This window comes from Python bivittatus, unplaced genomic scaffold (genome assembly GCF_059951505.1).
Source record: "Python bivittatus isolate LINGU-HERP-01145 unplaced genomic scaffold, Pbiv_v1 ctg000220_np1212, whole genome shotgun sequence".
Classification (NCBI taxonomy): Eukaryota; Metazoa; Chordata; class Lepidosauria; order Squamata; family Pythonidae; genus Python; species Python bivittatus.
The window spans coordinates 18950410-19200174 of NW_028277048.1; the positions used below are offsets into that span (position 1 = coordinate 18950410).

At 40.9% G+C, this 249765-nt stretch overlaps 5 protein-coding genes and 2 long non-coding RNA genes across 19 annotated transcripts; 4 read left to right on the forward strand and 3 right to left on the reverse strand.

Moving 5' to 3' along the window:
* Positions 1 to 24508: 24508 nt before the first annotated feature.
* LOC148216288 (uncharacterized) lies at positions 24509 to 36151 on the reverse strand. Its single transcript, XR_015795680.1, has 3 exons — positions 34263 to 36151; positions 27539 to 27607; positions 24509 to 24692 (listed from the first exon to the last, which is right to left on the reverse strand). It is a non-coding gene; the product is annotated as an uncharacterized LOC148216288 (long non-coding RNA).
* Positions 35908 to 50758, forward strand: ATP5MC2 (ATP synthase membrane subunit c locus 2). The gene is made up of 5 exons (XM_007439510.4): positions 35908 to 35985; positions 42390 to 42462; positions 47670 to 47747; positions 49493 to 49683; positions 50481 to 50758. The coding sequence occupies exons 2-5, from the start codon at positions 42397 to 42399 to the stop codon at positions 50593 to 50595; spliced, it is 450 nt and encodes a 149-aa protein (XP_007439572.1). The 5' UTR covers positions 35908 to 35985; positions 42390 to 42396; the 3' UTR covers positions 50596 to 50758.
* Positions 50759 to 57437: 6679 nt separating this feature from the next.
* LOC103048792 (uncharacterized) lies at positions 57438 to 61174 on the reverse strand. The gene is made up of 2 exons (XR_003085955.2): positions 60796 to 61174; positions 57438 to 57634 (listed from the first exon to the last, which is right to left on the reverse strand). It is a non-coding gene; the product is annotated as an uncharacterized LOC103048792 (long non-coding RNA).
* Positions 61175 to 61205: 31 nt separating this feature from the next.
* Positions 61206 to 185577, forward strand: LOC103061925 (cyclic AMP-dependent transcription factor ATF-7). 3 transcript variants are annotated; one of them, XM_088138014.1, is made up of 12 exons: positions 61206 to 61423; positions 96605 to 96669; positions 152190 to 152286; positions 155133 to 155251; positions 160557 to 160691; positions 162167 to 162324; positions 163083 to 163182; positions 164649 to 164762; positions 165934 to 166086; positions 168056 to 168253; positions 170669 to 170777; positions 172823 to 185577. In XM_088138014.1, exons 2-12 carry the CDS (start codon positions 96622 to 96624, stop codon positions 173038 to 173040), a joined length of 1449 nt encoding a protein of 482 aa, XP_087994140.1. In that variant the 5' UTR covers positions 61206 to 61423; positions 96605 to 96621; the 3' UTR covers positions 173041 to 185577. The 3 variants fall into 3 exon arrangements, with proteins under 3 accessions (XP_087994140.1, XP_087994141.1, XP_087994142.1); XM_088138015.1 differs by lacking the exon at positions 61206 to 61423 and adding an exon at positions 61681 to 61818; XM_088138016.1 differs by lacking the exon at positions 61206 to 61423 and adding an exon at positions 61681 to 61795.
* Positions 185578 to 197190: 11613 nt separating this feature from the next.
* NPFF (neuropeptide FF-amide peptide precursor) lies at positions 197191 to 201001 on the forward strand. The gene is made up of 3 exons (XM_007438539.3): positions 197191 to 197349; positions 199544 to 199671; positions 200755 to 201001. Exons 1-3 carry the CDS (start codon positions 197206 to 197208, stop codon positions 200876 to 200878), a joined length of 396 nt encoding a protein of 131 aa, XP_007438601.3. The 5' UTR covers positions 197191 to 197205; the 3' UTR covers positions 200879 to 201001.
* A 1825-nt stretch (positions 201002 to 202826) lies between these two features.
* TARBP2 (TARBP2 subunit of RISC loading complex) lies at positions 202827 to 216744 on the reverse strand. 5 transcript variants are annotated; one of them, XM_007438536.4, is made up of 9 exons: positions 216518 to 216744; positions 214734 to 214903; positions 211819 to 211924; positions 209877 to 209960; positions 209127 to 209199; positions 207988 to 208105; positions 207432 to 207559; positions 204957 to 205149; positions 202827 to 203324 (listed from the first exon to the last, which is right to left on the reverse strand). In XM_007438536.4, the coding sequence occupies exons 1-9, from the start codon at positions 216742 to 216744 to the stop codon at positions 203167 to 203169; spliced, it is 1257 nt and encodes a 418-aa protein (XP_007438598.2). In that variant the 3' UTR covers positions 202827 to 203166. The 5 variants fall into 5 exon arrangements, with proteins under 5 accessions (XP_007438598.2, XP_007438599.1, XP_015745381.1 ...); XM_007438537.4 differs by having other exon boundaries at positions 209127 to 209196; positions 216518 to 216674; XM_015889895.3 differs by having other exon boundaries at positions 214734 to 214898; positions 216518 to 216633.
* Positions 216745 to 218513: 1769 nt separating this feature from the next.
* On the forward strand, positions 218514 to 235202 carry LOC103060732 (pleckstrin homology domain-containing family A member 3-like). 7 transcript variants are annotated; one of them, XR_015795681.1, is made up of 9 exons: positions 218514 to 218688; positions 220573 to 220689; positions 221932 to 222087; positions 224115 to 224251; positions 225991 to 226164; positions 228381 to 228424; positions 231903 to 232060; positions 233096 to 233307; positions 233761 to 235202. XR_015795681.1 is itself a non-coding variant. In XM_025173402.2 (8 exons), the coding sequence occupies exons 1-7, from the start codon at positions 218649 to 218651 to the stop codon at positions 232087 to 232089; spliced, it is 855 nt and encodes a 284-aa protein (XP_025029170.1). In that variant the 5' UTR covers positions 218514 to 218648; the 3' UTR covers positions 232090 to 232121; positions 233096 to 235202. The 7 variants fall into 7 exon arrangements, 5 of the variants coding, with proteins under 5 accessions (XP_025029170.1, XP_025029171.1, XP_025029168.1 ...); XR_015795682.1 differs by having other exon boundaries at positions 233096 to 233229; XM_025173402.2 differs by having other exon boundaries at positions 231903 to 232121; positions 233096 to 235202.
* The last annotated feature ends 14563 nt before the right edge of the window (positions 235203 to 249765 follow it).

The window sequence follows — 249765 nt, forward strand, 5'->3', positions numbered from 1 at the left end:
TTTCTAAAGCCCAATGAGGCTGGAGCCATACGGATCTCAGGGCAGTGCTGTTCTAAAGAAGGGGGGCCGCAATTAGAAAGGCCCACCAGTGAGGCCCCTAAAGATGACGTTCCCTGAGTGTGAAGAGAACCTCTTCTAACTGATCTCATGGAAGAACGGGAACCTGAAGATACTTAAGCATGCAGGGCCTTAAAGAGAATAATCAGTTCCTTGAATTGCACCTGGAAATAAACTGGTCAGCTCTTGGGGAATCATGATATACCCATAACTACCTGTCAGCCCTTTAAGGAAGACCAAACTAGGAAACCAAAGTTAGCAATACTAATACTACTTTTATTATAGGGTTACAATAACAAAATCTTGTAAATCTGAAAGCGCCTCCCCTCTCCCTGCCTTTACCTAAAAGAGAACCGGGGAGGGTCAAGTCTGAGATGCTTTCTCAAATTACATTTCTGCCCTGGACTCAAATTTCTTTTATCTGACCATTGTCTTGGTTGCAACTCTTCCTCCTGTTCCTCAAGGTTATTCTCATATCCCATTACACTGCCTGAGCAGCTGTATTCTGGATAAGCTGTAGCATCTGGGCGTTAAATGAATTCATAGACCCTGCATTGTTATGCCTTTCCTCAACTACATCAGAACATAAAACGCTTTCTTGTACCAGGCCAGATTATTTGTCCTTCTTACTCATGACTGAGTATTCTTATTGGCAGCAATTTTCCAAAGCTTCAGGTAGAGATCTCTGATCTTTTTTATGCTGACAGTGCCAGGGACGGAAGGTGGGACTTTCTACATGATACAGATGTCACTGCCAGATCAGTTCAAATCATGCTTTTCACTGGAACTCTTCATTCAGTCCAATGTTGACTCCTCAGCAAATTAATGAGCAGTGAGATTTTGAAAGATGGCCATACTTGTCAACATCAGTTTCCCATTTGGAAGGGAAACAGAATTAGGATGGCTCCAGAGCTATCACATATTTGACAGCACTATCCTTTTTCACTGTCAGATCATCAATTGCTTACAATACACTGCGGTATGAGGTTAGGGTGGGAAGTTGTGAAAATGTCACAAAGGGACAAATACGTTTCACTGAAGGAGGAATCCATGCAATGGAGGAGGAGGGTCAAGAGAGGAACAGCATTTGAGAGACTCTTCCCCAAGTGAAGAGTTGCAGTCTAGCCCTTCCCCAATGGGTCAAGTCTGGATGCTTGTTGGGTCTACAGTTTGTTGGGTCTACAACTCACAAGAGATTCTGGTAGTTTTAGTTCTCATACATCTCCTGGGAGACCCCAGATTAGAACCGGCTGACCTAATCACTTTTTCTCAACTTCCATGGAGGGAAATGCTTCATTGACTGATTTTTTAAAAGTGCATGCTTCCCTTCAAAGCCAAGTTTTCCCAAGGCAGTTTACCACAGACTAATTATAAAGCAATAAAAACCTATTATACACATACAGTTACAATACAATAAAACAATAGTCCAAATAAAAAGTTTCTGAATAGCAACAGGCTCGAAGTCTACACAACCATAAATAACTGAATTTTGTCCAATTTTCCGGGTCAGTGCAACCTGCTAATCATAAATCACTATCACAAGAACAGTTTTGATTAAAATGTGGTTGGCTAATACGCGGTTCAGTGTGTCACGGTAATGCGATCAGTACGTCTCCCATTCACGCTAAAAATGCAGGTCAAAGGAGGGACCAAGCCCTCCAGCCAAATTTTTCATGGTGCAAAAAACAGAGGCTGCAATTTTCTAAAGGAATCCATCCTCAAGCGCCCTTCCTTCCCCCACCCGTGTGATGCTCAACATCTGTCTTTTGTTTCTTTCATGCACACACACCTGCCTTTCCCCTCCAGCATTCCAGCCTGAGTACCGGCAACTCTGCAGCTTCTCACTGATCCTCATCTCTCCCCACAGATGCAGCCAGTTGATCTAACCCTGTATCGAATTTATGTGCAATACAAGCGCATCCAAACTGCAAGTGGCCTAGTTTAGCGCTGCACATTAAACTTTCCCTAGGGAGGAATAATAAAACCCTTCAAGCTGACTGTTCTCCCACCCCCCACTCCCATCGCTGCCAAGCCATCTCTTTCCCTTCTTCTCCCCGATGGCCCCTTCACTGCAAACATAAGAGAGGTTGCTCCTGCCCCACACATCCCCTGCCCCAGACAGTCTCAGATGGCTGCTTCACCCGCATTGAAACAACCCACAGCTCATGTCCTTACTGACAAGCAGGGCGAGGGTACAGCAGGCACACAAACAGTGGCTGGGGGACAAACGCCTGAATATTGGGAAAGAGAAATAAAATGGAGATGGGAGTTCCACATTTATAAGAAAAGGAGACAACAGGGAGACCCACCCCATTCAGAAAAATCCCTGCCGGAGCTGCCCACTAAAAGGCCTCACAACGCTCCTGGAGAGCTGGAGTGGCTGAGCAAGAACAGCAGCCGGCCTCAGACGCTGAAGTCAGTCCTGTCTCTCAAAAGCTGCTTAGCATTCTGGCAGCGCACGAGCCCCCGGGCTGAGCCCACTCAGATTGCACAGCACGTCCACACGGCCCTGGCAGCTTTAAGGCTCTACAAGGCAAAGAGAGAGTGATGGAGAGCAGAGCCATACATGCCTGTGCATACATAGAGGGCACAAGTGACCCACACACAGCACACCGCTGTAACTAGCATGTGCAGGCTCACACACAGGTTCTGTTCACACTTCACTTGGGTGTGGGAGGGAGATGAGCCTGTCCTGCAAAGGCTGAAATCTCGCTAACTGACCCAGTAATTTAAGCCCAAACAGACCCAGGTTTGTTGGGGGCTAAACTGATTCCTTGCTGACCAATTAACCCCATTGTGTGCATCATTGACCAGAGACTAAGTTATCCCTTTCTCTGTCAATCAAAATAACATCCACACAAAAATTGGGCCTCTGTAGGCGTTCCACCCCTGTGGCTGTTTTGATTTTCACCGATTCCCCCAAGCCACACAGTGGGGTGGAAAAGGAGCAGGACAGGAACCCCCCCCCCCCAATTTGGTGGTGGGGTACCTTCCCCAGTCGTTTCACTCCAGCTTTATTATTTCATGTACTTGGAACCACAGGCAACAAAGCCAGGTAGTAGCCAATGTTAGCCTCTTGCGGCAGTTGGGAGGACTGATCAGACAACATCTCCTCTTATGTGCTGCCAGCAGATGGTGGTGGATCTTTTGGCCAGAAAAGAGGATACATAAGTCAGGCATGTTGCACAAAGAAGCCACGGAAAGAAATGCAGACAATACCACCCTATAAATCTAGTTAACAGTAAGTTCATTTGGAATTAATTTTAATGGGGCCAGCCCTGCCATTAGTAAAAGAAAGGCTATAACTTAAGAGAGCAGATGTGGGCAGCAGCAGGAGGCTTCATGACTCTCAGGACTGTTGAAGGCTGGAATTGTTTATTTATCCTCTTTATCCTCTCCTGGGCTCTCCATTGGGCAGCCCATGAGGAAGAGGGAGAAGATCTCAGGTGAGGGACGCAGGGAGGGCAGCCTTCTAGCTTCTGTTCACAGCCTCTTTCCCTCCTCTCCTTGGGGGACTAAACTAATTCCACCATTCTCCAGTCAACCATGTTATCTAAAGGGGGAGGAGGGGATTAAGGGAGGGTTAACCCTCTTGTCCAGCTGTCCAAACAGACAAAACCCTAGAGAGGCTCCAGAAAAAGAGAGCTTCTTTGCAGACTCCATTTTGATTTCCAATGCACTTCCCTTTCGGTGGATACATGGGGTGAGTGAGCAAAGGCAAAAAGTGGGGGGGAGGGGGGGTAAGTAAGTTCCTCCTAACTGCTGTTTCCACTTGGCACAATGGACTTTTTTTTTTTTTCCTGTGATAGGAAGTGGTCTCCTCAAAGCTTCTGTTGTGGTGACTATGAGAACATCAAAATCACAACTGGAACATTGGCAACTGTGCAGAGCTGGTTGAGATGGGTAAGCTTTTATCCAAGGGTGGTAGAAAGCCACCTCTCTGGATGTTTTAATCTGGATTTCTAAACAGAGCAAGGGATTGGACATGATTGCCTCTATTGCTTCCAACTAAGATTCAGTGGAAGATGCTATTCCCTTAATGGCGTCAAAGTAAGACGTAAGTCAGTTTGCTTTTGTGTCAACAGTGGAAGAAAGTGGGGTGCCAACTTGCACCCTAGGCTGCAAAATATCTTGAGCAGGTCCTCTATTTTATACTATGAGCCTGAATAAGATTTAATTGTTATTCTGTTTCTATGAGAGTTCCCTGCTTTTAGATGTGAGAGGCCATGTTCTTTGGAAAGCCACCACAGTGTGCTGTGTTTGCATCCACACCGTAAGTCTGAAAGGACTGCGTATGAATTATGCTCTTATCAGGATAATGCTTTATGTATCTGATGAAGTAGACTGTAATCCCCAAAGTTTATATGAAAATAAATTTGCTAGTTTTTGAATGCCACATTACTATTTGATGTTATGGCAAAAGACTTAACATGGAAGTTTCCCTCTGGAAACATTTTAACTGCGCAATATTGTTTTGTTGTCAAAACATAATATCACAGCATCATTTTACATAATGCTTAATAGAGTAACACATTATTAATACTTAAAAGAACAGAAAAATTTAAAAAAAGATAAATCTACACTTAAGGATCTTATAATCTACCTTTTAGAGGAGAAAACACAAGGTAGGAAGAGAAAAGAAATCCAGAAGCTTATAACTTAGTTACAGAATGACTTATAAGCGCTGTTTTGGTGTTTGCCTGACACAGCTAACCAAGGGAGAATATAATAATTTCACCTCAAAATATCTCAGTAATTCTTTGGCAAATATTGCCCTCTCATGCTCAACTACTGACAGCGTGTTTATGCTTGCACAACGCATTGAAGCCACCATTAAAACATGTAGCGTGTCAGGCAACCCCATGATGTACAAAGTAAGTAATACTGAAGTCCAAATATGCATGTTCAGAAGTAGGTTCTGTGGAATTCCATAGAGCTTGAGATAAATTTGTGTATTATTGCAGCCAAAGAGTAAGTAAAGGGGGCAAACGTATGAATAGAATAACAATATTTTGAATCAGGAGTTTTGAAAACAAGGTAGGAGCGATCAAGGACGAGAAAATAAAGAGGAGAGAAGAGATGGGGAATGTTCAAGATGATATGCCAGCCAGGGTAGGAAACTGACTGTGATTATATGCCATTAAGTCAGTGTTGGCTCCTAGCAATCACCTAGATAGATTTTCTCCATGGTGATCTATCCCTAACCTGTTCTTTCAAGTCTCCCAATGGTGCATTCGTCATCTTGCTGCAGGTTGTCCTCTTCTTCTCTTTCCTTCCACCTTTCTCAGCATCAGAGCCTTCTTCAGAGAACAGGGTCTTCGCCTAAGGGAGTTGAAATTGGGAATGGACGCAGGACGTATCCTCTGATTAATCTCTATATGGCAAACCTTGTGCAAGTCATTTTCAGATAAGAATAACCTAAAAAAAAAATAATAATGTAATGAATGCTGTGCTATTACTCCAGCAGCTGAGACAGACACTGTGAGTAGGACACTGTACCAGTCTGCACACTTCCATGCATGGCATGAAATATATCATTTACTAGTAAAAGATGGAAATGCGTATCACAATTCTGGAGAGGCAGGGCTTCAGTTGCATGGTTGGGGCCACAATCTTGACTCTTTTGATCTGCTCCCTGCAGAGACTCCTGTCTGGAAAGCTCTTTGCAGGGTTTTATGGTAACTCCCTAACTCTGCCATCCTCTGAAACTTACTGTGAATTTAGGATGGAATTTCATTTAAGGAAAAAAAGAGACATGGGAAACATAGGAGGAATGGTTTTTAAATTGTACATTGTATGGAGAATGTAATGGGAAGATGTTTTCTGCCCACTTTAATTATACTTGGACCTGAATGGTGGGGAGATTCCAGAGAAACAAAAAGAGGTGCCTTTTTATAGAGCTTAGTTAAATTATCTAATCTCCCTAGGACAATGTTTTTAAACTTTTTGCTCTCAGGACCCCTTCCCACTTTTAAGAACTATGGAACTTTTTTTGTATGGGTTATATTTATCAGTATTTACAGTATTAAAATTAAAATGGGTGCATTCGTAGAATATTTATTTATTGAGCCATGTAAAAATAACAATATTAAACCCATTAGATATTAACATATTTTTCATGAAAACCCCCCTTTTTTTAACAAATAAAAAATAATACTGGGAAGAGTGACATTGTTTTACTTTTTTGCAAATATCTTCCATATCTGGCAATTAATTTTGATTTCGTGGATCCCGAGAGGGTCTTGGGGGACCCCAAGGGGTCCTCGGAGCACACTTGAAGAAACACTGCTCTAGGAGAAGGCAGCAGTCCATCCACAGCGCAGAGGCATAACTTATGTCAGTCTCTCTCTAAAGGTATACATGGCCTCAGTGGCAAAGGAAGCGTACTGTAGGTCCAGCTTCTGTGGATGAACCAATGATCCCTACTTGGACTGGGATGGCCCGGTTTCAGTGACCTATTTATTTATATTTATTTTTTTTATATTTATAAATCAAATTTATATCACCACCCAATTCCCCCACAAGGAGGGACTCTGGGCGGTTCACAACCAAACAATTCAAAACCAATAAAAACATAAATAGTACAGCATAAAGTACAATTATTAAATATGATAAAATCCAAGTGATGGTGGTACTGTTGCAGCCTGTGACCAGATAATATTGGTCAGGTGGGAGTAGGGAACCAGCCATCCCCAAAACTGACTATTCCCAGTATAGTCAGTCCCACTATTAGACCTATAATCTAATAATTCTGCAATGGGATTCCTGCAATGCGTTCTATGGAGAGCTACTCTTAAAAGCAGTCCAGAAGTTGTAAGTGGTGCCGAATTCAGCTTCCACATACAAATTAGGTAGCTAACGATGATGTCATCTGGTCCTAGAAGGATTTCACTCTTGGTGTAGAAGATATCAAGGTGCCAACATTAGTCTATAAATTCTTAAATGGCTTGGGGGTACTTAAAATACTGTCTTCCTCAATACCAGCCAATCTACACACTAAGGAAGAATCTGCTTGTAGTTCCATGAGCTGGTTTCATTCTTACTGCAGTGACCAAGAGCAAGGCCTTCTCCCTAGTAGCAGTCCACTTATGAGGAAAGTACAGCTATTTTGTTTGAAGCAACATAAAATAATACCATTTCAATCAATCTTTCCCAAACTGATTTCTTTTGGATATGCAACTCCTAAAATTCCCATGGCACGCTGCCTGAAATGTCAGGGTATGTAATCCAGCAAATCTGCAATATTTCCATTTAGAGTGGTTGACCTAAAAATATAACCATAGAAAACAGCACACTGCTAATATATACAAGACAAAACACTGAGATATAAATACAAGTAGTCCTCATTTAGCGGCCACAATTGGGACCAGCAACTCAGTCGTTAAGCAAAGCAGTTGCTAAGTGAAACAGTGACTGTGCTTACAATCTTACTTCAGCTTTCCTTTGCTTTATAGACCTGCGAAGGTCATAAATGTGAGGATTGGTGATACAGTTACTATTTTATCACCTTCGTAGCTGTGAATGGCTGCTAAACAAGGCATTTGGTAAACAAGGATTGCCTGTACAGCATACCATAAAGATCATGCAAATTCCAATTCAGTTGCAAAAATATGTTTCTGAGTGTGTAGAGGCACCAATGTAGTACCAGTCTATAGCTCTTTTAAAAAGCCAGGCTTTTCCCCAGTTGCTGCATGATTCCAAGCAATGGGGTTGGTGCTTTAAAGAATTGCAGATAAATTCTGCATTTGCTCTCCAAAGCACTTCTGTTGGATCAAATCTACACAGTCCTTATAAACAGTAAACATACATGTATTTTCTGTCTATGTATCATTGCAGTTGCACACGAGCAATCTTTACTTCTGTACAACTCAACCCAACTTCATACTGAATGCATTCACATTGATATCCACAACATTGTGTTATGATCTCTCCCAATGCCATCCTGGAGGAGATGCTTATGTGCTAGTGGACAGTGCTGACTTCAGATACAAAGCTCTGAAAAAAGTCAGTATACTCAAGGAATCATTGGGTTTGAAATCTAGTTCCAGGACTTGTTTATACCTATGTTATTATTTCAGTTTATTTGTAAAGGCATTCGTTGGTAAAGTGCCATTGTATTATACTGATAGGTCGTTTAATTTAACCCCTGACTGGCCCTCTGTGATGGCAGCCATTAATACAACTTCTTGCAACCTGGGGCTTATCAGATGTGAAGCAAATATACTGAACTTGTTCAGAGTTACACAAGCATGCAAAATCCCAAACAACCATCAATACAATTAATCAACAACAAGGATATTATTTTAAACTTCAGATGACATCTCTCATCACTTCCAGTCAGCACAGTAAAAAGGGTTGCAAGGACTACCTATTGGGCCCCAGAAAGTTAATTATCTCAATGAGTCATTCGGCACGAAGCCACTTAGTGTTATTAATGTTAGGCTTAGATGTAAGGCACCCTTGTAGTGGTAGTATGTTCTCATTTATTACTTGAAAGAGGACATAATTCCATTCTGCATAGTTGCTTGGATCTTGGAGAACAAAATACATGGTGTCCAGAAAACACTCCACTGTGGTAAGGGGGATTTCAGCTACCCCGATATCGAACTCTATAGTAAGTGGGAGATCCAACAGGTTCCTGACATGCCTTGGAGACTACTTTATTGTTCAAAAGGTGGAGGAAAGAACTAGAAATCAGGTATACTGGACATAATACCTACCAACAGGGAATAAATGGTTGAGGAAGTGGAAGTTACAGTAACACTGGGAGAGAGTAACCCTATGTTCCTAAAATTAACCATTCTGCAGGCAGAGAGAACTAAAAAAAAAAAGGTCAGATTAGTTTTATAGATTTCAAGAGAGCTGACTGTCAGGTTCAGCCCAAAGAACTCCACGAGACAATGCAAATACAGTTCTGTTGCATTTATTAGCTTCCACCTCAAGACAGAATCTCACCAGACTGAACCCAAGTTCCCAAGCCAGCCAGCCACAACACCATGAATTCCTTAGGGAGGTGCCAGCCTCATCTTCTTGAACTTCCCACGCTCCTGCTGGGGGCTAAGAACACGCTTATCTCCCTGAGCCTGGCCTTCATAAGTCCATTCCATCACATCGACTTTAATAAGCTAAGGGAAAAACTAGGAAAGATTCCATGGATGGAAATCCTGAAGGGAAAACAGTTCAGGAAGGTTGGGAAAATTTGAAAAATAAGCTAATTGTCCCAAACACAAACAATACCAAAGAGAAAGAAAATGGGAGGGAAATGATGAAACTGTTATGGTTGCATAAAGAGCTCTCTGATAAGCTGAGAAACAAAAAGGACAAGTTTAAAAAAATGGAAAGAGGGGTATATGACAAAAGCAGACTATCAAGAAATAGCCCAAATCTGTAAGGATGTGAGAATTCATGATGAGAGTTCAAATTCAGGCAACTACACTTCAGCCAGAGAAAGAAGTTCGCAGAACGTCAGGCAGTCTAACTGACGAGTTGTAATGATCTTTCTTCCTCTTTCCCCTTGGCTTCTTAAAAAAATCCTGCTAAATGTGGAAGTGAAGAGAAGGTCATTGCTTTAAAATAAATAAATAAATAAATTCCTCTTCTCTTTGGTTAGGTGATAACAACCCAAGGAGCCGGGGAGGAAGAGGAGGAGGCAGGAGGAAAAAGGGTCAAAATGGCAAGATAAGTTTCATTTAACCGGATGGGTGAGCAGCAGAAGTCGGGTGGGGTGAGGCCGAGAGAGAGAGAGAGAGAGAGAGAGAGAGGGCCATGAAGAATAGTGACGGGGGAAGAATGACTCTCTGCATATGTGCTCTTTCAGCGCTCTAAAAAATATTTCTAGCAGAGGAGGCGATAGCGGCGTGAAGGGCAGGCAGCTCGCTGGATTCTCCTTCCCTGTTGTAGTTTTGCTTAACTCTATACTCATTGTATCAAAGAGCTAGCGGTGGGACAAGCCGTAAAGATGAATTATTGGCCCATGACAGGCAGAAATATAACATCATGGAAATGCTAATGACTCCGCGCTGCCTTTCTTTATGGCAAGTGTAATACAGACTTCAATCATAAAAACAATCTTCCAACATTTTAATGGGCTCCATCATGCGCACGCTTGTCCGTATATTTGAAAGATAAATCAAAGCCCCCAGTTGGAATGAATTTCCCGTCAAACTCTGCTATTCGTTGGAAATTGATTGGCTTTAAGTCTGGATAGTTTTCACAGGCAAGTCTGGAGAAGAAATAGGGGGAAAAAAAAAGAGGGGTTCTTAAAATGGGAATGGGCAGCTAGAAGGATGCTGTTAGGATGAGGTACAAAAATTCATGCTCTGGGGCCTCCAGAAGTTTCCATTCATCGTCTTGGTTGCTAGAGAAACAGCAGCCTTTTTAAGAGTTGAATAGAACGGCATTATCACAGTCTTCCCCGGACTGATGCCCTCCAGTCACATGGCCTTCTGGGAGTGGAAGTCCCAACACATCCAAAGGACACCAAGCTGGGAAAAGATTAGTGTCTTCTTAATTGAACATGAAGGCTCCGTACTCTGCTTCCATTCCTACTCTATTAGCTTTTTTCCCCTCATCAGCCTTTTCTTTGAACATTTTTGCTGCCCTCAGCCAAACACCCAGGGAGAGATACAACCTGGATATTTAAGGAATATCCAACACATTTTCTATGTCAGTAAACAAAATAGAGGAAAGCTTACTCAAATGCAGGTTAGAACATCTATGTGCTACAATTGCTTGTATTACCATCATGCTAATATATGATACAAAAGTGAAGACTTGGATTCCATGTTCAGGTTAAAGGCAGATCATGGGTCTGAAAATGTTGAACACGGTTACTTTGTTAAAGACAACAATGATTATCTTTGTTAAAGATAACTACATCCTATCATCAAGATATATCTCATTATATCTCATTGTATCTCATTAGGTCAAGATATGATTCTGTAAGCCAGGGATGAGAAACACCAACCCATTAGCTGTAGCTAAGCCTAGCTATCCATAGCCAGAATGGTAAAAATGTTAGGGATGGCCAATCACATCCAAACATTCTTGGATGAAACTGATTTTCTAGATCTATTTCTATGGGGTTTTAGGCCCAGTTTTGCTACAAAAACAGTCTTGGGTACCTTGTTGGATTATCTTTGCTGAGAGACAGACAGACAAGGAGAATGCACTCCTGTTGAGTCTCCTGGACCTCTCAGTGGCTTTCAATACTATCAGCCATGGTAGCCTTCTGGAGAGATTGTCCAACTTAGGTGTAGGCAGAACAGACTCAAAGTGGATCTGCTTTGTGATCTGTGAAATTTTTGCTTGATCTCAAGGTTTTTGCACCGTGGGGTTCCCTGAAGTTCCATTTTATCCACCACTGAGTTCAGCATTTAATATACCACTGAGCAAGTTCATTTGTACATTTAAAATAAGGTATCATCAGTATACTGATACCCAGCAATAACTTTATTTTTCACCTGATCCAAGAAAAGGTGGTAGAATTGCTGAATCAGTGGCTGGCAACAGCAATGGACTTGATAAAGGCCTACAGACTGAAATTCAATCCAGACAAGACAGAGGTGCTGGTGGTGGATGGTTTATAAATCCAAGTTCAACTTGTCCTGGATGGGATTAAAGTATGCCTAAAGGATCAAGTTTGCAGTTTGGGGATATTTCTGGATTCATTTTGGACGTTAGTAGCCTCTGTAATGCAAAACACCTTTTTTTACAAGCTCAGGTTGGTGCACCAACTATAGCACCAGGCCTTCTACTAATAACTTTGGTGCAATTTTAAACTTTTTATTGTTGCTTTTACTGTTATTGTTTTGTTATTTTAATGCATAATTTACATTTTGTACAATGTTTAAATTATACTTTTAGTCATTGTTTTAATTGTTAGATTCTTAGAAACCACCCAGATTTTTTTAAAATTAGAAACAGTACATCAGTATTTTAACTAAAAAAAATTATGGAACATATAGCCCAAAAATATCTAGAGAGTTATTTGGTTCACTTCCCTCATTCAAAATATACTCCTGTCCCACTGGAAGATTTTTAGTTTCCTTGCACATTCTGTAGATGCTACCTCCCTTTTTTTCCCCACACATATACTTTATTTTACCTTAAACGCTTCATTCCTTGCTTGTTAATTTTTACAACATGTACCTTCAGACCACCTACTACTCTTCTGCCTAGATAGGAGTCTTGTTTGCTGTCAATATGGACTCCCACTTAACTCCCAATCCCTCTGCACTCCAAAACGGACTGACTTCACTGTGCCTTTTTCAGGTCCTGATGTGTAAATCCTCCTGGGCCAATCACCTACCCATGCATCATCTGAGCCAATTGGAGGTTTAAAGGCCATAAACTATTCCACAGTCACCAAATCAATGCTCACACAAGTCTGTAGTCCAATTCAATAATCATAAGGTAGACTTTAGTTGTTTCTTGTCACATAGGCAGAATAATAAACATTTACTAGGCCTGTGTGCCCAATTCAAAAGAAGTGCTTTGGACCTCGCACAAGCACAACATTCTCTGTTCTTCACTAAAGTAGCATAACTCCTCCATGCTTCTGCATAAGCTGGAAAAAAAAAAAAAGATGCTGCCATTTAAGAGGCATTAATGAGCGGATCCTTTAAAGCATCATCCTCTTTAGGCTCATATATGTTTAGTTACTACAATGAACAGCAGATAAGTGCTGCAGTTGCATGCACTCCCAAGAACTCCTGGATCATTTCTAAAGCACCACGAGCCCTACCATTTATACTAACAATGTTCTAAATTGGGTACTTTGGTTGGGTTTGCAATACATATTAACAGGGGACATCAGCCTGCACGCAACTTCCCAGCATCCCAGATGAGCAGCAAGTGGGACATTTTAACTCTCCAGTTTGCCTAACATTTTAGCCTTTCTCATCTTATTTATCTTAACACCTGGGAATATAAAACAGGATCAATACAGAGACCATGCTTTTCAATTATGCCTTTCTTCCTCCGCAGCTCTTGTATGGTGACATACAAGACTCATGCTCGTTACTCTCACCTCCATTCAAGCTCTAGTCCTCTTTTTTTCACATCCAACCATTCACCTCCCCCATCCCTTGTGCTACAGTTTGTGTTTTCCAGGACTTCCTTCTGTATTTGACTTTATTTTTTGTGTGTATGTGTGTCCTTGAGTCAGGGTTGACTCCTGGCAACCACCTGGATGAGTCCCTGCAGTTCTCTTGGCAAGATTTTGGAAATGGTTTGCCCTTGCCTGCTTCCTAGGGCTGAGAGAGAGTGACTGGCCCAAAGTTACCCAGCCAGCTTTCATGTCTAAGGCAGGACTAGAACTCTTATCTCCCGGTTTCTAGCTTTATGCCTTAACCGCTACACCAAACTAGCTCTCTTTTATTTATTTACCATATTGATAACCTGCCCCAAACCCAAAGGGCTCCAGGCTACATACAGCATCTAACAAAAAGGGGGAAAAAATCTTATTTTTTATTTTGTATGTGTGTGTGTCCTTGAGTCAGAGTTGACTCCTGGCAACTGCCTGGACAAGTCCCTGCAGTTTTCTTGGTAAGATTTCAGAAGTGGTTTGCCCTTGCCTCCTTCCTAGGGCTAAGAGAGAAGGACTGGCCCAAGGTCCCCCAGCTGGCTTCGTGCCTCAGGCGGGACTGGAACTCACGGCCTCCCTATTTCTAGCCTGATGCCTTAACCACTATTCCAAACTGGCTTTCATTTGACTTCTAAATAAGATATAAATCAAATAAATAAAGGTAATCCTGACATTTATCTGTCATACAGGAATTCAGTGTGGCTCCTTATTCCATTTTTTTCCTACAACAACCTGTGAAATAGACTGGGCTGAGAGAGTATGACTGGCTCAAGTCAGCTTCTGTGGCTCAAGGTAGACTAGAAGCCAGATTTCCTTGGTGCCAGTCCAACATCTTAACCATTAAGCCACAGTGACTGTCTTGACATCCTGGGGAGATTTCCGTATTTTTTTTTTTTAATCACATCTGCTGGGTAAGTGGGACTGGAGGTAGCACTGCAAGTCATAATCCCCGAAGGCTGGTAAAGCTTCTGACGATATCTCCTGCTAGGTTGGCAATTATTGCCAAGCGCTTTGCAAATTACTGATAATAGCAAAGTGCTTTCTAGAACTTAAAAGCTATGGGAAATATGGCAAAGTGGGTCCTGAAGCAATCTGTCCTTAAAAAGTCACCAGGAAAAACTTGTAATAATGGAGTTTATACAGCAGCACGTGCACAAGCTACCATCTATGCAAGCTGTATCTTCACAGTACATACGTGGACCCTAATCTATTAAAAGTCAATCAATGAGGGATAATTGAAACTAAAAAAAAAAAAAAAAACCCAAACCCTTAATTGCCAATTTGGCTTGATGCAGCCCGTTCATTACTGATTTGTAATCGGTTGGAGTTGAAAAATTATTTTGGGGGAAAGGACTTTTGAATTTGACTTGTACATGAAAGCAGCAAGACTCATTTTAGCAGTGGTGGTTGTTACTGTTGTTGCTATTACCAGAGTTAACCATGGGTTTATGACAGTCAGTTGGCCCAGATTATAAAAACTATCACTATGGTTAAAGTTAAAAACTGAAGCCAGTCGGCAGAGATGGGGAAATAAGTTTGCAGACCCCTGGACGTGGATCTGTTGCCAGGATCTCGGATTATTACCTATTTCACTTTCCGTTTCTTGGAAAGCAGATGTCTTCTGGAAGGCTTTCTCTTCCTTCCTTTCTGATCCAGCCCACCGCGAACCTACCAAAATTCCACCTATGGTACTTATTTCTCCCTGCTTGTATATCCATTTAAATTAAGAAATTTAATTTCATTTTTAAGTTTGCTACTCTAGTCTATAACCTTGCTCCAGGCCATCTGGAAAAGCTTGACCTTAAAAGGATCCAAATCTTCTTTCTTGTCTCCTGAGAGGTTCTGAAAGACTTCTTCACTTCATTATGCAGTTAGTGGCACTTTTCCAGAACAAGCTTCTGGCAGTGAGGTCAGAATGTACCAGTGTTTTTCTGTTATCCCTATTCCATTTCACCTCTTTCTGACAAAGCCAGAATAATCATTAAGTACTTGTGTTGATTCACATGGTAATATAATAAAAGTCAGCTAAAAGAGCATGCTTACCCCCGCAGCTGGTGTAATAAAGACAGCTAAGGTAGGTGACAATAATTTCTTGCCTCTGGAAGAGGCATAGCATTTTGGACAGATGTCTACCTCCTTGGTTGGATAATAATAATTTCCCTTTTAATTGACATCATTTAATTGATTAAATAAAGGTTCACGGTATCAGTGTATTGTCTCTGTCCGGCCTGTTTCATCTACTGAAGAGAAACCAAGTTTTAAATTTGAAGATACAGTATTTGAGCACAGAGCAATGTCATGTCTGGATTAATTCAGAGAAGGTGGAGTTGTGTACTGTGGAAAATTACTGGGGGTAATTTCCAGTTAAGTTTGCTCCCACCACCCTCCCAATTTACCCCTGTATCCAGTCAGAACAAGCCCACAGCCCATTCAGAATAGCTAGCAAAAAATATAGTTCAATGTTTATTAAGCATCAGCAAGCAAAAAAAAAGTTAACTGGCAAAACAAGACAAAAAGGTGAAAGCAAGGAAGGAGTAATATGAATAGTAGGCAAGAGAAAGAAAGGGCAGAGGGGTTTATAAGAACACTCCACATGATTGGTATAGCTCAGTCAAAGGATCCAAAACTTTGCAGGCCCACTGGGACCTGTACTGTGGGTAATTAGCATGGTCAGTCCCAAAGGGAATGGCCTTTGCTTGGTCCAACTGTATGTATGTATGTATGTATGTATGTATGTATGTATGTATGTATGTATTTATTTATTTATTTATTTTGTATGCCACCCATCTCCCCCAACAGGTGACTCTGGGCGGCTCACAATTAAAACCAAAGACCCAAGAACCATTAAAAAATGATACCATATAAATAGTTAAAATAAATTAATCAATTAAAATCAGACTATAAAAACAACCCTATAGATAAATATTAAAAAAAAGTTCAAGATGACGGGGGGGACAAGGTCAGTTACCCCACAAGCCACTTCCACTGGTGGGAACCCCCATCCGGCCCCCAGGCCTTCTGGCAGAGCCAGGATTTCACCCTTTTCCTGAAGGCCAGGAGAGTGGGGGCACCTCAGGAGGTAGGTTGCACCATAGAGCGGGGGCCACGGCAGAAAAGGCCCTCTTCCTAGACCCCACCAGTCGAAATTCCTTGACTGGTGGGGTCTGCAACATGCCCCTTCTGCTGGACCGAGTGGGTTGGGCTGATATAACAGGGGCGAGACAGCTCCTCAGATAACCTGGTCCTATGTACATAGCAGCAGCAGAATAGAAATGGAAAGTAGCACACCAGGTGATCCCACCTTTATTCTAAAGGGAACAATGATGTATCCAACATTTCTCTTCAGTGCCATGCACCAAACTGTGCACCGTAATGGATTGTACCACCATGCCTTGTTTCATGCTCCTAGTCCCAATGCCTCTCTCAGCTTGAGGAAGTGATCGCCTACCTATCACCATATCATCAGTTGCGCAGCGCATCAGCTTCACCTGTCCCTTCTCTTGCACGTTCTTCACACAGTTCAAGTTAACATCTGTTTCTTACCGGTCTGGATTGCTTTGTGTCTGCAGTTCTTTTACATCCTATATTGTCCTCATATAACAAAGTTGAGCTTGGTTCTTTGATTCTGAAGGCCAATGTCAGTTTGTGTAGCTGCACAAATTCCCCGCATGCTTGTTCAGTAGCATATTATTCAACCTCTATAGATGACAGGGCTACCATGAGTTGTTTCTTCCCCTGGCAACATCTTTTTTTCTTCTGTCCTGATCTTGTTCCCACCATGGGAGCAAGGCAGGCTAAAGCAGCCCATGGCTGTGCCAGAGTTAATGTACTCTTTAAGTCAACATTTGTTAACTTTTGTTCCCCATGGCCTTGGAGAAAAGTCAGGTGACTGCCATGACTTGACCCAAAAGCAACTGGGACAGGACAGAAACTGGCACTGGGGCAGCAAATGGATGGAGAGCACAGAGGTGGGGAAGGTGAGAAAGCATTGTGGACTGTGCCCTGCAAGCACTGAGCGATGATCGTGGTTCCAAAAGAAAATTGATTGTATCCTAAGGTGGCCTAGTGGGATAAGGCTGCTATCCCGCTGCCAAAAGGATGCTGGCAATCCAGGGCTTGGCTCCCAGCCATCCCTTCCAAAGCTATTTCTGGGTGAGTGGAATTGGCCAGGTTCCAGTGGATTTTTATGGGCCAATAAATGCCAGCTCTGCTCCTCGAAGAAGGGCTGGATGGGGAGGCAGGGAAATGACCCATGCAGAGCTGCTCTACTCCATCATCCATGGGATCTCGGCAGTCCAGCATGTTTGTGCTCTTTTTTCCCAAGGGATGCTCCAGCTTGTACTTCGTTCCAATTCTAATTACTTTCTTTCCTCCCTTCTCTCAAAACCAAAAACAAGGAGGGAGGTTATAGAGCCAGGTTTGAATGACAGACCTTACAACTACAGTACTCTATATCAGGTTCTCCAGCTGAGCACCCTCCTGATATACTGGATTACAATTCCTGTCCACCATTACTGTATTGTAGTTCAATGTATTGGGGGGGGGGGGCACCAGGTTGGAGAACCCTGCTCCTCCACTGTCAGAGTCAGACACTGAATCATGGCTCGTGACATCCACCCTCTTCCCCACCGCCATCTATTTTGACACAGTTCTAGGCCAACTCTGTATGGGATATCAAAAAAAGGCTTTGCACCTTTTTTGTTTTGCATGTTTTTACTACCCTGAAAAGTTTCAATTATATATATTATAAATATATATTATATATATATATATATATATATATATATATATAATATTTATTTATATTTATTTATATATATTTATATATATTTATATATATAAAATATGCTTTGCACCTTTCTACATTATGCAAATTAATGCACTATTCTTCTTTTTCATAATTTATTCTAATTCTGCAAAGCATGGTACGTGATTGTATTGCTGTAACTCTCATGTGGCTGTGGGATCATATCACACATGTGGATATGGCTGAAACTGGGACTTGGGGATGGGGGAGGTCTTCATTTTTTAACTGTGATATGCCTGTCTGGGGGCCTACATGGCTCTTTTCATCTATTTCCCACCATCAAAGGGAAAATTAACTATCAGTTTCCAGCCATAATAGCAAAAGGGACTCCATTCCTTTAAGGGGTCTGAAAAAAAGGAGGTGTTTGCAGCTTGGGGACTATAGATAACCCCCCTTCTACTGTAAGTTATAGTCATTTGTAAATTTACATCTATAGTATCATATGCTGTTGGAAGACCTGAAAGACCAGGTTAGGGACAGAGTGTCATGGAGAAAATCTATCTATGTGGTCCCTACAAGTCAACATTGTCCTGATGGCACATAATCAATCAATCAATCAATTTAGTACATGTAAATGTTATTCAAATGTGTATGTTGTTGTTCTTGGTGAGACTGTTCCTCTTTCAAGGATGCTCTGTAAGCAGCCACCTGCTTCGGGCTGGGAGGCCAAAAGTTCCCCAGCTAAGCAACGCAGAAGCTAGAAGGACATCAGCACCAGCAAAGACTATTGCCAAGCAACTATTTTGTAGATCAGATGGGGCCCTCCAGATGCTGCCAGATGATTGCTCCCAGTAATCCCAGCCAATAAAGGGGAATGATGGGAGCCACAGTAAGTCAATTTAAAGGGTCCACCATCTTTTTGGTAAAGGGCACCATTCCCTAGAGAGCCAGTGTGGTGTAGTGATTAAGGCACCAGGCTAGAAACCAGGAGACCTTGAGTTCGAGTCCCACATTAAGCGCAAAGCCAGCTGGGTGACCCTGGGCCAGTCCCTCTTTCTCAGCCCCAGGAAGCAAGCAAGGGCAAACCACTTCCAAACTCTTGCGAGGAAAACTGCAGGGACTTCTCCAGGCGGTTGCCAGGAGTCAAAACTGATTCAAAGGAACAAAAACAAGACAAAACGGAAATCCTCTCGCCTAGGAGCTAGGATCTCAAAGCGAGCTGCCACTGAGCTCACCAAGCACAGAGAAGCAACGTATTCCCTTTGCAGGGCCCAGCCTTCCTTCAGCAAGGGAAGGAGAAAGACCCGGGCCCCATCTCTTGCGCTCTGCTGCCCCTGCAGGCAGCCCTGAGAACAAGTTAAATCAGGACTCTGGTGCCTAACAATCCCCAGACAACATTCAGCTGCTTCCTTTCAAATGCAAATGTAACTTATTGTTATGTTAACTTGGCAATGATTTAAAGAAACATTCCCCAGCTGGGCAGCAACCACTCAGCCACACATGCTGGCTTTAATATTTTTGTAATTGAGGATGATGAGGAGCCAGTTGCTGTTTCCACTGATTAAAAAAAAGAGAGAGTAAATTATGAGCTCGGTGGAAAAACCTTATTAATCACAGATTTGAACTGTCGCTGAATTAGGGAGACAGTAAATCTCCCTTGACACCAGCCATGTCCGCTGCGGCCTATTAGAAAATAAATCTGGGCCGCTCCAGCCCTCAACCGCATCTTTTCCTGAGTCAATTAATCTAGTAATTGGTTTTGAAAGGACATCAAGAGATTATCGGAGACAGATAGTTGGAAGTGGCAAAGGGGGGCTGGAGGCGGCAGCGGCGGCAACAGGCCATCCGTTCCATGCTTAGGATTCTTCGCACCCATTCAGGGCAACCCATTAACCGAGAGCAACGTGGACTATCTTATGGTTACCCTAAAAGAACAGGGTGCTGAACAGGATGGGGTGGCCTCCTATGAAGCTAAGGAACTTACATCTCTTTATCTTTCCAAGGCTGCCTGCCGAAGTAGAAGGTGCCCCGAGATTCCCTTGTTTTTGCTGTAAGAGAATAGCAAGAAAGGCTCCTTTTCAGAGCAGATTTTGAAGACAGGCCCAGAATCAGAAACATCAGGCCCGGTTCCAATGTACTAGTTTATCGATGCTGGTCTATAACTGTAATAAAGATTTGATTTGACCTAGTCTGTCAGTTTGTCAATCTCTTTGGGAATGATTTCAACAGCTTTTTTTTCCCCTTTGGAAGCAAATGCTACAGGAAAGAGGCCGTTTCTTATTCATACCTAAGGTTAAACGTCTGTTAAAGATCCAATCCGGATGGTGCTGATATTGCTTTGCAAAACCGCAACTATAATTCGGCAAGCAGGTGACTGGCGTTGCAATGCCTCAGCAGGGCCACAGAGTCTTAGGGAAACTATCTGTCTGGAAGTGTCCTATCAGCTCTCTCTGAGTTTCCAGAGGAGGGGGAAAAAGCCGGCCTCCTGTGGGTTATTCTGACCATGGGCAGGATATTGCTGGAATTTTATGACTCTTGAGCACACACGGAGAAGGTGCAGCCACTCAGAGTTTACCCTTCCTAGCTGGTCAAGACCGCCTCACTCGTCCCTTCTGTTTTGGGAACAGTGACCGCACGTCCTTTATTATAAAGGACAGTCCTTTATTTCAGCAAGCAGACCTCTAGATTTATTTACATGTTTATTTTCTTGGTTTTGCTCTTGAATTTTCCTTCGTAAAGCAAAGTGATAAACAGGAACGGTTTGTTTTATCTTGATGAACCTTTTTCAGGTTTGCCCCTTTTTCAGGTTACCTTTTATTTTTCCCAAGAAAATACGGTCACTGTAGTTTGGGGCTGAAACAAAAGCCCCATCTCTCTCCATGAATAAGAAGAAAAAAAGAAAGAGAGAGAAAGAGAAAGAGAAAGAGAGAGAGAGAGAGAGAGAGAGAGAGAAAGAAAGAAAGAAAGAAAGAAAGAAAGAAAGAAAGAAAGAAAGAAAGAAAGAAAGAAAGAAAGAAAGAAAAAGTTCAGCATTGTAGTGACAAGTCTGTGATCCACTGTTCGATCTATTCTGGCCCCTTTACTCAGTTTTGGTTTCCTGCAGGAGCTGGAGAGCCGGGCAAGATGGCTGCTACCTGCAATGGCTGCCAAGATCACTGTGTATCACAATCTTACACAACATCGGCACTTTGGCAGGGACATTCACTGCTTTACAAAATGGAAGTTCTTCATTCTCAACAAACCTTACAGAGGAAAGAAAGAAAGAAAGAAAGAAAGAAAGAAAGAAAGAAAGAAAGAAAGAAAGAAAGAAAGAGGAGAGAACACAAGCGCTCCGCGGAGGGCTCAGTGCCTTTTTATATTGTTACCATAACTCTGCCAGGAAGAGCTCCTAGCATGAAAGCAGCCCTGACAGTCAGATCGTTTTAAAAAAGAGTGGATTTAAGTCTCCAAATGACGACTATGTCAAAGAAGAGAGGTGTTTAACAGAGAATTTCAGCAGAGTCTCACCTCCAAAGAATGATGATAGTGAGGCTGTAGCTGGTCCTTCCAAGGAGAGTAGCTGGGATATTTATTCAAAGTATTTTTTTAAAGGGAGAATACCCTCCAATCACTCTCCTTAATGTGGACAGGCTGGGTGGGTGGGGGAAGAGGTAAGGTTTGACCAGTAGGAAAATATCCTCAGCGGCTGACTTTTCTCCCCCATGGCATAGATATCAGTATTATCACACATAAAGTTGTATAGAGCAAGAAATTGTTTAAAAGTTCAGAAACAGGCTGATTGAAATGCTTAGCCATGATTAAGACTCCAGAGTCACCAGCTAGTCAGTCATTTCAGCCTAGCGTGTTATGCAAATCCACCCACAGGAACAGGCCAAGCTGTGCAAATGCATGTCGTAAAATTTTGTCCCCCACAAAAAAGCTGTTGGGGGGGAGGGAGGAGAGGGACTTTAGACTTGGTGCCTAATTTCTCTCCCACCAAACTATTTTTCTTGACTGCTGAAGCTATTCTCTGCAGCAGGATGTTTTGTAAACATATCTGAAATGTAATGAAGGTAGTCAGTAGTTTGTGGGAAATTAAAAAATGGAGAAAACAGGATGAAATTGCTATTCATCCTTGTAAATATGTAATTCCTTTGCAACTGAAGCCTAGTAGCTAAGTTTGAACACGTATTTGGGCATCATGTTTAGTGGGACCTGAAAGAGAGTTAAATTGTTTTGTATGAGCATTATTAAACTTTTTGAATAATTTGAGTTGCATGGAGACTGGTTACTAAATTAGAGCACAGAAGATGCTGCAGCCTCCTTGTATGTGGTATTAATCTGAAAGAGGTATTGCATGTTTAAACAGTTTGCCTGAAGTCAGGCTGTCTCCCCTTATCCCCTTATTCCCATCAGCCACAATTACTGTATACGTCTAGACTTCCCCAAATGAAATGCTCCCATCTAACATGTAGAGGTCAGAAAGGGTGCTAGGAGAAACTGCATAATCCTAAAATGGAGCTAATCCAACATAGTCTGGCTTTCATTCAGGCGAGTAATGTAAAGTGTTCAAATTTGAACTGTCAGGATTAAGTTGAGCTTTCCTCCAACATGGACTCTGATAGTCAACAGCCAGAGTAAGAAAGATCCAATTTGGATGGGAAGTCAGATTCTTAGCTTCAGGAACTAGGATTCCTCTTACATATTTAGGTGGTGAATGTAGTTAGCAGTGTGTTTGACCAGTTTGACTGATGCACTGGCTGTATCAGTCCCATTCCATATCAAACTGTTCATAATGTCCAGTATTATGTACTTTGTGGAGATACTAGGAGTAAAACTTCAATCTTTTGCATCCAAAGCGTATCTGAGCATGGATAATATCAGAACAATACACGCTTGGAATTTTAGCAATAGTCCTATTCTTAAATTCCTCCAAAAATCACCAGTGAACCTTACAAAAGTAACTTCTGGATATATATTTTTATCTGATCTTTCCCAAAGTGCGCCTGTCCTCCCAGGTGAATAGTTTTAATAACGGAGTTCGTGGATCAGAGGGAAGGTGAAGAAGTCAAATATAGTTCCTGTTCCATAGGCTTGGTCATAGTACTGCTGGAATATAGCAGTGATGAGAGTGTCTGTTAAGACTCCAGCTTTCTGATATCCCAGTTAATGTATGACCATTACTCTGCAGTACCTTTGCCCCAGAGCCCATGAAGCTGATGTCTTTAATTGGTGACCGCTGCGCATCTGCTCCACGGGAGGTGAAATGCAATGGCATTCTCCACTGGGCAAAGGCAATGCCTATGCCGCATTTCTGCAACTTAGCCAGGCCCCCTGCCCTATTTGATTCAATTACAGTTTTTACACATGCTTTGTTCCAAACCATAAAGGCAACCTCTGAGTCTCCAAAGGCAAGAAACTGCACCATAGGCTGCTGTGATTAAACTGTAGGAGAAGCCATTTCATCTGTCAGCCAGAAAGAAAGAGAGGCTCAGCTTGGTTGTTCAGAAATGGCCACCTCTTGCAAGTCAGCTGTCCCAGGAGGAAACGTATAGGAGACGTTCAGAGAAGCGCCAATACAGATCAACCCACGTTTATTGAATTAGTTCAATTTATATGGGAGAGTTAATGCATATGGCAATGAAGTGGAGAATGATGTGGTGGCATTACCAGGCCAGGAAACAGATACCACAAGGAATACTAGAACTCGACTTTATTGATTTAGGCTATACCATGAAAGCCTGACAGAATTTTCCCTTCCTTCCCTCCTATACCAAAGAGAGTCAAGGCAGGGCAACGTTAAGTTTCTTTCTCATGCTGTCTTGTTTTCCAGGACTGAGCTCATGTTTTGCTACTGATTTCTGCAAATCTTCTCCAAGCTTATCTCTGTTTTCCTCTACACCCCAGTAACTTCAGTTCTGTCTACTGAACAATCTTGCCTATGGATTGTATTTATAAACTTACTAAGGAGTGGGCCCTTCAGTCAGTAGTGAAAGATTGAGGTATACTTCGTTAAATAAGTAAAAATAAATATATGAAGGGGGAAGAGTAACGGTTACACTAGAGACCTAAAGATTTAAATTCAAATCTTTCAGTGCAGACTACCTCACACAGGGTTGTGAGGAAGATTAAATGGGGGAGGGTACTATACAGACTACTTTGAGCTTGTGGAGGAAATGCAGTAAATAAATAAAATAACTGTATCTATGTGCTGACTCCCAACAGGAAGGGAGGAATGTACGTGTAAATAATAACTTGATACACATATTTTTGAGGCTCATGGATGGATCTTCTATCAATAAAGTGTAGTTCTAAGCTCCAACATCTACAAGTTCATATTTTTATTCCCAGTTTTCATGTTTGCTTTTGAGACTGGTTCTTCAATACATTGATCTAGCAATGCTCTACATACAGTGGGACCTATGCATAATTGGATCGCCTAATTTGTGTGCATCTACGTAGAAGCATTCTGTGGACCTATAGAGCATGCAGTTCTATATATCCTTCATTTCTACAGCCTTTTGTTATAAAAATGTAAATGTAGCAGTAAATGTAGACATGAGAATATAGATGAAGCTAAAAAATCAAAGCCTGCAGTAGGAGGATGGGAGTTACAGGTAGTCCTTGTTTAGCAACTGCCTTGTTTAGCAACCATTTGCAGTTATGACGGGGATGAAAAAGTAATTATGACCAATCCTTGCATTTATGACCTTCACAGTTCTGTAAAGCAAAGGAAAGCTGACGTAAGATCATAAGCCCAGTGGTTTCACTTAGCGACTGCTTTGCTGAGCGACCAAGTTGCTGGTCCCGACTGTGGACTACCTATATAAGAAAGAAGAATTGGAATAGGTCCTGACACAGCTTTGCAAGGAAGTACCTTCCAGAACTGCACGGTTTCTTTTGAGGTTCAAAATTGCTCCTTTCATCACCTGGACAGGATGGAAAGGCTGTGGCAGCTGTGTATGCCTTTCACAACATTAGAATGTTTTGCTACATGGCAATAAATATGTTCATGTGAAAACAGAGGGGCTGGGGGATTTAGAAGCCGGGCTTGCAGGGAACTTATTTTGGTTCAGTTCATATCCTAAGACATTACGTGTTAAGTGCCACTAGCTGACTCAGTGGAAATGGCTTGCTCCCTTGGCACCCTAGCTGCCAGGCTATAATCAAGGAGCTGTTTGCTTCCTTCGAAATGGTAGGGAGGCTGCCTGAGACCCAGAAGCTCAGGCCTGTAGTTCCAGGATGCTGCCAGGCTAGGAGTGGGTTGCCCGGAGAGTACCCTGACCTCTTGCTCCATATCTGCCCAGGCCCTTTTCTTCCCACCCTCTCCAGTCCCCTGCTCTGCCTCTGTCCACCTCTCCCTTCTGCAACATCTGAGTCACCACCAGCCGGCTGTTGCCATGCCAACCTGAACTCCGACCCTCTTAATGGCTATTTCAGATGATGATTTATGGTGGTGATTAGGCGCTCCGCTGAATTTATAGCTGCACTCTCACATGCTCACGTACACACTCAGGGCAGACAGTGGCGATGTTGGCTGGGAAGCAGCCAAAAGAGGCCTGGCCTGTTGAGAGCCACCCACCTCCTGGCTGTGTCTTCTCCTCAGACCAGGAACTGACAGCTGTGCCTCTGGCGGAACAGCTGGGAAAAGACGGGATGGAGGTCTCTCAGTCCCTGTGTGCAGCATTGGTACTTAAGTTTGCCACTGCACCTCCCTTGTGGCTCTTTACACCAGGCTTTCATGCTTCCGCTCTCCAAATCCGTATCTCAGTGGCTGGGCACAAACACAGCCCTAAATCAGGATTTTTAACCACAATTTATTGAACAAGCAAGGGTGCCAGATTCTCCCATGCTAAGCCCTAAGGGGCAGCTTCACATATCATGCTAAGGCCCAAATAAACCACGTTAATGTTGTAGCATTATGTAGGGACCAAGAAATATTGACCACTATGAAGTTATGGCAGGAGAAAAATTAGGTCCAACTATTAGGTGGAGAGAAGTGGATTTGAGTTTTATAAAAGGATAGCAAATTATTACCCATTAGACTTCTTATCTGGAGTATTACTGCTAGTGGAAAATACCTAAGGAAAGCAGAATTTTTTGCACAATTTGGTGGGGGCGGGGGGGAGAAAATGAGGACAGAGATACACATGGAAATGCTTAACCTTGAAGTTTTAAGTTCTCAGTGCCATCTATTTCATAGAATTTTCTGCTGGGGAAAAAAAAAAAGCTAATCAGATCTACGCTACAGATCCTGTTTGGGAAGAGCACAAGGCAGATTTTATTACACCAGCCTTTTCAATTTGATGCTGCTGTTTTTATGTTATCTCCTGCTGCTTTATTATACAGTGACATTTTTGTATTTATTGTAGGCCTACCTACTTCTTTTTCTTTTTTTAAAATCAGTTTAAGTAGCAGTTTGAATTGTTGATGTTTTTATTTTAACCATTGTAGCCCATTTGAGGGGCATTTTATAATTTATGAAAATAGTATAAAGTGCTCTTATGAGAAAAAAAAATGCCTCTCTATATGGTACACTAATAAAATTCCAGCAAAATATATCATCAGTAACGGTAAAGTCTCCCTCAAGTTGTGCCCTATTTTGGGTAACTTACTGGTTACGTTGATGTCGTTTTCTTGGCATCAATATGGAACGGGGAGCCGTTGCTTGATTTCCCACCCTCCTCCTATTTCCTGCTCTAGGTTACAGCTTGGGATTTCCTAGTCGTCTCCAACCCAGAGACTAGTCAGATGCAATCCTGCTTAGCTTTTGCAACATCACCCCAAGCGGGTTAGATGATGCTATTGCCGTGACAATTAATGATTTTTTAGAGCTCATATTACAACATGGTACCCCCCCCCCCGGTCGACTTAGTTAAGCACACTGTGGGAATAAGGCCGTGGTATTTGTATGAGATAAAGAAGCGATGCACCAACCCCATTCTTTGGTTTTACTGTACTGTACTGTAGTAGGCTTGAAGGATGAGCTTCTCTCTCACTCCAGAAAACTTTCCCCAGCCACATGCCTCCTGTAGAGCCCCTGACAACTATGGTCTTGAATTTCAGGGATGAGACTTGGTGATGTGGTTTTCCGTTAAAAGTCAACGGCAAAGTGCCTTTTTGGTTTTTAAAGAAAAAAAAATGTTGTTTGCTGTTTTTTTTTACCATGGGAACGATGGTACACTCTGAGTATTTTCTGGCACTTTGAATCTTTTCCAAAAAATGTCTTCTGGCTACACCCCCTGTGTATCAACTATCCTCCCACTGCGTTCCACTGCAAAGGAATTGTTTATTTAAAAAATGCTAAATATAATTCTAGGGCCACTGGGATTAAGAAGCAGAAGCTGGGAGGGATTTTATATAAATAGGCAGCTCGGATGAGCAGATTAAGAAGGTACGAGTTACCAAACAAGTGGTTTGTATTTGGGGAAATGGGAAAGGAGATAATGCCCAGCCCTTGCTTTTCTTCATATGGCCTCAACTGAGAAAAAACATGACAAACATTTGTTTTTGAACCTATTCCAAGATAGTATGATAGGAACATATTATCTATCTATCTATCTATCTATCTATCTATCTATCTATCTATCTATCTATCTATCTATCTACAGTATCTTTGAAACAAGGTTTAATATTTTAAGACGTCTATATGCTGTTGAATTACATACCTTTTACTTGAAAATTGATGGTTGGACAACAGAAATGAATTCTTCATGCCGTTCTTATTGTTAAGAAACCTAGTTCAACATTGGAAAGATAAATTTTTAGCCCCAATTATTCAGTGGATTGACAAACTCATGTTACTTGTGACTTATGAATGAGTTGCTTACAGGTGTACGTTATATATGATCATTCTTTATTGAAACTGTTGTGTAGAAACATATACACATACATACATACATACATATGCATATGCACATATCACATACATATATACAAGGGTTGCTGTTGTTGATTTTCAGGGTTTTTTTCTTTCCTTTTTTCTTTGCTATTATTCTACTTTTTCCCTTTGTTCTGTTTTATTAAATGAAGAAAGGCAAAAAGGTGTGTGTGTGGGGGGGGCATTTTCCAAGGTCAGGGACATAATAACCGAAAGCCAATTCTGAGCAAGCCTCTTCAGCTCCTACTACTAGTCTCCACTCTTCTATGAGGATGGGGTTGTGCGAAACGGAAGTGCTGTTTATCTGCAGGCTAATTCAATTGGATTTTTACTGAGTCTCATAACTCAAGGACAGCAGGCCTCGGGAGCTGAACATCCCATAACCATCAGATACCCTTCTCCTGCCAACTTGGGGAGATGGATCACTGAGGGCATTTCTGTGCAGCTGGGTGCTCGCCTCCCTCCCTCCCTCCTTTTTTGTAAGCACAGCTCTGCTTCACCTTTGCTCTAGGAAGCTGGCAAATTTGTAATAATCTAAGAAGGGACACTGTGCCCTCCAATCAGTACACGATGAAGCTTCTTGGAGTGAGCCGTTTGTGGCTGGAAGATGAATAGAAGGGGAGATGGAGAGAGAGATCTGGGGGTGGAAGGAACAAAAAAAGAATAGGTACCCCCCAAAAAGCTGCTTTTGGAAAGGGCGTCTATAACATTTAAAAAAATTATGCACAAATATTGCTAGCGGGGCATTTCTTCCTTAATGTGTACAGGTATACACATTGTCATTCTCTAACAGACTTGAGAAATAGGGTGATTTAATTTAAATGGTATGGGAAACACTCGTGATCCTGTTTCTGTAGACTGACATTTGGACCTTCCAGATTAAAAATGATTCTTAACACGGTAGTTGTGTCAGGCCCAAGTGCCATCTGCGTGAAATCCATGCTTTTAAGGTAGATGGAAAATGCTGTCCTATTCCTCACTGGTGGGATTTGGTGTTTTTTGTTTTGTTTTTTCAAATTTGGGGTCTGTATCTCGAGATGCTTCAGGCAGCAAGATAAAGCAGTCTGAGTGGTGGGTGTAGTATTATTACAGAAGACCATTGTAATGGCAAGGAGAAATAGATGGTGGCTTCTGTTTTTCTCTGTGCTTTCATTAAAAAATGGTTTTTCCTCTTTATTCTTATGCACAGCATAACTTGTTAGGGCCATAGATTTGTACAGCAAGTCCCGGAGTTTTCCCCTTCCTTCTCCCCCCGAAGCTGTGCCTTTTAAATAGATGCTTCCTCATCTCCTGATATAGCCTAGCTCAAGATATAGCCTTATCTCTTCCCTCTGCCTCAAGGTCAACCACCTGTAGCACAGAGGGCTTGATATATGAGCTGGTACTGTTTAATATAAAGTTTGGGTAGCCAATAGACAAGAAGGGGGAAAAAAAAAACCCAAGGAAAGGGCTTACTTAAAAGTATGAGTAATTGGAATAGGGAACTATACAAGCTTTGAAAAGCTTCTTAGCCATGAGCTTCGGTGTAGATCTGATTCCCAGGAACAGAAGTGGCACATCAGCCAGATTATCTGGGGAATGTTCACTGTCTGTTGACTTTGATGGGGAAGGATCCCTGGGGCAGGAGGAACACGAGATTCCGTTCTGTGTTCACATTCTTCAGTGGAAGGCTGGTATTTTTGTTTTCGTTGCCCTGCTTGTGAATATTTCCTGTCCATATCACACTTTGCAGTTGAAAGCTGTTATTGTATATATAACAACATGAAATCCCAGCTGCCAATTTTTTAGCTGGTGTTGGCCTTCACTTGCATCGAGTTCTTCCCAAGAACCTAGGATGTTGTAAGGTATCGGCGTAATTTTGTAATTGGCAGATGGAAATTTTGTCAATGCACAGATTTTCTAAGGGCTGTCCAAGGTTTTTTGGTATGGCACCCAGGACCTACTCTTGTCCCCTCCATGGATACCCCCTTGTTGGGAGGGGCGGTTGTGATGCTCTGATGAAGTTGAGAGCTATTCTGACAGTAGTGTATTCTACCAGAAGGGTCACCCAAGCCAGATAGGTCTCGGCAGAAGAGCCAGACTAAGTGTATCCATCAACCCATTAATTATGGTGAGAAAACAGAAAATGAATCCTATATCGGATTGGTTGTTGCCCAGGACAACAAGGACCCTGTCAGGTGTTAGCCTTCCAGGACATCTGGCGACAAGTGGGCAACAGGACTCAGGAACTATGGCTGGGCAACCAGGGCTTAGGCCTGTAGGATTACTGGAAGAACCACAGAAAAGACAAAAGTATACTGTGTTTTGTGTTCCCCTTGCTTTCCTACCCCCTCCCCACAGAAATGCAAAACTTCCTTTCCCTTTATTTTTTAAAACAACTTTACTTTCCAACATGGGAACCCTGCTTCTTCGTTTCTGCAAGGCTGTGCTATCAGTTCCTCCTCTTTCCATGGCCCAGCAGAGAAGAAGGAACGAGACAGCAACTGCTCCCTACTGCTTTGATTATTGTAGCATGAGAGCAAATATGGCACCATTAAGGGGCGGGGGGCGGTCTGCTTTAGTGTCAGTTGAGACAATGTGGGAAGGGGGTTATGCAAACATCTGGGAAAGTGTATGCAACCATCTGGAGAAGCAAAGGAAAGATGAGGAAGGAACCACCTCTGAAAGGAAAAGGCAGGAATAGATTGGTAGATTGGTCCACACAGAACCAGTCAACAGGGCTTGTCTTCCCTGCACAAATGGGGAAGGGCAAGAAGGAAGGGAACAGCCAGTTGGGTCTTGCAGTGGGGATAATCAGGACTGAGCACCAGTCTAGTCCCACTGCGAACCCACTGCAGTCTAGCCTGGAATGTCTGAAGTTGCCTTAAGAAACACCTGAGAGTGTCACGGGAGACAAGCAGCTTAGACTGCCCAGCGTAATTGCCCTTAGCCTCTTAACTGATTATACCCTTCCTCTTAGCAATCTTATTTCTTCTGTCAGCTAACAATATAACTGTTAAAAGATTCAGCCCACTCTCTCTTCTTACTAACATTTCTACTTACTTTACAACAGTTGCTACCTGGCTATCAGATCAGACAGTATTCTAACATAGAATGAACTGAATATCACTGAACAAAATGTTAATTTTTTTTGCTTCCAATGTTGCACTTCAACAATCTCCCCCCAATTCTGATATGTTATTGCTCTAAGTCCCATAATGCTGCCTAGTGACATAGAAGTTGCAATTCCATCACACTAAAGAAGCCTACCTTTCCATTTTTCTAGCAAGTTTATTGTGTATCCATTATCTCTGGTTCTTTGTTCCTTTTTAACTCCTATTATAGCTGTTAGCTTCCTTCTCTCTGGTTTTCTAAACTTTGATTCCCCACCCGACTCCATTTTATGTGGTACTTGGATAGATGACCTCTAAGGAATTCCAGGGCTGAGAGCTAGGCTAGGAAGCCGAGAAAACATCTGGAAAAAGGCAGTTGGAAACCACATCTGTACTTTTCCCTGAATCAACTTGCCAGGATGCCTCTGTGAAGTTCCAAGGTAAAGAGCTCAACTCAAGGGCATCTTTCCCTTCTTACTTATTTCATCAAATCCACATCCCACCTTCATTTCTTCCCTTTGTCGGTTACAAAGATTTTCTCTTCCACACTCTCAGTTTAAACCTCTTTCCTATTCATGACTTCCGGGTTTACAATAGTTGGCTAGATGGACAAGTAGCCTGACCAAAGAGAGGCTGAGTTTGCACAACAGACTAAGTCTTTATGGATTCGTGGGGTGGGGGAGAGGGAGAGAATTAGCCTGTGGTGCAAATCTAGCTATCAAGATTTCTAAGTCAAGGTTTCTATTTTAGCAAGTTTATGAACACAGCTTTATTTTTATTTATTTTTTATTAAATGGTAGTTAAGCATCCCAGAGCTTAGTGCAGTGTGTGAACCTAGTCCTAAACAGGAGGAGACATGATGTTAGAAAGTATGGGTGATACTGATGAATAAGCCCTGTCTTGTTATTGCCATTTGATGTCTTAGGTCTCAGCACTGCAGTCGCTAGGACACTGCCCCAAAACTGCAATCGCTGCTCCCACCCTACACACACACACATTTCACCTGATCGCAAACCAATTATCCCAGGAAACTTGACCCTGTAAGGGATGAAATACTTTAAGCTGCATCCTGGGTTTTTCCCCTCAGCAATAAAGATGAGTTAACAGCTTTTCTTGGCCCAAAGAGGAGGTGTATAAATTACAACCACCGAAACCTTGGGTTAAGCAAAGACAACTTGATATGATGCCTGGCTCTTGGCCTTCTCCCAGGGGAGAAAGATGGCCAGGGCATTGCGAGGAAAAAAGGGAGGAGGAGGTGAAAAATTAATGCGAGGTGTGCTCAGAGGAAGAATGAATGTGTATTACAAATCTGTGTGTGCCTTTGGGGAGCTGAACAAAGAGTGTTAATTCTGCTTTTCTGTGCCAGCGTGTGTATGCATGCATTTAGGGAGAATTTACGGCTTGTATGTGCGCTGGGGAGGATCTTCAGGAGTATCTGTGTGGATTCCCATAGTGAGAATGAGATCAAGAGAAATGTTACTGTTTACTTTCGCAGGGGCCACTCCAAGGCTCCTGAGTTCAAATCCTGCCTGGTGTCCCTGATTCACTGGGAGTCAGTCTCAGTTTCCTTGTCTGTAAAATGGTAGCCTCAATCTAGGATTTGGCAGAGGCAAGCACAATGAAGACTGTAAAATGTTCTGTGATTTAATAGTGACAAGACACCCAGTGTGGTCTTATTGCATATATATGTCACATCGGACTTCCTAGTAAAAGGCAAATGCTTGCAGCACTGAACTTGCTGTTATGACTACTATTATTGTCATTATTAGCAATAATGAAGCAATTTCTCTCCCTTGCCCCCTCTCGTTCCTTGAATAGCTTGCAAGTGTTATGTTGCAAATCTGGACAGCTATTACTTTCAAAGTATTTTGAAGGAACTCATCTCACAGCTGAATAAGCAAGTTAGTTTTAAATGGAAAAACAGCTTCTCTGTTCCAGTGGGTGATCAGCTTCCACACAGCTCTTTTAAATATTTCATTCAACATTGTGTGTATGGAATCCAATGGCAGGTATAATAAACTTGCTCTGTGTAGGAATGTCCTCAAGGTTTTGGACAACGGGCAGATGGAAGCCTTTTCCAACTGCAGATTCTAGCATTGCATTACTGATGTTCAGCAACAAACCACCAGATTAAGCAACAGCAACAAATAAAATGTTGTTTTATTTCATACTGAAGTATGAAGCTTCAGTATGCTTTATGTTACATTTAAACCCCATCCAAACATCAAGCATGAGAAAGGGCCATGAACACCAGCCCTGTTCCTTCCAGTGATGCCATTGGACCATCTCTACAACTTCTGTGGGCCTTTTGGAAAGATTTTTTTTTTAGATGATGTTCCTCATCTATATGACAGTTGCCTCTCCCTGCTACACTCTGACCATGCCTAAGCAATTCACTTTTATAAAGATGGATTTTTCCACCCTTCCCCCAAATTAGCTAGTGGGTGGGTAAGAGAAGGAGAAAGGATTTCTCCAAATGCTTTGTTCTGTATTGAGCAGGCATCCTTCTACCACATTGCATCAGCCCTAATAGAAAAGGAGGGGTGTGTGCTTCCTCTTATATGTAAACACACGCCCTGCTCTATCCTCCCCAGCCTCCAAGGCTGCAGAGAGGGGAAGCTCCATGCTGGCCCATAAAAATGCAGATTGGGACCCAAAGATGAAAAAGCAGGCCAGTGTATCAATCGCTTTCTGGCAAGCCACAAGATAGATTGCCCCCCGTTGAAATTCTGCTGCGGTGATAATTAATGCATGTGGGCCCTACAACTAAATTATGGCCTTGCAGGCCTAGTGCAGTGGATAGCATACCACAGCTTGGGGCCCACCAAATTGCTCCCCAGGCTAGTAGCAGCTTTTTAGTGCACCGATGGGTGTGTCTGCCTTGTTGAGGAGCTGGTTTCCTCCTTCAAGACAAATCAAGCTGTCTCTTGATTTACAGCATCCTTCTTCCTAAACTAACAGTACAGTAGTGTCAGGATTTTTTCAGAAGCGGGAGTTGGGGCAGGGAAAGATCCGTGCATACGCCAGGGCACAAATATAGGCAGTCAGACAAAATGGTCCCCAAATCAGCAATGGTCCTGATTTGGGGCACCTTTTGAACAGGGAAATTTTCTCCAACCTGGTATCCTCCTGAAGGGTTCGGAGTACAGCTCCCTGAATGTCCAACCAGCACGACCCCAGGCCCATGCTGCTGGCTTGGAAGTTTAGTCGCAGTAGTCTCCACTCAGAGGCCCCAGAGCAGACAGGGCTGGCAAAAATGGTTCAGCTTATGGACGTTTGGCTTTTCCATGCTTCAGCCTTAAGCTGGTTGACTCCCATGTATAACCCAGCTGGAAATTAATTTAGATTTAAAAATCCTTTTCTGGATTTCAACTCCTTCCTCCTAGTGATGGCCTGGTGTTCTGTCTGACGTGTACTTACCACGTTACCCAGAAGGTGGATTCCCCTGCTTCTTCGCCCCTCCCATTCATGCACCAATCGCATTCCTTTCCACAGTTGGGTCTTTGAGGACATGCGGATCTGTAATGGTGTGTAAGAAAGATCTTGGGAGGTGGGGTGAAGAGATGTTGCCTCCAGAACGGTCAGATAAGAGACAGCATAGCCTGCAGCTGGATAGTGGGTGGGGCAAGAGGCTCAGAAGAGACCCTCCCTAATTTCTCAGGGTGTAAAAGAGACAGGGAGAGAATTGCACTTTCAGACTTGCATGATTCTGCTAATGTAGCCTTACAGTAAAGAAGAATTAGCTCATCCGGTTGTGTTTCCTGTCCGGTCTACCTCACACCAGAGGGAGGTAGGATTCCACTGACAAACTTTGTATGAGATCCCTCTGTTGATGTCCTCTCATTCTTTATCCCTTCCAGGAAGGGAGGGAGGGAGGAATCACAATTTTAATTTTATTCCTGTCATTTGGGCTAGAAGGGGAAGTTGGCAGAGTTCTTTCAGTTTCACCTGATGAAAAGAAAGTCCGCCCTTCCTTCCTCCAGGGTTTCACTCTTCCAGGATGAAATGGAGAAGGATCCCTGACTGGAGGGGAGGGGCCGTTCCTGCCATAGCATGCCATAGCCAGTCGGAGGGCAAGCATTGCCTACCCCATAAAATGAAGCGCAGCAGGTGAAAGACTCCCCCACCCCTTTAATGGGCGTAAGCTGGAAAACATTACTTTTAATGTATGGCAGAAAAAGACAGGCGGGGATTGCCTCTCTGGTGGGCTGCGGGTGAGCAGGGGATGGCATTGTGCATTCCCGTCTTCCCAAAACTCCCAGTGACTCTGAGCAGCCCCCAACAATCAATCTTCCAGTTCAGCCTGGAAGGCCTACATTCAGTGCCCCTTCTGTTAAGAAGTTCCCTAGACCATGTTGGGTAACTCAGCTGTCCTCAACCTTACATGGATTGTGAATTAGTAAAAGTGGTGTGGCAAACTAAGAAAAGCAGAGTATATGTGACATAGGCAGAAGACTGTTCATTTTGTGCACAGCTCAGGGTGTAGGGTTGAGCTTCGACAGGGCTGCAACACTGCAGATAGACACTAAGTGGCGGCAATAAGACCTTGTAGCTTCTCTTGCTGCCATCTAGTGGTAGTCCGGAGTTTTGCAGCTCTGATAGATAGCCCGCCCCCCCCCCCGAAACCTAACTTAAAGACATCCCGCCTGCAACAACGCACTCCTAGCTTGGCGCACATCCATCACGAATGTATCCGAAAGCAAGACAAGTTTAAAAGTCGCTGGTTCGCCCGAGGGCACTCCTGCTGAAATTAAGAGAAACGCACCACCAGCGGTCCTTCTCTCCTCCATGGTCCTCTTCCAGTGGCCATACAAAAATCCTCAAATGCTGCCCCCGCTCCGAAGCGCAGTGCTCCTGGGTGATTTGAAAAGCGACGTGTCACATTTTCCGACGGCAGGTAAGATGCGGAAAACTGCAGGTTACCGGCCGACCAGGGTTGTAACCTACCATACCACCACCGTCACCGGCAGATGGCGCTGTGCCATACTCAAGGCCACTTCCCCAGTAGTTTTTGGCGGGCGCTCCAGCCGCTGCGCTCTTTCCCCGAAAAACCGTTTCCGGGCGGCTTAAGGCCTGACAGTCGTCTTTCCGCTGGCGCATGCGCGGAAGGCGGTCCTTCTCGCTCTCTTCTCCCGAGCAGCAGGTAGGGTCGCGGAGCCCCGGTCGCTATGGCGTCGGGGAAATCCTCTCTCCCCCTGCCTGCCTCACCCCGGCCGGCCTTTTTGCTTCGCTTCTCTTGCACCCCGCTCCTCCTCAGCGTTGAAGAGGCGCACAGCGGGGTCGACCGGGACACGCACCGTCTCGGCGGGGCAAGGGGGAGGAGCCTGTGGTGGGCGGGGCCACCCTTGGGAATGATCTTGCCCGGCTTGTGGGCGGGGCTTTGCGGCTCGAGGGTTCCCCCCCCCCCCGAATGCGCAGGGTCCGCAGTGGCGGGACTGGACTCCAGCTCCCTGCGTGGCGGCGGCCTCAGGGCGCGGCGCGGGCGTCCTGCCGTTGATGCCTTGCGGGGCCGATGCGCGCGACGAAGCAGCCCCGGGCTGCCTTACGCTCGTCCTTCGGGAGGCGTGCTGAGCCCCTGAGGCTGCTGCCAGCGTTTCTCAGCCTTCTCTGCCGCTTTGATGTGGGCAGAGGCGTGACCTGATTCGGTTCAGACCGGCGGCAGTTAAAAAGAAAGCTGTAAGTTTTGCTGCCTGCCCAAGCTGTGAGTTGAAAGAGGAGGCATCTGAGCGTCAAGCTAACGTGATTAGTTTTTAACACCGGCAAAGTGAGGTTGGCACAAACCCTCTCATCTTGTAACCGCACGGTCAGGTATTCATTCACAGATGAGCGTCTTGGTTTACTTCATGGCCTCTGTTGTTCCTTTAATGCCCACTTCCTTCCTTTTCCCACCCCTTTGGCATAGGAATTGGTGAAGTTCAGGTTTACACGATGTACTTTTTTCCTGGATATTGGCAGGAAAGCAGCTGAAACTGAATAATGTGTTGATTTATCAAATTCAGAGCCCAGGACTTTGTTCTGAGTAATTTATTTATCTATACTGCATCCCACTTTTCATTTAGGAGCTCAAGACAGCACGCTTAGTGCTGTCTCCTCCTGTTTTTTCCCACAACAAAAACCTAGTGAGATAGGTGGGGCTGAAAGTTACAGAAGCTACCCAGTGAACTTCTAAGGTTTAAGATGAATAAGAATCTGGATCTTCTCTGCTCCTAGTCCAATACCTGAATCACTTATACCACCAGAACTGATTTGAACTCACAGCCTGTTTGCAAACAAATCTGTTCTGGTTCTTTAATTCAGCAGTGTAATTTAATGCGGGTAGGAGTAATTTTGTTGTTACTATTAAACAGTCTGTCTACCATAAGACTTAATGACACATAATCAATCTATCATAAGACACACACAGATCCTTTAAATGATTCAGTCTAGTTTTTGCTCATTCCCTGCTCTAGCAGACACAATTCAAGAAATAGGCTCTCTTTTCCCATTTGCACTTGGAAAACATCCATACTGGATATGAAAAAGCTTGACAACAATAGGATTTTTTTTGTACTGTTAGTAATATTTTCTGAAGGATTGTGCAAGGGAGATAATGTATCTGACCTTTAAGTCTTCTGGTATGTGTTGAAATATTCAAGCAAGAGTAGGCCTTCAACTTCACTGAAATTTGGTTAAGAAATAATGGGAGAACCATTAGCTTCTTCAATTTTTCTGAACTGATGCATATTTCTTTATTTACTTAATATATCAAATCTGTCACCACCCATCTTGTTAAAAAAATAACTCTAGGCAGTTTACAAAGCAGTTAAAATCAATTAAAATTACAATATAAAATAATCCTAAATAAATAGAAAATAAATATAATCCAAGGATAGATGTTAAAATTGGCAGTAACTTGGGGAGCATCATCAAGGCACCAGCCACCCCCAGGAATGGGTAAGATTCTTATCACCCCACACAAACTGGCAGAGCCAGGTCTTTATTCCTTTCCAGAAAGCTGGGGGGGGGGGGGTAGGGGCCTGCTGCACCTCTGGGGGGAGTATATTCCAAAGGGCGGGGGCAGTGGCAGAGAAGACTCTCCTCCTGGGCCCCACCAACCAACATTCTCTCACTGATGGGGTCCGCAACATGCCCTCTCTGCCTGACCGAGTGGGACAGGTTGATGTGATGGGAGTTAGATGGTCCCTCAGGTAACCTGGACCCATGCCGTGTAGGGCTTTAAAGGTAGTAACCAACAATTTGAATTGGACCCGGAAGCAAAATGGGACCCAGTGCAGCTCGCACAGTAAAGGTGTTATATGTGCCGTTCTTGGGGTACCCAAGATTGTCCACATGGCCGCATTTTGAACCAGCTGTAGCTTCCAGATACTCTTCGAGGATAGCCCCATGTAGAGTGCATTGCAGTAGTCTAACTGAGAGATGACTAGGGCATGATTGATTGGCCAAGAGCCTCCTGATCCAGGAAAGGGCATAACTGGCGCACCACATGAAGTTGAGCAAAGGCAAATATGAGAATCTTTTGTGAGATACTCAGTTTTCCATTTGCTTGTGTTCTAAAGGTACTTGCTGCTGACAAGTGGATTTTTTAAAAATAATTTCCCCTTTTCTGCTAGGCTTTTTCATTGCCTTTAACAGCAGCTTGTTCTGTGCATAATGAAAGTAATGATGCATATTTCTTTGTCAGTTCCTTATAATAATCCCCACAGGAAACACTGTGGATTATGTATGCGATCAAAACGGTTACTCTATTCTGAATCATGCTAAGACCGTTAGCTATAAAGTAGGCTTATCCACAGGAGGGCAACTAATATTTGATTGCAAACTGTGAATAAAAAATTACTCAATTATGGAGGTTATCATTGCTGTTCCAATAAATGTATGTATTAGTGACTGATTATACTATAAGCTGTTTTTCCTATAAAAATGAACAAATCTTGATTTTTTTCCTCCCCTTATACTGTTCATCCCCAAGTAGTGAAAAGTTTGACCTGACCTCTACAACTTAAGCTGTTAATTACTACAGGAGAGTAGGTCCAGCTCTCCTCCAGGCTGATTGGCAGTCCAGTGTTTTAGATATCTTTCTCCCACAGTTTATGTCCTATAGATGTGGTGGTGAATTCTGGAGCTGTAGTCTGGTTTCTGCCATGCAGGTTGAATGTTCTATAAAGCATTGCACATCCACTCTCTTCTCTGAATCTCATGGCTGCTGCCTTGAGAACAATTTGAAACGGAGGCCACATCTAATTTTTAGTTCTGGTCATCTGCTGTGTATAATAGCAAGCTTGTTGGGTAGCTTATAAAAAGGAGCTGTTACTGTGGAGCTAATGGCAAAATGGCTCTGTGTAAAAAGAAATCTTTGTGTGGAGGGAGGGAAGCACTCATTACATACATATATACATACATACATACATACATACTGTATACTGATTTGAGACCACCATGCCCTGAATAATCCTCCACATGTATACTATGGATGCCAAATAGGCATCTGTGGAACATTTTCCTCCTAATAGTTGCTATGTGCCCTTGTTCTGAGACTACAGTGGGGCAAAAAAGTATTTAGTCAGCCCCCAATTGTGCAAGTTCTCCCACATAAAAAGATGAGAGAGGCCTGTAATTTTCATCATAGGTATACCTCAACTATGAGAGACAAAATGGGGAAAAAAATCCCGAAAATCACATTGTCTGATTTTTAAAGAATTTATTTGCAAATCATGGTGGAAAAGAAGTATTTGGTCAATATCAAAAGTTCATCTCAATACTTTGTTATATATCCTTTGTTGGCAATGACAGAGGTCAAATGTTTTCTGTAAGTCTTCACAAGGTTTTCACACACTGTTGCTGGTATTTTGGCCCATTCCTCCATGCAGACCTCTAGAGCAGTGATGTTTTGGGGCTGTCGCTGGGCAACACGGACTTTCAACTCCCTCCAAAGGTTTTCCATAGGGTTGAGATCTGGAGACTGGCTAGGCCACTCCAGGACCTTGAAATGCTTCTTACGAAGCCACTCCTTCGTTGCCTGGGCGGTGTGTTTGGGATCATTGTCATGCTGAAAGACCCAGCCACGTTTCATCTTCAGTGCCCTTGCTGATGGAAGGAGGTGTTCACTCAAAATCTCACGATTCATTTTTTCCTTTACACGGATCAGTCGTCCTGGTCCCTTTGCAGACAAACAGCCCCAAAGCATGATGTTTCCACCCCCATGCTTCACAGTAGGTATGGTGTTCTTTGGATGCAACTCAGTATTCTCTCTCCTCCAAACACAACGAGTTGAGTTTAGACCAAAACGTTCTACTTTGGTTTCATCTGACCATATGACATTCTCCCAATCCTCTTCTGGATCATTCAAATGCTCTCTAGCCAACTTCAGACAGGCCCGGACATGTACTGGCTTAAGCAGGGGGACACGTCTGGCACTGCAGGATTTGAGTCCCTGGCAGCATAGTGTGTTACTGATGGTAGCCTTTGTTACTTTGGTCCCAGCTCTCTGCAGGTCATTCACTAGGTCCCCCCGTGTGGTTCTGGGATTTTTGCTCACCGTTCTTGTGATCATTTTGACCCCACAGGGTGAGATCTTGCGTGGAGCCCCAGATCGAGGGAGATTATCAGTGGTCTTGTATGTCTTCCATTTTCTAATTATTGCTCCCACAGTTGATTTCTTCACACCAAGCTGCTTGCCTATTGCAGATTCAGTCTTCCCAGCCTAGTGCAGGTCTACAATTTTGTTTCTGGTGTCCTTTGACAGCTCTTTGGTCTTGACCATAATGGAGTTTGGAGTGTGACTGTTTGAGGTTGTGGACAGGTGTCTTTTATACTGATAACAAGGTCAAACAGGTGCCATTACTACAGGTAACGAATGGAGGACAGAGGAGCCTCTTAAAGAAGTAGTTACAGGTCTGTGAGAGCCAGACATCTTGCTTGTTTGTAGATGACCAAATACTTATTTTCTACCATGATTTGCAAATAAATTCTTTAAAAATCAGACTATGTGATTTTCTGGATTTTTTTCCCCATTTTGTCTCTCATAGTTGAGGTATACCTATGATGAAAATTACAGGCCTCTCTCATCTTTTTAAGTGGGAGAACTTGCACAATTGGTGGCTGACTAAATACTTTTTTGCCCCACTGTATATCTATGCTTGGAGCAATCGAGGGGCAACACATAGTTCAGTCCTATGTGTCTGTTCTGTCTACAGGCTAAATCACAGAACCCAGTCACTGACATGCAATTGGTGCAGTTTGGTATAACACAGGATGGTGGATTTCAGGCTTGTAGGATCTGGTTTACTTTTTAAATTAAACCTGGAGATCAGTTGACTAGAATCTGGTACAAACAGGATTCTGACCCAGGGATTTCTTTTGTGTATGATAAATGAATGAAACGCGCAGTCCTTCCACGCATACATCCATTCCCATTTTTCCAAGCTTGCTTCATAAAAGCAATATAATGTAAGATGGAAATCTTGTACTTGCTGCTGTTAAACATCCAGGACTCAGAATGTCATGCTGATCTGTTGTAAATCAAGTGCCAGATTTTATTAACAGTAAAATTAGCTGACATTTTGAAAATTGTTCCTTCTTTTACAGTCTCCCTCTACCTCTCCGCAGTGTCAAAATGTTCCATCTGAATGTCTTCCAGAGGTGACTTTAGGCCCACCTTACATTAGCAAATGTTTAGTATGTAGAATAAACAACAGTTACTCTAGCAGTGTAATCTTAAGAATTTGTAAGGAATTGCATTGGTTCTGTGTGATAAAATTTAGTGTCCTGAACCCTTGAGGGTTTGGTATAATGTAAAGTCCAAAATGTACCTATCGAAATCTAATCTGGACATGTCAAATGAAATTTTAGACAACCTTCTGAAAAAAAATATATACTGGAATGTTTGACCAGCCAGTATCTAAAATTTGTGAAGCTCTGCTTATGCTAATCAGTTCCTTTTTTCTTGCTGATAACATGTTATATACTGTTTTTTGAGCTTTTTCCATTGTATTATCTTTTCATTTATTATTGCTGTCCTGCATAAATCATTTCTGACATAGATCTTCCAAATATAGTACAGGTAGTCCTTGCTTATTGACTGCCTTATTTAGCAACTGTTTGAAGTTATGACACTGTTAAAAAAAAAAAAAGCTTTGCAACCAATCCTTGCATTTACAACCATCACAGCTTCCTATGGTCATGTGATCACCATTCAGGTGCTTCACAACCGGCACACATTTACGACTGTTGCAGCATCCCGCGGTTACATGATCACCATGTGTGTGCTTCACAACTGGCACGCGACAAGTAGAGTTAATAGAGAAGGCAGATGTAAAATCTCATGGTCAAGAGATGTTTCGCTTAACAACTGAAGGGAAAGTGAAATCATAAGCCTGTCAAGGTCATGTGATTTTCCACTTAGCGACTGCAGCACTTAGTGATGGAGTTGCCAGTCCCAATTGTGGGTGCTAAGCGAGGACTACCTATAGGTTCCTATTTGTGACAGATAATGGAAGCTGTGAATACTTTCTCCTAATACCTTAGCATTTGTTTTGTTTTGTTTTCCAGTTGTTGAATGTGGCCACCCCCAACATCCCTGAATATGTATACTTGTGCAAAGTTCATTTCTGCCTCCACCCTGGTGAGTAACTAAGATGTATCTTCTTGGGTATTTTTAATAGTGTGCTGGCTTTCAAAACAACTGGCATGTTGACAAGTACAGTGCATTCGGAAAGTATTCAGACCCCCTTCACCTTTTTCGATTTTGTTATGTTGCAGCCTGATACTACAATCATTCAAATTCATTTTTTTTCTCATTAATCTACACAAGGTACCCCATAATGACAAAGTGAAAACAGAATTTTAGAAATGTGTGTAAATTTATTAAAAAGGAAAAACTGAAATATCACATGTACTTGAGTATTCAGACCTTTTATTCAGTACTTTGTTGAAGCACCTTTGGCAGCAATTACAGCCTCGAGTCTTTTTCGGTATGACGCAACAAACTTTGCACACCTGGATTGGAGGATTTTCTGCCATTCTTCTTTGTAAATCCTCTCAAGCTCAATCAGGTTGGATGGTGACCATCGGTGGACAGCCATTTTCAGGTCTCTCCAGAGATGTTCAGTAGGGTTCAAGTCGGGGCTCTGGCTGGGCCACTCTAGGACATTCACAGAGTTGTCCCTAAGCCATTCCTCTGTTGTCTTGGCTGTGTGCTTAGGATCATTGTCATGTTGGAAGGTGAACCTTCGGCCCAGTTTGAGGTCCTGAGTGCTGTGGAACAGGTTTTCATTGAGGATATCTCTGTCCTTTGCTCCGTTCAGCTTTCCCTCAACCCTGACCAGTCTCCCAGTCCCTGCTGCTGAAAAACACCCCCACAGCATGATGCTGCCACCACCATGCTTCACTGTTGGGATGGTATTGGGCATGTGATGAGCGGTGCCTGGTTTCCTCCAGACATAACGTTTAGAATTGAGGCCAAACAGTTCAATCTTGGTCTCATCAGACCAGAGAATCTTGTTCCTCACAGTCTGAGAGTCCTTCAGGTGCTTTTTTGCAAACTCCAAGTGGGCTTTCATGTGTTTTGCACTGAGGGGAGGCTTCCATCTAGCCTCTCTGCCAGAAAGCCCAGATTGGTGGAGGGCTGCAGTGATGGTTATCCTTCTGGAACTTTGTCCCATCTCCACACAGGACCTCTGGAGCTCAGTCAGAGTGACCATCGGGTTCTTGGTCACCTCTCTTACTATGGCTCTTCTCCTCCGATTGCTCAGTTTGGCTGAGCGACCAGCTCTTGGAAGAGTCCTGGTTGTGCCAAACTTCTTCCATTTGAGAATTATGGAGGCCACTGTGCTCTTGGGAACCTTCAGTGGAGCAGACATTTTTTTGTAGCCTTCCCCAGATCTGTGCCTTGCAATAATCCTGTCTGAGCTCTGCAGGCAGTTCCTTTGACCTCTTGGCTTTTGCTCTGATACAGGATGCATTGTTAGCTGTGCGGCCTTCCATAGAGAGGTGTGTGCCTTTCCAAATCACGTCCAGTCAATTTAATTTACCACAGGTGGATGCCAATCAAGGTGTAGAAACAGCTCAGCAACTATCAAGAGAAATGGGAGGCACCTGAGCTAAATTTCAAGTGTTGTTGCAAAGGATCTGATTACTTATGTCAATGTGATATTTCAGTTTTTCCTTTTTAATAAATTTGCAGACGTTTCTAAAATTCTGTTTTCACTTTGTCATTATGGGGTACTGAGTGTAGATTAATGAGAAAAAACATGAATTTGAACGATTGTAGGATCAGGCTACAGCATAACAAAATTGAAAAAAGTGAAGGGGTCTGAATACTTTCCGAATGCACTGTATGTTAAAATCAATGAACTACATAACTTGCAAGTACACAATCAAGCATAGACTGTAGAATAATTTTTCCTGAAGACCCTTCTGAAGATTTCTTTTAGTTTTGACTCCTAATCCTCATGATTGTAAAGACATTTTTAAAGATATCTTGGCAGCTCTTGCTGCAGAGCTGTAAATTGGAGTGGGTTAAAGAGATGGTTTATGACAAGGGGATCATGCATATCTTGGTGTTGCTGGCTTTTTGTCCTAGAAACTAATTCTTCCTTCACTGTTTTTCCATGAATCTAAAATTTTCTGCCAACATCTGAATACACAACAGCACTTTTCTTTTATAAAAGAGTTATATACCAGATCATGTATGCTATATGCTTTTTGGTTTCCTCCTGAGATAGAACTTGACTTTTTATTGCCATGATCACGTCACATTCTTTCCTATATCACTACAAAGAACAGAATAAAGCTGATTCATTTTTTCTCTGATGAAAGTTGCTTCTCCTGATCAGGAGTAGGCAAAATGGATGTAGGCAGTAGATTATATTCCTGTTTTGAGAGTGGATCTTTTTACTCTGGACTTTGTTCTGTTTACCTTTTCTCAATCCTATAGGTGAACTACTACAGGTGGTTAAAGGAGGCATCTCCCCATTTTTCTTAATTACAGGAGTTCATAAATATCTTGTTCCTTGGTTTGTTTTTGATCTTCTGATAGCTGACTATATTATCTGAAAATAGGTCCAACCTTTGATGTTGGAATTATGATGGCTACTCCCCACTTATGATAGGCTAGAGATGGGCACAGGGCAACATTCAGCTCCTGCAGCCTCCCAAGATTGTGCAGCCAAGGTGCAGTGACAGTCAAATAATGGCAATATTATTTCCTGCTACTGTTAGTCTTGAAATTAAAACAAATGTCTATTAAGTTTCTGATAGGCATAACAAACCTATGAAAGAGTAAACTGAAAAAAAGTGAAAACAGAAGTTGGAAATCCTACTATCTTTCTCACTGTACAATTGGACAATTAAGAGGTGTGGCCCCCACTTACAAAAAGATTGTCTGTCCCTGCTGTACGTGGTATATTGAGTTCCACACACTGGATGGATTGCTGCAGTGATAGGCGGGATAAGAGAAGAGCACTTTCCACTCTCTAGTTACTGCAATTTGAAGAGGCATAACTCAAAATATGGGGCAGTACAACCTCTTCAGTTTATGTAGTCTATGTCTAGTGCTAAATGAAGAATTCAGCTTGAGAATTTTGTTTATGTCAAACACCTCTCTCTTGCTTTTTAAGCAAACAGCATTGATTTTTATTAATCTTTTTTTTAATTAAAAGATCCTTCAAATATATGCCATTTCTAATCTGGGATGTATTCCATGCCATGTCCCCAAAATTAAGATAGTACTGAGAAAGTTCCAACATCAATTGACTATGAGAAGGGTGTTGTTCTTCCCAAGTGGACTATCCAGCTGCTTTGTGTTCTTTTCAACAATGGCTCAAGTAGCATAAAGATGTCAGCCTAGCTCTCAGATTCTAAATACTGCTGGTTCTTTGGATTACAATCTACCAGAATCTGGGCTTTAATCTACAGGTTTTCCTCAGTACGTACTGCTGAGAAATATAATAAAATTCCAAAGCCCAGAGGGGTCCAGCAGGACAATTTTTAGTATCTTGTATACCTAACAGAATACATTGTACAAACACAAAACACAAACTAGTTTATTTTATTTGCATGACTTTGTACAGGTTGCAAATATTGTATTACTCACTCTGAACTGTTGATTATTTTTTAAAGATACATTAGTATGTACCACATTACCACCTTCTTCTAAATCAGTGCTCCTGGAAACTAAACATTTTATTTAAAATATGAAATAGTTGCTGTCCTAGGACCCAAGTAAAGTGCATGTCTAAGATAAAATATTAAAATATATGTGCTATCCTGATGAGAAAAGGGGAATATATAAGGAACTTGCACCTTTGGAGATTGTAGAATAAGAGAGTTGGTAGGGGCCATTTAGTCCACTGAACCCAACCTCACAGTTTGTGCAGGAATCTGAAGTAATATCTCTATAATAAATGACCATCCAACCTCTGCTTGAATGCTTCCAGCAGAATCCACCTTCTTACTAGGTCAAACTACTTCCACTGTCAAGTTGTTATTATTGTAAACTTCCTAACATTCCATTGGAATCTACCTTCCTGTAAATTCGATCCATTATTCTGTGTCCTGCTATCTGGGATGATAGAGATCAAATCTTGGATTTCTTCTGTATGACATCATTTCAGGTATTTGATGAATGCTTTAAATCACCACACAATCATCTCTCCTTAACTCTAAACATTCCCAGTCCATTCAGTCTCTTCATAAGATTTATTTTCTAATCACCTGATCATTCTTGTTTTTCTTCTCCAAATCCATTCCAGTTGTCTAAATTGTTCTTAAAATGTGGTGGCCAGAACTGGATACAATATTCAAGGCGATGTCTGACCAGCGCACAGTGAAGTGGAATGATTATTACTGATAATTTGGAAATGTATACTTCCTTTGCTGCAGCTAAATTTGCGTTTGCCCCTATGCAGCTGCATCACACCGCTCCCATAAATTCAGTTTGCAATCAACTACTATTCCAAGACCATTTTTGTAAATAGTTTTGTCAAGCCAGGCAGTGCCCATTCTATACCTCTGTATTTGATTGATCTTTCATATGGAAAGAACTTTGCATTTGTTGTTGTTAAATTTTATTTTGTTCTTTTTCATTCTATTTCTCTTAACATACCAAGATCCTTTCAAATTTAGTTGTGTCTTCTAGAGTATTAGCTATCCCACCAACCCACATTTAACTAGGTCACTGATCAGAATGCCATGGGGTGCTCATGAAACGTTTTGCTGAAACCGAAGTTAATTAGATCTAAAGCATTCCCACATTTTGCTAAAGAGGTTGTTAGGAAGGTAAGGTTAGCCTGACAAGGTTTCTGGTGATCATCAAATACTGCTTTGTAAAATGCTTTAGTGCTAAAAAGTTGGTGGTGGAAACGCTGTGATGTGTTCAAGCAGAAGCTGGACAGCCATCTTCCAAGGATGCTTTAATTTGGATTCTTCCTCCTCCAACCTGGGTTTAAGAAATTGGCAGGGGGTTTCCCCTTTTACTTCCTCCATACCTTTCCCTTTTAGAAAAGGAACAGGACACTTCACCATAGCTATGTTGGGTGGCTACTGTGGACATATTCAAATCAGTGTTTATATATTATATTAAACCTTTTTTGCTTTTATTGTAGTTTGAACAGGTCTTAATGGTTTGGTTTGCATACAATACAAAGCCATAAACTATGGTTTACAAACCATAACTTTACACAACATATTAAATCACCATGTTTGACCCCACCATCGTTCCTTTTAACAGTTAGGATTTTGCTTTTAAAACTAGAATGTGCTTGGCAAGGAAGCTTGTTGTACCAGTGGAAGTTTTCTTTCTCTTCTGTAATGTGTTTTTCCTTTCTGCAGGTGAGGAACAGTTCCACGTTTTTGTGCAGGCCTCTCTCTGCCTCTGTGCTGAACAGACCTCAAGTCAGGACAGATAAGGTAAGTTAGGATATCCAAGAGAGACAGATTTTGAATCTTCTCAGCATTGCTTCTTTGTCCTGCCAAGTTCCGGCAGGCAAAAACTTGCTATAGTTTTAACCAGGGATGTGCAAAAACAGTTGTTCAATTCGTCCTTCAGACCAGGCTAATGCAGCTATTCCAGACAATACTGAAAACTTCAGATCACCCCTAGAATAGTCAGATTGGTGTTGTCAAGGGGAATATTCCAGAATTCCCCAGAACATTCTGTCCCAAGAACATTTAATGTCGCACGTCACTACTGTCAGTGAATAGCTATATTGGAGCTTTCCCTGTCAGAATGGGAATACTGATTCTAGAAGAACATAACAAGGCTTTTATAATACAGATTAAGATTATGGGAGTAAATGTGAGTGAAAGACAATGGGAGAAAGGGAAAAAGAAAAGAGTGTGATTCCTGCAGGCTTTAACTTAGGGGCTTTTCTTGCAGGCAGGAATACACATCTGTACAATAGAGGCAGAACAAAATAGGACCCAGGATACAAAAGCATAGCGCAAATTAATCCATAAAATAATTCAACAAAAACACATTAATCTGTGTCTATCTCACTATTCCCTATGGCTATTTTGTTCTGATTCTCTAATCACTCTCTGGGTTGGAGGGTTTTCTTACCAGGTTGAAGCAAGCTTGGGAAGAGATTCTTTCTCCTCCCATGATGGAAGGCAAAAGGCAAAATAGTACTTCCTTGTCCCCTTTTATATAGCCTACTTGAGAGGGGAATTTCCCTGCTCTTAATTGGTACTTCAGAGTGATTGCCCTGGACTAAGTCTCTGCCCACTCTCTGGATTGATTGCTTTAGGTTTGATTGATGCAAGAGATAAACGGTGTCTTTTATTTGTTCATGTCTGAGCTTCTTGAGGTGAGATTCCCCCTCCTCCTCCATTGAATTGGCTCTGCTGGATTTTTTGGATTATACAAGCAGTGGCATAAAACAGTATACATTTCCAAAGAGATATCTTTTTAAAAACTGTAACAAGTCACTAGGGGGCCTCAGGATGCTACAGGGCTGTCTCTCTATAATATTAATAATAGCTGGGCCTGGAGATGTAGTTTTGAATTTGTGCAGGTTTGAATCTGCTGCCTTTGGAGCTTATCTGGAGTTCTTCCAGCTCCTCCTCACAACAGGAAGAAGTGAAGGCCAGTTCATTTAGTTCAAACTTTGGAATTGTTGGTAAGCTTCAAGAAATTCTCTCCATCAATTCCTCATTTACGTATTGCTTTAATCCCACTCTTGTAAAGAGCACATACAGTTCTAGCTTGGTTGCCAGATGGGGATCAGCCAGTGAAATGCAGCGTGCTTCACAGTTACAGAGGCATTTAAATCCAGGTCTTGTTGTTATGTGATTCTCTACCCCAGGTTTAGGCAATCTGATACTCTCCATATGGCTTGTACTGTAAGACCAACAGCACCCTGCTGTCTGGAGCCAATGAAACATCTGAAGGACACCAGATTGCCCACCTTTCCTTTGTAATTATACTGGCCCAAACGGAGGTAGTTGCCCCCTGCCAAAGTTTGTAGCCACTATGAAGCCAAGCTATGAATTGGTTTTAAATTGAACTCTGGTGTACTTGGTAGTGCTGAAAAGATAATAAACACCAACAGCCAAGATTGGTAATGGCTGCAGGCAGTGCTGATTATTACATAGTTACATTTTGTCACCTCCTTTACCTTCTACTTCCCCTATTTCTTCATCTTTGTTCCTAGCCCTGCTGCCTTTCAGGTTCTCAAAATGCAGCTTTGCCGCTGTTGCATCGGGAGTTCCAAACAAGTGCTGTGTCCAGGGACATTGATACTGCCGCCAAGTTTATTGGTGCTGGCGCTGCAACCGTGGGTGTAGCTGGCTCTGGTGCTGGCATTGGAACAGTATTTGGCAGTCTCATCATTGGCTATGCCAGGTATGGAAAAGGAGTTATACTTACATCCCATTTGTAGCATCATTGTACAGTGGCAAGGGATTATGGAATTTTCCAGGCCTTTTGTGCCTTTAATTAGATGTTTCCTCCTCCCAGGTTCTGCCTGATTGCTTTAGCTCAGTATAACTCTGACATTACTGATGATTGTCCTTAATTATTCAGTTCTTCTCAGTAAGGATATATGATTAGTAACATTATCCATCCCATTTTTGAAGAAAGATCTCCCTTGTGAATAGCACTGCCATTCATTTTTAAAATGAATAATTAGTTTCCTCTTGTTCTTCTTCAGAGAGCAGAAACTGAGGAAAAGTCTCTTTATCAGTGATGCTGTAGCTGTGCAGAATAAGAAACAGTGATGGACAAAAGTGCAAAAGGAAGTTCCTAATTAACATTGCAAGGAAACTTTGCAGAAAGCAGTTTATTTCTAAGTAAACCTTGAAAGCTCTTGGCCACTACTTATTGATATAGTAGCATGTTAAGTGTCTTTCGGAGCCTTAGTTTTAATTCTACTTGCGATTGACTGCAGAAAAGTGGTGCTAAAAAGACCTGATGCAGAATAAACCCTAGTAAAATCTTTATAGTCTAATAAATTCTGTAGACTTAATTGCAAAAGGCTCTGCATGCAGCTAGGTTTTTTGCTTCTCCTAATAAGTGTGACATGGCCAGGAGTGATGTAACTTCAAACCTACCCTTGAGAGATGCTGCAACTATAGCTCTTCTCTGTTCCACTGATTGGTGTTTATCTCTCTTTCTCTCTCTCTTTTTTAATTCCTTCACAGAAATCCCTCACTGAAGCAGCAACTCTTCTCCTATGCCATCCTGGGTTTTGCGCTCTCTGAGGCCATGGGGCTCTTCTGCTTGATGGTAGCATTCCTCATTCTCTTTGCAATGTGACAAAACCAGATGCACTACTTGTGACATGATCTTCCTTTCTTCTCCGTGTTTAGTCTAATGTGTACACTGAGCTGAGCATTTTGTGGGAGAGAGGGGAAGCCCACCTGTAACCAATCCTCCCTGTTCACTGGGGGCAAGTGAATAAATACAGCATTGGTATACATTTCCTGGGTTTTTTAGTGTGCATATTTGGTTTTGTGATAGACATCTGGTTCCAAATATTTTCCCCATGGTGTTAGGCAGTGATTGATTGGTGGGTGACCAGTGGGAGACATGAATTCCATATGATAATGTCAGCCAGTTGCACAGCATAATAGAATGTGTTCAGTGCATCCAGTAGATCATTGAAAATCCTGTAATGGCTGTAAGTTTTTTTAGTTCAGTAATTTGCAATAAGTGTGGAATATCTAATCAGTAGTTTGATGCCATTACTCTTTATGAAATCTTAATGAATTTAATGAAGCTTGTCCTTAGTGTCATAGGCTCGTAGCAATACTTATTAGTGCTTCTGTTGGCATGTCATTAGCTTGCAGCAGGATGGACAGCCTCTATGCCAGACACAGTTCCTGAGCCCCCTCTTTTTTTCCTCCTGGCCCTCCAAGACACTGCTATTAGAATGTATTAGCGACCAGCAAATAAGAATGAGATTCCCTACAATCTTCTGTTTTTTAAAAAAGGGTGAAATAAGCATTTTATGTTTGACCCACCTATTTTAGGCATAAGAAAAGTCAGTGTCAAACATTAAACAAATCTGTCTTCACCCCCTTTGGCAACATCACTGCAGTGGCCCTTAACCCAAAGAAATAATTTTTGGGAAGCCCCAGCTGCAAGAATCTTGCCTGTTCTAGTTTAGGCATTTTTGTTTTTGTTTTGTAGCATTTAGAATAATTACTCCTGCTTTTGACAAATTTTTGTAGAATTTGGTTTTCTTGGTTCCAGTAAATTAAAACATGGCCAAGAACCAGCAGCCTTTGAAGTGTCCCTTTTCCTTTAAGAGTTATCATTGAGATGTTTAGTAAACATGATTTTGGTGCTTGGAAGAACCCTGCTCGATTAGACTAAAGGCTGATCAAATTCAGTATCCTCTTTCCTACAATAGCCAACCACACACCTTTGGGGAGGAAGCCCACCAATAGAACATGAAAATAATGGCATCCTCTCAGGAACCATGGGATCCTGCAGACCTCTCTTCTTCCCATGAACTTGTAACTGATTTTACATTTAGACTGAATTCACAGTCATACTAAACCGTATCATTTGATTTTAGCTAGAGATTGGAAACTTTTTTGATTTCCCGTCTCAAGCTTGAAATAGTTCCAACTTTACCAGAAGTATTCAGAACACTTCCAAAAGGTCTGAACAGCTATTTCAAGCTTAAAATATTTCAAATTTGAGTTATCACACCTGTAGAATTTGCTTAGTGTTATGTAAGATGGAAGTCCTTCAATAAATCATTGGTAAGGAAACTAGGCATAACTCAGTTGTGAATTCCACCCTTTGTCTTGGGTCTAATTGTTGGCAAAGAAGATAACCTTTTTGCACTCTGATCACAATAAGGAATATATTTTTATTATATTTTATTTACAAATATTTGTTTGGTTTCTAAACCTCTGGGTTTCAGGTTAATACTCTTATATGGAAAAAAGTATTCTCAGTCCCTTTATCTTCCAGATGTTTTGGATTATGCTTGAACAATCTCTTGTTGGGTGTGCTGGGTACAATTGATAGAAGTTGAATTCCAACATATCTGGAAGGTATCAGATTATCTACTGTTGTTTTTTAAGCCTTATGGGTATCTTGGAAAGCATAGGGCAGGGTTCCTGACTATTCTAGCTTGGTGCTTATTTGAGTTTTGGCTTATGTGACAATGTTTACCACCATGCACTTTATTAGCAATACTTATGACGACTCCAGAAGTCTGTAGTCAATTCTTGTCAATGTAATAGAGCATACTAAGGTGAAAATTGCCTTGATGCTCTAGGAAGTTTAGAAGAAAAGTATTAAGATTATGGCCCACTCTTGTAATGTTCATACTTATGTTTTTAAAAAGCCTGGGGTGTGAAGGTTCTATTGAAAGGCAGCTCTGTTAGCTACTAAGAAAAAGTCAGAGAGGATTTAAAAATATCAAATTTGGAGGAGGAACAGAGAGAATGGAAGAGAAGCCAAATAGGTATGTGTTCTTCAATCCATTGCTTGGTAATTAACTCTTTAAGCTTAAGTACATATCAGGTAAAAAAAAAAAAAAATTGAGTGCTTCCAACACAGCATCACAGGGGCATTAAATGGAACAGATCTGCCTTCCTGCTCACAGCAAAGCCAGCCCATGGGCCAGGTGGAAAATCTGGAATTGTAATCCTTTCGGTTGCAGCACTAAAACCTTCAGCTGCTTCCTCATCTTCTGCATCCCCGCTAGAATTAGGAAGGGCTTTCGACTTGGTTGTTTTTCTGCCATGGGACTTTCCCTCCACTTCTTCCTTTAGGTTGCTTATATGAGAAAAGGAATGAATCTTGTGCAACACAATTTCATAACTTAGAAACATCTCTATCCTTAAAAATAAAAAAGGTATATAATCATTCAGTACCAGGGTTTCTTTAGGGGAGTTGACCTAAAAAGGCTGAAATGGTGTCAAAGGAAAAAAATGAAGGAAAAAAAGAGGGTGGTGGTCTTTCATCACCTTCTTCAATGTTTTTCAGGATTTTTGAGGAGGAAAGGCCCATATGCTCTATCATTTGTCTTGACTAGAATGTTTTGCATATGATTGTACAGGGTGAACAAATGGTTGGAAACTATTTTGGGAGCTTCTTGGGAGCCTGACTATATTGGCTAGGGTTGCTGCTGCTTGTTGTCAACCCACAGCTGGTCCTGGCAATCTGGACTGGGGTTGCTAAGGAACTGGCTGAGCTGCGTATTACAGTTATGGCTGTGTTTTGGAAACTTGCTACTGATGCCAACCTGGCTATGGGGGGCAGGGGGTGAGCGAGCAATAATAGTTAAACAATGAAGGGAATGCTAACAAGTCTGTATATGAGCTGAAGAAACATCATGTCTGAGAGACGTCCTTAGTCTATGTAGGAGATAAAGTGAAGTACTTAATAGATAATTTAATCTAGGACCAGAGATATAAAATGGGTAGTAATGGTAGAACTGCTCAACTCCTCATTCCCAAATTGTTACCACTAATACATCAATCTTCTCTCATCTCCATCAGCGAAGTGTCTTTCTACTGGTTCTCTGCAGAATACTACAAAATGGAGGTAGCTATCTGTATATATATCTGTTTCATTGGATTAGAAGTATCTGGGATATAAAGCATTTAGAATAAGAATGGATATCCTCTGTGGCATTTCCCCATCCTTTCTGTACTTATTTCATCTCTTGCTGGAAAATGGGCAGGCAAGAAATACAGAAGTATCAAACAAGAACAATTGAAACTGTACTCCAATAGAAGAGAATATATGTAGCTCAGGGTTAAACTGTGGAGTCCTTGGTGCTTTCTGTGCTTGGTTATTTGCTTGCAGACACCAACTAATAGAAGACACAATGAAAACTCCTTAATCTCAAAGCACATGGACTTAACCACAATTTCAACTGGGAAACTGAGCATCCTAGACCAAGCCAAATCCAAAAACGCTAGGGAATTCCTCGAAGCTTGACATTCAGACAAATCAGCCATCAATAAACACATAGAAATAAACTATATTTACATACCATTCAAAAGAGACAATAAAAGAAGCTAAGGAAACAAAAAGACCAGAACACATCCTTTCCAGCAGCCAACGTCCAGATAAGCAGGGATTAACACCAGACAATCAAGGAGAAAACAATACCCTCAAGTAACTACCAAGGAGCAAACCACCCCCCCGCTACACTGGCAGGGCAAGCTACTTGGAAGCAAACCCCAAACTCACTAGCACTGATGCTACCTAGCTGGGTAATTAAATGTCTGCAAGCAGGCAACAAGCTCAGAGAGCACTCAGGACTCCATAAAACTTCACTGCCTTTCCCTCACCTCCTACTTTCCCACTGCAACCTTTCTTACATTGCAAAACTGAGTGGTAGTTTATGCCATCTGCTTGTAAAGTGGTACCAATATGATGGCATCGTTGTTCACATGAATAGACTGCTCAGAATCGTTCCAGAGTGCAATTCTTAACATTGTTGGTGTTAATTCCATTTATACTATGCTTCAGTGGATGCAGTGTAGCCTGACGAGATAACCTGGTGTGGTACCTAATCAGGTATCAGACTACAAGTATTAAATCTCTTTCAGCCACAGAAGCTCACTGACTTTGGGCCCATCTCTCACACACACAGCCCAATCCAAAATGGGAGTACAATGTACACCATCCTGGGCTCCTGAAGGAAAGACAGAATAGATATTTAATGAACATTGAATAGATATAGACTCTTTTCCTCTCTTCTGTTAAATCATTATTTAACAGTGGCCTGTTGAATATAAAACTAGCATTGGTTGGATTCAGACATTACACTTGGCCAAAACCAAGCTATCCACATTATGAATCGGAGCAACGTAAGACTGCGGTGATTGAGTAATGAGATGCAATGATTGATACAGGTAGTCCTCACTTAACAACCACAGTCGGAACTGGAATCTCAATTGTTGAGCAAAGCAGTTATTAAGCGGGATGCCCATGATTGCTTCACTCAACAACCGCAATCTGGGCAATCCGAGTTGCAGTCTTTAAGCGATCTCTTGGATTGTTAGGCAGACAGAGCGAAAGGGCTGCCTGCTGGATGGTTTTAGCTCTGCCCGGAGCTGAAATCCTCCCAGCAGGCAGCCCTTTCACTTTCAAAAATTCCTGCAGCCTGCTGAAGGGTTTTCCCTCCCCTCTGTGCACGGAGCAGAAATCCTTCCTGGGGCTACAGGAACGGAGCTGAAATCTTCAGAATTTGAGCTCTGTTCCTGCAACCTGCAGAGGGATTTCAGCTTCCCTCCGCTTGCAACCTTCCCTGGCTTCCCCATTGACTTTCTGGGGAAGCCGGCAGAGAAGATTACAAATGATGATCACAGGGTGCTTGGCAACCAGTCATAAATGCAAGCTGGTTGCCAAGCACCTGAGATGTGGTCGGAGACTGTGGGGGGAGGGGCATGTGGTGTGACATTTTACAATGGCCGGAAGTGCTTTACAGGCAATAAAGCACCCTTTCTGAGGCCATGGTAACTTTGAATGGTCATTAAACAACCAGTTGTAAGTCGAGGACTACCTGTATTACACCATGGCTCTGAAGAAAGCCACAATTGCCTGGGTTCATGTTACATGGTAATTTAAAACCAGACAAATCAGGAAGGGGAGACAAAAGGTGCCATTACTGCACAAATCTCCTTAGTATGTCTATTTGGTTAAGGATGACAGGAAATTATTTACTAAACAAATATCTATAAAAATTGTAGTACAACACATTTGGAAGTCAACAGTTGGAGAACTAAATTCTACTCTGCTCATTTTTGCTTCTGGTGAGGAGGCATACTGTGATGAATTGACTGGACACAAAGAAGCTGTATTACATTTAACATTTAGTTGGTTTCTTTCTCCCATTTCAATAAAGCAAGTGCCACAGTGTTAAATATTGTATTAAAAAAACCTGAATGTAATATGATCCATTTGGTCTCATACACATGTGGAGCTGGACTAAAACCCCAGAGAGTGGCTTTTTGTGCTTGGGGGAGGAGGGATGTTCTGCACTGGACTGTTTTTGGATCTTATTTTTGTAGTTTGAGGCCACCTCTGACTGCAGCTAGTAAGAAGATACTTAATGATTTTGAGGGAAAGAATGTGTGTCGCTAGCTCCTGGATATGAGCTTTCCATTCATTCATTCAGCAAGAACAAAGAATGATTCCCTTCTTGCTTGGCAAAAGCTAGGAGTTGGTCTGCTCTCAAACACCAGCCAGTGAAAAGAATGTGGGCATGCACATGGGGTTTCTGTAGCCAGCGAAGAAAAAAAGCAAACCCTTCAAGTAAAGTCCCTGCTTAAGCCTAATGCGTGATCAAACCTTTACACCTTGTGCTGCAGTATAAACCCCCTGTAGGAGTGATAGTAAAGACTGCCAGAGATCTGTCTCAAGGATTGTCAATTGCTTTGGTGGCAAGATACATACTGTCAAGGTACATACTGCTTAAAGGCTGCTTTAAGAAAAAGAAATCCTTGCCTTGCCTCTCATTTGTGTTGCAAATGTTTAATCACCCTTGTAATTTTGAGCAGAAGAGAAAACTGTTTATTCAGGAGCAGCACCTGAAAGAAAAAAAATCTGGCAGCCTTATCTCACCCCATGCTCTTACCTAGGCTGATGGCCAGCTTGCTGGCTACCCAGTTGAGTGTGTATACTTGGGATCCTATACCAAGGAACAACAATTTCCAAAAGTTGCCTGCTATTTCAGTGAGGTAAAAGCATTTCCAAAAAAGGGGAACAGTAGGAGAACAGTCGGAACAGTAGGAGAACAGTTGTTTTTGTTTGCTTTACTGTTCGCCTCTGTCCTTTTTGCCCTTGGTGGGAGGACGCTATCTCTGAGTGATGAGTAGCCACTGTAATCAATAGCTCAACATCTGGATGACCACGTATTTCCCACACCTAATACAAGCAGCATTTTATCCCTTCACTCCCACCACCAATTCAAGCTTCCCCTACAGGGTACCTCCCAGGTACACTGGAACTGCGACTCCGAGAATTCCTAACCAGCACAGGTGTTCTGGGAACTGCAGTCCCAAGATCTCAAGAGCACTTGGTTGGGGAAGGAAAGCTGTTTTCATTATTTATTTTATATTTTATTTTATATTTCACATTTAGATACTGCCCATCTCACAAAAAAGTGACTCCTCATCTCCAGTTGCCACCTGACCCTTTTATTCAACAGTATATTCCTTGTGGACCCCTACTGCACACAGATAGCATCTGTTCCTGGCACATCAAAGGGGACATGCTTATTTCAGTGGGAATGCCTGGGATATTTCCTAGATCGCACACTTTCCTTGTCAGCTGGCTCCTCTTGAGTTGACTGGGCCCAGAGGTATTCAGCAGCCTGCAAAGAGACAGCTACAACTTAAATAACTGCATGGCTTGTACATTTAATTAATAATGGCAGCAAATACTATCTTGTTCACTTACTGTAGTATCATTTGCTTAATCTTTGACAGTTTTGACATTATTTCACTGACACAGTATTAACAAGGCAATTATGATGTCCTTTTTAAAAGAATGCTAGATTCACTATCCCTCCTGGTCTCCTCTCACCCCTACCCCAGGGCACTGAAACATTCAAGAACAGCTTTGGTTTTCCAGCAGGTTTTAAACCAGGAAATAAACATTATCCATGTTGGGGCAAAGGTGGTCTGCCTTGCTGGCTTCAAGGTATACATACGGTCCCAGCTGGTAAACTGGACCAATGCGTAATGCATTTAGTAATCAGGTGTCAAAGCCTACCAATATTGGAATAAAGAGAATAATCCTTTGAAAGCCAGGATTGCCCCTAGAGAGAACCAGTGGGATTCTGGCTTTCAGAGGCTTGCTCTGCTTGTGTGGGCTGGGCTGGTATTGTCCTCATTCCCTTTGCTCTGACAGAAGAATTGTTTGGTGGACTCAGTAGGTGTTGGGATCCTTACAGGAAGGGAGGTGTTCAGGTATCTCTGTCCTTACTACAACTGAGTATCGGTTTCTACTAATAGTATAGCTGAAGCAGCTATCTTTACCTCACAGTGATTAATAGAAGATTCCATGCAACAAAAACAATGTAGGTTCATTTCCTGTCTTAAATTTTTCACACTATATTAAGCAAACAAAACTTTAGCATTAAGATTTTAGGATTTATGTTACACTTTGAGGCTTCTCCGCTCATTGTTATGGGGATCAGCCTGCTGATTTTGGGGCATTCAGAAAAGTGCTCCAGGGGCCATAGGTTGCTCTCCTGTGCATTAGATCAGTAATACACTGGGACAGAAGGGGTAACAGAGTTGAAGAGAGGTAAGACTCCATTGCATTTGTTTCAAATTGAATTATCTTATGAATTTGTTTACTATTACTACAACGATGCTGGCTATAAACATACATTAAAAGGAGATGTGATCTATAGCAAGTGAAAATATGTATGGATATCTCTTTTTTGTTTACGCATTTGATGAATGACAATTGACAAACTAATGATATTGAGAAGCCTCACGTAGGGGTCATTCAGGTGTGTTGAACTCAATGGTTTAAATGGCTGGTTCCAACTCTGTGGCTTCAGGTTGTTTAATCCATGTGTGAATGCTGTATTTGTACATCCAGTTAACTGACAGAGCAGTTTGATCAATTTGTGTGTAGTATGAACCCACCCAACTGTGGTTTATTCAGTAAGCCATGGTTAAGCAAATTATTACCTTGGAACAATATGTGAACTTAGTCAATGAACCTGAATCAGTCTAAGGTGGAAGTCCTAAAATCATAATTCCTAGGGAAGGGAGTAAGTCCAACTGAAGTAGGTGTATCCATGCAATATACTTACCATACTCCACTGCAAAAGCTGAGTTTCTTAAATTGTGGTTGGTTTGTACTTCAAACTAACTACAAAGTTATGCCAACCCAGCCATTTTGTACAGGACTGTACTGTATGTTAAAATTAAAACACCATTAGATAAACAAAACATTGATATAAAGTGAATATTAAGTAAAATAGAAGCATGCAAAACTTTCAGACACTAATATGGGTATTCACTAGAACAACTCGCTCAGATGGACTCCTGCAGATGTCTTAAAATACAGCGTTTAGGTTAGGGAAGGCTGCACTACAGTAACATCCCAATTTTAAGTAGATTATTCTCTTTCCTCCACCTTGTAACAATGAATCTTTTGGAATTTGTAATAAATTGTGGGTAGGCATAAAAATGTGCATTACACGTTAATCCCTGTAACCGATTAAGTATGACTTAAGTATGATGAGTTTATTCTTTAAACCAGAGGATATAAAAGATTGCACAAGAATGAAGATGTGAGCCAGTATGCACCACATCAATCATTTCAATGCAAAACAAGTAATAATTCTTCAACTGACTGGAGTTAGCACGGAAAAAAGTGCACAAACCCAGCCAATCTCAAGAAGAGAAGTTTTCTTAATGGATTTATTACTTCCATTTAGGTTGGCTCTTTCTCCAATAAGCTCAAAGTAGTGCAGTGATTCTTCCCCTTATTTTATCCTTATAATAACCTATAAATTAAAGAAAGATGAAAGACAACAGCTGGGATTGGATAGGTATACCCACGCTTAACTCAATCTAAATATTCAAATTTTCACAGCACACTGAACCATGAACTTAAGTATAAAGGTTGGATTTGGTCAATATAGGCAAAATATGGAGCTTGCTATATCAGCATAAACACAGCCAGTATAATTGCCCCAAGGTCTATCAGATGCCTGAGTGGACATCTGAATCTGATTTCACAATCTTTATTAGATACTGCTAGGTTCAGATACTGATTTAATTCATGGTTTACTTAACTTTGGTTTACTGAAGCCACAACTGGGTTCACACATCAAGCCACATTCCATAATTTACAAATATCTATAGTTTCACACAAAACACTTGGCAAAATGAAAGTAATTGTATGGTTTAATGTGATGACCAAAGGCACTCTAATCCAGAGTTTGGTAACCTATGCCAGACCAGGTATTATTGTTGAACTATCCCTCACTATTGACCATAGTAGCTGATTTGCTGTCAATCATAGTTAATGTCTGAGGGATAGGTTCCCAGTCTCTGTGGTAACCTGATCCTTTTATAGAAATTGTGTGTGTCATCTTGATAGTTGCAAAACATTTTTATCAGAAAAAAATCGGCCCTTAAATCCAAGTTAAAACAGCAGAATGTTGAAGGATTTTGATAAGTAAAAGGTAAAGATAAAAACTTCCTTCAAACTCAACTTCTGGTTCACGGCCATGCAGTTTTCTTGGCAACACTATATAAATGGATTATTACTGCCTTCTTCTGGAAGGTCCTTCCTGGTGGCCTCCAATCCCAGTACTAATTTTAACTCTACTTGGCTTTTTCCAATTAGCCACGTTTGATTAGATACAAGAATCTGTTATGGAATGTTAATAAATAAGAACATTAAACACAGCATGGTCAATAGCAAAGGACAGTTGAACGTCTTAATTATCGCAATTCCTCCACCCCTACAGATCATAACTCTGTAAGTGATATAGCCACTTACCTGGAAATAAGGCCACTCAACTCCAGATTTACTGGTTAAATGCTCTGGGGACGTGGCCATATTTGATGCACACTACGGCCTTCGACCATCATTCTGGGCACTGGCTGGAAGAGAGGATGACTAAATCAACTTTCCCTAACTTACCGTCTTCCAGCTGGCATACGAGTAAAACCTCCCAGCCAGCACCTGGAGGGTGCCAGACTGGAGAAGAATTCGGGAACAGCTTCGTCTCGAGGGCCGTAGCCCGAATTCCGTGGGCGTGCCTCGCGCGCACATGCGCCCGCCCGCTCTCCCCGCCCTGGGAGCTAGGCGGCGGGAAGCCGCACCAAGACCGCCGACCGTCCCCTTAGCCGCCGCCGCTAACCCTCAGCGCCGCCTCCTGTTTTCCCTAATCCCACCCACCCCTCTCTCATTGGCTTTGCGGTCAGGTGACCCCGCCTCTTCAGCAAATCTCGCGAGGATCTCGGGTGCTCAGAAAACGGGGGGGCACAGCAATCCACCACAGCAAGACTTGGGGGCCGCTGCTCAAGAGTGGGGAGAGTCCCGTTAGTGTCGGCGCCAGGCGGAGGGACACGGGGACTTAAAGGGAAGGGAATTCGGTCACTTCCCTCCCTTCTCCACTCCCGAGGTGAGTGTCTCCGTTGCTTCTCAGTTTCTCTCACCCGTCCTCTCCTCCTCCTCCCCTCAAGAAAAGCCTAACTCCTCCAAGACTTGCGAGATGGGTTCCGCCTGGCGGTGATTGGCAGCTCAGCCGCGTCAATTAGCGCAACGGTCGGGACGAGTGGTGGGCGACTCGGCTAATCAGAGCATGCAGCTGGAGTGAGAACCCGCCCCTTTTCCCGTATGTGGGCGGGACCTCAGGAGCTGTGAGGAAGCTCTGAGAAGGGGCCCGGGCGGTGGCCAGGAGGAGGGGCGCGCGCCCAGGAGTCGGAGTGATGGGCGTGCGAGAAGAGAGAATTCGGAACGGCCTGGGTGGCCCAAGGGTGCTTCTCGCGCACGTGTATGATGGGTGTATATATACATGTGGGTGAAATGGCTGAGGATGGGAAAGGAGACGGATAGTCCGGGGCTGAGGTTAATGAGGGGCAAAACAGCATCATTCTGAAGGAACGAGAGCTGGGTGGCCTGAGACGCCTCCAATTCTTGCAAAGACTGAGTGGAGGATATGTCCCTCCCCCCCATATACTGGATATCGTGTTATAAGTAAAACAACAACGAGGGTGGCTTGATCAATGTTTAATAGATGCCACAGGGTCAGTGAATAGGCTTTAGAGAGGCCTCCTGGGTCACTCGGGAAACTCATTCCTCCCATCTTTGGTGCCCAAGAAGATTATGCAGAGAATGCTACTGCAAATTCCTTCTGAGGCAACTATGAAGTAGAAGCAGGGGTAACAAGAGTCTCCCATCCTCTGTTTTGTCTTCCTGGGCAATGTGGCTGATGAGAGAAGGCTTGCTGGACTGCCCAGAGGGAACCAATAAGTGAATAGCAGTCGCTGCTCCTTGCTGTTGCTGCTTGCCTGATCATCCATGAAGTAGCCGTTTCCATTTGAATGTCCAACTCTTTTGAGTGGGGATGAGGTGTCTATAATGCAATATAAAATGGGTTAAGAATGGGACAAATGAACAGAGATGGCTGCTCCTTGAAATACTGCTGTCTTGTCTGCTTTCAACCGGCTGAGGAGTATTGCTACATTGTTATAGAAGGTGCCCCCACCCTAAAAAAAAAAAAAGGTACTGCTCTCCTGGTACTAGTTTGCCTCCGAATAGCAGCTATATAGGCATCTGCCTTAATAAGCCGCCTTCAGCCCTATCAAATGAGATTTCCTCATAAGGGAAAGACATCACTTTCTGTACTCCTAGCAGAGTGATGCTCCTGCACTGCTTAAGGGGATGGTTAAATAAGTGGGAGGTAGCAGATGTTTGCTTACCTGAATTGGCAGTCAAGAATGGTTGTTGCCATGCTGTAAACTTAAATCTTGTCTTTGGATTGTATAGTAGCTGGGTCGCTCAGTCCTCCATATCAGGTGTCTTGAGTTGCTGCTCCTTACTTTCTCTTGTCTCCCTACTATTATATAAAGGGGTAGGGCTGGCAAGAAAGTAGTGATCACTACTTTTTAAAAATGACACTTGCCAACTTTGAATGGGGAGGAGGAAATGATGTTTGTGTCATGATATGTGCCAGTAAGACAGCCTAGAGGAATGGACAAACATGTGGTTGTGACAGCATAGAGTGTTGATGGTTGCTGCTTTGCAATGTCAGCTAGCTAGTTAAAAGTGGCATCAGAGAGTTCTGTGACCTTGGCAGCAGCCCAGTGATACCAGCTGGAATCAGCATGGAAAAGATGGTGTCCATTTGGGAACACTAATTCCTCCTTTGCCAACCCCTTGAGTTGAGAGCAAACATTATCTTTATTTTCTTTTGAGGAACGTTGGAAATAGATTATTCTTCCTGACTGGCTTTGCCAAAAACTCTTCATAGCCCAGCTTTTGTTTATTTCACATCAGCAATATAGTACTTTTTTTTATCCCACCTTTATTATTTTTTTATAAATAACTCAAGGCAGTGAACATACCTAACACCTCTTCCTCCTATTTTCCCCACAACAACCACCCTGTGAGGTAAGTTGGGCTGAGAGAGAGTGACTGGCCCAAAGTCACCCAGCCGGCTTTTCTGCCTAAGGTAGGGCTAGAACTCACCGTCTCCTGCTTTCTAGCCTGGTGCCTTAACCGCTAGACCAGACTGGCTCTCATTGTACTAAAGCTACTTCAGTTGACTGGTTTGTTTATCTGAGTCTGTTGGTGGTCAGGTAGTTCTCAGTTGAAGCAGCCAACCTGTTATTCCCCTGTTCCATATAAAGCAAGCAAGTTGACAAAAGGAATTAATTACAGGATGGGGTACAGCTAAAAATGCTATATTTGGAAATACATTCTTTAATATGCATAACAGATTTAGCAACATCTTGGAGTGTCCACAATGTTACAAAAGATACTTTGTAAAAAAAAAAGTCCAAAATATGCACATTGTTCCATTATCTTGACTGAAAGTGCTTTCATTTCAGTGGCAGTAGTTGCAGCTTGTGTTGTTTATAATAATACATGATATTTATATGGCTTATTTTAAGAGCTCCAGATGCTTCACACAGAACCTCAGTGACAACAGCAGTGTAGGAAAGTATTCTAATTTAGTCTGGATAGCTATTAGGAAAACAAAGGGTAGTGGTTTGCCTATAGCTGCATGGTCTACTTGCAGTTAATATAAAATTTGAATTATGCATTTAAGAGGCTAACTTATAGCCTGGATTGAGTCACATTACTTTTTGTCTTGTATTGAGACAAAATTAAGTTACATTATTTTTTGTCTTGTAACTTCATATGTTGGTGGTTATGTTAAACTGCACTTCCTAATTATTAGTCCACATGGGAGAGCAAATTGACAATCAATAGAGAATAAAAATTGTCAAAATTGAGAAGTATTTGTTTTGTATTAACATGGTAACAAGTTCCTTTGCTGACTGAGGCTACATGAAGCAATTTGTAATCATTTTTAATTTAAACTGTCTTTGTTAGCTACAGTGACATGACAATCTTAAAATGTACAGTAGAGTGTTTCATCAGAAGTTAATCACTTGCTGTGCTCCTTGTAATGAAAACAAATATGTTTGCTTCAGATAACTGAGAGATGGGCTTTGCCTGAATATCCTTTAGCTTACCTTATATTTGCAAACTGTGGGAGAAAGGGAAAAATATTAGACTGGGGCAGGGGGAGGAGGGGAGGAGATGGAAAAGGAATAGGGAGGTTTAAGATCCTTAATTCCAACTTCACAATATCTTACTCCCTTTAGAACTTTCAAAGATTAGGATTTCTCAATTCTAGAATTGGAAAGGGAGATCAGATATTAGATCGTCTCCAGCTGCAGAGCTTTTGCCCTTGACGATAGAGGACTAAAAGTTAAGAATTCTGTGCTATCCTATTGGCCATAGGTTGTACTCTTAGATACTAATTTTTCCTTGAAAGTTGGCCGGGATATTAGCACATGTTGATTTTATTTATTTATTTATTAAATTTATACGGCCGCCCATCTCACAAACGTGACTCTGGGAAGTGTACAACACTTAATTAAAAAAAACAAATATATTAAAAAAACCAATTATTAAAAAATATTAAAAAGCACAAGGCACAAGAGAGGATAAATGTTAATCTCAGTAAGGGAGCCACCTCAAGATCTCACCAGTCCCCTGGGATCCCCAGGCCTGATGAAATAGCCAGGTCTTGAGAGACTTATGGAATATTAACAGGGATGGAGCTAACCTCACTTCCAGAGGGAGAAGATTCCATAAGGTGGGTGCCATGGCAGGGAAGGGCTGCCTCCTGGGACCTCCCAAGTGTAGTTCCCTAACAGACGGGACCTGCAGCATGCCTTCTCTGCCAGATCTGATGGGACGGGCAGATATAATTGAGGAAAGACAGTCCCTCAGATAACCTGGTCACATGCCATGAAGGGCTTTGATCTTGAGAGAGAGAGAGAGAGCACTCTCATGTTGATTTCATGTCAGGATTTTCTCATATTGCAGCACTGAATCTTGCTAAATCAAAATGAAATTATTCAAAGCTCTTGAAATGTGACAAAGACAGGTGATTTGATTCAAGATGTTTCCTGTGTACTTAGCCACTTCTTTGGCTGAGAACTTCATAGCAACAGCACTGTGACATGACATAGAATTGTTTGACAGCATTGAGTATAATGAAGCTAATACATACATTGAACTGTCTTTGGGCAGAAATTAATATACTGCTTTCCTAGCAAGTACTAAGTGAGTTCTACATGTGAAGTGAACATTGGAGATGTGTTGGTTGCTTGTGAGGACTGGAAAGTGTAATTTGGTAAAGTTTTGTATTTTACAGCAGTTTTGAACCATTAGTACAACAAAATAATGGGAAGAGTCCATTAGACCCAAATATCTGTTAAATGGCATGCATAAAATGGCAAACAGATTTTATCCATTGCATCCTAAGTTATTCTGTTATTCTATTGATAGAATCAGTCAAACTGAACAACTAGAAACTCCGATAAGTATCATAGGAAAAGAGGCAAATGACTTTTTGTTTGTCTCATACCAGCAGTCAAGTAGTTTTCTTTTACACACTATTGTGGGCTTTTTTACAAGATTTCTCTAATAGATCTACTTGTCTTTAACTATTGTAAACAATGTGAGCAATTGTCTTTTTTACCATATTTTCATTTGGATGCCACAAAGTCTGAGCTTGTCATGTAGAATTATATTTAACCACCTGGCTGCCAATGGGGATTAGGAATTGTTTGCAGAAAAGCACACAGAACTTCCTCCAGACAAGTGAGCAGGCTACTAAAGAGGAACCAGGACCTTTGTCCTTTCTTTGTCAGCCAACTTAACTATTGTACTAGCACAGAAGGAAGGGGATTCTTAACTTCCATACTGGCTGTGAAAGAAAAGTAAGCTGGCAATGGAGTAACAGCATTCTTTTTTCTTTTTTTCCAGTTGAAAGTGGATTAGTAAACCTTTTTGCAGGCTAGCAGCTTTTTGGAGCTTAATAACTATAGTTGGATAGAGTTGGTTTAGGCCAAGTGTATGAGCTGTGAAAATCCCCAATTCCAGTATTACCCTATCTGTGTACTTAAACAAGTCACTGTTTTTGGCCTCAGCCTCCTGTTTGTTATTGGCTGGACTAGTAAGTCAAACAAGATTTCAGAAGAAAGCAGTCAAAAAACTATCTGCATCATGACAAAAAACTAACATGTATGTACCTATGTATCCATCAGGAGTCAAGTTATCATGAAACAACTTTTTCCATCTCTTTGTAATATGAAATCTATTAAACAGAACTATTATAGAGGTTACTGAAAGAAGTAACTGAAGTACTTCAAGATATATTCAATATTATTTGTAAATACAAAGAGGTAAACTGATATTGTATATCCATATTAATTTTGTGTGCATGAAAAAACATTTTTGCGAATCTCTCCTAATTCAGCAGGCTCTTTGTCTCTACATTATGTTCCCAATCATACTTGCATGTCAGCTGCCCTAAGCATATTGTGCTTCTGTGGAAATATGTTTCGTATTGAGCAAATATTTACAGATGACCAGGTAGAAGAAAACATTCTCATCATTTTACAAGGTGTTGAATTGTTGGACTCTTGAACTGGGCATCCCAAAATAGTGGCTGAGGAATGCTATTGCTTATTTCAAGGATACTGGTTGTGTAAATGCTGGGATCATAACTACATTTTGTTTTATCAATAGTATGATTATACAATAAACAGTGTAGTTGCACTGTGCCGATAGCTTATTATAGGTATAGCTAAGATTTTGGAAGCATGTCCAGTTGTTATAGTGTGTGGAGTAAGGGACTTAAGCTATTGTCAAAGCCTTTATAGATGGTATAGATTCCTCAAAAAGTCTTGGATTGTACTGTGAGTTAATATGTGCTCCTGATCACAGTAGTTGTTATGAACAGGTTTGGGAATGACAGGAGCCTTATCTTTTCATATGTTGTAAATTTCAGACTAATGCCTAATACTTTCATGTAGTTATCATGGATTATTGGGGCCCATAACTAAGGCTTTCACTACTGTACCAGTAACCAGCATAAGTTTTTTGTACAACCATCTAACAATGCTCCTGTTTCAATACTACAAATGTTATTTCCTGTATTTATATTTTATTAGAATTTCTTCCCTGTTACGTTTTTGAGAAAAATCCAAAGTAAATAAAATTATAAAACAAAATGACATGTTAAAATAGTAATCAAAATAACAACAATATAGACATTTCCTCCCTGGGTGGAAATTCTTCTCCTGAAGAGCTGAATCTATATAGGTTTTCAGAAGGTATTGAAAGGCAGTGTGGTATTGGCCAATAACACATTTAACTAGATATTTGAAACTTGTTCTGACAGACATGAATTTTCTTAGTTCTGTGGCTTAATGGGGTTGATTTATGCTTTATTAAGTCTTAACAAGGGAACAGTTATATTTTTCCTCCATATATTTTCCTCCATATATCCTCCAAAGTAATTTGACTCATAACAGTGATTTAAATGAAACCCTGATTATTCAGATTTATTCACAAATTGTGTCTTTGAAGTACAGTTTGAGCTAAATTTGAAGTTTAGCCTTCCCATTTGAATTAATTTAAAAGCTTCAGGGTTCAATAATTCCTAGATGTTGGGAAAGCTTTAAGCAATCAAATCTATAGAAAAATCTTCTTTTGCTGCCTCTCCGTTCCAATCCATTATACTCATGGCTTAAAGAATTGGAAATTGCACACAAAATTCCAATAAATTAAAGGCATAATTGTGAATATGGTTTATTTAAAATAGTTTCTTGCATTTGGTTCTGACACTTTTTTTTTGCTTAGTTTGTTGAAATAATCTCATACATAATTTGAAAAAAAAAGTATTAAGTTTTCCTTAGTGCATTGATGTGTTTTTGGTAGTTCTAGGAAGGTTTGTATGTAGCTTTATTTGCTGGTACAAAGGGAAGGATCTGGGGCTTTCTTGTCTGCTTTATGAAGCATGTTTTTGTTATCCATAGGATCGTTTTAGAGTTTCTGCTTTAATATTATTTAGCTTTTTTTCCTGGTCTTTATATTTACACAGTAAGTAATAAGGATCTATTCCAATAAGTAATAAGTAATCAGGATCCATTTGTATTTTTGGAACACTTGTGAGTGCCAATGTCATATATTGTGATTTTCAAGTGCCTTTTTAAAATGAGAGTAACAAAAAAAAAGATATTTACTATCATATTATATTGTGAGTTGGGAAATAAAATTCTGGGTTGGCTGAGAAATATTTGTAGGTGAATGGTAGCTGGGAAATCTTTTAGCATCCCGTAATCTAAAAGGGTAGCACTGTCAAAAATGCTTCAAGCAATGACTGGCTGATGGAGCTGATTTGCATGTTCCCAATCTCCTCAGATTTTACTGGGAATGAAGGGAAGGGTAAGCATATATGCCATTTTCAGTATCATTTTGCCCCCAGGTAACAGTTTTTGATGCAGCTGCACAATGATGACATTGTGAGGGGATTTCTGTACACTTGCACCTCAAATGTGTGGGGTTAGGGGTAAAGTCCAAGAAAATAAGTAGGGTTTCTACTTGAGATACTTCGGATTAAGTACAACAATCATTTGTTTTTCATGTAATGAGAGCATGCCGTATTTTTATGTTCCTCTAAAATGCACATGTTGTCTAAAGTGAGATGATTATTGTATCATCTTGATCGCTGAACAAGATTTCCCATCTCTGTACTGGAAATAGGTTCATTTCCCTGTTTTCACTCAGTTTCTTAAGATTCCTGAAATCCCCACCAATTTCTTTACTAAGTAGGTTGGTGATATTTTCCAGCCTGGTGTTCCACATCATATGATTTCATGTGAATGGTCCAGGCACTTACCCTTCTCCTGTTGCCAAAACCTTGTGACATTTGGTGAGATCTTGCACAAGATACACAATGTCTTCATAATTGTCATTTTCTCTTATTTTGGTGAAATTGAGGCTGCAATAAGTGCCCATGTTGCTAGCTCCTAATTTATGTTATGGGACTAAATTAGAATTAGTTGATACTGCTTTAAAGGAGCAGTACTTTTGCAAACTTGGTGTCTTTTCTCCACCTAGATCATCTTGATTAGAACAGTAGCAACATTTAAGGCCTGGTAAATGACCATTTTCTATTTTTATAAAACAAGGGAATAAATATAATTATTATACTTATTTATACCTTTGTTTTATAGATTCATACTTATCTTGAATATTGGGCTTGTCTTATGTTAGATATGGAATATTTTTTTATGATTATAATTATATAAGCTGTCTATATGATGTTTTGTGGTGCTTTTGATAAAAGAATTATCCAGAAAGCACTGTGTTTGTTTATAATAAATTATATTTTCTTGTCACTTGAGATAGTCCGCCCACTTTTTTTGTTGTTCTGTTTTTGGTGCTTTCCCTGTTTTTCCTTCTGCTAATTGTAAGCTCTCTTTGAGACTAATTGTGAGGTGTAAAACACATATATAAATATTTAAAATAATAAGTATTGGGATACTATACTGATTAAATAGCTTAAAAGATTAGCAAAAGCAGTTAGAATGTTATTGTTTGTAGCAAAGATGTTAAAAGAATATAGTAAATTCGTTCTCCCTCCCCATCTAATTAGGGTTGTATGAGAAGGGGTAAACTTTATTTGGTCAGACAGCATCACGTTCTTGCTTTTATATTTTAGTGGGCTTATACCAGAATGAAGTTTACCTCAAAATGCAGTGTTTAGGAAACAAGTAGAGATTCAGCTCCAGCTATCTGTCAGTAAATCTCATTTGACTGCAATACTCTAACCTTGTTTTGCAGAATGCCTTCCTAGACATGAACAATTATGAGGAAACATTTATTTTACTGTAAGGAAATTGGGGAACAGTCTGAAAACAGCAAATGCTACAGTTTTGCTAAATCCCAGGGAGCCAACATTTCCTGAAATCTCAGAGGCTCCCTTGGGAAATCATACTGAATACAGTCTCTATTCATATGCCTTTAGAAAACTGTGAGCATACGCTGAGCTAACTTTTTTTTACTAGGTCTCCATCAAAAATGGTGGACCACAATTCCCATCAACTCTAGCTATTGTTATATTGTACTCATTTGAAGTGCATTGCAGCCTGTAAAGATTAGTTGAGAATATTTGTGCATTAGCTTTGAGCAGAAAGGGCATTCTTTCTTACTGAATTTATATATTGCTGTCTATGCAGAGTCGCTGAGTAATTAACAAAACAAAAATAAAATAAGGCAGCAAATTTAAACTGTGCTATATTATAGGCCTCTGCAAGACTTGTGCAACTGAAGCACCTCTTTGGATTTGTTCCTTAAAGCTGCAAAGTATCTAACTTTTTAAAGAATCAGAGTGACTGTTTTGAAGCTTTCCTGAGGTCTTCAGGATGAGTGTGGATGCCCAGAGTATATTTCTGCCAGGATTGGTGGCAAAGCTTTATATAACCATGTCCGGAAGACTTCCAAAGGGCTTCATAATAGCCATTCTGGCCCTTTGACTGGTTGGAGCATGAGGAATAGATCCACAGGGGCATTTTGCTCATCAAACAATTTGCACAAGCCTTAATGAGATTCGTTTATTCAGCACACTGTTTAATAAACAAATACCAGCATTCTGTACAAGGTGGTGGCCCCCATGTAGAAATCAGTGTAGTAGTCCAGACAAAGCATGGATCACTGTGTTTAGGTTATCTCCATCTAATGCTCTAGTTGGCAAGGCACTCAGAACTGAAAACAGGCACGATTTACAACTGTAGGTACTAAGATCTTTCAATGACAAAGATGAATTCAAGAGCTGTGCAACATTACACACTGCTCCTTCAAGGGCAGTTTAATCCTTCCTAGAGCAGGTTGTCTTTCCACCTACTGTACACAGAAACTGTCCATGAACAGTGTCTCCTTAATTAAGGCCTTTAGAACTTCCGAGAAATATGCCATATAGGTTGTCCTCAACTTACAACCACAATTGGGACCAGAACTTCCATCACTAAGCAATGTGGTCATTAAGTAAGTTGCGCCTGATTTTACAACCTTTTTTGCCACAGTTAAGTGAATCATGTAGTTGTTAAGTGAATCTGTCTTCCCCTATCAACTTTGCTTGTCAAAGCCCCCTGGGAAGATCGCAAATGGTGATCATGTGACCCTGGGATGCTGCAACCATTGTAAATACATTCGCATGTTAAGCAAATCACTCCGGTCATTAAGTGAATCATGCAGTTGTTAAGTGAATTTGGCTTCCCCCATCGACTTTGCTTGTCAGAAGCCCCCTGGGAAGATCGCAGATGGTGATCATATGACCATGGGATGCTGCAACTGTTGTAAATACATGTTGGTTGCCAAACGCCCAAAATTTGATCATGTGACCGCGGGGATGCTGTGATGGTTGTAAGTGCGAGGACCAGTCATAAGTCCATTTTTTCAGTGCTGTTGTAAGTTCAAACGGTCATTAAATGAATGGTCATAAGTCGAGAACTACCTGTCCGTGTTTCCTTGGGACTTTATTGATATTCCTCTTCCTCTTTCTTCAGTATCCTTCTGCAGTAATTTGAAATGGTCATTTTCAAGTTCTAGGAGTAGGAAAAGTTTAAATCTTAAGGTCAAGCTCCAGACCTTAAAAAGAGTGGGTATTAGTGTTTCTTGTTGGAATCTTATGAATCCCCACTCTCATTTTGTTATATTTTAAGGTAAGTTTCCAGCCCTCATTGAATAGCTGGGATTTTGAGAAAATAAAGCAGCAATAAGAAAATGTTCAAGAAAAGTTTTAATGCATGTTTCAGTTCTTCTGAGTTCTTTTTTCAATATGATTTTTATTAAAGATTTTCACAGAAATAAAAGATAAACATGAAATAATATAAAGTAAGACTAAGAAAAAGGAAAAAAGAGAAGAAAAATGTGAAAACCAGTACAAATTGAAAAAAGAAGAAAAGATATATAAGGAGGCTACTTCTGATCTTTACAGCAGTTACAAACTTATTATCTCTCCTCCTTCTTTAAAGTTACATCATAATACACTTCTTCCCATATTCAATCTTTTTAAATCAGCAAATCCATAAATCACCAATTAGTTCTTATGAGTTCTAAGGGAGCAAGGGTGCACTGAAGCTTAAGAATTTTTTTCAATTTGGGTAACAATTTGAAAACAAGATTGTAGAGTGGGAAATGTAACTCTGCTTTTGATACATTTATGAAAATAATATTTAGAGCTAAATAGTACTGTCTTTCTTAAAAATATCCAGGCTAAAATATTTACAATATACTAATTCATCAGTAAGTGAATTGGATTCTAGCTCTAACAGATATGGCAAAGAATGACAGTCATGTTCAATGTTTATTACATGGTCCGTGATGACAGAAGGAAGCTAGCAAAGAAAATGCTATGTTCATACATAACACTGCCTTAGTATTATAAGGATGAACTGCAAAACCCTTCCTGCAAAATTCCTGCTACAAGGAGATTGGAACTATTTGCAGTCATTTTAGACAAATCTCAGGCTGTCATGGTGTTCAAAATCTATGGTAAGTGGAAACATATACAACTCAAACTATAGTGTTTGAAGTTTGCTTATTTTCACTAATCTTACGTGGTAGGTACTATTCTCTATGAAAACTGTAGAAATCTCACAAGGTGTTAACAATCTTCCATGAGTTCTTTGAAATATTTCTGCAGTTACTGAAATCTTATTTATCAGAACGCTGACATTTTGAAAGGTTTCAGTGAGATTTCATGCATAAAATATTGACATTCCTGTGTAACATCTAACAAAATCTAGTAATTTTAACTATATTTTATTTTGCAAAGTAGCTTGGATTGGAAACATCTCTTGGTGTTTTGTTCAGTCTAAAACAAATTAGATGCTCCCAGTTCCTTCCTTGTTGCTATGCTTTGGAGATGGAGAGAGCAGGTGATTTCAGTTGGGGGGTTGTTTTTATATGGATAAACCATGATCTACCATTATGGGTAGACAGAGTCATCAAAATAAGAATCTAAACTCCATTCTCTAAAGTGCAAGAGGAGAATGCTCATCTCTGTGGATTACTTTTCCACATAGAGGTTCCAGAAAAAAACAGAAGAAAATTTACTGTCCTTTATAGCCATTAATGTTTAATTTCTTTTCAAATTCTAGTAAAGTCCATATATTTTATTTAATATAATGTCCATTATCATTTTATTAGATTTTTTTCTCTTTGTATTAATATAGCTTGCAAAGAATCTAATAAAAATATAGTGCTGTATGAATGTGTTTAATAACAGTTGTCGTGACTTGGAGATCCATGAGTGACTGGTAGCCTGGAGTAGCCCAAGATAGGAGTAGTAAGTCTAACATTTTAATGAAGCATGTTTTAGAAGTTTGGCTTACCCATGTGTGCCAATCTCAGAACTAGTCATGCACTAGACCAATTTGATGTCTCAGATTCCAACATGTAGATGTAGTAAAGGCAAGGTAGTTCATTTTATTTCTCCTAAGAATTTTATATTTCTTTATAGTAATTTTGAGAAGTACAAATAATAGTGATGTACTTACAAATCTGTTGCAGTAGATTTTTTTTCCAATCATCCAGAAACTCGGCTTCTTGAAACAGTATTATTCCATTGCAACAATATGATAATTAAAACAGGACACAGCAGCTGAAATCTTAGCTGTTGAACAATATGTTGCACCTTATGTCAAAATATATGCTGGAAACAATCCAGTCTTTTCCCACTTGGAATGTAGTATTTTGTTTTTACAAAGCAGAAGTTCTTTGGTAGGAAACATACTGGCTAACAAATGGTACAAGAAAGACTATCCCCAAAATTGTGATTCTTTGGTATCCTGAGGTTTTTTTTTTTTTTTAAGCTCTTAATTAAGAAAGTTTAACTATATTTTGTAAGGAGCTTCTTAATACTCCTTGCTACTATGGGCTTCACCAGTAAAATGTCATTGAAGGAATATGTCTCTTCACCAAAAGAAAAATCTCACTCCCATTCTTTATCATGGTTTGAATTTATTAGTGCAAGCCGTGATTTAGCTTGATAGTCAAGCCTGGCTTTACATAATATTAAGCCATAATGTGAATTACATGGTTTTGACTAGGTATGTAATGAATTGTTATTTGTAAACCATGGTCTATGACAGCCTTATGTGCAGAACAGATCACTGTTACTTGTTGTAATGTAATGGCTTAGCACACTCTGGGAATCGAGTGTAAATTAACCTGAGTTAGCCTAGGATATTAACAAATATCAGGTTCTCTTTCTTGCTGCTTCAATGAATTCAAGTTTTTATTTTCACATATGCATTCAGGTTGAGAAGCAAAGGAATCTTATATGATAGCTACCCCGAGTGGTAGATAATGACTGTAAGATTGGATACTGGGTGTTGAATCTTGATACAGGCAGAACTTAGGTACATAATCTTGATACTGGCAGAAATTTATTATGTTTGCATTGTGAAGTTACTTATTTTTTTACACTTTCAAATCAAAATAAATATATATTCTGTCTGACCTGGAAATGGACTAAGAAGAGGTGTTGCAGGGGTTATGGTAAAAAGCATATGTATGAAGATGTGTGTATTAATGAAATTCATATGCAGAAATGATGGATGGATGGATTATGTACCTATCCTGTTCCAGGCCAACACACACGCACATGAAGGGGTGGTTGCAATGAAAGTAAATATGAGTGTAGACATGCACACATGTAGTAAAGCAACAAGTCCCAATGCTTAGCTAGCTTGCCATAGTGAGTACAGTCCAAAGCAGCGGGCAGAGAGAGAGAGTCGTCAGGCAAAGTCCAAAAGTCAAAACTGGGTAAAAGATTTGTCAGCCGGTCTGGGTCTAATGTTGAGGTTCGCAGGTTCTGAATCAAGGTGCACGGAGCAGGAGTTAACAAATGGTTGTCATCAACAGAGAAGTTGAACTTGCTGCTCCATTTTAATGGAAGCAGCCCCAGTGCAGCTATTTAGCAGGGTGAGACGCCTTCCTTGCGAGTAATCTCGCAGAGCGCCTTTGCTCTACTCTCTTTGCGGCCTGCTGAGCTCTTGCGTTGGGAGGGCATGGTAATTCCTCTCCTTCATCTTCAGAGAATGGCGGCAGTTATGTCCGCTGATTGCTGGCCAGCCCTGCCTCCTCTGCCTGCTCAGTTGGCAGTCTGTCCAGTGCCTCTGGAGCTGATGGCTCCTTGTTTGTGGGCACTTCTGGAGCTGACTGCTCATCAGTCTCCTCCTCTGACTCCAAATCTGAGCCCACTATGACAGTGCCATCAAGTCATTTTCAACTCCTAGCAACGACATTTTCTCCATGACAATCTATCGCCACTGTAACCAAGTCCATCCAAATTGCTGGTGGTGGTCTTTTTCTTCTCTTTCCTTCCATGGGTTGAAGGTACATGCACTCAGATGGCTTTAGGTGCTCTGTTGCATTAAAAGTCTCTTTTCACTTTTAAATTCTTTTTGTCCAAATGTGCTTAAGAAAGTGGATTGAGTGGACCCAGTGTCCTTTAAACAGGCTTTGCCTGAGGCTATGAGCTTGCTGTATTCTTCTGTGGCTCCAGGCGCTCTACTCAGGAGTCACCAACAGGTTCCATTCCTGAAGGCTACCCCCCACCCCGCCTCCGTGGAGCCTCCCTCCGGAGCTTGAGTGGGCAATCTCACAGCTTCCTCCTTGTCCGGGGAAGCTCCCATTACTTTGGGTGTGATGCTGGGCTATCTGCCTCAGCGTCATCCCCGCTATTTCACAAAGATGTGCTAGTCTACCATATTTCTACCCGGAAGTCAAGTCTTTGCAAAAATGGTTTAATTGCCATACAATTCTTCCTAATGAACTTTGAAACTTGAACCTCAATACTGTCGTAACTTGAATATATCTTCCAATATTTTAATTTAGCCCATCCTTATTTAGTTGTGCTGCTTTTTAATGAAGAATATTACAATATTTCTAGAAAATATTGCTGTATTTTGTAGAGTGACTCTGATAACTTGGCATACAAGTTTTTAAAGAAATAGACCAGTGATTCTCAACCTTTTTGAAGCTGCTGCCCCCCTAAGGAGCGGAAAATTTTTCAACGCCACCCTTTGTGAAAATCCTGTAGTTTAGGGTATGGGGGGGGGGAGTTACTGAATTAGAAAAGGCAAAAATTTTAAGTAATTTTTTTCAGTAGACTTACCAAATTTGTTCGATTTAACTTTATACTTTTGCCCTGGAAGGTAATTGCATTCCTTTTATTAAAATTAAAATGACTAATGCAAAAAAAATGAAGCGAACGAAAAGCAACTCAAGAAACACGGGTCAAATCAAACATTCATATTGAAAGGACACTCAACGCACGCACTGCGATTAATCGCGCGGGAAGACAGCTGACACACGTGCTGCGATTAATCATGTGGGAAAACAGCTGACGCATGCGCTGTGCTGGTTGGGATCGGAGAAGAATCGTAGTGTCGAGTTCTTCAAGGTCATCCTACCTAGAATACAAATTCGTCTTACCATTCTTAGAAGTGCGTGAGGGCAGCCGTCGCGTAAGTTCGTTTTATTGCTGGTACAAATGGTGTAAACCGGATAATCAATTTAATAAATTTTTTGGGGAGTTTTAAAATTAAGTTTGAATGCCAAAACATGCTCATCACCCCTCTACCGCCCAAAACATGCCCACCGCCCCCCTACCGCCCAAAACAAGTTCACCGCCCCTCAGCATCCTCCCACCGCCCCCATTGAGAACCAATGAAATAGACATTAGTTTCTTGCTAATTTTTCTGTTTGTATGCAGGAATTTTACAGCTTAAATTGGCAGATCTGTGCTAACAGTCTGCCAATCTGCTAAAAAAAAATAGGAAAGAATCCTAATGCTGGGAAAACAATATTTTTTATGGTGGAATGTTTGCAAGATATTTTAGAAATGATAAGAACGTTTTTGATCTCAGATTCTGCTCAGCCTTTATGATAATTTAGAATCTCTGAATGGGTTACAGGAACACTAAGACTTACATGTTGAAGACTTTGTAACAAAATGCTGTATGTACAGTAAAATTACATAATGAGCAATAATCTTAGCAAGATTGTCATTTGACAACATACCATCTTGATGGTAACTGTTGTTTTACAATACTCCTTCCTAAGATTTGCTGTCAAATTGGTATCTTTTGCTCTCAAGAGGCAAATTTGGAAATTATTTGAAAGTCTTGGAGTATACAATTTTCTTAGATCTCTGTTACAAGTAGAGATTCCATTCCTTTCCTTCCAAAAATGTTCTTCTGGAAAGATCCTTGAATAACTCTTGGGGAGTTATAGGAAGGAGACAGAAGCAAAGTTTTGCACAAGAGTGTGAGTGCTTTTGTAGTTTTCCACTCTAATTACAGCCATTTGTGCTTTATCCATGCTGTTCTGATACTGTATATCAAATGTCAGTAGTGGGATTTAGGATCCGAAGGCAAAGAGGGATGGCAACATCCTTTCCTTAGACTTCTAATTGCTCATGTTTTTTCTATGCACTTATAGTCTGCTATGTATTTTCCATTTTGTTTTTGTATGTTGGCATTAGTAGCTACAGTACTGAAACTCCATAGCAAAAACTACCTAATTAGAAATACATTCTTGACAGAACTTTCAATTAACTATGTTGAAGTTTTCCATCTGAATAGACATTAACCAGAAGTAGAATCTGAAGTCTGGCGCCACTGTTACATCATCAGAGTACATTGCTTTTAGAAATCAAACTGCTTTCATAGTTTAGGGGGGAAATGATGGATACTAGGTAGGCATAGATGCTGATTTTTTTTTAAATACTTAATTCTGAAGTAATATAATGTAAATTTTGTAATTTATAGTATTGAGCAAAAGTTTTAGGCAATTGTAAAAAAAATGCTGTAAAGTAAGAATGCTTTCAAAAATATATATTGTAATTATTTATGTTTATCAATTTACAAAATGCAAAGTGAGCAAACAGAAGAAAAACCCAAATCAGATCAATATTTGGCATGACCACCCTTTGCCTTCAAAACAGCATCAGTTCTTCTAGATAGACTTGCACAACGTTTTTAAAGGAACTCGGCAGGTAGGTTGTTCCAAACATCTTGGAGAACTAATCACAGACCTCCTGTGGATATAGGCTGCCTCAAATCCTTCTGTCTCTTCATGTAATCCCAGGCAGACTCAATGATGTTGAGATCAGGGCTCTGTGGGGGCCAAACCATCACTTCCAGGACTCCTTGTTCTTCTTTATGCTGAAGATAGTTCTTAATGACATTGGCTGTATCTTTGGGGTCGTTGTCCTGCTGCAGAATAAATTTGGGGCCAATTACATGCCTCCCTGATGGTATGGCATGATGGATAAGTATCTGCTTGTATTTCTCAGCATTGAGGACATCATTGGTCCTGACCAAATCTCCAACTCCATTTGCAGAAATGCAGCCCCAAACTTGCAAGGAACCTCCACCATGCTTCACTGTTGCCTGCAGACACTCATTATTGTACTGCTCTCCAGCCCTTTGGCGAACAAACTGCCTCCTAATACAGCTAAATATTTCAGATTTTGACTCATCGGTCTAGAGCACCTGCTGCCATTTTTCTGCACCCCAGTTCCTATGTTTTCATACATAGTTGAGTCACTTAGCCTTGTTTCCACATCGGAGGTATGGCTTTTTGGCTGCAATTCTTCCATGAAGACCACTTCTGGCCAGACCTCTCTGGCCAGTAGATGGGTATACTTGGGTCCCACTGGTTTCCGCCAGTTCTGTGCTGATGGCACTGCTGGACATCTTCCGATGTCAAAGGGAAGTAAGTAAGCATGATGCGTCTTCCATCTGCTGCATTAAGTTTCCTTGGCCGACCACTGTGTCTACGGTCCTCAGCGTTGCCCGTTTCTTTGTGCTTCTTCAAAAGAGCTTGAACAGCACATCTTGAAACCCCAGTCTGCTTTGAAATTTTTGCCTGGGAGAGCCCTTGCTGGTGCAGTCTAACTACCTTGTGTCTTGTTGCTGTGCTCAATCTTGCCATGGTATATGACCTGTGACATTAAACTGTCTTCCACATCCTCACCTGAGCAGCAGAGTTTGGCTGTTCCTTCCCAATTTTAAGCCTCCTACACAGCTGCTTCTGTTTCAGTTAATGACTGTGTTTCAACCTACATATGAAATTGATGATCGTTAGCACCTGCTTGGTATAATTGGTTAGTCATACACCTAACTCTAATCCTACAAGATCCCTGACTTTGTCCAAGTGTACAAAGTGTGCAAGTGTAAGAATTGATGCTGGTTTGAAGCCAAAGGGTGATCGCACCAAATATTGATTTGATTTGGGTTTTTCTTCTGTTAGCTCACTTTGCATTTTGTAACTTGATAAATGTAAACAATTACAATATATATTTTTGAAAGCATTCTTACTTTACAGCATTTTTTCACACTTGCCTAAAACTTTTGCACAGTACTGTACATGGAAATGTCTCCTTTTTTATTAAATGCCTAAGTGATTAGAAAGCAGAGGATAGCATAAATAAGAGCATTAAAATGAAGGGAGGTGGGGAAGAGACACAAATGGGAGATTCAAAATTGAGTATTTCTCTGTCCATCATGGGCATGAGGATTCACACTTGATTCTGCTCAGTTTAGCCACTTGTGGTCAATATGTTCTCCAGTACACATCAGAAGGTTCAGTGAGCGTGGTAGAACTGTGTTTCCTCTGAAACATTGTCAAGGAATGATGTTTTTTTGGAACAGTTTCAAAGCACAGATTTCCTTCCTTTCATTTTTTTGGCTAGGGAGTTTTTGCTGCTTCTGCAAGATGAGTTGTGTCTACATATACTATTCTTGAAAGCAAAGTAGTAAGGGTTCTTTTTAATAGTTTATTGTAATCATTGCTTTTTTTAGTTTGTTGGGAGCTGTAATTTTTTCAGGTTGTTGACTTAGATATTTTTTTGCTTACAAGAGCATGTCCTGTAGCATGTGACATAGTAAGAAAGTGTCCATTGACATGCAACTTAATTTTAGTAAATTGAGTGGTTATCTTGGCATTTTACTTTGTGTACTTTTATGAAACCAGTTTGTTGTGCCTTTAAGGTTTGGTTAAATTCTCAACTCATATTGAGCTGACTTATTTGTATCATGGCTCTGTGCTCTGATTATACTGTACTAGGTTTTTAGCCCCCCAAAACTCCAAGAGTAGCTTACAGATATGGGTGAGAAGGTCCCTGTCTTCAGGCTTACATCATAAAAACATGATATGCAAGAAAAAGAAATGGAGAGGGGGGAGGAAAAAAATAAACTCAGTTACACTTGTAATTCTACACTTATAGTTTAGATGGCACCCTGACTAGACTATAGATGGGCATCAGTTAATCCCTTAAGAGGAGGTAGTAGAAATATATGAATATATATATATTCCTGATCATACTGTATTCTCTAATTCCAGTTTAGATCACTGGCATCCTTGTATCTTTAAGGTCCTGGGCAGTATTAGCAGTGTTCTTTAGGTGGGGCTTTTCTGAACACCACTGCAAAAGCGACAGCAGCCTCAATTTCTCTGCTTCTGTTTTTTATTTCTACAGGATGCAGAAGGGGTATAATGCATAATTCTTGCTCATCATTTATTCTTCTAACTCAAGGTGAAGGGAGCAATTTCTCCTGAAAACTAGATTCCGATTAATATGATGAATTTATCTGACAGGAAGACCCTGTGATTTGGGAGAGGGCAGTTGAATTTTAGCCCTGACATGGGAGGAACTGTTGCTTGCACAATTTTAAGTCTCTTATTTCCTTCCTTGTTCAGTTACCTGTTCTCCTCACCTCATCTCTGGTTTTGTTCCTCCATTTCTTTATCTTTCCTTTCCCCTCACTCTGTTTCTATACTGTTTTTTTTTTCTTCCTTTTCACTATTTCTGCTGGAAGTAGTGAGGAAATGTGTGTTTATGTGTGAAACTGTTTCTGTGTATGAGAGTAGCTTCTGGGTGAGGAACAGGCAAAAATATGTAGTATATGCAGATGGGGAATCGATTAATTTTATAAATGGGGTGCCTTTACAGACAATTCGTTTTAATAAGTAGTTATTGATTCAATTAATACATTTGTTGTTGCCCTGTCCTTTATTGAACTGGTTGAAATATACATATACCTGCATGTTCATGTATTTACATGTGTGTCTTATACACACATTTATTGGTAGAGAAGGGAAACTCTTGGATAGATTTTAGTCAGAGTTGTCAGGCAATAGACCTAAAGTAATAGAGGAATCATGCTTTTGCATGAAATGTGATTCTCAGAAAACATAAAAATCTTTAAGGTATATTAAAGTTGTCTTAGGGTTGTATTTTATGGTATGGGCCAGAAGTGTGAAACACTAGAGGGAAAGATTGTTCGCAGGAACATCTCAGACTGCTATCAATCCTCTACCTCATCAGGAATAGGCAGAAAAATAGGTTTTCATCATATATACAATCTGGTAATCCAGTTACATTTCTTATGTCAGTAAGAAATTACAGGAAACTATGGGACATGGATAGCAGTTCTAGCAAGCATCATAGTGGCAAAGAGCAACTCCTTAAATTTGTTGTTACACAAGGTGCCTCCCAGTTTAAACACTGCGAAACCTGATTATACATGCTGGGCAAGAGTGATTTTTGTTACTGAGCATGAAAAATGAAACTGCTTTTCAGACAGATCTTTGTTTATACCAGGCATACAAAGTAGTTAGCAGTCTCTTGTATGAGGCAGGGGAAGATACTTGAAAGAGACATTTATAATATTTAATAACAAAGTCTATATTAAGAAATATAAAATCTAATGGAAGGAAATGCATGGACTTGAAGTTTTAAATGGGATTGCTGACAACTGGCAACCATTTGGAAACATATCTTGATGTCTTATATAGTGGGACATTCTGCTCTGCACACCAGTTCCCCTTGGCTAGCTGAAAAGCTATTCTTCGAAAGATTGGCTTCATAAGGGATCCTTAGGTCATGTCTTGGCCCATAGTAAGGTAGCAGTAGAAGTTTATTTCATTCTTTGAAATAGGAAATGTGCTTATTTTCACTTTTTTTCTTAAATTGGAATAAAAAATTCGCCTTCCTTACTGTAAGATGTGAGGTTGGGTTGAAAGCCATATTTAAACCTTGCATTTCATTTCTTCTTGAATTTCTGAACTGCAGCTTACTGAACTTTGTTGGACTTTCTCTCTCTAAAATGGTGGCATGCTGAAAGCTGGGAAACAGGAATTGTTGAAGTGTCAGTTCCTCAGATTTTTCTTCTCATTGGTTCTGCTCATCTGTCACCCCATTTGTGTCCAATATTGATAGTGCCTAGTAAGATGGCTCAGTATCTGGATGTAGAATAGAAGCAAATTATAGTATCTTATTGCATACTATACATACTATTACATATGTAATATTACAGTTCTTTCAAGGCATCTAGAGACAGGAGGGAGGAGATCCCAGCTTTCATTAAAAGTATTAAAATATGCACCAGTGAAGTTTAGTTTCTCCTGTTTTGGCACTGATGAATTATTTTTTAAAAAATAAATCTGCATAAAATTCTGTCTTTTCCATTCAAGAAAAGTGTTTAATTGCACTGAAAAATAAGACTTTTGTTATTTGAGAAATGTTCCTTGCCTTATACTTCCTCACTTTTAACATACTTTAAAACATCTTTTTATGGCTTAAAATACAAATGACTGTATTTTAAGAATATTGCAAGCTAGGGCAGAACCAGTCTGGGGTATTTTGGGACTAGAAGGAAAAAAGCCATTTGGTATCCTCTTGTGCTAATTCAGGTGGACCCCCTTTATCTTGGAATCCTTGTGCAAGCCTAACCTAATGAACAGAAGCTCTGCAACAGCTTGATTCAATGACAGGGTTTAGTTAGTCATGGCAGGGTTTGCTTTAGGCTTGGTTTGCTGAATATTGTAAGCCACCATTTCCCTGGCTCATACAGTATATTTAATGATAACAATTCTTCTCTTGCCTAAGGCTGTAATAAAGCTGTCATTGTTGATAAAACCTGGATTACAAATTCTAATAATTTGAGTTCATACAACATATGTAGCCAAAAACTAATTTACCATGTAGTCCACAGCTGGATAGATTGTACGTAGGAGAATTTTCACTAAATTGTAGTCAGATACTATCTTAAATGACTCCAAAAGACTACTGGTAGTTCACATTGTGCCTGTCTGCAACTCCTTAAAGAATCTACATGTTTTCCCAGGTCTATGCAACTGCTGCATGATCCTGATCAAAGATATACTTGGTTTGAGGAGTCACAGGTGCTATGTGAGCACCCCTGTTTTTTGCTTTGAATCTGAAACACTACACAAAACAGAGTACTTAGGTATAATACTGAATGCCTTTCCAAGGGAATATATAAAGACATGTGTAGTGAGATATGGAGCAAAGCACTATAACAATAACAAAATGTTTTGTTTGAGACTGCGCATTATGTGAGGCTGAAATTTTCAGACATGTGATAAAGAGTGAGGGGGAGAAGAAACAATAAGGATATTTTCCTATTTTATTTGCTTATTTCCTGCTTCCTTTGAACTACCCAGAAACTGCAATTGGTACAGAATACAGCTGCCTGCCTGGTAGTGGGTATGAACATCCATTTTTGGAGCAGTGCATTGGCTTTGAAGAGGCTTCTGAGTACAATTCAAATGTTAGTTCATGGCTCAACACCTTGGTATTTACAGAACCATTTACTTCAGGTAGAACTGACCCATTTGATGTATATGTCTCAAGTCTTTCACCTCACATGAAATATGTACAAGAGCATAGATATTTGAATTTATTTTCCATCCTTTTGGAACAGCTTATTCCTGGAGATCTGGATGGAACCCTTTCTGAGGGCATTTAGAACTGAGCTTTTCCTCAGCTTTTAATTAATTTTAAACATTTTAATGAATTATTGGTAAGGTCACCTTAATGAGTATGCCAGGATTTATGCAATTATGTATTATTGATTTTCACTCATAAACTATCCGGAATGCTTGTCCTGGGTGGTACATAAATGCTGTGAATAAACAAATATACACAATCAGTATATAAAATATGTTTGTGGAAAGCATCCTTTTGACTGAATTTTTGAGGGATGAAGCCTGTCAACCAATTGATGACAGACATTTGCACACAGACAGTTGTGAAAACATGCAAGGACAATTTTCAGTGTGAGTAGGAAATACATAAATAGGCAGTGGATCATGTTTCTTCTCAAATGGATGACAAATACAGATTAAGATGTGTTGAACGTTTAAAGGTTTTCAGTTTTTATTTTGACTCCTGTGGGGTAGGGATGCTACTATAGTTTCTTTTTTACCTGTTCTGCAAACCTCATGGTTCTTATAAGGATCCTTATCCATCCTTCCTATGACTTCGTGGTCTTATTTTGGCAGTAGTTCTGCCAGGACTCACTAATCAACTTTGCTAGCAAAGCTTTTTATGTTTTCTATTGGTGATTTCCCCTCCCTCTTCTAAACTCTTACGTTTGGATAGTATAACTGATTTTTGTGTATGATCCATCTTTAGGATGCAATCAATTATGGGAAAAACCTAAGATGATTATTTCAGCTATAATTTGCAAAATTATTTCATCAGAGTGAAAAGGAAGATAAGTCAAGAGCCTAATGAAAGCCTTACAAAAATAAAGGTGCAGGTAATCCTCAGTTTAAAAACAAGTTCCATTCCCAAGTCAAACTTATATGTATAATACTATATACATATTGTATAATGTATACATATTGTATAATACTATATAAGTAATATTGTGTAATTAACTCAAACCATTGTGTATTTACCTTGAATTTTGCTACAGTAGGCTCTGTTCTTAACTATGGATCGTCTGTAAACCAGGTGTTCTTAATCCGGGGACTACCTGTATGTGCTTTTTCTTTGCTTCAGCCTCTGCGTCATCATGCTCATAAACAAATTGCTTATGAGCATGATGTTCTCTAGGACACATGATTACTTATGATAGCAAGCCCAGAACCCCACTCCAGCTCAGGAACATTTTTTTTTTTCATTCCTGTTTTTAAAATTTGAAGTGTTACACAGTCTCCAAGCATTTGGTTTACTGGAATTTTAAACAAACGTTTAAGGTTTAAGGATTACTTTAATGCTTTTTTCCCTCACTGAAGCCTGGCCTGGCCTGCTACTCCCCAGAAATCCCTAGGGAAGATTCTAAGTCAGGTCAGAGCCTCTTCAGAACAGACCCACGCCAATATCCCCCCACCCCCATGAGGAGTGGGAAAAAGATCAGGGACCCCCATTTTGATGTTTCCTAACTGAGTCAAATTGCAGGGGAAGCAAAGAGGCAAAGGGGGAGAGGCACCAATCCCCAACCCACCTTTCTTCTCCCTTTCTCCAGACCAAGGACTCTGCAACATGGCAGAGGATTAATTCACTTGTGAAGTCATGGACCCTGGCAAAAGGAACCTCAATCCCAGAATATTTGGGCAAATGATGTCACTCTTCTGGAGGCAATCAAGAAACCTCCTGGCACCTCCCACCAATTGCAAGGTGGAATGATACATCTCATGCTTCCAACCTAGGGAGCAGAAGCAATGTATTCAGTACCACCTGGCCTAAAGACCTACTGTACACTTAGCCCTGTTACCTGTGATCCCCAGGCTCCTGAAACTACTGTGAGACTGAAGAGTAGAATTGATACAATAGACCCAGGGCATCCTGCTCAACTTGTTGACATCCCAGCTATGGAATCTTTCAGCATTACCAGACCTGCTGATCCAAGAGGTATTCAGTCATCTAGACCACGCTGGCTGGGGAATTCTGCACATTGAAGTCCACACATCTTAAAGTTGCAAAAGGTTGAGAAACACTGATCTAGACTGCAGTTAGATACATCTATTCACCTGGGGATTGGGTGGAGCCATCTTGACACCTTTAATACAATACCAAAGCCATACAGACTATCTTAGCAACTGAAGAACTTATACCACCCATATATACATGACAAAGTTTCTTCAAGTAGCAAAAAAAAGGGAACCTCACAAAAATCAGCCTCCCTCCCAGCTCTCTTCTCTTTGGAGGTGAGCTTTAACAAGGAGCTAAAACTTAGCATCCTCCATAAACAAATATCAGCCTCTTCCTCAGTCCTATCACTGGAATATAATGAGTGTTTCTCAGTCCATCCTCACATGAAGAGATTCCTAGGATGGGCCTCGCTACTAAGACCAACCACTGTCCCCTGTTATCTGTTACAGAACTTTCAGCTAATAGGCTAAGCCCTAACCTATGCCACATTCAACTCCTTGAATAAGTCATCCTTTGAATACTGAGATGGTGCCAGTTGCTAACTTCCTAGGGATGCTCTCTGCTAAAGAAAGCTGCTGCATCATCCAGCTGTACATTATCTGCATCTAGATCCAGCCTCCATAACTAAGGAAGTGGTAGATCTCCCTCCTAGCTACTGTGATCAGCTGGAACAGCACTTTGCTTGTAAAGTCACTCAGATTCACTAAAATCTTTACTTCTCATGGATGGAGTCCATTGTGTTGACTGGGCAATGTCTGACCATGTTATCTAGGACTGCTTCTGGCCTGTGAACTTTGACAAAATGAATAGGGCGCTCTTTTGCTTGCCTCTGGCCGTTTGTAGTCTTGAATTAGTGCCTCATTGCAGGAGAGCATGATGCCAGTAGTCTTGAAAGAAGCTATGATCCACCGCTTCTTTAAGAGGCCCTTCTTGGATCTATCTGTATTTGATAAGTATTGCCCAGGCTCTAGACTACCCTTCTGGGGAAAGTTTATTGAGACTATGGTCAATATTCAGCTACAGAGCATCCTAAAACAATCAGACTGTTTTGACTCTTTTCAACTAGGATTCAGGACTGGGCATGGAACTAAGACATTATTGGTTGTTCCTATAGATTCTTTGTCATTTCTGCTCTTTCCTGTGCTGTAATTGATTCTTGACAGTAAAGTGTAAACAGTTCTCACCCAGTTTATAGATAAAATAAACAGTTCTCACCCAGTTTGTTTGGAAATTAGTTGTATACAGTTGTGCACAGGGACCAGTTGTTCCTATAGATGACCTTGGTTATGACCTGGGTGGGGGAAATGTATCCATTCTTGTTCTTTTGCACCTCTCAGCAGCCTTTGGTATCATCAGTCATGGTATCCTTCTGGACTACCTACAGAGGACTGGAGGCACTGTTTTAAAGTGGTTCTGTTTGTAGACAGTTCTAGTCAATGGACAGGAGAGATAATCAAGGCAGATTCTCTATGCAATGTTGCAGAAATTGGTCTTTCTCTCCAAACTTTTAATATCTACATGAAGCTGCAGGAGGTCATCTATTGGTTTGGGATATAGTATCATCAATATGCTAATGATACTGAGCTGTATATTGGTACGCCATACCACATGGGAGATGCTCTCAACATCTTGATCCAGAGTCTGGTGGCTGTGAGGGTCTGGATAGGATAAAACAGATTGAAGTTGAACCAAGACAGAGATGGTCATCTCTGGACAGGGTGGCAGTACCTCTGAAGAAGCAAGGTCACAGCTTGGGGTACTCCTGGTCTGAACAGCTGCTGCTAGGTGGGTAGATGGAAGCCATCGCCAGGAGGCCTTTGCTCAGCTTTAGCTAATCTACTAACTGTAACCTTACCTCAAATGTTAGGACCTTGCCACAGTGACTCATGCTCTCACCACTTGCTTCAGATTAATGCAATGTGGTCTACATGGAGCTGTCTTTGTAAATGACCCAGAAGCTTCAACTAGACCAGAATGTGCCAGTCCAGCTGTTGGCTGGTACATACCAACATAAGCACGTTATACCTGTATCCAAGTCTTGCACTGGTTTCTTATTGGTTTTCAAGTGCGTTTCAGAGTGCTGGTTTGGACCTTTAATGTCCTACATGGCTTGGCTGCAAGGTATTTCAAGGATCATTTTCTCCAACCAGCCTCAGCCTGCCCAACACAGATGTCCCTAGAGAACCTTTACTTGATCCACTTACCACCAAACTTTCCACTTTATCACTTTCACAAGGTAAAAGGGATGGAGGCTCATAGACACAGCTTTATTGTCATTCCCTCCTTTATTATCACCCTATTCATCAACTCCCACTTTATTAACATTTTATAAACAGAACCATATATAAGAGTGTTTGAATTTTGATTGTCATTTACTTATTTTGGGGGTCTATTTTTTATTATTCTACTATTTATGTATTTTGTATATAATTTTATTAATATTATACCATTGATGCTTTAACATATTGGATGATTTTGTAATCCACCAAGAGTAACTTATTTGTTGCAAGCAACTAAATAATTAAATAAATAAATCCTCCTTGGGAGATATCTATAAGGCTGTCATGTGAACTTCTCTTCCTCCTTTATAGAAGTACTTTACTTCTATGCCCTCCTTCAGTGAATGTGCTGCAGAATATATTTCTTAGCAAGATTAGAGACCCTCCATATCTAAGATCCCATCCCCAGGGACAGCTGTGGTATATCCTGCTGTAGAGTATCCTGGCCCTCCTGAAGGAAAATGGCACTTAACCGTGAAAGTAATTTTTCTACTGCAGTTTCAGCAGCCAAGTATTTATAATTCCATGTATTTCCATATTTTATTCCTGCCTTTCTTAAGTGTGCTGCCTTTGAACTTTCCTTAGGGCTTTCCATTCTGAAACTGGGGAGTGGAATGTAATGGTATGTGGGAATGACCTTGGGAAACAGAAGGAAGAGCTGCAGAGTGGACAGTTGTCATGTAAAAGATATCTCAGTCCACAGAAGGAGAGGAGGGCCACATAGGAAGACCCTCCCTAGTTCTCCAGAGGGTAAAAGGAGAGGAGGTGAGAAATACTTTCAGTCTTGCAAGATTCTGTTAATGTAACCTTATAATAAAGATAGAGTTAGTATTCATATTGTGCTTCTTGAATGGACTACCTCAAAGGGCTAACATGGAGCTATATTCTCCAGCAGAAGCATTTCAGGATCTTCTAGCTCTGCCTCCAGAGCAAGTCAGAGGGAGATATCCCACTGTCTACTGCTCTATCTCTTCTGTAGGAAAACAGTACATTCGATACACTGTTTTATATTTCACACTGGAACTGAAAATTACAACATGACAAAAAAGGGATGGTTTTGTACCTTTTCTTTAAAACAAAGCTTAAACTATGAAGCCATTCAAACTGCTTTCAGTGGGTGGGAATCCAAATATGGTTAGTTCCCCTGCTTCATATCTAGATACGATGTTGGTGCAAAAGGCCAATGCTATTGGCCTGTGTGATACGAGTATTCTCATTTCTAGCACACCCATGTAGAAGCACACTGTTGTATGAAGAAGTAAAAGGAATTTGATTTTCTTTCTCAGCCCCTGCTTTTAAGGTTCGTGCTAACATTAGAGATTTTGAGTCACTGAGTGGAAGCTTACGCACTGGAAAGGAGTCTCGCAGACAGTTATAAGAAAACCCAACTAAAAGTGCAGCATATGAAGGGAAAGGGCAGTGTAGCACAATACCTGCATTGTACAAATGGTATCGCTGCTATTGCTGTCTAAATCATAAAAGTGTGAGAGCACAAGGAATGTAGAAGGCAAGGAGATTCTAAAATCCATTGGGTGAAAAATAAAACATAATACTGAAGACACAGGAGATACTATTCCAAATTCAGCGAAGTTTATTTTTGTCTTCAGTTTTTATTGAGCTTCAGGACAGCTTTGTGCCTTTTTTTTTTTTTAACTTTAAGAGTCAAATGTAGTTTTCTGAATAAATAATACATTTTGGTATGTTACTGTCAAGGTCCAATCTGTGATTTCTTTAAATATTCCAAGGGGCTGCCTTAACATACACATCTTACCTCCTCCAAGCAAGCTTACAGTATTTTACTCTTTCCTGCCTAGTTTTACATTTGTACTTCCTCAGTACAGAGATATACTGCTCCCAGATGATGAAATAATGTACAGTTTCCTGTTTGTGAAATGGGTGAGAGTAGACTTCTCCTAAGACTCGCAACAGTGTGGTATAGTGAGTACAGTGCTGGACCCTGGTTGGGAAAATCCAGATATGAATGTTACTTCCCTTTCAGGTTCTCTGGGTAATAATTGGGCCAGCTGCCAGCTGTCAGCCTCTCCTCCTCCATGGAATTGATCTCTCAGTAAAATAGATTGGGAGGTGGGGGCTATATTTGCAATTCTGAGTTTTTTGGAGCAAGGCTGAAATAAAAAGCACTTAAAATTACAATGTTGTTTTCTTTTTATAATGGGTATACCATGCAGCATGGATGTGAATTTTTATCAGAAGGGAGTATATTTTGGTTTACGGCTGATTGTTGTGCTGTATGGTAACTGTGGAGAGTGTGGATTTAGGAGCTATATTTAAAGCATGGCACCAGCTGCTGCCCTTTGCAGATACCTTATGCTACAAACACACACAAACTGAACCTTTGCTGCTGTGTAAGGAAACAGCTTTTTGTGAAGTGGGATTTTTTGCAGAATTCCCTCCCTCAGAAATCCTATTGGCATATTAGGAGGCCAGGTAAAGCTGATTTTTTTCATGAGACCTTTGAAATAGTAGGCTGAGAGAATGATCCAATTCTAATATTTCATGCATTTTCCATTCCTGTATCTGGATGGAAACTTGCAATTTGAAATGCACTATTGTGAGAATACGACCTAGAGGCCATTCATATCATATAAACCCTAATCCAGAAGTATGCAACTACTATGGATTTAAATTTGTTTTGTATATGAAACGTAATTGCCATAATGAACCTAGTTGGCCATTGAGGTAAAATGATGTGAATATTGCCTTCCCCATCCATCCCTGTAAGAAAAACTGAACACTTTGTAGCATCTGAAGGATGGCTCATTTGGTCTTGTATGTTATGTAGATTTATATCCCACCTTTCAAACTTACAAAACAAGATTACCACAGACTTGGACTTGTGTGTATACCAGTGCAATCCAGTAGCCTTTGGTCAGATAGCAGAGGCCGGTGTTTCCCTTCAGTCTGTGGGAACTGCACCAGGGGCAAACTTGCAATGGGAATGGCACAATCCTGCCAGTAGCAGGGAAGCAGCCTCTCTGCCACTATTCCCTTGGTCAGTAGTGGAGTCTATACTTGTCTCCTTCTTCCCATGATCTTTCTGAGCGGCAGGTAACATAACCTCCAAGTTTGGGCTTCATCTTGTGATTTTTGTAACCTCTCTGATTTGTCCCTCTTTAAATGGGGCATGTGCTTTCCTGTATGATCTGGAAATAGTGAAGAGCTCTGAAGACTTACAAAACCAAGTACAGTGGTACCTCGGGATACGAACGCCTCTACTAACGAACTTTTCGGGTTACGACCAGCTCCGGGCGCAAAAATTTACCTCAATGTGACAACTCCGCCTCGGGGTACGGTCATTTTTCCGCCCTGACACGTGGTCCGTGGCTGTTCTCCCGCCGCGCGGCACCCGGCCGCTCTCCCGCCGCGCCGCATGGCCCCGGCCTTTTTCCTGCTGCGCGGCGCCCGGCCGTTCTCCCGCCCCTGATGCGTGGTCCGCAGACGCCAGAACGGATTAACGGTAATTACATTGAACCTTATGGGAAAATTTGCTTCGGGGTGCGACCAAATTTGGAGGGCAGAACGGATTAACCGGATTTACATTGAACCCTATGGGGAAATTTGTGTCGGGTTACGACCAACTCGGGATACGCCCAGAGTCACGGAACGCATTAAGTTTGTATCCCGAGATACCACAGTATAAATATAGACCGTTTTTTTTTTAAGGATTTTTTTGGTAAATCCTCCAGCTGTTTTAATTTTAGCTGTTTATTTTAACACCAACTTTAGCATGGCCTCATATCAGAAAATCTTTAATTAATGCCTTCTTTATATTGAAAGCACATTACAGTGCTGAACTAAATTCAAGGTTAAAATAATAGTAATGAGATTGCTTTTTGTTTTGATAAATGCATGCAACTACTGAGCATGTGAGAAAACAAGAGATTGGATGGGGTAAACATCGCAATAAATGTTGTCACTACTTTAAATCCTGGATTAGGCAAGGCACTTGTTGGCTGAAAAAATTAGACCCTATGAGTACTGTATATCTTCTTAGCCTAGCATTTCCAATCTGGTACCCAGTGTGCCTGCCGGGAATTTGGGGAGAAGTAGTCAGAACACATCTATAATGGAAGGCTATTTTAGAAGATGCTATTTCATATTTTGAGAATTCTTGGTGCAAATCAGTTGGAGTTCTGTTCAGTGTAAAGGATATGTACTTGAGTTCTGTGATATGTTGGACATGTTCACCTAGCAGTTGAAACTATTTTTCCAATATACCAGGGAGTAAATAGCAGATTTCAATGCTTTATGTATTAAATTAATTTTGAGTCTAAATGACAAAGTGTATGTTCTGTATCTGTTCAAGGTTTGGAAGATTTCAGTCACTACAGACCAGTGTCTGAGGCTGCAATTCATTGGTCCATTCCAGTGAGTTAACAGAAACCAGACAGAATAAAAAATGCAGTACATATAATACTCCAAGCCAAGAGAGTAAATCTTTAATAAATGACCAGAAAGTATATTAAATATTCCTGGAAAAGGTCTATGTGTCTGGTTACTAAAAGTCAACACTGACTTGAGGGCACATAATCAAAGTATATTAAAATAATATAAAATAGTAGTGAGCTCTTCAAAATTCACAAAGAAATATTTTTAAAGCTGTAAATGTAGCACATGTGTGTATATTAAAAATATGTAAAGACAAGTTCAAGATTATTTGCCAGTTGTGAGAATTTCAGTTAGATGCATTGTGACCCACCCTCATCTTCTTCAGTAGTCTGATCAATAATTTGCAAAGAAATCCCCAAATCTGTAATTAATCCTACTTTCCAATTTGCATTAAACATCACAAATTGCTTAAAAGGTAGTATAATAATGTCATTACAATAATGCAGACCACTCCAATCATTGTTTAATTATTGTTAAACTATATTTAGGCAATTCAAATGGTGCAAGAACTGGTGGTCCTTATAATCACACATGAGAGAGATATAGGAAGACTAAACACAGAGGATGATTTCTTTTTCTCAGACCTGTGTTTTTGGAGAATTGAGAAAATGATCTCCTGAATGCAGTCAGCGTGAACATTACAAAAAACAACTTGCAGGCAGATGCAGTTGTATATTTACTCTCAGATACAAAAAAATAATGTGCATTTGGTCAGGTGCATTTGAAACTGCACTTGCTGAAGATATTAGCCTGTGAAACAGGAGGAGATGTTCAGAAACTGTATCTACTCCGTAACTACAGGATTCTGATTCCACAATCAACAGTTTCCAACAAACTAACTTCTCAATTTAGGAGAAGATATGGAAACTTCATCAACAGTTGCAGTATGCTAAAATAGCAATTTCCCTGAAGAAGTAATAGCTGCTTTATTATATTGTAGTTGTTTAAGTTTCACTATTAAGAAGCAGGGCGGGGGGGGGGGAGGAAGTAATTTCTAGAATTTACATGGTAGAGGCTTCTTTTATTTACTCTTTCTGCTAATAAGAATAGCTTCACTTGTAGCATAATAGGACTGATTTTTTTATTCTTTCCAGAGTCAAATGACAGATTATGTTTGTCATCACTCTTGCAGTTTTTCCACCAGGGAGCTAGATTATTGCCTTGCATCATTCCTACAACCCTGTTACTAATTACGGATTTGTAGTTCTCCCATATTAAAAATATTTGTCGCGCATTGAGAAGAGTTGAATTTATCTCCCTGTGGCTTGGATGTACATTGTTGTATATTGTAGAATCACTTTAGAATACAGTGGGGCAAAAAAGTATTTAGTCAGCCACCAATTGTGCAAGTTCTCCCACTTAGAAAGATGAGAGAGGCCTGTAATTTTCATCATAGGTATACCTCAACTATGAGAGACAAAATGGGGGGGGAAAATCCAGAAAATCACATTGTCTGATTTTTAAAGAATTTATTTGCAAATCATGGTGGAAAATAAGTATTTGGTCACCTACAAACAAGCAAGTTGTCTGGCTCTCACAGACCTGTAACTACTTCTTTAAGAGGCTCCTCTGTCCTCCACTCGTTACCTGTAGTAATGGCACCTGTTTGACCTTGTTGTCAGTATAAAAGACCCCTGTCCACAACCTCAAACAGTCACACTCCAAACTCCATTATGGTCAAGACCAAAGAGCTGTCAAAGAACACCAGAAACAAAATTGTAGACCTGCACCAGGCTGGGAAGACTGAATCTGCAATAGGCAAGCAGCTTGGTGCGAAGAAATCAACTGTGGGAGCAATAATTAGAAAATGGAAGACATACAAGACCACTGATAATCTCCCTCGATCTGGGGCTCCATGCAAGATCTCACCCTGTGGGGTCAAAATGATCCCAAGAATGGTGAGCAAAAATCCCAGAACCACACGGGGGGATCTAGTGAATGACCTGCAGAGAGCTGGGACCAAAGTAACAAAGGCTACCATCAGTAACACACTACGCCTCCAGGGACTCAAATCCTGCAGTGCCAGGTGTGTCCCCCTGCTTAAGCCAGTACATGTCTGGGCCCATCTGAAGTTTGCTAGAGAGCATTTGGATAATCCAGAAGAGGATTGGGAGAATGTCATATGGTCAGATGAAACCAAAGTAGAACGTTTTGGTCTAAACTCAACTCGTGTTTGGAGGAGAGAGAATGCTGAGTTGCATCCAAAGAACACCATACCTACTGTGAAGCATGGGGGTGGAAACATCATGCTTTGGGGCTGTTTGTCTGCAAAGGGACCAGGACGACTGATCCGTGTAAAGGAAAGAATGAATGGGGCCATGTATCGTGAGATTTTGAGTGAACACCTCCTTCCATCAGCAAGGGCATTGAAGATGAAACGTGGCTGGGTCTTTCAGCATGACAATGATCCCAAACACACCGCCTGGGCAACGAAGGAGTGGCTTCGTAAGAAGCATTTCAAGGTCCTGGAGTGGCCTAGCCAGTCTCCAGATCTCAACCCCATGGAAAACCTTTGGAGGGAGTTGAAAGTCCGTGTTGCCCAGCGACAGCCCCAAAACATCACTGCTCTAAAGGAGATCTGCATGGAGGAATGGGCCAAAATACCAGCAACAGTGTGTGAAAACCTTGTGAAGACTTACAGAAAACGTTTGACCTCTGTCATTGCCAACAAAGGATATATAACAAAGTATTGAGATGAACTTTTGATATTGACCAAATACTTATTTTCCACCATGATTTGCAAATAAATTCTTTAAAAATCAGACAATGTGATTTTTCTGGATTTTTTTCCCCATTTTGTCTCTCATAGTTGAGGTATACCTATGATGAAAATTACAGGCCTCTCTCATCTTTTTAAGTGGGAGAACTTGCACAATTGGTGGCTGACTAAATACTTTTTTGCCCCACTGTATGTATGTTTATCTGTGTTGTGGTGATCAAAAAACAAAATTGCCTACCGTCAGAAGGATAATAAAAAAATTCATGGTATTCAGTAATCCAGCTATCTTCATTCTGTGGCCAGAATTGGAGATTAAGGCCTGCAAAGCAATCTGAGGGTAGTACAAAACAGAGCTGTGATTTTGCTAAGTTTTACAGTAGTTCCATTACTTGAAATATTGAATCTTTTTGAAATTCCTAAACCACATGTTCCCCACTCTGAAAGGAGGAAGGGATGTGTAGGTTACATGAAATACCAGGATGTACATAATGTCTGTGATCCAGATTTTTTGAGGGTCTGAGCTTATTCTGCTACTTCACTACTGGTGATAGCTAAAATGTTGGGAAAAAACTTCTCAGTGGTAAAAGCGCTGGGACAGAGGGATGTTGAGTTGCCTTTGACTGGATGAGTTCAGGAGACTGGACAGCCATCTGTCTTCGATGCTTTAATTTGAATCCCTGTGCAGTACTGAGCAGGGGATTTGAATCAGCGTCCTCCTTGGCCCCTTCCATCTCATGATTCAGCGATTCTAAATAACAATTGCATTACTGCAGTGTATGTAACCCTCATGGCTTACTTCCCACTGATTGTGTTGGTCACAGCTTCTTGCACATTTTCGTAGATGTACTTCTGGCCCAAACTGGGAGGGAGGCAGGCAGACTTTGCTGCTTAATATCTGTCTATTCCCCCGAGAATTCTCATTGTCTTTCCTTGTGTCCTCCTCCCCTGCCCCATGTGGTCTGTTCAAACATGTCATCGGTATCGATGAACTGCGTTCCTAAAAATTGCTACACAATGGTATTCTGACTTACATTTCATCTTTAGCTAACTTAATCATTTTTTTCCTCCTTCTCCCATCCTATTTTTCCCCCTGTGCAGTTCAACTGTAGAAAAATATGGGAGACGACAGACCATTTGTGTGCAGTGCCCCAGGCTGTGGACAGGTAAGTTTACAGTATACTTCACTGTGAGTATATCATTATGAATCAAAGTGGCTGTTTTATCACTAAGGCAAAGAGTTTAAAGCCAGTGTCTTATGTGATCACTAGAGGTAATCAGATTGGAAGATTTGCAGTGTGTAAATCCAAGTTATGAGCAAGTGCAAGAGCTCTGAAGTAATGAAATTTGCCTGGTGCCTGGCATTCTGCTGGTATTTTCTCTCTCCTTAAATCTCACATCCAGTAGTAATCATAGAATATAGAAGGAGAAAACCCTATAACTGATATCTAGATAATATAGTCTGATAGCATAGTATGATTTAATAACATTTTTTGGGTTCTGCTTTTTTTTTTCAAATATGTGTTTATTTCTCAGGAAAAGCTTAGAATGTCTTTACACTTATTTTTTAAAAATGCATATTATTCCATATTGTTCCATAGCAAGACTTACTAGGTTTTTTTTTTTTACAATAACATACTATATCATTAAAAAACACAAGGATAAAGACAAAAAAATCAAAACCTCCAGTCATATAATCTACATCAAGATAACCGGCATAGTCACCTAAATATTAGCCTGTTTAGTTTTTAAAATAATATTTTGTGCTCTTTCTGACAGTTTAAAAAAATAAGTTGGCATTTGTTCCTGGGTAAGCATATTTATTTTCAAATGGAGACATAAATAAATAAGCTTTGTTTACATTCAGGGTATGTGAGTGAAACTCTGTACTAGCCATGGTAGTAATCTTTGCCATTAAATGGCTTCAGGTGGGCACTTAGTACACTGAGATTCACTATGCTGTATGTATATACAAGAATAAGTCCAAACAAATTGGCTCTGTGAAAGTGCTTAGTGCTTACCTGAAAAGATGCCCCTAGGTGAGTTTTTGCAATGAGATACATAATTCAATTAGAACTGTATACTTGTAAAAGTGCAACAACAGAGCAACTCTTTAAGCTGTTATCTGCACATATCAATTGAAATCAGTGAAACTTATTCCTGAATAATCATAAATCAAATTGGACTGCTTGCATGGTGGAAGAGCTGATGTTATGCTATATTTATAAGACTCTGAAATTCCTTGTGGCATGCAAAGAGATAGTAAAATTACAATATTTTTTTGCATAGGGGTTCAGAGCAAGGTAAAGTTCTCTTTAGGGGACTAAAACAATTACAACAAAATTGAAGAGTTTTTGATGACCTGTTTGCCCAAATTTGAAATAATTTCTTGCTTAAAATTGCTCAGTGGAAGTTTTTGCTAGGAACCATTTTTCTGTGCTGGTGGTAAAGAAAGTTATTAGGGCAGTATACCAATTTTCATGGATTGGTTATTTTGTAATCCACATTCACTATAAGTATAGTTTATCATTGCTGGATAGTTGAACCATTATAATTTTCAGTCTTTCTGAGCCATCCTACAGTGCATTCGGAAAATATTCAGACCCCCTTCACTTTTTTCAATGTTGTTATGTTACAGCCTGATACTACAATTGTTCAAATTCATGTTTTTTCTCATTAATCTACACTCAGTACCCCATAATGACAAAGTGAAAACAGAATTTTAGAAATGTCTGTAAATTCATTAAAAAGGAAAAACTGAAATATTCAGACCCTTTGCAACAACACTTGAAATTTAGCTCAAGTGCCTCCCATTTCTCTTGATCATTGCTGAGCTGTTTCTACACCTTGATTGGAGTCCACCTGCAGTTGCCCGGCCAAACTGAGCAATCGGGGGAGAAGTGCCATAGTAAGAGGTGACCAAGAACCCGATGGTCACTCTGACTGAGCTCCAGAGATCCTGTGTGGAGATGGGACAAAGTTGCAGAAGGACAACCATCACTGCAGCCCTCCACCAATCTGGGCTTTCTGGCAGAGAGGCTAGACGGAAGCCTCTCAGTGCAAAACACATGAAAGTCCACTTGGAGTTTGCAAAAAAGCACCCGAAGGACTCTCAGACTGTGAGGAACAAGATTCTCTGGTCTGATGAAACCAAGACTGAACTGTTTGGCCTCAATTCTAAACGTTACGTCTGGAGGAAACCAGGCACCACTCATCACCTGCCCAATACCATCCCAAGAGTGAAGCATGGTGGTGGCAGCATCATGCTGTGGGGGTGTTTTTCAGCAGCAGGGACTGGGAGACTGGTCAGGGTTGAGGGAAAGCTGAATGGAGCAAAGGACAGAGATATCCTCAATGAAAACCTGTTCCACAGCACTCAGGACCTCAGATTGGGCTGAAGGTTCACCTTCCAACATGACAACGATCCTAAGCACACAGCCAAGACAACACAGGAATGGCTTAGGGACAACTCTGTGAATGTCCTAGAGTGGCCCAGCCAGAGCCCTGACTTGAACCCTATTGAACATCTCTGGAGAAACCTGAAAATGGCTGTCCACCAACGGTCCCCATCCAACCTGATTGAGCTTGAGAGGATTTACAATGGCAGAAAATCCCCCAATCCAGGTGTGCAAAGTTTGTTGCGTCATACCGAAAAAGACTTGAGGCTGTATTTGCTGCCAAAGGTGCTTCAACAAAGCACTGAGTAAAGGGTCTGAATACTTATGCCAATGTGATATTTCAGTTTTTCCTTTTTAATAAATTTACAAACATTTCTAAAATTCTGTTTTCACTTTGTCATTATGGGTACTGAGTGTACATTCATGAGAAAAAAAAAGAATTTGAAGGATTGTAGTATCAGGCTGCAATATAACAAAATTGAAAAAAGTGAAGGGGGTCTGAATACTTTCCAAATGCATTGTATATGATCAGCTGCAAATGTTGATATTTGAACTGAAGAATTTGTAATTAGTTGTCAGAAGCTTGTTTCTTCTCACTCCATATTCCCTTTTTAATATTTTTCCTGACTTTTTAAATACTTTGTTATATGTGTATTATGATTTATGATGATAAATGCATAAGTGGAGGTGGAAGGCTGGCCAGAGAAGCGGGCATTAGGGAAGAAAGTAAGCAAAAGGAAAAGCAGATAAATGTTTATAACTGTTGCTAAACGGATTATTCCTAGGTGGTTGTGTGATTTTTTTTTGTTGCCTGGCTCAGTTATGGAAGTAACTAGTACCCAGTGTTAATTGCTAGAGGCAAGAAATGTAGCATTAAAATCAGTGCTAAGAAACTCAATATACTAATAAGCCTGGCTCATATAAAATGCTAAAGGCGTAATGCGGTTTGTTTTTAGCAACACATTGTATGAAATTAGCCAGAACGTTGGAAGAGGTCTAATTTAATCCCTTACTTGATATACTAATTCACAGCTAGAGCAAACCAAACAGATGGCTGCCCAGATCCTGTTTGAAGGCCTCCAGTAGGGCCACACAGTGAGTCTTTATTGTGGTTATTATAGTCAAGAATCTTCTGACACCCAAAAGGATAACAAATTTAGTATGACATAAACTTTGGTAGATATAGATCCCCAGAGATGCTAATTCCATAATAATGTTAATAAGAAGTCTTTAAGGAAGAGATAGGCAACCTTTTTAATTTATTAAGGGCTGCATTTCCTCAGGGGTAATTGAGATTGTGGAGACTGCATTTAAGCAATATTGAAGCAAGTAGTTTACACCCTCTCGCTCTCTGCCAAGCAGCAGACTTCAGGGTAAGTGATAGGTATCTCTTATCAGAGGTCTGAACTGATCTCTTAGAGATAGCTTTTGAATTAATCTAAAGGTACATGTGGCCTTCCCCCTCTTTAAAATATATGTAGCAAGAATATGTTATGTTTGCCAACTCTGGAAATGCTTAGTATCATGATGCTGTCTTGCAAGGTGCTGTTAAAAAAAAATTAGGTTGCTCTACCTAGCAGATGTATTTCCAGTATATCCTTTGCATATATCATGTATTGGAGATGAATAACAGTATAAGTCTGTGTGTGTCAAGGACATGAAATTATTGAAATGACAGGTTGATATGACCACTAACATATGACTATTACATGTCCCTTAGTATTTGCAGATGTGTTTCCCTTTCAAATATTATGATTTTCGAATATGAATATTTGAAAATGCATTTGCTTCATGGAGTATTTCAGAGTAACAGTCCAGTGACAAACTCTCTTATCTGTACTGAAGATCCCTTGAATTTTCCCATATTCTTTCTGAAAGAAAAGCAGAAGGAAAGCCATTCTGATGCAATTTATGCTTTTTTATTTCCTTTATTTGGAAATTAACTTACTATTTTCCAAAAGTGTGGAATGGTGAGGGCTCAGGAATGTAGTAATGATTTAAAGATGGAAATGATTTCATCTGATCCATCAATGTGCTCTTTTATAAGGTATGGCTTTAGAATGAGAGGAACTGATTCTGTCTTATGCTGTCATCTTGATACTATAATTTTTTTGTTTTTTTTGTTTTTGAAGTTTGTAAAATCTCAAACAGAAAAATTACCTATTTCTGTATGGCTATATTTGCTCATTATGCTAAGCTGAGATTTATTTTACCTATAGTTTATTGAACAAGACCAAGTCTTGCAGATGAGCGAAGTAAGCATGGTTTTTTCCATCAATCTCATGTTCATTCTCTCCATTTCCTCTGTTAATATCATTAAAAACAAGTTGAGCACAAAATCCAGGAATAACCCAGGGCCAAATAAAATGATACGCCTTTGTTGAAACAAGTCATATGTCATAAAACAAGTGTAAATCACTTAAAATTGGGGTTCATTGGAAAAAGAAACTTGGGTTAGAGTCAAACATCACACAAGATGTCACATGACATTGTTTAGCTTACTTGCCCACAACCAGACTGTGTCAGATTATGGTTAAGGTATTTAATCACAATCTGTAATCAACATTTAGTTTCGTTAACTTACCTTAACTACAGTCTGCTGTGGTTTCCAAATACAGATTAGTTGTTAGGAGTCTGCATGAAACAGAAAATGTGCTTTGTTTTGAACTTGAAACCATTCCTCCAATATTTCCAGTGCCTTCCCTCTCCACCCCGTATTTCTTCCTCTCAGCCACTGTTCTTATTTCTTACTATGATAGTTTCAGCAGCTTCCAGCACAGTATGCAGGTAGTTCTCATTAACTACCACAATAGGGACCAGAAAATTGGTCATTAAGCAGTGTGGTCGTTAAGCAAGTCACCACATGACCAGACCTGATTTTACAACCATTTTTACAACAGTCGTTAAGCGAATCACATGGTTGCTAAGTGAATCCAGCTTCCCCAATGGACATTTTTCGCCAGAAACTGGCAATGAAAGTCACAAATCGCGATCACGTGACTGCAGGACACCGCAACCAGTCATAAATGCAAGCCGATTATCAAGCACCCAAATTACAATTGCATGACCGCAGGAGTGGTGCGACAGTTTTTGACAGTCATAAGTGCAAGTACAGGTTGTAAAGCACTTTTTCTGAGGCCATCTTAACTTTGGACTGTCGTTAAACGAATGGTTGTTAAGCGAGGACTGCCTGTATCCCACTAGTCTGGTCTGGTTACCCCTCCAATCTTCTCAGCCCCTCCCTTGCTTTCTCCCAGCCACTTCTGCCAACATTTGCATGTTAAAAATGGGAAGATCCTCTGTGGTACAGTATATGTGGGACCTTCCTGAAATCACAACAGCCATGTGAGGGGTAAGCTTTTCCAATTTTCATATTTCACTGCTTTCCTCCCTCACCACAAATATAATAAGCACATGCCATTGTGAAAAAACCTTCAGCCTCTCACTCCCCCCCAAAAACACTTCTGCTCAGAACTGGGTTTCACCCCATATCCAGACAAAAACAGACCCATTTTGTTGTGCATACAAATCAGAGCATTCAAGACATGCATTTTCAGTTCAAGCATGGATCACTCGAAATCAGCTGTTAATGCATGTACACTCTTAACATATGATTAAGCAGACACTGTTCTTTCTTAAAACAAAAGAGGGTGAGAAAGGTGTGGTTTCAGTCAGGTTGTAATATCCCTGTCTTTTGATACCAATCACAAATCAGTCTCTTTTATCTATAGTAAACATTACATACAACTACCCAGCTGCCATGGAAGTATCAAGATAGCCAACCCAGAAATGATTCATTGGTTTGGAGTCTTGATGAGGCTATCAGTTATATAGAACCTTCCCCCCCACCCTTCTTCCCCTCCATTTGATTTTCACTCTTTTTCTATATGCAGCTTCAGAGAGAGAGAAGTTCCAATAACCACTGATTGTCTTTTTGTTTAGATTTTATTTTTAATTAATGGTTTCCATACTTTTTCTTTCTTTTTTATTAATTGGCTGTTGAGGGATTTGTCTGGATAATTCTTGAGTATTGCTTTTGAGTATGGTATTTTTGTTAGATAACATTTTGGGATTTTTTATTTTCATCGTTATATGTGTTCAGTCACTTATTGCTAAAAAAAAATTATGATTTAAATTGTATTTAAGAAGAATGTAAAATTGTCTTATTGTTTAGTTATTTGCAATTTACGATCTAGCTTGATCACCACTTTAAAGAATAATGCATTTTTTAAAAAAAAGATAAGTATGTCTGTGACTTAGAACATTAAAGGATTAACAGAAATATCTAAACAAAAGCAGGTTGTCTGTAGATTGAAGTTGATTAACTGAATAAGCCTTTTAAAAAAAGGAAACACATATTCTATTTTACCTATGGTTTACATTATGTGTGGCCTGGTGTGTCAGTGTATAGCATTATATGTAAACCGACATAAAATATAAAAATATATAAGAGCAAGTAAAATAAAGCTGTAATGCAAACTGAAAAGAATATCTAGCAAGCTTTTGCTCTTCAGTCTTGAAAGCTGGTATTAAAATAAGTCATTTGGTATTGCATTGTCTGAGGGGTGTTACACAAGAGTATTTGTATATATCAGTGGCATTCCCAATTCCTTCCATTATATTGTTTTCTGAAAAGTGCTGTTACAGTTAGGGAGATGATAGACTGAAATTGAATTAGATGAAACTCCTTTCCATTCTACTCTGTAATTCAAGCTATTGGACTTTTAATGGACCTATAAACATGTTTTTGGTTGCTAGGTCTTCAATGACTGTTATTTTTGGATTCTGTACATGATCACTTCCCAGCAGTAAGCTTGGCGTGACACAGCTGAATGTGTTGCATATACTTTTTTAAAAAAAAATTCACTGAAGGTCATTTATCTATTTTCTTTTCTAAGAGGACAGATGACAAGTCTTTCCATTCCTCTCCAGACTCCTTGTTCCACCTCTGGTTTCCAAAGCAATTGCTTAACAAGAATGCTTCTCATACAGGTAGTCCTTGACTTACGACCACAACTGGGACCAGAATTTCCATCACTAAGCAATGCGGTCGTAAAGTGAGATGTCACGTGACCGCATTGCTTAGCGCCCGCAATTCCCCTTGTAATTGTTAAGTGAACTTCATTGGTTGTTAGCTGAGGACCCAGCCCAATCCAAGTCATTCTGGGCTTGGTCCCTCCCAGCCCTGAGCATCAGTAAGGTAAGGGACTGCCTCCAACTCCTCCCACCCACCTAACTTCCCCCCATCTCTGCCCTTTTTGTCGCCCTACACTTTGCCTTGTGGGGCGGCAAGCAGTCCCTGAGCTGCAGCACAGTATGAAGCTGCAGCCGTCCCAGCCCAGCTGTGCGAAGCTGCATGAAGCCACCCCAGGAAGCTGCCACCGCCCGAGCCCAATAATCCCAAGCACACGCAGCAGCCTCAGGAAGCTGCAGTCACCCCAAGCCACCCCAGGAAGCATTCATTCGCCCATCTGCCTTCTCTCCTAGTTCCTTGCATCAACCTTTCGTCTTTTGTGCCCAGTCCCCACAGCCGAAGTGCAAGCGCCTCACTCCCCTTGCTGTCTCCTTTTCAGACCCAGCTTCTCCAGCGAACTTTTCCTACATGTGGCTCTCTGAGCCTTTGGAAAGGGGCTTGCTTTTGCCGGCTTCACGCAAAGGGGCAATATAATAATTATAGTAATAATTGTTGTTATTATTATTGCCCTTTTGCGTGATGCCAGCAAACCAAGCCCCTTTGCAAACAGTTTATCCGGCAAACAATTCCTGAGCCAACTCCCTGAGCCAACCCCCGGCCCTTTCCCATTGGGCAGAACCACTTCCTGCCTTCCCCATTGGGTGGCAGCAGCCAATAGGGAAGGCAGGAAGCAGCTGGAGTTGGCTTAGGGAGCCATGTGTAGGAATCATTTGCCAGAGAAACTGTTTGCAAAGGGGCTTGCTTTTGCCGGCTTTGCGCAAAGGGGCTTCTTGGCGTGAAGGCCAGGCAGGGCATACCTCGTCAGCAGCAGGAGCAAGAAGATGGCAAGGTGAGCTGGGGTGGCGGAGCACAGGGTGGCAGGGTCTCAGAGTGCAAGGTGGTGAAGGCGACTGCGGTTAGGACTGGACTGAGGCAGCTGCAGCTTCCTGTGACATGGCAAGCAGCCCCAGAGTCGCATGGCCAAAAGGGCAGAGATGGGGGGCAGATAGCCAGGTGAAGGGTGTTGAAGCACCCCTGTGGTCATGTGCAGGCAGGCTGCCAACTGCCCAAATTTTGATCACATGACTACAGGGGTGCTGCAATGGCTGTAACTTTGAGGACCGGTCATAAGTCAATTTTTTCAGCACCGTCATAATTTTGAACAGTTGCTGAATGAATGGTCATAAGCCGAGGACTACCTGTAAAGGGAAGTTTGGTGAGTTGAGGCTTCCTTTGGCTCAATCAGTAGGCACTCTGCAGTTAACATTTATGTAGTTTTATTCTTCTATTACAATATAAAAAGTGTTATAAAACTGTGATTGTATGGAGTAGTGTTCTTTCAGGAGAAGGAAATTACAGATATACAAAAGCTGCATATTCAGACAGCTGGACAATTGCAAACAAAAAAAAAATTGAGACATTTATTTAAAACTAATGTGGTTTTTTTCCCACATTCCTGCCAAAATCAGAGCTTAGAGTGCAGTCCCATCAAAACAACCACTGAAAACGAGAGGTGCAATGATACCTGTTTGCTGAACCCATTGTGAATAAGAATATTGGATATTATCTTCAAAAATCATTGTATCTTCCTGATTGCTATTCATGTCCTATTCTCTTCCACCTGCTAATACAGTACTGTATGGAAAATCAGTCCAAAACACTTTCACTAAGATAAACATTATGTTAGAAAAGGCTATCATGTACATATTGTAACTACAAACTTACAGTCAAGTAAGTATGCTGGTGCTTGCTGTTCAATCTCTTCTGCTTAGCTCCTTCTGCTAGAGGAAATGGCTAACCAAACCAGAAAGTTCTTCCTATGGTATATGGAATATGTTCTTTCTGACTTATTTCTCTTATAATTTTAAGTCAAGTTTTGTTCTTAGCTTTTGATTCCTAGCTTGTTTGGGAGCAAAATCAGAGAGTTCAGTGTACATACAGTATATAGATGAACTGTGTAATATGAGCTTCATTAGTTCTAAAGCACTAGATGCCAATCCATTAGAGTTGGATTAGTCAAATAATCTTCCCCAATCTTGATTGGTACTTCTTCTTGGTATACATCTTGGTACATTTCAGCTCCTCAAAATGGCCTTGCTATCTAGAGAATTCTGGGAATTAGAGTCAATAACCTGGAGGGTACCAGGTTGGGGAAAGCTAGAATGTAAAGTCTTTGTGCTCCTGGCTGAGTTGGAGAAATTTGCCATCTGCGAAGTAGTTCTTGTGGAAAATGCACATATTCTGCCATTTGGATATAATGTTTCCACTTGACTTCTAATAAATAGTGATAAATTATATCTGGTGAGAGCAAATCCCTATTTACTTTTATACACTGAAGGAAAAAATCCAAACCTTCTTCTGGAGAATCCAGGCCGGTTTACAGGTAGTCCTCACTTAGCAACCACAATAGGGACTGGAAAATTGGCTGTTAAGTGGGGCAGTCATTAAGCAAGTCACCATGTGACCGGACCTCATTTTATGACCATTTTATGACAGTCGTTAAATGAATCACTGCAGTTGTTAAGCGAATCATTTGGTAGTTAAGTGAAACCAGCTTCCCCAGCTGATTTATTTTGCTGGAATTTGTTTAATGACTGTCATAAAAAGGTCACAAATTGGGATCATGTGACCGCACGGGGTGCCACAGTCGTAAGTGCGAGTACAAGTCACTAAGTACTTTTTCCAAGGTCATCGTAACTTCAAACCATCATTAAACTAATGGTTGTTAAGTGAGGACTACCTGTACATGATTTTTGTACATCTTATGTTCATAACAGGTATGTGGAGAAGGTAAGATTGTGACTGGCCAATGAACTTTGTGGCTGAATAGTTTTTGATGCTTTAATTCTTATGAGCAAGTAGAACGCTCTTGCCAGTAACCATACTAATTTAAAAATAGCTGTCTTTTTAAAAGTCTTGAATCTGGGCAAAGAATCTAATGAGACAAAGCCCATTTTCTCTCTGAGATTTGTCAGGATCTATCTAAAACTTTCACATTAAAGATAGTAGAATGCTGTTGGAATGAATCCAGAAGTCCATTGGCTGCTGTTCCTGCCTGAAATAGTATGCCCTCTGTTTAGTTACTCAGATTGATATACCAGCTGTATCATAAAGATTTCTAAAAAAGGTGACTCCATATGCCACCTTTAGAAATTACAATATTGTGAACTGACAGCTGGGAAAATTTTCCATAAAGTTTGATTTAAAGCTGTTGCCACTGTAATTTTAACTTCTAGGATAACATTATAAAGTACAGATGATGAGGAGGGATTTTGTTTTAGGAAAATTGCTTGTCCATTCACTTATTTTGACCCTAGTTCTTATAATGTGGAGTAAGTTCTACAGAGCCCCTAAGCTGCATATTGACATACTTCAATATAATTTGCTTGGCTATTACAAGAAACAAGAGATATCAGTATATGTCCAGACAGTTTTCTGGGTGCTTAGATTTCTTTGTACAATTTACCTTAATATATTGAATCTAATACAGCAATTCAGGTCAGTGGATAAAGTTGGTTTTTGACATGAACACTCTCACTGTAAAAGACTAATGATATTATCTTTCATTGGTCTTCATTGTCTTTGTAGCTTGTAAAGCAGATCATAGTTTACATGTGCTTAGAAGGGAAAAGTCATCTTTTGTATGTAGCAAATACAGCATCATACAATCTATATCCAGGAAAAAAATTCTTATAAAACCAGCCCTAGGTTTTCACTGAAAGTGTCAAGTTAATCCAAATAGTCTTTTTGGCAAACATATTGGACCTCTCCAGTGGTTATTTAAAATAATTTTCTAAAGCTATTTAAAATTCTCTGCATAATAAAATACACTCTCTGTAGAGTTGAATGTGAATAATAAACGTTAGTAGTGTCATTAAAGCAGAAAGGTATTGACTAAAAACATACGCTGATGGAACCTTCTCATTAGACCAGCAATACCTGCTTGTGTGACCTATCTCAGACCTACAACAACTGTTATTAGAGATAGGAATGATATTCATTTTCTCCATTTAAAGTACCATGGCAAGGATGTGGCTAAAGAAAATTAAGTCTGATTTTTACTCAAAAAGCATCACTGCCTAATTCACTGCTTGAACCACCATCATTAAACGCACAATTTCTAGTGTGCTTGCAGAGACTTTGGAAGAGGGTATTGTGGTTGGCAAATCTAATCACACTGAAGGGAATTTACACAACATTGGTGCCATCAGTGCAAATCCAAGCTGGAGAAACTCAACCCATATTTGTAGGGTGGCCATTTCCTTTGAATGGAAGTTATGCAGGCACAACTTCAGAATTCTGCACCAGATTTGGCAGGTGATGCTGAGTACATATAGTACTCTAAAACTTAAACCAGTCTGTCTTTCTGTTCTAAAAATCTTAGTTAAAGGATGCAGTTCAATCCTTACCTGGCTGTCTCAAATTAAAGAGTTAATGTTACACATTCCTTTCCTTTTTCACCCACTTTATTAAAATCCAAGCATACAAGATTCATAGATAGCATTGTAAAGTACTTAAAATAGAAGACACCCTGTGCAGCTGCCTTGTAGAGATACTTTTTTATGAGTGGTACAATAATACCAGTTGCAGGGCAGAGACATTATATAGCCACCAAAGGGGGGGAAAAAAACTTGGAATATTTCACTTTTTAACGCTTATCACAAATCATCACTTAGAGCCTGATCGCATCACTACTTTTATGTCCACCATTTCCTCAAACAATTGTCTGCTTTAAACCTACCCCTTGGACAATTTATTCCCCCTAAGCCACTGGTCCTAAGTGTGTCGTCTGTACAACAACCAAGAAATCAAAAGCTCAAAACCTGAATGAGACTACAAAATGTCTCCGCCCTCTTTGGGTTTTATTATATCCTCTTATCTTGTCATATAATAGAAATAATGTTTATAGCACTGAAGCCTCAGCTTCACTTGGCATTTAACCAACCTCGAAAATAGTTTATGGCTTTGTATACTCTGCCACTATAACCATTATCCCTTAAATCTCTATTCTTTGGTAATATACGAGCCAGCAAATGGCTTCTGTGATTGGTTAAACATGGCACTGACGCTAAGGTGTGTTTTATAGCTGGTATAATGCAAACCTGTATAGATTACTTTGGTCATACAAGTACTTGTATTAAAAAGAAAAGGTAGCCTTGGAAGGTACTGTTTTTTTTCCCAGAACCTTTTAAGTCGCACGCTGTTCTTGCTGTCTTTGACTTCTTAGCAGCAAATCAAAAGATTGCAGGAAAGGCCTCATTTTACATGTTGCTGCATTCAGACACAGAAGTGGAATTTTTCCCTTCCTATAAGCGCTTTGCTGTGTCGGTGGCCACTGAAGGTTGATTGTGACCCCCAAATTTGTTTCCAGGCTGCTTTCTAAAGTATGTCCAGTGGACACTTCTATCCTGTGAATATCTGCTGGAAATAAATAAATAACACAGAAATGATTAAGTACCCATAAAGAAGGGGTGTTTCTTTGTATTTTTTAAAACATTGCTGTCATGTTTAGAAACATGCTAGGCTTTAAAGCAAATGTATGGTATAACTGGTAAATGTAGTTGAGAGAAAAATGTTCTACCACCAGCTGTGTGTTGCCTTGCACTTGAGGCAGGTTCTCTTGGAAGGATGGATAGGGCTCTAGGGACATTCAGGTTCTTTCCCAGTGGGTGGTTTTAATCCATTTTTTTAAAAAATGCCAAACTTTCATGCCTCCCTTGTAAAATCCGTTTTTTTACTTTTGTCTCAGTTGGTATTGCTGGGATCTCTTCCCTGAAGGGCCAGTCTTATTGCTCAACATTATCTACAGTTGCTCTGCTTTTTTAGACAGGAGTACAGTTTAGACAAGTAATTTCAAAAGGGATGAAGAAGACAGCGGTTTGTTCAACAAACCATGTTTTTTAAAAAATCAAGTTCCTAATACATGTACTTTCTCAGTGTGGGTCTTAACTGCTCAGGTGCTTGTTTTTGTATTGGCTTTTGGTATGTGAGTCGATGCAACATCTCCTCTGGATGTCCTCTCTAAAATAAAGCAGTTGATGATTAGGAGAAGAGTAGCACCCATTTGAGGAATTTCCCAACCAGAAAAGCTTATTTCACTTGTCCTTTGTTATTTATTTAAACACTAGCATAGACCTTTTCGTTCTCTCAGGGATTAAGTACTTGAATCTGCTGGTTTATGTGGTCTTTATTATGTTGGATGATACAGTAATCTGTACAATTTTGTTAAAAATCTGTTTTACTAAAGGAAGGTGTATAAATCGGTTTATGTTTGTATTAATTAGATCAGTCAGTTGTAGATCTGATGCATAAATAACATATTCAGTATCTGTCTGTCTATATATCTCAACAGCCTTCCTTGTGGTCAGTATAGGCTAAGCTTGTACAGTAAATGGACTCATACCTGCATGCCTGAAGGAAATAATTTGAGGTGATTAGAAAGATCCATGTATTTTAATTGAAACAGATGGGTTTAGAAATGCTTGTATCCAGCAGTTCATGTAGAATTTTTAAATTATTATTTATTTGTTTATTTTGTAACTAGTAACTTTTGTGGGTTGACAAGGCTGAATATATCTGTTGATTTCATTATTTATTTCTTTGTTCACTATATTTACACGCCACAATTTAGACACTTCTGATGCACAGAGAAAGTAAACCATTTAGTCTACTTCAGCCCATTATTGTGAAAACAACACCTGCATCTTGGAACCTGCAAAAGCCTTATTTTCAGTTGGGCTCTAAATCATGGGTGCAGACTATGTAGTCCTGCCAGTGTTGCTGAATCACATTTCCCAGCAGCATCAAACAATGAAATCAATGACAAGAGATGCTAGATGTCATCCAGCAACATCTAGTGGGCTATAAAAAGGTAACATCTTCCTGATATCTACATGGTTACATTTATGTTGTTCTTTTAACAGTACAGAAGTGATTTGCCATTGCTTTATTCTGAGATGTTTCATCAGCTTTCTGGTCTAGTCTGCAATGGGATTTCTTGGTGGTTTTCTGTCCAGATCCTAATCAGATCTGACCTTGCTTAGTTTTTAACAAGATCAGCCAAGCTTAGCTAGTTGTTGGAGACAGCAAGTGGTATGAGACTAAATTAACTGTAAGGCTTCCTTGTATGACCAACACTTTATAATCAGTAGTTTATCCTCCATTTAGAACTGTGAGATTGACAGGTACTAGGGACAGGGCCTTTTCAATGGTGATATCTTTGGAAAGCTGTCCTCACATTCTTTGGTGATCTTCAAAAGGATTTTACAGTATTATTGCTCAGGTTATTTAGTTAGTTGGAAGCACAGTACATTAAGCTTTTAGCTGCTGCTACTTTAGTTGGTATACTGTATTTTATTTGTTATTTTAATTATTTGTGGTCTTAGAGATTAGTATGCACACACACCGTATTCTTAAATTGTAATCTGCTTTCAAAAAGCTTTTTTTTTTTTTTACCATGGAAAGTGGACTATGGCTCTATTAAACATTTTCCCTTTTAGATTTAACTCAGAAGCAATTCTATTGTAAGTGGGAATATATGCTAATTTTTTAATAATAATTTGAAAAGTAATCTGAAGCCAGTGACCATTTATTTTTTAACATGCCTATAACTTAAAAATAGCTAAACTAGTTTAAACCAAATTGGATAATAAAGAAAAACCTCCTGGGCTGAGCTTCTGTATGCCAAGTTCTAGCCTAGAATGAATTTTTACAACCAAATTATAAACCCCTTAAAAATTAGTGTTTAAAATGGAAATGTTGACAGACCTTTAACTACAAAAGCACAATAATGTGTTCTGTACTCTAAAATATAATTAAAGGCTTAAATATTGTTTAATAGCCACGCTTCCAGTAATCTGAAAGCTAAGTCATTCTCATAATAAGGATTCATTGCAGACCCTAAGAACCAGTTGAGGCCAACGGGCTATGCACTATGAACACATCTATTTGTCTGTCAAATGTAAATTGCACTAGACAGTTCTCCAAATCCTTTCCTCTTCCAAAATCCATTTGAAATCACATTGTTTTTGGTGTGCCATGAACCAAAACGTTTAGTCTATGATCTGAGGAAATGTGACGATATAGGTTGCCAGCCCTTCCATGTTGATAGGTCATTGTCAGCTACAGGCAACAGGCTTGATTGCTATTAGTTCTCATTCAAGAGGGTTGAAGTAGATCATTTCTCCTGATAGAAATGGATCTGATAGATCACTTTGCCTATTACACAGCTATTGTACTATTACTACTACTACAATTATGTGTATCTGTTTTCCTACATTAAGAAATTATAGAGCATCAGTCCCAATACTAAGAAAGTCTAAAACAAAATACAGATAGTCCCCAGTTTAAGAATGAGTTCCATTCCCAAGGTCTGTCCTTAAGCTGAATTTGTATGTAAGCCAGAACAGTATTATTGTATAATACTGTATAAGTAGTATTGTGTAATGAACTTGAACCATTGTGTATTTAACTTGAATTTTGCTACAATAGGCTCTGTTCTTAACTATGGGCCGTCTATAACCCAGGCATTCTTAACCCGGGGACTACCTGTATGTAGTAGTATTAAACATATCTGACAGGAGTGGGCAGTACCATATTTTCTTCTGATGGATTCCTATAGGCTGGGCTCCACTACAGAGAAGTGTGAGTCTATGGTTGTAGCAAAATGTAGCAATGACACACTTGCTTTATCTCAAATTTTAGAGACAGTAGTCAATTTGGGTTTAGTGCTGCTGTACCTAAGTTGAACTCTGACCTGTGCCTATTCTTCTACTAGGGTCAGTAAAAAGAGAGGCTAATAAATAGGTTTGTTCACAACGTTTGTATTGATGTTTTAATAAAACTGCTGAAACCTGCTTGCACACCTGTCTCTGCTTCTTGAACTCAGAATGGCCTAGCACTAGTCCTCTGAGTACATGGGTGGTTTTGTGGCTAGTTCTAAGGGTTACTGCAGTGATAGTTTCACTACACAGGCCACTGAGCAACTACAGGTAGTCCCCAGGTTAAGAATGCCTGGGTTACAGGTGACTCATAGTTAAGAACGGAGCCTATTGTAGCAAAATTGGAGTTAAATACACAATGGTTCAAGTTCATTACACAATACTACTTATACAGTATTATACAATAGTACTGTTCTGGCTTACATACAAATTCAACTTAAGGACAGACCTTGGGAATGAAACACATTCTTAAACTGGGGACTATCTGTATAAGATTCCTGTGTTACATACTCTGGTTTCTCTCCAGATCGTATAAATCTTTCTCCTGTGTGACATATTGCCAGTTCTCTTTTGAAACAAATAATTTATGTCCCAGTTTCCTGATCTAATGAAGATGATGTGTTTAAAACTAATCAAACACCACATTATTTAAAAAGTCTAACTATACTCCTCCACAATTATAGAAGAATTCAATCAAATAGCACCTGCAAATGAGATGCCAATCTTTTGAGGGAGTACTCCTACTGTCCTGAGAGGCAGCTGTATCCCAAAACAGAGCACTGTTTTGAAATCCATGTATTTCTTTGCTAATTTAAAACAAGTTCTACTAATGATATTTCTTCCCAGTCTAGTATATGAAATCAGACTTTTGGGGAATGTAGTATTGTAAAAATTGGAGCACTAAAGTGGGGTTTGGGACTATAATCCTATTTGTACTTTGTTTGCACTTAGAAGTTTAAAAGGGTCAAGCCTAGTTGAAAAATATTCTGGAAGAAGACAGTGGCAAATCACACCTGTATTGTTGCCAAGAAAACTACATGCACATTGAGTTTGACTCAAAGGAGGCTTTGCTCAATAACTATCTGGCAATTAGTTAGCACTCTGTCTTGCCAGAAATAAGTGTTCGATGTAGCTTTTAAAGGAAATCTGGGCATGATGGCTTTTAAAGGAAATCTGGACGTTATGGTTCATCAAGGGTAGGCACTTGGCCCTTTTGCCTCCTTCCTTTCAGATACCTACTACTGGTTGGTGTCAAAGGCATTACTAGCTCAAGGGGGTTCATGGAGCAAGAAGAGAAGAGGAAGTTATACAAATCAATGAAGGGGAATTCTAATTCAGGATCTTTAGTCTCTTCCAATTCTGAGTTTATAATCCTGTTCCTTGTTCATTACTCAAATTGGAAGCCACTTAAAAAAAACCACCAGATCAAATGTGTTTGTATCTATAAGCAATTATCCTTGGTTTGGGGCAAATATCCAATAGAAAGAGCACAGCTTTGTGTTCTTCCTCAGGCAAGTGAATACCAGCTGTATGTTAATCGAATAATGAAGCTTATCACTTTACCCTATCCCCAGTTTCAATGGATAATTTAAATTAAGCAGGCTGGATTTTTAAAATGTGAGTATAATACAAATTTGATGTGGAAACTGATTTGGTGTAATAGAAAGCAGTAGTTCTCAATCATCTTTAACATCTGCCTGCAGCGTGGAACCTAGAAGTAACACATTTTTATTTTAACATTTTAGCCATTTCCCTTTTTCACACACTATTATAAGTAATTAGTCCAATGCTTTAATAACAGTAGTAAATTAATGTTGTAAAATCCACAGGAATAACTCTGTAATCCTCACCCACTTTTAGTCTTAACACTTCCCATAATGTTCTAAGTAAAATAGCTAAGAGCTGCCACAAACTGCAAAGGGAATTGGCATCCCAGTTGCCATCAGAATAGTCACCAAAGAAGTGACACATTATGGAAACAGACTGCCTTTCTATCGTGTGGCACTTACAAAATAATGTTATCAATATTGCAGTTTTCTGTTTGGTTGACATTTGTGTTCTGGTAACATTATTGGAATAGTTCAAACAACCTGTTCTGGCTAAGTTGCAGTGTTCTAGCTGATATAAAGCAATGAGTAAAATCTGGTCTTGAGAAGATTACTACCAGTTTCAGTTCTTCAGCTTTTAACATACAGTTTCCCTGGGAATCATAGTAGGTATTTTTCAGTGATTAACCTGGCAATGTCTGAAAGACAAATTCTCTAATTACTTACAGAAATATGGTGTTGGAGGAAAGGTGGATGAGCAGTTTCTCATGTATGATGAGTTTATCCTTCCCAATTTCATACCTTTTAGATGTGTTGCAACTCTCCTAATTACATGCCTTCATGGCTATACTGGCTGGGGAGTACAGGAATTGTATTCCAACATATAAAGGAGACAGAAGGTTGAAAGTTGCATTGTATCATTCCTCAGTAATTCAGTATGCACAGATTCTATTCCAAATTGGAACATTATCTCAATATTTTATATAAGTACAGGTGAGAATATTCCCAAGAGTGGCTGTATTATCAAAATTTCTCCCAAGAATGCAGCATTAAGTAGTCCAAGAAATTACAATCCCAGAACAAAATTCAGGGTAAAGTCTTGCCTTGGGTAAAGTCAGCGTTTATGACTCCACTATCAGAAAAGCATGGGATAAAAATGGAATCATAGGAGAGTTATAAGGCAAGACTCATGGCTCACTGAGAAGAACATTGATGCTCATCTCAGGTTTAACAGAAAGCATCTGGATGACCCATTAGACTTCTGGAGGAATGTTCTATAGACAGATGAGTCAAAAGTGGAATGTCAGGGGTGTTGTTTCTGGTGCAAACCAAATACCACATTCCACAATAAGAACCTCATGCTAATTGTCAAGCATGAGCTGATCGTATCATGGTTTGGGAATATTTTGCTGTTTCAGGTCCTGGATGAATTGCTATCATTGAAGCAAGCAAGAACTCTGCTTTAATAGAAATAGAATTCTCTAATACATCTATAGGCTGTCTGTCTATAAGTTGAAGCTGAAATGCAAGTGTCATGCAGCAGCAGCAAGAAAGTGATCCTAAACATATAAGCACGTCTTTAAGAGAATGGATGAATAAGAACAAATTCACTGTTTTGGAATGGCCAAGTCCAGTTCTAAACCCCACAGAAATGTTGTAGCAGGACTTGAAATTTCATGCTAAAAAACAGTTACAGTACTGAGTTGAAGCAATTTGCCATAGAGGTATGGGTCAGAGTTCTTACAAAGCAGTAGATTACTATCCAGGTTCTTGACGCAGAGAATATCTCCAGAAGTGGTTGCTTGGGATGTAATCTCATTACTTTTTTTTCCCCACAGCATAAGCAAATGTGTGATGTTTACTGAGGATAGCTGCAATTGTGTCATTCCTATCTTTGTGAACTCCCATTTTAAATTATTCCCAGTTTTAACTTCAGGTTCACTTAGCTGTTACAGTCTGATTATAGTAAATTAGAACAGCTTGGTTATCTCTTTGTGTGCAAGTAGTTGAGTTGTAGAGGTGTCTACTGTGCCTCACTTCCAGCACCCTTGGAAACTTCATGAAGACTTTGTATGCTATCATTTTGCAAATTAGAAACGGCAAGTACTGAACTTCAGCCAATGAAAGAATGTACAATTATATAAGAAGATTATAAAACTCTGAACATTGCTTGTTGCAACAAGCCTTGTGGCACAGTAGTGACCTTTTGTAATGCAGCTAATTCTGAAAAGGTATGTTGCATCTCTATATAACAGTCAGTATACACTAAATGCCACATTGGCAAGAAATCCAAATTTACAAATCCAATTCTAAATTAAACTTAGTATTCGTCATAATTTTGTTTCTCCAGAAGTTAGAGTATTTTTCCTGGTTTTTCCCCCGCCTTTTCTCTCCCCAAGAACTTCTGACACTTCTTTAGGCAGTACCTTAGAAATGTTATAAGCCTGTTTTGTCAAGCTAAATATGCAGTCCTGTATCCCTGGCATTTCAGAAGTCACAGAATACTGTGGATTTCCCACCCTGAAGGGTAGAAGAAATGTTCTCTTTGGAAGTGGAAATCCAACTGCACTTAACCTAGCCCACCACCTCCACCCCAGCAAACATTAAAGCCTCTGTAGTCATTATCTTTCTGATGTGAAGAGTGGTGGAAAAGGTGGGGGGGGGATCATTGGGCATTTTGTAGGTATACCAGCTGGGTCCCCATGCCCACAGAATGGGGTGTGGAATAACATCATTCGGGAGCTAATCAGTGGGACATTTTGTTATCAATGGGACAAAAACATCTCAATGGCCAACAGAAAAATAATGTTAAATTAATAGTTGCCTTTCTTCTGTCTTGCTGAGTTTATGCGAGGATTCTTGGGAGTTTTCTGAAACAGATAGTAAGGTTTCTTTGTTAAGGTGCAGTAGTTGAGGACATAGATGTTTTAAAATAATTTCAGAATCTTAGGATGTTGGCTCTAGCAGTATGTATCAAACTTGGTGCATACATAGCAGAATTACAGTATGCTTAGGACACTGCTTTGATCAGATTAGAAAGTGCTTACTCAGACATTTTTGTGAATTCATGGAGGCTTTTTCAAAACAAATGTGTTGAGGCTTGAGAAAAATTTGCTTTGGTATGACTCTTCCTGCATAATGAATATGTGAATCTGGCTTTTCGCAGAGTTCTGTTATTATACATAGTAGCAACAGAGCATGACCAGGAATTTTATATAAATACACATTTGCATTCCTACTTCTTGTCTGAAAGTATTCAGAAACCTTTCACCAAGTGCATCTGTGCAAGACCTCTGAAACCCAGCCAACTGCTGTAAAGCATGTAACAACATGGAAGGGCCTCCGAGATATTTTTGGCCATGCATACCAAGTCAAAAATCTCACAAGTGAAAAGTTCAATGAGGTCTTTATTTTTACAAGGATGAGAGGGAATTTGCTACATAGGTCAGTGCAGATTGAGATTTGATGTGTCTTTTGTTTTCTGTAGTTATTTGAAAATAAGCTGTTTTAACATTTCTTTCCGATTTAGGGGTATGCCCCTGCTGCTCTGTTTGTGTTTTTTGTTTAATTTCTTCAACATAAAGAAACATATTCCCTTTTGTTCAGGCTGTCAGGGTTATACTTTTATATTTGTTCTGATTAGGGCTGAGCACATTTGGAGACATTTCTGATGCCTTTTTAAAATTTGGTGGGAAAAGAAGGGTAGACAAATATAGGCTATTGTTAATTGTCTAGCTGTAGATTTACCCAACTATATCTATATCTCTCTTTTTTTAAACAATTTTTTATTAAAAGAAGATTTTACAAAGATTTTTAAAAACTACAGAAACAGAAGAAGAAATAGAAAAAAGATTAAGATTATAAACGGGTAAAAGAAAAAGTTAAGAACAAAAAAGAAAGAAAAAGAAAGATATCTAAAGAAGTGACTTCTGATCTTCTTTGCAGCAGTTATAAACATAGCAATTACCATCTCCACCCTCCCATATTGCATATCAAAGTTCCCTTCTTCCCATAAACAAACCTTTCTAATCAATAAATTCTGAAACCAGCAGTTCATTTTTGTCCATTTTCAGCAAAAAGTTTATAAACAGTTTCCAATCTTTTATAAAAGTACTTCCCTCCTTAATCAAACAAGTCAATTTAGCCATTTCTGCAAACTCAGCCATCTTCACAATCTATTTCTCCATTACTGGTGTTTCTGTAGTCTTCCATGTTTGTGCATATTATAGCCTCACTGCAGTTACCATATATGTGGTATACCGTATCATCCATGAGCCTTTTCTATTTGAGTGTCCATAAGTCCTAATAAGAAAAGTTCCAGTTTCATCTGAATGTTAATTTTTAAAACACTCTCTGCATATGTATTTGTATCCAGTATCTTTTTGCTTTTTCACAAGTCCACCATGCATGATAAAATGTCCATGTTTTCACCTGCATTTTAGCAATCACATGTTCATAATTTGTAAATAATTTGTTTTCAAATTCTGTTTCATCACATTCTATTCCTGGTACTTCTTTATCTATATTAAATCTCTTAATTGTGCATATGAGAACCACTAAAAACAAAGTCCCTCTGTGGACAATTGTTCTCTTGATTTCATCTTAAGCTTCCCATTTTCCTGTGCTGGCAAGTCTTCATATGTTAACCTTTTGTCTTTGCCTGCTGTTTCTTTTCTATAAAATGCTTCTTGAGCTGAGGCCAACAAAGGTATTTTGGGGCATAGCCTGGGTTTGTATCTATTCCATATTCCTTGTATAGCATTGCTAATATAATGATTTTTAAAATCTACATTTACTTCAACTTTATCATACCAAACTATATCTATATCTCTCATCTTATCTTCCACCTGGATTTCTAAAATAACTTTGAAAGAAGACTTTGAAAATAGATTGATTAGTAGATGTGCTTTAGTTGGGATGCAGTATTTTAAAGAAGAAATTATTTTTTCCAAGCAAATGAGTTATGAGGGAGACCCCCATCACACATTTCAAGCTTGCAGTGGCAGTTGGTCAGACTGCAGGAAGAGTTCTCTTCCGCCAAAGACTTTCATAGATTAAAAGATTAGATTTCTCATTTGTTTTTGCCAACTGTTTTTAATGATCTCACAATTAAGCCATTATCATATCAAACGAGTCAGGAGAATACCTTGTTCTGAATGCATCACGCCCACCAACCTGTGATTTTGTTTAATTTTAAAGCTATTCCACTCCTTACCTATGCTTCCTCTCATTATAATATTTCTCCTGGATTCTTCAGAAAATATGCATAAAATTAAAAAATATGTGTACCTAGTTAATATATTTTTTCATATCATATTTTTTGCAGTAAGAAATATTCCATGTTTATTACTTATTACTTCTATGTTTAAATTATGATCTAGGAATTGGTAATGCATTAAGTTGTTAAACATCTTTCTTGGGGATGTTTGTTATGAAAAGCAGCCATTATCATGCTATGGTATTGTTAGTCCTCTGTTCTATGACAACTTCTTATGCTGCCAGCAATCAATATTACTAGGCAGTTTCTAGAGAGGGATGTATTGTATATGTGTTTTTTTCCTGATTACCATCCTTTGTTTTATTTATGAATGATACATGTTGCTTCTAGCCTGTTGACTATTGGTCATTGAGGAAAGGAAATGAGTTAATTATCCAATTGTGAATTCTAACTTCATTTCCATCTGCCATCTGTCTACATTGGAATGAGCTAAACTGCTGTTGGGCTTAAGCCTAAGGCAAATAGTGCCTTGAACTATCTCTATTAGAGATGAAGATTTGGTTTTGGGGTAGGAAGCTGTTAATGTTTTTCCACTTTAACTTTTCCAATTTTGCTTAATTGGTTTTGAGTTAAACTCTTTAAGAAAGGAAACATAGCTTTAAAACTCCATCTTAAAGCATTGGCTCCCAGCTGACATACAAGTGTATGACAAGCAAAGTAGTACTGAGGCTTCCAGTGGCTTTTTCTTTTGACATTTGGCAGACACGGCAGACTATTATTCTATGAAAGCTCTTGAATTATTTAAGACAAAATAGAACAACTGACTTGTATCATCCTCTGGACACATCATGAACCACTGCATGGAAATTCCCAGTATTCTGTGTTTTGGTTTTGGGGCAGGGGGGTTGTTTAAATAATACTGAAAGAAATAATCTTCATTCCAATGGAAAGATCCTTGATTATTCACAGGAGAGGATTTAAGGTCCATATTGTCTTTTTTTTTTTTTTTTTGGTAGACAGGAATACTGAACCAAAAAATTAAGAGTTCTGAGGAATGTCAGCCTTTTCTTCCCAAACTGCAAAAGTTATAGCAAAATTGTTTGTGGACTGTTCCAGTTCGGAGTGCATGTGGCTCAATACCAAGCTGTTTTTGCAAATAGAGGAAGAAATGGCAGCATAGGGATAGTAGTGAGTTAGATGAGGATCCAGTAAGTGATAGGCTGTTGTTCAGTGATAGACTTGAAGAAGTTCAAGGCACAACCCACTGCATTTCAAGTCAAAATAAGCCCTGCCTGAAACCCTGGAGAGCTACTGTCAGTCAATGTCAACAATACTATAATGGTTGGTTCAGTGGTTTGACCATGATCCTGTATCAGTGGCTCTGAAGCAATAAATTCCTATTCTAAGAAAACTTGTAAAGCTATATGATTATCAGTACATTTTTCATTAGTAATTAAACGTTTTAAGGCTACCTATTAAAACTGCAGCCTTTCTGCAAATGGTGCTAATTCAGATTTTTCTGATTAAATCTGGACAAGGGGACAAAGGGACCTAGCCTCCAAAATTGTTGTGAAGTTTGTATGTTCTTGAGTGCAGAATGCCTTCCTGTTATTGCTAATTTAAGTCAGGGATTTTTTTTTCTTTGTTTGGCTTGCTATTTTGATAAATCACATGAAAGCATCCTGATCCTTTCTTTGAGTCTTTCTAAGCTTCTCAATTATTAAGGTATAAAAAGGGGCTCATTAGGTTGGCTTTCTCCTGTCAATACTGTCATATTTTGTTTTATGATTGTTTTATTCATTGCTACTGTGGTGATACCTTTTTCTCATTGCTTCCATTGGTGAGTATGTTGGTGAGTATTGGATAGCATTGCCCATATTAATTTGACAATCCAAATCTTGACCTTTCCTGACTTGACTTGGCATGCTTCCCCAACCTGGTCTCTTCCAAATGTGTTGAACTTCAGTTCCCATAATTCTAAAACAAAATATTGCTGGGAAGTTTGCAAGTTCACCAACCTGGAGGGAACCAGGTTGGGGAAGGTTGCTGTTTTCTTGCTACATAATCCAATAACGTTTTCCAGTATAAATTTTTAAAACAGAGCAGCCAAAAAAAAAAAAAAAAAAAGTTGAAAGCTATCCATCTCCTTCATTATTAAATATTTAAGGCTTAAAAAGTGGCATCGTCTTTGTACATACCAAGATTTCTCAACTATTGAACCAGCAGGATGATACCAGAAAAATGACTTAAGCTACAATAATTCATAAAAGTAGGCAAATTGCCTGTAACTCTGACTCTCAGAATTTATCAAGTTGTCGACTGAAGATCAAAACAACAACAAAGCTGAGCAGAAAAACAGTAGCCTCAAGCAAAGCTCACAGTTTAGACGTGTCCCAAAGTCCTAGGAGGGTTATTCAGCTTAAAGAACTGCTTTTTTTCTAGGTACTGGTGGTTATACAAGTAAGGACATATCTGTGTTATTGAACTGCCAGAAGGTGTGCAGATAACCACGTTCTCAAGTGTCTGTTAAGGATAGGGAGGCATTTGGTGGTAGTAGAAAAGGAAACTCAAGCTGTGTCCTCAAGTTTAGTTCAGTAGTGGGGGGCACAAACCTCTCCTCCCAGGAGGAAAGAATAGGCAGAGAGAACTTACGCTTAAGAGCTGAGAAATGCCCATAGAAAGGTAGAAAGATTCTAAATAGAAGTTTTTCTTCTCCCTCTGTTAATTATCAAGGCATATCTGCCAGCGCAGTTGGAACTTTAGGATGCAAAAAGAGCCAGCACAGTTTATCGATGAAACATTAGAAAACAAGCAAGGAGGAAAAACTGCATAATAATTGCAAAGTATATGCAAATTAACACCCTGTTCTATTACTTCCTCCGTAATATAACACATGAGATTTCAGATTGTTGCAGGTTCCACTTCGTACATTCTAACAGTAAACAAAATATTGCGAGTCTGGTAAGTGCATGAAAATGAACAGGCAAGTGGGATTGCATAGAACTTGCTGTTCTGAACGGAACCCCTGAGGACTGCTTGAAGGTGACTCTCTTGAGAAATATGGCATCTTGTTTGCATGTAACAATCTTAATGATACATGCTAGCAAAACAAATCCTGTGTTTTTAAGCTACCAGCTCTGTTTTTAAAATAATAATCAGAAGTAGCAGCATCTTCATGTACTGGTTAAAAAGCATTTTTTTAAAAAAAAAATACAGTTCTGAGATTACTTCTTTATGTAAAAATGATGCAGTGTAGAGAATTCAGAAAACATAGCAAAATAAAGCTATAAATCAACCACTGTGGTCAAATCTTGTTAAATACATTTTTAGTATAATACAAGGTATGCAAATGTACCCATTATAACCAAAAAGCAGCAGGACTATCCAACAGCTCTGAAAACTACAACCCAATAAACAATCCTGTATAAAAACTAGACAACCAAATTAAGAAAATACTTAGCATACTAACCAAAACCAGATAAATCACAAAACAAGAGCAACAAATGGTGAAAAACAGTGAGCCTAACCTCCCACAATTCTACGGACATCCAAAAAATACATAAACTTGACATCCTGGCCTGAGTTACTATACTGCTACCTGGTAGATGGCTGTGAACACTCCACCAGCTCACACTACAGTGCCTTGAAAAAAATAAAAGACCTAAGAGTTGAAGAGCACAAAATCATGATATATTTCATCATCACTCTCTTCACATCAGTTGCCCCCAAATTACCCCCCCCCAAATTGATGCTTCTACCCAACCTTAATTGAATACATGCAAATCAAAATAGCAAAACTTGTGGAACTTATAGAAGTGTGCCTCAACCAGTACAGACAAATCTATGAATCAATCAAAGGGGCTATGATGCGATCCACCATCCCAGAATTCACAGCAGCAGCAGTAATGCAACAACTAGAAATTATAGTCCTCCTGCTAATTCAGCCAACTAATATGGATCTGCTGTGCAGGTAACACCTTTGTCATAATTAAAAGAACAATTAGAAAACACAACTTAATGAATCATATGTTAGATGGAATCATATTTACAAAAGAAGAAGAAAAAACAGACTACCACTGCTAGACATTTTCCTCAGTAGAAGAAACATCAGCACACTACAAACACAAATCCACTGGAAGGCAAGCCACACAAACCAAATCCTCAACAGAACAGTAACAACACAGCAAACAAAAAGAGCCACATAAAGATCCTATTCAGATGAGCTATAACACTCTGGGAGCCCGCTGAAATTAAAGAAGGAGAAATACTCTACTTACATGATATATTTTAACACAATGGATACCCACATACATTCATCAAAAAGTAAGTATCACTAAAATCAACAGCAAACATTGCAACCCATAAAACAGATAGCTCTCATTTACATCAAAGGCCTTGCAGAGTCCACTAGCAAGTTACTCCAGCTATTTGGAACAATTGTGGTGTACAAACCAATTCCTACAAAGTACCCCAAAACCCAGTACCAAAGGAAAGAGTCATCTACAAAATAACATTGAAGGACTGCAAACACCATTACATAGGAAAAACTGCCAGAAGATTAGCAGGACATAGTCATTTTATTTCAGTCATTGACCAGTAAAACAAATATTTGGGGGATGGTTCTCCAGAAGATATGACCCAACTGCTAATCTCCCTCAACCTCAGCCATAACCTCAAGTGAGAAACAAGCACTGATAGAAAAGCTAGAATAAAAAAAATCAAGGGAATTCTTAAAAGCATGGCACTTCAACCCAAGCATGTAGACTTAAACCCTATCTATGAATCTATCAAAAGACATATCCACAAACCCAGCATTAACACATCACTTCAACACATAGCAAATTCTCCACCATCACACAACAATCAGCCAACACATAAATGAACTGCAACCATCTCCTTATCAACCTAATAACCAAAATCTGCTACAGTGCAACGAGAACCAGTTTGGTGTAGTGGTTAGGCATCAGGCTGGAAGATCAGTCCCACCTTAGGCACGAAGCCAGCTGGGTTACCTTGGACCAGCCTCTCTTTCAGCCCTAGGAAGCAGGTAAGGGCAAACCACCTCCAAAAAATCTTGCCAAGAAAACTGCAGGGACTAGTCCAGGCAGCTGCCAGGAGTCAAAAACTGACTCAAAGGCACACACATACACATGCATACAGTGCAACAGTGAAGGAAAAGAACCCAGTCCCCTCAGTGAGCCATCCCATCATGCAGTTATCAACACCACTGATTATACATAAAGCACCCAACATATAGATAAGACACATCCATGATCTTATCAGCTGATAAATAATCTACCAAAAGCAAGGCAATCACTTGTGAAATAACTCTCCCCAGTGATCCATTCTGTCCAGGCACTTGCAAAGCAAGCAAGATAGAAGGATTTCACACCCTGCTTATCAGTGAAACTCACTTCTCCAAAACCCTTTCACTGAAGATGTTACCTAGTAGGGTAATAAAGCTACAACCCAAAAATCAAGCTGAGAGAACTCCAACTTCATTATTATGGTTGGTCACACAGTCAGCCAGAAGTTTAGACTGGATTTGGCATTTTTGCCCACCTATCGAATCCTTCCCAAGGACCTGGGATAGGCAGATGTTGCTGTTTAATAATATTAAAGGTATTGTTGCAATATGTAAGCTGTTCCAAGTAAAGCTTCCTTTTGCAATTGACTGATGGTGATTGTGTGAATGCTGATGGTGTTCAAGTGGTGCTCCAGATGTTTTGGGATTGCACCGAAGGTGCCTGTTACTATTGGTACTATCTTTGCTTTCTTTTGCCATAGTTGTTCTACTTCTATTTGCAGGTCTTTATATTTTGTGATTTTCTCCAGTTTTTTCTCTTCTCTTCTGCTATCTCCAGGTATTGCACTGTCCACTATCCAGACTTGTTGTTGTTGTTGTCGTCGTTGATTGCACAGTCAGCCAGAGGTTTAGACTGGATTTGGCATTTTTGTCTACCTATTGAGTCCTTCCCAAGGACCTGCGATAGGCAGATGTTGTTGTTTAATAATATTAAAGGTATCATCACAGAATATAAGCTGTTCCAAGTAAAGCTGCTTTTTGCAATTTACTGATGGTGATTTTGTCAATGCCGATGGTGTTCACGTGGTGCTCCAGATGTTTTGGGATTGTACCCAAGGCACCTATTACTATTGGTACTATCTTTGCTTTCTCCAACATTATCATCATCATCATCATCATCATATTTTTATCCTGCATTTTTATGTCTGTCTGTCTGTCTGTCTATCTCAAGGTGGCAAACATATCTAATAGTCCTGCCTCCAATTTTCCCCACAACCACCCAGTGAGGTGGGACTGGCTGAGGGACTGGCCCAAAGTCCTCCAGCTGGCTTTCATGCCTAAGGCGGGACTAAAATTCACCATCTTCTGGTTTCCAGGCCAGCACCTGAACCACTGCACCAAACTGGCGCACACTCTCTCTGTCTCTCAGTTATACATAATAGTTGGTGCTTTTAAAAGTGGCTGTAATTCGTGAAGTTTTGACTCTTCTGGCTTTATTAAGAACATATTGAGAGGCTTGCCTAAAGGTAAAATAGCCCCTCATAGGACTACATTTGGGCATTGTAGTATATATTTTGTATAGTTACCATAAGGGAGACTTTGAATTTGTCATTCCCTTCAAGTGTCTGTCTGCTTACGGTTGTTTATATTCTGCCTTTACGCCATCAGTACAGTGCTCAGGTGGCTCAGGACGCTTTAAAATTGGAAAATAAATTGCAAAACAACAAAGCATTACAAAACAATAGCAGTAAAACTGACAAATTTAGCAAATAGAAACAACTTAAAAACAAGGAGTCAGCACAATAGCACCTCAGTCCAGAGGTCAACAGCTGTTGGAATCAAAGTATCTTAACTAGTTATCAGAAGGCAAGAAGAGAAGGGGACAAAAGGACCTCTAGGAGCTCCACAATTTAGGTACAGATGCAAAGAAAGGCCTCTCCCTACTCATCATGATTGGGCCTGTTTTACCTCGGTTTTAGAGTTTTAGGTGTCACTGGTACTCTTCACCCAAAGAATAATATATTTTATTATACCATATTGTAGCTATATTATACTATATCCAAATGTTGTTCAAAAACTCATGTAGACCTGGTATTTTCTGCTTTGTGTTTGTTCCTTTATTGTTTGCCTCATTACTGCTGTTTTTTATATCTTGCTGTTATTTTATCTGGTCATTGACCACAATAAAGGACAGGTAGATGAAAATTATATACCCTAGCATATAGGGTATATACCCTTAGGGATTTTAAAGGCAGATAGAAATCATTATGATATGGGGTTCCAAACTATTTTAGAGAACTCTGTGATTCTCAGAAGGGCAGCAAGACAGCTTGCCCATGACTATCAATCACTTCATGCAGTGTATTGCCTCAGCAGATTTTAGCAATAATGAAACCATAAAGACCAGACCAGTATTCCATATAGATGCAGTGTGTACCCTAGTTAAACAATGGTCCAATTCCATGTATCATCAAATCACGGTAATCAGTGGTGAGCTGGTGAGCTTGAGTATCAGTAATAGTTTGTTTTGTATTTGGTTCCTTGTGTGTGAAGGAACAGTGGGATAAAAGTGGAAAGTATACAGGTAGTCCTCACTTAACAACCACAATTGGGACTGGAATTTAGGTCACTAACTGATGTGGTCATTAAGCAAATCACAGTCGTTAAAGGAATCACATGATTCCCCATTGACTTTACTTGCTGGAAGCTGGCTGGGAAGGTCGCAAATGGCAATCACGTGACCCCAGGATGCTGCAACTGTTGTAACTGCGAGCTGGTTGTCAAGCACCCAGATCACGATCACGTGACCGTGGGGGTCCTGCGGTGATCATAACTTTGGGCATTGGTCGTAAGTCAAGTTTTTTTTAGCACCGCTGTAACTTCAAACGATCGCTAAATGAACAGTTGTTAAGTGAGGACTACCTGTATTGTGCAAAGCTTAGCGTGACTCATTCCTGGTAATCTAAACTGGGAATATGCACTCTAGAACATACAAAAAACATTCAGAAGTTCTTTCTCAACACAATATATGGAAGACTTTCTTGAAGGAAGAAAGCTTTGGAAACCATTGCTTTTAAAGGTTTAATAATTCATGATATGAACACTTAAAGCCCAACCTTACCACTCCAAGATGAGTATAATGCATTTTATTAAAGCAGAGAAGCCTCACCTGTGTGTCAGTTTTTTGACCTGAAGAGGCAATATTCCTTTCCCTTGAAAGATGGAATATTTGCTAGGACTAGTTTATCTATCAGTGATTAGACAAGAAAGTAAAATAATGCAAGGAAAGCTGATGCCACAGATGGCCTGAATATTATCTGTTTGTACTCAGTGCATGCAGTTGGATCACAAGGCATAGGCCCACCTACCTTGTGTGATACAAGTAATACTACAGAATTTTAAACATCTGGGGTAGGATTACATTTCTAAAGGAAACATAATCTAGGGTATTACATGAACACACAAATAAGTCTCTATGCCTCTGTATTCCTCGAATTATGCATACAGGCTGGCTGCAATGGGAAACCCTGTTCAAATCATTTTATGGTAGCAATCAAATCTTAATTACAGCTGGACAGTTTTCCCAAGAGAGTCACTAATTTTTTGAAACTCCTTTCGACTATAGCCTGTTTCTTCCTTCTGGTATCCTAGGAATTGGCTAAGTAGCTATACCGGTTGGCCATTAGGTACTTGATGAATGTTTGAAATATAGAAGTTGCCTCTTAGGTATGGAGCTTTTTCCACATCCTTAATTCAGCACTTCAGTGTATTAGTAACTTTTACCACAAGGGAAATCTGTAGGTTCTTCCATGCTCACTGATGAACTTTAATGAACTACTTGCTTTTCAGCATTTTAGAAAAATCAGATTTAAATTAGGGTTATTGCACTAATTTTATATTTTGATTGGCATTTATTTTTATATCTATAAACTTCAAACATGACAACAAGTAAACACCTAGAGAAATTTAGTTGTATTATTTTACAAATAGGGATTTTTTATCTTAAACCATTTTTTTCCAGTATGAAAGAGATGAATTGCTTGATGTTCTGTATTCTTTTCATATAATTTTAATGCTTGCTTCTGTAATTCATTTGCCACATGACCTGCTGTGTTTCAACTTAAGACAAGATGAACATAGAGAAGTACAGAAGAGAAAAACCCTCTAGAAGATTAGAATGTAGATTTATTGGCCTAGCTGTATTCAGAAAAATATGTACAGAGATTGTTCACATTGTGATATCAGGACTAATCTCGTCACTACTTAGTCTTTTTATAAAGTGGCTGCTGCTGGAAAGTAAAATGCTTAAGAGCCTCAGCTACTGCTCAGGACTATTTTCAAAAGCAATTAGCCCTATAAATTAGAAAAGCACCAGTCTCAAAGTTTCATCTGGGAATTTGGAAATAGTGAACATGGGGAGACTTTCTGGTGAGCATTCTGTCAACTCACTAAGTATGTGATTCACACGGGTTCATTGGGGGTTTGCTAATGGACTTGCCAGACTTAATTTCCTTCCAGTAGAAATCATCTTCCCCTCTCCCTCTTTGTGAATCATGAGTACTATAAAAATAAAGATTTTAGAGAAGAACTAGGAATTAATTTAAAACATTTGCTTAACCCTTTTTGGCTTTATAATGGAGCCAGCATCAAATGTTTTGATTTCCAAAATGGACAGGATTGCATAAATTTCTTGCAGTTGGCTAGGGCTTGATTATAGTTATTGTGGTTTATCAGAAGTGGAAATTTGTCATGCAAGTTATGCCTTAAATGTTCATCAAATAGCTTTATTAAGTGGATTCATGACAAATTCTGTTGGCTACTTGAAAATACATTTTTGGGTATACTTCCACATACCCAAATTGTATCAGTACTTGCTATTTAGAAATTTGCCAACAATTGTGCAATGTGAACATCTTTTAAGGATTTTAAGGATATTATACTGTAGTGTCAACTTTTCCTAAATGGGGCAACATTTGGAAATGACCGAGAAGCTGAAAGTGGTTCAGTGGGCAGCAGCAAGATGGCTGAAGGAGTTACCCATTAGTTTAGAGTAACAGTGTTTCTGAAGTCACTGAATTGATAACCAGTAAGCTTCCAGGACCATTTCAAAGTGCTGGTAACTACCTTTAAAGCCCATTTTGATGCAGCACTAGGTTACAGGTGGTCCTTGTTTAACAACCACTCATTCATTGACCGTTCAAACTTATGATAGCGCTGAACAAGTGTTAGTTACGACTGATCCTTGTACTTACAGCTGGTGCAGCATCCCTGCGGTCATGTGATTGTGATCCAGGTGCTCAGTGCCCAGCTCACAATTATAATGTTGCAGTGTCCCATGGTCACGTGATCACGATTTGCAACTTTCCCTGCCAGTTTCTGACAAGCAAAGTCAATGGGGAAGCCAGCAGAAAGTTGCAAGTCATAATCACGTGAGGTCCTCGCTTAACAACCCACGCAGCCCTCACTTAACAATAGCAACCAGGACTACTGGAACTGCCATCATTAAGCAGTATAGTGACATGGTTTTTCAATTTATGACCATGTCACTTAACAACAGAGTTTCCAGTCCCAATTAGCATTGTTAAGCAAGAACTACTTATATATCAAGAAATGCTTTCCCAGGAATAGCTTGACAGGGAACAGCCACAGCTGGGGGAGCAGTCCAATAAGAGACAGCTTAGCCCACAAAAAGAATGTGGGCGTGGCAAACATCTCAGAAGGGACCCTCCCTAGTTCCTCGGCTATAAAGGGATGGGAGAGAGATGTACTTTCAGATTTGCAAGATTCTGCTAATGTAACCTTATAATAAAGTAGTTCATCTGGGCATGCTTCTTGTCTGGACTGCCTTGCAAGGCTGACAGGAAGACTATTCAGGATCCCCCTTTGCAAAGTCCACAGGGCATGGATCAGGCAACAGGCCTTTTCCATGGTAGCTCCCACCTTATGGAACACCTTAGCTTTGGAAGTGGGTTAAAATAGGATGGTTTTCAGTGAGCTTTTGTCCTGTGGCTTCATTTTGGTGGCCATAATAGTTAGGTTAGTGTTATTATTACTTCAACATTTTTAAAAAATGTATTATATTTTGAACTATTGTATGCCATCCAGAGTTTATATGGATTAACAGCCTATAAATATTGTTAAACAAATAAGAGATCCTGTTGATTATTAAGACTGCAGTCTTACACACTACCCTGAGAGCAAGCCTCCCTGTGTATTCATACATTGCATTAAGCCAAAATCAAACAGATGTGTAGCTTGGTGCATATATGCATCCAGCCAGTAGGTCTTACTTCTGTCTGGCCAACCAAAGCTATAGCTTTGGTTTGATGTTATTGAGAAATAAGAACATATTGCAAATACTTGATATTATTATTATGGTTGGTCGCACAATCAGCCACATGCTTAAACTGGATTTGGCATTTTTGTCCACCTATTGAGTCCTTCCCAAGGACTTGGGATAGGCAGATGTTGTTTAATGATATTAAAGGTATTATCGCAGGATGTAAGCTGTTCCAAGTAAAGCTACCTTTTGCAATTGACTGATAGTGATTTTGTCAATGCCAATGGTGTTCACATGGTGCTCCAGATGTTTTGGAATTGCACCCAAGTTGCCTATTACTGTTGGTACTACTTTTGCTTTCTTTTGCCGCAGTCGTTCTATTTGCAGGTCTCCAGTTGTTTCTCTTCTATTCTGCTGTCTCCAGGTATTGCACTGTCCACTATCCAGACTTTTTTGTGTTTCTTATCAATAATTGTTAAGTTTGGGGTGTTATGTGGCAGGTGCTTGTCTGTTTGAATTCTAAAGTCCCAGAACACTTTAGCTTCCTCATTTTCTATTGCTTTGTCTATTTTGAGTTCCCACCATTTCTTGCTTGCAGGCAAATGGTATTTCTTGCAGATATTCCAGTGAACCATTGTTGCTACTTTGTCATGCCGTTGTTTGTAGTCAGTCTGTGTAATATTCTTGCAGCAGCTAACTAGGTGGTCCATGTTTCTTCAGCTGCTTTGCAGAGGCGGCATTTGCTGTCTGTTGCTGTCTTCTCAATTCTAGCTTCGTATGCATTTGTCTTTAAGGCTTGGTCTTGTGCAGCCATAATTAGCCCCTCTGTCTCTTTCTTCAACTTCCCTGCTCTTAGCCATTGCCAGGTCTTGTTGTTATCTGCTTTGCCTGCTAATTTTTTTGTGTACTGGCCATGTAATATTTTGCTGTGTCATGTTTCTTTTCTGTTCTTCATTTGGTCTTTCTTACAGGCCAGTTTGGTCTCTTCGGTATTCAATAAGCCTTCATAGTGTACTAGCTTCAGTGCATCTTCTTCACTGTCCTTCAGATATTCTTCCAATGCCCTTTTTTCTTCTTCAACTGTCTGGTGTACTTGCAACATTCCACACCCACCTATGCTCCTTGGTAAATAGAGTCTGTCAACGTCGCTACATGGATGAAGGACATGATTTATTGTCATTATTTTTCTGGTCTTCCTATCCAAGGCTACTAGTTCTGCTTGAGTCCAGTCCACTATTCCAGCTGTATATCTAATGACTGGAACTCCCAGATGTTAACTCCCTTGATGATATTTCTGGAGTTTAGACTTTAAGAGCTGCTTCACTCTTCTGATGTACTCACTACTAACCTTCTTCTTGACTTCAGTGTGCTTGATGTTGTCAGCCTGAAGGATGCCCATGTATTTGTAATGATCTTCTTCATCCAGACTCTTGCTGTTATATCTATAGGGCATCTTGATTCCTTCAGTTTTCACTATTTTTCCCCTATGGATGGTAAGGGTGGCACATTTGTCCAGTCCAAACTCCATTGCAATATCTTGGCTGTATATTCAGACAGTGTTGAGCAGCGATTCTATTTCAGATGGTGTTTTTACATATAGCTTCAGATCGTCCATGTAAAGGAGGTGGGATAGCCTGGCAGATGTTTTTGATGTTTGATAGTCATGGCCTCACTTGTTCAATATTCTTGACAGAGGAATCATGCAATGACAAACAGTAGTTGTGATAGTGAGTCTCCCTGAAAGATTCCTCTCTTGAAGTTAACCTCTCTTTGTATCTGCCAATTTTCTTGGCTATGGCTATTATTTGTTGCTTTATTATTTCCAGTTCTTCCTTGATCTTCTTTGTCTCTAGGTGATATTTCTTGATCAGGTATTTTTGTTTTTCAGCTTCTTTTCTTTCATCTGTTCTAGCTTGCTTACATCTGATCTTAGCATGCTGATCTTATTTTCCAATCTGATCTTCAATTTTGGTGATGCACTGTTTGGGGTTTTTTTTCTTGTTTGTTGATTTTGCATCCAAGATCTTCAGTTATAAATGCAGCTGTGCTGTACATCAGTTGGTTTGTTTCTTGCAGTGAGCTGGTGGTTGTATTTGATATTACAGTATTGGCATCTTCTAATACTTGTGCTACCTGTTTTTGTGTAACAAGCTTCAATGGAGGCAATCTTATTCTCTTATTTTTGTGCTGTTCTAGATGCTCAGTTATTCTTCATTTCAGTTCCTCTTCTTTTTCAGTTAGAGGACTTTTTCTTTCTGAGGAGAAGGTAGAGGAGAGCATGCCTGGTTTGGGAATGAGAATGGTTCAGTGGTGATGCTGGCTTCCTCTACTGCTGACTCCCCCTGGATTGTCTCCACTGTCTGAGCTACTTCTGGCAAGGCTTTGATTTCTTTGCCCTGGGTAGACCTTTGCAGTTCTTCCAATTCTACTTCTGTGAATTCTTTATTTCATTTTATAAATCAACATTTTATCTGCTAGCCTGTGTTCTGTTATTTCTGATTCTGGATATTGTTCTTTTCAGAACTGGTGGGTGCATTCTTTTCAAATATTCTCTTCTCATTGGACTTCTTTTGTAATAGCAAATCATTATTTCTTTGTTTTCAGTCTTTGTATATTTGTGATAGGTAAGCAACTTTTCTTCCAGTAGTCCTGCAACTGCTGGCCCTGGTTGCTCAGCCACAGTCCTAAGTCCTGTAGCCCACTTGTCATCAGATGTCCAGAAACTCCAACCCCTAGCACGATCCTTGTTGACGTCAGCAACAACCAATCCAGTATAGGTTTCTGTACATTATGTCTCACCATATTATTTATGGGAGAAACACTCTTCGTCTGGCTCCTCTGATGAGACCTGTCCAGTATGGTTGAATCTCTGGCATAGCTCTCATCTTCCTCAGAGCACACAAGCCTCTCAACCACATCAAGGCAGTGCCTCACTGGGAGTTATTATTATTGTTATTGTTATTATGTTTTTACTTTCCTGAATGTTGGGGAGGGGTGGGAGTGAGATCATCTCTACAGGATTTGTTTTTATCTTTGCTCAGTAAAGCAGCAGAGAAATCATTTCAAAAGTGATGGGTTAGTAGAGTGATTAAGTATACATGCTGTGTGAGCAGTGCCTTATGCTTCTCTCTGTTTAACCTTAAGCAACCCAGTAAAGATTTGTCGACCAAATACTTGCAGGCCCAACATTAGTAATTCCACCAAGCTTGGAACAATTATTGGTTAGTCTCTGTTCCTTAGTCATTTATATGAGGGATGAAACTTTGTATGATGTATTCATATGAGTGGTGATATAGTTTAACTTCATTTTCCCCATCATATTCTTGAAAAGTTATTAATGACTTATTATGTGGAAGAAATATATCAAATTTTGATTTTGTCAGAACACATTCTGATTAGGTTCCCATATTTGTCCTGAAACAATGGTTGTGTTCATATGCTGCACTGTGCTACAAAGTGGTTGTTTGGTTTTGGTTTAGCATGTGTAAAGCATGTTTTATGGCTTAGTGGGATGAGCAATCCAAACCAATTATAGTTTATTCAAAAAGCAATGGTTAATAAATAATGGCTTAACTGGATATGTAAACCTGGTTCCTGTGAACGTGTATTTTACACTGGTAAGCTTATAATATTACAATAATTGATTTTGAGATTTTAAATTGTTCACCAGCCTTAGAAGACAGAGTTGAAGTTATATCCCAAAGTACTTGTAATTACTTGTACACTCTGGCATCTGAAGGCCATATCCTGGAAAAGTGGCTAAGTGTGTTCAGGAAGCCCTTCTGCCAGATACACATATACGTGCCTATATTAATGGACATGGACAACACAAACTCTTCCATTGTTGGCAACGAGGGGCTGTGAACAGGATGGTTTGCTTTAGTCAGTTCTAATTGTTTGTATCAGGACCTGTTGACCCATCTTTCTTGCTGGTTGTGCTTGATTGACAAACCCAGTTTATTAGATGGATGGCAGAGGTGATTTCAGAGACCCATATAACATCTCACAGCATATATGCTCAGCACTGTAGACAAATTGATTTCTGTCATAGTATAAATTAATAGTTGATTAGGATTGAGCTGTTTCCTAGTGTTATTATTTCTTTCATACAGTGTAAGAGTTCTTTCTTATATGGGTTTTTTCTTATGGTTGAAACATTGGTAGCCTTATTCAACCTCCAGATATATGGAATCTACAACTTTATTGTAGATAAATTTATTGATTATCCTTTTGACTGTGAAGACCACAACAAATTGTGGATAGCCCTTAAAAACATGAGTTAGATGACCAGAAAACAACCATTAAAACAGTACTGAGGTATCTCCAGGACCTTTTCCTCATCTGATGTTGACCTAGCCCATGCAGAGCTCCCAGGAGAATCTAGTAGCAGTCTCTTTTTTTACATGATGTTAGGGGAATGGAGACACACAAACACTGGTTATCTATGGTAATGCCGATGTTATAGCGCTCTGAAGACTGATTACCAATACCAATACCAATACTTTAATGGCCAAGTATAAAACATACACAAGGAATTTATCTTCGGTGATAACAGCAAAATCAACGGTGCTACTAATCAGGTATTAGGTTTCAGAAAATTATTAAAAACCTTTGATTTACAGATGCTGCTATTTTTATTGCTTTTTGGTTTGTTTTATGATTTTATCTGGGATATAATTTTTTAAGACTGCTTACTGCTAGGTAATTGTAATTGTACTGTGGACATTTTATTGTTATGATAGTAAGCTACCAACAATTTCAGTTGTGTGCAAAAAATTGAATGAATGAATCAGTGAATGACTATGGAATAATTCAGTGGTTCAAAATTAGGAAACAAGTATGCCAAGATTGTATACTATCACCTTAGAACTTACACGCAGAATGTTTTGTGAAAAACACTGGACTAGAAGAAGTAGAAATTGGAAATTAAATTGCTGGAACAAAGAATAACTTGCTACTTGGGAGGAAAACTGACAAATCTAGACAAATTATACTGTTATAAACCTATGATTTTTTTAGTTGTAATGTATGCCTGTGAAAGCTGGATCATCAGAAAGGCTGAACAAAGAAAACTGAATTATGGTACTGGCTGTCCTGTGATTGATTTGCATTTTTCTTTTTCTTTTTTCTTTTACATATTACACTCATTTTTATTTTTATAAAACACTTGAATGAAACCCAGTGCATGGAAAAAAATTATTGACCTGCATTTTTCAATTAACACCTAGAAGAGAGGCTGCTTAGTCAAGCTAGCTCTTCCTATTTATCCTTGCAAGTTGTGAGATAACAAACTTTTTTCTCTAACCCCAATCAGATAATTTCCCCCTCTTTTGTCATAGCAGGCACCCAGTGCCTGCTAGACACTTAATCCTCATTAATATCTATCCTTCCTTTGCTGATGCCTAAACTAAGCAACTCAGGGTAGAGGGGAGAAGAGAGGTTGCAGGGCTATAAAACTTGCCCAGTGAAAGCAATTCCTTTTGCAGCCCCTTTGTGAGTTGAATTCTGGAGACCATCCTTGCCATTTGGGCTCACCCTCAGATTAAGGATGGATCCCCTGGTGCTGTGAGTATATTCAGGGACAATTTCTTAATAAACGTTTTCAAAGTTTATTGCCATCCTGGCATCTCCCTTGGTGTTCTTGTTCTTTAGTATCTGTCCTACAAATCATAAATTAAGCATTTATCCTTGCAAGGATTATTTATTTGTTGCTGCATTAATTAGCGGCAACACTGGTGAAGATCATTAAGAATACTGACCACAGGAAGAATAGATATTCAATACTAGATGAAGTGAAACCTGACTCTTCACTGGAACTACCAATAAGAAAGCTAAAGCTTAAATATTTTGGACACTTAATGTGAAAGCAAGAATCATTGGGGACTCTGATGATTGGAAAAATAGGCAAGTGAAAAAGAAGTCAACAGAAGACAAGGCGGCCAGATCCTATTACAGATGGCGCAAGCATGAGATCTAAGAAGCACTTGCTGATAGTCCTAGTGAACTGATGTCCCTTGGATCAGAAGAGTTGGAAACTTCTTTATAAGAACAATTTAGAGGTATCTGCACGTGGCTGCTATAATATGGAAATTAGAATTTGATATGTGATGTGCTGTTTCATTCTATAAATAATCACTTGTTTGGTCACCTGTAGTCAGTTAAATTCCCTGCAGAGAAAAATAAGTGATGGGGGGGAGGGAGTTTTTGTTTTAAGTTTATTTTTTATCTCAAGACATGGAAATGCCACAGATGTTTTAGTGTAAGTATATCTGTGTAGGAAACTCCTAAAATGTATATAGATAATTTTGTGAGCTTATATTTTCCTTTAAAGGATGTTTACTATCATTTCTGAGCTACCAAGAAAACAATAATGTGATAGGAATTATAGTAGTTCTCCATGGCAGTTTGATAGCTGTAATTTCTTTTGTTTTTAATGTTGGAAGAATAAAAAGATTTATTAAAATAAGAATTATATTGGTATAATAAATGCTATTTTAACAGGTTACTTCAGTATTAATGCTGCTCATATATCCTTATTTACAGTTTGGAATAGAAATAAATTTTATATAAAGTGTTACCATACAATTGTCTTTCTACATCAATAAACTGAGAAACAAAAGCAAGATGGGGTTAATTCAAAAGGCCAGAGAATTAGAACTGAATAATAAAAATAATCCAGATAATAAAGTTTTGGAAGAAGTGAAAAACTATTATAAGGCTTTACAAGCAGCAAAAGCCTTAAACAATCTCAGAAGCATTTGGGAAGTCAGAATACTTAGGAAAGGCATCTTCTTTTTGTTCTCTGATTTCCAAGAAAAATGGAGGAGAGGAAGACAAATGTCACAAATCTCTCTGAATTCCCTCAAGTGCTTCTTAAGCTGATCTTCAAGGAGAAGAGACCATTGATACACTAGGTCCACCAATCTGTAAACTCCCAGTTTGGTTCTCAATACAGAGTCATGTATATATTGGTTCTGAAAGAAGTGAAACAGTTTCCCTAGTGAAGTGGTGAGGAAAGAAAGGAACCTCTCCTTTGATATGTTGGATTCACAACCACCAGAGCTTTAGGCATCTAAAGGAGGAGACAATATTGAAGAGGAGACAATATTGAAGTCTTCTAGTCTGAAGAGTAGGTTTATTTGGCCCATGTCTATTCATGAGATAAATAGAATAAAAAGAGAAGCTGATGCTTCCTGGCTGAAAAAACTCACACACCTCAACTGACACTAGCAGAATTCATTGCATATGGAATCCAGATTATAAAATCTTATGTATAAAATTTGGAAGAATGAATCAGGAGGCTTCATGGTCAAACAGATTTTGAACCTAATTTTTCTCTTGTTATTTTTACACTTGATGGATAATTTGATGATTGTTGATATGAAGGGGGTTTTGGTAGAATCACATTGTTATATTGCTTTCCTTTCCTAGCAGTTTAATCTGAAAATATTAAAACTATGTATAGGTAACAGCCACATAAATGATAGTTTTCCTTGATCAAATTTGACTCTTGGTTACTGCATATTCATATCCATGTTCTTTTGGTAATAGTACAGAAGCATTTTTGTTGCCTTATTTCAGGATGCTTTTTCCAGCTTCCCATTCTAGTTTACAGCCTTGGAATTTCCTAGTAGTCTCCTATCCTAATACAAACTAGGTCTGACTCTGCTTAGCTTTTTCAAAGTCTTCCAAGTTCAGCTAGGTGCTGCCACCAAGTGAAGAACCTATGCATCAGATAGCCAAATAGTTACTACATAGAAGCTTTATATAGTGAAAATTAATATAGTTGTCCCTCTTATCACTTTATTTGTGATCTATTTATGTAGCTTTTGATCTTTTTCCTCAATGAATAAATGAACAAGTATAATGTTTTTGACTCATTTGTTTAATTGGGTTCTCTTTATCTAGTTTTAGGACTTCTGTGGAGAACAGATCACATTTTAGGTCACATTTATGTATGTACCAACACAGATGAACTTCAAAAAAAATTGCTGAAAGACTTCACTAGTCACAGGCTTAAAAATCTAATTAAATAAATAATTGGCAAAATATAGTAACAAAACCAGAATATCAGCCAACTGCAAAAATCTTATGAGAGAAGAGATCTTAGTGTTATTAATTTTATTGGGTATGATTTTGCTTGTTGGCTGAAAATTTTATCTAAAGGCTTGATAGATATGAATAAACCATGGCAAATATTAGGACAAGATTCTTTCATCCTTCCTGTGCATTTATAGTGCCATCCTGGTAGACAGCAAGATTTAGTTCCTATGATCTCATTCATATAAGAAACACCTGCAACAAAACATTGTGATGTGGGGTGCTGCTATTCAAGGTTCCAGCTGTGAGTGTTTTCTTCCCCCTTCCAGTTTTCATCAAATGACCATGGCTTGTGAGCATACCCAGTCTTCTTGTATTATTAGTTGGAAACTTCTACAGATTTTTATTCTTCAGCAATTTGGGGATCCCTCTTTCTGATATCACCTTCTTATATGTAGATGGTATCATTTTAATTATATAAGCCTAAACATCTGAAATAGAGGGAAAGCTGTATCCTTTTCTAATCCTGACATCTTGAAATAAGAAAATACTTTAACCATATATTTTTTGTATCTAGGTATGATGTAGGGTTTGGTCTGTTTTATTTACTGTTTTTGTTTAACATTATTGTGAGCCAGCTAGAATTATCTGCCATAAGATGGACAGCCATATAAGTTTCCAAATAAGTAAGTAAAGTGGCCATTTGAACAATCTCTGTCCTTAAACTTCACACATGGAAAGATTACTACTTAGTCTGAAGAAGGTCTAGGAAAACTGATGTCAATATTCTCTAGTGTAACTTCCCCCATGAAACTTGATACTCTCTAAATATACTGGACTTCACCTTTCATAATTTGCTTGGTTGGAATGTCAAAGTTGACCCAACACATCTGGAGGGCAGTGGGTGGGAGAAAGATGCTTTAATACAAGACTTTCCAGTTAAGAAATAATACTATTATGAAATTAAGGAAGGAACTAGAACAAAATTTGAAACAAATACAGACAGTAATTCAAAGGAATGCTATTCAAATCTATCTTAGATTTAGGCAGCTTTTTCCAGAAGTCCCTCAAGACCTGGCTATGTCATCAGGTCTGGGGGTCTCAGGGGACTGGTGAGATCTCTGTTGCTGATCAAATCTCTTGTGTGTGCTTTTTTTTTTTTAATATGACTATGTTTGACATGTTTATTGTTTTATACTTCTTTTGCTGTACGTTGCCCAGAGTCATTTCTTGTGAGAGGAGCAGCCATATAAATTTGATAGACAGACAGACAGACAGACAGACAGAATAGGAAATGATACAGAGAATCATATTTTTATTACAGGTCCACCAGTATCTTTTTTTCAATCTCAATTAAAATAATTTATATTGTTTAGTATGGTTAGTGCCTGATATTTTACTGAGTAAATAACATTTATTAAAATGTCCAAGATAAATATCTGATTTTGCAATAAGCCACAGAGTTGCTAGATGATTGATGTTTCATCTGTGAGACCTGAATGACGTCTTGTTTCAAATACTATGTTTCATTATTTCATTTCAAACCTAGACTATACTTTTTATCATTGTTCCATATTTATGCAAACAAATCTATCATAGTTCATATTTATATTAGGTAGACCAGATTGTATTGAAGAAAGGAACCTGCTCTCTGTAGTACCTCAGTTTCTCATCCATTAAGTAGGGATGAAGTTTGCTTGGTTAATAAGGTGACAGAATGATGATTTGTCGATGAGTCCAGTATAGGATGCTTGTGAGCCCAGAAGTGCTAAATGCAGTAGGCTTATTCAGGCTGTTACTCAACATGAGTCATTTCCACTGGAAAGATGTTTGTCTGGGTCACATACTGCATCTTCACATATCTTGGACTGCATGTTGAATGGAGCACTTTCTTGTCCTGAAAAGCCAGCTGCTCATTTCTGTCTTTTGTGGGCAAGCAAAACTGGCTTTGATTTTTGCAATCAGAATGGCCTGCTTTTGAAGGGAGAGAGGGTTCTGAAATAGGAGTGATTTCCAGTTACTATATGGAAGTAGTTTAGACACTGAACGTGTGTAACTCATCTTTATGTTGGTATGTGGGAGCACATCAACAGAAGGAAAACTCTAATTCATGATTTCCTCTGCCCTATAAGGCCCACAGCTTTTTGGTATGATGCTATTATGTAGATAATAATGTTGAAAGGAAGGCTTTTGCAGCTGCTTCTTAGAGAAATGTGATGTCAGGGGAATCTCCAAAACTTGAATCTCCAAGTTTTCTTTTATATGTAATTCTTAGAAGTAAGCATATCTTGACCTCTCTTTATATGCAGAGACCTCTAGAGAAAAGTGGAGCTGCTCCATCTTTACACACAGATTTTTTGTAAGCAAAATGCAGAAACTTAGTGAAGAAGCAGTCTGGGGACTTCAGAATAACGGAGCCTAAATTTGCTCAGGCTCACTGCTAATGCCAGTTTGGCTTATAATAATCTTCAGGAGGAAGAGCAGTATTAAAAATCTAATTGATGGTGAAGATGATGAAAAACTGTCAGGTGATAAACATGGCAGTCTTCTACTGAGTAACCTCATGATATATTCCTATAGCTCAAATAGTAGCATCTTAGAGTTAAGTCTAAGAGAGCCAGTTTGGTGTAGTGGTTCAGGCCAGAAAACAGGTGATTGTGAGTTCTAGTCCCGCCTTAGGCATGAAGCCGGCTGGGTGACCTTGGGCCAGTCCCCCTCTCTCAGCCCTAGGAAGAAAGCAGTGGCAAACCACTTCTGAAAAACCTTGCCAAGAAAACTGCAGGGACTGGTCCAGGCAGTTGCCAGGAGTCAAAAACTAACTCAAAGGCATAAACAAACAAACAAAAAGAGTTAAATCAGGCATGTTAAGCTTGGCTTATACAAATGTGGGAGAAGATTGATATATGTTGGATTTTATTTTCCAATTTACTATTTTTAAATAAAATCAAGCTATTTAACAGGAATTGTTATTCCTGGCTCAAGATCAGGCAGTGGGCAATGTTAAGTTACATATATTTACAGATACTGAGACTTGGCTTGCTCATAACATAAATAAGTGTTGCTCAAGAATGAAGCTTGTATTTCTGATCACTTTTATAAAAACAACAACATGGATTAATCATACTTCAGGATGTGGCTACATTTGTAATGCCCCTATAGCTGTTGGAGCCAAGAATAACATTTTTGGATTGAAGCATGAGACAACTTTCTGAGATCCTGCATTTCATATAAATGCATTGAAAACTATGTTTCCCAAGGAAACATGTCTAGTTGTGGGTTTCCTTTTTTTTAATATAATTCTATTGAAAGTTTTAAAAGCAAGAGTAAAAAATCAATACAAACTAAAATAAAGAAGGAAAAAAGAAAAAGGAAGAAATAAAACAGAAAGCTACAGTGCAAAAAGAAAGAAAGAAAAGAAAAGAAAAAAGAAGAAAAACAGAAAAGAAAGAAAAAACATATAAAGAAGTGGCTTCCGATCTTCTTTACAGCAGTTATAAGTACAATTGTAGATTTACCTCTTTCTCTAAAATTACATTGTGACCTTCTTTCTATAATCTATCCTGTCTAATTGTCAAAACCATAGATCATAAATTCATTTTTTTTCTGTTTTACGCAAAAAGTCCATAAGGGGTTTCTAGACAGCAATAAACGTAGATATTGTCTTTTCTCTAATCAAACAGGTCAATTAGGCCATCTCAGCAAATTCTATCATCTTCACCAACTATTTTTCCATTGTAGGTATTGCCAAATCTTTCCACCTTTGTGCATAATCTTGCTGCAGTTATTGTATATAAAAACAAAGTTCCATGACTCTTTTCCAACTGTTTATCCATCAGTCCCAAGAGGAAATGTTCTGGTTGTATATTAATCTTTAAAGTCCTCTGAATCAGTGTATGCATTTGAACCCAAAATCTTCTAGCTTTTTTGCATGTCCGCCAAGTATGGTAAAATGACCCTTCTTGTTGTTCATATTTCCAACAAAGATTTGAAGTACCTTTATACATTCTAGATATTTTTTCTGGTGTCATACACTAACAGTACATCCTTTTATAAAAGTTTTCTTTAAGATTATAACATAGTGTAAATTTCAGTCCATTCAACCACATATTTCCTCATTGTCCCATCTGTATATTATCATCAAAACTTTTAGCCCACTTTATCATACATTCTTTCACTTGTCCTTCTTCTGTTTCAAATTTCAATAAAAGTTTATACAATTTAGCAATCACATGTTCATCATTTGTACACAATTCTGTTTAAAAGTCGGTCTTAGATTATTCAGTACCATAAATTCTTTTGTCTACTCTGAATCTTTCTGATAACTGTAAATAGAAAAACCATTGACAGTTATGTCCCTCTGCCATCAGTTCTCTTGATTTTATTTTGTATTCCCCTTGACAGAATTCTAGTATCTCACAGTATGTTAACCATTTGTGTTGGCCTATTATTTCTCGTCTATAATGCTTCTTGTGCTGAGAGCCACAAAGGTGTTTTCAGGCACAACCTGGTTTTGTATCTGTTTCATATTCTCAATATGGTACATCTGACATAGTGATTTTTAAAATCTACATTAACCTTAACTTTATCATACCCCAAATATCCATGCCACCCAAATATCAGGTCCTGTTCTTCTAATTCTAAAAGTCTATTTCTCAGCAACACCCACTCTTTCATCCAAACCAGACAGCAAGCTGCAAAATACAGTTTCAAGTCAGGTAAACTCATCCTCCTCTTTCCTTTGCATTTTGCATCTCGTTGTGGGTTTCCTGATTTCAACAAGCTGCTAATAAAATAGAAGGAAAATAACTTTTTTTTTTTTCTACAGTTGCAAAAGGTGGGCTTCAATAAGAAAGAAAAAGAAGGTGGTTCAGTGTGTACTACAGATTCTTTCTAACTAAACATCATCATGTCTGTATGCTGATCATCTGGCAGATTTGTTAAACAGCATATATGCTTAATTGAAGTTTCCTACTGTGGTTCTGTGATACTTTTATTTATTAGTCATTTTATAAAATATAATTCTTTGAGTGATGTACCAGATCAAGTATAAAACAAAATTAGAACAATAAATACATAGCAATTAACAATAAAGCCCAGGTCCTGCATAAAAGGATTAAATAAATATCAGCATCAATAAAAATCAATCATAATAAGAGCTAAAATTAACTCTCTAATGTAAAAAACAGTCCATAACCATCGCCAGCAGAGGCTAATAATAAAATTGTGATAATATGGAAACAACTGCTGAATATCTTCCCATACACATTAACTGTTATTTCAGAGTGCCTTACATACATCAACTAGCACTGTATTGTAGTAAATTCTATACTTTTAGATTGCTACTTTTGATTGGTATGTGTGGGGAAGGAAAAGAGTACTGTATACCTGAGTTCAAGTGAATTGCTCTGTGGAGTAATTATCACTGGAATTATCTCTGACACTATGAACTTTACTATGGGAATTGCTCTCTGGTTGGAATTTAACTCCAGCAAAGACATCTAACACTAATTCCTAGTTATATTGTTATTTATGCAGGAGCAGGAAATAATAGTTTAGTTCTCCTCTGACAAAACTGAAATAGACCCCAAGCTTGCCCTCCCATTCAGTTTGCCTTTTGTCTGAACTAATGATTATAGCAGGATGATCTTTTTGCAGCCAGGGGCTATATTTATTATTTGGCCTCTAAGGACATGGTGGTTAAAGCATCAGGCTAGAGACCAGGAGTTCTAGTCCCGCCTTAGGCACAAAGCCAGCTGGGTGACCTTGGGCCACTCACACTCTCTCAGCCCTGGGAAGCAGGCAAGGGCAAACCACTTCTGAAAAACCTTGCCAAGAAAACTGCAGGGACTGGTCCATGCAGTCACCAGGAGTTAACAATGACTTGAAGGCACCAAAAAAAAAAAAAAAAAGGACATGGGAGCACAATGGTGATTGGAGAGTGGTGGGGCTGAAAAATTGCAACCTGTCCCTTGTATTTGTATATGAGGGGATAAGGGGGAAAAATAGTGTGTTAAGACAACCATGAGCTTAGCTGATTGATTTTCCTTGGGGGGGGGTGTATGTCTGTGTGAGAAGGAGAGAGAAGGAGAGAGAGAAAACATTATGCTACACTATTTCTGCATTTTGTTGCCAAATGTTTGACATCACTATCTGGAAGCATTGAGGAAATTGAGTGTTCTGGATTATAGGATAGCACAACATAGCTCTGTGTTACTATAGCTTCTAGTCCAGAAAGAAATATACTGTACATTATTATAGGTGTCATTGATTTGATGATGGCCATTCTGGAAAGAGATACTATACAGATTGTAAATTAAGAGCATTGAAATTAATCAGATTTCTGTGGTAGGTGGTAAGAAAGACAGGTACAAAAGTTATTAAAGTAAATGTAATAAAATAACTTGTCTGAATATTGATTCACAAATTTAGTTCATAGTGGGAATCTATTACTGTAACTAGATACATGATGTTCAGCTTTTCTGGACTGAAAGCATTTATGGTCTGTCTTATGTATTTGATGCTTATAGCCATAGGCTTTCCCATAGCACATAAACAGTGTAAACCACATACTATTTAATTGACTCAAATATCCTCATAAGGTTTTGCAGTCAGAGACTGAGTTTACTGTGCAACCATGAGCCAAGCAATTGTCTCAGCCTTAACTGGTATTGACAATACAGTATGGCAAATTATGATCTCATCTTCCTTTCATTGCATAGATGGAGATACCATTTAATATCGCTAATGCTAGTATAGTTTGAAAAGAAAACACCATTGTTCCTCTAGGAGAGCAATGTCAACAAAGATTAGACTGAAAAGTACTGCTTTTTACATGCAGAAGCTTTATTCTAGCAAAAGATACTTATCTGCATTTCAGACTTTCCCTTTTGGAATATGTTTCTATTGAATGCATAATGGTGACTGGGGGCTTTGAATATATTCTGTCACTTGAAACAAATTCACATCTACACATGTTGAAGGAATCTTCATTTAACTTCATAAGAGAGGCCGGAGAAGTGAAACAGCATTGGTATCCTAAGGTTTTTTCAAACTGAATATTTTATATGTGGATAGAAGTGGAGAGCACATGTTTAGGGCTATCAGGCCCAATGCAAACTGTGTTTTTTATGTTGCATAGAAAGTGAAATCCCATCCATTGCACTTTTCTAATATTATTACAAAATTTGGCAGGAGTATTATTCCCTCAGTCCATGTCTGAGGAAGCCTGTCCAGAGTTTGGAAGTGGCAAATTTGAGGGAGATTAAAAATACTGATTCTGTATTTCCAATTCCTATCCTTTTCATTTTCATTTTATGTTCCATCACTTTGCCTTCTGTGTGCAGAGACATGATTTAGGACTGAAATGTTACATTTTGCCTCCAGGTTTTGGCATTAATTAGAAAGCAGCTGAATCTGTTTTGGTTTGCATGAAGCACATTGTAAAGCTACTAAAACCATATTAAAGCTTGTAAACATCTGCAGTGTAGAACAAAGATGTGTGTTTTCTTTCTGCAATGCTGATATAAGGATGTGTGGCATGAATATAACAACAGGTATCTCTTTCCCAGGTAGTTAATGCAAGGCAGGACCAGGATCAGCTCCCAAGGCAAATTCCCAGTAGCAATAAAATAGTTTCACCAACAATATGAATTCAACTGCACAATAAATAATGCAGCAATCATACTGCATGTCTTACTCCAGTTAGCAAAAAATTCACATGGGCAATGACATAGTATGGAGTCTTACATTTTTTGCTGGGGGTCCCTCCAACTGTCTCTGCTTGGATCAGTGGTACAATTTAATGGTTGGGTTGTGATGAAAACTCTTTAGATGCCCATTCAGTTGTGAAGTACACAACTTGCATTTATCTACCAGTTTACCACCTCCTCTCCCTCTGCACTACCACCACCAGCCCTTTACAACTGTTTTGGCATTGTTGATACATAAGACCAAAAAGCTGAGTTTTCCCAGCCTGATAATATAAGAAAAAAATTATCATTTCATATTTTTAAACTGAGTTCAAAGCACCACAAAGGCTTATTATTATTCCTTTTCAGTAAGGAAACTATTCTTGTTTCTAAGTAAATAAGGAGTAATAAGCAATTTGTTTCCATTGCGCACATTACTTGGGTACCAGAATAACTTTCTCAACAGAAAGTTGAGTAATAATAAAATGAGTACTTGTAGCAATGTACAATAATGTACAAAATTGGTAAAAAGTTTACTAATAAAGGAAAGATGGATAGAGAAATTTTAAGGTGTGCAAATGTTAGTAGAAAGTACTGAACAGTACTTGGTCTAGAACAAATGTTGGTCAAAAAAAGCAAAAATGACCGAATATAGGAGTATGTTTCTGCCCAGTTCTATATGGAAGTGAAAGTTGGATATGTGAGGACAAACATAAAAGGACATTGAATGCAGTGGAAATGGTTTAGTTAAGTGTGCGTGGTACAACAGGAAAAGATAGGATCAAGATGAAGGGTGACAAACGTGAATTGAATATTGTACAAAGTATGAGAGACTAGCATGGAAGAAGTCCATTGATGTGGCTTGGTCATACAGGGAGAATGAACGAGGTCGAAATCACAAAATAAATATATGGGAGAGTGAATCCATAGATAAAAAACCTAAAAGGCAATGCATGAAGTGGTGTATGGATGTGATGGAAGCAAGGATGTTTTGCAAGGATCGAGAGAGGTGGCAAAATGTGGCGAATGGTGTTGGCATAAACTAAATTTAGTTAGATCTTTTCTTTTCTCCCATCTCCTGCCTTTAACTACTTTTGCTTACTACCATAAACAGGAATCGTATAATGGGTACGTATGCACCTCTGCATGTAACAATATATATGCCCAGCCAGCCACATTCTGTGTTACTAAAATAAAGCTGAGCAGTATTGGCTCTAATGGGCTGACCCAGATGCTGACACTAAGGCTTTTGCTGCTATCCTTATAATTTGCTATTCTGTATATATACTTTTAAAAAAACCCCATCCCCCGCTTCCTGAGTTTTATCCTAGAGAAAATGAAGGCAGTTATAGACTTTGTGCCTGTAAATCCTGGACCTTCATTTTGAGACATCTGAATTATTGCTTTAGAGAAACAACTTGTCTGTTAAATCCTTTGAGCCTTGTTCCACTGGAGTTTCTTTTTTTTATCCCATTGCTGCCTAAGGTTTCTGGATTTGAATGTATGAAGAAATTTTCATTCTTGTATGTATATGCATGCATGTATGTATGTAAAAACTGAAGCTTTGGTCTCATGGTGATTCCTTACTGAAAGACTGGACTTACATCTTCACATAGGTGTCACAAATTCTTCCATCACAGCAAATAAATGGTTCTGATTCCCAGTTCTACTGCTGCTTTATAGCCTTGCTGCCATGGTTTGCTATCATGGCAAAGAAAAATAATTTACATTATTCAGTGCCTGGTTATAGAATAGGAAGAAAAGACATCCAGATGCCTTTTTTAATGGAATATTTTATTTTTAAACCATTTTAGATAGTGGCAGATTTGCTGCTAAATAGTTTAGGGGTTCCACCCATTTATCTATCAAAATTAATTGCTTTTACATTGCCTTTACTCATCTGTCTTCAAAAACTTGAACTAGTGTTTATTTAAGGCATTGAACTGAAGATCTAATGACAAAGGAGAAAGTGTAGCTCTCAACAGTGTGTTGAAAGCATATCAAAAGATCTTAAAGAATTCAGTCAACCACTTTAATGTTTAAAGGTCCTTGTTGAATCCACTCATGCTAAAGTATTCAGGATATATAATATTTTAAAACAAAATAAAATGAAGTCAGTCAACACTAGTGTCTAAAATAAGTAGATTTTAGGGAGCTGTCAGTGGAAAGGAAATACATACCTTTATGAAAACATTGTCATATTCTTTAATTCTTTTGCTCTTTAAGCAATATTTTGTATAAACAATAAGAAAAAAATCACAATATATCACTTCTTAACAGTTCTGTTAAGAATAAAACATGGGAGTGCAGAAAGAACAGTAACTTATTTCAGAAGCTCAAGCAAAGAACTGAAAAAATACAAATCTAATGAGAGAGAGAAGGAAAAGGATATTTTTCTTCATCCTGTGCACATGGCAGCTGTACGGTATATAGATATACTCCATTGAAAAGTAAGAAGACCCCAACTCATAGTCTGAAGGTTATTTGTCTTACCAAATAGAAAATTAATAAGTGAAGTCGTTGGAAAATTTTCTTTTCTATTTCCAGAATAGTTGATCTCATAAGAGGTTGTAAGGAAAATGTGGTTGTTGCCATTTACATGTAGTGGCAATTTTTTCTTTGCACATGTAAAGTCTCATTCAAAAATAACTTTATATAATAAAATGGGAGGGGGAGTACTTTTAATCCTGTATTTGTAATTTATACAGAATATTGTCACACTTCATTTAAAAAAGCTAGAACAGATCATGTAGTTAAAAAGGCAAAAAAGGCCAAATGATATTGGCAAAAGATGCAGATTTGTCACATAAGTGGGGGTGGGTATGTGGTATCAAAATAGTAATTTTTATGTTAGGGGAGCTGTTACAGTTAAAAATGTTGAGGCAGTAACAATTGTTCTAAGTCTCCCATGATATGCTAGAAGGAAGAAAATCAGTACATTATGGCTTTCATATTTTCTGTAACTGCTGCTGGTGGTAATTATTTTAAGTAGCTTGTTTGGTTCTAGGAGTTGCCTGGAACATGTGAGTTCTTGAAAATAATGGTAAGGGTGATAAACAAATGCATCACCATTCAGCTGGGCATTCAGAACAGCAACCCTGCAGTCAGAAAGGAAGATTGCATCTTTCATCTCATCTAGCGTATTTATTGGATTTTTACACCACTTCAAGCTAAAAGAACTATAAGCACTGTGCAGCAGCAACAATATCAATATACCATAAACAGTAATAAATAAATTTTAAAATTTTAAAATTAATATAGATTAACAATATCTATGTTAGTCTGAACCATAACTTAATCTCTAAAGGCCTTCTGAAATAGCCAAATTTGTATAAGCCATGAGAATGGAACCCAAAGTGTGCCCACTTTCATGATCCCTCCTGTTGCACCTTGCAATAGGTGGGGACCTTCTCTGTGTGGATTGAATGGGCAGAATGTAACTGGGAGAAATGGTCTTGCAGCTACCCAGTCCCTGAGCCATATGGGGCTTTATGACTAGCAATTTGAATTGCATTTGGAGACCCACTGACGACTAATGCAGCTCTTGCAGCAGAAGTATGTTAACATAACAGAAATGAGATTGCCCCATAAGCACATGGGCCGCTGTATTTTGTACCAGCTGTTTTTGGGTGATTTTCAAGGGCAACCCTATATAAAGCCATAAGATGATAAGGGCATGAGTGATTTTCAGAGCTAGCCCCCCTCCCCGGGCCCTGTTTTTACCATTCTTTTAGCAAGAGCTGTGAGTCCAGGAGGGCCTCTAAGTTGAAAAACTGCTCTCCATGGCCAGGAGCTAAAGTTGAACAGGATAGGGGAGAGGACAGAGCTTTGTGGGACCCCATAATGGAGAGATTGAGGATCTGCTCTTGCCCCCCCACAAGCACCCACTGGAACTGCCCATTCACAAAGGAGCAGAACCACCACTATATGGTGCCTCCAACCCCCAACTTCTGCAGGTTCTCCAGAAGGATATTGTGATCAGTGGTATCAAAAGACACTGAGATTGCTAGCAGAATGAGGATGGCCATGCTCCCTCCATCTCAGTCCTGCCATAGATCTTCCATGAGGTTGACCAGTTTCAGACCCATACTAGGATCTGAAACCTGACTGCCATGGGTCAAGATAACCTGCTTCATTCTCGAAGTAAATGGGTATTGTTTCTTTTGTAGTGGTATCCACCTAGGGCATACATGCAGGATCTGGACTAGAGCATAGATCCTGATTTTTAGGTTACAAGGGAAGAAACTACATTTAATACTTGCAAAGATGCACCCTTTTGCTTGGGTTTAATTTGAGCATATCTATGGCTGGACTAGAAAAGTTTTTAAAAAACCATTCTAGAAAGCGGCGGCGGCGGCAAACTACTTCTGGAACACTGTCAAAAAAAGGACATGGTTGCAGTCACTGCTAGTTAAGTTTGACTCAGAAGCATCTTTTCCTTTTCAGAATCTAGAACAGGAATAATATATAGTAAATAATTAAAATTATTTTGGAATATAGTTTCAGTTCTACATGGGGTTATTAGTTTGGTCTGGGTGGCCTCAGGATGAACTACTGATTTGTCCTTGCACTTGATAGATGTGGAACAACTACTTCGTACAGCTGTGGTGAAGATGGCATTTTCAATTTTATCAACTAAGTGAAAGTAAAGAATGTATTTTTTTCTTTTGAAAAAAGAAAGCTATGCTGGATCTTGTGCATTTACTATAGTAGGAAATAGAATACAATGTATGGTATCTTTCTCTAACAAAGGTAGCTGTTGTTTGTTTCCTTTCTTCAGTTCTGCAGAAAGAACTCTATTTTTACAGAATTTCAGTGACTAGCTAAAACGCAGATGATTAATCAACTTTCTTTAATTGCTTAGAAGCCCTAGCAGTACTATATAATACATCCTTAGCCTTGAGGCTTTGGCAGGAGAGGGCGTCCATTTTTGCTATCAAGGTCCCAGAAACCAGCTATGCTTAATTCCTTCTTGTAATCATGCTGCAGGTGCAACATAGCATATTTTGGCACACAAGATGTGCAGGCCGTTGTTCACTGGGAGCAATGATTGAGTTGTTGCATTTCTCTGTGTTTGCATCCATTAGAATAAAGATCTTGGGCCAGCTTAGCTCTGTCATGTTTCATAAACGGCAGGATCAAATCACCTTGTAGATGCCAGCTCTGTTTGGCACAACCCAAGCCATTAGCTGATCCTCCCACCCCCTCCATTGCCAGTAGTAAATAATTTCTCTCTCCATTAGTCAATAACAAAATGACACATTTTGCAGGGTACTGCAGAGAGAACATTTCACATTTCCTAGTTCAGTTGCAGTAACTACACACTGTTGCCTTTTTCCCCCCTTTTTAAATTTTGATTATTAAATCCATTTCCTTCTGTTAGCTGAGAGCGCTGCATGTTATGATCCCCCCCTTTCCATTTAAAGAGATTGTGTTTGCACAGCACTTCTCTCACAATCTGTCATGCTCTGTTTTGTTTAGCACACACTTTAGAGTTTTTATTATAGCCTCTGTCTTAGGGTCTTTCCTTCCCAACCCAAATCCTGCTGCAGAATGTATATTGTAATATAAAATGCATGTACTTGTTTCATTCCAGAGATTTACAAACGAAGACCACCTGGCTGTTCATAAACTCAAACATGAGATGACATTGAAATTTGGTCCTTCCAGAACAGATTCAGTCATCATAGCAGGTATGTGCCATGATCCAGATCAACTTGAAGTGAAATGTTTAATACAGCCCCATTGTAAGATTGATATTAGGAACTGAATGCACTAGGTGTTATTTGCTCCACTGTTTTGCAGCCTTCAGTTAATCAAGGTGAAGAAAAATAGGAAGGCTATTTTTATGTATTACAGATCTCTGCCTTTTTATGTATTACAGAAGTGTCAGATGTTGTGACTTAAAAGTGAAAGATTTACAGGCACAAGTTCTTTCACACTTCATGTATAATTTCAGGGTGACAAACAAAAGTTGACAGTTCAGCTTCCTTTTCTACTCCCAGGTGTCAGTTTTCTTAAGCTTTTAGGTGATCACTTAATACATCTGAAATCCCACCTAGCACTTTGCTGGGAAGGTGTTTGCAAAGCCCCAACTGATCTCTCTCAATATGTATAGATTTGAGGAAAATATTCCTGGCAGTCTTAGCAGCAGGCCATGTAACACAGAGAAGATCACAGAGCATTCTTCTCCTGTTCTATCAGTTGTCTTGTATTTTGGATCCTTTAAAAACAAGATGGGCAGGTTACAGCTATTGTAAGAAATTGTTTTGTGATTAAGTCTCAGATGGAGAATTGAAATACTTCAAGATAGTCGTCTCTCCCATGCTGGCTGAGAACATAAGGAGTTGCAATCCCAACATACCTGAAGGGTGCTGGGTAGGGGAAAACAACTTCAATTAAACAGTTATTTCTTCTACACAGGCTGTCCCTTGCACATTTTGTTACTGCAGCTTTGACCGGGAAAACTGTAGCTGCTTTCATTCTTGCTTTATATAGAAATATTGAAAGCCATTCTAACTAGTTTGGGTCCATGGATATGTTATGGGGAGTGCCTTGTAGCATGTCAACACTAATAAGCCAATATTGTTTCCTCTGATAGGCAGAAGTACTGCAAGATCTGAAGGAGAAGATTTTTTCCATCATCTTCTAACCTAATGCTTTTTTATGATTTTGTTTTAGTATAATTATTTTTAAGCACTATGTAAAAAGAGTTACTGTTTGTTTTTTGGGGTGGGGTTGCTAACCATACTCAGTGTGATCAACTTCTTAGTAAAGGGGGCTTCTTTCTTCCTAACATATGAAGGGATTGCTGGGCAAATAGCGCACATAGAAGAGGGTAAGAGCATTGGCATTAGAACAAAGAAGAATGTCCCTTAGCACTTGTGCCCTGTAAATACCTAATAGTCAATTACAGAGAGTCCATACATAGTTCTTTAACATTGATGACTACCAAGTTGTGTGTTGTGGTACACACAGTGACTGTTTCAAAGAAGTGCCTGTCATTTATTCCTCTTGCAGCAGCTTTTGATTAAGCAGATGAATCACTCAAAGCTTCTCTCTTGTCTTTGCAAACATCCTGGAAATATCAATTCATGCATGTCTCCCCCTTCCAATGAGAGCAGATCAGCCTTCTGTCTCTGCCACCAAATAATGTAAAGTACAAACAAAAGATTCCCCTGAGATCCTGGGCTTGCTCATATCGGCCAGCCTATTAAAACGTCCAACAAGATGTGGGTGCAGTGGACTAAAATCCAAGTCAGAATATATCCCATTCTTCTATGGCTGTGCTGCACACTCATGGAATTTGATAATTGGATGCAGCATGCCCAGTTTCATTTAAAAGGTAAAAAATGGATTGTAAAAATTCAGAATGCTGAACTGGATTCAGAGGTCAAGTGTTAATGATTTCATTGCTTTGTACACAGTTCTCTTCCCTTTCCTATAATGAATGGAAGCAAAATAAGGAAACATATTCAAACATGCAGAATTCAAGCCATAGAACTTGTCCCTTTTGATACAGAACATGTTTGAAATTTATTTTACTGCAGAATGTAAATGTAAATGCTACAAGGTGAATCTAAAACACGCATGCTGAAGCAGAAGTGAAGAAGCTGATGTTAGTGTCACCTGTACGCTTTTTACAAGGTTGCTCCTTCAGTGGCTTTTCTGCATCAAGCAAAATTTCTCCCCAGCCAGCCAAGCAGAGAGGGTTTTTGCAAATTGGGAGGGAGAACTGGCACTCTTCTTTTTTAGGCCATTAATATGATGCAGCTGGAAAGGAAGAGCAAGAGGAGAACAAAGTTCCATGAGTGATATGAGCAGAAGTCCCCTAACGAGCTAGATCTGCACTCTCTTCTTTTTTGTTTCCTCATGGAAAAAGGGAGCAAAGCTCTTGTTAGAGGAGATGCTCTCTTGATGCCTCACCGTTCAGATAGGATTCTAGTGAATGAAAGATTCTTTATTCCTGGTGAGAAACGATATTTTAGAAGCATCTATACATGCACATTGAGACACCTTCCTGAGACCTTCTGAAGCAGAATTTCTACATCATGTCCCAGCACCGTCCACAGCAGTGCAATGTCTTGGACTTTCCTATGGTCCTACCATAAGAGCTCCCCTTCCTCTCATGATATAGCCATTCTGTATTCGCTATTTCTGAGCTGTCCTGCTCTATCTTTTAAAATGCCCTCATTTGTTCCCGCCTTCAGGTCTTTACCAGCCCCTCCTAATTCCCACTGTATTACTCCAAAACCGCAATTCATCTATAGATACTTTTTCCTATCTATATTACAGATTCGATATCACATGCATATCATTATTGTAAAATACATAGAATTGTGTTTTATATTAACACGTGGATGAACATACACACATGGACATCTGTGCCTGAATAATGGAATCCAAACTTTCTAGCATGACAACTGCATTGTTACAAAGCTGTGCTTTGAATTAATATCCTGGCTGCACATTCTATGAGTTGAATCATGGACTTCAATCGCATATTTCTTACTGCCTTTTTCTCTTCTTTGCCAAACAGATCAGACACCAACACCAACTCGTTTTCTGAAGAACTGTGAGGAAGTTGGTCTCTTCAATGAGTTGGCAAGTTCATTTGAACATGAATTCAAGAAAGCCACAGAAGATGATGAGAAAAAGGCAAGAGGCAAAGTTCTTTGTTCTTACTAAGCTAAAATGTTGAGAGACTTGAGGGTCCTCCATCCTTATGAAATATTGTCAGCTCAGGGAGAATTTAGGTTTTGTTAGGCAGAACCACCCTTAACCTGGGAGAGGGTGAGGGGCAGTGAACAAGGCAGAGTGGGTGAGCTGTGTCATGCAAGTAAAGTGGTGCTTAAAAGTTTGTGAACTCTTTTGAATTATCAGTATTTCTGGATAAATATGACCTAAAACATGATCTGTTATTCACACATGTCCTAAAACTAGAAAAAGAGAACCCAGTTAAACAAATGAGTCAACAACATACTTTTTAATGTATTTTTTGAGGAAAATGATCTAAAGCTGCGTATTTGCCTGTGGTGCAGGCAGTTACGGGTGCCCCTAGAGTGACACGGGTTACACCTCTGCTTTGCAAGCTACACTGTAAGTTGGCTTCCAAGTCCAATTCAAGGTGCCAAAGCCGCACATGGCATGGGGCCAGGGTACATTAGGGACCACCTCTTCCCAATCGCACCTATCTATCCCATCAGGCCAGGTAGGAAGGGCATGTTACGAGTCCCATCTGCTAAGGAACTCCATCCGATGGGACCCATGAGGTGAGCGTTTTCTGCCGTAGCACCCACCCTTTGGTACATCACCCCCCTCCCCGAAGTGAGATTAGCCCCAACCCTGTTGGGCCTTCTAGAGATGTCTCAAGACATCACTTTTCCAACAGGCCTGGGGATCCCTTTGGGACCAGGGAGCTTGTGAGATGGCTCTATTATGTCTGAATTTTGAACATTCTCCCATGTTATGTGCATGTTTCTTGTCCTTAGGGTTATTTTAAGATGTGTTTTTATTGTTCTGTTTTTATTGTACTCTGCCCACAGTCACATTCATGAGATGGGCGGCTATATAAATTTGATAAATAAATAAATAACCCACGAAAGGCTTTGAGGAAAAGCTCCAAGAAGGAAAAGGTTTTAAACAGTTAGCAATAAAGAACGGCTGGAGTCAACTTCCTCCCACATATGGCTTCACGAAGTGGCATTGGTGTTCCCTTGTTTACTCAAAACCATTCCAAAATACCAGAAACTCAAACGTGGGTTGCCAGGCAGCACAATCCCCTCAGGTTTTTCCATGAGGTCAGAATTTTCAGTCTTTCTCTTTCTCTGACCTTAGAGGGGGAAATTTGATCAATTCTGTTGGCTTACCTTAATATGTGTAACTGATACTATTAACTTTTTAAAAGTATACAGGTAGTTGTCGCTCACTTGAGTTTACCATAGTTACTAGGTGAATATGTCTTTTATTGTAGTCATGTAGTCATTCACTGCAGTCACTAGCTAGATACATCTGTGTGGGTTTTTTCATAAGAATATGGAACAGTTTGCCATGGTCATTTTCCAGGAACTTGTTTCAAGTTCCCGGTCTAACCCAGAGCTCTGGGATTTCCTGGTGGCCTCCAGTCCAACACTAATGAGGTCCTAATCTGTTTTGCTTTTTGAAGATCAGCCAAGATCCACTGGGTCCTACCACCTGCTATAACACTTCATCTTGCATTTGTTTGATTTAAGATGAGATCTGAATGAGAGGATAAAATTGTATTGCCTCCGTTAGTTGCTGCTTCAAGCTTTAGATCCCAGCCATAGCTGAAGTCAGATTTCACAGAACCCCCTGTTAGTAATGAAAGAAATGTTGAAAAATAGATTTTATGAATTCATATTTTAAAATGAGAGTTTTTCCCGAAACTTTGGAAATCAGTGCTTGGATAGAACACATATAGCTATATTTTATTTTTCATAATTTTGTTTACTAAGTTATCTGTATCTTATTTTGCTCTTAGTAAAGGTATCCCAATGCTGCTTGCATGAGTTCGCACTCTCCCTCCTTCTCTCTAATAAACCTTAAAACAGGGAACATTCAAATTGAATTATTTATTAAATAAGAATGTAAAATAGGATTAGGCCAGCCAGAACATGAAACTAGGTAACTCCTGATCTTTTATATCTCATATTATAATATAAATCAATAACCACAGGTCTCTTAACGAAATCTTTATCTTGCATGCTAAATTGCTGCATTGCTGTTCCCACTGAGTGATTCCTTTATGTCCGTCTGGGTTCCTTGTCTTTTAAAAATTGTGTGACAGCCTGGAATCTTAATTTTAGCTTTTAATTTGAAGTTTTGTTTTATAGCCAAATACTTTATATGTTTAGACCACCCATAATCCTATTGCTGGGCTTTTTAAAATCGCCACCACTGTGAGTCTTAATTTGCTGGAGTTTGCCTCCCCTACCCCTCTAGCTAAATATATGACTCAGCCCTAATATTTCTAACCTCTGCAAGAGCCTGCAGCAGTTCCAAGCCTGGCTAGTTTTAGGCAGGCTGAAGGAATTACCCCTCCAAGAATAGAGCTGCCTGGATTGTTAAATCCAGCTGGTTTGCTATTTAGAAAACTTGGCGGATTTTGCCCGCCACATTCATGGGATGTTTTAAACACTTGGCTAAATCGAGTCCAGTTGCTGGTGGTAGTTTTACTTTGCGGATGTATATAAATTTGGGGGGGGGATGTTTCTTCTGGGTCGTTCCAGCTAAAAGATGTTGGTGATCTTTGTAGAAGAATGGGGGTATTTCCAGATGGATGGGTGAATCATCTCCTCAGGCAAGGCGAATCACATGGAGAATCTCCACATTCATTCACTCCTCAGTGCTGAGGCCTCTTTTTTAAACCCAGCAGGCCCAATCCCTGTTTTTAGTGTTTATTCCATATGAAAAGGGATTATAGATATTTCACCTCCGTTTTATCTTATAGCAACCCCGTAAAGTAGTTTCTTCTGAAAGACAGTGGCCAGTTCAGCTGTTTCTCAGGTGCCTGCTGTTTCTCACAAAGAACTCTTAAGGGGCTTGAAACTTCCTGGTAAACTTTTTAACAATGGTTAGTCTTCTGAATGGTTCCCTGATGTGGCTCTTCTCAGTTTATGTTTTCTGCAGTTCCTCAGCCTAAAAATGCTGGCTGGGAATTCTGGGAACTTTAGAAGCTTCACTTCTTCAAAGTGAAGCGATTAACAGCTTAAAAACAGTAGAAGCTCCAATTCTTTTAAATTTTGTTTCCAAACTCCTCACTAAGTTGGTAGATGAGCAGAGCTGAGGCAACATCCTTCAAGAAGGTTAAATGTGACCCAAGGTCTCCTATTTCTAACCTTCATGTGAGATTTGCTTCATATTCTTAAAATGTGGCTGTCATGGTTTCTCAGAAGTGGGTACAAAATGACCTGAAATTAAGAAACTTGTAACTATTTACAGGTATATTAGCCTGGTTCTTAAGGTCAGTACAGGTAGTCCTCACTTAACGACCACAATAGGAAAATTGGTCATTAAGCAGGGCAGTCGTTAAGCAAGTCATCATGTGACCAGACCCAATTTTACAGCCATTTTTACAACGGTTAAGCAAATCACATGGTCATTAAGCGAATCATGTGGTCATTAAGAGAATCCAGCTTCTCCAATGGACTTTTTTTGCCAGAATTCACTTAATGACTGCAGTGATTCGCTTAATGGCCATCATAAAAAAGGTCGCAAATCATGATCACATGACCGGGGGTGTGTGACAGTTTGTGATGGTCATAAGTGCAAGTACAGGTTGTAAAGCACTTTTTCTGAGGCTGTCATAACTTCGAACCATTAAATGAATGGTTGTCAAGCAAGGAATACCTGTAATGTTAATAACAGACTTTAAGCCTCAGTACTTAGGACATTCACTCAGACTCCCCTGTGATGGCCATTCTCTTTTATTTCTATAGATATGTTTTGAATTACAGTATCAATAAAGCAAATGGGAAAGCTCAGTGGTAGAACATGTGTTTTGCATGCAAACCATCCCAGTTTGAATGCCCGGAATCAATCAGTTTTTCAGAAAGTTAAAAGGCATTATATAGCAGCGTTAGGGAAAGCTCTCCTTGAATTCTGGGGAAACACTGCAAGTTTTAGTCATTTTTCTCTAAGATGATGCCTTCTGGTTATATTCTGTAGTGCACCTCCCAGAATTCTTAGCCAAAATTATTTATAGTCCGAATATGTCTAGAGGGCACCTGGTGGAAAGGGTTGGACTGGAACATACTGGGGTTGTGTTAAACAAATGAGAGGCTAAGGGAGAAACAACCAGGAGATGGCAAAGTCCGGCAGTCAGCATGTACTATAACAGATTGTATTACAGCACAGAAGAGGGTACTAAAGAAACGTTAACTGAAGATTATGCACAAGATGTAGCCAGAAGAAGACAGAAGAAGAGGCAGTTAGCAGATTGCTAAGCAAAGAAAGAAAGATGATCTAATTAATTGTTACCCTGGTTGCCCCTGTCAGTTTTCTTAGGTAGCCACTAAAAGCAATTTCCTGCCTTGAATACATTGAAGGATAGCTTGTTCATGCTGACTGGCCTTTTTCTTCTCAGCAGCTCATTATACCTTCTTTATCACCTTGGCAAGCTCCATCAAAGGCCTTGAGGAGGTACTAGGCTGATTTTGATTGCGTCAAGACTATTTGATGTGCCATTTCCCTTTCTGCTTTGCTGTGCACGGTCCATGCCTCTGGTATTGCCAGTTCTTTCTGCTACAGTACAGTACTGACCCATTGATCTATGGGCATAGCAGGCTGCTGTTCACAAAATTGGAAAAGGCCATGCTGAGCTACTGAAATGAAAATAGGTGTGGTGGCAAGCTGCCAGGCTCAGGCATATGGTTAGGTTTTATTACAATGGTCTGGTCATAGGTTTGTAATAACTTATATCGCTCTCTCGTTGGCTTTTGATAAATCAAGCAGTAATTCAAAAGTGACTTATATAGTGGATTCCAGTGCTTCTATGAATTAGTGTTTTTTGTGACCTGCAGGCCCTCCAGCTTTCTTTTCATATTAGCAAAGTTTTACAAGAAAAAAGGTTTGCCTGTATAGTGTTATGTACACAGTCTCCAAAATACTGCATTTTGGGTTTAATAAGGTTTTTGGCTCTGAGCAATTCAGTCACCCAACTAACCTGACATTAATGTGGAGGACAGTAACAGGTCTCCTTGGTGGGAACAAACTGTTGTTGTACAATCTGCAGTGCACTGTTTCATAAGAGCATCCCCAACAGCAGTCTTTAGTATACTAGCTTTTCTGGGCTAAACAGCCATATTAGCACCAGAAACCAGGATAAAAAAGTGCCACAAGTCTGAGTAGTCATGTTTCTAGGCTTTTCTAACTATGCTCATGAATGGTGGGTATGCAGGAGTATTTGGTACCATGCTAAAATGTGTCTTCTGTGTTTCCGCAGTGTTCTGGACCTTTAGATATGTCTCTTCCCTCTACGCCAGACATCAAAATCAAAGAGGAAGAGCCTGTTGAAGTTGATTCTTCCCCTCCAGATACTCCAGTAGGGAGTCCACAGTCACCACAGCCTAAGGAGAAGGTGAGCTTTCAGAAAGCATTTTTTTATCTGCTTTTAATGGCTTTTCTCATTTTGAAAAAAATGTCCTCTTGCATAAAAACAAAAGCAGAACTAGCTCTCTTGTTATTTCTGACAATAGTGACATACAGGTAGTCCTTGCTTAATGACCACAACAGGGACCAGAAAATTGGTTGTTAGACGAGTCACCACATGACCAGACCCAATTTTAAGACCATTTTTACAATGGTTGTTAAGCAAATCACTGTGGTCATTAAGCAAATCACGTGGTCATTAAGCAAATCCAGCTTTCCCAATGGATGTTTTTTGCTGGAATTCGCTTAATGGCCACATAATTTGCTTACCGACCATCATAGAAAAAGTTGCAAATCCTGATCACATGACCACAGGGTGTGCGACTGTTTGCAATGGTCGTAAGTACTGGTACAGGTTGTAAAGCACTTTTTCCAAGGCCGCCATAACTTCAAACTCTCATTAAAGGAATGGTCATTAAGCGAGGACTACCTGTAGAGGCAAGAGGTTCAGAAGTATTAGTCACTTTGATCCTACAAATACAGGTCTACTGCTGGATTTGCTACCCATTTCTGATTCTTTGAATGTGCCAGATATAAGACCTGGCAGTTCCACACCAGGGACAGAGACATGAAAACTGCTGAAATAATTTAAATTATCACCACCCCAGTGTATATCTCCATGCAGCCCTTTCTTGGCTTCATGTCTGCTGGCAACTCCATGTTCCTAAAGATGGATCTCAACCAATTCATAAAGCAGGAAACAGCTCAAAAAAATAAAATGAAATTTATGGAAACACGACTTATCGCTGCTCTTGAGGTTCTTGCTACTAGAGTAAGACATTGGAATTGGATTTGAATTTGAATGAACATCTATTTTTCATTGTAAATAACTCTTATATCTCCCCTGGAGTTCTACTGCTTGTTATCTACCAATATTCCTGCATATCACATTAATCCGTGCTTCCTCTACTATTGCATAGTTATATGAAGTACCTGATAGGATTAACATGGATTTTAAACCTCACACAAACAAAGGAGATGCAAAACTACTAAATGTTATAAATAAATAAATCTGTTTGACTCATTTCTTAAATCAAGTAACCCTTGTAATAATTATTCTGATCACAATGAAACTGAGTGCTGTAAATTCCTGGCGTGAGAGAATTCTGACCTTCTGTCTTTTGATTACGTTGGAATTTTTGGAACTACATTAATACATATTTATAGACCTCAGCCCTATCAGATGTTTGAAGTTTCCACAGCAGAGTATTATTTGTTCTGCATTAAAAAAAGAGGGGTGTTTTTCTCATGCTATACATTATTATCCTGTTTCTGTGCTTCCATCAATAATAATCAGTAATATTATACAGTATATAATATAATAAGATAATAAAACAAAAAGTAATAGTATTACACAGTGATAGTGGTGATGGGATCTGGCACTGACTGTTGGATGTCTCTTAGGAGAGTACTTCAAAGCCTATTATCATTTCTACACCTACACCAACCATTGTACGTCCTGGATCGCTGCCACTGCACTTGGGATATGACCCCCTACATCCAACTCTCCCTTCTCCAACCTCAGTCATCACCCAAGCTCCACCTTCCAACAGACAGCTTGGGTAAGTAGCAACTTTGGGGGCAGGGAAGAGAAAGGGGCCTAAGCAGATCAGAATTGAGCAATTGATCAAATAGAATTTTCTCCTGCAAGTGTCCTGATGTTAAATCTTACAGAGTATGGCAGTGGAATATATAATTGCCCGAGAATAGCCATGAGGAAAGAAAATATATCCTAGGATTTTGAGAACTTGTTTCATCATTGTTAAATGCTTTATTATTATTTTCATCCCAGTTAGATTTTGAGATGGGCTGAGAAAAAAAGCTGGCTTGAGTTACAGGTAGTCCTCGTTTAGCGACTGCCTCATTTAGCGACTGTTCATAGTTACCACAGTGATGAAAAAGTAACTTTGCGACCAATCCTTGCATTTACAACCTTCGCAGATCTGTAAAGCAAAGGAAAGCAAAGGAAGTAAGAATGTAAAATTGTGATGTTTCACTTAGCAACTGCTTTGCTTAATGGCCAGGTTGCTGGTCCCAATTGTGCTTGCTAAATGAGGATTACCTGTATTAGCTTGGAAGCAACTGTGCCTTTGCAAATCATGTGTACTCTGGCAAGTTAGTTAGCAATTAAAAAGTTAGATTAAGAAATTAGTTTGTTGTCCAATTGTTAAAGCACCATGGAGAACTTGGAGGGGGGATGGGCTCCACGAATCAAAGAAAATCATGTGCGTCCAGGATTTGTTGGAGAGAGATTTCTGTTCCCTGCAAATGGGACTGAAGTTTGTTGGATGTGTTTTCTTTTTCTTGCAATTTTTTCCAGGTCTCCTACCAGTTCTGTTCCACTTGTCATGCACCTTGTGAATGGACAAACCATGCCTGTCCTTCCTGGCCCTCCCGTTCAGATGCCTTCTGTCATATCGGTAATGAAAGTTTCCAGCATGGCTGATTTTGATAAAGGAAGGGACAGTTTTTTCCCTTTGCAGAGCATATGGGGCACTTTAATTTGCAAAATTGACATCTCCCTCTACTTCTCTGCATGAGATAAGCCTGTGTTGGAGTAGAGGACATGTGGGTGGTGAGAGCCACTGCCTGTGAGGGTAGCAGTGCCTGCCAACCAAGTCATTGGTCAGGAAGGCTCAAACTGAATCTTTGTATGAACAGATGGCTGGCCCTGTTGGTTCTGGGGCTGGGAATGGCAGGCTTTCTGATTAGCTAGCTTTGTGCTTGAAACCATTCAAGCTTGCAGAGAACATGTCGGCTTTTCCAAGCCAGAAAAAACTCCCTCCCTGGCCTCTTCGGGGCATGAAATGGTTATTTAGCTTTTATTTCTGCATATGGATTTGACAAACATGAGTACCTTCTGGTGCATCTTGTATTATTTCTAATGTTGCATGCACATCTAGTATCTGTTTCTTTGTGTTGTAAATTTTCATCTACTTTAAGTGCTTAGAAAGTTTCTGCCACAATGGAAATAGGTCAACTCCCATAAATTGGAAAGGCTAATTTGTTAAGACAGCAGAAGCCATCTCTCTATGTTCCTAGTGGGGTGGTTTGCAAACGACTGCCTTTTCTCCAGGATATATCAGTGATACTCTGTGAATTCTAGTTAGCCACGCATCTTCCCTCTCCGGTTGTTCTGGAAATGAAAATGGGGGAAAAAATACAAAGAACCTTATAGAGGGTAACTCCCTCAGAAGCTTTACTCCTTAGGATAAAAAATATAATTCTAAGCCTGCCCTCCCTCTAAACATTTCAGGGTTCCGCACTTTGTTTCTGACTCATTTTTATCCCTTTGACAACCCTGTAAGATGTGTTACCTGAAAAATGATAATAGTCCTGAATGTTGCTCAGTGACCTCCCGAGTTCAAGACTAATGGTCTAGTCATTATAACATGCTTGATCTCCAAGTGCATTACTTCTGAAGCAATACTGTGGGCCTAGTTATGTGGAGCCAGAAACTTCATCATGATCCACAGACTGCCAGCAATCCCTAATTTCAGGATAAGAATTGTTTGAGAGCTAGCATTATGCTGCAGTTTTTAGGTGACCGTTGAGAAGTTACACATGGATACCTAAAATCAAATGAAGATGTGCAGCAAAGAAATGCAAGGGCAGTCATAAAAAGAGAGAGAATTTGGCTGTTGTAGAAATGTGAAACGGCCCAGAGAAAAGGAATTCCCCTTCTGCCTCTTGTTTCTTCCTCTTCTGATTTACTGTTGTCCTACTCAACCTAGCTAAGCAGCTGAGAGTTTGTGGGCTTTCATACAAACACCGACAGTGAGATTTTTGCTAGGCAGTTTTTTTCTTCTCTGTGTGTTATAATTAAAAAACGACTTAACGCATCTGAGGTGCTTTCTGTCTCCCCCCCTCCCCCCGCAATATATAGCTGGCTAGGCCAATATCTGTGGTGCCAAACATTCCTGGTATCCCCGGCCCCCCAGTCATCAGCAGTGGCTCGATTTCGCCATCAGGCCTTCCAGTACACTCTGAAGCTAAAATGGTGAGCTCCTGATTCTACTTCATTGTCCACAAGATTGTTCCTTTTTAAGGATTGAATGAGAGAGATGTATTCACCAAGATGCACTGCAAATTTCAAAAACATGTTTCTGTCATTCTAACGTTTAAAGAAACCTCATCTTGTAAAAATGTTTACGTTGCTGTATAATTTTTCAAAAGTCAGGCTTATTCCCCATTACCATCACCACTTGCCCAATTTACAGACTTGCTGGACTAAATCCAAAACTGCTTAAGCTCACAATGATATTTGCCTTTTCTTTTGAACCCCCATGCCAAATATTATAATTTCTTTTGAAATTCCCTCTCAGTTTCAAAAGCAACTTCCCCAACCTGGAGCTTTCCAGACGTGTTGGAATTGCAAATCCCAAAATTCCCATCCATGGAGACTGATATACAGCAGTAGGGAGGAGGTATTCAGCCAAAACCACTGTAAAATCCTTTTCAGCTTACACAACTGATTGCAAACTTCTTTGAATTCTGGCCTGGAGTTACAAAGACTATAGCCACAGAAGTGTACACATGTCCAAATACAGCATAATAAGGGTAGGTGTTAACTTGCATCTGGGAGAATATACCATGAATGTAAGAAAAAAAGTTACTATACTTCTCCTACAGGCTAGTCCTCCATTAAGCCAAAGGAATATTTTGTTCTATCTTACAAGCATACCCTCTTGGTAGTTTTATAATCTCTCTCTTATAAGCGTTTTCCCTCTTACCAAGTTATTTTGAGACTAACACACAAATTCCTTGGAAGGAAGATGAAGTAAAATGTAATAAAAAAAAAAACCAATGTTTTACTAGAAAAATTCCAGCTGTCTGAATATTTTATGGCAACTTATTTCTTAATTGTATGGGAGAGGAAGAATTCCTGTTTAAACATTCCATATTAATGAGAGATTCTCCTCCAAATGAAGAAGATTTTTCAGATATCCTTAGCAAAAAGAATTCCCAACCATGTGTGAAGTTTTTACATCCATTTAGCCAGCTTTTATATCTCTTCTAAATGGGAACTTCTAGTTAACAGCATGTCAGTTTTACTGGCCCTTGTTTTCAAAAGTCTGCATCTTTTTAGGAAACCAAAAATATGTGTTAAAAACATCAACAAGTAGAAAGTTGGGCCTCTCCTAGTGTTGTTGTGTTTTCATCCCATGCAGAGGCTAAAAGCCAGCCTGACGCAAGGAGTTACTTCCTCACTGAATGGCAGTAGCATGATGGTGGGATCAGCGAGCACAATGGTGACATCCCATCCTGAACAGGGTCAGATACTTATCCAGCACCCTGATGCACCTTCTCCAGCCCAGCCACAGGTTGGTTAAAAGCCAAATTGGATTAAGCAAGGATGCAGGAAACAGAAGTGTTCTGGGAAGATGTACTACAACTAAACCTTCTCCAACCTGGTGTCTCTAGATGTGTTGGGACTGCAACACATCTCGTTCTTCCTCAGCCAGCAGGCTCATCAGCCCAAATTTAGGAAAGCTGCCGTGGAAACTTGTAAAGCCACTTGCTAGACTGTATGATATCTAATTAAAATCCAACAGCTACTATTGGAGCCAAAGTATCAGGCTTTTATGTGGAAAGAGAAATGTGCTGGTCCTTGTGGTAGAATAAAAGGGAAATTGGGAAACTTCTAAGTGGGGCTTGAGCCAACTTTTGTATTAGAGAGAGCATGATGGGTGGCATGGCATCATTTGCTATGGTATGCACACTTTTTATTCTACTTTCTTTAAAGATCAAATATGAGTTTAAGATTTTGAAGCACTTTAAAAACAGGACCAATCTGATGATTATGTGATGAGTATACACCAAGGGCTAATGAAGTCTCCTGAATGAAAGCCTCCTAATATAGTCATTTCTGGAGAAGGGAAGGAAAACTCTTATCAGTCTCCACACTCTTTCAGTTACCTGGAAGTAAACGGTACTTCATTTTGCTTATCCCTCTTTCCTTATGTTCCTAAATATCCTTTGTCTTTCTACAATCTTTCCCCACTCACTCCAAAAACCAACCCTCCTTTCTGCAGTTTCTCAAAAACTACTTTAGAACAAACTTCAATTTCTGCAATAGAGATAAGCTTGAAAATTCAGTATGTCATTTTTCCTTGTTGCCAAATTTCAGTTTTCTAGTTGCAGGATCTGCCAGGATTAGGCACTGAGTTTCCAATTCCCTGAGCAGGTGTGTAGACGTGTGTGAGCCTCCATTGCTTTTGTCAGCATTGCTACCAGATGTTTATCACTGAGATACCACGGGCAATGGGGACAGAGTCAGAAACACAGAAGCAGTGTTTACAAATCTTCTCTCCCTCTGTCTCTCTTCCTGTCTTAATTACTTGGGTTTAAATGCACCCCATTTGGTCCTGCCAGCTCACCAAATGCCAGCCTTCCATCACAGTTACCACCTGCTCTGTCAGTTAGAGCTTCCAGAAGTTTACTGTCCATATGCTGCCTGACTGACAGCGAATAGTAGAGAAGTGGAAACTATCTGTCTAATTATAGAGCCCATTTGGGGAGGCTGAGCTAAGGTGGGAACCTGCAAATCTGTTTTTGCTTTTGGCAGCTATTTCCATTTTGCTACTTAAAAATAAAAGGATTTCAGTAACTATTACAGTGTTGGCTCTACCACACAAGAATCTCATTGCAAAGACAATATGGATACTTGAACAGTCACAGTGAAAAGAGGGTTTTTTTTAATTAAATGGATAAAAGGATGCAAACTCAAATAATGACTGAATATTCCAAGTTGCTTGCATATAAATACACAAAATACACATGCACACGTCTTGCACATCTATTTTACGAATAGCCTAATAGGAACTAGACAAATCAGAGAAAACTTTTCTGTATTATTTATTATTTATTAAAAGATTATAGGTTTTACTTTTTATTCTCAAAGAAAATCTCAGAACATTTACATAAAAATCATGCAAAATATAATAAAGACAGTCAAGAATAAAAAGCAAACATTAAATGTTAAAACAGTAAAGTAGCATTTGAGAGCACTAAGGCAGTGCTAATATTTAAAAAAATGCTTGGACAAAACAGATATTCTTCGGTCCGTATATGTATAGTTGATTGCTGAGTTCTTAATGTAAAGTGGGCCTCTTCAGATAATGGCTGAACTACAAATTCCAACAGCTCTCGCCAGCATGACCAGTGGCAAGAGATGCTGGGAGCTGTAGTTTAACAACATCAGAAAGCCACAGGATCCCTCTCTCTCTCTTTTTAACACCTGCCCATCTTTTGTGTGAACAGCCTGCCCATCCATCTGTCCTTCATCCTCAGGTTTCCCCAGCTCAACCCACACCAAGCACAGGTGGTCGACGGAGACGCACAGCAGATGAAGATCCAGATGAACGTAGGCAGCGTTTCTTGGAGCGGAACCGTGCTGCTGCTTCCCGCTGCCGCCAGAAGCGCAAGCTCTGGGTGTCATCCTTGGAGAAGAAGGCGGAAGAGCTCACCACGCAGAACATCCAGCTAAGTGTAAGCAGGCTGTTAACGCCTACAGTATGATACTGTATCTATCCTTGCTTCACTTTCAAGGCCATAATCCTCCTGGCTACTCATGTGAGATCTGTTGTTTCTAGATTTAGCTAAAAAAATTAAATTAAATTAAAAAATAAAAGGCCTATCTTAGGAAATACCCATTTGCTGTATCTCCTCAAGGAATTGGCTTCCTTCAGCCAGTATAATCTGAAATTTTGGAATCTGAACGTGGTGTGGAGGCAATTTTTATACTCTGAGCTTCTCAGTGCTCATCTTTAAAGATCCTGGCTTACAACAGGTATTCTTGGTATTGGCAGTGTTCACTGTGTACCATCTGGAGGAGCTTTTCTTATCAGGAAAAAGTTATTTGAGGGCTGTCTGAAAGAATGCATTCTCCTTAAATACATTTTCTCAGATAATAGCTCTCTTGCAATAGTCCTCGACTTACGACCACAATAGGGACTGGAAAAATTGGTCATTAAGTGAGGCATCATGTGACTGCACCCAATTTTATGACTTTTTTGCAGCAGTTGTGAAGCGAATCACATGGTTCCCCGTTGATCTTGCTTGTTAGAAGTCAGCTGGAAAGGTCACAAAATGTGATCACATAACCCTGGGACACTGCAACCATCGTAAATACATGCCAGTTGCCAAGCGCCCAAGTTTTGATCACATGACCGCGGAGACGCTGCAACAGTCATAAGTGCACGGACTGCTTATAAGTCACTTTTTTCAGCACCATCATAACTTCGAATGATTGCTAAACAAATGGTCGTAAGTCGAGGACAGCCTATAGTTAAATTATAGCTCACTGTGGAAGTAGACATCTTGTGAAGCAGCCATTAGGGCTTCAGTTGTTTTTATTTCTTGTTACTCTCTTGTCAGTGTAGAATTTTTCAGAAAATCTTAAAACTATAGACTCAGTTCCAATTTGTTTCCTCACCCTTTGGCAAGGATGTTTTCTCTGCCATCTTTGTTTCTTTTGTAGTGTTGTTTTTGTGTTTTTTGTGTTACTTTTTGTTTTTAAACATTTTTAACCACTTGTAAACTGCCCAGTGTCGCTGGGAGTCAGGCGGCATATAAATTTAATAAGTTGTTATTATTATTATTTCTAATAACCTGATATGTGAAACTTTCTTTCCGTCATTCTTATAAGAAGGACATTTTGACTTTTGTGTGGTCTAGGTGCATAAAGGAAATCTTTTCATATTTTCCATCTGCCTCTAACATCGGAAGGCTAGCTTCTTCTGTCTGTTATGGAACCTTGGCCTAATTTGATATCCTGCTGGTGTTAAGTTATGAGCCAAGCTATTTGCAGTGCTATGAATTTCTTCTTTTGTTTTTTACTGTTATGTTGCTTAGCCTTCCTGAAGCTGAATAGGAATTTCCCACCTTTGAGGAAAAGGAATTGAGCCTTCTGATTCCGATTCTTGGACCTAGGCCAGCGGTGGTGGTTCTGTCTTTGAGGGAGAAACAGAAGTTCAGTGCGATCTCCCTTTCAGCCGTCATAATAAGGATGTTCATACACTCGAGTTTTTCCATACGTGCCCTTGTCGTGGTGTTCCCACGTTTTCGAGAGGCTGGAATGTTGTTACACTAGGCATGCAGCTAAGCAGACCCACCATGGCAGAGTCACAAGTACAAGCAGCACTGAAACAGGCTGCTAGCTGCATTCCCTGCAAACAGCTTCTGTCTGCTAGAAACCAAAAATAGCTCCAGCATTCCATGAAGCTATTCTGTTAAAGGTGACGCTGAAAGAAAAATCATTCCCCCATGGGCTGGTTCAAACCCATCATACATAAATTCCCCCATTTTTATTTTGTACCTCAGACTGTTGGGTCACTGTTTCAAATGAACGCTTGACAGGATACACATGAATTTTCAGCAGCTTTTTTGTAAACCCTTCCAAGTGCTTTGCATCAGCCTGTAGCTTCTACTTTATATTACATTGGCGGAAACAAATTTGAAACTACGGTTTGAGTGTGTGTGTGTGTACATGTGTACATGTGTATAATGTTTAGCCTATCTTAACTCAAAAGTTTTTCAGAATTAAAACAAGTTTTATTTCACTGTTTCTTAGATTAGAATCTTCTTGTATTTGCTACCATGTTTCCAAATTGATCTTTTTAAAGATATTCCAATAGCAAAAAGCACAGTTTAGGCATAGGATTAAGCCATAACATCAAGACAGTTTTAGTGCTAAAAAAAGGACATGACAAATGAAGCATTTCCTGCACTAAGTAATGAGTAAAATCATCCCCCATGGGCTGGTTCAAACCCATCATACATAAATTCCCCCATTTTTATTTTGTACCTCAGATTGTTGTGTCACTGTTTCAGATGAACGCTTGACAGGATTCAAGATTGGATGTTGAACCAATGCAATGAAGCTAAATGTTTCCTTTCTCACAGAATGAAGTTACATTATTAAGGAATGAAGTTGCTCAACTCAAACAACTATTGTTGGCTCACAAGGACTGCCCTGTCACTGCATTACAGAAGAAAACACAAGGTTATCTTGGTAAGCAGAATCTTATGAATATTCAGGCAGGGCAAATGGGGGCAAATACAGATTTCAAAATTGCAGTACTTTATGAAGTAGCATTTTGGAGTCAGTCAGGATTGATAAAAGCATCCTATACAATTATAACTGTGAAAGAATGACCGTAACTCCAACCTAGACTGGGGTAGAAGCTGTTGGGGTAGAATTCTCAGTATCCCAGTTATTATGGCCAGCTCTTCCTGTGGATGATGGATGCTTTAATTCAAATCATCATCTGAAGGACACCCAGTTGAGGGAGATTGTGCTACCTTTGCAGCTATGGAACCAACCCTCTTTTTCCCCAGAGGCTTATTTTTGTTTTCGTTTTTTTTTACAATGCAGTAAGGCTGCCTTTTTTTTTTTTTTTCCCTTTTCCCCTTCAATTCTGGAAGTTCACATTATAAGCCTTAGCTGTGGGGAAAGAAATTCAGTTGGCACCTAAATAATGACAATCACATTCTTCTCAGTTATGCACACACGCATTCCTAGGCAGTTTTATTATTGAGATCTGTGGCTAGCTGCTCCATAAAAAATCCCAGAGACCATGCATGGAATTACAGCTTCCTCATGAGCAGTTGGGTTACTTTATTTGTAATACCTTGTAGATCATTTTTATTTGTGGGGTGGATGGAATGTCAAAACATCTTCAAAGGACAAAGATATAATGAAACAAAACAATTGCAATCTACCACATTCAGAGGCAGTAGCTTAATTAAAATTTGTGGAAATACTATCAAACATCATGTGAACTTTTGGTTCTGAACCAGGTTGTAACATACTCATTACCATTGCTGGACTGCATGGCTGGCTGTGCAGTTGTATTCTTGGAATAGAAGTCTCTTTCAGTAGCACCCAAGAGCAGTTTTGCTGTTAGTTATAACCAAGATTACAAAATGTGTCTCTACTAGCTAGCTTTTTGTAATATGTTCCAGGTACTGGATTCCAAATAAAGACCCTGATCAACACACTGCTTCCTAGTTCACTCTAGGGAACAGGTTCCTCTTTAAAGAGAAACACATTTCCCTAAGAACTGAGATATCCCATGAAATATCAGATCTACGGTCTGGAAGATTCTGTTGCTTGAAACAGAGCCCTCCCAAACTGTCAGATAGCAGAGAGTTCTGGGTAAAGCATCAGGTAAATCTGCTTCAGTTGAAACAATCCAAGGATTGTTCACTTTTCTCTTAATGGATTTCTACAACTGAAACCTATATGTGCATACAGAAATCCTTTGATAATTTTCTTGTCATTTCCTGACAAAGAAGTGAGAAATCTTGTAATGGAGATCATGAAATAACTGCTTGTTAGGATTTTCAAATATCCACGTTCCATTTCTTCCCAAAGAAATTAACATTCAACATTAAGAAGGAATATAGGTTAAAGGATAGCAAGTGCAATGGTGGTGGAAATTCACAGACACGTTTCTTAAAGGAGGTAATGGTGACAAATGCACGTATGGATTGTTATCACCTCCTCACTTGCTTTTCTAAAAGACTATCTTTTAGAGTTTGGTCATTTTAAAAAATATTTTATTTTGGAGCTCTTGCAAAGGACCATCTACAGTACCCTTACAGACTGCTAGTAGTTTCTGGAGGACAGGTTGACAACCATTGCACTGATTTTTTTAATTGAAGAAACCAGAATTGGCTGACTCCACACATTACACTAAGCAATAAGCTATGGATTACCAAATACAGTGGCTCGGTTCACATAATATGCTATGTAAAAGTGAAAATGTATGATAACAGTGTGGTCTGTGAATCCAACCCAAGATTATATAAATACTTTTGATCTGGACAAGCTATAAATAATATCAGAATGAACTGTTTTCAGGGTTAAGTCAGCATTGAAGCACTGCTAAATTTTTCTACAGAAAATATTGTGCAAAAAACCCCCAACTCATTTGAGGAAATGTAACTGGAGAGAGCTGGCAGAACAGTTGCTGAAGCATGTTCTGTAGATGTCTGCAAAGCCAAGTGCAATCACTAATACCATTTTCTTTTTCCCTTTTCTTGAAAAATCAGAAAGCCCGAAAGAGAGTTCTGAGCCCACAGGTTCCCCAGCTCCTGTCATCCAGCACAGTTCAGTGACCGCATCTCCCAATGGGCTGAACGTCCGCTCTGCAGCTGAAGCCGTTGCCACTTCAGTCCTCACTCAGATGGCCAACCAAAGGACAGAACTGAACGTGCCCATACAGTCACATGTCATTATGGCACCGCAGTCTCAGTCTGCTGGCAGATGATGTCGCCAGTTGCATGGCATAGAACTAACCAATGAACTACAGCCAGAGAGACTGATCATAACTAAGCCCCTTGTTCAAAACGGGGCGGATACAGTTTTTGTTTTGTTCTTTTGTTTTATTCTTTTGATTTCTTAAAGATGAGTGATGGGCAGCTATGGAGCTTCTAACAAAGTATATCCCACATAGGTCCTGGCCTCAAACAACTGTCACAGGGCCACCATCTGTCCAAAGGTGGCTTTGGAATAAGTAATTTTGCCACACTTTAGAGACCATTTGTCATCCTATCTAGAATCAACGATTTGGATAGCCTTGTATAGTGTGATCTTAAATGGTTAAAGTTCAGGTATACATTGTGCTAACACTAAACCTCCCTTAGTTTGGTTACTCATGGTGCTTCCTTGTCTTGGCTACTGTAGCAAGAGAAAGCAGTTCTTGGGAGGAGCTGTGATATTTTGCTGGTGCTGGCCATTTTTTGAAAAAACCTTTAGCATCCCCACTGTTTTTGTAGCATATCCATCAACATGGTACCTGACCTTCAATTCCACACTTTCACACAGGATTCCAGCTCATGGCTCTGGAGGTGGTAAGCTCCATAATTTTGTGAGTTTGAACTGTTCAAATTGTTTTGTGAAGAAAGTAAGAAACTTCGCTCTTAGCTGCTGCAACTGATGGGTGATTTTGCTGTTCTGGAAGTGAAAATGGCAGGCCTGTTGTATGCATTGTAGATCACATAATTTGTACTATGCATATTATCAGGGATATATTTTCGGTCACGTTTTTATTTGGTACAAATTTTAACCTTTGTAGTTCAAGAGAGAGCCATCAAAACACAATGGAATTCTTTGGTCTTTAAGTTAATGGGATGATTTAAGGAGTATTGCAGTAATGAGAAGGAAGAACATTCACAAGGGCACCTCTTACTGTGTCTAGAAAAAAAATAGAGTGATTTATGCCATTGGAATTTGGGTAGTTGCAGAATCATAGGCATTGCAAATAGCAGGCACAAAGCTATACAGCATCAAGCTGCAGGACATAGCTAAACAAAGTTGATTTGGGACAATGTAGAAGTAGCTCATTGTCAAGGAAATGGGGGGCGGGGAAGTACCTCCATTCATGAATTCAAAAGATTTCAATACTATTATAAACCATGTTCATTTGAAAGGATAATCTGACATGTTTAATCCAGTGAACTTTTCAAGACTGTGGCCTTAAATCATGGACTATCTCAAAGGCAAGAGGGTGAGGCAAGCATTCCAAATTGCCTCTCCTCTTACCTTTTTTTCTGTCAAAGGTTTTCCACCCCATGTCTCCTTCAGGTAAGGTCAACTATTGCCTTTTCCATCTGTCTCCTCCAGAATAAATGCTGAGTTTCTTGCACATTGCTATTATATGGCAGATTGAAAACAAAAGAAGAATTGGAAGGAATAATTTCTCCTCTTTTCTTCTGCTTCTTGTCAAAGTATATGCATGTATATCTCAGATTGACCTTGACCTTTTGCTAGTTGGCCAATATTTAGCTTGAATCAGGAGCAAGAGGAAAAGGTACAGTGGGGTAGTTAGAGAGTGGCTATCATGAGCTTGCAACATGCCAACTCTTCCACTATTTTGTCTTCCTAATTATGATTTTTTTTTAATGAAGCATTGTCCTCTGAGGGGCTTTGTACTCCATGCTGCCAATCTATACAAAGATTTTCATTATTCCTCATTATTTCCACCCACTAGAAAGTGCACATATAACATACACACACACCAACGGCATGTATATGTGTGTATATATATATGGCAATGCTAGACTTAATGCAGGTTTTCTCTTATTAGGTGGATGCTGTTGCTATTGTCATTATCAATCCAGCTTCTCAGGACGTTCGTGCCGCTTGCCGCTTGCTCTCCAACTGTTTCCTTGCCTGAATATGATGATGTTGCTTCTGTTCTTCTGTGACTTGGTGTTTTATTTTTAATTTTTCCTTCTGGGTTCCTTTTCCTTTCTCCTTTGTTTAAAAGAAGCAAAATGTGTTTTGAATGTTTGCAGACTTCCTTTTAACAGGCATTTCAGACATCCTGTCACTTGTCTTCCTCCCTACCTCCCCCCCTTCCCCTTGCTTCCTTGATATGCTGAAAATGCAAGTTGGCAAGGGCTTTGAAATATAACTTGTCCCAACAGGGTATCTGTTTCCTTAGTGACAGTTCCAATAACAGTGCATAGCAGGTGCAGCCAGGATCTTCTCAGGTTAATAGAACAAGAAACAAGCTTGCTGGCAAGTGGGACAGATGGCAAGGTATTTTAGTTTTCAATTTTTTTTATTTTTAGTTTTTATTACTTTTTTGCACCTTTCAAAACATGACTGTACTGCATTCTTTCATTTTAAAAAACATTTCAGGATTCTGCTTGCTGTTGAACGAATGCAGTGCATGGCCAGAGAAAGCACTGTAGAATTTTGGTTGGTCATATTTTCCATTGGAAAATAAGGGATCACAGTAGCATTGAATCTGCTGTCTGAACTGGTATCTAAATTCATATTGACAACTAGCATTCTGTTGTGAGAAAGAACAAATGAAACTGTTTTTGGTCAGTTGCACCACTGGCCAATCTAGCTCAATGCTGTCCCCTCAGGCTAGCATTGGGGGCATGGCAAGAGCCCTGGCAAGGAAGTATGAACTTGAGTGAAATGTATCAGGATTTGCAAGTGAGTGATAGGCGGGGCCTTGCCAAATGTGGGTTATATTATGGATGGATTTCCTACCATAGTTCAAAATGACACCAAAAGACAGGTATGGCCTAGTATTGTCCTTTCTCAGTGAATGTACAGTTCCCTTCAAGAGTTCTTTAGTTGGGACACAGAACATGACACAGTAAACGGTAATAATTCAGAGCAAACTGGGTAGAGGGGCTGTGGTTTAAAAAAAAAGTCCTCAAATGTCTAATTTAAAAGTCCTGGCTTTTCTTTATTTTGGGCCATGAGATAGAGACTCCCAATCTTTCTCTTAGATGGCTTTTTTGTTTTAGAGAAGTTGGCAATTGAGCCTGGAACTTTCTATATGAAAATCAGTTGGTCTCTACTATAATATACTATAATCTCTCTCCTAATTGGAATTTCCTAATTGGACCTGAGGCTGCTTGAATGACTTTTAGGCAGGGGTGTAGAACACTCTCCCTCAACCTGGAACCCTCTGGAAGGGCTGGATGGGGTCAGGACTACAACTCTCATTGTCTTAAGAAAATTTGGCTATCTTGGCTGGAGTGATGGGAGTTGCGATCCATCACATTTGAGGATATCAGATTGAGGAAGGCCAGTCATTTTTAAAGATCTTGTAGAGTAGGGGTGGCCTTCCCTGTATGCCATGCATGAGTTCATCATCTGTTACCTGTCCTGCTGTTCAGTCGTCGTCACTCAGCCTGGTTTACTTAGTGCTGTTGCAGAGCGGACACATGTTGAATCTTCAGGCAATGTGTGAGCTGTGCTCAGGCTCTGAAGCAATAAGATCAAGTGTAGGGACAGGAACAGTCCAGAAGCAGGTAAGAGGCCTTGTGGAATGTGTCAGGACCTGATTTGGTGGGTCTGGTACAGTGCACAAGCGGCCTTCTGTGGGGCGGACATGCTGTGGTTCACGACCAGGGATTATAATATAGAAGAGTTTTCATAAAGCCTACATTGAGCATCTCATTCTATTACTCTGCCTTAAAAACATGACTGCAGCCTGGCTCCAGGAGTTCACTGCCCCAGTGCTCTAGTCCATTGGAATAAGAAGGGAATCCAGCAGCACAAAAGCATAAATAATATGGGCCACAAAGGCATTTTTATGTACCCCTAGGAACTCCTGCTGCAGCTTTGGATAAACTCCACTCTTCTTTCCAATTTCTTTCTCTTTTAAAGTATCATGCTGTTACAGATGGAGAAATATTGGTGGGGGGGGGCTAAATAAAATTAGAAACCACACCTACCTGTCTGTTGGACTCTGCCGTAATCCTGACCAAGATATGCACCCCTTAGTTGAAATAGAGCCTGTGAACAGAATGAGACAATCTTGTCATTATTCGAAAAATGTATTTGAAGGAAATAATTTCTCTTACAGCATTTTAAAGTTAATTTCTGCTTTACTGCCCTCTTTTCCATTTACTTGCATCTGGATTGTAGTGGTTGCCTTAGTATGATCCTGTGCTCCTAGTGATCATTAAAAATGAAGCAACATTTGCCAGTTACCTGGGATCCTGCTATTCAATACCTGCCTGATTAGAATGGAAGAGCCCTGGAACTATGACATTCTAGGTGTATGAGTAATCTCTGTTGCATGGAATCACAGTGAGAAGTGGCACTTATAAGGCCACAGAGGTATGTGAAGAATTGGTTAGCCTGTGGTCAGTCCTACTATAAACCTAGCTGACCCACAGGTTGTCAGGAAGCTCTGATAAATATGTTATTACAACTCATAACATTCGTCATTGGGTTTGTAGCCAGGATCACAAAGAGTCACCACAGTCACCTTCAGATGTTGGCCAAGATGTAAGTTGTTGCCTAAAAATAATTCTCTTCAAGTAAACAAAGACCTTTTGAGACTGGGGACAGGGTGAGGGGGGATCCTTGCAGGTTACTCTTCTAGCTCAGAGAAGACTGCCATGTTACCTATGCATGATAAGCTAAGGCTGATCTACATATTCTGGAGCAATGATCCTCATTTTATTTCAGTTTATTTTGTGATTGTACAAGGAAGCAAATTCTGGGCTCATACCTATATTTATAAGAAATTGCATGGGTTATGGCTTTTCTAAGTATGTACCCTTTCAGCCTGCCAGTTGACCAATGGTTACATGTCTGTGGCTGAACCCTTTAACAAAATTCTGTGCTTGTAACAAAGGCAGCAAACTGGGAAACTATAGTATAGCTTTCTGTACTACTGTTTAAGTGCAAAAAACTTCTTCTATGAGACGGAGAAGTATTATCATCCATAAGTAGTACATTCCCACAACATGATTCTTAATATGTGAATCTGTCTCTGATGATTAAGCATTAGCATTTAAATAAGCTTCATGAGGAAGTTGGCTGTATAAGCTTCATTATATAGCAGTTTTCACAAATGGCAGTGCTGGGCTGAAAAGACTCATATAAAGGATCTTGTGTCAGTCCCATCAAATCATGGGTGGTTTTATTTGTTTTAAATACTTCCCCCCACCCCCATCTCCAGCAAATTGCAAATAGCTTTCAAAATCTTTCTGTTGTCTACTCCTGGCAAAGCCAGGTAGCAAAATTGAGGTGATTTTTTGTATGTTCCTCTGATTTCATGGAACTAGTTCATAATTCTTGGTTCTGTTCATGTGTGTGTGGCCTTTACCTCTGAACAATTTCATCTATCACTCTAAGAGGTATTGAGGTTTTATAGAATAGAATCAGGGAACTTCCTGTTATACAATACCCTCAGGTATTTATCTTACTTTTTTCTTTTCTTTTCAAATGTTACAGTAATAATAGTAAATGTCTCTAATAGAACTTTGATACCACTAGTTGCTGCTGAGAGAAATACTGCAATTTGTCCCAGCTCCTTAGGGAACTACAATATCCCATTCTAGCTCCAGTGGTTTTAGATTACCCATCTCTAAGAGAAACTTACGTTTTACCCATAACAGTGGACTCTTTCACACATTATGCTAAGCAAAAAAACTACATTATAGCTTTGTATTTGTCTGAGCCAGGCCCGTGTCTGTTTCAGTGTAATCTCGGCATGTGATTTTCAGCATACAAGACCCAGGCGGTTTGGCTTCTGCTGGTGATTTGAACTCCATAAGGATTCAGTGCAAAGAACCTTATGGCAGCTATGCTTTCCTTATAAAAACTAGGGCTGCATAGGAGATGCTTTCAGCCAAAAATAGACTTCTGTTAATGCAGACTTCATTATGCCCTCCCTACATCTTCTGGAGAAGCTGCCCCATGTCATTCTTCTGGTTGTCAGCGTCTGCCTTCCCATAGAATACATGCGGCCATGAACAGTAATCCTTTGTGTCCCGCCAAGCAGCCTACTGTTGAGTGCAACCCTTGCTTGTTTGCGGCTTATGGGGAAGCTGTAGTAGACTCAGCTATCCATGCCAACAGAGAGGGAGATTACAATGGCTGCAAAATATAAAAGAGAAGAGAGAACCCATGGTAGAAAATTATGTTGCTCTAAGTTACCTGGCTCTAGTAAGGAATCTTTGAATAGAAAGCCATGATAGGAGTTACTCACCATATAAAATGTTAACAGTTAATACTAAAAAGTAATTATGTGTTAAATGCATATTTTTAAAAATTACCAACAATTGCAGACATATGCTTGTGTAAGTGTGCGTGTTTTTCCCCTTGTGGTTTTTGTTGTTGACTGCCGAAGAGGAGTTCTTGTTTGTGTTCCCTGGTCAGCTTGCTTATTTGGATTCTGACCCATTTGACCCAACTGTTCCAAATTGCTTGATAGGGACGGTCACCTGCTTCTGTCCTGCTTTTGTCTTCCATTCTTTTAATTGTATCATCCTATTTTAGTGAAGGGTACATTTCCTGACTTCAGACAATTTTTACAAGTTTATCAAACATGCTTGCTGTTTCCTTTCTCTGGGGAATGGTTAAAAAGTGAAATTCACAGATGGCTCTGGTACTGTTGAACAATCATTCTTTCTGCCCTGCTTCCCTGCTTTACCAAACCTCCACACATCAGCTCTCTGCCAAAATCCCTTTCCTCTAGGGCAGTGTTTCTCAACTTCAGCAACTTAAAGATGTGTGCATGCTGGCTGGGGAATTCTGGGAGTTAAAGTCCACATATCTTAAAGTTGCTGAGGTTGAGAAACACTGCTCTAGTGTAAAAAGAATTGCAATTCTAATCAAGGTCTGGGGAAGGGCGGGGGGGAAAAGCCTTCAAGTTCTGTTTACTGGCATATCCTGCTTGCTGATTGACTGGCATCTGTAACCTCTCTACAAAACCATTTCTTTTTCAGCAGTGCATGGGGAGGGGTGTGCTTAGGAGGATTATTTCTTGCAAATAATATATTGTGACTTGGAATGCTATTCTTTCCACATTGGATGGTGTTTATGGTATATTCTAAAGAGGAAGAGCAATTCATGTATTCAAAGACAGCATTCTCCATGTTTTAGACTGAAAAGTCATTGGCTGGATTCATGCATCTACTTAAGCCATAGTTTCATGAATAAACCACAATTGATTGGATTTGCACAATATACTAAGTTATAAATCCTGATTTATGAACCACAGTGACAGTGTTCACTCAGTGCTGATAGGCCAAACCAAACAAATTACATTATGGCTTGAATGGATGATGAGCTCAGCCATGGAATTGGGAAAACAAGAATTCTTTGGGGACATTCAGCCTTTTCTGGAAGCCAGCACAAAGTGAGAATTTCTACTTCTTTTTCCCTCTGTGGTGGTTCTTGATCAAGGTCCCACCAGATCTTGGCCCTGTTACTTGTTTTAGCTCTAGTGCTTCTCCCCGCCACCATCAATTCTAAGGCAAGGACCCAACCTTCATGCCTTCCAGATGTGTGGAATTCTGCTCCCAGAATTCTCAGCAAAGGTTATGAGGACTGGGGAATTCTGAAAGTGGAACATCTCCATACACCTGGAGAGCAGCTAGGCGGAGTGTGTGTGTCTCTGTGGTCACTTTATAGAAGGAACTCTCTATAGCTGCCCCAGATAGAATGCTCACTGGATAGGCTCAGGATGCTCTGTCATTTCATGTATGTTAACAGTAACTGCACCAAAGTGGAAGTTAAGTCAAATCTAAAGGATGGGTGGAGGATAGTGGTAGCAAATCTAGCTTAACTAATAGATAAGTTGTCATTGGTTGAAAAGAAAACTCCAAATTCCCAAATCCTAGAGACGGAATTCAGGTAGTCCCCAGGTTAAGAACACCCGGGTTACAGATGATCCATAGTTAAGAACGGAGCCTATTATAGCAAAATTTGAGTTAAATACACAATGGTTTGAATTTATTACGCAATACTACTTATACAATATTATTCAGTAATACTGTTCCGGCTTTCATACAAATTCGACTTAAGGACAGACCTTGGGAATGGAACTCATTCTTAAACTGGGGACTGCCTGTATTGCATTTGGTCTAATAATATTGTGCTAAAAATCAGAAGTGATTTTACAACTGTTTAGTTTCCACTTGGCCATTTTGCATTTTATGGTTACAAATTTTTAAACCATCCTGCCCCGTCATTAGTATGGGGTGCATCAACCAAAGAAAAATAAAATTTACAAACACAGTGTAAAAGTTCGCTACAGGTAAGAAATAATGAATATTGGTTAACTTCCATAGGAAACAAGAGGGTGAATTACCCAGATTTTTTTATCTCACCCAGCAGAGTCTTGCTTCAGAACTGACATTCCTCAAATTGTTCAGAATCTAAACAAGCAGAATAATGTATTGGTCTAATTCCAGTCATAAAGTGGATAGAGTAAGTTTGGTGCAGCACTAACAAGCAGGAAGAAAACATACACTCTTGAAATCCAGTGACATTCAGGATTTCCACTACAATATTTTATGTACAATATTCTCATAAAGCAGTCTAATCTGATTTTCTGAGCTGGCCAGCAGTTTGCCAAAGTTGAAAGACCAAGCCATCGCATTATGTAGGGGTTTACATTATGGCCCCTGAATAAGGCCATTTGACATCCAAAATGCATTGGGCGTTGGTAGCGTATTTCAGTAAGCCTGCTTTCTTATAACATGGAGACATACTCTTTGCGTGTGTTAGCCACCCTCCTGTAAAAGAGTGCTAAATTTGATTGTTGCCTGCTCATATTACCTCTTGAAGAACTTCCTCCTATCAACAACAAATGACCTTTTTCCACACTGGCTGCTCCTTAGCAGCATGTGAACCAGGTTTAGCCAAAGTTTGTGTGTTAAAATGTCCTAGTATGGTTTTTGCCACACTCTGGCCCTACTGCCTCATGTTACGTTGGTTTGCCACACTGCATGTTATGCCCTGGCCTAGCTCATAAGTATGTACTGCAACACAGTTGCAACTTGAAACCCAGCAATGTGGAGACATGGCCACTTACCAAGTAATCTGTGTTGAAAGGGTCCCTGATTGTTCTCTATAGCATTTTTATCACACCAGTGAGATAGAGCAGGAAATTATATTGGCAGGGTAAAAAATGCCAGAAGTACATGGGGAAGCTCCTTTTAATTAAAAAAATGACAAGATTATGGGTGAACTTACGAAATCTGTGTGTAATTGGCTTTGTTCTGAATCTAAGTGCCAGTTCTTTATAGCAGAGTTTAAAATAACTTCCTTGTTATTGATAATTTACTAAATACTTGCAAAGTTATAATAGGGAATTGAGTTTAATTGCATGCTGACTTTGGTCTCCCTCTTACATGCTTGAGAAATAATAGGAATGTTGGTCTTAATTTTTTTTTCCCTTGGTACTTGGTAATTGAGCATAGTGCGTGAAGCAGCATTCAGCTTCATTACTGGCCCCTGAGGCAGAAGCTCCTAAACAGGTCTGTGAGCTGACTGATGCTTAGTTGCATGCGAAAGAACACTTTTTATCTTCTATGATAACATGGTTTATTTTTTCCAAGATTGGATAGGAGAAGAGGTTTTCACCGCAAGTTCTATTTGAAATTAGTCTGCACTTAAATAATTGGTTGTGTGATTTTTTTGCCAGTGTAAAAACACTTATTGATGTAAAGCCATAAAAATGGGGGAGCAATCCTTTGGGCATAATTATAATGGGAACTCCAGTAGATGTGTTGGAATGTATTCTTCAGTTCTAAGACTGAAAATGACATATGGTACAGAAGACCTATGCTCAGAAGAACTGTCTTCCTTATCTAGACCCATTTCAATCTGGCTTTTGGGCAAGATATGCTACTGAGACAGCTTTGGAAGATGATCAGAATGAGAAATTAGTTAGGGGGGGTATGTCTCAGCTAATTTTTCTGGATCTCTTGGTGGCTTTTGGGACCATCTGCCATGGTTACTTCTGAACTGGTTGGCAGAATTGTTTTGCAGTGGCTTCTTTCCTTTTGGGCAACTTCCAGAAGGTGGTGCTGAAGAAACAACTATTTTGACACCTCGGCCATTGGCCTACGGTGTCCCACTGAGTTCTGTTTTGTCCCCTGTGCTCTTCAACATTTACATAAAGTTGCTGTGGGGGGAGGTATTATCCAGTGCTTTAGAATAGAAATGTCATGTAGTTCTTTTGCACCAAACTATCCAACTCCAAGAAGAAACTAGTACCCTTGAATGCAAGTTAAATTCAGTGATTAGTTGGATGAGGGAAATTACAGCAAGTTGAAATTATATCCAAACAACAGACAGATCCTGTTAATGAGTAAGAAAATGGACTTTGGAATTAAGATTCCAAAGATTGCATGCCCCCTGAAAGAAGTCTGCAGTCTTGGAGTAATCCTTGATCTTCAACAGTCACTGGATTTGAGAGTAGTAACTGAGTCAGTGAGCACATGGTACAGGGATTGCATGATGCCTACATCAAAAGATCTGCACTGGTTGCCAGTTGTGCTTACTGGGCACAATTTAAGGCATTGGTATTGATCTTTAACACAGCTTAGGATCTGACTGAGGAACTACCTGTCCTTTACAAACTGTCTATGTGTTTACATCCAGGAGATGTCCCACTGAAAATGCCCCGTGAGTTGCTTGAGTAGAAAGATGAGGTATAAAAATTAAATAGTATCATTGCAGAAATGAGACAAAGATCCCAGGTTGTCCACTCAGACTAGAGAAGCCAAGGTGAGAAATCCAGGTACACCATGCTAATGAGTTTTACTACCCCATTGCTTTGTAACAGCGATTCCCATGAAAGAAAGTTTAGGTGGTAATTTCTTCACTTGCATTTTTGTAGTAGAATTTGTGTGCACTAAAGCCCTCTAAGGAGTCAGTGCTGAAGCTGTAGGAGAGTATAACCCTATGCTCAGTATTGGAGGATGTAGAGCATCATTTGAAAGAGAAGGCCTGTTTTCCACAAGTAAGCACATTGGTGGGGAAACCGCAGTGCAATAAATGGCTCAGGAGACTTGCCAATACTTGAAGCGTTCTCTCAGAATCTGTGTGTTGAGTGATGTAGTTTATGCAACTGAGCTCGAATCCTTTGACAAAAGTACTTCTACTATAGCTTTCTCCAATCGGACATAAGGTTGAAGGGGGCTGCAGCACTACAACAATCTCGCAAAGAATATCCACATCCTAGCAGTGGATATGGGAGGTGGAGTAGCAGTTACAAGACAGTAGCCTCTGACTCAGTGAGGGGTGTTTCCTTCCTTTCCCCTGTGCTAAAAGTCTCTGCTCAGTGCTTGAATTCAGGCAGCTGAATGTCAGTGGCAACAGCTGAAATAAGTATATTTAAAGATTCCCCCAACCCCTTATAAGCCTGCCTCAGAGCAAAATCCTCGTCACAGATGTGTCCAGTTGTAACTTCTTGTGGTTGCTTCATTTCTTTTCTTTTTTTTTTGAAACAGGGAGCGGAGCAGCTGTGTTTTCTTGCAGCTTTGTTGGAACCAGCTACCCCAGGCCCCTAACCTTTCCTCCTGCTCTTGAGAGAGAGAGAAAAGGTGTATTTATCCATTATTATTATCCAGGGAAAGAGAAAGGTGTACTTCTCTCTCCCTGCATAATAGACCTTGCCTTTGTGAACGTGAGCACTCCAGAAGTCTACCTTTTGGCTTCAGGTTGTCAAATCATCCAAAGTGATCTGTATCATGTCTGATCACTGTTGATTTACCCAGGGTGCTTCCTCTCACATTTCCACAGCCTCTGGGTTTCTCTCCCATGGACCCCACCTGCCTACATTTCCATGGCCTTCCCTTCTTGTAGCAAAATGGCTGTCCTGCAGGATCCCATGGGATACCTTTCTTTCCATAAGTAGCTGCCTGTCTTGTTTTTTGCTATCTTTTCAAATATAGAAATAGTATATGGAGAGCTTTTTATGATCAATAAATTGAGGGTGGGGGAGAGAGATCCCTGAATGCTTAACCACAAAAGAGGGTTTAGTATCTCATAAAATGAAATGCGTATCTATAAATATATATAGAACTATATAGGCATATATCAGCTCTTTTCTCCTCCATGGCTGCCATTCCTTCTGCAGTGGCCTTGTTGATGTGTCACTTCCTGAAATGTAGGTAAATCTGAGGTTCCAGCCCTTCTCTCCTCCAACAGAGATTTTTCTTAGGTTTTTTTGCCTGTAAGAATTAATAGGCGTGAGGGAGGGTGTGAAAGGTGGAGTGATGTATCTACTTGACTGGTAAGCCAACCAATAATTCACCGAAGTGCTCCTGTGAGCAGGTCCTCACAAGCTAGCATTTTGCCTGTCCCGTGGTTCCCATGGCCCTGTGTTGGCTACCACAGGCCTGGGTGAGTTGTGGCGTTTCATCTTTGTATTCTTCTATTTTTAAAAATTTAAAAATGAATAAATACACAAAACCCTGCCACTTAGCAACTTGTTCTTTCAGCCACTGTTCTTACCAAACATATAATGTGCCTTTTTATTTATGCTGCAAATGTAACATTAAAATATTAACAAAAATAAGCTCATTTGTATTCTCTTTTTTTTCTGCTTGGTGGTCCATGAAATGTTTATCTCTAAATGGCAGGACGTAGTTACATTCTGTCTTCCTTCTCTTGCTGCCCTCTGCTTGATGTTTTTTCTCAAATACCTACTATGTCTCCTTGAATGCATAGTAAAGGTAAGAAACTAGTGGTGTGATCCTTTCTATAAGAGTGGCTCTTCTATTGGAGGAACTGTTTTTAAGTATAGTTCTACCCAGAGCTCTCTCTTTTGTCTTCTTTTTATAACTGCTCTTGTGCTTCATAAGATAACAGAAAGCTGGGGGGGGGGGGGGAGCTGTGTGCACTGGCCACCTTTACCTGTAGCCATTGCTCATAAAATTATTGTCAGGACTGATTTTTGTATGAATGGAAACCCGTCAGGCTGCTACCAAAAATATTTTGAAAACTGCTGGCATTAAAACATATGTTTCTAGAAAGCCTTGGCTTCCGCTGAGGTTTGTCAGGAGCGGTGACCTGTGAAGATGTATCAGCATACACACGCAGGCCTTTTTTCTCCTAAGAAGCACTATCCATCTTTTGCTGAATGTTGTTCAGGTACCGCATGCGGAGTAGAAAACCAGAGCCTGGCCAGAGCTCTGCACTGGCAGATTCCTATGCTTTTGAAAGCCTCTCCGTGGTCCTTTGCAGTCCAAACGAATTCTGGAATTGGTTGGCAACCAAAATCGGTGTGGATCAAATTCTTGATGTGGACAATTTCACTCTCTCCCCCATCTTCTGCCCATTGCTTTTAGCTGGGGTGGGGGAGGGAAGGAAGAGGCCCACTTTGGCAAGTTATCACTAGATAAAACCAGATGAGAGAAAAACATGTTAAGTTTGGGATATGGCACCCAGAAGAATCCCACAAATAAATGGAGCTTGTGAGCTGAAAGAAATGCCCTCGCCCCCTGCCTAGGCAGAGGTCTCTTTGTGCTCTCTGTCAGAAGTATCAGACAGCCTGAACTAATGACAGCTGACACTATGATTGATAACATCTACACTTGAGCAGGCAGATGCCTCTGAACTAGATCCTCAAAAGTTGCAGGTAGCCAAGCTTTTCTTGCATGCAGAATATTTCTACTAAAAGTACTTCGTTACAAAACGGCTTTAATGGCTGCTTAACATGAACCTACTTTCAGGGCAAAGAGCAGGAGAAAAAGCTAAGGATTGCTTTGTGGTAAGTTATGTTTTTATTTGAATTGGATATTGCTATTCACTAACTATATGGCTACTGATACAAATTTCACAGTGATGCACAAACACACAGAAACCCTTCAAGACACCTAAACAACAGTATTAAAGGGAAAAAAGAAAAAAGCTCAGGAGAAGCTGGTTTTAAAATCACATCAACAATGAAAAGTGTTCAGACAAAAGTTTTAACCAACTTTTGAAAAGATGGCAAGAAGGATGACTCTGCCGCTTGGAGAAGTCCAGAAGACACTTGTAAAGAGGCCTTGTTCCCTGCAGAACCTAAACTGAATTAGTGTCTTCATCTCACCTCTGAGCAACAGTGGATCTATTAGGACCTCTTAGCAGGGTACACCCCAAAAGGCTGCTGGTTTCATGAGGCCTTGCAAGAGTTTGTGGTTTGCCCTGCCAGGAATATAGTTGATGTCTTGGTTGATAGCTGGAATAGGAAATTAACTAGACTGGTTGACTCCATGTGCTCTCTCACTTCAAGAATGGCCCTGTGGCATCCAGATGAACTACAAGAGCTAAAGCAGCATGGCAGATCATCTGAGTGGAAGAAGCCTCAACCGAAGGTGGATAGTCCAGCATCAGTCCCCTTTGTGGCGATAGGCTGTGTAATATGTGCTACAAAGAGTTTTTCTTCTGTGAATTTGCATCTGCTAGCTTGCAGCCTGCTCAAATAAAACATCCCTTTGAGGGTTTGAGGAGCCTGACTTATACCCCTGTCTCAGTTCAATTACAGACCCCTCAGGATACTTTCAATTAGCTTTTTGCAGAGAAAATCTCTTGCATTTGGGCCTGCTTGGTGGCTGCCACTGCTGCAGAACCATTTATGAAGATATCTGGCAACTTCTTTTATATAGTGATAGGCAGGATCCATCTCGATTTGTGATGCCTAAGGATGTGGGTAGGCTTTCTGGGCTGCACGTTTTCCCGCATCCTTTTGATCCTTACCTAATTTGGCACATAACTTCTAGCCAAGAGGTTACTGGAGGCATCTTAGTTGACATCATTAAGTACCTCTGCCAGGGAAGGTAGAATGTTTAAAGGAGACAATCATATTTTAAAAGCCAGCTTTGAATCCAGCTTTGGAGATGGTCTGTGATAAGCGAATGTTGGGCGAAGATTTGCTTCTCAGTATCTGCATAAACCTGTTGAGAGAATAATCAGGAGCTTTGAGCTGGATGCTGTCAATGTGCTGACACCTACTTCGGATCAGGCCATGGCACCCTGAAATACCTGTGTATAATTGGTAATGGGATGAATGAAGGATGTTAAATTGAAACTGAATCCAGATAAAACAGTGTTCATTGGAAGCGGTCATAATCCCAGAAAGGTGGTAGATTTTCCTGTTCTGAAAAATGTCACATTCTCCCAGAAGGAACAGGTACCATAATTTGGGGGTATTTTGAATCTCCAGTTTCCATATTGAAGCAATGGCCAGGAGCACCTTGGATTGATACACCAACTGCATTGCTTTCTGGAAGGAAATGATCTCAGACCTGTAACGCGTGTGCTGGTAACTTCCAGGCTTGACTACTGTAACTTGCTCTACCTGTACCTGCTTTGGGGTCTAGTCCAAAAAGTTCAATTGCTGCAGAACTCGGCAACCATGTTTATCTCTGCCTAGATGTGCTGAGTGCCCTGCATGTCACTTTTTCCCAGTCAAAATAGATTCGTGATTATTTATACTGAAGTCCTATTCAGCCTCAGTTCATGCCTTCTGAAAAAAGTACTTCTTTCAGTACAGCTTCCCCTTTCCCTGCCACTGAAATAATTGAGAAGACTTGCCTGTCTTGGCCTCAGCCTCCTCTCCTGCAGCTCAGGGCCAGGTTGCTCTGAATGTTTTTGGAATACCTTCCTTGTTGACTTAAGCCCCCTCCCCACACCTTTGCACTGGCTTTTTAAAAGGCCCTAAAAGTCCATTAAAAAAAAAAAAGAGGCCTTTAATTGTTGATTTTTAAATTGTTTTTCATCTTTCTAGTTTTAGATGTTGCTGAATTTTGAGCTTGGTAGTTGACAGTACAAACAAATCAGGCTCACCCATTATGGAAGTTGGAATCTGGGGCATCGCTTTCCCAGAAACTCTGAACTGCTCCTCCAGCTAGAGAGGGGCTTATACAAGAGTTCCATCCCAGGAGAATATTGGCAGCGTAATCTCTTTGGACTTATTTGCATTTGCATTTTTTTAAGAAAAGAAAAACACCCTTTCAACAGATCTCCAAAATGAACTGTCAATCTGTACAGAAGTCTCAAAATGGATGAGAAGGCTAACCCACCCGTCTTAATAGCTGGATAGCCTCATTCTAGCCCGCAAAACTCTCTGCTCCATTTGATTTTTATAAGATAAATAGGAAGCTGGCCTATTGGACAGTATCACTCTGTGGCATAACCTTCATTTTCAAGAATGCCTTCAGGTCCCATGCTTGTTCCTAGAATTTGTTTTTTTTAAATGTAGGTGGCTGTAGTCCAGTGCTTTGTATGAAAGTAAATTTTCTTTGAAAATTGGAAACCCCATCAGTTTTAACTACTTTCCCTCTCTTTACTATCATCCGGCCACACTTCTCCAGTCCAAATGACATCCCAATGTCCTCACTGTAGATCTGTGTCAGGTGGATCAGTGAGTCAATGTCTGATTCACTCTTAGCATACAGCTTGATGTCATCCATGTAGAGGAGGTAGCCATTCCTGAACTTGTAAGAGTGGCTGGATAGTGTAGTGGTTAGAGTGCCACCCTTTGATGCGGGAGGCTGGGGTTCGAATCCCAGCTGGTACCTACCTTACCAGTAGGGGTCCTTTATATATTTAAAAAAAAAAAAAAAAAGATCCCCTTGGTATGTGTCTTCCTCAATCTCGGGTCCTCTGCCAGAGGCCTCGGAGTTTGAGGGTTCTGCACAGTATATTAGCTGTTCCCAGCACTGCACTCTTCTGCACAGAAAGCTCTGAGGTTGTTCCTGGGATCTGTTGGGGCCATTCTCCCAGCTTAGGAGTCACAGCCCCGAGTGCTTCTACCACCACTGGGACCACTTTGGCTTTTACTTTCCACATCCTCTCTAGTTCTTCCTTTAGGCCCTGGTACTTCTCCAGCTTCTCATGATCCTTCTTCCTGATGTTGCTGTCACTTGGCACTGCAACTTCTATCGCTACCACTGCCTTCTGGTCCTTGTCTACTACCACCATATACTATCTTCCATAGAGCTTGGGCCATCTCTGGTTCATTGAAAAATAGCAAGTGGTCCTCCTCTCCATGTAGACATGCTATCAGGGCTCCCTGACATTAAAAACAGAGGGGAGTAATCAGCTGGCCGAGATTTGACCTCGAGTTGCCAAATGCTGGGGCCAGCCCCTACTATATCCCTTGACCACACAGCTCCCAAAGGCCTTATGACAAATACTTGTGGGATCATCCCATTGTATCCTAACAAACAGTGAGATAGGGTAAGTTGGACATTACTAGTTGACCTAAAAATCTGATGCACAGCAGAGCAGGGATCTGAACTGAAATCTCTCTGCTGAACATATGATGTCCTAGAGTGCTGATTCTCCTTCTGCCCACCTGCCACAAACAAAGGAAATACTGCAGTGACATTGCTAACTGAACTATAAACAAAATTGTCTGTACAATTCTAGCATGGGCAGCCATAGCAAAGCATAAATCATGCTTTACAGATGGATTGATTCAGTATTAATTATTTAAATCATCGTGATGTGGCCCTGGTAAATACTTCGAGGAAATGTCTGGGTGTGCTCTCCATAGTTTAAATTTTTTTTGATAAAAATGATTAAATGGTCATTAAACAAGTCTGCAAGATCTCCACAAAGTAGGAAATCTGTGGACATTTATTGATTTTGATGTATGGCTTGTCTTTCCTTCAGGAGCACAGCATCCTTCAACGCACGACTTCCTCTCATTTTTTTCTACAATAATCCTTTGGGATAAATTGAGGAGAAAGGGATTGTTACAAAGTCATCCTATGAGTTTTTATGGCTGAGGGTGGACTTAACCAGGGTGTCCCCAGACCAGGTTCAACACCCCAAACCAGACATTATATTAGCTGCATAGCAGTGAAGAATGATTGCATTTGACTCTGATTTATTTTTCTCTGGTGCAGAAATCCAGGCAATTATAATCAGGAAAAGGCACATTATTAAACTAGCTCAGAAGGCTTATGGCTTGTAATTTTCATAATATAGCACTGCTCTAGTCTACCATATTTTTTCCCTATCATTTGGAAGTACTCTTCACAGCAGTCTGTTTTGCTGGTAGTAGTAGAAAAAAAGGTAATGATCACAAATTTATACTGGTGGGTACTCCAATTTCCAGAATGCAACAACGACAGCTCTGCTGGGATTCTTTTGCAGGAGTCTTTGAAAGAATCCTGATTAGACAAATTGACAAATGATTAGTTTGTCCATGGCTATTAGCCTAGTTCAGAGGTCAACAACCAGATGCTCCTGGAGTACGGAGCAAGGAATGGGTTTTGCCATCATGGATTGGCCTCATGGGCTCTTCTCAGAGGAGCTAACTGGCTGTTGTGGCCTAACAAGGTGATGTCAAGATAGCCTCAAGAAGGAAACTTAGGCTGGGTCCTTAATGCAGGCTACTCTATTTGCATCTTTATCCCAGAATTTCCTATTCTGATTAGATATGGCTCTGATGGGTTCTGGGTAGAAAGGCAATCAACTAATTGGCATACCGGTCAACTAAAAATGACTGAATCACCAGTTCACTATGGATCTATTTGGCCAGCAGAAATCAATCCTTATCTAGAAAAATTTGCTCCTGCTGACGTGGCCTGGATCTTGGTGTCTTTAATACACAGCAGCATCCAGCATTTAAATTGCCAGCTTGCAAGTCAGCTTGTGATCTCAAGCACCGCAGCCTAGGCACTGTGCTGCCCAATGAAGTCTTATTTTTAGCAGCAGGACTTCATCTGTATTTTCTCCAGAAACCACGGGATGGCAGCATTGCTCTACCAGCATCCAGAATCCACTGCTGAATTGAAATGGCCTTCTAAAGGAAGTTCTCCTTCGTTTTGCTGAGCGCAGGGACCCATTATTTTGGAAAGTGTACTCCCGTGGCCCGGTAACATAAATTTCTTTGGCGTGCATGCCAAGAATGTCAGGCAATTCAGAACATTACAAGCGTTACACATCGAAATATGCCTCAGTTCCGCTGTCACTTTTGCTCAAAGCTCAATTCACATATGCTCTCTGCGTTGGAAGAAGAGCTGCTGAAAACACAATGCAGGCACTAGGACCTCAGGACTGTGATGTGACTATTTTGTTCTTTGACACTTTTAGTGGGAGGTCTTCCTGTGTGGGCGACCAATTCCTGGCTTTCTTCATCCTGTTCAGAACTCTGACATCAAGCTCCTTCTTCTGTCTTGCCCTGGGCTGGGCTTCCTCAAAACCCTATTTGTCCTTTCTCTTCAGACACAAACTTTCCAGGAGTTTCTTCCATTCTTCCTTTCAGCTTCTGTTTCCCAAATGCCCTCCACTTTGTGATTTTTGTCCCCAAATATCTACCTTTTTCAATAACTGATTTCCCTAAACGCAGAATCTGCATAATGCCTCTCTCTGTCCAACACCCTCCATGATTTCCTTATTTAAAGCACACTGGTGGAAGGATGTGGCAAAGCACGATTATTGGCTCCAAGTGACACCAATCAAGGCACCGTGCGGCTGTTCTGTCTTTCCTTCCTTAATAGAAAGTCGTTGGGAAACTGGGGGGGCAGGGTGTTATAAGTGGAACATAGTATCAAGATCCCCCATAAAATTATGGGAATCAAGCCACAAAGTTAGTTGTACAGGAAAGACTTCATCTGAAGGGACCTAAAATTGCTCTCACAGAGGTGTTTTTATGAGATGCAAAGATGCAGCCACCCCTGCTGTGCAGAAATAACATTAGCCCTCATTTCTATGGGCAGCCCATGGTGACCTAAAATGTTCTTCCCTCACCCGGTATTCTGGAAGATGTATTTATTCAACTTTTGTAACTCTTAGTCTTTGGGAATTATGGGAATTCAGCAAAAGCGTCTGTAGGGTACGAGGCTGGAGAACCCTGGCTTAGAAGAATGGGAGAGTCATATGAGGAAGTCATTTGATTCTGGCATAGGCCAAGAGAAGTGCAGAAATATATAAACCAGTAGGCACCTTCGTTAAAAGGACTGGCATGTGTATGGTAATCCTCTCCTTTTCTTTTTCCAGTTGGCTAAGTACAGCGTTGAAGAACTTGCGGCCATCTAGATGATTACTACTGACCATGCTGACTGGGGATACTTTATTAGTAACTTTTTTCAGTGCCATTGTAACTTTGGTCACTAAACAAATGGTCATAAGTCGAGGACTACCTGTAACAGCATCCCATGAAACAGAGGTGGTATTTTTTCCCCAAAAGGTTCCATTCTGTCAATGGAGAATCATCTGATAGGATCTGCATTCCAACAAAGGGTGGGACCAGAACCACTTCCTCTTTTCTCCCACCCAGCAGTTTCTGGGGAAGGCAAAAATCATTTCTGGTAGAGGTTCAAACTGATTGCTTGCAGAGGGCCTTTGAAATGCAGCCAAGTTGCCCACCTGCTGCTTTACCTGCTTCAGTTTACTCACTTTACACCATGAGTAGGACATGGTGTGCGCAGCCCATTTCCACTACAATGTAAGTTAATCATCTTCTTCTTCACCAAGAGATGTATCAGTGACAAACAGAAAGCTGTGCCTTGTGCAGCTTATTCCCGGCACTGATGGATACCAACCTGTCCATGGTGCCAATGCATGAGAACACTTGGTTGTTATTGGGAGCATCAATCAGCTGCCTATCAAGCCTGAAGGAAACATGGCACAGGAATTAATACGTAGTCAGACTGATACATCACTCTCTCCCGTGGCCTAAGGGTTGTACAGAAGGATCTCGCATAAACACTTTTGGACTGAAAGCATCTCATTGACCAATTGCTTTTTCACTTCTCTTAAATGCAAAGCTTGGCAAGAAGAAGGTGCCTTTGCGTGAAGTGTTTTGGAATGAGTGAAAGCCATAGACTGCCAGTGGAATTTCTTTACTTCCCTTTCAGAAATTCTAAGGATCCAGGAGCGAATCTAGTTCAGCCAACATGCTTCTCACGTTCAAGTTCCACCAATGAATGGTTGTTTTTAACACCTTGAGGTTTCACATCACACTAAACCATAATCAGATTGGCTTGGTTCTGGCTTGGCACAATGTTTTGACCGAACCATTTATAAACCATGGTTTATCATAGAGCATATTGCCTAAATCAAGGAAGTTGTAGCTTGTTCAAAAACTGGTTAAAGCAAGCTATGGTTTAGTAGGAGGTGAGAATCCAGACAGGCGCATTTGCACAATCTCTTTTCAGGGAAGCTGCTGCTGTTAGGACTATTTGTAGCTTACTTCACATGCAAAGGATGCAGCTGGTCAGAATCTGCACCACGTCCAGCATATCCTTCTGAGGCTCGGGGATTTCTGTCACCTTGGAAAGCCAAGGCAATGGATTCTGCAAGTGAACTGGCTCAGCTCCTGCTTCAAAGGAAACAATGCAGCGGTTTTGCACGGCTTGCTTTTTCTGGAGCTGCCAGACAGCTTCCTCCTCAGGGGAAATCCTGCCTTCTCCCTCCAGGATTCCCCCTCCTTCCTGAAGCCAAGGCCCTGCGGCTCCTTGGCTCGTTTGGAGGTGGCTTTGCCCAACACTGACTGCCTTGCTCCCTGCAACACAAAATGCTTATGTAGGGTGTAGTGGAGAAAACAATCTAACAGACAAAATGGAGACTGCACCCTTTTCCTTCCTGTCTTGGATATGACTAGGATCAAACCCAGTTCATCTCTTCTCCTAATCCCATCAGACCCAAATTGACCCTCCCTGCCCCCAGACAAAGCTCCCTGTAATCCCATCTAAACCAAAGAATAGAAGTCTCCTCACCAGTTCATAGCACAGTCCAAAAGCAGCCCTTACAAGGGAGTTGCAACATAATAATAACCTAGAGAAACCCCAGCCTTCCATCCTCCATCAGCTGATGACCTCAACATTCCATCTCCTTTAACAATGAAGTTCCTCAGCTCTGCTGCCCTCCTGAAAGGCCCATTTTGCCTAACTGTAGAACTCACACCAGGTATAGGGGCAAGGACCAGCCTAGCTTCCCCAAATGTGCCAGCCAATGAGATCCCTAGGACTTCTTGCCTTGTAGCCCTCAACTTCTATAACAACCTTGGCTTTTCCATTGTTCAGGATCCCTCCTTCTTGTAAAGCAGACACCAAACATGGGTGTTCGCAATAAATATGGCTCTTCTCCTCAGCGTTGTGCTCTTCTTCAGACTGAGTCCACAGCACAGGGATGCAAAGAGCAAGGGCAGAGAAAGACTACCATGGACTGCTGGCCGGCACAAGGGGTTTAATGTAGGGGTAGTTGCTGAACATCTCACAGCAGCAGAGAAGTACTACAGTTGGGTGGGGGTAGAGCCAGCAGCCATACAGAAGGGGCCTATGTTTTTTTTCTTCCCTTCAACCAGCTCTTGTCCAGGTGCTTTGCTTCCCTGTCCATGTCTTCCATAAGCCACCAAAAGCTATTATTTCCCCACAAATACCCCTTGATCTACAGTGAGCAATCTGCAGTTCTGCAGCCCTTAGTTCATGCACTTGACATGGAACCCTCCAGTGCAGAAATTTGGCATTTTGGGGGGGAGGGAGGGATGGAAAATGCTGTAAGCCTCCCCAGGCCTAACTGCTCCTCTTTTCCAACTAAACCAAACAAAGCAGGCTAAAAATTTCAGCCTTCCACTGCCAGAGGTGTGATCGCATCATTGCTGCACCCTGTGCAGCTGACAAATAAGGGCATGATTTCAAGGGGCATTCCCCTAGCCACAAAAAGGAGACCCCCACCTCCCTGGGTGAGGGATTCAGCAAGGACAAAGCAAAATCAGTTTGCAGGATTTACTTCGGACAAAGTATAACCCTTGGTCACGTATGGACGTGCACATCCAGGGCTTGGAGAAGCTTTTGCTCTCAGCCCATCACCTGGAGCAGAGGCTGAAGCCTCCGGGTGCTCAGCCAGAACTTTGGTTCATTGTAACAAGCTGGCCAAGAGAGGCTGTCCCATTCACAAATTCTGTGGCAAAACTACTTCATGGATATAATTATAGAAGTTGCATCATGGAACTCAGCACATTGGTCACATGATCATCTTTCCCACTTGCCTGTGTGTGTGTGTGCATGTGCGCACGCGCATGCCTTCAAGTCAGGGTTGACGCCTGGTGACTGCCTGGCCAAGTCCCTGCAGTTTTCTTGGCAAGGTTTTTTGGAAATGGTGTGCCCTTGCCTCCTTCCTGGGGCTGAGAGAGAGGGACTGGCCCAAGGTCACCCAGCTGGCTTCGTGCCTCAGGCAGGACTAGAACTCACCGTCTCCTGGTTTCCAGTCCAGTGCTTTAATCACGACACCAAACTGGCTCTCTTCTTACTAGCTTACAAATGCCTTAAACTGAGGGAGCAAATTATTTGCGTACAGTGTTTTTCTCCCCTGCTGCTTGTCTAGCCCTTGTACTGTAGTTGCCACCTTACTTTAACACACACCCCATGACTTTAACGCTACATGATGGGAAGAAATCAATCAGGGGAAGTTACTCCCCCGGTCCCCCGGCTTGATTTCTCCCTGCCCCTGCTGGTGTACTAGGGCAGCCAGCTTTTGTGAGAACAAGGAAGTAAAACCGAAGCGTTAGGCCTTTCCACTGCACGGGGGGAACAACTGCCCGAGGCTTAGCGGCGCCTCCACACCCACCTGGGGCGGCTGGACGCGTATCCTTTCAGCCCGGCAGGCTCTCCCCTCCCCCGCCCGCCCCGTCCCCGGGCCGCGCGTTGTAAATGGGTTTCATTAAGCGGCAAGAGCTCGCGCTTCGCCGACGTGAACGCCACAGGGAAGCGGGGCTTGTAAAGCTGCTCGCGGAGCAGCCTGACAAATGTGTGGTCCCGCGCAGCCTCTGGGGCTCCAGACCCATCAATCTCAGCCGCCCGTGAAGCCGGCTGCAGGAGACGATGGGGGTCAGCGTCCCAAGCGCCGGCCTCGATTTCCCCGGTGCCCCCACAAACCATGGTAAACAAGCAATTAGCCGCCACGTCCCAACAGGGCTTGAAAGAGCCATTTTGCTGGATTTATCCTCGCAATAACGCGCAAGCAGCCCCAGACGGCAGTGGCGCTGCCTCTGTCAGGGACCACCGCGGTCCCTCTCCGCTCGTCACCGGGAGCTGCCGCAGGGCCCGCACCGTATGGGCTGCCTTACAAATGGTTGCCACCCCTGTCATCAATCCCGCCCCACATCCCCCGGCTCTGGGATGAATGGCGATATAAAGGCTCTGCCAGGAGAAGGGAAGCAGGACGGGGGAGCCGAGCCGAGCCGAGCCGAGCGGGCCGGGCCTCCACCATGGACGCTTCCCGCCTCTTGCTCGCGCTGGCCTTGCTCTCGGGCAGCCTGAGGCCGTGCCGAAGCCTCGAGGAGGCGCTCGGCTCCCAGGAGTTCTTGGCCGAAGAGCCCAACACCTACCCGGAGCGGTTCCTGGACTGGATGGTAAGTGCGCTCGGCCCCGAGGAAGCAGCAGAGCGGACACGGGAGCCATCGGGTCTTGCCTTTGCTGCTTGCCCCAGTCCCGCCGTTCCTCGCGGGGAAGTTTTAGCTTCCGACGTAGCTGGGGAGGCACCCACGACCTTTCCAGGGATTGATTTAGGACGTTGCAGGCTGCCTTTCCTAGGCTGGGCGCACAGCTGCCCTCCTGCTCCCATCACATTTCATCCTTACCACAACCTTGCAAGGTGGGTGAGGGAGGGAGACTGGCCTGACCTTGCACAGGGGGCAGAGGAAGGCTTTGCGCTAGACGTGCCAGCCTCTGACACTCAACACCATAGCCCCGTCTGCCCCAACCTACATCCTCCAAATGCGACAACGACTTGCACCATTCCCACCGACAGAGCCAACACTGGGGATCCTGGCACCCGCTTGCCAATTTGGAGGTGAGAAGGTTGGCTAAAGTTGAACCAGAAGGATAGTAAAAACAAGCCCCAACTACAAGAGAGGTTTGTAGCTAATGGCCTTTGCTCATTTCTCTCTCCCAGTCCCAGCCGTTTTTCTGGTATTTCAGGAACTCCCCAAGAAGGACGAAGCATCCTTGTGATCCACCAAGCTCTGTGGCTAAGGGAGATGCATTATTCTAGTTTCTTCTATTCTCCTTTCAGCCACGGACTCACTAGGTGGTCTTAAGAAAGTAGTGATTCTCTCTATCTTATTTTTAGCACTAATAGTGATCTGGGATAATTCTGTAGAGCTCTGGTAAAGGAGTTGAGTGAAAATCTGCAAACTGCCTGGAATTATTTGTGGATTATGGCACATTTGTGACTATATACCTTGCTGTGTCCATAACCTAGACTGCCGCAACTTGAGAATTTCGGCTTTTCTCTTGTTTTTTCTAAGCATGATTCCAGTAGCAGAAGGCATAAGGAAATTCAACCTGCATATTGTTATTTGTCCTGCTTATGTCTAGTAACGAGCATCCACATCTACCCATCTATTGCAGAGATGTGCTCTAATGAATGATCACTTGATAAACAGTATATATATGCTCTTTCTAGTGCACTGTACTATTTGTGGAAATAGGCTCCTCGTTTATTTTTTTCACAAGCTGTGCAGTGGATAAAGGACATCTTTATAGAGGAATTCTGTTCCTGTTTGGCACAAGGCTGCTGTTGGGGAAAGAAGATAGAAAAAAGTCCCCTTTGCAGAACCGTAGAACTGACTTGCTGATCAACAGTTGCCTCTGGCCGGCTGGGGTAGGGAGGCTGCCTTGTTTGCTGGTCCTCTATCTGAGGGCACGTTTGCAGCCACAGGATGTCCAGAATGACATAGCCTGTCCTATTCTGATATGGAGGCTTCAGTTTACACAAAAAGTGCCCGTGCAAACTCAGGCTTGATAGACAGCCCATCTAGGCTCACAACATATTGGGGGCTGAAACAGAATAGCTGCGGATTAGCTATGCATTTAAGAAATACACAAACTGAGCAATAAGAATCAGTAGCCAGGATCTGACTCAGAGCAATCTTTCCCTTGTTATAGGTGCTGGATAAAAATTAAACCAGGCTATACCTAAAGATTTCCATCTGAAGCAGCCTTTCCCAACCTGATGCCCTCCAGTTCAAAACCTACGATTGGTAACCTGGCTGGGGATGATGGGAGCTGTAAACCTATACACCTGGAAGATGCCAGGTTGAGAAGGCTGATCAAAATCTAAAGGCAAGATACATTGGCTGGGTTCTCATAACACACTTAATGCATATTGGGGGTTTGCACAGTATATTGAATTACATACTAACCACATTATCTAGGTTTACCGAACACACTAAACTTCCCATCCAAAAGCAATCTCCTAATTAGGATTAAAACTAACCAAGCTTAGCATGTTATGTGAATGCAGCTCTTTGATCTTTAACTAACCTGGCTAAGCACATTGTGTGAATCCAGCCACTAGGGTAAAAGCAAAGGGAAACGGCTGCCTTTATTTTGTTATGGTGCAGGATGGATCTCCTCCCATATGTAGGTCTCAAAGCTGAAGCCACAGGCAGCATGCAATACCTACCTAGTGTTCCTGCCCAATCGGGGTGAACTGTTGTTGTCTTGGGTCATCGTCTGACCCGTTGTACCTCTTAATCCTGCAGCAAACCCTCCTCCTGTCCAGTTGCATGCTCTGATGAGTTCCAGGTTTTCTTCCTACAGCAACAAGAGAGTGAGGACTACGCTGGCCAGAGCTCACCTGAAGAGCATCCTCCGGGCGTCCTTTTCCGCTCATTCCTCCATGCTGTGCAGAGACCTGGCCGCAGCTCTTTCCTATTCCAGCCACAAAGGTATGGTTGATTCAGGTTGACAGGGTAGGCAGAAAGATATACTTAGGTGAAATAGGAGCAAACATGTTGGAAAATGTTGATTTCATGTTTCCATGCAATTTCCAACTTTCATTTTGGTCAATTTTCTGGATTTGATTTGAAAAACATTTTTCCCCCCCACTGGTTGCATTAGAACATCCAGCTTCTGTGGTGCTGATGCTACTTATGCTTTCCATCCAATTGGCATGCTATTTGTAGAAGTTACCCTAACCTCTCATGGCATCATATATTGTAAATATCAGACAAGCTTCATATTTCAGAGATAATTAAGGAAGAATAAGAGATAATGCATAATTGCTATCCAAATAGAGCTTTCCATACTCTGTTTTTTTTTGCCGTTCTCACGCTTTTGTGTGTCCTCGTGTGTGATGGATAAACTGAGGGTGTGTACTAGTTCCAACCGTAGGAGAAAAATTAACCAGGATTGTTTCACTTTACTGAATTCCTGGCTTACAACTATGTACAAACCAGGAATTGGGTTTTAAATAAACTGCTGATTGGGTTTCTGTTGTATTTATTCAGCAGTTGAGCAGCGTGTATGTTACATCCTGGTTTGAAAGTAACAGCAAGCCAGAAATTAGGCAGCCTGAAACTGAATTGTGGTTCATTCCTCCTCCAGGGAAAAACATGGAGAAATGAGATTGTCAGAACTGAGTTCTTCATGCTTCTCTCTGCTTTTGCTACATACAGCTCCTGGCTTACTGGTGCAAATAAGAATGAAGGAATGATCCCTTGCCATTTGCTGACATTCCCATTCATGTATGCCTCCAACAAGGGATGGGTCTCCTCTTTTCACCTTCCTGTCCTTTAAAAAGAACTAACTGCTTCCTGAACCGCAATCCAGTTCACTTCAGAGTCTGGTCCTGGAGGCAAAGGATGCCCATAATGCTCTGCTTATGAGCTGCCTGGAGTCATTTGACCAGCTGCTGCTGGAGACGGGATGATGCGCCAGAGGGAATATTACCCTGATCTCCCTGTAGTTTTGAGGGTCTGATTTGTCCCCATGTTCTCTGTGTCGCTCTCTGCCTCTGATCCTTTCTCTAGGTTTGGCCGGGAAGCCAGGGCCAGCTTGAGAAGCGCTGGCCGGATCAAACCACGGGCTTGGGATTCCTTGGCACCTCACTTTCTGAGTATGGCTGCCCCACAGCGGTTTGGCAAGAAAAAATGAAGCTGGAGGTAGCCACCCGGAAAAAATAAACACCAAGAGCAATTGCCTCCTGGATCCTGCCAAACTGGATGGGAGCCTCACCTTAATTTTCTGCTCCTTTATTTCTGTGTCTTGTCACTGAGCATTAGCTGGGTGACTGTCCGTGTTAAGGGCTTGTGTTTTGTTAGTTGCTGACAATAATAAAACAACATTGTTACATCTCGGAGGATATGCAGTCCTTTTTGTCATGTACATTACATTAGCACATCACTCTCCCTGCAGTTGACCTTTTGAACTACAACTCCCATGAGCCCCAGTCATCAAGATCTTTGAACAGGGATGATGGGAGAGGTAGTTCAAAGTATCTGGTGGGTGTCGGGTTATCCACTTTGTCCTGGAAGTATGAGGGGTTCAGGAATCAGTGCTCGCCCACCTGGTTTTTGGGTGGAAGATACCGGTTTGGGGCATTGGCATGATCTCAGGTACCAGCTAGGTGGAGAACTCTTTTACTGGAATAAAATATGACGGGTTCAGGACAGGCAACTTTGCATGTTGAGATTCAGAATCATTGTGTGCATTTTGGTCTTCTCAGGAGGATTTCTGTATTGAGGGAATCCTGATTTTGTAAACCATAATATATAAATGAGCCTCCTGTATTTTGCCAGCTGCAACAGCAACTTCTGCATCAAAACATCCTGGAAAAGTGCAAATGTAATTGTGGCAATTGCTTAGTTGACACGTTACTGATACACAGGCATGTTGCTTAGGTAGGAAATGCATAGAACAAAAAAGATGTGTGTGAACAGGACTTTGGAAAAATGGTAACTCAGATGAATCAAGCAATAGTTGTAAGATCACTAGCTAAACTAGCTGTGGGTAAAAGCAACGTTTATCCATTATCAGGGAGTCCAGGCCTCTGGTTCCCACAGAAAAGGCCAATTTGCTCATAAGAGTCTCAGGAAATGAAGTGTTTTCTGTTTGGGAATCAGTGGTATTCAATTCTATGGGGAAAAACAATGAATGGGCACATTTGGAAAAAGAATTACAGTGAAAATTACACATACCTTCTGGTGAGTACACCTATGGTAAGTGAAGTCCACTTTTATGCAAGGAGCTCTGCCCCTTCCTCTGTATGCTATTTTTTTTTAATCTGTTGGTCACAGCGGTGGTGGAATTTTGGCAACGCCTGAGACTGAGTCTCTAAAATATTACAAAATGCAGATTCTCCCCAAAATGGATTGTGCGCAATGCACATAATTCATTACAGTGAAAGACACTATAATTCTGTCCTATATCGCATATGGATAAACTAGCTGCTGGCCATGTCGGTTGAGAATAAGGAGTATGTAGCCCAAGTAGGTGTAAGCATCAGGTGTAAGCATACAGGTGTAAGCATCAGACTGACCTGGCTGAGCTAGAAAAACAGTTGCTCTTTGCAGGACTGGTTACCCATTCAGACTCCTTCCTTGGGTTGGGACTGCTGCAGATGTGTGCAGGGAAGAAATTATTCCTATGAAAATGAGTGTTGGTTTGAGGAGACAAAGACGATCTGGAGGAAATAACTGAAAGACAACATTGTTCGAAACCCCCTTTTAAAAAGAAAAATATTTTCTGGACATGAGGGAGAGGCTTCAGGGATAATTCAAGATTTGTTTGCACCCTACCTGGCTTCCCAGATGTTGCTGGACTCCAATTACCTGGAGAAAGTCTGTTGGGCAGCTGGAGTGGGATGTACAGCCTTGGCCCCTCCCTCCTCATAGAAAACACAGTAAACACGCGGGCAAGGGGATGTGATGCTGAGCGTTTCATCCGCAAGTGTGCAGGACTGCATCTAACTAGCACGGGCCACAAAGAGCTTGAACAGGTCGGCCTGAAGGTTTCTGGCTTGTGGCATGTGGTGAGGGAGGTACAATTCTATTGTATGTGCATGCCTGATTGCTTTAAGGAACTGGGGATAAAATAGAACAACTTTTTACAAAAAAATCCTGTTTATTGCAACTCCCAAACATGATAGAATCAGTCAGTGCTTATCCCCGGAGAACAACCAGGGTGACCCCAAGTGAGCCAAAGAGGCGGGAGTACCGTAGCCTCCACATCGGTTGTCCTTACATCTCAGGAAACAAGGCTCCGCAAACCTCATAATCACTGCAAGTTCAGCCAACATCTTCCAAGTCTTCCAGTTCAGCCAACCTGTTCCAACCCACCTCCCTTCTTGCAGCCCCATCAAATCTCCCTGCCACGCCAATTCGTGAGAGGAAAACAAAGTGGCCTCCTCAGTTTATCCCCAGCATCGTCAGTCACATGGTGTCTCACTTGCCCCCAGCCATGATTTTGAGGTACTGAAGGGCATTGCGGGCAGCATCAGCACGGGCAGCATGGCGGGAAGCGGCTGAGCCATGGCATACGGTGGCTGGCTGTGTAGAGAGCTCCACCAGGCACTGGTAGAGGCCGCTTAAGCTCATCTCATCTGTGGGGGGGCAAAAAAAAAAAAAAGGAGTCTGTCACTCAAGCCAGAAAAACAGCAACCTGCTTAAGTGCATCTTTTATATAAATTTTATACTGATTATTCTTACTTTAGATGAAAGCATTCTTCAAACAGATGCAGAGCAACAGATAAACAACATGTACAAACATTCTGGCAATTAAAATTTTCTGAGCAAGCGACTGCGATGGTAGAAGAACTGATTGGTTCACCTTGTATGGTCAAGGGCAATTTATCTCAGCCTATCAAATTATGAAGCCAAATGGCATCTATGTGATCCTGCTTTTGTAAGCTTCACCAGGGAAACTGATGGGCTACTGTATTGTTAAAGCAATTGTGTGGCTAAACAGAAGTAGCAAATTCCAAATTTTGCTGCAGCTGTGGACACACCAGGTGGCCTAAGGGAGGGGTGGGGAACATGCAGATTTCTAGATACCAATGAATTGCAAATTCCAGCAGGTTTAGCTACTGTGGAGATTATGCTGAAGGATGTTCAGAGTTATAATTCTCATCCAGAAACCTTGGGAAGGCAAACCTATTCTCAAATGGAACATCAGGAGGTGCAGTACAGCAAACTGTCTAAACAATAAACACTGAAGTGATTCTTCTTCTTCTCCATTTCTATCACCCTTTCTATCTTAAATGTTTTGGGAAGACTCTGCCTTAACAGACAGAACAGGTAAACTGTTTCTGTAGCACTGAAGTATGTATTTCCATTCTTGTTTTGAAACTCTACTTTTGGAAATGATATATTATTTGGCATAATGTAATTTTGCTTAGTGAATTGCAATGTATATTTTAACGTTTCATTCTGCTCAAGAATAAAGACAGGATCCTTGCAGAGCTGAAACCTACATTATATACTGACCATTGCTCTTCCTAGCTTGAAAAAAGCAAGGAGTAGACTGCTTAAGCTCATAAGGTAGTGGTGAATGCTCTTTGCACCAGAGTATGATGCTGTCATTCTTAAGAGGTAGCAGGACATACTTGTCAAAACAGGCAAACGAAAATCTGCCTGACTTGGTGACCACTTCAATATCTCCCTCGATATCTAATAAATATATACCTAAATTAAAGCAGACCATTAAAGTGCCTAATATTGAATTCCTGGCCCCAAGTCTTGTTTGTGTCCTAAGTCAGTATTTCTCTTACATGAAGCCAATCATTGATGTGACCCAAGTAGATCCAAGTTCACCCAAGTTCTCTCTGACTTTAGAGGGGATCATTGGATAGTTCTAAGCTTGCTTGGCCACTTCTGCTTTCAGCCACCCAGTCACTCAATATGCAATTGGGAAACACAAAGTTGCATTTGTAAATGGACAAATAAATAAATAAGGTAGTCCTTGTTTAGTGACCACAATTGGGACTGGCAACTCGGTCATTAAGCAAAGCAGTCATTAAGTGATATGATCTTACTTCAGCTTTCCTTTGCTTTACAGACCTACAAAGGTCATAAATGTGAGGATTGAGTTACTTTTTCATCACCATTGTAACTGCAGTCACTAAATGAGGTAGTCCCTTAATAAGGACCACCTGTAGTGCACAGGAGGCAAGAGAGGAGAATTCACCCAACCTTTATAGTTAGCCACTCCCTCTGATCTGTGCCTCACTCCTTACCAATATCGAGGTAGCTGATATCAAAACTCTGCTCTTCAGAGAGCTCCTCCAAGAGGCTACAGAACCCAGTATTGAGGACTCCCAATGGGTGGCTTTTCAGATGAAGAATCTTTTCTCCCACTGAGTTGCGCAGAGAATCCCACGTACAACCAGATCCCCGACCCTTCATCCCATCCAGTTTGGTTCCTGCAATCTAAGTAGGAAAAAGTGTTCAAGGAGGATCTGCTTCTTCCACAGATTTCAGCAAATTCTTCTTTCTGCTCTTAGAGAATTGTCCATAGGTTTCTGTCTTTGTTCTTCCACTTCCTAAAATTCCTAGATGTCCCTGGTGCTCCTCGGTGGTGTTACCAGTCCTTGATCTAAAAATCAGTAACTATCTCCTTGCAGAGTCCCTGTTTAGGGCCTCACAGGAGAGGGAGTAGAAACTGCTTTTCTTAAGTCAGCAGATTATAACAAGTTCCAACATTCAAGATTCCTGTGCCTGACAACACCAAGATTCCCCACCTGACAACACACCTGAGAACATGGATCTTACAGCACCAAGGGGAAATGCAACATTGCTTCTGGCGTTCAGCAATTTGAACCCAGACCCCAGTGCATCCTGGGAAATGCAGGCTACATTTCTGATTCCAGTGAGTCTAGGTGGATGGCTTAGAGGTCTATGGATGGCAAACTGAAGAGGGTATATATTCCGTTCTAGATTAGAATATCCACTAAACAGCATATACAGAATTTCAAATTCAAATTTTGCTTCAAGCCTGGTGACAAACAATATCCCACACATATCTATCTAAGAGCAGCAAACATGTAAGAGTCTACCAAGGATTCCAGTGGAACAACAAATGGCAGATGCTACTGCTATACAACATCTGTCACCTGAGTCATTTGCCTAATGGTGGGGCCAATATTATGGTAGAATTAAAAAAAACAGCTACCATTTTATGGACATATTCTCCCACATAATCACAACTCCAGTGTGTTAGTGTTCTCGCTCATGTCCTCCATGCCTGCATGTAAGAGAGCAAGATCTGCACTAGGATGCAAGCATGAACGTTACATTCATAGAGAAAGTCAGCTAAACCAATAGAGACAACATTAAAAAATCAATGACTACGCTGACTACCTAAAAGGCAGCACAAGTATCCAGGGGATGGGAGCCTTTGACCTCCCTGGTCCAGGAAGAGTATGGACTTCATTTAGTAGAACATAAAAAGAAAAGAGGAAATCGTATGTAGCTGATTAGTGTTACTTAATCAGAAAAAAAAAGTTGGCTATTGAATCCAGGCATGTTATACTGCAGGATCTGGATGAGATGAAACAGGTGTCAGTGCTTTGACTAGGGATTGCTTGACGCTGCATAACTTCAAGCTCTTAGCCAGAAAATCCAGGTGAGAAGTACCTGAGGACTCTCTAACAGAAGTATGAGGGATGTGCTGGAATGAGTGGTTGATGATGTTTCTTGAAATTTACAAACTAAACAGGACAGGGTAAGTCATTGATCTTGCATGTTTTCTGAAGGGACTCTAATATAGCCATAAATACTTGCTATCTTAATTTCCCACAGCATTACTGCCTTAAAAAATTGCAGCCATTATGCCCATGGGACACTGCTGCTCCACAAGTTGCACTGGTTGCCAGTAGGCTTCTGGGTGCAATTCAAGGTGCTGGTTACCACCTATACAGCCTGATTATCTGTGGGATCACCTATCTATTATGGTTTTTGCCTGTCCTATACAACTGGGCACACTGGGTATGCCCCGGGCCCCCTTCATTAAACAACATAACATGTTGGGACCAGGAAGCATGCTTTCTCTGTTGTTAATGCCTGCCCTCTGGAACAGCATCCCCCTAGAGATTTGTGTGGCTCACATCCTGATATTCCCCCAGGCCTTGGGTTAAGTTGGATGCTGAGCCCCTATTATCATTTCATTGGTTCAAGGGATTGTCTTTTTCCCAATGTACATGGTGCATTTCTTATTAACTTTTTTATTATCTTTTAATGTTGTATGCTGTTCAGAGGAGTTGGGTAGACTTCTACATCCACAGGAGAGAAAATTCATTAAATACTTGAGAAGTTATTAACTATATTTAAAGCCAATTTAGTTTTTCTCCTGTCTAATTTTTGGGAGTGTGGCCTCGTGGCATGCCATCCAAAATGTAGGCCCAGGACATGAAAATGTTTCCTATCCTTGAGATAAAGTTTCCGCTGCCAGAGCTGTAGAATGAGGCTTGTAGCAAGTGGCTAAAAACTTGTGAGCTGGCCTCACAAGGCCAGTATTGGCATACACTTTGGAATGCACCTTGGACAGAATACTTGCTGTCTACTCAGTTTTACCCCTGCTTTCTGGAACAGATGTCTAGCATCTTTGCAGGGCTATCGGTGAACTGACTTCCTAGCCTACGATGCAAACACATCCACATTTAGAGCGGCTTTTGTTTCTCTCTTCTATTTCTCATTGTCCCGCCAAGACTCACAATAAAAAACTGGTCCTCCTCTATTTCAGCCTCGCCGCCTTCTCGTGGATCCAGAGGAACGTTATGGATCCGTACCAGCATCTTCGCTGCAGCGTTGCGTTTGGCTAGTTTTTTGGACGTGCCACTCCCTGGAGGAGGGAAAAGAAAAGTTGGGATGGCAATCTGAAGACAGGACTGGTATATTCCCCCCATATCAGATTCGCCCCAAACCCTGAATGCATAGCCACAGATTCCAAACAAAGCCCTCTTTTTTGAGAACCTTCTTCTGTACATTCACATAACTTTTATTATGAATGAATGCATGTGAGTGAGAGATGCTTGTGCTTTGCCTCTGATTTCTCCCATCTTATTTGATAAGGGCACCAATCCTCCTGTCACTTAAGCCTGTTTTAGGGAAGCTTCCCACTCTTGTGGAAAGCCTTATAAATCCCAGTGGGACTGCTGAAGGAACAGATCAGGATTAAGATCTACACAACAATAGGGAATTAAGGCACTAATTAAACAGACTAATCATAGGGGGATTTAGATTCTTCGCTAACATCTTGCAATAGTATACCTATTTCAATAAACCTTTCAACGCGACAGGTCATGGTGAACTCCTTGCGGTGTGCTGGCCCAGATTCCTGAGTGACTGTGTATTCTGGGAGTCGCCAGCCCTTCTGCACCACCAGCTCCTGGGGAAAGAGGCAGTTTAGAAAAACATTCAGCTCTGGAATCTTAATGGGAATGGCAGGTCTGGCCCCTACTGCTATTTTGGTATATGTAAAGCAACAACCTATTTAGGAACACTCTAGTACAAATCCAACTGAAGGCTGCATTAAATTAGCATGCATTTGGATGATAACTGGGAGAAAAATCAAGCCAGCATAACTAATCTTTACTATGGTCACATATGGTCACCATTACTACAAGGTGGATCAAGACAACTTGGGAAGCTGTCCTCAAGATTTATCAGAAGTTGCAATATTGTGACAACAGTGGATGGACTTTACTTACAATATGAGGACTGAGACAACTGCTTCAGCTTACCATTGAATTTTTGAGACGGGGTACATGGCTGATTTCATCATATGTGACTAGTTTCATTCCAGTGCCACAGCTAGCCCATGTTGCTTCTGACTAGAAACCATGATCCCAAAAGACCCATACACACTGATGAGTTCAGTTTTCCTAAAACAGTTCTTGGGCCTTCTTCCAGAACCACTCAACTGTCTGAGAGACTTTTGGAGAAGTGCTGGGGAGGTTCAGATGGATGTGACTACATGGCTGATTCCCCATACCTGCCCTCTAAATGTCGTCTAGTGCCTCATCTTTAAAAATCAGGGTCTTGAGAACACCAACATCATGTCAGGTGTTCTTGTCTAAGCAAAGGATGCAATAAAAGAAGGTAGAGGACTTGAAGTGCATAGCTGGCAAAATAGGGTACAAATAAGAATCAGTGTCAGACACATTGCTTGCATGCAAGCAACATAGATCAGTGGTTTCTGCTACAAAGTCTGATGCTGAAAGAGGGAGCTATACTAGGACCTGCATCCACCTGAGCCTTCCCTTCCCTATCCTGGTGTCTACTCAATGTGTATTAAGGGAGTTGTATTCAGTGCACTGGGACAGCACCCACTTTGAGGAAAGGTGATCAATGCTGTCAACAGAAACTACCTGGGGTTGGAATATAACACAGCCAAGAGAACGGCTTACCTGTAAGGCCCCAACTGGATTGCACTCACATTGCTGTGGGGATACTGGGGATTTTAGGTCCATCGAGGAACTTCTGGATAAAAGATGACACAAAATAAAAGATTCTTCTCCCCCAAAGTGTTGCTAACCCACATACTCCACTCACACTCGTCCACTGCTAATTAAAGGTACAGAAAAGTAGATCTTCCAGGGAGCTGCCTGAGAGGCCCTCAGAAAGGAAAGCCTTGCCTGGAATCTGCACTTGATGGCAAAGCAAAGCACAAGCCAATCAATCTAGGTTGGAGGCAAAAAGTCATTCAAGATAAATAGGAGCATTTCACACAAAGCAAACCAGACAGGAACCACTTGCCAGTATTTCCAATGGCAAACCAGACCTGCCCAGCTAATGTCAGAGTATTGAGTAGCAAATGAAACAGGTTGTGTTCCATAGGTCTGCATCCCCTCCGTCTGCTCTATCGCTCAATTTTTCCCCACCTGGTGGCCTCCAGGTGAGCTGAACCCCCATTCCCAGAAAAGCCATGCTAGCTTGGAATTCTAGATGCTGAAATCTAAACCATCTAAAGAACACCACGTTGTAGTCTATGAAGAGCAACTGGGGCAAAACTGCAAGAACAACCACCAGGAACGCAGACTCAGAGAAACCAGCTTGTCCTCATAGAGCAGCAACGTGCTTTAGGGAAACAGAGGAACAGTTTAAAAACCGTGGGCAGCCCACCCCTGGAGTCTTCACTTCAATAATTACCCCATTACCTTGGAGAGGCTGCTGGGAGGATGGGTACAGGCACAGCGACTGGAGCAGCGGTCGGAGCCAAGGGCTCTAGAGAGAAAGGAGAGCTTCAAAATACAAGGTGACAATATTAAAGCACGCTCAGTGGCAGAAATCCACATAGTGGGATAAGCTGTTGAAATGAAGTCAGAGATCGCCAAACTCGCACCCCATAATCTACGTTTATTATTTTTGTCCTTCAAAAACATATCCTCCGCCCAAGCTTCCTTTTACTGCTTAACATCTGCCCGTTAAACTGTCCTAATCCCATAATAATGGATTTATACAACCTGCTGAGATAAAGGTTGCTGTCTGGTGTCTGCCTCAGTGTGTTGTGTGAACCCAGCTGTTTTATTAGTTTAGGGTTCAGTGTAGTGAGTGAACCCAGAAGTTGAGTTAATTCAGTAAATTGCTGATCAGTAGCGTGAAAACAGCCCATGCATCCATGGGCTGAATAAACTCAATCTTCATTGAAGACTGCACGCAATGTAACCTCATGAAAATTCCACTTTTTGCTTTCTTAAAGCAAAATCTCTGTTCTGCAGTGTTCGTATAATCTCCATCTTATCCTGAGAAATCTCAGAAGAAGCTAAATGTGACTTGTAGTAGAGTTTGGTCAATGACACAGCACACTTTGGCCCAGTAAAAGCTGAGTATTGTGCTGCAAAGTGAAGAAACATGCATGGAACAAGCTCAGAGTGCAGATTTTGGCACAAATGTGTTAAACAAGTGTTTAGTGTTTTTAATGGTACAACAAATACATTGCAGCCTTGCCTAATTCCAGCACTTGGTTGCAAATTTGTCAAAACGGAATTAGTTCTCTTTTAACATTGAGTAAATGTAAAATACTGGTGGAAATATAGCATTGTCAGTAGAATTACAATACTGTGATGCAACAACCAATCTAGAGGCTTGCTTATCTGTGGGGGCATGGAGAAGATAATTTAAACCCTTTAAAGCTTGGCAATCCTTTTTGTCTTTGGTAGCCTGCCCAAGTATCCTCCAAACTGTTAGTATATCAGAGGATTATTTACCTTCCCATCATCACAGTCACTCATGCCCTAGTCACCTCCAGACTGGACTACCGTAATGCACTCTACATGGGGCTGCCCTTGAAGAGTATCGGGAAGCTTCAACTGGTGCAGAATGCAGAGGCGCAGGCAATTATGCGTGCTCCTAGAAGAGCACATATTACACCTCTGCTTTGCAAGCTGCATTGGCTGCTGGTTTGCTTCTGGGTCCAATTCAAGGTGCTGGTTTTGATCTTTAAAGCCCTTCATGGCATGGGGCCAGGTTATCTGAGGGACTGTCTCTTCCCAGTTACATCAGCCCGTCCCATTAGATCTGGCAGGGAAGGCGTGTTATGGGTTCCATGGGCCAGGGACTTGCACTTGGTGAGTCCCAGGAGGAGGGTCTTCTCTGCCATGGCGCCCTCCTTGTGAAATATTCTCACCCCTGAAATTAGGCTCACTCCTTCCCTGCTATCATTTACGAAGTCCCTCAAGACCTGGTTGTGTCATCAGGCCTGGGCGTCTTTGGGGACTGGAGACATTCTTAGATGGCTCTGTTGTGATTGATGTTCTTGCTCTCTCTGTGGAGTTTGTATATTTTAAATTTTTTTGATAATATTCTTATTTTAATAATTACTTTTTATCCTTTTATAACTATTGTTTTTTTTAATCTATTTGCTGCTTTATTCAACTGTTGTACGCTGTCCACAGTGGGTAGCCATTTAAATGTGATTACTAAATAAATAAATAATAAAATAGTAAGAGAATCCTCATCTTTGTCCAAAGTGGACACAAATTAAATTTTTGAGATGAACAAAAAATAAGTGGCATTAGAGACAGAGGATGCCCAGATAATTCTGAAAGGGCATTTGGGCTTCTGATCTCTAGGTCTGTCCCAAGCAGGCATATCCCTCACCTGGCTTCATCCAACGGTGCCTGCTCAAACATGTTTCCTCCCTTCAGAAGCCTGAGTGCCACTTCTGCTGCCTTATGTTTGGCAGCTTTTTTGCTGGGTCCTTGGCCTGAGAACAAGGAGGAGAGAGAAGCCAATACTGAGCCAAAATCAGAATGAGAACTTGTAAGAGTGTGCAGAATACTGGGTGAAGCATCTATTGTTTCCTGACACTCTCCCATTGAAGAAATCAAGGCAGCATACACGGGGCTCTCTTAAATTTTCCATAGACCTGGCCCAGCCCTATTTAGCAAACTAGCTGCCTCCTATGCCTTCAGAGCATATTCTGTGACAAGGCACGGTGGACTTTTGCGACATAGTAGCAGTGGTAGTACAATAAAGACACGGGTTCATCTCATCAAAAAGGCAGCATCAGCACACTGACAATACTCAGCTATACATGTGCCAGGTCTGAGATCCCGCTGACGTCTTGCACCAGTGTCTGGTAGTTGTAACAGACTGGATGGCAAGCAAGAAGCTCATACTAACCTCTAGCAAGATGGAGTCATCACTAAACATTGTGGCTATCACCAGAACATCAATTCTGGTAGTAGTACAAGCTTCCCCTGAAGGAGCAGGTCCATGACTTGGGTGTCATCTTGGGCCTACGGCTCCCGCTTGAACAAGCAGTGGAGGCCATGGCCAGGGGCCTCTGCCCAGTTTGGGCTAGTAAACCAGTTACAGCCAGGAAACTTCCTGGTTAGGGTTAGGGTTATCCTGATCACGCTGAACCGAATTACTACACTAGTTCAGAGTGCTGGCAGGGAAGACTCACTACTGCAGAATTATACCTTTTTTGCAGTTGCTGCACTGGTTATCGGTAGGCTTCCATGCCCAGTTCAAGGTGCTGGTCATTATCTATAAAGCCCTATATGGTATGGCACCCAGGTACTGTATATCAGAGATCATCTGGACAGAATATGATTCTGCCCATCTTTGTGGACAACTAGAGAAGTCCTGCTCAAGATCCCATTCCTGTGGGCAATAAGAATGTGGGCCAGAAAGCAGGGTTTCTATGCAATAGCTCCCACATTATTGTACACATCGTCCTATGCTTGGCCCCTCTCATCATTTTGCAAAGCACTTAAAACTGTTATGTTCCCTTAGGAAAGAATTGTGAATGGCCACTGATTTATTACTAGCTTATGATTTTGAAGAGTTTTTAACGCTACGTTGTGTTTTTATGTACTCCCCAGAATTTTTTTGATTGGAGCACTATACAATGCAGTTAAATAAGTAAATGTGGTAACATACTTAGTGCCATGTAAGTTTGTCAGAAATGATATACTGGTGTAGTTGTCCCTTCTTTGCCAAACTTCACTGATAGAGCGCTCAGCCTCCTAATCAACCACCATCCTTGTCTTCCCCTTGCCCACCTCTATGTTCAGTTTACCCTCCTCCATATCCTACAACTCTAAGGGTCTCCACCTGAGAGGAGACTGATCCTCTTCAATCCCAAGAGAGACCACACTTGTGAGAATTTTGTCAGCCTTAGCAAATGAACAGTTCTAGGAGGAGTCAAATAGGTATAGAAGAGATTCCCAAACTGGGACTCAGGACATTCCCCACACCTACCCCAAGGGAGAGTTGCAAACAACTTGGGGGAGGTCATACCTAAAAAAAAAAACCTGAAGAGGCTTGTGTAGGCAAAGTAGGACCATTATCAAAACTCACTCTGGGTTTCCTTTCTCATTTTGCCTGTGTAAGCCATGGTGGGCAGTTGCAATACAACAGAGTTTAAAAGCTCCTATGACAGATACATTAAAAGTTAATGTATACTTTATTAAATGTTCATTTTATTACAAGTGGCATATTTATTCCTTGCCCAATTCTAATATCAATTAAATCATTAGTTTTATTCAGAGGGAAGTCACACATATTCATGAAACACTTCAGGGGGTCAAAGTACCACCAAGTTGGAGAGCCACTCAGCTCTGGCCTAGGTCTACCAGTTCTGGGCTGCAAAACTCCAGGCAGCCACTGGGGGGCATCTGTATTTTTACAGGGTGGATCTGGGAGACCTATTATTGTTGGAGGTCTGGCAGCAAGGATCTTTTAAGGATTACTCCCAAGTCTAAATGATGATATCACGAATTGGGACACAATTAGTTTTAGCCCTCCCTCAGCAGTGTCCCTTGAAACTGCAATGCTTTCAGGAAAATGGGTATGCCTAACTTTGGAAAGAACGGATACATACACAGACGCACACCACATACAGAACCATTAAGAGCTTTCCATACTCCTTGTCTCTCATTGCAGCTCTCAATGTATTTTATTTGGGAAAAGGATTTATAGGGAAAAATTTCAGGAGGAGGAGGAATATATTGGAATGAAGCAGGCATATTGTTGGCCTGGATGAGTTCCCACCCAAAGTTCAAGGAATGAGAATGGCAATGAATGTTTTGTGGGAAGGGTTTCTAAATGCTATATGGATTCTGTAATACAGGATCACTAATATTTTTAGATTTCTCCCATTGTAAGCTTTACAAGCTCTAAAAGTACTTTGGTCTGTAAAAAAAAAAAAAAGTATGCTTTCCATTTACTATTTCTTATAATGTAGTCTGTGCCTTTAAGATAGACCAGGAGAACAAATCTAAGCAAATAAGTAGAGGAAAAGTCACTGCAAAAAGGCAGACCCCTTTTTCCTGCCAACCCTACAGGAAAGGGACTAATCATGCCACTGTCTCAGATACAGAGGAACCTGCAGTCTGGAAGCCTACAGACTGGCCACATTGCATACACTTCATGCAAAGGCTGAACTTCAAATCAAAACCACAGCTGGAGGATTTTTCATTCCTACTATCTTCAAACAACATGAAGGCCAATGAAAAAAAAGGTAAATTGGTTCATCAATATACTTATTCTTTACCGCAACTAACCGGTGCAGCTGATGTCACCAACTGTGACACGAAAGGTAAAGTTGGGCTGATGTGCTTGTCCTTCAGCTTTCAGTAGGTCATAGACAGGTGTTTTGCCTATGCGTGTCCCATACTCTTGTAGCAGGCTGATAGGGGTCTTGCCAGGATTGGACGCCAGCATTTGCTCTATACTGAGGGAAACATGGAAACTGAGATGAATATTAAAGCTACCTTTGCCTCTGTTTTCAATATTTCTGTATCTTCTGTGATCTCATACTTTACAGCAACCTTTCCCAGCCTGGTGCCCTCCAGATATGCTGAGAAACAATTTTGACTCCCCAACCAGCACAAGGCTGTGCTACCAGATGGGTTAAAAGGTGTAGCTCAACATACCTGGAGAGCACCAGATTGGGGAAGAGTATTCTATAACAAGGTGTGTCATCTTTCTCTTTCAACCCCATTCCAACATATCTCCATCTTTATCACTGACAGAAGCAGCTAAACTTCCATAGTGAGTTTCCCAATGATACTAGGATTAAACTCTTCTTCATTTAAAGATTTACCATGTAGTGAACCCTCCCATCCACCTTCATCTGTCTGAAAAATCCAATGAGAATAGAGTAAATTCAAGTAGAATAAAAACTACAAGTTTATGTTCCAAAGACTGCTTTGTCTAGACATGGAGTTGTCATTTAGCTCTATTGGTCAGAAATCTATGACATCCATGTAAGCCTGTGTTTTGGATCCAACTGGAGCACAGTCCAAGAAACTTCTCTGACAGGCTTCAATCCTATTCTTGCTTCTAAGACAATAAAGATATCCTTTATTTATCTTTTATTTTTTTATTTATTTATCCATCCATCCATCCTCTGAACCATCAGCCTCCTGGGCTCTTTTTTAGTAATTGTTTTATATACCTTTTAGATTTTATGTAATTGTATTTTTATTTATTGTTTTAATGAGTTGTAAGCAGCCCAGAGTCCCCCATTAGGGGGAGATGGGCGGGGATAAATTTAATAAATAAATAAATAAAATCCTCAAGTTTGAGTTTCAATCCTGGTGACAACATGGACTTAACCACAGTATACTGTTTTCTTGGTAATAAGTATGGAAGCGGGCTTTCCTGGTGACTTTTTATCCAAGTACTACTAGGCCCATCCCTGTTTACCTTCTAAGCCCACACAAGCTGCATGGGAATAGTACACACAACAACTTTATACCTTATGAATTATCATGTCAATTAAACCATTTCTGTCCCTTGTACTGAAGAGAAAAGTGCAGATTTCATTTAAGGAAAGCGGTATTCCATTCCTCCCGCCTCCCCACTTTGCTTTCCTTTCCTTCTGGTGATCAGGAATGTCACACAGAACCCAAGCAGCTGCGCTCCCAATATGGGAGAAGAAACGGGAAAGCGGGAAAATTTAACCGCGCCGGGCCAAGCCTGGGTCGGTCTTCAGTTCCTATCATCCTTAGCCAGCAGCATGCTGGAGGAGGCCGAGTTAACTAACTGTGTTATGATGTGACTGGGCATCCTGTGAGGTGACGAGACGGCTTCTCCTCCTATGCGTACACGGATGCTGGTGTTACACGGAGCGTTCAAGGCCCAGGCAATCCCGCCAAAACACGCCCCATAATCCGCCATGGTAGTCGAGGGCAGGCTGGGCCGCTCGGGCCTGCCTGCGATCATCGCAACGCCGCCCGAGATGCGTTTTTTGAGGAGGGGGTAACTTGGCAACACAGCTGCAAGGGGCGGGGCTTGCCCCTTCGTCTCTTAGCAACGATTCAAAAGGGGCGGTGTTATTCACCTGGGGAAGCTGCCGCAGCTCCTCGCGCTCCCGCAAGGCTCCTCCGCCTCCTCCTCGCTCATTCCCTCCTCCTGCCCCGCCGCCGCCACCACAACTCCTTCCACCCTCCAGTCCGGCTCACAAAGGCCGGGAGAGAGGAAGCGATAGTCTCCTGTCGCCTCGAAAACGCTACGAGGCGCATCCTGGAAGCTGGAGTCCACACGAAGACTACCGCCACAAGGCAACATTGACAAGAAGACTACGCATCCCATAAGGCCTCGCGGCACAGGGTGGCTTCTCTATCGCTACGCTTCAAGGCACTATGGTTGCTCCTGTGCACGCTGGGAGTCGTAGTTCTCCTGTTGTAATGTTGCAAGCTATAACGTGGGAAAACACCTTACGAATATGCCCCAAACGGCGGGGGCGCGGTTCGAGGAGGTATAGTGTTGGCATTACAAGTGAAATACGAACAATAACACGTCAAGATGATTAAATGATTAAAACCTGCGTGGCATCACTTTTTAGCCCGAATCCCTTCTCACATCTCTTTCACGCAATTGCTTAACAACGAAGAACGACCCTGCGGTTACAATTCCACCGAACCTAACCAAGTAAGAGGTTTTGTTTAGTGGATATGTTTGCATGACACACTTAGCCATAGTTAAGTGAACTAACCCATTTGCTGGGTTCACTGAATGATAAAATAAACATATGTTTGGGTTCATCCAGCACACTGTTAAGATGTGATTTTAACAGTTTTGTTGTCTTGTGTTGTGCAAACGTAGCTACGGAGGGGAAAACATCATTTGCTGAATTTCTGCAAATCCAGTAACTTTGGCCTCCCTATCCTTACATCCAAATGTATATAACTCATGCAATGTGCCCTTCTGGAGGTCGTACATAACATTAAAGGCAGGTTTCTGCCAAAAAAGGCTTGCAGTTTAAAACGTATAGGCTGGGAATAATTAAAATAAAAAACAGAATACCAGAAATATGACCTTAGTTACTATTCATGACTAATTTTTAAAACAAGGCTGAATTTTTCAGTTGGAAATGTATTAAATAGAAAGAGTGTAGGTTGAAGGAGATGATACCAAATTTAGGGACAGAAAAACTTCCGTCCGATATTATGCATTGCACAACTTGTTCAGTTCTACGCTGCTTAGGCACCAGACCAGCATCTGACACAGGCAGCCAGATATTGAGACACATTTTGGATTGCACTAGAAAGGGTTTTGGATCAGCTTATGGGTCAAAAGCAAGTCAGTATTTCTTTTATCTTTAGGACAGTTTTGCCGATTAACTGATTTAACAGATTAGAAGCAAGCCCATTCCAAGGCATGGGAGCCTATTTAATAGTGCCTGATTTCTCTGAGCTAGAGCTACCAGATCAAAACTGCCACTGTAGAAATCGACCAGATTTTTGCAGCCCAGACCGGTAGCCCTAGCTCGAATGGGCGGCAGCACCCACCTCAGCTTATTCTCCAAATGGTGTGCTGTTGTGCAACTACCAGTTCAGTAATCAGTTGCTCAGCAACTCTGGGGACACAAAACACCCACACTTAGCCATGGCTAAGAGTTAAATATCACGAAACTCAACAAGGCCCAAGGGCGCCTTTCTTGATCGATTTATCGGGCTCGAAGACGACGATTCCCAGCCAAAGAGGAACGAGACGAACCTGCGCGTCTTTATTCGTTAGTCCCATTGAACGCACACCAGCCAACCTGCACGGACTCGGCTCTAACCAAGACCCCTCAGAAGCCCAGCTCCGTGGGGCCACGGTTCCTACCACGGAGAACGAGCGACACCGCTGAGAACAGAGCCGAGGAAGCGCCGGGAGAGGATCGGCCTCCTCCAGAACCTCCGAACAGCCAATGAGTCTCGGAACTACGTTGCCCTTAAATCAGTGCGAGGGTCCGGGTCCTCCAATTGGCTCCGAGAGTTCCTTCCGGCTTTGTTGCTCGTCCAATTCCGCACGCCTCTCCCCGCTCCCTCCCTCCCTCCCTCCTTCCCGTCCGCTCTCCTGTTCTTCTCTCTCGGCCTCCCCGCCCCCTCGTTCCGACCGGCGCACGCCCCCTGATTGGCTGAGCCTCGCCGGCGCAGGGCCGCAATTGGATCGGCGTGGCAAACCGGCGCTGGGCTGCGCTGGTGATGGAGGGAGCGCTGCTGAAATGGACCAACTATCTTTCAGGTGAGCGGGAGGGTTCCGACAGGCCTGGCCTCGGGGTGGGGAGCAGCGGGGAGCTCTCACGCTTTCTCGGCCCGGGAACGCAGGGTCCTCGCTCCCTGCCCGCCTCCATCCTCCCCGATAGCCCTTCTGGAAATGGGGAGCGCACCCAGCAGCCCGGCTCCTTCCATCTTTGTCGCCGCCTACTCCGTTCCTCACCGTCTCGCCCTTATTCTTATTCATTCTTCCCGAAAGGCAACGATCCTTTCGCACTGGGGCCTCTTCTGCCCGGGCCAGGGGGGTTAGGGCTGCCGCCTTTTAACGGGCAGAGACTGTTAATCTTTAACCGCTGCACACCTGGAAGACATTAAACCGGTTTTGTTTTCTCCAGCGCAGAAATGCGGTGACAGAACAAACTTCGCCCGTTGCCAGGCGGCCTGTAGGTGGGATGAATTTCCGTTCGTTAACAAGCGACCGCGTTTTCTTGAAAAAAATAAAGGACAAACCTGAAAAAGGGGCAGATCTGAGAGAGGTTCATAGGGATAAATAATAATAATAATTGTTTGTGTTTATAGCTTTGCTTTGCAAAGGAAAATTCAAGAAGCCAAGAAAATAGATAATTAAATGAAATAAATCTAAAGGACAGCTTTCGGAAATAAAGGGCTGTCCTTTATAATAAAGGACGTGTGGTCACTGTCGTGATAGTGCTAATATTCATTTCAGGGTGTATGTGCTGTTGGCCCATTTCTTGTTCTTCCCGAAGGACAAAATATCTATGGCCAATGAAATCCATCTCCCTTGTTCTTGGAACATACACAGTACATAAAAGCTTGCTGTGGGCATCCCCTTAATGCAGGGTAGGCACTTTGTCCCCAGAGCAGCCGTATTCATAAACCAGTACGATGCAGTCGTAGGATGACAGCTGATAAGTCCCAGGTTCAAGTCTGACCTCAGTCATGAAAACTCACTGGGGGGCTGGGCTGGGCCTACACTCTCAGGGCAGCTTATCACACAGAGGGAGATGAGAAGAAGGGAGAGCTCCATGTCGGCTACCCGAGCTGATGGAAGAAAGGTGGGATATAAATAAACGTAAGGCAAAAATGGGCTGGGGGGGTTGAAACTGACCATTTTTTAAATTTATAACTGCTGGACAATAAACGTTCCCTTGGCTGGATTATACAGAAGAGTAAACCCCCCATGAGATTCAGTAGAAAAATAGAATAATACCCACAAAGAGCATAGGGAATAAAATCTAAAATATAGTAATACTGCCATTTCATGCAGGGAATTAGAATTATCTTCTATAATCTGGGCTCAAAATCCTAAAATGCTGAGGAAAAGACAAATGTATTTGCCTGGTGCCAAAATCATAAGATTTTGGAGGCAGACAATACTTCTGGAGGGCATTCCAACGAGTAAGTAGGTTTGGGGGCTAACTCCCAGAGACTCCTTGAATTGAACACTTTGCTTTTCTACTCCTGGTTTTTCCCTGGATGGCGTGGAATGGAGGCTGTTTGTGGGGTGAAGCTGCTGTTGGTTCTGTCTGTTGGGCCAGGTCAGCCAGAACCCAAGTAGCCTTTAAACAAGTATTATTAGAGTCAATTGATGTTTTGTACCTGGCAGTTTATGAATGAGCAACCCTTCACCTCAGCAGCATGACCGTTTCTAATGTAATTATAAATAATATTTTTAAACATTAAATACAGAGAAGCAGAGAGCCTGCTGGCATGTGCTAAGGCTAGTCCCATAAGGACCATATTGCCTACCCTAGTCAGTTTAATTTAGAGATTCATGGAAAGTGAATCTAAATCCAAACATATGGGGAAACTTAGTTGGATTCCCTTGCTCCTCCTCTCCCCACAAACCATTTACAAGGTCCAGTTTGCCCTCTTTTTTCTCTGACCTCAGGTTGGCAGCCACGATATTTTGTGTTAGAAAATGGCATCCTCTCCTATTACGACTCTCAGGATGATGTGGGCAAAGGCAGCAAAGGCAGCATCAAGATGGCTGTATGTGAAATCAAAGGTGGGCATCCTGTGCAATTTCAGATGTAACGTAATTTATGTTTCTCAAACTGTGGTCCATTCTGTGTTGTGCTAGGAGCTGCAGCAGCTTCATCTTGTTGCTTTCTCTATGTCAGGGCTACCTGCTGCTCTTCCTTTAAAGGCCTGTGGTTTCTTATCCTCCTCATTAGTTCTTTTCCGAAGGAATCATAGTTGCCAGCCATTCAGTCAGTGAAGCCCAGATTTTTTAATTATTATTAGTTTTGGTGCCTTTGAATCAGTCTTGACTCATGGCTTTTGCCTGGACAGGTCCATGCAGTTTTCTTGGCAACATTTTCAGAACTGGTTTGCCCTTACCTTCTTCCAAGGGCTGAGAGGGATTGACTGGCCCAAAATCACCCTACTGGTTTTGTACCTAAGGCAGGATTAGAGTTCACAATCTTCTGGTTTCTGGCTTGGTACCTTAAACCACTACACAAAACTGGCTCTCTTGAAGCCCAGATTATATCCTGTTGATATCTAGGGATCCACTATGGTCTCTCAGGCTGGTTGTTTTCAGCCTTCAAACAGTGAACGGTTAGTCTACTGACAATAATGCAAATTACATTGATCCATTGCAGAATTGACCTGGATTTGCTGGGATGTAAACATGCTTATTAGAAGTTATATGATGCTGCCATGCCTCTAGTCTGGGGACTCCCAGTGTTCTTTAAGTATTGAACTAGGAGGCTCATGCAGTTGCCAGGTAAACAGGAAAAAAAGTCTTGGCTTGCTCCTGTGATTGAACCGTAGCTTGATCTGCAAATATCAATAAGTGAAGTAGGCAGGCATTATCCCTTGTTAGCAAAAGCACAAAGGTTGCATTTAGAAATCTCACTGTTAGTTCCAAAAACTTGGAGCAATGCTCCAAGAATTCTTACTCCTAAAGGCACTTTCATTCTGGTAGGATAATTTTTATTAGGTTGATCTCTTCCATCTAGACCATTCAGGTTGGGTTCTTGGGTATAATGGTCTGTTCTTCATCCAGATTATATACTTGAGGACATGGTATTCTTTTAGCCCCAGGTGATCTCTGAGTGGTAAAAAGGTAGATTTCTTTTCCCCTCTTAATACATTATCTTATACTAGGTGGGGATTCCAGTTGGTGGCCATGAAGTCATGTTCGACCCAATGATAAAAGTGTGACCTTGTACAAGGCAGAGTGGGGGGCACTGATTTTATGCTTGCTTTTATTTTCCTTTGATTTCTCTCATCCCTCCTGTAGTGCATGCAACTGATTCCACTCGTATGGAGTTGGTCATCCCAGGTGAGCAGTACTTCTACCTGAAGGCAGGAGGTGCTGCTGAAAGACAGAAATGGCTGGTGGCTTTGGGCAGCTCCAAGGCCTGCCTTGGGGATAGCAGAAGCCAGAAAGAAAAAGGTTAGTTCTTTGTCAGTGGCTTTGCACTATTAAAACAGTGCACGCTTGGGCCCGAGCTTCATGGGGATGTTGGCAGAGCTGGTTAGAACTAAGTGGAAACACTTGGTCAACTTCAATGAGGTTCTTTACTCTCACACCTCCTTAGCAAACATATCTGGGCCTGTTGAGCCATTTGCAGCCTCTCCCCTCCATCTGCACCTATGCCTATGTTTGCATATAAGGATTTGGCTTTTCTCACAGTAGTTAGATTGCTGACCGGCTCCAGCAGGTTAAAGAAATCGATACATGACCCTCAGCATCCAGAGAGAGGAGGATAGTGTAGAAATAGCATTGAATGTGCTATCTGGTCCTCAATGCTAGTTTTAATAGACTTGGACAATTTTTAGGTATTTCAACAAAGACATGTGATGAAGAGCAGAATTAATTCCCCCTTTTGCAGAGCAAGTCTTCAGGAATTTTTTTTTTTAAAAAACTCATTATTTGAATGATTGAACATAAACAGTCCTATGGACATCTGTAACATTTCCCGCATTTATTTGGGGGTCTCTGGGGGTCTCCAGGAAAAAACATTGCAACTGGTTCATAACACTTTTGATGCTCAACCCAAGAAAATTAAGACTCAATGAAAATAAAAAATGAAGGGCTTAATGTACAGAGAAAGAAGGACAAATTCCATTCTAGCATTGTTACTGAGTTCACTTATCACAATAAATCATAGTTTATTTCAGCCAAGGTTTGCTGAATCAGCAAAAGTGACATAGTTCATGTGACACATCAAGTTTAATTCAGCATTATTCATGGGTAACATCATTCCACAGACCTATGTGTTAATCTCCCACTCTCTGCCTTCTTGATATCAGATAGCTATTTTTGCAATGGCTTGCCACCACCCGCCCGCCGTTGATTTTTTTCCCCTTTAAATTAAGCAGCCTCAGTTTAAATGGGGGAAACTCACATAGTAACCCCATAAAGGTCTAAATCGCTATAAGATAAAGGAGTGTTAAATCCCTCCAATTAATCCCCTCTCCCCCCATTTAGGGCATGAAAAAGAGATTAGAGCAGCCTTTATGTTGTTGTCAGAAAGGCTGTACTATGTAGCTTATCCAGCAGCTGTTTCTATGCCTAGCAGATTAGTGGCAGCCCCTGGGAGTTTCTCAGTTTGTACCCAGTCGTGTTACAAACAAACATGAACAAAGCATGAGTTCATATTTTGGTTAAGGTACTCTCAGCCCTAACCTACACAATGACCCAGTTTTGGATCCATAGTAAATCTAACTACATGCAAACGTGGCTACTGGCTGGGTTCACATTGTTCACTAAGCCAAAACCAAGTCAGAGCTAGTCCTTGATGCAACTTGGGACCTCAGCCACTTTGTCAACTTTTCCATCTATGGGATGGAAGCCTGTGCTTAGAATACTTTTAATGAATATTTAAGCAATTTGTACACTGTTCTTAGGATCCTTCACCTTTTATTCTGCAGATTGTTAATGTTTCCAATGCTTTTTAAGATGCATTTTATTTTAGTAGACTGTTCTGAAATTTCACTTCCCTAAATAAAAATTGCAAACATGAGTGCATGCACACACATAAGTTATGTGTACATTTCCCGAAATAAATACCACTGAGGTGGTGGCTAAGCCAAGCCTATCTTGGCAGATTGGGTGATAAATGTTTTCTTCCATCCCACCCACATAGATGCAGTTGTGCTGGAAAAGGGTACATGAAATAAACACATCACATTGACAATCCAATATTGTATTACATTGCACATTACATCAGTTGCATTTTATTTTCAGCATTGGTGCTATCTACAGATTAATACTCAGAGATGTTTGCATCTTAAAATTACTGATGGTGTCTTAGAGGTCATCTTGATATGAGATAGGGAGCAAGCTTTTTCACTGGAGGAACCGGGCCAGCTAATTCTGGTTCTATTTAAGTCTCTTGTGCTGTGTGGTGCTGTGTGTATGTTCTTATAGTACTGTGTGTAAATTCTTGCTTTTCTATGCTTGCTTGTCTATCCCAGATCTGGACATAAGCAACGAGTCCCTTGGGAGAAAACTATCTGAACTGCGTCTGTATTGTGATGTGCTGACACAGCAAGTGCTAGCTGTGCAGGATGCAACACAACCTCAAGAGAACGGTTCTCCTTTGGACATCCAGGTGGGGTGGGGGAGAATCCAGAGCAATCATGGGTTTCTGTGTTTGCATGTTCCAGCCAGGTGTAGCAAGAACTCTGACTACATTAGCAGGCTTACTTCTGATCACTGTAGGACAGGGATAGGAAGCTGAGAGCGCTCTAGGCCTCCTGGCCTTCTCTTAGCTTCAGCCAACATGGCCAATGGCAGCTTGCAGTCCAAAAGTCTCAAGAGCAAGGTGACACAATCAGTCATTGCTGTGGGTCTTGGAATTAAGAGCGAGGAGCCACACAGCAGTCCAAACATCCAAGGGCCAATAAGGATTCTAAATCTGTTTTATGGATATATAAGGCAGATATTCCTATGTTTTGGAGATGGCTCGACATAAAAGAAGCAGGGCTGATCGAAAACATTTTTTTTCCTCCTGCTTGGAAGATCCAAATGCTGTCACTATTCGCATTGATCAGCAAAGGTCACAACCTGCCTGGAAGTTCTTTGCAAACATCATTTAACCAAATGGCATCTCCTATCGGTTTCAGTGAGGCTTGGACATATCCCACTTTATCTCTTTTAATGTATTCATGCACCTGGCACAAAGCACGTCCACCTATAAAGTTGGGCATCGCATTAGAAGCAATCACAAATTCAGCAAAGAAAAATCTGTTAACTGATAGGTTAATCTGTAACCCCAAATGTATAATCAAAGTGAAGTGCTTTAATCTTTTGGATGTGGGTGACTTATCAGTTGATCTGAGTGCTAAAAGAAAATCCCTCAAGCTTTCTGAACAATTTTATTCTCTCTTCAGTAAACTGCTTACTGGCGAAAGTATGCTTTAGAGCAGAAACACTGGAATATTATTCCATTCTCATGGCAGTGTTGGAAAAGAACCATGCCCCAGTGGGCTGGATCTAATTTCATTATCTGCAGTATGTCCCACAGCCTTGGCTCTCCAATTTGGATGGAGCTGCAGTTTAGCCCAGTTTCTTTTCTGGTTGCACGTGCCAGAAATATCGTCTTGAAGCTTTTGATAGTATTAATTTAGTTTTACTTCTAATATCACTAATGTATAATTGGCTGGAACTTTATCAGAATAAGATAAGATAGAATTCATACTGCTTTCTGTACCATATTCAGCCGCCAATTTGCAAAGCAACAGCATCAGAAGAATTTCCACAGCTTCATCTAAACTGTATTGATCCTCCCACTTTTTTAAGGAACACATTTTTGGAATGGGAATGGGGGTGGGCAACAGTGACTTGTCTCAGTATTGCTCTACCACTGCTGAAGTTTTGGCTGATAAGTAGTGTAGGTATTGTACTTTTATTTTCACCACCATTTAAAAAATGGGCTTCAGATCTTAAGGATTGCAGACTGGTGGGAAATCAAGTACCTTTCTGTACTTTGCTTTCTTATTTAAGTGCATTACAAGCAAAGATGGCGGGACGGGGAGAGTGATTTCAGGAGAGAGTCCTCAATCCCATCTCCTGTGCCTAATAGAATCGCAGAGCTTGTATGGCCAGTGTTGATTTGCTGAAATGATACAGTCCTTCCATATAGTTGAATGGAGACTTAATGTTCATATATGGAATTGCTTATTTGGAAACCCACCTCCTTTGGGCAGCAAGGGGGCACAGAGAGAGCAACTGAATATTTGAATTGGGTTTTTTGGCTCTCAAGCCCTCCCCTAATCGGGTGGTGGGGCTCTGAGGACTAGGGTGGAAAGCTGTAGTGCTGCTTCACTTGTCTCTGCTCTCAATTCCCAGCAGAAGATGAATGAAGCTTCATCCTTATTGCGGGCAACCTGCAGTCAGTTCATCTCCACCCTAGAAGAATGCATGAAATTTGCAAATACTCGTTTGGCTCCCGAGCTATACCATCCTTCAACAATCCCTGAGCCTTCGGATTTCGTAGGCACTAAACTTCCACATTCCCACCGGGTAAGGCTACTTATTCTTCCTATTTATATTCACTAATTCTACCCTAATAAGTTCAAGTGGGTTGCTTCTGAAAAGCTGTATTCATCCCACATTCCTGGGAAGGAGATTGTCACACTGTGTTGCTGTTTTTTATTCTCATAGATTTAATCAAGAATAGGCAACTTGGTTCCATATAAATACTTTTTGAATTACTGCCCCCATAATTTTTGACTAAAGGTCATGCTAGCTCGGATTTATGAGTTTTAGTCTTAAACATCTGGAGACCACCAAACTGCTAGTCCTGATTTAATTTCTTGTGGGAGATAATAACCAAAGAACCATTCTGGAAACATTTTACTTACTATTAAATGAATGGAATCTCAGTGTAAGCAAAATTCCTGATGCTGGTCATTTTATATTTTATTAGAACTAGAGTATGTGCTGAAAAAGCCCATAATTATTGCCCAGGGCATTTGTCTTTTTGTTTTACATGTGAAATTTATGTATTTTGATAGGTGTATTATATTGTATGTTTCTGTAAGTATGTATGTTTTTAAAAAGCCATTCTAATTTTAAAAATTTATATATTTATATTTCAATAATATATGTATATATATATATATATATATCAGTGAAATATAAATATATAAATTTTTAAAATTAGAATGGCTTTTTAAAAACATACATACTTACAGAAACATACAATATAATACACCTATCAAAATACATAAATATATATATATATATATATATATATATATATATATATATATATATTTTAAATCGTAAAAAAGATAGTCACTTGATCTCAGAATATGGAGTGTTCACTTGACAAATATATTCCCTTCAGTTATCCTGAGCATTGGCTATGTTGGCAGAGACTAATGGGAGTTGTAGTCTAAAACATCTGGAAGGCTTCACATTGCAGAAGGTTTCCTTAAGATAAGCTACACCAGCCCATTTTAGGCATAAAAGAAAATGCTGTACATTGAACTGTTAATTGCATTCACTATGTCTATACTACAGTAATGGAAACTATATATACGGACCTACTGAGGTATGTATTCCTGATGACTCACTCCTTAGAAAAGTTGGCAAAGTATGTTTTGTACCAGTTGGAGTGAAGTTGCCATTATTCAGCGTGGCTTTCATTTTTTACTGTAAGAACTGCCATTTTCATAACTTGATCATATTGAGTTAATTGCTTTTTTATTGCCTAGAAACTGGGCTATATCTGTCAAGTTGAACCCTTTTCTGCTACGAACTTTAGTAATCTCTCAGCAGTTGTGAAGGATGATATGAGGCATAGCTGCAACTTAGACTTGCTTTATGGTGAGAAATAGACTGCTGTCTGTTTGTTTTTGCATGGAACCTCCAGATCTCAGTTTGCTACTACAGTGGTACCTCGGGATACGAACGCCTCTACTAATGAACTTTTCGGGTTACAACCAGCTCTGGCCGCAAAAATTTACCTCGATGTGCGAACTCCGTCTCGGGGTACGGTCATTTTTCCGCCCCTGACACGTGGTCCACGGCTGTTCTTGCGCCGTGCCGCGCCCGGCCGTTCTCGCGCCGCGCCCGGCCGTTCTCCCGCCGCGCCGCACCGTGCCTGGCCTTTTTCCCGCCACGCTGCGTGGCGCCCGGCTGTTCTCCCGCCCCTGATGCGTGGTCTGCGGACACCAGAACGGATTAATGGTAATTACATTGAACCTTATGGGAAAATTTGCTTTGGGTTGTGACCAAATTCGGAGGATGGAACGGATTAACCAGATTTACATTGGACCCTATGGGGAAATTTGCGTCGGGTTACGACCAACTCGGGATACGCCCAGAGTCACAGAACGCATTAAGTTCGTATCCCGAGGTACCACTGTATCACTGATCTGGCTTGCACCAGCGGCTGGGGATAAGATTCCCTGGAGGTCACCAACTTGGGAAAGTACATCAGCTGAGGCATATGGTTTAAAACATGCCATCTGTGAGATTAAGCTCTTAAAACTTCTAATGAACTAAAGAGAGACTGTTTTTCCAGAGACCATGCAGCTAGATAAAAAAAAAGTCAAAATAGATTAATAATTTTAAAAATCTGGGTGTGTGGGTGTACATCTACAGTGGCTATCCCCCAAATGATTTGTGTTTGTGAAGTTGTACCTATCCCTGCACTTGCCAATCAGAGTAGCAGGGTGTTACCTTGTGTTTATGTCCTTACCATCGTATGTTTTTTCTCCATCCTTCAGGTAAGACGTTCTATGAGCCACACAGGCATAATTTCCTCAGACAGGTAAGCAGCCAGATGCTCCCCAAGGTTTATTTTAGGATTAGTTAACTTTCCCAGAGAGTCCTTGAGGCAGTGGGTGGATCTTTTTTTAGTTTTGCCATGATATTTTGGAAATAAACCTATGGAGTTAAGCATATTGCCTCTTTTCAACTGCTCTCCACTGTCCCCAGGCAAAAAATAAAGCAAGGAACAAAATATTGAATGTGGGGTAACTCATGGCAGGTATACTTCAGCAAAAGTAATTGATAGCAGGTATATCTCAGTAGAGACAATAGAGGGTTTTCCACTAAGCATTAGACCTGCCAGACTTCTTTGTCAAGTTCTCCCTCTTCCTGGTTACCCCCTTTCCTTAAATGGACAGGGGGTTTGCTTGGGAAAGAACTCAGAAGCTGATTAGTAATGTGGATAGACCCTGTTAAAGCCAGTTCTAAGTTAGGAGAGGAAATTGTATTTGATTTGACAAAACACAAGGCTCTGTGAACTGAAAGGTCATACTTGTAACTGTCTGAACTTCACATTTGCTATAGGTAGTGCTCGTTTACTGACTACTCATTAAGTGACCGTTCGAAGTTGAACAGTGCTGAATGAGTGGTACTTATGGCCAGTCCTTGGAGTTCCAGCCATTGCACAACCCCTGTAGTCATGTGATTGCAATCTGGGCACTTGGCACCTGGCTCACATTTACATGATATCAGCCTTCCCAAGTAGACCAGACAGGAACCACAACCAGATGAGCTAATTCTACTTTATTGTGAGGCTACATTAAGAGAATCTTGCAAGTCTGAAAGTACAAATCTCCCACCATCTCTTTTGCCAGCCTGATAAGTTAGGGAGGTTCCTTTCTGAATTTATTTCTCTACCCATTATGCAGCTGTAGGCTATGCCCCCTCTTATCGGATCATTCCTTAGTCAGCATCTCTTCCCCATGTCTCCCAAGGTCATTCCCACATACCATTACATGTGATCACCATTTGTGACCTTCCCTGCTGGCTTCCCACGAGCAAAGTTAATGGGGAAGCCAGCAGGGAAGGTCACAAGTTGCACAAGTCTCCCCCACTTGGCAGCAGCCACTTCCGGGCTCAAAATCTCTCACGCATGCTGCTGCAGCCACCTGCACACCCTCCCCCACCTGGCAGCAGCCACCCCTGGACCCAAAATCATTTGCGCATGCCACTTATCTACCAGCCAGCCCACTTGCGATCCGCCTGGGATTTGCAACTTCTGCCAGCTTCCCCGCTGACTTTGGTTATTGGAAGCTGGCAGGAAGTTGCAAGGAGGTCCTCACTTAACGACCCACAATGCTCATTTAACAATGGCAGCAGGGATTGCCGGGATTGCCATTGCTAAGTGATGCAGTCATGTGACGTCACACTTGACAACCGCATCGCTTAGCGATGGAAATCCCAATTGCCATCATTAAGCGAGGACTACCTGTCATTTGAAATTTTAATTATCCTTGTCTCTGATTTAGTCAATAGGAGACTTTATATTCCTAATTATTTTGATTTGGTTGGGTTTTGCAAGAGAAGGGCACATTGTTATTTACTTGTTTTTTATTAAGAAGGATGATTTTTGCAAGATAGAGACTTACATCATGTAAGCGTATTGGATGATGCTTTTCAAAAAGCAAATGTAAATTCTTCAAATTTTAATTATCCTAACATCTGCTAGGAAACAAATTGAAGTATGGTCCTTCCAGGAAATTCATGACTTGTCTTACTGACAACTTTTTCCTTCAAAAGGTTAGAGGGCAGTCTTGACTTGATATTAACCAATATGGAAGACTTAGTCAAAGTGGAAACAGCAGAAATATTGGGGAAAAGTGGCCATGTCATGCTAGCTAGACTTTTATTATTTTAATGGAAATGAAAGCTAAGTGTAATTGACTGGATATCATGGGCTTAAAATAAGAGGATTTTAATGAATTCAGAGCAATTATTCTTGTGACAGGAGAAGCAAATGGGAAAAAGAGCTCAAAGTACGTGGATTAGTGTTCCTAAAAAAAAGAGAGTCAAAAAGCACAACTGCAAATGATTCCAATTTGAAAAAAAAGCATGGAGCAGAGCAAAAGAAATCCATGCGAAGATCTGAAAATAAGCAGGGACTGTTATAGAGGAGTAAAGAGAGAGAGAGGCCATGGAGAGGTAGTCTGGAACTGTGTAGAAGGTGCTCAGGAAAGCTGAAACTCAAAACGAGCTGTGATTGGCAAAGGATGCCAAGAACAGTTGAAAAAGCTTATTTAGATATCTTCCAAAGAATAAAAGAAAAGAATCAATATGTCAGTCACTCAGTGAAGACAGCAAAATCTAACAGATAGCAAAGAAAAGAAAGAGCAATATTGAAGTCCTTCAGAGCTGTGGAGTGGGATGTCATCAGTGTACTGATGACGCCAAGCTTTAGTGCTTCCTGCCATCTATCTCAGTGTTTTTCAAACTTGGCAACTTTAAGATGTGTGGGCTTCAACTCCCAGAATTCCCCAGACATCTTAAAGTTGCCAAGTTTGAAAAACATTGATCTAACTCAAGAAAGCAGTCAGCAGCCTTGAACACTGCCTAAGCTCAGTAATGATCTGAATGAGAGAAGAAGGTGAGATTCAATCCAGACACAAAGGAAAGGCTACTGGTCAGGAGAAGGCTGGACTTGGGAATTGAGGTGAAGCTTCAATTGAAATAGCAGGTTTATAGCTTGACCGTACTCCTTGATCCCCTGTCAGTGGACTCCAGGTAACATCTGTGTTGAACAGCTCACTTCAGCTCCAACCGTGACCCAGGATAGAAATTGATTAAATAAATAAAATATGAACACAATTATCAAATATTTTAAAGGACGTCACGCAGAAGAAAATTGAGACCTCTGTCATCTCAGACAGCAGGATGCGGAAGCATTGATTTAAATATGCACATTCTAAATGAATGTTAAAAAAAACTTCCTAATAGTAACGCAGTGGATCCAATTACCCAGAGAGGTGGTGTTCAGGAGACTTATTCAAGTGGAAACTAGACAGCCCTCTGTCCCCCTGTTTTAATTTAGGTTCTTGCACTAGGTGGGGGTTGGACTCGCTGGGCTGATCATGTTGCTGTTCACAGGATTTGGCATAATGGCCCGCTTTCCATGCAGTGCAGCTGTACACATGAATCATCCGAAGTCAGTTTTTGTTACCTTTGCGAGGTAGTCCAGACAAGAAGCACACATGGGAGTACTAGCTCTATCTCTGTTGAAAGGTTACATTAACAGAATCTTGCAAGGCTGAAAGTATTTCTCCCTTCCTTTCCTTTTACCGTTTGGAAAACTAGGGAAGATCCCTTCTGAAGTACTTCCCACACCCCTTTTTCTTCTGTGGGCTGAGACACCTTTTACATACTAGTTGTCCCATCTGTGGCTCTCCCTCCTGTCTCCCAAGGTCATTTCCACACACCATTACAGTGCTGTACCATGGAGAGTGCAAGGTTTGCTAGTGCCTCCTGCCTGTCTTCCCTTACAGAGTGCTGGAACCAGCTCGGATCCCCCCGGTGCCTCCCAAGGGCACTGAGACTGTGCTGCGCAACTTGGAGGAGATGGTGGTGTTCTGCTCACAGCACTGGGGGCAGCAGGGCTCCCAGTCTGGGAGTCCCCCTGGCACCATAACTGAAGAAGCAGTCGGTAGGGGCCACCACCAGATAACTGCATGAGATTGACCTGGGAGGGGAAAGGCGGTGAGTTGGTAGGTACATAAACTTGTCCCCTGCCCTGTATGAAATAATTGGACTGTGTCCTTTTCTATGCTACCACAATGTGCTTGTGGATTGAGGAGTCTGGAAGAATCCTTGTAACTTGGCTCCTTAGCTAATACTGCGTGGAAGTCTGGCCACCCACGACTGGAGCCTGGAGGCCCTTGAACTGGGCCTGCCTGAGATCTAATCCAGGACGTGGCAGGGTTGGGGCAAGAGAGAATAGTCTCCCTTTGAACCAGATGCCCAACTTGATCTGAAACTAAGTGGTGGCTGCTGTATTAGCAGGAATTGGGAAGTAGGCACCGATAGTTGGGGCGGACGTAACATGTTAAGGTTTGCCACAAGTCCCTGAAATCACGTTGTGCTCAGAGTACAGAAGCTGCAAAACAAAGTACAAATACTTTAGCTTTTGCACTGAGGGGACTATATTATTACTGGGCTTTGCAGCAAATGGTGGGGAAGAGGGAAGGCCAACATCACAGTGGGCCATGCCAAAAGGCATAGAACATCAAGTGGTCCATAGGTTGCCTGCCTCTGAACTTAAGATCCTGACTTCTCACTCCATTTACAACTAGCATTTACTCTTGGTTTATGAATCCTGACTTATTTGGAAGAAGAAGCCATGATCCCTAGTTCAGATGACAGGCTAAACAAACCCTTCTGGGTTTGCTTAATAGAAGTATTAGCAAGAAAGAGTAAAGTGGTCATTCACATAAACCAGGATTCTCCAGAATCTTGACCTATTGTTCAGTGCGAGTACTTACTGTCTGTCTCTTCCAGGTTTGCTTTGTAAACTCTTCCGGTAGATGCAATAGTCTTGTTCTCACTGAGAAATTTCCATGTGGTTGGAATTCTTCTTCTGCTCAGTTTTGAGTAGTCTGACTATGAAACTGGTTTTGCAGGTGCTTGAACTGCAGGGAACCAATCTGTCCCTCATCTCACCTCTTTTTCTTATTTATCTCAGATACACCATTGTTGGTGCAGGACTCTCCAGTGGAATCAGCTGGTGGTGATCAACCACTGTAACCTGGATTTTTGGTGCTTTCTCAGCTCCTGGAACCATCTTGGCTGCTCCTGAACTGAAACAGGCTATCTGAGGTTCCCTCCTCTAGCTTAGGAATTACCTAAGCCTTCTGGGTGTGGGCTCCTATGAGGCCAGCAGGCACAAAGGGCCAGGTACCACAGGCAGCATCGGTTCTGTTTTTCAGGCTTGTGCTTGCCAGGGGTTTGAGAGTGCAACCGTATATTCCAAAATAGATATTGGCACCAGGGGGGTGGGTTGGGAGGCAGAATAGGGATTAGCTCTCCAGGCTGGGTTGGTACGAAAGAAGAAATGGCCCTCAAAAGCATTTGGGGTGTTTAGTGGTTTCATACTGGACAAGTTAAGCAAACTTTCTCCTGGTGCTCGCGCAAAGGCCTTATGCTTGCATTAGGCCATCTGAGGTAGCTTGAGTCTGGAGACATATGGCCTGTTGCAGGCGCAGAACACAACCTTCCTTCTGTCTGCGACCCACCAATATGTTGTGTTCTGATAATCAGATGAAGGAGCCTTTTGCTCAGGAATTCAGTCTAGATGCAAGCAGGGAAGATCTTGCTGAGCTCCTCTTCTTTTCTCACTTTTTCTCTCAGCCTAAGGCCAACTTAGACTTCCCCACGGAGCTTGCTGAGCCCCTTGGAGCTCATCAGGATGCTCTTTGGTTCTTTGTTGGAGCAGCACAGAGCAAATGCCCAAGGTAAAAAAGGAGAAGTAGCCTCTCTGGACATCTGACCTGAAAGCAGAGTTTGGTTCCCTCGTGCATCGGTCTGCTGCCTTTTGCATAAAGGAGTGAAGTCCTAGCCTTGTGGGGGTCGCCTGCCCTCTTTTTGTACAGACACATGGCAGCCTGGAGGGCGTCTGCGTGCATCTCTGTTTGGAGCCCCACCAACGATGAGACTCTAATTTTGAATGAAGACTTTAATTTTGAAACAAACGCAGTGTCACGGCTATATGTTTTTTTCCCTGCGGGATGGAAGTAGGCACCACTGGGGTTTTCTGCGAGAAGCAAAGCCAAAAACAAAACAGCCATTTTCAGGGCTGCCTGATATAGACGTAGCAAACAAGGCGATCTGCATGGGGTCTCGCCTGCAACACGGCAGAGAAACATCGAGTTCAGGAACACCTGGAACTATTCCCTGTCTGTGCTGAGGAACAGGTGGTGGCAGTTTTATATAAAGGATTGTTGCATCACTGAAGCCCAATGCAAAAACTGAGAGGCAGGTGACTCATAATGGCAGAAACATAATGGGAAACAGCAGGGTGCTATTTCTGGCTCTCCTATTGTTATTTTTTTCCCCCCTCTTGAAGAGACATCTTTGACTTGCATTTAATTTCTTTCCTGGGGCATTTTAAATAATTGAGCAAGGGTTAGATTTTTCTGGAGGTCTAAACTCCCATTATGTCCCTTCCTTTCTAGTTACCTGAGCAAGAATCCACCATTGCAAAGTCAAAGCCTGGTATCCCTCTGTTATTTTTCTGAGCTGCCCAGAAGGGTGAGAGCCAGTTGGGTGCAGTGCTTAAGGCACCAGGCTAGAAACGGAGAGACCGGGAGTTCTAGTCCTGCCTGAGGCACAAAGCCAGCAGGGGGACCTTGGGGCAGTCCCTCTCTCTCAGCCTAGGAAGGAGGCAAGGCAAACTGTTTCTGAAAATCTTGCCAAGAAAACTGCAGGGATTTGTCCAGGTAGTCACCAGGAGTCAACACTGACTCGAAGGTGCGCGCGCGCACACACACACACACACACACACACACACAGAGGAAGGGTAGAAAAGAAATTAGTGCAAAGAGGACAACCCTGTTTTGCCTCAACCCACAAGCACCAACTCAGTTCCCATTGGCAATGTCTTTAGGTAGCATAGCCCAATCTTGTGTAATGAGGCAGAGCGCCCAAGAAACATAACTTTAAAGGAAATAATGGCCCCCTAATCTCACAAGATACACCAAGACTTGTACAATTTCAGTGATTTTGTTGGTATATTTGCTTGAAATCTTGTGAATTCTCATATAAGAGCCATTAAATCTTACTGGATTGGTCATTTTTGCAATATCCCATCTGTTGCTTGTTTTGAGATTTGATTTTAGGATTCTGCTGGTGTCATGACCTAGGCCTGACAAGAGTTGGGGCAGTCAGCATTTGGACAGCTCCTCATTTACATCTAAGAGATATGTGCAACACTAATTTTGAAAGAAGTAGGAATTGTTCATGAAAATTTTGGTGTGTTTACACATTGGAGCTCCCTTAATGCCAGTTTCCTTTCTTCTTTTATATATATGGCCATATAAAATTTATATGGCCGCCCATCTCATGAAGAGTGACTCTGGGTGGCCTACAACAGAATTATAAAAAGAATAAACAAAGCAAAACAGTCTTTATTTAAACATTTTTTAAAAAATCACAAGGCATAAAAGAATAGATGTTAACAGCAATAAAGGAGCCACCTCAAGGTCTCACAGGTCCTCTGGAACCCCCAGACCTGATGTCATAACCATTTTTTAAAATTTATAGCCAGTGGTATCTAAGCAGGATTGGGCCTTGGATGGGCATCTACCATGAAATTCCAATACCATGAAATTCCTGAACTAGGATGTTTTTAAAAATATATCCTGAAAGAAGGCAGTGGCAAACCACTTCCAAATGTTTCCAAGAAAACTGCATGGATGGGTCTGTGAAGTCACCTAAAATCAAGCTGGACTCAGATTTGGTTTTACTCTGTAAAGGGGACCCCATTATACCTTTAGTCTAGATTTTAAAATATTGCATTATTAGTGGCAGGTAATACAAATGCAATATACAATGGAGATTGCAGAATTTCCTTTTGTATTCCCCACTGCTTCCCTTCCATTCCTTGGTGTTGTCTTTGCACTGGTGCATGGTAATTGAAATTGAGACTGATGATGACCTTGCTAGAACATTCCCATCCCATATAAAGAATGCAGATGTAAATTGGGCCATGTGGTATAATGGACTGTTGAGCAGGTGGGTCCCTCCTGCCACTTTTCCTGCCTGACCAAGTTTTCTTGTCTTGGAGGCTGGTTCCCAGGATATGGACTCTGCTTCTGGAGCCCCTCCTCCTCAAGAGGTCTACCTATTTGGAATGGGGTAATCTAGGGAGCCCTTGCAGAAGCCTCATACCAAATCTAATAGCTTGGACTTCTCTTTCACTTAGGGAAAAACACAGCATGCCACATTGTCCTCTTCAGCCCAAGAACCAATGGTCCCAGTTGTATTTCCTAGTGACTAAAAGGTAGTTGTACATGCACATAACTCAGGTGATCCCAGTCTTGGTGTGGATATTTTCTCCAGGTGCATTAGTTAAACTATCTTGCCCTCAAAACCTCCAAAATCAGAATTAAGCCATCTGAATTAAACTGAAGAATATACAGAGAGAAACTATGGAATCCTTTCTATTGATGATACCTAGAGTACTCTAGCCAGAAGGCTTCAATATGGGAGGGTAGTTAAAGCACAATCAAACTAAAGGGGTTTAAAGACCTGTTTAAAGCTGGTAAAGCTACAGTTAATTTTCTACTAAGGAGGAAACATTCCACAAATGGGATGCAAATAGTGGACTTGATTGTGAGACTATCAGAAAGTGCTTGGCTTGAGAACCTTGGATATTTGCAGATGTCAGTGGTGGGGAGAGGGGGAATCTCAGAAAATAACAAACTAATCCTAACTACCTTGGACAGCATTTTGCCAAGAGAAATCCAGAATTTACCACAAAAGTCCATCCATCCATCCATCCATCCATCCATCCATGTATACAGATTTATGTCATTTCTGTCAGGCTCATTGTAGCATACACAATTACAACAATAATTGTAAAAAATTACTGTAAATACAATTTACAGTGAATCAATAGAATCCACATTCAAGGCAGCATTCCTGGTGTATTATTTGGGAGCAAAGGCAATTAGTGTCTGAAGGCCTTCTAAAAACAACAACAAATTTGCTAATCAGCATGCCATGGAGTACTTGGTTCGAACACTTTGCTGAAATCAAGTTATATTGCATCCAAAGCATTCCCACAATCTATTAAAGAGGGTAGTCAATTAAGAAAAATGATTTGATTAACAAAATCTGTTCTTGCCAAATCCATGCTGTTGTCAGATACTTATTGCATTGTTTTCAGAGTTCATACAGAGCAATCTATTATCTGTTCTAGAATCTTCCTAGCTTTCAATGTCTGGTCTGACAGGTCTGTAACTTACTTGAATTTACTTCTTCTTACTTTTTGAGGATAGAGAAGATGTTTATTGTTCTCTGTAACCTAGCATTTCACTTATTCTTTAGAATTTTTTTTTTTTTTTAAGGGGGTTTCATCAGACCATCAACTAGTTTCTTCAGTAGCCAAATAATTCATCTGGTTCTGAACATTTAAAATGATTCACAATGAAGAGGTATTTTCTTATCATGTTTGTGTCAGTCTGAAGCTTTAAACCTGCCCTTTCGTCCTGCTCTTTAGATCTTCCTGGGTTTTTATTAGATAAGATTTAACCAAAATCAGAGTTGCAAGCTCTGCCTTTTCTTCACTACCTGTTCATGTTTTGTCTTTTCCACTGAGCAGCTATTGTACTGATTTTTTTTCTTTTCCTTTTATTTTAAGCATATCTAAAAAGCCCCTTTTATTATTCTTAGTTTCTTTTGATAAATTCAGATCATTCTGAGTTTTCATTTTCCTGACAACTGCCCTCCAGCTCCAGCCTGTCTGTATATATTCTTCCTTTGTGCCGCGGCTGTTTCCTGTGTTAGTTCTTTTTTGTCTTCAGACATTCACTTAGCTTTTAGTGTAACCACAAGCTTCTTTTCCTATCCTCAGTTTTCCTTCCTCACTGGCAGTGATTATAACTGCACTGTTCATATCTTCTGTTTTAGAATTCCCATCTTGAGCCTTTATTAGATTCTTAGTCATGGAATTCTACTACTCTGAGATCCATTTTTTTGAAGTCCTGTGTGTTTATCTATATTCTTTTTTAGGTTCCCTTAAAATCAAGAACTCCAACATTATGTAGTCACTTTCCTCCAGTGTCCCTGCTACTTCCACTTCCCCAGCTAAACCTTTCATGTTGATTTATAGCATGCCAGTCTAGTTGACCTCTTGTGCCTTCCTCCACTTCTGAAGGTAACAGTTGTTAGCAAGACAAGTGAGGAATTTTCTGGAAGAACTATGCTTGGGAGAGTTTATCCCCCAACAGATACCGTGATAATTTAAATCTATGATGTCATGCCTCTCTGAAAGATCTGCAGTTTGCATTTGGAAAGCATCAGCTACAATGCATCTTCTTGGTTGGGAAAGCAACAATGGACATCAGCAACAGGACTGTTTTATTTGTTCCTCTACTTAACCCAGATGTTTTCTACAGTTTTGCCAAATTCATTCATTTCTATTTATAAGCTGGAATGTATATTGTTAACATATAGTGCAACTCTTCCTCCCTCCCTCCACAATATTCCTATTATTATTATTATTATTATTATTATTATTATTATTTGGCTTGTCCCCGCCCATCTCCCCACAACGGGGGACTCTGGGCGGCTTACAACAAACTAAAATCAGAAATACAATTAAAAGTTATAAAAAACCAGACATTACAAAAATAAAAAAGCTAAAAAATCCAAGAGGCCGATAGGGGCCATACCAGGCCGCTAAGGGGCCAGCCAACCCCATTTCTGATATCCTCCCTCCCCACCCCAGGCCAGATGGCAGAGCCAGGTCTTCAAATCCCTCCGAAAGGCCTGGAGTGAGGGGGCCTGTCTCACCTCCGGGGGCAAGATGTTCCAAAAGGCGGGGGCTACAGCAGAGAAGGCCCGCCTTCTGGACCCCGCTAGTCGAAGTTCTTTTACCGCGGGGATCCGGAGCATGCCCTCTCTGTGAGATCGGGTGGGACGGGTTGAGATCATGGGGGTGAGGCGGTCCTTCAGGTAACCTGACCCCATGCCATGTAGGGCTTTAAAGGTGATAAACAACACCTTGAATTGGACCCGGAAGCAAACCGGTACCCAATGCAGCTCACGGAGCAGAGGTGTTATATGGGTCCTTCGGGCCCCAAAAATTGCTCACACGGCCGCATTCTGGACCAGCTGAAGCTTCCAGATATTCTTCAAGGGTAGCCCCATGTAGAGCGCATTGCAGTAGTCTATCTGGGAGATAACGAGGGCATGAGTGACTGTTCGCAGGGCATCCCAATCCAGGAAAGGGCGTAACTGGTGCACAACCCAAAGCTGTGCAAAAGCCCTCCTGGCCACAGCTGCCACCTGCTCTTCGAGCAGGAGCCGTGAGTCCAGGAGGACCCCCAAATTACGCACTGGGTCTGTCTGGGGCAATGGTACCCCATCCAGAACCAATGATGACAACGTCCCGGATACAGAGGAGCCATTAACCCACAGCCACTCCGTCTTGCCAGGGTTCAGCTGGAGCCTGTTGTTCCCCATCCAGACCCTCACAGCCTTCAGGCACTGCGAGAGGGCGGTCACGGCATCACTTACCTCACCAGGGATGGAGATATATAGTTGAGTATCATCAGCATACTGATGATACCTCATCCCATGATGACAGATGATCTCACCCAGTGGTTTCATATAGATGTTGAAAAGGAGTGGAGAGAGAACCAAACCCTGAGGCACCCCACAAAGAAGGGCCCGAGGATGGGACCTCTCGCTCCCTATCACCACCGATTGGGATCAGCCCTGGAGAAAGAGGTGAACCAGCACAAAACTGTGCCACCCACCCCCATATCCCTGAGCCGTCCCAATAGGATACCATGGTCGACGATATCGAACACCGCTGAGAGATCAAGGAGAGCAAGGATGGTTGCACTACCACCATCCCGCTCCCGCCAGAGATCATCCATAAGTGCGACCAATGCCATTTCCGTTCCATGGCCGGGTCTGAAACCTGACTGATAAGGGTCCAGATAATCCGTTTCCTCCAGGACCCTTTGGAGCTGCGAAGCCACCACTTTCTCAACCACCTTCCCCAAGAAGGGGAGGTGAGAGACTGGACGAAAGTTGTCCAGTACAGTAGGATCCAGGGAGGGCTTCTTGAGGAGGGGGGTGCACCAACGCCTCTTTAAAGGGCGCTGGAAACACTCCTTCCTGCAAGGATGCCTTAACCATCGCCTGGATCCAACCACATGTCACCTCCCGAGCTGCTTTCACCAGCCAGGAGGGGCATGGATCCAGATGACAAGTGGTGGCCTTCACAGTCCGGAGGATCCTGTCCACTTCCTCAGGAACCACAGGATCAAACTATTCCCAGCTAACTAGGCAAGAACGATCCCCTGGTATCTCCCCAGACCCTGCACCATGCTCAGAGTCCAACTTGGAATGAATCCGAGCGATTTTATCCTGCAGGTGCTCTGCAAATTCCTCCGTGTGGCCCTGCAAATGAACCACCATGTCCCCCTTACCAAGGAGGGACCTGGTGATCCCAAACAGGACCGCCGGGCGGCACTCTCCAGACGCAATAAAGGCGGAGAAGTATTGATGCTTCGCCGCCCTTATCGCCACAATGTAGGCCTTAATAACGGCTCTAACATGTGTTCGGTCGGATTCAGTCCATGTCTTCCTCCAGCGGCGCTCTAGACGTCTCCTAACCCTCTTCAGCACCCTCAACTCCTCCGTAAACCACGGGGAGTGTCGGGGCCGACGTGGCAAGAGAGGTCACAAAGGCGCGATCCTGTCCAAGGCCCCGGCCGCTTCTCTATTCCAGGCAGCAGCCAGGGCCTCCGCTGGACCGTGCAGCAGGTCCACGGGCGGGAGTCATCCCACCAAGTCTCCATTATACCTATTATATTGCATTTGCCTTCTTTACCAAGAGTTCAACTCATCTTATTAACTTCCCATACCCTGACCATTAGCATATAGACAAGTTGCTTCATAACTTCTGTCTTAGCTGGCATGAGCCAGCAGGTCTTTGAAAATGGTGGAAGATTTGCCATTTCATTCAGGACACTTAATATTTGTTTTCCAGTAAAAAAGCAAAAGGGTTTATCAGAAGAAAATAATTAACACCCCCATAATTACAATGTGGACAAGGTTCAGGCACTTAGATTCAACTTGTCAGCTGATATTAGTAGACATAAGAAAGAAAGCTTTTTAGATGTTTCTTTATAGGGAACCCTAGGATTTACCTGTAATGTAGAGCAGAAATCTCTGCCATTCATTAATTAAACAGGCACAGATTGTCTGCTTAAGTGGTGGGGACAAGACAGGAGCTTGTATGAAGATTTCCCTAACCTGGGCCTCCTAGATTAGCCTACAGCCTCAAGTGGCTGAAGGTAATGAAGACTGTAGTTTGCAGTATGATCCAGTTGTTTGGGGGACTGTAGTCCAATGAATTTGGTGGGCACAGAATGGGGAAGGCCAGTTTAGCATATTGAACCAGGGCTAGGTACACCTATAATTAAATCATCACTTAGACATGATCCTTCCTGGGTGACTACAAGCCACTCAACTTACTGTGGTAGATGAAACAGAAACAGAGAACCATGTCCACTGCTATGAAAATATTGCTTGAAAGAAAGGCAAGCTACAAATGTAGTAAATGTCAGTAAATTGGGATGGGAGAAGTTTAGAAGCCAAATCAACTCATCCTTCTGTTGCCATCTCCAAATTAAGTCTTCCAAATACTCCTGAAATCTCTTGGAGATCTGTTTAGGAAATGGTACTTGTGGGTTAAGTTGCCTGTTCCATTTAGGAAAAAATCCATGGTTTCTATCCATTCTAGTACAAATAAGAAAAACCCTGTGAAAAATACTCTTTGAATAGGTTACTGGGCTAAATATAACTGACTACTACAGTACTTGTTCTATTGTAGGAATTACTTTCACTGAAGCATTTCATAGAATAATCTTCACAGTGAACAAAAGGAAGGAGATGTAGTCCTCTTCCCCATATACATGCACCTAGTTTTCAATTATTTTGGATCTTTTCTTGCCTACTTTATATGGAAAATATGCCAAGCCTAACGGAGTATTTGTCATCATATTATCAAAACAGTTTTTGGACTCCTGAGTGTTGTAATATGGCATGTAGAAAATACAATTATGTTTGCATGACATGATGATCAACAAGAGAGTCAACTATGTGTGCTTAGCATGCTTTGTGAAGCCAGCCCATGTGGTTAGAGTTGGAGTCAGTGTCTCTTTGCAATCCAAGTAATTGGGATAATTGAGGTAAAATATGCTTTATTTATTTAATAGGCTGCCTGGGTCCTAAATGACTAGGTGGTTTACAGTTAAAAAAAACTAACATATAAAAGAATACAACTGGATGGAAGAGCAAAATACTAAAACAATAAAATAAAATGGGGGCTCCACAATCACTCTGTCCTTAAAGCCTGGGAGAACAACCAAGGCTTCAGTAATTTCCTGGATGACATAAGGATGGGAGCCACACAAATCTCTGGGAGGAGATCATTCCAGAGGGCAAGAATTGTAAGTGAATAGATGAGTTTCCTCAGTCCTGCAAAATGACATTCTCTAATTGATGGGACCTGGAGTGCACCTGCCTGCTGGACTGAACTGGATGAGCAGAGAAGACTGGATATAAGTGAGTCCTCAGGTAAATTCTCCCTCCAGAGATTAGGATGGCCCTGATCCTGCTGGCCTTTCATAAGGCCCTAAAGACCTGGTTCTGTACCTGGGACTGTGTGAAGCAAGCTGTCTCCTGGTTATGTTAGTGATGGTGGTCTGGGTTGTTTTGATTTTGGTTTTGATATTGATATTGTTCACCATCCAGAATCACATGAGATGGGAGGGTATAAAAATTGATTAAATAAATAAATAATAACCAGGCCTCATGCCACAAAGGGCTTTTTATATAAAATTCCTCTCTCATCCCTAGGTCTGTGTCTTCCTCAATCTCAGATCCTCTACCAGAGGCCTAGGAGTTGAGGGTTCTGTGCAGTACGGAGAGCTCTGATGTTGTTCCTGGGATCTGTTGGAGCCATTCTCCCAGCTTAGGAGACACAACCCCGAGTGCTCCTACCACCACTGGGACCGCTTTGGCCTTTACTTTCCACATCCCCTCTAGTTCTTCCTTCAGGCCCTGGTACTTCTCTAGCTTCTCATATTCCTTCTTCCTGATGTTGCTGTCACTTGGCACTGCTACATCTATCACCACCGCAGTCTTCTGGTCCTTGTCTACTACCACGATGTCTGATTGTTTGGCCAGTACCTGCCTGTCCGTCTGGATCTGGAAGTCCCACAGGATCTTAGCCCTGTTATTCTCCATGACCTTCTGTGGAATATCCCATCTGGACTTGGGAGGATCTAGCCCACAGACTGTGCAGATGTTCCTGTACACAATGCCAGCTACTTGGTTGTGCCGTTCAGTGTATGCTGTTCCTGGACTGTCTCTGAGGCTTCTTTGCACAATCTGCTCCTTGGGTCCTGTCTAATGTGATAGACCCCTGCTTCCATGGATCTGGTGCTTAGTGCCTGTTCTTGTGCTGCTATGATCAGTGTTTCAGTGTTGTCTTTTAGTCCAGCCCTTTCCAGCCACTGCCTCAGCTATCTGTCGATGGTACATCCCATGCAGGGGCTTGTCTTGCCATGGCACTTCCTCCACTTTAACTTCCTCCCATGTCTGCTGCTGCCACAGGTATTCTCTCAGCAGCTCATCTTTGGGTTCCATCTTACTGATATACTCCTGGATGCTCTGGATTTCGTCCAGGACAGTGGCTTTGACACTCACCTGCCCTCTTTCCAGCTGGTGTACAGTCTCTGGGTGTTGGACTTGGTGTGGAAACCTCCGTACATTGTGAGGAGCTTCCAGGTCTTCACATCAGCAGCCTCCATGCCCTCGTTTGGCCAGCTCACTATACTGACAGGGTATCTGACAACTGGCAGGGCGTATGTGTTGATGGTGTGGATCTTGTTCTTCAGGCTCTTCAGGACCTGTCTTATCCTTTGGTGGTACTTGGATGTTGCCGTCTTCCTTGCCTCCTCATCATGGTTCCCATGTGACTGTGGGATACCAAGGTACTTGTAGCTGGTCTCTATGTCTGCTATGTGGCCCAATGGTAATTCCACCCCATCAGTCTTAACTACCTTCCCTCTCTTTACTACCATCCAGCCACACTTCTCCAGTCTGAATTACATCCCAATGTTCTCACTGTAGATCCGTGTCAGGTGGATCAGTGAGTCAATGTCTCGTTCACTCTTAGCATACAGCTTGATGTCATCCATGTAGAGAGGTGGCTGATGGTAGTTCTTGTACCCATATCCAGTCCTTGTGATTATCTGGCTGAGGGGGTTCAAGCCTACGCAGAACAGCAGCAGGGACAGTGCATCACCTTGGTATATGCCACACTTGGTATATGCCACAGTGTGAGCTGTCTTGAGTTGACTTCCAGTATTGTCTTCCATAGTCCCACTGAGTTCTTGAGGAAAGTCTTTAGTGTCCTGTTGACTTTGTATAGTGCCAGGCATTCACAGATCCATGTGTGCGGCATTGAGTCATAGGCTTTCCTGTAGTCAATCCAGGCTGTGCTCAGATTGGTCTGCCTAGACCTTGAGTCTCGGGCAACTGCTCTATCTATGAGCAACTGGTGTTTTGAGCCTCTGGTGTTGCTCCCAATGCCCTTCTGAGCTGTGCTCATGTACTGGTCCATATGGTTCTGCAGCTTGGTGGCTATGATGCCTAATAGGACTTTCCATGTTGTGGGGAGGCAGGTTATTGGCTGGTAGTTGGAGGGTACTGCAGCCAGTGCAGTGAGCCTTTGTTTAGCAGTCTCTAGGGCTTCAGATGGAGTCAGGCCCATGTACTTTTTCAGTAGCCAAGTCTTATCCTTGATCTTCACACCCTTCTATAGTTCGACCAGCTGACTAACTTCTCTCCGAGTTGCCTTGATCTTAGCCTCCAACCTCATTTTCTGGGGTGGGGGGTGGGGGGTGGGGGGTTATGTACTGCTGTTCTTCTTGATCGTGTAGCCAAGCATCTCCAGATTACAACAGCTATAGCGTATACCAGTTCATTGGTTTGAGTTATGGTGGTAGTAGGGATTATTGTGAGGGCTCTCTTGGCATCTTCTAGCATACTATTTGATGGTACTTCTCCATTGAGCCTTGGTAATTGGTCTCAAGGGTTGACTGTAGCTAGTTTATCCATGATCTTATGCCTCATATCAGCTGCGGTGCTCTGTAATGGAGGGGGTAACAGTGACGTTCCAGCTTCAGGTGTTGGCTGCACATTCAGTTGTTCTTCCAGGTCTTCTTGAGTCTGAGATGTAACATGGAGTTGGTCTATCTCAAGTTGTGAGAGCAGCTTCCTCTTCACTATGTTGAAGCGTTGGGTAACTAGCTGTTTCTGTTAGTGTGGATGTAGGTGTTCTGTCCATTCATAGTTCCCTCATATGTTTCATATATCCCCTCTCATTAGGTCTACTATTGTAGTAGCATTCCATCAATTCCAGGTTGTCTTGTCTCGTCCATGTATGGTCTGTTCCAGTAGCCCACTTATCGTCAGATTGTCCTGGTTCCCCAACATCTGATGCGGACCTTGTTAATCCAGGCAACGTCTGAGCCGGTGTGACTCTCTTAGTTCGTGTCACTCTCATATTCAAGCTAGGCAGGTGAAGCATTAAGGGGTCTTTGCCAAGGACCCCTACTAAAGTAGGTACCAGCCAGGATTTGAACCCCAGTCTCCCGCATCAAGGGTGGTGCTCTAACCACTACGCTATCCAGCCACATGCATGTGTGTATATACACACACACACACGTATAAATGTTAAGATGAAAGATAAAAACTAACAAGAACTAATATTTAGAAGAAAAAAAGAAGAAAAAGGAAAGAAATAAGAAAAAAACAGACAAAAGTGCAGATAACAAAGAAAAGAAATATAAAGAAATCACTTTTGTTTTTCTTTCACAGCAATTATAAGTATAAATGTAAATTAACCTCTTACTCTATGGTTACAGCATTGCTTACATTTTTTCTATAATATATATTTTTTCTAATCATCAAAACCATATACAGGTAGTCCCTGGATTAAGAATGCCTGGGTTATAGACCACCCATAGTTAAGAATAGAGCCTGTTGTAGCAAAATTCAAGTTAAATACACAATGGTTGGAGTTCATTACACAATACTACTTATACAGTATTATACAATAATGCTGTTCTGACTTACGTACAAATTCAACTTAAGGACAGACGTTGGGAATGGAACCCATTCTTAAATGGGGACTACCTGTATTATAATTTCATTTTTTTCAGTTTCATGCAAAAAGTCAATAAAGGGTTTCCAATCAGCATTAAACTTAGATAATGCCCTGTCTTTAAAGCCATCAATGTGGCCATCTCAGCAAATTCCATTATCTTCATCATCCATTCCTCCATTGGGGGTAAAGTTGAATCTTTCCACCTTTGTGCATATAAGTCTGGCTGCAGTTGTCATATACAAAAGCAAAGTTCCGTGATTTTTTTCCCATCTCCTTATCCATCAGTCCCAAAAGAAAAGCCTCTGGTTTCAACTGTATATTAATCCTTAAAACTTTCTGTGTTATTATATGTAACTGAGTCCAAAATGTTCTAGCTTTTTTACACGTCCGCCAAACATGATAAAATGTCCCTTCATGTTGATTACATTTCCAACATAAATTTGAAGAACCTTTATACGTTCTAGACAGTTTTTTCTGCTAGCATGTACCAACGATACATCATTTTATAAAAATTCTCTTTAGGACTATGACATAATGTAAATTTCAATCCTTTCAGCCACATATTCTTCCACTGTTCCATTTGTATATTATAACCAAAATGTTTAGTCCATTTTATCATACAGCCATGAAGGGCTTCCAAAGTAATAACCAGCACCTTGATTTGTACCCAGAAGCCAGTTGGCAACCAGTACAGCTCTGAAGCAGTGGAGTCATGTACACTTAATGCAACATCCCCATCACGACCTATCTCGCTGCATTCTGGACCAGCTGTAGCTTCCAGATAGTCTTCAAGGGCAGCCCCCTGTAGAGCACATTACAGTAATCCAGCCATGAGGTGACTAGAGTGACCGTCTGAAGGGCTTCTCAATCCAGGAAAGATCACAACTGGCACAGGAGCTGAGAGTCCCCCAAATTGTTCACAAACCTTGTATGGAAAGTGCAACCCCATTGAGAGTCAACGATGGAATATTTCTGACTCTGGGAGGCCCAAGTAGGCACGGCCATTTGGTCTTGTCAGAACTGAGCCTGAGTCTGTTCCTCCCAAAACCAACAACAGAAAAAAATATATAATAATGATAGTGATACCATAATGGCACCCAAGCCCACTCTAATTCAAACTGTACAAACCACAAAATCACGTCAAGGAAACATCCAGGTCTTCAAAGATTCGTAAAATGCTAGCAAGGTTGGGGCCAAATGAATCTCAGAGGAGAGGGGCGCTGCAACAGAAAAGGTACACTTCCTGGATTCTGCCAGATAGCGCTGTTTGATAGGCAGGACCTGAAGCATGCCCACCCTGCTGGATTTAGTGGGGAGGCAGAACCAACTGGAGAAAAGTGGTCCTACAAATAACCCAGCCCCATGCCATGAAGGGCTTAATGGGTAGCAACCAGCACCTTAAACTGCACCTGGAAGCTTATGGAGCAGTGGGAGAAGAGACCCTTAAGGGACTCCACAAAGAAGGGGTCTTGGGCCAGATCTCTCCCCCTCCTATCAACCCAGAGTGGAATTGGCTCTGGAGATAGAGGAGCACTGGTGTAGCATCAAGGCCAAGGTATCATGTAGGCTGCCCCAAGAATCAGGTCTGGGTCTCCTACACTTCCATATTTTTCTAAACAACGTACTGTAGATGAAGAGGTGGAGGTAACACTTATCAAATTTGTAGATGACACAAATACTTAAGCACACTGAAATAAACCACAAAGTGATCTTGATAGATTAGACAAATGGGCTGAAGATTAAAAAATGAAATGTAAAACAGACAAAGGCAAAACTCTTAACTTAGGAAACAAAAATCAATTACACGGGTATAGGATGATCTGGCAAAAGCATTTGTAAAATGATCTTGGCATAATAGTTGACTGAAAACTGGGTATGAGCCAGCAGAGTGATATGGTTGCAAAAAAGATAATGCAATTGTATTTACACACACACACACACACACACACTTCTGTATCATCAGAAGTATAATTTCCAAATCCCAAGACATAAGCATTCTGCTTTAATGAGACAGAGATGCCCTTGAATACTGCAGCACATTCTGAGCAACATATTTTAAAAAGATTCAGAAAAATTGGAGCAGGTGCTGAGAAGATCAATGGGATGATCAGAAAACTAGAAGCTAAATCCTAGGAAGAAAAATTATAGGTGGGGAGCTCCCTTTCATTGGAGGTGCTCCAACAGAGGCAAGGCAGCCATCCGGATTGGATGCTCTCATTGGGTTGCCTGCCTTGAGCCAGGTGGACTCAATGGCCCCTCTCAACACCACATCCCCATGAAGCAAAGAAAAATGAACAGAGAGCACTTTGAACATGCACAATGAGTGGCATCTGTTGCTCACTAAGGAACTATGAATGTTATCCCACTGCAAGTTTAAGAAAGGAAGATGGGAGAGAGAGAGAGAGAGAGATGATAGATAGATAGATAGATAGATAGATAGATAGATAGATAGATAGATAGATAGATAGATAGATAGATAGATAGATAGATAGATAGATGCTGAAAAATTGTGCTCTTTTTTTTCTTAAGGAATTTACATAGGAATTATTTTGATGAATTAGGCTATAGTTCCACTCAATTCAATTGCTGTTCCAAAATGCTTGTGCAAAGTTCACAAGTAGGATGTGAAGGAGGAGACTTTTGTTTGTTGTTCCCAATATTGTATACTCAAAAGTATGCTGTGGCTAATCATCAGCGACGATAACCAGCTGGCTAGCAACATCCAATGAATTCATATGATTTTCAGGTATCCGCTATCATCTAGTAAAATACATCCCAGCCATTTCTTAATTAGCAAAATGTGAAGTTCATCTATCTTGTACGCAGCAACAGCCTTCCCATTAGACAGAAACAGGTGATGGAGATCAGTCCTGTCCCTTGCTGTCCCTGATTGGTTTTCTACCAAGCTTTGCTTTTCATATTCCAGGGCAAGAGAAGACCATCTGGTTGCAATATTGGAAAAGGATTCATCTGTCAGCTTGAGTAGCTAATCTCATCATGTCTACCACCATTTCTGCAACTGGGGAGAGAAAGAGAGGGGGGGGGGAAGGGGGAGGGGAGGGGAGGGAGAGATTTATTAATTTATTAATTAATCAAATTTATATGGCTGCCCATCTTACATCTCACAAAATGTGACTCTGGGCAGCATACAATAATCAAATAAATACACACACATATAAAACAATCATTATAAAAATATTTAAAAATCAGTATTAAAGTGTAAATATTATTACAAACAAAATATACAAGGCAGAGAGGGAGTGAGTATATCCACCTCAAGAGTGGAGCCATCTAAACATGTCTAGTTCCCTGGGACCCGCAGGCCTGGTGACATAACCAGGTCTTGAGGGACTTCTGAAGTGTCAAGAGGGATGGAGCTAACCTAATTTCAGGGGAGGGAGAATGTTCCATAAAGTGGGTGCCACAGCAGAGCA

Bases quoted from the DNA above. Each gene is read 5' to 3' on its own strand.
- LOC103061925 (XM_088138014.1), top strand. From the start codon at position 96,622: ATGGGAGACGACAGACCATTTGTGTGCAGTGCCCCAGGCTGTGGACAG. The intron at 96,670-152,189 runs GTAAGTTTACAG...GTTTCATTCCAG, and splicing joins GTGCCCCAGGCTGTGGACAG to AGATTTACAAACGAAGACCA. The intron at 163,183-164,648 runs GTAATGAAAGTT...CGCAATATATAG, and splicing joins AGATGCCTTCTGTCATATCG to CTGGCTAGGCCAATATCTGT.
- TARBP2 (XM_007438536.4), bottom strand. From the start codon at position 216,744: ATGTTGCCTTGTGGCGGTAGTCTTCGTGTGGACTCCAGCTTCCAGGAT. The intron at 214,904-216,517 runs GTGAATAACACC...TGTTTCCCTCAG, and splicing joins AGCTGCGGCAGCTTCCCCAG to TATAGAGCAAATGCTGGCGT. The intron at 209,200-209,876 runs GTAATGGGGTAA...TCTTTTATCCAG, and splicing joins CTCCCAGCAGCCTCTCCAAG to AAGTTCCTCGATGGACCTAA.
- LOC103060732 (XM_025173400.2), top strand. From the start codon at position 218,649: ATGGAGGGAGCGCTGCTGAAATGGACCAACTATCTTTCAG. The intron at 220,690-221,931 runs GTGGGCATCCTG...TCCCTCCTGTAG, and splicing joins GGCTGTATGTGAAATCAAAG to TGCATGCAACTGATTCCACT. The intron at 222,088-224,114 runs GTTAGTTCTTTG...TGTCTATCCCAG, and splicing joins CAGAAGCCAGAAAGAAAAAG to ATCTGGACATAAGCAACGAG.
- NPFF (XM_007438539.3), top strand. From the start codon at position 197,206: ATGGACGCTTCCCGCCTCTTGCTCGCGCTGGCCTTGCTCTCGGGCAGC. The intron at 197,350-199,543 runs GTAAGTGCGCTC...TTCTTCCTACAG, and splicing joins AGCGGTTCCTGGACTGGATG to CAACAAGAGAGTGAGGACTA. The intron at 199,672-200,754 runs GTATGGTTGATT...TCCTTTCTCTAG, and splicing joins TTCCTATTCCAGCCACAAAG to GTTTGGCCGGGAAGCCAGGG.
- ATP5MC2 (XM_007439510.4), top strand. From the start codon at position 42,397: ATGTGGCCACCCCCAACATCCCTGAATATGTATACTTGTGCAAAGTTC. The intron at 42,463-47,669 runs GTGAGTAACTAA...TCCTTTCTGCAG, and splicing joins TCATTTCTGCCTCCACCCTG to GTGAGGAACAGTTCCACGTT. The intron at 49,684-50,480 runs GTATGGAAAAGG...ATTCCTTCACAG, and splicing joins CTCATCATTGGCTATGCCAG to AAATCCCTCACTGAAGCAGC.